The sequence below is a fragment of the Anolis sagrei genome, chromosome 1 (assembly GCF_037176765.1).
Source record: "Anolis sagrei isolate rAnoSag1 chromosome 1, rAnoSag1.mat, whole genome shotgun sequence".
In the NCBI taxonomy this organism is placed as follows: Eukaryota; Metazoa; Chordata; class Lepidosauria; order Squamata; family Dactyloidae; genus Anolis; species Anolis sagrei.
In genome coordinates, this window is record NC_090021.1 from 307,179,675 (window position 1) to 307,468,032 (window position 288,358).

The 288,358-nt window shown below is 40.2% G+C and overlaps 4 protein-coding genes across 8 annotated transcripts; 2 read left to right on the forward strand and 2 right to left on the reverse strand.

The window, feature by feature from the left end:
- Positions 1-13,258: 13,258 nt before the first annotated feature.
- On the reverse strand, positions 13,259-28,581 carry ALKBH1 (alkB homolog 1, histone H2A dioxygenase). Of its 2 annotated transcripts, none has more exons than XM_060757761.2 (6): positions 28,429-28,581; positions 20,121-20,229; positions 19,549-19,711; positions 16,632-16,722; positions 15,153-15,346; positions 13,259-14,049 (listed from the first exon to the last, which is right to left on the reverse strand). In XM_060757761.2, exons 1-6 carry the CDS (start codon positions 28,558-28,560, stop codon positions 13,626-13,628), a joined length of 1,113 nt encoding a protein of 370 aa, XP_060613744.2. In that variant the 5' UTR covers positions 28,561-28,581; the 3' UTR covers positions 13,259-13,625. The 2 variants fall into 2 exon arrangements, with proteins under 2 accessions (XP_060613744.2, XP_067319003.1); XM_067462902.1 differs by lacking the exon at positions 28,429-28,581 and adding an exon at positions 28,275-28,408.
- A 48-nt stretch (positions 28,582-28,629) lies between these two features.
- On the forward strand, positions 28,630-31,757 carry SLIRP (SRA stem-loop interacting RNA binding protein). Its single transcript, XM_060757771.2, has 4 exons — positions 28,630-28,742; positions 29,361-29,419; positions 31,005-31,112; positions 31,616-31,757. Exons 1-4 carry the CDS (start codon positions 28,670-28,672, stop codon positions 31,688-31,690), a joined length of 315 nt encoding a protein of 104 aa, XP_060613754.1. The 5' UTR covers positions 28,630-28,669; the 3' UTR covers positions 31,691-31,757.
- On the reverse strand, positions 31,687-53,955 carry SNW1 (SNW domain containing 1). 2 transcript variants are annotated; one of them, XM_067462901.1, is made up of 14 exons: positions 53,851-53,955; positions 49,867-50,020; positions 45,686-45,847; positions 41,977-42,072; positions 41,783-41,889; positions 40,667-40,771; positions 40,505-40,574; positions 38,467-38,532; positions 37,087-37,203; positions 36,424-36,565; positions 35,928-36,024; positions 34,240-34,357; positions 32,490-32,656; positions 31,687-32,454 (listed from the first exon to the last, which is right to left on the reverse strand). In XM_067462901.1, the coding sequence occupies exons 1-14, from the start codon at positions 53,862-53,864 to the stop codon at positions 32,124-32,126; spliced, it is 1,746 nt and encodes a 581-aa protein (XP_067319002.1). In that variant the 5' UTR covers positions 53,865-53,955; the 3' UTR covers positions 31,687-32,123. The 2 variants fall into 2 exon arrangements, with proteins under 2 accessions (XP_067319002.1, XP_060613735.2); XM_060757752.2 differs by having other exon boundaries at positions 32,124-32,410.
- Positions 53,956-61,971: 8,016 nt separating this feature from the next.
- Positions 61,972-229,161, forward strand: ADCK1 (aarF domain containing kinase 1). Of its 3 annotated transcripts, none has more exons than XM_060757733.2 (11): positions 61,972-62,227; positions 70,078-70,226; positions 71,086-71,169; positions 128,543-128,746; positions 180,838-180,996; positions 182,817-182,975; positions 203,030-203,146; positions 222,888-223,037; positions 223,963-224,160; positions 225,407-225,600; positions 227,739-229,161. In XM_060757733.2, the coding sequence occupies exons 2-11, from the start codon at positions 70,089-70,091 to the stop codon at positions 227,905-227,907; spliced, it is 1,572 nt and encodes a 523-aa protein (XP_060613716.2). In that variant the 5' UTR covers positions 61,972-62,227; positions 70,078-70,088; the 3' UTR covers positions 227,908-229,161. The 3 variants fall into 3 exon arrangements, with proteins under 3 accessions (XP_060613716.2, XP_060613723.2, XP_060613728.2); XM_060757740.2 differs by having other exon boundaries at positions 128,543-128,719; XM_060757745.2 differs by lacking the exon at positions 128,543-128,746.
- The last annotated feature ends 59,197 nt before the right edge of the window (positions 229,162-288,358 follow it).

Below are 288,358 nucleotides of genomic sequence, written 5' to 3' on the forward strand. Positions count from 1 at the left end.
GGAAGGCCCAAGTCCGCCCAAACCTGGTCTATACACACTCATGGCCACAAGCCAAAAGGACAATTGTTACAGTTTGTCTCTAACTCTGTACGAAAACCCTCCACTCCCACTTCTAACACACCCAAAGAGCTCCAAGGCAGGTAAAACACCAGTTCAATGGGCACTAGTTTCCCATCAGCTTGCAGAAGAAATTATTTGGAGCCTGGAAAATATTTAAAAACAAGCACAGAGAGAGAGAGAGAGAGAGAGATTTTTGCAACACTTGCTTGGTAGCCATGTGCACTATTGACACTATCACATTGAGAATGAACCAAGTAACATGGGTTGCAGCAGATATTTAGGATTTTTGCTCCTTAAAAAGTCTTTTCAGAATTATTTACATACATAAAATGACAACTTCTAGGCAACTCCATCCTTGGTCAAGGTGCATGACTCCAAAGACAACTGAGGGTAAACATAAAAAGCTACAGTTTGCTAGCTGCTAGCCACAGCGGCTCCATTCTTACACCTCATGACTCCATTTCCAAAGCATCCTAGGGATGCTTTGGAAATCTTTTTACAAAAGCACTTGGGCTCAACTTGTGGGATGGATTTTTTTTTTTTTGGTCATGTCAGGAGTGACTTGAGAAACTGCAAGTCACTTCTGGTGTGATGGATGATATAAAGCATGCTAAAACTCACTCTAGATAAGATGGAGAGTGGGAAATTTTGATGCACTTAATAGTGATTTAACTGTTACTGGGCAATGTTTCACTTCAAGAACCAAATTTTTAACTTGGGGCCCCTGCTGGAGCCTTCATAAAAACATAAGACTTGTTGGATCAGATCATGGATCTCTCTAGTCTGACATTCTGTTTACGCAATGGCCAACCATTTGCCCAAAGGAAGCCTGCCAGCAACAGCACTTGAGTGTTAAGGGCATCAACAGAAGTGTTTGTATAAATTTTGGGTTGGTACATTAGTTGTAAAGCTATCTGGGGAAAGTAGACTTGTCCGTAGGCAACTTCAACTCTAAGGAAGGTTGGGACTTCTGGGAGTTGTAGTCCATAATCTGACTCATCAGATTTGTGAACAATTTAAATTTTGCTCCTGTTGCTAACAAAAGCAAACACAAATAAAGCTTCTGAACCAGAGGGAGAGATTAATGAGAAATATGGAAGAGTCAGCATAGTGGTTTGAGCATTCGATTAGGGCTCAAACTAACTATGGAAGCCCACTGAGTGACCTCGGGCAAGTCATATTTTCTCAGCCTCAGATGAAGGCAAGGGCAAACTCTCTCTGAACAAATCTTGCCAAGACCCCCAGTGACAGAGTTGGCACACAACAATATGTCTATTAGTAATTCATGGCTGTTTTACATTACAGTTGTTATACAAAGCTCCAGGCCCAAGGTTGTAACAACAATATGAATCCCTCCTGAATTCTTTACAAAATATGGATGTGTATTGGCATGATGCTATTAATTTTTTTGGACAGAAATTCCATGCCAATTTCCTCCAGTCACTACAGTTATATGCTGTTTCTACCTGCCATCCAACTAATAGGCCAAAACAAAAAACGTTTTCAGCCATTTGTGTGGCATGTTACTAGAGGATAGGTCTGCATGCTTTTGAGTTGCTAGTGTGTTGGGACTATTATTGTGCATTGAAAACAAGAGGGACAGGTACAAGTTTAGCACGTAAAAACAGTCACCTGTCTCCACTGTATCCATTCTAGCCTTACTGTCTACATTTCTGGGTGTGAGATTAACAGGAACAAGAACAGATAAAACTGTACTGGTAATAACAAGAATGACAAGAGGAATTGTTTCATTGAAGTCCATTTCTTTAAAGATGTACAGACCTATTACAAGTTTATAATCGTAAGTGAACTGATATACAGTTTCTACAGATGAGAGACAATGGAATGCAGTGTTACATATGCAATGCTGCACAGGTGTTTGTGGAAGACAAGAAAAGGACAATTTACTGTTAAAATGTGGCTAGTCATTATCACAGCAACATGTTTGCTCTCTACCGTCTGGAAATCAGGCCCAATTTGTTTTACATTTTGAAAAATAAATGCTGAACACATGCCATATATAAAGGCAAGAGTGTAGTGCTTCATCATCTATATGGAATGAAAAAATGTTTTTCTTCTTTACAAGATACATCTTTAATAAATACACAACATGGAACTCTTATACTTGCTAAAATATGATGGGGAAGCCGGGCCTCAAAGCAGCCAACATGGTGTAATGGTTTGAATGTTAGAGTAATAAACTAGGAAACCAGGGTTTAACTTTAAATCCTTGCTTGACTATGGAAACCTACTGGATGACCCTGGGCAAATCACTCTCTTTCAGCCTGAGGGAAAGGCAAAGGCAACCTCTTTTTGAAAATCCTGATATCCTTCAGATTACCATAATTCAGAAATGCCTTGAAGGCACACAACCACCACCAATTGAGCCTGAAACTTTCTCTACTGCTTAATTATTTCTGAATTGCTGGATGCTGAAAGGAAGTTCAGCATAACATTATTCTGCAGCATCAAATGTATGAGGGTTGCTCCTATTCATAGGGTCTCCTGAAGGACATTTTTCCCCTAGGCTTCAGGATCCACAGGAGCCCATACTCTTGTCCACAGTAGTCCATGCTTGTTACATCCCGAAAAGACTACTGCAACACAATCTATGTGGGGTTGTCTTTGAAGACTGTTTGGAAACTTCAATGGGCGACAACCAGATTGCTCACCGGAGCAGCATACAGGGAGCACACAACCCCCCTGCTGTGTTAGTTCCACTGGCTACTAGTCTGCTACCAAGCACAATTCAAAGTATAAAGCCTATAAAGCCTTAACAGTTCCTGTCCAGCTTACCTATCCAAACGCATTTCCTTTCATGAGCCAGTTAGAACATTAAAATCAGCTGGGGAGATCCTGCTCTTGGTCCTGCCTCTACCACAGGTGTAATTGGTGGGGATGAGAGACAGAGCCTTCTCGGTAGTGGCCCCTCAGCTGTGGAACTCGGCCGCTTCCCTCCTGGTTTAGAAAACAACTAAAAACTCGGTTATGCAAACAAGCATTTGGTGGATGACAACCTCCGGATATGTGCAGTGTTAAAATATTTTATGTTTATGTTTGATAGTTTATAGTTTTAATGGTTTAATTTATAATTATATGTTATTGTTTTAGATATGTAATATACTGTTTTTATTGTATGAGGCATTGCATTTTGCCATTTATATGATGTGAACCGTTTTGAGTCCCCCCAGGGGTGAGAAAAGCAATATATAAATGCAATAAATAAATAATAATAAATCCACAGAACAAGAAGTTCTTGAAATCAATTAGCTTTGTAGATGTGGCCTTAATATTGCGAAGATAAAAGATCCTGGCTGTTATTGGGAATTAAGCAGAATCGGGCCTGGTTAGTACTTGGATGAGATACCATGAAGGAATACCAGGGGGTGTAGACTGTATTTCAGAGAAAGGAACTGGCAAAACCACCTCTAATTATTCCTTCCCTTAAAAAGCCTATGAAATTCATGGGAGCACCGTGAGTCAAAAGGTAACTTGAAGTCACAAACACACCCACGCAGCTTTGTAGATGACTGTGGAGAATTCCCTGCATAAGGACAAGAAGGGAAAGTGGTAGTTAATAGGGCTGGGCAATTCGTTTCGTTAATTCGTAATTCGTTAAAAAATTCGTTAATTTTTGAATTACGAAACGATTACACAACTTATTTTTAAACCTGGAAGTGTTTTTAAATATCGAAACGGCAGGCGGCAAAAAATTTTGTATTTCCGTCCATTTCGGAAATACGTAAGATGGCCGCCTGGCTTGCTGGGAGCTCTCCTCTCTCGGCGCCGGCTGAGCAAGCGAGAGGGCGAGCGAGAGGGCGAGCGAGAGGGCGAGCGGCGAGCGAGAGGGCGAGTGAGAGGGCGAGCGGCGAGCGAGAGGGCAAGGGCGAGCGGCGAGTGAGAGGGCAAGGGCGAGCGGCGAGCGAGAGGGCAAGTGAGAGGGCGAGCGAGAGGGCAAGGGCGAGCGGCGAGCGAGAGGGCGAGCGAGAGGGCAAGGGCGAGCAAGAGGGCAAGGGCGAGCAAGAGGGCAAGGGCGAGCGGCGAGCGAGAGGGCCCGCCAGAGTGAGTGCCTGCCTTCCCTCAATAATAATTTCTCCTCCCTATTCTACTAAATTAATAATTAAATTTAAAAAATATTTAAAAAATATTTTTAAAAAAAGGGCGCCATCTTTACAAAATGTTTTGTAAATATTTACGAAATTTCGTAAATACCGAACTTTTTTTTTGGAAAATTTTGTAATTATTTTAAATATCGAAACAAAAAAACACCCCAATTACAAATCGATTTTAGAAACAAATTTTTGCGTTGTTACCCAGGCCTAGTAGTTAATACTGCTCTGCCTCACATGGGTATGCTGGCTCACTTAGCAAGGCAGTAAGTGCCATGCAGGGAGCCATTTGTCCCTATTGTGTTTGTGGTCTGATACAGTGTTAGATACATCTGCTTATCAGGACACATCTTGCTAATGTTTTTACTTGAAGAACAATATAACACAACATTTTAGGTATCAAGTTCCATAAACAATTATTCAAATGAATGTTAAATGACATTTTCCCATTAAAATTACTCACAAAAACATAACCCAATTACAGTAATATACTTTTAAAGCCTACGGTCATGTCTCTACAAACCCCAGACCTCCCCCGCCAATAAAATTATTAACCTTCCTTACAGTGGCCCTTATTTCTCATGCCAGTAAGGTAATGCTCAAGATCCTGCAAGGAAGACTCCAGCAATACATGGAGCGAGAGCTGCCAGATGTTCAAGCTGGGTTCAGAAAAGGCAGAGGAACCAGAGACCAGATTGCCAATATCCGCTGGATAATGGAGAAAGGCAGGGAGTTTCAGAAAAACATCTACTTCTGCTTCATTGACTACTCTAAAGCCTTTGACTGTGTGGATCATAATAAATTGTGGCAAGTTCTTGGTGGGATGGGCATACCAAGCCACCTTGTCTCTCTCCTGAGGAATCTGTACAAGGACCAAGTCGCAACAGTCAGAACTGACCACGGAACAACAGACTGGTTCAAGATTGGGAAAGGCGTACGGCAAGGCTGCATCCTCTCACCCAACCTTTTTAACTTGTATGCAGAACACATCATGCGATGTGCGGGGCTGGATGAATGCAAATCTGGGGTGAAAATTGCTGGAAGAAACATTAACAACCTCAGATATGCAGATGACACCACTCTGATGGCCGAAAGCGAGGAGGAGCTGAGGAGCCTTCTAATCAAGGTGAAAGAAGAAAGCGCAAAAGCCGGGTTGCAGCTAAACGTCAAAAAAACCAAGATTATGGCAACAAGAATGATTGACAACTGGAAAATAGAGGGAGAAACCGTGGAGGCCGTGACAGACTTTGTATTTCTAGGTGCAAAGATTACTGCAGATGCAGACTGTGGCCAGGAAATCAGAAGACGCTTACTTCTTGGGAGGAGAGCAATGTCCAGTCTCGATAAAATAGTGAAGAGTAGAGACATCAGACTGGCAACAAAGATCCGCCTAGTCAAAGCCATGGTCTTCCCTGTAGTAACCTACGGATGTGAGAGCTGGACCTTAGGGAAGGCTGAGCGAAGGAAGATCGATGCTTTTGAGCTGTGGTGCTGGAGGAAAGTTCTGAGAGTGCCTTGGACTGCGAGAAGATCCAACCAGTCCATCCTCCAGGAAATAAAGCCCGACTGCTCACTGGAGGGAAAGATACTAGAGACAAAGTTGAAGTACTTTGGCCACATCATGAGGAGACAGGAAAGCCTAGAGAAGACAATAATGCTGGGGAAAGTGGAAGGCAAAAGGAAGAGGGGCCGACCAAGGGCAAGATGGATGGATGGCATCCTTGAAGTGACTGGACTGACCTTGAAGGAGCTGGGGGTGGTAACGGCCGACAGGGAGCTCTGGCGTAGGCTGGTCCATGAGGTCACGAAGAGTCGGAGACGACTGAACGAATGAACAACAACATGCCTAGCAGCCAATAATCTTATATTATTAGTCTTTACATTGTATTGTGCTTTAAGAGATCTATGCCTATCTGAAGCAGACCTCCTGATCCAATCTTAAGGGATTTGTCTTCTGTCTTCTGGGCTTGCTGTTCAATACTACAATTAAGGATATGAACAACTGTTAACTGTGATACATCATACTCTTTTGCTAAAGAACCACATCTTCCTATACAACTCTGTTGTATAGTGTTGGCTGAGATCTTCAGGTGGCACCCTTCTTTCAGCAGACTTAGGAGATTCTTTTTGTTGAATGTCTTCAAGCTCTGGAATTTTCTTCCTGTGTGGCTAGTTGACTCTCCCTTTGTTCTGCTTCTGTCAGTAAATGAAAACTTACATGTTTTGAGACACTGACCATAAAAGGGCCTATCTTGAGGTGCATCTACATCCTAGAATTAATGCAGTTGGACACAATGATAACTGCCATTCCTAAATGCTATGGAATCATGGTAGTTCTAGTTTGATGAAGCACAAGCACTCTTTGGGAGTGAAGGCTAAAGACCTTGCAAAACTAGTTTCCAGGAGTCCATAGCATTGAGCACTGCAATGAAAGTGGTGCCAAAGTGTATTAATTCCACAGTGTAGGTACATCGATGGTGTAGCATGATTTTTATTTGTCTTTTCTGTTTATGTTTTTAATTATTTTTCAGTCTATAGTTCAATTAGACTTTACGATTTTACTATACTATTATAATTTAACATGACTTGCACCCCGTCCGCAAACAGAGTTAATTAAAAGTAAGTTTCATTGCCTTCTATCAATCTAGTTTCAAAATCAAATACCGACAACCCCAAGCATTCATAAAATATCTGAACGCTTAAACACGGACAGTTAAGGGTGAAAATGCTTCACAATTTTCTCTTGCCCTTTCAAAGTCAGGTTTTTATTTTTGCAAACCCCATTAAGTAACCATTTTATTTCTCCTTACACTGCACTAACCATGTATAGACAAGAAACATGTGCTTTGTTTCTAGATCCGCTTCTCCTTTTCTAGGTCTTCCATCATCTAAAAATCAATAGCCATCTCCAATACTCATCCGTTGACTTTTCTGTGTATATGGCTGTAATTTGCGACAGCAAATGATACTATTAGTTTCCTCCTGGACCCTAATCAACTGGACTTTCTTGCCAATTATTTTTAAAAGCCTCTTATCTCTTCTTTAACCACAGAATGAAGAACAGTGATGTCACATTGGGTAGCCTGTGTATAAAAAACTCGTTCTTTCCACCACCATAAGTACCATATGGGGGTGTCACATGAAATGTAAAGTAGGGGAATCTAGAGTTCCTTTAAGTCTGAATAATCCTATTCAGCCAAAAGGATGACTGATCTTGACTAATTACTAGTGTTTGGGTTAGGCAATATGGAATAAGGATTGTTGTTAGAAAAAATAACAGATTTCAATTCAAATTGCTTGGAAGTCAGTGGACACCATAGGAAAATAGTATGGTGCCAACTCACGGGTCTTCCAGATATAATTTATTTAATCACTGCCTTCTTCTCGAATAGACATCAATCCTGGTCAAGAATTGATATGGTTTGGATTGCTAAGAATCTCTCTACTAAAGTGAAAGAGATTAATATTCTGCCACGAGACTTATCAGATCACTGCCCTCTGGAACTTGTCGTAAATCAAAAAAATTATCATAGAAAATGGAGATTAAATGAGAATTTAATAAAAATGGAAGATGACAAAGAATATTTCAAGAAGTTAATACAGGACTACCTACAAACAAATAGACTAGATTCAATGGAGCCACGAGTGGTCTGGGATGCCTTTAAGGCAGTCATGAGAGGACACTTTATTCAACAAGGAGCAAGAAGGAATAGAGAGAGAAATAAAAGAATAAACGAGTTGAGGGCAGAAATAGCAGTAAAAGAAATGGAGTTAAAGAAAAACCCATCTAAACGAACAGAGAAACAATTGGTGACACTGAAACAGGAAAAAAATTACGTGGAGCTGGAATTCCAATCAAGACAGATGAAATTTCTAAAGCAACAGGCTTTTGAAAATGCTAATAAACCGGGTAAATGGTTGGCAAACCAGGTCAGAAAAAAGAGGCAAATCAACCATATTGCTAAAATAAGTACCAAGGACAAGGACTTGAAAACGGATAAAGAAATTCTGGAGGAGTTTCAGACTTTTTATACACAACTATACACAAAGGAGGATATAAAGAAAGAAGATATTATGGAATATATTGGACAAATGAAACTGGATAAAATAACAGATGAAGATAGAGAAGAACTGAACAAAGAAATAACAGAAGAGGAAATCGAGAAAGCTATTAGTAAAATGAATGCAGATAAAGCTCCGGGACCGGATGGGTTTACGGCAGGATTTTACAAAACGTTTAAACAGCAGTTGATACCTATTTTCAAAGTTATAGCGAATGAAGCTTTAAAATCTCGAAAGGTTCCAGACTCCTGGAAGGAGGCAGAAATAACTGTGATACACAAAGAAGGATCACCGGAGAATGATATTAAAAATTATAGGCCGATCTCCTTGTTAAATACGGATTATAAACTGTTTGCAAATATTATGGCCACAAGATTAAAATTTTTTTTAAGTAAGTGGATTGGAGAAGAACAAACAGGTTTTCTTCCAAATAGACATATGAAAGAAAATATACGCAACGTTCTAGATCTTTTGGAATATTATGAGACCAATCATCAAAAAGAATTTGCCCTTTTGTCAATAGACGCCGAGAAAGCATTTGATAATTTGAATTGGGATTTCTTCAAGATTTTGATACAAGAGTTGGATATGGGAGAGAAATTTAATAATGCAATTAATGCTATTTATGAATTTCAAAAAGCTAAGGTAAAAGTAAATGGGCAAGTGACTCAAGAATTTGAAATTACGAAAGGCACGAGACAAGGTTGTCCACTCTCCCCATTAATTTTTGTTATGGCAGTGGAGATCCTGATGAAGAAAATCAGAGAAGATGAAAAGATCAAAGGAACAAAAATTGGTAAATTTGAATATAAAATACGAGCGTTTGCAGATGATTTAATAGGTACAATTGAAAACCCGGAGAAAAATTTACAAAGTTGGATAAATAAAATAGAAGATTTTGGAAAGGTGGCAGGTTTTAAGATGAATATGAAAAAAACTAAACTTTTATTTAAGAATGTGAATAAGGAGAAACAAATAAAGATTCAACAACAGGCTGGAATTGAAGGTGTCAAGAAAATTAGATATCTAGGAGTCTGGATCACAGCTAGAAATGGACAACTTTTAAAGAATAACTATGAATTAGTTTGGAAGAAGATCCAAAGGGATCTGCAGAACTGGGACCGGCTGAAACTATCCCTCCTGGGTAGAATATCCTTGATAAAAATGAATGTATTACCAAAACTTATGTTCTTGTTCCAGAATATACCGATAATAAGAAGTCAAACTTTGTTCAAACAGTGGAAGAAAGATTTAATGAAATTCGTCTGGAAAGGAAAAAGACCAAGAATTAACTATATGAATTTAATAGATAAGAAAACAAGAGGAGGATTGGGATTTCCCGATCTGAAGACCTACCATGAGGCCTGCGCACTGTCCTGGATTAGGGATTGGATGACTTTAGACAAAGAGAAGTGCCTAAATCTAGAAGGTTATGATTTAAGAGTGGGATGGCACGCGTATATATGGTATAACAGAGAGATGAAGGAGAAAAACTTCGGTAATCATTTCGTGCGAGCCTCCCTACTACGGACATGGATGAGGTACAAAGCTCTTTTCTATAAAACAACACCATTATGGATTTCAGCAATGGAAGCGCATCAAAGAAGACTACTAGGATGGAGGACATGGCCAAGATACAAGGATATATTGGTGAAGGGGACAATAGAGATGAAATCATTTGAACAATTAAAGACTTTATTTAGCAATATAACTTGGTTAAATTACCTACAAATTAAAGACTATTTTAAACAAGATCAAAAAACAGGTTTTGATTGGAACGAGAATATATGGGATAGAATACTAAAAACACAAAGGAAAACGGTTACAATATTATACAATAAATTGCTCCAGTGGATGACAGAAACAGAACAGGTGAAAACCTCTATGATTAAATGGGCGGAAAATATAAGAAGGCCCATCCACTTTGGGGAATGGGAAAGGATGTGGAATAAAAAATTGAAATACACATATGCTATGGACTTAAAAGAAAATTGGTATAAAATGTTTTATAGGTGGTATTTGACTCCGAGTAGACTGAGCCATATGTATCAAAATGTATCAGATAAGTGCTGGAAATGTAGTGAGCAAGTAGGCACCTTTTACCACATGTGGTGGACATGTAAAGAAACAACAAAGTTCTGGTCTATTATTCATGAGGAGTTACAAAAAATATTAAAGAAAAGCTTTAAGAAGAAACCGGAATATTATCTTCTGGGATTTACAGATGATGACTGTAAACTGGATGAGAATGAAGATAAATTATTTACCTATTGCACAACGGCGGCTAGGATGGTTTTTGCCAAATACTGGAAGAATGGTGAGGTTCCGAGTATTGAAGACTGGTGGAAGAAAATTAAAGAAATAAGAGACATGGACGAACTAACTTTTTTGTTGAGAAGAAATGAAGGAAGAGTTTTGAGGAGGACAGATTGGTCCCTGATATATGATTATGAAAAGAAAGCTGAAAAAACAATGGGATGAGAATAGATATTAAGGTGAAGAAATATCTTGAAAAGATCCTGAGGTTGGAGTGGAAGTCGTTTTAGAATAGTTTGAGTAGTTGTATTGTATGTATTAGATGGTAGTTAGATATGGTGGGTTTCTGTGTTTTTTTTTTTTTTTTTGTGTGTACCTCTCCCTTTCCTACTGTTCTATCTTCTTGTTTTTTGTTCCCCCTCTTTCCATGTGTGGATTGTGAAAAACTTAATAAAAATCATTTCAAAAAAAAAAAAAAAAATTTATTTAATCACTGCATAGTAAGACTTTACAAAAAGTAACTAGTCACTTCAGGTTTTAACAATCTTTTTGTGCAGTGAAGATTCTCTCCCGAGACACCAAATACCTGCAAAACATCTGGGAAAACTAGAACAGAACGTATTTATCATTGATAGATAAGATTTCTGTGCTTATTCCAATGAAAGGTAAGGACAGGGGAAGGAGTCATTACCTTCAAAGCATTTTCACTTATTGCATCTAACAATACGGACCTCTATTAGGAGGTGGCCCAACAGAAAGAATGGCTGTGAGTTAATTTTGGGGGATATGGGTACAAAAAACATTGAAGGATGGACATGTTTCATCCCTTTGACAGAAAACTTCCATCCAGATGTTTTCCTCTTTCTTCTATGAAGCCCCCATGGGAACAGATAAGCGAAGTGCTGTTCTCAAAGTGGGAGTTTACTAAAACAAAACTGGATGTAGTCCAAAAGCATGTGTAAGAACATATCTAAAATATTCAAATAGAAATTTCTAGTCAGTAGGTTTTCTAGTCAGTAGGTTTTCTAGAGCTGGATGTCATGTATATGTTGAGGACACCCAGCTCTACTTCTGCTTGCTGTTCGGAGACCGACTAGGATGTGCTAGGTTAGAATGGTGTATGGACACTGTAATGGATCAAAAACCAATATTTGCAGTTTCCATGTTCAAGAGTGGTGTGATTATTTTAGATGGAGTTGCAATTCTCCCAAAGGAGCAGGTGTATAGTATAGCATGGGTGCAAAATTTACCTGCCACTTGTGGCCCAAAAAAGGTTTGGTGGTTCCAAGCATCTGGGCAGCTTCACCTGCCACTCTATAGTCCCAGCTATGACCAATCTGGCCACATTACTTTATGCTCTGGCAGCTTCTCATTTAAGTTACTGCAATGCGATCAATGTAAGGCTACCATTGAAGGCTGCACAGTTGTTATAAGAACTATGGTACTGGTTTTAAGGGATTATATGAACTACTATAAAATATTTTTGGTCAAGGAAGGTTCAGACAAATAAACAGATGCACAAAAGCAGGGTGCCATGATTAGACACAGTCTTCAGCTACATACAGTGGTCCTTCATCTGGTAATGAAATGAAAATTCATTCATTTACTCTCAAACATTATTCTAAGTAATGAATGGGCATTAGTTCACACTTAATATTTGTGCAAAGTGGACTTTCCTATTAAAACTATCAAGTTACTTCTGTACAAGTCCGAACTCTAGAAATAGGTAACAGTTCTAGTGAAAATTCTATTAAAACAACAGTGAGAGATAAAGACAGGGGAAAAGGAAAAAAAGAACATGGTACTAAATTCATACTATGCCTGAACTTCACAATGATGCTGAATACTATGGGAAAAAAATCTTCTCAGTTTAGCCAGAAATGAGCATATTCTCTTTTGTTTTGCTTTAGGCTATCAAGAACAGCAGAGCTAAACACAGCCTGAAGGAAAAGGTGAGAGAGTTGCTCAAAGCAGTATGAACAATACTGCAGAATAACTAAGCTGGAGGATGGGGGAAATCAGCTCTCCAAGACAGATATAGATCTTTAATTTAAAACAGAGTAAGCTTATTCATGGGAAAAGTGCGACAAAACACTCCTGGGACAGAGTGCTGCACTCTGGCAATTAAAATTGCATTAAAAAGCAGATAGGGAAGCCAGGATCCTAAAACAGATGGGCACAGAAGACTGTGTTGTCCTTATTTGTTTCAATATATTTACCTTTTGGGCAATAGAGATAGTCGCTGATTAATTTTCTTTCTGGGTGCTTCATCTACAACTTCATTGTTCCTGTTTGTAAAGTCATTCTCTCCTGTCTGCTCCTAAAGGAGGCAGGCTGCAAAGATTGCATTATGTAGGCAGCCAAACAGCCTGATGCTGATGGAACAGGGCAGTTTTAGTATTCAGAGAGAAGGGGAAGAAAAGGACACATTGAATAGAAAAATCACTAGACAATTCCTAATTATTTTGCTCCAAGAAGGGAGAGGCTGATTTAAATAAATGAGCCTATCCCACAAAATGAACCTTCAGCATCAGCCAGAAGGCGATAAACATATTGTAAGGCACATAGCATGAATTTAGATGACACAGTAGGACTTCAGGAGAACAGTTTTCAGGTAAATCACTGGCTTCTCAGAGGAATGTACTTGAAGGTGCTGAAAATGAAATGTTTTTAGAGGTTCATTCAATTTTTAAAATTTTCTTATTATTTAACATTTCCTCTGTGGTTACCAGCTGGTTTCCTATCATTATCATCAAGCAATATCAACTTACTGTTTTCCAACCACATTTTTATTACAAAATTTGCATTTTAACATCTGTACTTTTTGCTAGTGCCTCTTTTTTGATACCTTAAAGATGAATGCCAGGGGAGGTATTCTGTATTAGTATTAAATAAAATAGCAGAGTAACCCAGGTTTGCTGTATGACTTTGTAAAGACCAAAAACAACAAAGAACATCATTGCCTGAGCCAGTACTTCAGTCAACTTTCATATTGCTTGTTAGAGTTAGCGTTAGAGTTAGTGATCAATTTGGTTTATCACCTATCCCTTCTGTTACTTGCTGGTTCTCTATACAGCTCATGAAATTGTCAGAGTTGAAAGAATAATGCTGAGGGGAGGAAGACATGATGTGTAGATCTCAGCTTTCAGTGTCACACTTGTGCCTTTTGATTTCACTATGTTCTTCATGATAAGATCCTACAGAAAAAGTATGTAGTTCTCCTTCTGTCCTATTTTCAGCTGGAAATGTATGACCATCAGCAAGCACTTGCCTAATAGTCATATTAATACGGGATGTTTCCAGGTATTTGGCACACACTTCCCAGTCCTCTGCAGAGCAGGGCTGGAGAACAGAATTTGCAGGAAGGTCAGAAGGCAGAGGCTGCTCCATGCAGGAAGGCAATGGTTTCCCCTCCAAGTTGGGCAGAACCCTGGGAACAGCATGGTACAGCAGACGGCTGAAGCCAGACATGATCATCACATCCCCACTATGCATGAACATGGCCACAGGGGCTTGATCTCGTTTCTGGCCTCCCAACAGAAATATAGATGACTGTCCAAAACTAAAAAGAGAAAGAGGATTGAGAGACAGTAGTTAGTGAAGGAATAAATAGGGAAGCAATGTACAAAGGTGGACAAAATTTGCCATCTCTACTCTTCTTAACAACCTAGATGGAAGCTATTTGCAACTCATTACACGTGAAACCACCAGCCTTGTAGTACACTGATTCTTGCATAATCATTTATGCAACTATTCTGTACAGAAAAATACTTTCCCATATTTTTCATCTCCTAAGACAGGGGTTTCCAAATAAGATATGTCCAGTGTGCATAGGAATTCGTTCATGTTTTTTTTCCTAACTATATTTGGGTCTCTCTACAGTCTGAAGAACCATGAACTGGCTCTATGCTTTAAAAGTTTGAGGACCTCTGTCCATGAGTTGTATGGTATAGGAAAGTTGTGACAGATTTGTATGGAAGAGATAATAGTAATATTGTCTGTCTTCAGAGGTAGCTGTGTTGGCCATACAGAAAAATACAACAGAAACCAAAATATACATTGCAGAGACATTTTTGTTAGGAGAATCAAAAGATACAAAATACTTTACCTAATTTAGAAATAGGCAAAATTGTTAAAAATCATACAGGAGAAGAAACAGACTCATGGGCCTGCATTTTATTTTGAGATTTTTGCTTCAGTTGGTGATTACAAGTGGTCCTGAGAGAATGTTGTTTGAGGTAGTGGCCCCACTATGTGAAGACTGCAGAGAAAGCCAATAAAAGCTAAATAATAAAATTATTTTACTTTTGTTGTATAATTTTAACAACTCTGCTTGATGAAAATGCTGAGAAACTTTGAAACAAGTTGTTGTGACAAATACGCATATGTACATACACCTATACATGCCAGACAACTCCCTAGAGAAATGGTACACTATACACTGAAAAAAATGTATCTCTATTTTGGATATTACTTATTTCATTAGTTCAGCTCTCCTTTTGTTCTGGACTATTTGTGCCAATACTTATCTGAAGCATTCTGAACAATTTCAGGCCTGCAACTTTAAATTTTCAACAAGAATTCTTCCATGATTTTGATAATATGCCTTAAATGGAAACATGCAGATCTTCCTCACCTTGGAGGAAAAACCTTTAAATAGCTTACCTGAATGATAAGAGGGGCTGAGAATGGTCCAGCTCAGATTCATCGACATGAATTCCTAGAGATGAGTCAAAATGATAGTAGTTCAGGATCCCAGCTTCTGCCTGGAAGCCTGGAAAACCACAAGCTTTAGCCACTTGTTCTGAGATAAAAGCCAGGTCAGATGGAAAGGGAGTGTAATGATCAGCTGAATATTTCTGGCACAAATAAGAAAAAATGAAGAGACTCAGAAAGAGAATTCTAAAAATATCCAGTGGTTAGCTAAATTGAACTATAGACTGATATCTAACTGAAAGCTCTAAAGCCCATTATCTCATCTCCAAAATTAGAAAACAAAGCGAGGAAAAAAATATAGTCTGCTTCTCCTGTGACATAGATAGAGCTAATAATTTTTGTGAAATATGAATTTGAAATCAATTTCTTTTCTTTCCTGCTGCAAATAAGGTAGGCTATGTTTTATTTATTCAAACAACCATTATGTTACATAACCTGATAACTTTTTTATTATTGTAGATCGATCCTACCTTTTCACTAAAAACTAAAATCCAGGGCAACTAACAAATATTAAAACAAATTAAACTTTTAAAATCACCACAACAATCAAAATATTTTAAGATATTCAAATTCAATTTCAAAACAGTTTGAAAGACCACTTCATAAAGAAGTGTTATCAAGGAATAAGAGCTACTTTGAGTCCCCTTTGAGCAGATAAAGCAGGGTATAAATAAATAAATATAATAACAACAACAACGTGATTCCTACTATTGTGGGGGGAGGGAAGCATTTCATAATCTGGGAGCAACAAAGAAGACAGCTCTCTTTCATCTACCCATAAAGGCTCAATATATGTTATTCTTAGGAGGGCTTCTTCTAAAAATCTAAAGGAGACAACCAGTCCCCTAGATAGTCAACTCAACACAGACGAGTGCAGGCTTTTTAGGGTTTTAAAGACTAAAGCCTTCACTTGCCCCCTTCCCTCCCTAAAAGCAACCGGCAATAGAAACATTCAGCAGTCTACACAGGGAAAAGAATTGTTTTCCTAGGTCTCACACAGTCATAGGAGGGCTGGCTGCTCATTATGTTACCTGTGTTTGAAATCTTTCCCATAAATGCCTAAACACACACTTTCCTGAAACAGAATCCTCAATCTCCTTCACTAGATGTTTTTGATGAGAATACTGGGAATAGGTGAATTTCTACTGAGGCAATAAGACAATAAGTAGATAAGGCTGCAGGCTAATTTGGTTAAGCATGTCTGCAGTATGCTGATAGATGGCGTTTCTTCACTCTCCTTCAGCTCTGCAGTCTCCTCTGAATAATTTGGCCTTCATTTTAAAAAGAAATCTATGGTGTCTACATCAGTAAGCCTGTATTGTGGCTTTATGCTTAAATTTCCAACCCATAACAAAAAATTGATAGACGTTTGCTATAATATTATCATATTGATACATATTGCCAAGAAAATCTGCTGCCTACAAATACCTTTGTATTCCAGTTATAATGATAACCCAAAGTCACCCAACGGAGCTTCTCGAGTAAACTTTTTGGTTGCCGTTTGCTGGAACTTTTGTTTCTAAATTCAAAATAAAATGACAACAGAAACACTTTTATCTACAAATTACTTTCTCAAAGTGTTTACTCTAGAACAGTGTTTCTCAAACTCTGCTTCTCCAGGTGTTTTGAAGACTTCAGCTCCGAGAAATCCCAGCCAGCTTACCAGATGTTAAGAATTGTCGTTTTTATTATATGTTAATGTTTTTAATTGTATTTATGGTATTGGGCATTGAATTTTGCCCTGTACACCGCCTTGAGTCACCTGTGGGCTGAGAAAAGTGGTATACAAATACAGTAAATAATAAATAAATAAATAAAAACATCTGGAGGAGTGCAGTTTGAGACAACCTGCTCTAGAACATCAAATTCCTGATACAAGTCTCAAACAAAATTCTTTCAGTGGGTTTTTGGGGCTATATGGCCATGTTCTAGAAGCATTCTCTCCTGATGTTTCACCTGCATCTATGGCAAGCATCCTCAGAGATTGTGAGGTCTTGCCATAGATGCAGGCAAAATGTCAGGAGAGAATGCTTCCAGAACATGGCCATATAGCCTGAAAACTACAAAAACCCAGTGATTCCAGCCATGAAAGCCTTTGACAAAATTCTTTCAAATGCTAATTTCCAATAGTTATTTGCACAAATGTTTAAGAGAAGCATTAATACTTCAGGCAGCTTGCAGAAAATATTTAGGAAAAACAGTTGGAATTATATAATAGGAAAGAAAAGAAGAGCATGATCAATATTCCTAGCATGGGAAAGATGTATATATGAATTAAAGGTTTTCAGCATTAATCACCGTATAAAAACCACATTTAAGACAACAGCTTGTGTAAGTTGAAGACAGGTCTTGGGGTCAAAATTATGGATTTTGATATGACCTATGGATAAGTTGAGGGTCATTCTGCAAAGAGGGAAAGGTACCAATGCCACCTCAGGAGACTAACTGTTCCTGGTCCCCACTCAAACATTCAAAAAGGCCAAAAGAGGCAGAAAGAGTATATATTCAAGAGAATAGGATGATGTCTTTTAAAATAAGAATTACACTACAGTTCTCACACTGACCCATGGATATGTCCATCCAGGTTTTGGGGATGATGTGGTATTAAAATATATAGACTTTGTGTTGTTAAGAAAATGTCCCAAGAAAAATATAACAGCTCTTCCAGGAAGAATTTCAGTCCTAGCTTAGAAAAACTATGATTTTTTTAGTGCATAGTTTTCATAAAATTTTATGTGAAAATAAAAAAATGATTACAATGTACTACAACACTCTCTGTTGCTTTCTCTGCAAAGGACTAATATGGCTACTCTTCTGAAATACACTCTCAGTAGAATATGAAACCCATTCCACTATGCTTTTTAACAGAATGATAGTGTGTCTATTGGAATTATGGCAGGTGGCACATCACAATATATTACTTATAAAAATATAGTTGATATAAACTTATATCCCACTGCACTGATACCTATAAATCTTTGATTTCAATGAGAAAAATAATAATCCATACAGTGGGGTCAAAGGCCCTGTTCAGAGCATTGTGAAAAATCCATTAATATCAACAAATCTATCTATCTATCTATCTATCTATCTCTCTATCTATCTATCTCTCAGATATAATTTCAGAATATATTTTGTTTGTTTTTATTCACAACACTTACAAAGTACCTAAAATGTTCTAAATACAAATAGAAATTGAAGTGTTTATGCCTGTGGGCTTATAACCTAAAAGGAAAAAAAGGATTGGGAGGACAAAGACAAACTAAGTCACATGATCTCAGCCATGTTGTATCATCTGGACAGGTGGATCTTGCTGTTTATGTTGTTGTTAACTGCTGTCAAACTAATTTCCACTTTTGGGAATTCTATAAATGAGAGACCTCCAAGTCATCTTATTATCAGCAGCTCAGCACAGTTCTTCCAGACTTAGGATGTGGCTTTCTAGATGTGAGTTAATCTTTCTGTCCCTTGCTTTGGACATGACTTACTAGGGGGAAAAAACTTACAAGAAAAATGTTTAGTAAATAGAGTGCAGTAAAAGAAAGACAGTCACTCTAGTCATTGTGGCTTCTAGGAAGAATTCAATCTGATTTGCTCGAGGATCAATTTATCTATCTTTTTGGCCATCCATGGTATCCATAGAACTATATTCCAGCACATTTCAATTTGGTCTAGTCTCTTACTATCAGCTTTCTTCACTGTCCAGTTTCCACAACCATACATAAAAATTAGAAATCCAATAGTAGAGACAATCCTAATAGTATTCATTTATGTATCTTTACACGTAGACTTCTTTCATAGCTTCAGTTCCTAGTTCTAGTTATCTTTTGATTTCTTGACTGCAGTCTCCATTCTGATTAATGACTGAGCCAAGGTATAAAACATCTTGAACTCTTTCAAATTCTTCATTGTCTCCTTTAAAGGTATGTAACTCATATGTGGTCATTATTTTTATTTTTGTAATTTTTATCTGTCTATTTAGGTATATATAAACATAAATGATATTTCACTCATGTTTTATCTTTTAAAAACCGATAAGCATGTTGATGCTAGTTAAAAGATCAATTAAACATATTAAGATGAAAAATACACACAGAGGCCTTGAAAACTCAAGAATACTGTGGAGATGATCTGCAACCTGTTTCTAAACTAAAACAGAAGTCTAGGCTTGACCATGGTGCTGTATGGTGCAATTGCAGGAAAAACTCTTTTTAACACAGGGATTGTCACTGAGTTTGGCTTGAAGTTAAAGTTTCAATACGAAGCTGCTGAATACCACACTTTATTGATTGAAAGTTGTGTTTCTTCACTGTTATCACATTTGTTATTCCAAACCAGGACTTACTGCAGCTGATGCCGACTCTTTTCCCACAAATCAGTAGTTTCCTGAGAAGACATGTGCATATCCAAATTGCATACATTGGGTTTCTGAGTGTACTGCTTCAAACACTGCCTTACCCAGTGACGCTGGCAGCCCGGAAGGAATGGATCTGGGATAAATATAAAACCTGGCGAATTGAGGGAAAACCCCCAGTTAAAACCAATTTTTAACTGTTTAATGTGAAGGAAATACTAAGATGCAGCAAGAACACAAGGTTTACAAGCATATTATACGTGCACAAATAATTACCACCACTAAAGCTGGATTACATACATTAGACCCTTGGTATCCATTAGGGATTGATTCCAGGACCCCGTATCAATACCAAATTCCATTGGGGCTTGTGTGCCATAATTTACAATGTTGTCCCTCATAGAAAATGCAAAATCAAGGTTTGCCTTTTGGACTTTGTTTTTAATATTTTAAAGCCGTAGATGGTTCAATAAATGGAGGGCTGATTGTATATCTTGGGAGAAAGCGACACTCTATCGAAGTATGTATTTAGTTTTTCTTAAAAGATTTCTAGAGATACTCACCTGGATAATTATCCAAACCATAGGCTTTCCATTGACTGACTGGGCGCAGTCCTGCTCTGCAAGCATCCTGTTCACTAACTGAGGAAATATTCAGATGACTGTTTACCACCTAGTGGAGGAAAAATTAATGCCAGACATTGAAACAAGAACCCACATATTTTAGCTTGAGCTGACAGCTAAACAATGCCAATTACTAACATTTGTCTGCAATGTCTCATGGAATGTCACGGTGGTACAAGTGCCCTTCTATCACTGCACAAACTAGTTCCCACCTTTCTATCTAACTCCGAGATTGAGGATGCAGACAACATGAGGTCAAGATCTCTCATTCTCTTTCCAACAGAAGAGAAAAGTAGATTCATATCAGACTTTGGACTCTTATCTGAACAGGCTCAAATATCATTTTATGTTTTCTGAATCTTTCTGAATGCAGCAGTGGTGCAGCAGGGCAAAAGTATACATCACTTACATTTACTCTTAAAACTGTGTATCCTGAGGGTCTAAATGATTCCATTTCCTTTCAATGTTTCATGTAAGCTGGTACATGCCTCTTTAAACAGGTTTTCCTCATGAGTAACTTACAATTGATGATTGAGATATAGTCACACTGGTAACCATACTGGGCCCCTTTAAATTTCACACCATACACTTTAAATTTCCCTCTATATATTGGGTTATCCACCTGCCTCTCCTGGGCTTGCTATGGATTCAAACTAATAGCAGCGCACCTTTGAAGAACAACTTACTGAGTATTGGTTCCTGTGTTGCATGCTTTCATTACAATTGGTAATTTCTTTCCTATACTATGTTTTGTAGCCACTCAAACTTGGATTTGTTGCTGACATACTTCGGCTAAAAAAAGACTCACAAACTTGAACATTCTTATGTAGGAATCAGCTGTTTACCCCACATTTGGAAGTTTTTGAATAAGAGACTTGCAAAAAAGAACTTATAAACTTTGATTTTGTCATTGATAAACTGTTGGTTTTCTAAATGACTTACAAACTTGAACATTTTTATGTAGGAATCAATTGTTTATCCCACACAAGGAAATTTGGGTTTAGAGATTTGCATTGTGAATTTCTGTTATGTATATTTTGTACAAGTTGTTAGTACATTGAATATTGTAGTACTATAGCATTGATATGATATACATTATGATTATATAACTGCATTAATTTTTGGTGTATAGTTTTGCCTTTAAGAAATCAAAGCAACATTCATATTTTTGTTCGATTTACTTTCTGACGCACCCCTATCACTCATATACCTGGCACTGTCTGAGGTCAAGCAACTAGTAAAACATCTGTGTAAGAGACACACAGTGTATAAAGAATTCCAGTTTTTCATATGCAATATAACATTTGTTTTCATCACAAAGGAGCTGTCATATATCACACAATAAAACAGTAATTGCTTTTTCCAACTTCTGAGGAGTTTGGAGCACATTTTATTTCTTGATTTAGTAGGTTGTGAGACATTTGAAATCTGAAATCATAACCTTCTGACAAATAGCTCATTTTTCTTCCTGCACAATGATCCTGACATCATGTACAGCAATAGTTATTAACACAGGAACTGCTAGAGCTAGAAAGCCACAACATTTTATTGCCTGTGACAGACTAAAATTCCAATTTCAAACAAAATAATGAATTAATTTCTAATTCCAGTGAATATGGGATTTTAATTGAAATTACAAATGATGTCTGAGAAATAAGTGGGTAATCATAATTATGTAATCTTAAGGTCTGAGGCACTTCTTTCTGTGACAGAACTCTTTTTAGGAGAGCTGTAATTATACAGCACTCATTACAGTATTAACAGAGGACCAGTAAACCTGTCTAGGCACTAGGGGTGCTGAGAAATTGTTAATACCTACTAGTCACTTTTAATACGTTATTCTTAATGAAATAAAAATGATCTTTTGTTACTCAAAACAGTTAATCCTCTGTTACCCTAAAAATGTCACCTGTACTGTTAATTTTCTCTTCAGCAGACCGAAGATAATGGAATCAGGTAGGTAAAAAGCAGAAGGCAAGACAACATCTTCCTTTCTGTTTCATGACTGATAAGAAGGCAAATACTATTTTTCCCAAATGTAGGAAATAGTGAAAAGAAATACAGAATATTCTTAACTAGAACAATGCATGAAAACATTATCGTATGGAAAGAATTTTCTATATGTTCTGCTCCTAGACAAGATTTTAATAATTTGTAATAACTGATCAAAAGGTCAAGTATGTGTGAAATTACAAATAACAATATACCTGCCACAGATAAAGATGATGGGAATTAAAAATCCTGCTGATGTATTAAACTGGTTTTACAGGGCAATAAAAACAAAAAGGAAGGAGAAAATCAACGTATTTAGGAGTTCATGTCAGCTACAAAATAATATTACTTCTCAAACAGGATTATGGTCCATATATGTTTATATTATGTATGATGCAAATGACTAACAACAAATAACATACAACAAACCCAGAAATAGTGTTTGGGCTTCTGACAACTGTTACCCCCCCTCACCAAAATAGGGTTTTACTTGTCTGCTAAAATTCAAGATTTTATTTCTATACATTTAAATAATTCATTTTGTTCTCCTCATGTCATGAAGCTATTCCATATACATTCATCATACTGGTTAGCTTTATTAGTGTGCTTAATTTAGATGCAAAACCTTTAGAACCAACCTATCTACAAGAATTAATGTATTACTATTAACATCACAATCAGAAATCTAGTAAACAAATGGTAAATTTGAGTTGCAGTATACAAAATTTTGTTATTTACAGCAAAATCTGCCATTTCACTGCTGTTTCTAAATGTTCTGAAGATCTCCTAAATGTTCTGAAGATCTCCTTTATAATGGCATTGGAAATTCTGTTGAAGAATATAAAGGAAGACCGAAATATAAAGGGGGTCAAAATTGGAAAACAAGAATATAAGGCTAGAGCCTATGCCGATGACATAATAGGGATAATAGAAAATCCACGAGAGAACATTAAAAACTGGCTGCATACGATCGAACAGTTTGGCAGACTAGCTGGTTTCAAATTAAATAAACAAAAAACTACTATTCTAACGAAGAATATGACGAAAGAAAAGCAAGAAGAGTTGAAAGAAATATCGGGTCTGGCTATAGTCAACAAGATGAAATATCTGGGCATATGGATTACTTCGAGAAATGCCCAACTGCTTACGAACAATTATGAAAGATTGTGGAAGGAGATCCGGAGAGATTTAGAAAAGTGGAAATACTTAAACCTCTCTCTTTTGGGCAGAGTTGCCCTGATTAAAATGTCAATCCTACCGAAGTTATTATACCTTTTTCAAAACATACCAATAATCAGGAATGTGAAGAAATTTGATGAATGGAGAAAGGCCATTCTGAAATTTGTGTGGAAAGGCAAAAAACCAAGAATAAAATATCAAGTTCTGACTGATAAAAAAGTTAGAGGTGGATTTGGTCTCCCCAATTTTAAACTCTATCATGAAGCTAATGCTCTTATTTGGTTAAAGGACTGGATGGCTTTAAAAAGAGAGAAACTACTTACTTTAGAAGGCCACGACCTTCGTGTAGGCTGGCATGCTTACTTGTGGTATGGCAGAGAACAGAAGGAAAGAAATTTTGGAAATCATTTCATTCGGTCCTCGCTAATCAGAACTTGGGAGAGATATAAAAGTTATTTCTACTCTAAAACTCCTCTATGGATTTCCCCCATGGAAGCTAAACAAAGGAGGCTACTGGGCTGGATGACCTGGCCTACATATAAGGAACTTTTAAAAAAGGACTCAACGGTTTTAAAGTCTCTTCAAGAAGTAAATCAGGGTTTCCCGAAAATTACATGGTTACACTATTTGCAAATAAAAGAACAATACACTCAGGACCTAAAACAGGGATTCCAGACTAAAGAAGTATTCTGGGATAAATTCTTAAAGACAGACACAAAATGCATAACCAAATTGTATGAAAAACTACTAGAGTGGTCGACGGAGACTGAGTCAATTAAAGGATGCATGATTAAATGGGCAGAGAATTTTAAAAGACCTATCGCTATGTGTGACTGGGAAATTATTTGGAAGAAAAAATTGAAGTACACATATGCGATGGATTTAAAGGAAAATTGGCTAAAGATGTTTCATAGGTGGTATATGACTCCAGTAAAATTAAGTTGCATGTACAAGAATGTATCAAAAAATTGTTGGAAATGTAATGAGCACGAAGGGACTTTCTTTCACCTATGGTGGAGCTGTAAAGAAACACAAAAATATTGGAAAACTATACATGAAGAAATGCAAAAAGTATTTAAAAAGAATTTCCCAAGAAAAGCAGAATACTATCTGTTGGGAATTGTAGATGATGAGATCAAATTGGATTCTAATGAGGACATTTTGTTCATTTATTTAACAACAGCTGCAAGGATGGTCTTCGCCAAGATGTGGAAACAAAAAGATACTCCAGGGAAACTCCACTGGACAGATAAAATAAAGGAAATAAAAGACATGGATACATTGACTTTTCTTTTAAAAAAGAACACAGGTAATACAATTAAAGAGACGGACTGGTCAATGGTCGAAGATTATTTAGATAAACTTACATAAAGAACACGAGGTTATATGGAAGACATGATGGAGACCCCCCTTTTCTTTTTGAGGGGTTTCTGTTATTTTTTTTTTGATATATAACTAAAGACATTGTCTGAGCAGAATCAGAAGGAAGTCTTTTTTTTTTTTTCTTTTCTCCCCCTTTTTTTTAGGGACCTTTTTTGGATTTTTATCTTGTTTTTTTTGGGACATTATATTTTTTCTTTTTTCACAGGGGTTGGGTTGGGTATTTTTCCTACTTTTCTGTCTTCTTATATTATTCCCCCACTTTCGATGTAATCTTATAAAATCTAATAAAAATTATATATATATAAAAAAAGATCTCCTAAAGTCCTACAGCCTCCAGATGGATAACAAACATAGAAGTCATGGGGTTTGTGTTGGCAATTTCTGAGATCCACATGAAGCTTGCTTCATCCCAATTTTTTTTTCCTGGGAGCTTTCAGCATTATCAAGGACTTTTCCTTGATAGGTCAGCTTGAATTAACCCAGTACTTTCAGAAATAAAATGTATTTGAACTTGCCTTATGTGTTTTTACATTCTTGGAAGTAGCCAAGATGGCTGCTGTCAATATGTACAGCTATTATTTCAGTAGAAAGAAAAATGCCAGCGCTAAAAGAAAATTACCCTAATGCTTAACTGGTGTAATAATGCAAAAGTACTTTAGCACTTTGACTGTAGCTCCTGAATAATAATAAAAAGACTCAGTGGAATTTGGGATCTTCTTATCTGGTGATTTTAGAGCAGGGGATAGATGGGCATCTGTTGGGAGTGCTTTGATTGTATGTTCCTGCCCAGCAGAATGGGGTTGAAAAGGATAACCCCATTGTGTTTGACAACTTTATGATTCTATGAGTGCATGTGATATGTGATCAATATAAGGGGAAATGAAAGAGAGAAACTAGGCATATGTCAAGAAGGGGATTGGGTGCAATTCATGAATAAGTAGATACAATAAAAAGAATTGCAACCTTCCCATACTTCCACATGGTACATCCCTTTTAGGGTTGACCATAGTGAGGTATTTTGCCTCTTCCAGTCCTACAAAGAGAGATCCAGTGTAATGTTATGGCTTGCATGTTGGACTAGGATCCTAGAGACCAAGGTTCGAATTACCACTCTGTCATGGAAATCCACTGGGAGATCTTGGGCATGTCACACCCTCTCAGCTTCTGAGGAAGGCAATGGAAAACACGCTCTGAACAAATCATGCCATGAAAATCTCATGGGTGGGTCACCTTAGGGTCTTCATAAGTAAGAAATGATTTGAGAGTACACAACAAGAAGTCCTCTGCATTGTCAAAGACTCATAAAGGACTCACTGCCATTTTTGCAAAAAGGAAACCAAGACTACTATTTGCTATGATATGATGCTGTACATAGTTTTGAATAGCATTTAGAAATAATTTTGAAAGAGTACATATGTAAACACCTTGTGTTAAAATTTCGTAATTATTTAAAAAATCCATTTCACTTTTTGCATTTTTTCCAGGAAAAGAACAGAAATAACTAAAGGTTCCACAACAAATGTTTCCCATTATCACCCATAGATCTTCACACGAGCTCCTGTTCAAATTAGCCAAGGAGTGAAAAAACATCACAGTAAAATATATTCATATGTTTGCAGTTTAGCAAGTCACACTTTCTCAGCCTCAGAGAAAGCCGGCAACCTTTTCTGAACAAATCTTTCCAAGAAAACCCATTAATAGTTTCGCCTTTTATATGAATATATTTTACTGTGATGTTTTTTCACTCCTTGGCTAATTTGAACAGGAGTTCGGAAAAGTCTTGGAAGGCACACAACACTGAGAAATTTAGTGGGAGGAAGCTTGTGAACAATGTAACTTTGTGACTATCAAAGATAAGTGAGAAACAAAACAAGAAATGCAATTAAAAGTGCAGTGTTTGTTCTGCTCCTCAGTTGCACAAGGTGGAGGTTTCTTATTGGTAGTGCCATTTTGCCAGGTTGTCTTTTCAGCTGCCAATTCCACTTCTGAGTCTGTTCAGGGACTTCCAAGTTTATTTATTTACTGTATTTGTATACCACCTTTCTCAGCCTATCGGCGACTCAAGGCGGTTTCCAACAAGACAGTATACATAGTATCACAATACAATTTAAAAACATTACAATTGCGTAAACCACAACAGCAATAAAAAACAACATCATTGGCGTCTCCTTATTGTCAAGCATTGTCCGATTCCTCTTGGTTTGCCCCTGTAAGAAGAACCTTGTGGGGGACCATGCTCACAGGGATATTCTTGCTGTTGCTGGAGGAACATTAAGAGGAGTGGTGGTTCTCATGAAACTTTTTCTTGATTTGAGTCTACTAGGAGGAGGCTGATAGCCATACAGTAGGTGAAATTCTTTTGAAAACCAACTAACTAAGGCCTGATCTCTCCAGCTACTACAATGATAACAACCTGAAGCCTAACCCTGCCAAGTCACAAGTGTGTACTTTCCACCTATGAAAAAGGACCTCCTGGTGGCGCAATGGGTTAAACCGTTATATCAGCAAGACTGAAGACCGACAGATCAGAGGTTCGAATCTGGAGAGAATGTGGATGAGCTCCCTCTGTCAGCGTCAGCTCCCCATGCAGGGACATGAGAGAAGCCTCCCACAAGGATGGTAAAACATCAAACATCCAGGTGTCCCCTGGGAAACGTCCTTGCAGATGGCCAATTCTCTCACACCAGAAGCAACTTGCAGTTTCTCAAGTCACTCCTGACATGAAAACAAAAACCAAACAAAACTCAATAGAACTGTGATGCCAACAGGAAATTGAAGGTTACCTGGAAGGCCAAGAGCTTGAACACCGTTTCCACCCTAAATATTTCGACGTCACCTTAGGTCAGTCATAGGCAAACTTCGGTATTCCTGGTGTTTTGGAGTTCAACTCCCACAATTCCTAACAGCCTGGCTAACATTTAGGAAACAACTCCCATGAACCCGTGGCAATTAAACTGGTGTCAATTTGCATTCATTCTACAGCAGGGGTCCTCAAACTAAGGCCCTGGGGCCGGATGCGGCCCTCCAAGGTCATTTACCCGGCCCTTGCTCAGGGTCAACATTAGTCTGAAATGACCTGAAAGCACACAACAGTCCTATCTCATCAGCCATAAGTAGGCCCACACTTCCCTTTCTAATACTAAAGATTTTATATTTGTTAAAATTGTTCTGCATTTTAATTATTGTATTGTTTTATGTGTTTTTTGCACAACAAATAAGATGTGCAGTGTGCACTGGAATTCATTCATGTTTTTTTTTCCAAATTATAATCCAGCCCTCCAACAGTATGAGGGACTGTGACCTGGCCCTCTGTTTGAAAAGTTTGAGGACCCCTGTTCTACAGGGTAGATTCACCGCTAGAGAGGAGAAAAGTGACTTCCAAACTCAAATACGACAAGCCTTTTGGACTACAAATCCCAGAGGCCTCCGCTGCTTTGGCCAATGACCAGGAATTCTGGGACCTGAAGTCCAAGTCCTGGAAAACCAGAGTTTGGAAACACCGATGAGGGCATTCTTGGTTAAGGTCATTTCTCCCGTTACCATGGCGACAGACTGAAACGAGGCCTAGAGCAAGTTCTTCAGAGCAGGCGCCCTGGAAGTATGCGTAACCATGGAGACAGGCTGAAACGAGGCCTAGCGTCAGTAAGTCCTTCAAGCCAGGTGCCCTGGAGGAAAGAGGGAGGGCCAGCTTTACCTGCTGCGAGGCCGGCCTCGAGAAGTCAATCACCCCCGCCGCGTCGGGGCCCTCCCACCGCCGGTAGAAGCGAAAGAGCCGGCGGAAGGCGTCCTCCTCACCACACGCGGCGCTGGCAACCCTCGCCGCCATCTTGACGCTCAGCCCTAGGGACTTCCGCGCAGTTAGCGGAAGAGGCGGAGCTTGCTTCCCATTGGTTGAGCGCTCCACAGGGCGGGTCTTTTCCTCGGCCGGTTTCAAGATGGCGGCGGGAGGGTCATCTCGGCGCGTCTTCGAGATTTTTGTCGCTAGGGTGCCCTGGACCGCGGCGGCAAGTGAGTTTCGAAGCGGGAAAGGGTGATTCTACCCTTCTGTGTTGTCGGCGCTTCATCAAAAGCCTTGGGGAAGGTTTCACATAGGAAGGAGGGCTCTCTATTGAACCTCCCTTCTTTCCTGTGTTCAGACAGTTGCATCTCTCCCTCTGAGACCAGGAGCCTAAACCATGACACTCCGGGGATGACGTTAAGGCAGGAAAGGGCAGGCTTGGGCCCTCCAGGTGTTTTGGACTTCAACTCCCACCATTCCTAACAGCCTCGGGCCCCTTCCTTTTCCCCCTCAGCCGCTTAAGCTTGTGCAGGGAAGTTCAAGGTGTAGTGGCCTAATCACATAGTATTCTTGAGATTGAGATCTAAGCTATCATTTCTTTTCATTTTTAAGGCTAGTGTTCTGTACAGTGCCAGAGAGCCTGGCTAACTATTTCCTAAAAGCTTCCCACATAACATCACTCGGGAGAAATTTAAAGCACAGTCAATTTCAGGTGCTCAGAGCACTGCTTACTGCTTTTGCCTCCTGGTGTCATTATTCTAGTGAGGTCTACAATGTTGTCTTGTAAACATTTATGTAATTCTGAATAGCAGAGTGTCTTGACTATTTCTACTCTCCTGTTTTTGTAGATGACCTAAGGGAATATTTTGCTCAGTTTGGCACTGTGAGGAAATGCTTATTGCCATTTGTAAGTATTATTGCCACTAATTACAACAAAAGTTGAAATATTGTTTAAATGTAAAAAAAATATATCAAACTTAAGGGGTGCCATAAAAGTGAACATTCTCTAAAATGCTTCTTAGTCCTGTGTGGGTCTACATATACAAATACAGGCATCTCAGTTACTAAAGTATTTGAGAAAGAAGCACCTTTTTATAGTATCTATAAGCCTGAGCAACCACTGAAAAATTTATCCAGTTGGAAGGTTTTCATTAGCAGCATTGACACAAGAAGGAAGATTGGAGAAATGCAGGCTTCTGATGTTGGGTTGCAGCAGGGTGTCTGCAGTAAACACTTCAATGAAACTTATGTTGGGAAAGTATTGAATTCTGTTCTAGTGAATCCTGCTGCAGCTTGCATGCCTGCCTACAGGAGGCAAGGTAAACAGCAGCTGTCTCCAGAATCTCTTACTGAGCAAGTATAATCAGAAAAATAGGAAGAAATTTTGCTATGACTCGAGGATTGATCAAGATAAAACTTAGGGCCATGTAACAAACACATCTTTTAATCTCCTATTAAAACTGGATAGAGGGAACACACATAAGGAAGAGCAAAAGAGATGAACTGCTTATTTGAGGGGTTACATTACAATGTGTGTGCGTGCAAAATGCCTGTGTCTATGTAAATGTTGATAAGGAAAGAAATACAAATCAGGTAGAAGAATCACACTCCCATCTCATTACCCTCCTTTGCTCAGTGGAGAAGAATGGTAGCCCTCCCCTCCTTTTTCAGCCCAAGCTGCAAGTGACTTGCAGTTTCTTGACACACACACACACACACACAAAACCCAAGCTGTATTCAGCGGAAATGTTGAACCTGAAGGATGCAGTCGCTTACTATTTTGGATATCTGTGGCGAGGTGTTACCTTATGGAGTTTATTTAGGAAGCCCTATTTGCACCTCTTCAAGAACCCAAAAGGGCAAGGAGTACAGAGCATCAAGCCAAGAATTACAAGAATTTTCCCCAGGTTTTTCGGTCAATTATTTGGGTCAGAAGTTTTTTGTTTTTGGGATTTTTTTTTGTTTTTGGTTTTCTTATACATGTCTCTCTTTATAGTATAATTGGCAGAGGCTATTTTCCCATTCTTTTACCATTCCAACAGTGATTGGAACTGACATTGTATCAATTAATGTCTCCATTTGAAGGGGTTAATAAATTTTCTACATATTTGTATGCACTTGAGATTATTGGGCAAAAAATTAACCATTTTGAAAGAGGTTGGCATGTTACGTAAGATTCACATTTGCCCACCCCTGCTATAGAAAGTATATGATTTATTTAACAGCATCTTGACGTATAGAAACTATAAAATTTAAATGTTGATAAATATCAATGAAGCTAATCAAATTAATGTAATATTTTAACACTATGACACCGATGATGATATGTTTTAACGGTTTTTATGTTTTATATTGTAATGTTGATTGTTTTTAATGGCACTTTTATGAATGCCTGACATCGAATTGTACCAATCTGTAACCTGCCTTGAGTCATCGTATGGCTGAGAAAGGCAGGCAATAAATATCGTAAATAAATATGTCTTGCCTAATAGGATAAAGAAACGGGATTCCACAAAAGCTTTTGCTGGGTTGGATTTTCTACAGAAGAAGGCCTCAAAAATGCCTTGCAGAAGGACTCGCATATTCTAGAAGGGGTTAAGGTGAGAGATTTAGTGTTGTAGATGTCAACCATGTCCTTTTTAAATCAGCAATTAATGTGTCAGCATATGTGTGAGCTGGACAGCATGGGTCCTCTTCATGTCAAACATTCTTCTACAACTTGTATATGAAACTTTGATTTCCTTCGAACACTCAAAAATAGTCTTTTTGTAGTAAAAATTAAAGTTAAATGGCTTCATAATACTGTTATGTGTAGTTTCACTTACTTATTTCTGAATCTCTATCTGAAAATTATATAGGAGCAACTTGGAAGTACAAGACAGCTTTATATGTGTTTAAAGAAGTCCTTTTATGAGAATCTGCATTAGTAAACATACTACGGTATATCTTTTTTTCAGCTAGAACAAGTAATTACTTGTTTTATGAAGATTTTCTTTTGATTTGAGCAGAACATTTCCTTAAAAATGATTTAATTTTGAAGCTTAAAATTGTAATACATTGTGTTTCTTGTCTTGTGACCAGTTATGTTTTTTTAATATTTCAGCTTGAAGTTAAGCACCAAAGAAGTAGAGGTATTCCAGGCCAACATTCAGAACGAAGAATTGGGGACATCAGTTAAAGGACAAGATACTTTATTTCACTGCCATGTAAAGAAACAAAAATAAACTTGGATATATTCATCTCAATTGAAGAAATCCAGCTGTTTCTATACGCTTAAGATGAACTATACAATCACAGCAGAGCAAGGAAAGCACAGTACCCGTCCCCCTTTCACATAAAACTCAGCAGAAGCAGGGCACACTATGTACATGGAGGGTGCTATCAGATGGAATAAGCAGCTTTGACTAAGAATAGGGTACATCTAGCAGCATATTCCAAACCTAACACAAGAGAACAGCTCACCCTGTGTTAAAAATAAAGAATGGCACAGCTAGATCTCAAAATACAGAATCTATATAATTCAGTGGTCCAATTTTCCCTTTTATCTTCATTCTGCGGATTAGATTGCTTTGTTATACTCATCACGCATTACACCCACCACACAGGAGCTGCTATTTGATTAAGACAGCCCCCTGTCTAGAATAGTTCTGAATGTTCCAAGTTGTAAATTCGGACACACTACTCACAGGAAAGAGTTCCTTACTCTTTCCTTCTCTTCTTGCCTTCATGCTCATGTTCTTTAGGGCGGCTACTATCAGAAGGCCGTTTTGAGCCTCCGTGCTGTTTTGCTTCCTCCAAGAATTTGTCCAGACCAAAAGGATCTTCCTCAAACTGAACTGGTCCTTCTCGCCCTCTTTGTCTGCGATCTGAGCCAGAAAATTCCTTATCAGGAACAAACCTGTGAGAGACAAGAAGACAGTATAGTAGTTGTAAACACAGAATCTCTAAAACTTCTGTTTTAATGTCTGTCTTTGTACCTGTTTGTAGTTTTTATCCGTGCCTCCAGATCATCTCCATACATATCCTTGTCCACATTTTTACTAGGCCGGTAGATATTTTGAGCCATGTCTTTACCACTTCTCCAGGGCTGGTCATACACATTGTAAATTTCATCTTCTCCTCCAGCAAAGCCGCTGTCCATACCCTAACAGAGTACAAAAGCATTATATATTAATAGGATATAAGCCTGAACAAGTTCTTAACAAATCACCCTTACTACAACCTGTGGGTATCATCCTGGAAGAAATGCAAGATGTAAATTCAATTTTAAAAATCAAATGGACTATATTAGATTTAGAATAGTGTATTTGCTGGGAGGACAAACTATTATTCTAAAAGTCTGGTCAGGAGCAATTTGTTAGGTTTGAGGAATTTTTCTCTGCAAAGATTCAGGACATTGCATTTTTAAAAAAGATGCAGGAAAAAAACCTGAAGAGGTCTATATATAGATGTTCTGCAAAAACCTGCATAGTATGCAGTAGAACACCGCTATCTCTTGTGCCCTTTCCACTAGATTAACATTGAATAGAACATCTTATATAACTTGTTGCATGCCTTCAGGTAATTTCTGGCTTACAGCCATCTTAAGGTGAACCTATTAGGGGTTTTCTTGGACAACTTTAAACAAATGGTGTTGCCTTTCCTTTTGGATGAGAATGTGACTTACACAGAGCCAGGCAGGATTCAGCCCTGGTCTCCAGGATCATAGTCCAACACTGAAACCACTCCACCATGTTGGCTGTAAAATGTCTAACTTCACTTTTTTTCCAATGTAACTAATTCTTTGGTGCTAAATGGGGAAATAACGATGCATGATTCAACTGCTGGTTTGAAGTACTTCCGCCCCATGCTGTGTTATAGCTACTGATATGATAAAGTGAATAGGATGAGTGTTCCATAGCAGAGGCCAGTATGTTGTAAGCTATTAAAAACAATGATGCAAATTTTGTAAGAAGGAAGAAAACAGTTCCTACAAAAATTCCTGTGTCAGCCTCTATTATTACTATATTTATTTATACCCTACTTTATCTCCACTGAAGAGGACTCAAAGCGGCTTAACATAAAACGTTAGTACAGCATTTAAAATAAACATTAACACAGAATTAAATATAAACATAACCATTTGGTGTCACAACTATACCAACTGGTTTTCAAAAGTAACTTTCTAAGCTCCGGCCTCCATTACAGTTGTATCTCAGGCACTCCCATTATTTCTCCACTTTGAAAACTATCAAACTATTATAGTAAGTACAAAACTTGTCCTCAATGACGAGAATCCTGCAGGGGAGCTGTTAACTGCAGGAAACACAATTTGCTCAGTGTTGTCCTGGGATCTTCCACAGTGGATCATAGCTTTTCCTTGAGAAGTAGAATTTCCTGAGGAGAAGCATCTAAAACCGAATTCCCATCTCCACACTACTTGCTGCAGCTAAAATAGAATTCTGAACACTCACTAGGGAAATTTTCATTTTATCGTCTGGTCCTATAAATGTTAACTTGTTAAAATTACTGAGAATTATAGGCACTGGGTTAAACTGCCTTTAGAACCCACAGAGACCTAGTTTTAAACCCTGAACTAACTGTAGAAATATAGGCTGTTCAGTTTGTACACTTTCTTAAAAAGTTCATTCTCAACAAGTGGGATTTCCTTTATATGGGGGAAAGAGAGAAAAGGACAGTTAAAGAACTTCAATGCAGCTCCGCACAACAATGGAAGAAGTTGCTTACCTTACTTTGGTTGAAGAGCCTCTGATCATACTGAACCTCATTAGATGTCCGAGGGTTAGGAACACCCAAAGCAATGACTTCACTAATATCTCTGTTCTCATTCCTTTGTAGTTTTGACCTGGATAAACAACACTGTGTTAGATTTGTTGCTCTGTGCCTTAAAGTCATTTCCAGTATGTGGCAAACCTAAGGAATCCCATTGCAAGGTTTCCTTGACATTTGTTCAGAGGAAGGCTCCGTTTCATTAACATATGCACATGAAACAGGCTGTAAGATTTACTCTTGATTTGTTTATATTCTGAATAGGAAGGGTATTTGCATTTGTCTTTAATGAAATATACCACAGGGAAGCAGTACTGAGTTGCTAGTAATAAATGTTTAGATCACACAAGGGATAACTTAATAATAATAACAAACTTTATTTATATCCCACCACTGTCTCCCAAAAGGTACTCGAGGCAGCCTACAAGTACAAAACAATAGTACATAAAATTATACAGTATATACTTGAGTATAAGCTGACCCAAATATAAGCCGAGGCACCTAATTTTTTCCAGAAGAAACTGGGAAAACAGATTGACTCGAGTATAAGCCAAAGGTGGGAAATGCAGCATCAGTAAGTTAAATGTTTTAGATATTTACATAAAACTGTATTTAAGATAGGACTGTCTGATTAAACCATTATTCTAACCTTCAATGTAAATGTGTTTATGTATCCTTCCAATAATAATTATAGAGTAAAATAATAAATGTAGTAACAGTAGATTAAAATAATAAATGTAATAAAATAAAATAATAAATGTAGTAATAATAATACTATCTACATTTATTACTTTATTAATTACATCACACAGTCCTAGACGCTTGGGAAGTGTTCAACTTCTGATGTTGTGATACGAAATCCAGCATATATATCTCATTTGCTGTGACATGCTGTGTTTTTGTGTCAGTAAAATAATAATAATAATAATAATAATAATAATAATAATAAATAATAATATAAGAAAAATAAAAAATAACCTTGACTCGAATATAAGGTGAGAGGGAGTTTTTTAGCCTAAAAAAGGCTGAAAAACTAAGCTTATACTCGAGTATATACAGTAATTTTTAATAATTTGACTTGTTCCTCAAGAAGCTAGCCTCTCCTATATCGTAACAAGATGCTTCTGAAATTCTCAAAGACCGCTTGGCATTAAGGGGGGGAGGGGGGAAGAACAATTTTTCAGAAACTGCACCAACTTACTTCTATTGTTCTAGCAACTAGTCAGAAAGGATGATTGCTTATGAAAGGAATGACTAAAAGACTGGGAATCCAATTTAAATCTAAGAAAAAGAGATTAAAATTTAACATTGTTCATTCAACCATGAAGGCAGAGTGAACTAATAAAATAGTCTATATGGGCATTTGTCTTTATGCTTCATTTGAAGGCTTCCTTCCAAATATACCACAGGAAGTGCAGAAAATAATATATTCATGCACAAGCACTGACATTATCTGAAGGTACACTGCTGTCAGTTTCTTAATGGTATGGGCACAGTTCACTGAAGAAGTCACTATATAAAAATGTAGAAACTATATCATACTGAGAAACTGTATCATAGTTACTGTTGAATATTAGTCTACAAGTGTTTTTCATTTCCTTTGTGTTGGGTTAAGTGTCAGTTGTACAGGAGTTGAATGATGTTACCTTTTGTCAGGTGCTGCTCTGGAAAGATTTCGATCATGCTGTCTCTCTTTTCTTCTGTCATGTCTGATTTCATCACGTTCTCTGGCTTCTCCATCCTCTGCAAGTACATTTGAGATTCAAAATGATACACAGACATCTCTATGTGTATTGTTTATTAAGAAGTATCGCTATGGAAACTGAACTAAATATTCACAAAATGAGGCTCTAACATTTTGACATTTACATAAAATTAGACTAGGTATATTTTTCTGGCTCAGCACCTTAAATGAAGCAAAATTGTTTATACGTCAGAAAAATATAAAGGCTGTGCACCTACTTGTGGGTCAGTAAATTATATGAAACTTGTTTCCATAGAATCATGCTACAAACGGTGTAAAGAGCACAATGTATGCAGTGATAATGATGATAATACAAAAACTGCAATTTCCCTGAAAATTGCAGTTGAAACCTCATGAATATGTTATGAGAACAGAACAAGGGGACAAGACAGCAATACCTTTTTCCACGTGTGTTTTGATCCCAGCTCTTCGCTCTCTGGCCTTTTGCGCCATTTCCCTAAGTTTCTCTTCATGTTTTTCTTTCTCTTTCTGAGCCATCTTCCGCTCCACCTGGGCTCGCATCTCTACAGCTTCACGAGCCTATTCAAATCAAAGAACAGCAATTTTAATGATATCTGGCTTTTATATTTTCAGTTTCTTTTTGTCGTGTCAGGCGCGACTTGAGAAACTGCAAGCCGCTTCTGGTGTGAGAGAATTGGCCGTCTGCAAGGACGTTGCCCAAGGGACACCTGGATGTTTTTATCATCCTTGTAGGAAGCTTCTCTCATGCCCCCGCATGAGGAGCTGGAGCTGATAGAGGGATCTCATCCGCCTCTCCCCGGATTCGAACCTGCGACCTGTCGGTCTTCAGTCCTGCCAGCACAGGGGTTTAACCCACTGCGCCACCGGGGGCTCCTATATTTTCAGTTGCGAGATGGAAAATGTGCAACTCATAATTGATCACTAACATGTTTTCAGCCAAGCAAAAAACTAGAGAGCAACAGAACATGAGTTTAGAGACTCTGAAACATGATTAAAGTAATTATGCAAAAGGTTCAGTGATTTTTCATTGCAAAAAATATTCCCAAAGATGAATGCTGGAGAAGAAACTATGGCTTGACCTTTCTGTCAGCGATGTAGAGTGCTTCAGCCAACTTGGCAAAGTTCTCATTGATGTGTACAGTCTGTAGTCCCCTGCCATCTGCAGCCAGACGTTTGTCCAGTGGAATTGTGTAACCCTGGAGTGAAAACAGACAAGACACTTAATCACTGGGAAGACATATGGGCTGTCAAGAAACTTGTGCCAAATCTTTACTTTCCATTAGATTGCTGCAGTAAACCTGTTTTCTGCATAACCAAACAAGACGATATAGTAATTTTAGCTACCAGTTTCTGACAAATAATAAAATAAATTAACTGTTATACTAGTAACATCCTTTTGTAATATACACCGCATCTTATAAGTGGAATTAGTCACAGTGCCGGTATCTGTTAATTCCACTGATTTTCTATATACAATACGTATACTATTTTTCTTCCTAATTCTCCCCTACTAGAGAAATCAAAATGAGGAAGATCCTCTCCATGTGCTTCCCTTCTCCATTTGTCTGTTCAAATTATGTCTGCCTCAGCTGGCTTTTTTCTCCCCCACTTCAGAGTCTTCTGCTGTCAGTCTTCAAGTCCCACCTAGAAATCTCCCCTTTATTCTTTTTGACCACTTGTTACCACTGTTCTTTCTTGAACAATTGCGCACAACTGATGGACTAGACTGCATTTTATGGTCTTGCCAACTTTCCTGTCAGAAGCTTCCAGCCAGTCAGATACTTACTGGGTAGACTGTTGTGTTTACCTTATACCTTAAACTTTACCTTAAACTTTAATATGGATTCCTTCATTAAGTATATAAAATAGAAATTTCTCTGATATCCAACTTTATCAGAAACTAAAAAAGTGCAGCTTAACATTAGTCTTTTAGTCAAGCCTGTAAGCTTCTCGGGTCTAAATTGTGGACGTGACAAAGCAATCACAGTTTATAATTCTTGTACACTGATTTTTGTTCTTTTCCTCACACACAGACATACAGTAACTGCAAATCTTATAAGGTTTATGGCTGAGAAGAGATCTGAATCCAGTTCCTATGGTCAAAATCCAACATTTAAATTGATCAGAGCATTACCTAAAATGTTTCCTAAAGGTTCAAGAACACCATTATATAATTATTTTATACTCTAAATACAGCAGTGTTATAGGGATTTAAAACTCTTCTTTCCAGCCACATTTCAACACTGCAAGATGGCAATACATTTTTTTTATCATAGTCTTGACTCATTGTCATCTTGGCAGTCCTAACATACAAGGGAGGGAAAGCCAAACCTTATCACTGCAATCTTTATGAAAGAGCTGGTTTCTTGAGCAAGAGTAGTCTTAACATCCATATTACAGACCCTGATTTAGCTTCCCCAGCAGGATGGAATACTAAAAACTAAGATTATGATAATTACCTTTGCATTTTTCCAGTTTGAAATGCAAGGAGGAATTTTCCATTCTTGTTGCTCCTTTACGGTCATCTGCACAGAGAAGACATAAAGAATTTTTAGATTTTTACCAGTGGATAAAATATTCATTTCTATTCCGAAATACAGTAGGAGAGTAATCACAAAGTATAAATATAAATAACCATAAATAACATGAATGTCGACATAACATACAGTGCTTTTTTTGTTAGCAACTGCCAGCAATTCAGAGTATAACTGCTACATTTTTAAAACTCTCCTCAACCTATGGGGCATCAATTCAAGCCACTACAAGTTGCAATACCAGAAACTTCTACAAACTATCCCTTCCTGGTGAGTTTACATAAGTTGGCTCTGAAAAGAGTATCTGATAGAATGAGGTGATTGACAAATTTAAGCATATTGCCTCAATATCCAAGAAAACAACCAAGATATATCATGCCAAGATCTCCACACCTTTTTCAATATAGCAACCAGAAGTCTACATGACATCCCCAGTGCGGTTGCGCCACAGATTTCTATAAATACCACGCTGTGGTGGGTGATCCACTTGTCACAACTACATCCTTGTAGCTGTCCAACACATCAGCTAAATAGATTGGTATTAATTTATTGTATAAGAAGAGAACCAAGGATACAGTTGTAATTTATTTTAAAAAGCACAAAGTTTAAAAACTTGGCATTATAGTAAATGTCCTTTGACCAGTAGCTGGCCACTTGGAGTGACTCTCATGTTGCTATAAGAAGGTCCTCCATTATGCATGTGGCAGGGCTCAGAATGCATGTAATAGGTGGTCCAAAGTTTGCTCTTCTCCACATTCAAATGACGTGGACTCCACTTTGTGGCCCCAATAGAATGGTATCTGTATATCTGTGCATTGATGCGTAGTACTTAATGAAGCAGGACAAAAGGGGAAGTAACTATACACAGGAGACTTGAAATGCTATTTTGTAGGCAAACTGAAGCTTCAGATAGTTATGTTTCAGGTAACTACAACAGGTGTACTGTTGATTAAATTAATAAATCTGGGTATTCTAAGCAGGAAAAGAGAATGTTAAGACATAATGTTTAAATATTTTAAGATGTAACAATTTGCTTCTACTGCTTCAAAGGCTACATTATGAAACAATGGATTCAAACTATGATAAAGAGGTTTTGGAGACCTTTCAGATGGTAAGAATGATTTGAGAGTAGAATATGCTTCCTCGGAGTATAGTGGAGTCTCCTCTTTTTGTAGCTTTCAAACTAGGCCACCTGTAGGGAGTGTTCTGTTTGTATGTTCCTGCATGTCAGGGGGTTGGATTGGATGGCCCTTGTGGACTTTTCTAACAATTCTATGACTCTGGTAGACCTGATCTATTTTTAGTAATTTCTCATTTGTAATAGCTACCACACACTGGGTTAAACTTTTCATTACACTTTCCACTATGACTTCAAGAACCCTTCTTGATTAGTCAGACTTCACACTGTCACATGAAGTCAGGACCTTCTTTCCTTGTCAAATACTGACTTATAATGAATATATATTCTATTTTCTTGCCCTTTCATTAAGTTTGATGGGGCCCATCACAATCCTTTGAATTTTCAGCCAATTATTTGGTACAATCCATAGATTAAACAATTCCATATCATTTGTTAAAACACTGGTGAGAAAGTGGTTAAAGCAGTGTTTGTCAGCCTGGAGTCCCCAGATGTTTTTGGCCTACAACTCCCAGAAATCCCAGCCAGTTTACCAGCTGTCAGGATTTCTGGGAGTTGAAGGCCAAAAACATCTGGGGACCCCAGGTTGAGAACCACTGGGTTACAGGGACCGAACCCAAATATTACATTATGAGATCCAAGTAGTCACAAATGTTACTGATTTAACATCCTTTCCTCTAGTTATGTTCGCCTGTGATTTCCTAAAGGACTAGGAAAAAACAGTTTCCTCATGATGACCCTCAGATTGTTCATGTGGCACAAAACTGAATACTCCAAATAGGATTGGAAGTAAAAAAAAGGAGGAGAGAGCTGTAAAATCATTACCTTTCTGCTGGGAGAGTGCATTACAGGAGCTGGAGGAGATGGTGGCCCACGAGGAATTTTCTTGTTGATCCTAATATGTAAAAATCATTGCATAATTAAGACTTTAATTTCTTCAACTCCCAACCCTTCATAATCAAAGCACCACAGACTTCAGAAACTTACTTAAATCTTGGTGGTTCCATTGGGTCCTTTTGCATCTCCACCATTCTAATAACTCTCTGTTTTGCACCAGAGTTGAAGGCCACACCCTGCTGTGATGGTGTATACCTGGAAAAGAAAAAGCATTTAATTATCAAAAGCAGTACAGAACCACTTCCCATTAGGACTGTCATTTTCTCATATTTGTTATTGCCAGCATTTCCTTTTTCCTAAAAAGTATATTCACTTTGAATGGGAGAAGAAGAATCATGTTTTTGAAGTGTGAACACATTGACTAGAGAGCTCTATTTCATTCACAGGACATAATCTGATGTTCCTGTTCCTATCCAATGTTAGAGCCATAGCAAACTACTGGAAGCAAGAGCGAGCTTGTGCTTGAGCTCGCTCTGAAGCCCCACCTTCCCCCCCCCCCCCCGAGGCTGCTCTCTCTCTTGCTAGTGTGCCTGTTTTCCCTTGCTAGGGAAGCGATGCGAGTGTACTCTCACAGTTGGCAGAATTCAACTGTGAGCGTACGCTCGCATCCCTGCCCTCTGCAATGGAAAACAGGCATGCTAGCAAGAGAGAGAGCAGCCTCGGGGGGGGGGGGGAAGGGGGGCTTCGGAGCAAGCCCGAGCGCAAGCTTCCTGTAGTTTGCTGCGGCATGAGCGTATGCTCGCAACGCTGCCCTAGCAAAGGGAAATAGGCGGAGAAAGAGGCGCAGCATCGCTCGTGCTGGCTTAGTTTGCTCTCGCAAAATCCTAGTTTGCTACGGCTCTTATAGACAATGAAAACATCTTTTCAGCGGGATGCTCTGTATCTCAAACCCAAGCTTCACTGATATGCTTGTGCCCTTCACATTTTATGGACCACAAAGAGCATCATATATTTCCTAAGACAATGTTCATTACTAGAAGCAAGCAAGGTAGAAAACACATAACCTTACAGTTTACTCTGCACAGCCAAGTACATCATGTTCTCTGTAATAAGGCTAATATCACATTTCATTAAACAGCAGTAAGATCTCAACATTCTCATTTAAGTGCTTGTGCTCTTAGATAATCATTGTTTTCCACTCACAAAACAACCTTATATTAAACTTTGAATGTATAAAGATGTAAACAATTTAAAAGTATTGAATACCGGATGTACTGAGCTGGAGCTAGTTTATCCGCTGCTCGGACTGGCATAGCTGCTGCAATTTTCTGGGAGACAGACTTTTCCAGTGCTACTCGGGTCTTTTCTGTAAGCTACAATCAGAAATATTACATTAAGTATTTGGGTAGAAATGCCAGTGGCTCCAATATTTATGTACCGTATGTCACCGACTACAATACCTCTCTGACAGCTTCCTCATCAGGTCTTTGAAGTTCAGGGTCATCGACATTCATTACTTCTTTTGGAATCAGGTCTGTGTATTTGCTGTAAATGACCTGAAACAAAGAAAACAGCATTAATGATGTGGGAAAACAGTAAATGAAAACAACAACAGGTCTCTGAAACTATGGAAATAAAAGTACTAGATGAGCTTCCCAAAGCAGAACTATCAAATGGTGAAACCAAAGTTAGAAATATATAGACAAGCCCCAGATAGGACTAAATCAAATTCTATTACTCTAGCCTGATATAACCAAACACCTGGGATTATGTCATTCTCACTTATAGTAAGGTTTTGCTGAGGGGTTTTTTCATGAAAAGATAATGCTTTGCCAAAATTTAAGTATGCCATCATACAAACTAACTTCCATGTTCCTAATCTCATAGTGAGACCAGCACTCTCTCTGAGTTACTTGAAACTTCAAACATCTTATTGAGAATTGAAACTGTGTTCCTTGCTGCAAAGAGCAGTTTTCATACCATCTTTCAAATCTGTTTAGGGTCAAAATGGATCTAAAATGATACTTTGTGTCAGCAGTACATAACTGAAATAGCTCTGTGCCCCACACAGTAGTGAAAACTGTATGTAGTTTTTTCCCCCAAAACAATGTCTCTACAGCTTCAAGAATTATTGGATTCTTTCTCCACTTGGAAGCCAAATGGGTTTCTCTGCCACTTAGCAATGCTCATAATTGTAGCAGCAGCCAACGTTTAAAGGCTGTTGTTTACCATAGCTTAATAAAATAGAAGTGATATCATGAATTACTGTATTGTAGGTTTGGGAAACACTAGAATATATGAAGTCCATTTCTCCAGGTAATAAAAGCAGTAACATTGGATTACAATAACCAAATTTGATTTATTACGGCCTAATAAAATATTTAGGTATGAAAACCAGAAAAACCCTTCCCAGTTTAAATTGGTGTAGCCACTAGTGAGTTATGGCTTCACCTGAATTCTTTTTCATTCACAAGGCTGCAGGGCATTTTTACATTCACCAATTTTTACTACCCTCTTACGTCCAAACATGATGATGAGAGCTGGTGATCACAGAGGGAGAGAATAAAATGTAGTTCAAACATCTGCAGAAGATGGGAGAATCTGTGAAAAGGCTGTGTCTTTACTTAACTATAATCCAAAAGGTCTAAGAGTTTTACTCCTAAAGGCAGGGTAAAAATAATTCAAAATAAAATAAATATGAAATATGAAGAGAATTAAAGGTGTTCATCAAAATCAACATGAATCTTGCTAACCTAAAAAGATGTTCAGATAAACACATCAACAATGTTTAATTTACTTGGGAAGTAATGACTGGACAATCCAGTAACTGGCTCAAAGTACTTTGTGAGGGATCGCTGGCATCATCTTAAAAAACTTGAAACTAATAATTCTTATCCTTTGAATACTTTTTTTCTGCTTCAAAGAAGTAAACAGAGTACATTAGTTAACAACTTCTACAGGTTGATTTGCAAGCAATATTAACCAATAATTTGTATTAGATAACAATGGAAGAAGATGAAGATGTAAGATATTAGAAATGCCCCTGTTCTATATCCATTCTTGTACCCTTCCACATTCCTCATACATGTCCAATAAAAATGATATGGGAAAAAAGAATATTGACATTTCCCGGGATCCAATAAAATAACACACATTTTTCTTTGTGGTCCTAGGGCCCACTAACTAAGGAACTTCCCCTAGGCCACTGTGTCATTATTTGGCAACTACTTGGTCTTGCATTATCCAACAAACAATATTACATGTTCCTGAAAATAAACATACAGTTAAACAGATTGTATGCTATAAATACTAAGGAGACACCGTAAGGTCTAAATTCCCTCTCTCTATATAAGCAAAAAAATAAAAAATAGTATGCCTATAAAAACAAAAAATCATCATGACATTAAATCCTCTTGGATTTTGAATTAAGTTTTATTATTGCCCGAAATTGTTCAGCATTTCTCAAGGAGGTAACAATTACCCAAAAGAGATTATTTGGAGTAGCAGCTCTCAATCTTTATGGCACTTACATAGCTGTAAAAACAGACCTGCAGCCCAAATAATGGTGCACAAGAGCAATTTAAAATTCAAAGTATTTCAAAATTAACAATCCCTTAAATGAGCATCAATAGAAGCACATTTCACAAAGCCAAGTGAAGGACATTTGAAGAGCAGTTATTTTTTCATGGTAATTATAAAAACACCAAGTCCTCAAACCATGAAGAACCAGGACCATTCAAAGAGCTCAAGGCATCATGTTCTCTCACCATTAAAATAAGAAAAATCCAAATAAAATAACACCACAATATATTATCTGCTATATGTGAGAAAATTGTCAGCAAATGGATGCATTGCCACTGGCAATAATTGGCTCGCAATTAGACTCTTGTCTGTTTACCTTAAAACAACCAGGTATGTCCTGCCTGTTGTAATGCTGAAGAGTTCATTTACTCTATCCTGTTGTGAACCTCCTTAAAGACAGCAATATATGAAGGACCTATTTCTTCATTCAAGTCTTATAATCTGCTCGAATGCAATTTCTGTTTGTTATCCATACGTATAGAGCCCAGCACTGAGCATGAACTCTCTCTGGAGAAACAACTACTCAACTGAATAAAAGAGGGACAGTAGCAGAATTGTAGGAGATGACACAATCACATTTCAGAACTCTGACAACACTAGAATAGTTCATCCCAATTCCTCAATGGTTTTCACTCTCATTTTTACTCTTCATAATAATTAATGCATACCTGACTAGCTATGCCACTTGTTTTACTTACTAAATTAAATATAGAACTTTTCTGAGTGAGTAACAAGTGACTCAGGCAAGTGCCTAAACTTCAATCTATATAGTTCTAATTTAGTGTTTTCCTACCTTCAAAAAGTCTACATGGCTTTTAAAGGTGAAACTAAGACACGTTTATATCTGGCCACCAGTATCCTTAGGTCTCTCTTATGTTTTAAGACTATTGGATCGAGGCAGAATATATGTGTGCAAAAAGATTAACATGGTGGATAATAAAGCAGCTTCTACCACAGACTTTGTCAGGTTGCTGCAACTAAGTGGCAGAGGATCTATCCATGTGATTAGTTTTCTGTCCTTGATTGAAGTAAATGATACACCAATCTCTTCTACATTTATTGACAGGGAAATAATAGTGGAGTGAACAAGTAACCAGAGGACACAAAACATTTTAGTAATTAGCTGTCAGACTGAACAATATCACTTATCCCTCAATTTCTTGTGGAAAATACTCTAAATTTTGATATGCTGATACTAACAAATGAGATGATAGAATTCTAATGAGGCAAAATTGACAATATCACTTCAGATAAAAGTCATTTGTGCATTGTTAGATGAAATGACAGTACACAGCTTGATTCTTCATCCAGTTGCATGTTCAGATCAGGCCTCAGTGATCCTGACGGTGCACCTTTATGTGTCTGGTCACTACTTTGTGATATACAGACATTAGGAATACATTACTGTATTATTTCCTAATAGTGTAGCAAGTGGTTTGGCATATTGTACATACAATACTAATTTCAGCATTGAATATTAAACTAAAGGACTTTTAGACACCAAACTTTTGTCCCAAAAAAACCCCTGCAGTAAACAAAATAATACAATTGTGGTATTCATAGAAAAGCACTTGAGGATTCTATTACCTTGTCTTTTGATTGTCCCTGTCGAGCTATAGCATCGTATTTTATTTTTCCTTCTGCGTCGACTTGAACAGCTAATGAATTGGACATTTTCTTTTTTCGGCCCATGTCCAAAGGATATTGAGCAACATGAATTTCTGGGAAAGCACCCCCATCTCCAAAATCCTAAACAGAAACAAAAGTGGAAATAATTAAAGTTTGGGCAAGAGAGAAAAAATATACTTTCTCCTGCTCTCCAACAAAATGAAGTGAAATCCTGTAAGGTGTGTCACCACCACATGTTATACAGGAGAGTCATTTCCAACAAAACATGGCACAATTTGCTCAAACATAAGAAACTAGTTGGATGATTCTTTAGATAGACTGTGATCTAAAATTAAGGCTCTGATTCTAAACGAATTAACTCAAATTTTGCAAGCTCTGATCTTTGAGAAATCATACCTCAGAATAGCATCCCCATGCAAAAACCACCGATTTATCATTTTTTGAATGATAAGCAAAATATTTTAAGTATTTACCAGAATTAACATCTGACCCTATAGCTCACAAACATATAAACACAAAATATGTCCTAAAATCTGTATTCCGGTAGTAATTGGCTCATATGAAATTTAGTGGGAAATACCATAGGAAGGCAAACAAATAATGAAAAATTAGTTCGAAAAACAAGGAAAAGTATTATGTAAAAATATACTGAGATAGCAATATACTGTAGATAAAACGTGTGCAAAGAATAGTGGTTGTGGAATTAAAAGCAAAAAAACATGTAAAAGTAATATCTGAGGTAAGAAATTTATTGACCCTGATCATGAAATTATTGCCTTGCATCACTACCCTTAAAAAAGTTACAGCATAGTACATCGCATTTTCACCAAGCCTCCTTAAACCCTACAAAGAGTTGCTTGCAAGAAATGGGAAATCCAACCAGCATGAGATACAGTAAAAAGGGGAAACAACAAATAAGAATGGTAAAACTCAAGTGCAACTAACAAGCAAAAGCACTTCCTGCTAGCAAAAAGGCACCATAAACTTGAGTACAGGAAACACTATGACAAGAAAATTAAGCAGGCAGTAAGAAGCATAAAAGCTTAATAGGTAAAAGTTGCCTTCATCATCAACACTGAGAAAAAAAGGGACTGAACTAGATATGTCTCCTGAAAACTGGCATTTCAAACTGAGAGATTTTTTTTACCAGTTAATGTTTGTTTTAAAGTACACATCTTTTGTACCTTCAAAAAGCTTGAATATCATGTATTCATCAAGTGATTGCAATGCTAATTAAATTGATTTCAAACTCACGCTAATTTCCACTTTGATTCAATTTCCACAAAATATGAAAAGACAGAGACGGGAGGATATTTCTGCAAGGCACTGTATAAAGTCACAGGTATTGTGGAAACAATTTACAGCAAAAATGATTGAGATTACAGATATAGCTGCATATAAGAATCAAATACTTTTTGTGCAGTCACAGAAAGAATTTCCAGGTTTGTCTGGCAGGCAGAAAACCCAGAATAAAACTCAAAATGATGCACAATACTAAAGAAATGGCTGGCCACTGGAATTCTCAATATCAAACTGTATGAGGCCTAATGCTCTGTGTGGCTGAAAAAAATGATTTTTTTCCCCTGAGATAAGTGATTTTAGGAACTTGAAGGTCACGATCTAACATTTGGGTGGCATGGCTATTTCTAGCATGATAAGGTAAAAGCAGATGCTGAATATATAAATCACTGTATTAGGAAGGTTCTTATACAAATTTGGTATACATGTAAACAGCAGCTTTTCCCAAGATAACATTAGCCACCTCACCACAAGAAACCTTTTAAAAAGAAAAAAATGGGTTAACAAATTGATGTTTTATGATCTTCTGTATTTTGAAAATGACAGTGTAGAGCTTAAATCAAGAGAAATATTTTATTAAGGAACTTAAAGATTTCAATGGGTTTTCTTATTTGCAACTTAAGATTATTAATCAAGCTAAGAGATATAGCAAAGCTGGAGAAAATGAGTTTTACTTAGAACTGCTCAAGCATGATGATCATGTAATTTAAAAAGTTTACGTTTTGATATCACAGCTGAAAGGTAAACCTGTAAGACATTACAGGATAATGTGAGTAAAAAAATTGGGCCATAATGTTCAAATGAGGGAAAAATCTGGGCTAAAGATATAAAAATTTCCTTGTACAGTAATTTAAAAGAGAATATGAATAAGATGATGTATAGAGGGTACTAACCCCAAAGAAGCTGTCAAAAATGTCTACAAATATTTCTAATAGTGTTAGATTTGCCATAATAAAGAGAGGTCTTTTTTCCAAAAGGGTGGATTTGCAAGAAAGTGAAAATCAATCAGTCTAAAATGTATGTTAATTCCAAAAATTAAAAGCAGATTTTGGAACACTATCAAAAAAGCTTCCACAGTGTATTACAGATGAAGAACTGGATGGTAAATATATAAACTACTTTGTTAATATAAGATAACAGTGGCAAGAATACCATTTGCTCAAACTGGAAACCGATTGAAGCACAAACTATGGAAGAAGGATTCTTAAGAGGGCTAGTTTTGTCCAAATTGCCAAATTAATGTGGATTTTAGAAGATAAACAAATTGAAGTATTTTTGAAAAAATGGAAACCATTTATGTACTATACTTTGAGTAATGAGGACTCTAACAATGTACCAATACATTACTACGATTACTAGTAACTTTAACAAACCTAGTAATTTTAACATAGTTATATTTGTAATGTCAAAACATTCCCTTTCTCTCCCCCCCCCCCCTTTCATTAGTTTGCATTTAGCATGTCAGAGCTCCCTTGCATTACTAATGTTGTAGTTAGCCTGTATTTATGGTTTTAGTTTTCAGTCTTTACTGGCTTATATCATGTTTCAGCTTTAGCTTAGTGTACAGGAACTGCACACCTGTATTGTTTGCACATTTGGTAATGCAATGCTGCAATTCATTAATAAGTGGCATTATAAAACTACAACATAATTCTGTGAAAAGTAACCACCACACTACTCTACGAGCATGAAGTTACATTTCATCTTGTCAGTGCAGGATCTCGGCTGATATTTCAACTCTGTGAACTTAATATAACTAGTCTTTTCTACTAGATATTTGTCTGTGGCGCATTATACTAATACACCTTTACTTTGAGGTTTTTTTTTGTAATAGATTTGATATAACTGTATCCTATGTAGACTTCCTACAAGACGTCTTTGTACAATTCCCAAAGACATTTCTAAACTTATTATTGCTACTGATTCTTAAACAGTTTTGTGTCCTTTGCCATCATTAACATGCAGGCTGTCACACCAGTTGCACGAAGCATTTTATTTCCATTTCACACATGGGGGAGCCAAAACCAGGAGATAATGACTTACATAGGATCTTATAATAAATGTACAGTACACATGGAATGTTAATTCAAGGGCCGAAACCAACTTGAATCCCATCATAACTTGTCTAGTAAATGCACTGCACAATAGATGTCAGAATATTTGGTAAATGTAATAAAAAAATTCTTAAGATTCAAAGTTATTTCTAAAACCTGTTTAAAGAAATCTAAATCCAGAAAATTTGCTTATACAACAGGCCAATCTCCTCTGGCCCTTCTCCTACAACCTCCCCCATTCCCATCTTCTTGTGTTCATTACACAATCCACGAGAAGATTGCAGGGAATTTCCACCTTTTCCATTAAGGGGAAAGACTAAATTAGATTCCACCTCTTGTTAGTTTGCATCACTCACAGATTAAATTTCTTGTACATTTATTACTGTGACAGAGACACTCATGCAATAATTAAATTTAAGTTGAATTTTGTGAAAGAGGAGTACATTCAGAAATCAAAATGCTTCTGTCTCACGTGATGTCACCCCTATAAAATATTCTGTTACACTGGAACGTATGAACCCTGCTGCATCATTACAGCAAGGACCAGTCTATTTCCAACAGAGGACAGAAAATAAGAAGCACATGATGTTAACTTCCCAATAAATATTTTTCTTGGGTTCAGCTGTGGGGATGGGAGGGTGGTGGGTGGGTAGGCATCAACACTGTCTCAACAAACAACAAATGGGATGCAAACTGGGACACACATGCACATTATTGGCCCTTTCCAAAAGAGAAAAATAAGTGAAATCGTTATTCATTACTAAGGTAGTGTATGCTGCTATTTACCTCTAGCATTCGGGGTATCCATCCTTTCCGATAACCGTAAGGGGGAGGTTCTCTTCGTGATGACACCAATGCTGTCTGTCTTACTCTTTGTGATCTTGCCCTTTCTTCTAATTCCAGCTGGTCCTGGGATAGCTGAGTTGGTGCTGGTAAAAAACTAAGCATATGCAGAAGAAAAATTACTATTTGCACATAATGTAAGATAACGCATGCAACATGTTTGCTATCACAGAATCTGACAAAGAAACTATGATTCTGCTATTGTTTATGAGAAACTGAGTACAATATTAGCACATTCTTTATCTTTTCAGCAAGGTGGCATTAGCAACTAGGGAGAAAAGGCTGATCTTCATCCTCTTTGAGGGTTTTTGTACTTTGTCATCAAACTCAGAACTATGCCAGCTTTTCAGAAACTAAGACAATGCTACACAAGAGTCCACAGATTTTGGCTGGCGTTAGGAGTGAGCAGAGATGTAAAGGCAGTGAAAATTTTTAGGAAAATATTTCCCCATTTCTCACCTCAGTCAAATTGTTAATTGTTCCAGTGATAAAAGTGGAACTTCGAAGAAAATAGGGGGGAAATTTAGATGAAAGCCTTCGACAATACATTTAGATGAAAGGTTATGGTTTTATTCAATCAACATGCCAAAACCAGCATCTTATGCAAGACAGCCAAACAAAAACAAATTCATGGGCATCTAGTAAATATATATAACACTCATGTTGGTGACACATTTTTAGACAGGCATCATTTCATGACACAGTAAGTCAATTTTACTAATGAAGCAGTGATTAAACAAACCATTTGTAAGAGATACTGACACCTACATAAAGTGAAATAACAAAATGTATGGGGACACAAAACAAGCTTTCAATTATATTCTTAAAATATATGATTTGTAAGGTAATAACACATATTTCCAAGATTTCTGCCATTTCTCTTTATGTTTATGTGACACACCTACACACTGAGGCACAGTTTGGCAAGCTCTGATCTATGGCTTCAGTGTCATGGGTTTTATTTAAAGTGAGAAACTAACATCTTCTTCTGAATCTCTATTCTAATAGTGGATTCAGAAAAGGCATTTTGCTTGACTTCTAGATATACAGGAAAAAATGGATGAGCAGAAAGTGCTCTCTTCAGACTGGTTTTTCAGGGCCATGTACTGTCCTTATGGACATGACCTGTGACTATTACTAGCGTCTACACTCATAGATTCTTGTGGGTAACACACCCTACAGAAAAAGTGGCTCCCTTGAAACCATTACTGCAGAGCTGGTATTGAACAGGGAGATAAGTTCCACATCTTAGGACTGTATTTCTGACGTAATCTTTTTACCTTTAGACTGCGACTCTGGAGACCTGGGTTTGAATCCCTACACATCCATGGCAGCACACTGGCTGACCTTGGTTAAGCCCCTCTCTCAACCTTTGAGGAAGTCAAAGGCAAATCCCATCTGAACAAATCTAGTCAAAAACACCCTTGCTTGGATCACCTTAGGGATGCCACAAGCCAGCAATAGTTTTGGCACCTTGAAGAGAAAGTGAGACAACTGTCCTCTCTAAAGATGAGGACAAGAAAGAACTGACAATGAGTTTCCAAGGGGGCATCTACACTGGAGAACTGATGCACTTTGGCACCACTTTAGCTCCCACAGCTCAGTGCTAAGGAATCCTGGGAGTTGTATTTTCAGCTATCTGTGCCAAATTGCAAATCCCAGAAGTCAACTGCCTTCTTAGGATGCCTCTACACCAGACATGGGATAACTTTGGCCCTTGAGGTGTTTTGAACTTCAGTTCTCATCAATGAACACCATAAAGCAGGCATGGGTGAACTTCACCCCTCCAGGTGTTTTGGACTTCAAGTCCCACAAATCCTAACACTCTAGGCTGTTAGAAATTGTGAGAGTTGAAGTCCAAAACACCTGGAAGACCAAAGTTTGCCCATGCCTGCTCCACGCTGTGGGAATAATGCAGTTTGACACCACTTTTGTTGCCATGGGTCAATGTTAACAAAAGAAATTGTGCGATGTGTTGTTTGATGAGGCAAAGGCGAAGAAAATCTTGTAGAACTACAAGACACACTGGACGAAAGCATTCATATTGTGGCCCTCAGAGGCCCCTTCCACACTGCGCCTAGATCCCAAGGGAACCACTTTTTCTGTAGGGTGTGTTACCCACATGAATCTATGAGTGTAGGTGCTAGTAATAGTCACAGGTCATGTCCATAAGGACAGTACATGGCCCTGAAAAACCAGCCTGAAGAGAGCGCTTTCTGCTCATCCATTTTTCCTGTATATCTGGAAGTCCTGTTTAAGGAGCTCCATTGGCTGCTGTTCATTTCCTGGTCCCAATTCAAGGTGCAGGTGCTCACCTACAAAGCCCTAAAAGGTTTGGGACCCGCCTACCTGCGTGACCGCATCTCCATATATGAACCCACACGATCCCTCCGTTCATCTGGAGAGGCCCTGCTCACGATTCCACCTGCGTCGCAAGCACGTTTGGTGGGGACGAGGGACAGGGCCTTCTCTGTGGTAGCCCCCCCCCCCGACTCTGGAACTCTCTCCCCAAGGACATCAGACAAGCCCCAACGTTGGCAGTCTTTAGGAAGAGCTTGAAGACCTGGCTGTTCCAGTGTGCCTTTCCAGAATAGAAAACTCCCAGCATCATGTCCCAAGCACACTTTACCAGAGATGATTGCCTGTACATCGCACCTAACCTAAAATCCTTACATTTCACCTGTCATGTCCAGCACTTTTAATTTATTCATTACATTTGGCCCGGCCCTAGTTTTAATTGTGTCATGATGTATTGTTTGATGTTTTACTGTTATTGCTTTAATGTTTATTGGTTTGCTTTATGAGTTTTATTGTTGCATTTGTTATGCTGTTGTTTTATTGAGGGCCTTGGCCTTTGTAAGCCGCACCGAGTCCTTCGGGAGATGTTAGCGGGGTACAAATAAAGTTAATAATAATAATAAGTCAGGCAAAATACCTTTTCTGATCCTAGATTATCTGCTTTAAACTGGGTTATATGAGTCTCCACTGCAAGATAATCTAGGATCAGATCCTGCAATATTGGGGTGGTGTGTTGTTGTTCATTCGTTCAGTCGTCTCCAACTCTTCGTGACCTCATGGACCAGCCTACGCCAGAGCTCCCTGTCGGCCGTCACCACCCCCAGCTCCTTCAAGGTCAGTCCAGTCACTTCAAGGATGCCATCCATCCATCTTGTCCTTGGTCAGCCCCTCTTCCTTTTGCCTTCCACTTTCCCCAGCATAATTGTCTTCTCTAGGCTTTCCTGTCTCCTCATGATGTGGCCAAAGTACTTCAACTTTGTCTCTAGTATCCTTCCCTCCAATGAGCATTCGGGCTTTATTTCCTGGAGGATGGACTGATTGGATCTTCTCGCAGTCCAAGGCACTCTCAGCACTTTCCTCCAGCACCTCCAGGAGGAGGAAAGTGGGGTGGTGTGGAAGGGGCCAAAGAGGCCAAGCAAGGCATGGGCTAACTTCCGCCCTCCAGGTGTTCTGGACAGCTGTTAGGAATTATGGGAGTTGAAGTCTAAAACATGGGGGGGGGGGCAAAGTTTGCCCATGCCAACCCAACCCCACTTCAGGTTACAACTGGAACCATTTCAGGTTACAATTTCACAATGGCCCCCTGCCTATCTTTACTGAACACCAAGGCCTTCCCTTCTTTGTTTCTGGAGGGCCAGCCTCCCACGCAAACAAGACAATTTTTCACTTTAGGAAGCGGTCTGAAATAATGAAAGGCCGCCCACTAGAATACTATTAATACCGACTTTTAGGGGAGAATGCCCGTTGCGGCCTAGGCCTCCCTCGAGGCTTTTCCCCTCCACCGAAACCCGCTCACACTCCACGGAAATCAATTACAACCAGAGACTTTCCCGTAAAAGGCTCAGGGAACGGGGTGGCTATCGGCTTCCAATTTCTGATAAGCTCCCGCTTCGCAGCGACAAAACTCACCTGGTCAGCGCCATCTTGCCGCTCTCCTTCTTCCTCCACCTTTGAGGGCCGGGCGCTGAACGAGAAGCCTCGACGGAACTGGCCCGGAAGCCAGGGGCATGCTGGGAATTGTAGTGTTACAGGCGGAGAGGAACGCTCGCGACATGTTTGCGCATGCGCCGCCCTCAGAGCGGGATGTGGTGGCTTGAAGGAGCAGAACAACAACTGGATTCAACACTCAGTTTGGTACAGAGTGGAACTTATTAGCCAAACATTCAGACTCAAGTGGCAAGATTTAAATGATCAGCAAGGAAAGAAAGCCTTTATAAGGACCATTTTGGAGTATGGAAGATATGGATTACTATGACAGTAATGAGAATGGATGTTGCCAACAGATGGAAACAAGTAGATGGGCCCAAAGGATTGCTTAGACCAGGCCTGGGCAAACTTGGGCCTTCCAGACGTTTTGGACTTCAACTCCCACAATTCCTAACAGCCTCAGGCCCTCAAGGAAGGCCCAAGTTTGCCCGGGCCTGGTTGTTAGGAATTGTGGGAGTTGAAGTCCAAAACGCCTGGAAGGCCCAAGTTTGCCCAGGCCTGGTTGAGACGCTTGTATTTTACATTCTCTGCAGTATAGATTGTGTATCTCTTATTGTGCAGGTACAACTGCACCAGGAGCTCCAATTTTGTTTGCTTTCCATTTAATGTTTGTTATAGTTCCAAGTTTCAGGGACTCTGCAGATTTGTTGTTCAGTCGTTCAGTCATCTCCGACTCTTCGTGACCTCATGGACCAGCCCACGCCAGAGCTCCCTGTCGGCCGTCACCACCCCCAGCTCCTTCAAGGTCAGTCCAGTCACTTCAAGGATCCATCCATCTTGCCCTTGGTTGGCCCCTCTTCCTTTTACTTTCCACTTTCCCCAGCATAATTGTCTTCTCTAGGCTTTGCTGTCTCCTCATGATGTGGCCAAAGTACTTCAACTTTGTCTCTAATATCCTTCCCTCCAATGAGCAGTCAAGCTTTATTTCCTGGAGGATTGATTGGTTGGATCTTCTCGCAGTCCAAGGCACTCTCAGAACTCTCCTCCAACACCACAGTTCAAAAGCATTGATCCTCCTTCGCTCAGCCCTCCCCAAGGTCCAGCTCTCACATCCGTAGGTTACTACAGGGAATACCATGGCTTTGACTATGCGGATCTTTGTTGCCAGTCTGATGTCTCTACTCTTTATTATTTTATCGAAACTGGACATTGCTCTCCTCCCAAGAAGTAAGCGTCTTCTGATTTCCTGGCCACAGTCTGTATCTGCAATAATCTTTGCGCCTAGAAATACAAAGTCTGTCACGGCCTCCACATTTTCTCCCTCTATTTTCCAGTTGTCAATCATTCTTGTTTTGTTTCATTTGCACCTTATATACGTATCTTAAAGGTAATTTTATACACAACTCAAAGAACCACTGGTGGGTTAAACCGCTGAGCTGCTGAACTTGTTAACCGAATGGTCGTAGGTTCGAATCCAGGAAGTGGTGTGAGCTCTTGCTGTTAGCCCCAGCTTCTGCCAACCTAGCAAAAAAGGGTGGCTTTTTCAGTTCAAAACCCCTTCAATTAATTTAAGTTGGATAGTGCAGGGTATGTGTGCCACGTTTGGTCCAAATCTATCAAGCCATGTAGGAGCCTTTGTGGTACAAACCAACTAGCCAACATCCATACACAGACACACACACACACGATTAGATAAATAGGAGCCCTCAGTGGCAAAGCAGGTTAAACTGCTGAGCTGCTGAACCTGCTGATCAAAAATTAAGTTCAAATTCGAGGAGCAGGGTGAGCTCCCACTGTTAGCTCCAGCTTCTGCCAATCTAATAGTTCGAAAACATGCAAATATGCGTAGATCAATAGGTACCACTTCGACTGGAAGGTAACGGCACTCCATACAGTCATGCCAGCCACATGACCCTGGAGGTGTCTATGGACAACACTGGCTCTTCGGCTTAGAAATGGAGATGAGCACCACCCCTCAGAGTTGGACATAACTAGACCTAATGTCAGGGGAAAACCTTTACCTTTACCTAGGGTATATACATGGCACTGCCTGAGTTTGCATTTTCTTTTGTGGCTCTTTTCTTCCTTTCCTTAATACACAGTATTTCTTTGTTTCTTTCCTTCTTCCCATGCTTTTCCTTAAAATATCTACCTCCTCTTCTTTTTCTGTACTCTGCCTTTCTTTTTCTCCCCTTCCCTCACTTCTTTTGTTCCTTTTCCCTTTTTTTCTTTCCTTTTTTTTCTTTCTTCCATCCCTTTCCCCATTTCTTCTCCCATCTTTTGTCCTTCCTTTTGTTGGAAATGACAGTTTTCTTCAAGCCTTCTCTAGTAATGTTTATCAATGATCCTGTTGTTTCCTGTTTCCTGTATGTATGCTCTGGTATGCAGCTTCCTTTACTCTATGGTTCCTGAGAAGTTATAAGAGGGGCTGCAGACCACAGGCTCTCTTCCTCTCCTTTTTGACTACTATGTGACCTGTTGACAGTTATTTTTGTTACAAGAGAGATGCCCTGGTTGACTGGCACAGGGAACCATCTCAGACATATCTGAAACTGGACTGATAAGTTTTATCGCTATGTATGCTGAACACATGAATGTTGTGAGTAAACCAAATATGTTATTTTATCAAATAATAATAATAAACCTTTATTTGTATACCGCTCTATCTCCCCAAGGGGACTCAGGGCGGTTTCCATCATGGTAAAGCATTGCAATTACCAACATAAAAACATACAGAAGGGCATTATAAAAAGTATAAACATAGTACTATATAACAATCGTACATATTTAAAATTTAAAAGCCAGTTCAGTACTAATTACAGCGGACAGCTCAGCTTCCAAAGGCCAAGATTCCAAAGTGGGCCTCGACAACTATTTTTCTTATATTGCTGAGATAAAAGGAAAGCTGGTCTGTGATTATTTCTTCTGCTGAGGTAAAATGAAAGCTGTTTTGTGATAGGTTATTTCTTTTACTGCTGAGGCAAAAGGAAAGCTGTACAGCAATTGGTTGCTAGAGCTTAGATTTCATTTCTTATACTGCTGAGGTAAAATAAAAGTTAGGCTGTGAGTGGTTGATTTGGGCATCACAGATTCCTTTGTCTACTCCCGGACTACTTGTTTTACTCTAAATACACGTGTGTATTCAAATGCAACATTGTGTCAAAATTTCATTTTACTCTAAAAACACGTGCGTATTGGAATGTAACCTTGTGTCGAAATGTCAAGTCAATCGGCCGACTACTTTTTGAGTTTTGCGAGCTCAAACATCTGCAGGCTGAGATTTTATATATAAAGACTTTATAAAATTTTGTAATGAATATTGTACATAAAGGCACATTTAGGAAATTAAGCGAATGCTGATCTCTGTGTTACTACATATTTTGTTCACTGTAATTGCTTACAAATAAACTGGTTGTAGAAAATTTGCATAATTTTCCAGAATATCTTTTCACTAGGAAACTGGACCGTGAACCTTTTCCCAAGGCAGGGATGTGCATAACAGGCTTATTAGTCCCTAGAACAGTGGTTCTCAACCTGGGGTCCCTAGATGTTTTTGTCCTACAACCCCCAGAAATCCCAGCCTGTTTGACAGATTTTAGGATTTCTGGGAGTTGAAGGCCAAAAACATCTGGGGACCCCAGGTTGAGAGCCACTGCCCTAGAACTAGTGTATCTCCATTGACAGTGTTACTGCTCAGTAAAATTCTCTTTTTCGTGGTGTTTTCTTCTAGAGAATATATTTAAACTTTTTCAGAATCTGTTTATCATTATCGTAATTACACCAGTGTGGCTTTAGAAAAGAAATCAGCTCTATCTTCCTGGAATGGTGATGTTTGTCATTATTTTTCTTTCTAGTGATAGGGAGGCCTGAGTTAGAAGCCAGCTGTACAGGAAGCTTCGGCTTTCGCACCTGCAAATGTTTTCCCTTGTCATCAACACTTCCATTGTTCCTAATGAGCCCATTTATCCTTGATTATTGACAGTGGTGGCAGAGAAGATTTTGGAAATATCACAGCTTATTGAGAATGTTGATACTTGATAACAGGTCTTGAATATAATATAGTTTATGTGAGAAACTAATCAGGGTCACAAGCATTATGTAAGAAAGACTTATTGTTACATGACTTCAAGCCATTTCCGATTTATGGTGACCCTAAAATTACTGGTTTTTTATTGCAATATTTATTCTGAAAGGGTTTGCTGTTTTTTTGTTTTTGTCTTTGGAGTGAGAATGTGACTTGCCCAAAGTCACCCATTGGATTTCCATAGCTGAGCGAGAATTCGAATTCAGGTCTCGAGTCATACTCCAACACTCAAACCGCTACACTATGCTGGCTAATGGAGCTCAGTGGCCAAAATTGTCTGTCTTTGTGACCTGAATCTTGTTTGCATCATAGATTCATTGTGTATAATGGGAAGGATATCATAGAATTATATCCACCATTCCAGGAGTCTAGCTATGACCCTACAACGTTCCATGGATAGGGGTTTGTAGCTTAGGGAGGAGCCTTTAACGTTTAAAGTGGATTCATTTTCTAGTTTGATGACGTCTTTTGACACTACTAACTTCCATAGCTCAATGCTATGGAATCCTGGAGTTTGAAGTTCTATCTATAGGGTCTTAAGCAGCCATGGGCAAACTTTGGCCCTCCAGGTCGACTTCATAATAATAATAATAATAATCACCATCATCATCACCATCATCATCATCTTTATTTATATCCTGCCCCCTCTTTCTGGAATACAATAAATACAATAAATAATATAACATAGACAATAATTACATATCAATTAAATACATAATTAAGAAAATAAATAATTATTTATCAATTAGTAAAAACAACGTAACACAATGCTGTAAATGTAAATAGATAAACAATTTAAAAGACAATAAGGCCCTCTTAACAGCCAGTAAGCTGGCTGGGATTTCTGGGAGTTGATTTCTGGGAGGGCCAAAGTTTGCCCATACCTGTTTTTTAGCCTTTTCTGCCAAAGAGTGTTATTGCCTCACCAAACAAGCACTGGGATTGTGGTGCAGCTGGCTGAGTGTCAGCTGCATTAAGATCACTCTGGCCAAAAGGTCATGAGTTCGAAGCCAGCCCGGGTTGGAGTGGGTTTCCAACTAATTGTGTGTAGCCTGTTGTCGACCTTTGCAACCCGAAAGACAATTGCATCTGTCAAGTAAGAAAATTAGGTACCACCTTAAAAGTGTGGGGAGGCTAAATTAACTAATTTATGAGGCCATAAAGAAGACTCCAGCAAAGCATTCCAGCGGGGAAGCATGTGGGGAATGCGGAAGCACTTCATCAGCGTCGCAGATGGACGATGAAAGCGACAGCTCCCCTGGCGGCCAGAAAAAGTTAAATAGCCTCTGTGTATGTCTATATGTTTGTCAAAAATTGAATGTTTGCCATATATGTGTACACTGTAATCCGCTCTGAGTCCCCTGTGGGGTGAGAATATAAAGCAGTAAATAAATAAATAAACTACAACTCCCATCATTCAATTGCATTGAGCCCTGGCAGTCAAAATCCCCATATTCTATAGCACTGAGCTATGGCAGTGAAAATGATGCAATAATTCTATAATGTAGATTCGTCCATGGGTTCTCAAGGCCAGATCACAATCATAAGAGACTAGTGCTCATAAAAATACCTGAATTTGTTGACAGTTCTTTTCTGTCTTCCAAGGCCTTCCTGGGTTGGATTGCCCTGTATATTACACTGGCTTTTATCTGTTACTACTTCTAATCACAACACAGGCCTACACTTGCTTACATAAAAGCAAGCCCTGTCATTAAATGCAGCAAGGTTTTCTTCTATTCAGAAATTTTAAGCCTGAATTTCTAGGGGAAATACTGCAAGAAAACAAGATCATCAGTAGCTGGAATTGTTATCTATTTATCTAATTAAGGTAAAGGTTTCCTCTTGATATTAAGTCTAGTTATGCCCGACTCTGGGGGATGGTGCTCATCTCCATTTCTAAGCCGAAGAGCTGGCATTGTCCATAGACACCTCCAAGGTTATGTGGTCAGGATGACTGCATGGAGCGCCGATACATTCTTGCCGGAGTGGTACCTATTGATCTACTCACATTTGCATGTTTTCGAACTGCTAGATTGGCAGAAGCTGGGACTAACTGCGGGAGCTCACCCGCTCACCCAGATTTGAACCGCCGATCTTTTGATCAGCAAGTTCAGCAGCTCAGTGGTTTAACTTGCTTTGCCGTCAGGGGCTCCTATTTATCTAATTACGTGTGTGTGTGTGTGTGTGTGTGTGTATGTATATATATAGATAGATAGATATAGTGTTTGTGTCTATATATGGATGGTGCTTGGTTGGTTTGTACCACAAAGGCTCTTACATGGCTTGATAGATTTGGACCAAATGTGGCACACATACCCTGCACTATCCAACTTAAATTAATTGAGGGGTTTTTGAAGTGAAAGCACCACCCCTTTTTGGTCCAGAATAGAGGGAAAGAAAGGGAATAAAGCAGATTGCCTATGGCTTGGCAAAGTGTATTTTAGGGGAAAGAAGGAGGGAGGAGGGAAGGGAAAAAGGCAAAAAAAAAAAAAGGAAGAAAGAAAGGGTAAGGAAGAAAGAAAAAGGAGGGAGGGAAAGAAAAGAGGAAAAAGAATGAAGGGCGGGAGGAAAGAAGGAGAAACAGGAAGGGGAAGGAGGGAAGAAATAAAAATAAGGGAAGATCAAGGAAAGGAGTTGAGGAAAGGAAAGGAGAAAGACATGAGAGGGGAGAAAAGAAGGGAAAAAAGGGAAAAGGAAGGGAAAGAAAAAAGGGAGGGAGGGAGGAAAGAAAGAGAAAGAAAGGGAATAATAAAAGAGAAAGAAGGAAGGTAAGAAAGAAAAAGAAGGGAAGATTAAAAAAGGAAGGGAAGAAGAAATAATGAGGAGGAAAGAGAAAGGAAAGAATAGTTATAAGGGGAGGAAAGAAAAAAAGAAGGGAAAGGGGAGGGAAAAAAGAAAAAGAAGGATGAAGGAAGAGGAGAAGAAACAAAGAGGAGGAAAGCAGAAGGAAAGGGGAAAGAAAGAAAAAAGGAAGGGAAAATGGAGGGAAGAAAGAAAAAGAAGGGAAGATGAAGGGGGGAAAGAAAGACAGAGGAGTAAAGAGAAAGGAAAGAGGAAAGATATAAGGGGAGGAAAGATAAAAGGAAGGGAAGGGAGGGAAGAAAGAAAAAGGGAAAATGAAGGAAGGAAGGAAGGAAGGAAGGAAGGAAGGAAGGAAGGGGGAAAGAAAGAGGAGGAAAGAGAACCGAAAGGGGAAACATATAAGGAGAGGAGAGATGAAAGGAAATGGGGGAAGAAAGAACAAGAAGGGAAGATTAAGGAAGAAAGGGGGAAGTAAGAGAGAGGAGGAAAGTGAAAGGAAGGGGGAAAGATAAGGAGAGGAAAGAAAAAAGGAAGGGAAAAGGGAGGGATGAAAAAAAGAAGGGAAGCTGAAGGAAGAAAGGAGGAAAGATGAAAGTCGGGAAGGAAGACGAAGAAGGAAAGAAAGGGAGAAGGGATAAAGGGAGGGAAGGAGAGAAGAAAGAAAAATGATGGAAGAGAAAGAAAGGAGGAATGGAAGAAAAAAAAGGAAAAACATAGGAGGGGAGAATTAGAAAGAAGGTAGAAGGAAAGGAAGAAAGAAAAAATGGAAAGGAAAAGGGAGGGAAGAAAAAGAAGAGAAGATAAAGGAAGGAAGGGGGGAAGAAAGAAATGAGGAAAGGGGGTTAAGTTATGAAAGGTGAAAGGAAGAAGAAGGAAAGGGAGAAGGGACGAAGGGAGGAAAGGAGAGAAGAAAGAAAAATGATGGAAGAGAAAGAAAGGAAGGATGGATGGAAGAAAGAAAAGGGAAAAAATAGGAGGAGAAGAAAGAAGATAGAAGGAAAGAAAGAAAAAGAAGGGAAAGAAAGATAAAGGGGAATGGTGTAGGAGGGAAATGGAGGAAGGAAAGAAAGAGCCACAAAGAAAAGGCATACCAGGACAATGCCGGGTAGATGCACTACTGATGCAATATACAATTGAGTGCAGAAGCAGTCCGTCCTGTTCCTTTCCCAACCCACGCCTTGCAAAGCCCCAGAGTTTCCGAGGCGCGCCTCTTTCAAAGCAGGAACTAAGCCCAGGGGGGCGCAAGGTGCCGGGGTGCCGCCCTCCCTGTCCTCGCCAATGGGAAGGTCCAGGGCGCCGCAGCTGTAGTTCTTCGGAAGTCATTGTCCTTGCGGGCGCTAAGCCCTGGATCCCGCGGGAAAACTACAAGCCCCGGCGTCCCTTGCGGGAGGAGATCCATCCTACGTGCCGGGAGGAGGGGGGACAGGCTGTTCCATTCCGCCACATAAAACTGCCGCGGTGCCCGAGGAGCCGGTAAGTGCGGCGGACGAAGCGGAGAGAGAGAGACATAGAATGGAGAAGGAAGAGGGCGCGGGAGGGGCTGCAAATGCCCCCCAAAGGGAAGGATTTCAGGAGAGGGAATAAGAGATACGAGGGTTCTAAAGGCCCCGCTCGTGGAAGGGGTTGCAACCCGGTTATACAAGTCATTGAGGAGATCTGTCTGTCTATCTATCTAATCTTGGCACAAGAGGAGCCCCATGACCACCTGAACATACTGCAAGGGTTTGTAGGGATTGACCTTGGTTTTGGGAGTTGTAGTTCACCTGCATCAGAAAAGCACTCAACCCAGCTGATGTCAGATCTGGACCAAATTAGGCACACAGACCCAACATGGCCAACTGTGCATACAAGCAGGGTTTGCAGGTGATTGGCCTGGGGATCTGGGAGTTGTAGTTCTCCCATATCCAGAGAGAACTAAACCCAGCTGATGTCAGATCTGGACCAAACTAGGCACACAGACCCAACATGGCCAACTGTGCATACAGGCAGGGTTGGGGGTGATTGCTCTGGGGATCTGGGAGTTGTAGTTCACCTGCATCCAACAAGCATTGAACCCAGCTGACATCGGATCTGGACCAAACTAGGCAGGCAGACCCAACATGGCCAACTGTGCATACAGGCAGGGTTTGGGGGTGATTGCCCTGGGGATCTGGGAGTTGTAGTTCTCCCTCATCCAGAGAGCACGAAACCTAGCTGACAACGGATCTGGACCAAACTTGGCGCACAGACCCAACATGGCTAACTGTGCATGCAGGCAGGGTTTGGGGGTGATTGCCCTGGGGATCTGGGAGTTGTAGTTCTCCCTCATCCAGAGAGCATGAAACCTAGCTGACAACGGATCTGGACCAGACTTGACACACAAACCCAACATGGCCAATTGTGCATACATTCAGGGTTTGCAGGTGATTGCCCTGGGGATCTGGGAGTTGTAATTCTCTCGTATCCAGAGAGCACTAAACCCAGCTGACAATCGGTCTGGACCAAGCTAGTCACACAGACCCAACATGGCCAACTGTGCATACATTCAGGGTTTGCAGGTGCTTGCCCTGGGGATCTGGGAATTGTAGTTCTCCTATATCCAGAGAGCATTAAACCCAGCTGACAACTGATCTTGACCAAACTTGGAGCACAGACCTAACATGGCCAACTGTGCATAAAGCAGGGCTTCAGGGTGATTGCCCTGGGAATCTGAGAGTTGTAGTTCATCCTTATCCAGAGAGCACTGAACCCAGTCAACAACGGATCCAGATAAGTGATATAAGATTACCCAACATCCCAAAACAAACAATGCCTTCTTTTTGACCTGAGCACCTCCTGTTACTCAAACTTGTGTGTGTGTGTGTATCCTTCTTCCTTGATATTATAATTTGGTTTCCTTTCACCACCAGTTTCTTTTTAAAAATCATCTTCTGTAAGGATCACCTGTCTTTGAACCCAATCTGCATCTTCATGCCTTTTACAGATGCGTCCACATTGTGGAATTAATGCAGTTTGATATTACTTTATCTTCCTTGGCTCAATGCTATGGCATCCTGGGAATTGTGGTTCACTTTTTGTGTGTGTCAGGAACTGCTAGTTCACTGAGGCATCAGGACTTTTTGGCAGAGACAGGTAAAGACCTTGTAGAACTACCACTCCCAGGATGCCCTAGCATTGAGGGCTGGCAGTGAAAGAGATGTCAAATTGCATTAATTCTACTGTGTTTGTGTACACAAAATGTCACTTTGCCATTCACCAAATTCAATTATAGCACTATTTAGTTTTCCTGTGTCCACCCTTCGAAATTCTGGAGCTTGTAGTTTGGTGATGTGCTATAGCTCTGTGGCAGAGGGTCCTATGGAATCCCTCAAATGTAAGGATTCTATAGGCTGGGGTCACAGCAATTAAACTGGGATCATAATATTATAGTTCTGTAGTGTGAAAGAGTCATCATCATCATAATTTGTACTTCACTTTCCTCTCTGGATCGAGATCCAAAGCAACTAGCAAATTAAAAACAATACAATTAAAATTGGAAAAATGAAATAGAAAGAAAAATAGAATTATTAAATCAAATCAGTTGAAAAACAAATGTTAAGCTATAAGATGTTAAAAATTCCCCTGTTCTATATCCACTCTTGTACCCTATCAAATTTCTCATATATTTGCAATAAAAATCATATGGAAAAAACAACAAATTAGTAAAAATGTTAAAATAATAATAGTAGTAGTAGAATCATAGAATGAGTTGGAGGAGACCTCATGAACCATCCAGTACATGTACAAAATTATTAAAATATTGTACAAAATGACCTTCAGGCTATGTGTATGCATATATAAACATAAACAAATTTTGTGTTTGGACATGGATCCCATATCCAAAATGCTGAATTTGCTGACCAGAAGGTCGGCAGTTCAAATCCAGGGAGCGGGATGAGCTCCTGCTGTTAGACCCAGCTTCTGCCAACCTAGCAAAATTTTGTATACATTGAACCATCAGAAAGCCAACCAAGTGAACAATTTTGGAATTTGGAGTAATTTAGATTCCAGAACTTTGGATACAGAATACTCAACCTATATTCATTTTACTTATATCACACCTTTCTTCTAATATCTCTTTTGACATTATTAAAAACATCCACCACAGATACACAAAAAACAAGTTATTATATCAAAGCACGAGGCCTGGTGGCGGAGCGAGTTAAACCGCTGAGCTGCTGAACTTGCTGACTGAAAGGTTGGAGGTTCGAATTTGGGGGAGTGAGGTGAGCTCCTGCTGTTAGCCCCAGCCTCTGCCAACCTATCAGTTCAAAAACATGGAAATGTGAGTAGATCAATCGGTACTACTTCTGCAGGAAAGTAATGGCACTCTATGCAGTCAAGCTGGCCACATGACCTTGAGGTGTCTGTGGACAACGCTGGCTCTTCGACTTAGAAATGGAGATGAGCACCAATCCCCAAGAGTTGGACACAACTAGACTTAATGTCAAGAGGAAACCTTTACCTTTTTATTAAAGTGTAGTTAACCAGATTACGATGTTTAAATGGCTGCTGAGTTTTACAAAAATGAAAGCCACTTAAAAACAGTTTTGTCAGCAGGGAACAAACGTGAAGTCAATTTCAGATGATTGTTCTTTTAGCGGAAAGAGATTCATGACCAAAAAAAAAATGTTCTTAGCATTCAATGTTTCATCCATTCTTCGCAGAGAATAATTGTAGGATATTGACATTCTTGATATTAAATGCACAAGGTAGAGTAATTTGAACACTTTTTCTCTCAAACATGTTTTCATGCATGGAGTGGAAAGCTCAAGATCTCAATGAACCACAATAAACAAAATGGGTTTGCACCCAAAGCTGAGATGAACCCAGGGAGTGCTATGGTTTTAATTGGAAAAAGTCTTAAATAACAAAAAGTTTTACGAGAGACATGATAGGATTTTGCTGGGAATCGGCAAAATGCTCAGATTTCCAGCAGAATCCTATCATGTCGAGCCAACATGGTTAGTACTTGGGTGGGAGATTGCTAATGAATACCAGATGCTATAGGCTATACAGTAGACTCTTAGTTAACCAGCACCCACAGGGATTGGTAGGTGCCAAGTAAATGCAGTAAATGCAGTTTCTGGTAGCTTGGGAGTTACTATTATAAACACACCAAGCGAATACTATACCCCATATATATATACAATACCATACCATAAATTCTGTATTGACGTGATATTAACATTGAAATACAGTAATTAAAAGAAAATTAAGACAAAGACAAACTTAACGTAACACAAAGCTGTATTATAAAAAACAGCTTCATGAATGCAGTATGCATTAAAAAAATTGGGGGGGGGGGAGTTGCCGGTTGCTTGAAAATTCTGGTTAACTGAATGTCTGCTGTATTGCTCTGGGCTGTATTTCAGAGGAGGGTAATGGCGAACCGCCTTGGAGTATTCCTTGACTAAGAAAACCCTATGAAATGTATAAGTTCACAGGTGACCTGAAGGCACAGAAACCCATGCAAGCTACATCAACTGATGTTATTCCAGTTGTGCCCGTACCTTGAGAAGCCAGACTTGGCCATGGTGGCCCACGCAATTGTTACATTCCGTATAGAGTACTGCAAAACACTCTACGTGGGGTTGCCTTTGAAGACTGTTCGGAAGCTTCAAGTGATCCAATGGACGGCAGCCAGATTCCTCACCGGAACGGCATGCTGAGAGCACATAACTCCCCTGTTACGTCAGCTCCACTGGCTGCCTGTCTGCTACCGAACACAATGCAAGGTGTTGGCTTTAGCATATAAAGTCCAAAAGGGTTTCTGGCCCACTTATCTGCCCGAACGTATCTCTCTCTATGAACCTTCTTGGAGATTAAGATCATCTGGGGAAGTCCTGCTCTCGGTCCCATCTCCTTCGCAGGTGTTGTTGGTGCGGATGAGGGACAGGACCTTCTCAATGGTGGCCCTTCAGCTATGGAACTCGCTCCCCAGAAAAATCAGGTCAGCCCCCTCCATCCTGACCTTCAGGAACCAAGTAAAAACATAGCTGTGGGACCAAGCCTTTGGCCAGCAGTTCAGTGCAATAAGTGAAGTAGAATTATGTGCAATAACACCAGGACAGATTTGACTATGTCCTCGGATTACGTGATTTTAAAAATATGTTTTTAATGTTTGTTTTTAATTTTTGCTTTTAATGTACATGTTTAATTTCTATTGTCTGTTGAGGATATTGAATTGCTTCTTATTGTAAGGCCACTCTGAGTCCCCTTCAGGGTTGAAAAGGGCGGATATAAATATAGTAAATAAATAAATAGTAAATAAATAGATATAAGTAAGACTGTAGTTTTGATCGCACAAGGTTTCATTATTGGAGTTCACTGCCTCAGAACACTTCCAACATCCATAGTTTTGCCTTCTTTAAATTTAGAGCTAGACCTGAAAAATGTGTTTTGTTGTTCTTCAGAAGGTAACCAGGATTATTATGTTTGTCCTCAGAAATTAATTTTAATTAAGTGTAGTTTGATGGTTCATTAAAATAGTTCTGTTTTTCCCTAACTGTAATTAGTATTTGCAAGCATAGATTTGCTGCTCGTAATGACTGACTGGCCCTTAGCCCAGTGATTCTCAAGCTTCCTAATGCCACGACCGCTTAATACAGTTCCTCATGTTGTGGTCACCCCCAACCATAAAATTATTTTTGTTGCTACTTCATAACTGTCATTTTGCTACTGTTATGGATCGTAATGTAAATATCTGATATGCAGGATGTATTTTCATTCACTGGACCACATTTGGCACAAACATTCGAATACTGGTGGGGTTGGGATGTGTGTGTGATTTTGTCATTTGGAAGTTGCAGTTGCTGGGATGTACAGTTCACTTACAATCAAAGAGCCCCATGAACCCCACCAATGATAGAATTGGACCAAACTTCCCACAGAGAACCCCCATGACCAACAGAAAATACTGGAGGGATTTGGGAGGAATTGACAGTGATTTAGGGGAGATGTAGTTCATCTACATCCAGAGAGCACTGTGAACCCAAACAATGATGGATGCTGCTGGGCCACTGTCATGTGGGCCCTTTTTCCTCTGCCTTGAAGGGACTCGCTGGTGCGAGCCTCCCTCCAGTCTTACATGCTCTCTCTCACTCTGTGCATGTGCACCATACTGCTTAATTATACTTTAGAATATGTATGCAGAAACGGAATTTGGAAGGGATGCTTTCTGGATTGCTCCTAACATCTGAAAAATCCTAAAGAATAACTTTTCTACACTCTTTATGTAAAGCATTGGTTGCACCTATCTGCATGTCTTTTCCCCCTTTGATTAAAGAATCGTTTCTCTGCGCAGAGAAGCATCATGTGATATTGAAAATACAATAGAATTTACATTTATCAGAGACAGAAGATTTCTTATTGGTAGTTTTTGGAGAGCACGAGAAGGCTGCTATTGCATTCATGTCATGCATGTAGACTTATCATAAGCTGGTTGGTTACTATGGGTCTAGATAGGCCTTTAGACTGATCTGTTATAAATGGCTCTACTTATGTCCAATTAAAAAGATATGGTAATAGTTTTAATCATCCGTGCGCCTTTGCAAGAAGGATCTGTTATTTCTTTTCTCTACCATTACACAATTTAAGCTGCAGATAAATTGCGCAATCATGACTGTGTCTGAAGTATTATTGCTAGATTTATAGGATTTAATTGAGTCCAAATAACTGCATATGCCACACTGTGGAAAGTGGGGTTGGAAGAATCCTGTGCATCTCGTGATTCAAGGATGTAGAGTGTCAGTTGTTCCAGGGTGCAAAAGACTTATTGCCGCCTAAGAGTCTTATAATGGGGTGCAGATATATCAGCACTGAGATCCCAAGCATATTTTGTGATACTAGGCTCAACTGAATTCACCAGGACTTCTGGCATTAGACGCCTATTGCGTGACTGATGGGCGTTTACCATTCCTCCCATTAATATTATGTCAACTCATTTACATGCCAGTAATACACCAGTGCCTTACAGTAAAGCTCTGAGGCATTCATTCTAACTTCTTTTTTCCTTTTATATTTTCACAAAATCCCTTTTGAAGACTTCTACTGTTTGAAGGCTTAGGCCCTCCAGATGTTTGGACTTCAACTTGCAAAAAAATCGATCTGTCATGACCAATGGTCGTGGATATGATAATATTATTCTCTCTGAAGGGCTACTCAAGTTCAGTTTAAAGTCTGATTCAAAGATAAAGAGCCATAAGAAGTGAGATAAATTTGAGCAATGCTAAAGGTATTATTACAATGTGGAATGTAGAGTTTGTCTTGTGTACAACATTCCTCCACATGCATATCTTATCACCTTGATAGTGGACTAAGCAGATACACAAGCTGGAAGCTTCTGCACTGTAATGGGATTATTGTATTTCTCTTAAAACCAGAGAAATGATTTCAAAATCAATATGCAAATTTGCATATGCATATTTTATGAAAACCCTTTTTTGCTCTCATTTAAGCTATAAAAGGTAAAAGTTTCCCTTTGACATTAAGTCTAGTTGCGTCTGACTTTGGGGGTGGTGCTCATCTCCATTTCTAAGCCGAAGAGCCGGTGTAGTCTGTAGACACCTCCAAGGTCATGTTGCCAGCATGACTGCATGGTGCACCGTTACCTTCCTGCCAAAGTGGTACCTATTGATCTACTCACATTTGCATGTTTTTGAACTGCTAGTTTGGCGGAATCTGGGGTTAACAGTGGGAACTCATCCCGCTCCTTGGATTCGAACTGCCAACCTTTCAGTCAGCAAGTTCAGCAGTTCAGCGGTTTAATCCACTGTGTCACCAGGGGCCCACAAAACTGAAAACTGAATTATTGTGTTATACAGTGATGCATGTCTAAAAAGTGTGTCACCAACATGAAATGTTTGGAAAGCTCTGCTATACAGTATCCTTTCTATTTCTAGTATTGGTTTTGCTTTGCAATTTATTTGGTTGGGAACAATTAACGGTGGATTAGTTGTGCTGATTTTACACAGGAGACAAAAGTAGATAGATGAGCAGGCCAGATTTTATCCCAGGAGCTGGAGATCTTTAGCATGCCAGATACTTTTGCACTCCAGCTCTCATCATCTGTTTGCATTGGCCATGCTGGCTGGGGCTAATGGGAGATTAATGCCAAAAACATCGGGAAATGAAAGGACCTCCATTCATGGGTTTCTGCTTTTTGAATCATTTGTGGCCCTTGTGTTGCAGGTCATACATTCCCTATTTTAAACATTGAGATGCATTGCAGAATCGTTTTAGAATATCACTCCTGTTTTCACTTTTCTTCTCCATGTAATGACGCCTACTTTATTTCTGTACAGTGTTGGCTGCTATGGCCAGAAGGGCTTTAAAACTTGCATCACTTGCCACAGTAGCAGCTGCCGCCACCACTGGTTTCTATCTGTACAGCAAAAAGCAACTGGATCCCAATGATTTTGGTGTTGTTCGAGTAGGCAGAGCCGTTGCCACAGTAAGTTTCAACCTGGTCATTTCTGTGCTTTGCTCCCTGGGGTTCAGATGAACTAACTTTAAAAAAAATGTTGCTCTACAGGCCCGCTTTATTAACAGGTTGCGATTTGAGGCTTTATGTTTGCTTCCTCAATATATTTTGGGCCAAACTTCACTTTGGAAGCTTGTATTTAACATAGCCCACTATCAAAGGTTTTGATAGAAAGGTAAATATATGAATTAGGATACACATGGAGCTTGGAGACTTGAATATGATTTTAGGTAGATATGAGAACTTTCGTTTTTTATTTGTTCAGTCACTTCCAACTCTTCGTGACCTCATGGACCAGGCCACGCCAGAGTTCTCTATCGGCTGTGGCCACCCTCATCTCCTTCAAGGTCAAGCCAGTCACTTCAAGGGTACCATCCATCCATCTTGCCCTTGCTTGGCTCCTCTTCCTTTTTTCCTTCCATTTTCCCCAGCATAATTGTCTTCTCTAAGCTTTCCTGTCTTCTCATGATGTGGCCAAAGTACTTCATCTTTGCCTCTTAATATCCTTCCCTCCAATGAGCAGTCAGACATTATTTCCTGGAGTATGGACTGGTTTGATCTTCTTGTGGTCCAAGGCACTCAGAACTTTTCTCCAGCACCAGAGTTCAAAAGCATCTATCTTCCTTTGCTCCGCCTTCCTTATGGTCCAGCTCTCACATCCATAAGTTACTACGGAGAATACCATTGCTTTAACTATATGCTTTAACAATATGGGAACTATTGATAGTTGAATTGAGAAGTCAGATGTCAAATCCTTTATCATAAAAAGTGAGGATCACTAGGGAAGATGATATGTTGTTCATAATTTTGTTTCTGGATTGTATTGCAGACAGCAGTTATCACCTTTGACTACCTCACTTCTCTACGGAGTGTTCCACGTGGGACAGAAGAGTATGAACATGTCAAATCACAGGTAAACTAATAACAGTAGGGTGAAAGTACCAACATGGCCACTAACTTCTTTCCAGTTCAAGAAATATATTTATCAAATTCTGGGGAAAATCTTATGGGAGGAACTTTTATGAAATAGTGAAGCCAACTGCTGATTTTGCAGCCAAGCATCTGGAGAAGATGTGGATTTGAGCCTATTATTACTTTTACGGAAGTTTACCCCAGTCGCAAATGGTGCACACAGCCAGACTTTCAGCAGCTGCAGATTTGGGAATGCAAACTGACTGCGACAGCAGTGAGAATTTTGATTTTGCTGTCTATAAGACAGCAGTGGTAGGCTGGAACGGATGTATGCGTGAAAGCTGGAATGGGCATGAAAACAAGGAATGCTGTTTGAATTCCTGTCCTTGGAGAAATGAAATGCAGAAATTAGACATTTCTAATTTTTAGTTGTTTCATTGTTGTTGAGTGGTGCGACTCAAAATAGCATCTGATATAGGACAATAAACAGGATAGTGATTGCAGTATTTCTGATTGTGTTGGTTCGTTCCAGAGCTTGAAAGTAACACATTATAAATATGTCATGTTTGTAGCCTAGGGCATCACAATTTTGTACATAAATGTAAAATACACATAGAAATCAGATTACAGAATTAACTCAGTATATCATTTACATTTGCCAAGCAGAAACCAATTTATAAAGTAACTAACATTACTAAAACAACTAAATTGAAATGTATGATAAACTTTCCCTTCTACTACTAAAATAGATTAAGCCCCATCCAGCTTAAAGCATACATTTATGACTCTGTGCCTTCGAATTTCTTATCAACTTATGGAGAACCCATTAATGTTACAGGGTTTTCTAGACACAAAGGCTTAGAAAGAAAAGGCAACATTCTTTTTGCCCTGCTAATTTTTTTGGTGCTTATTTTTGTTCTTATTTTTTGTTTCTCAGTCAGAGCAAATTTTGCAACCTGCATAGTAGTATTGATGTCCTGTAACAATATACAAATTTATTTATTTGTTTATTTAAAAGTTTTATATACCGGCCTTCTCACCTCTCTTGAGGGACTCAGACTGGTTTCCAACCATAATATCACATACAATCAATAAAACATCATAATTCATATTACAGTAAAACATTAAAACAGCAATTACAATCAATAACTACAATGGTCAGTCGTCAGACTAAAAATGTTCTCATTGGGAAATTCTTTGCTCAACAGCAAAGAATATAGGAATGGAATTTATAGTTTAGGGACTTATGCAATAGGAATATTAAAAAATACTGACGAATACCCTCAATTTTACCCGAGTTACAAATAAAAAGACTTTGGTCTGATGGAAAATTATTAAACACCCTATCCAAAAAAGCAGTAGGTAGTTATTGAAATTGCAGCACTTTATGGAAGTGTGATATATAGTTCTAAACCAAATGTCATTTTTATACATCAAAGTCAAAGTATGTTTGGTTGTTTTTCCATTTGTACCACAAAGGCTGATGCTAGGTTAAGTCTCCTTCTTTGATGTCACTAGGACTATAGACTATAGTGTCACTCTATTTTAGATGATTGGTGATGGTGACGATAATGATGACTAGTACTAGTAGTACTTCTATGATGCATCTAATAACTAGTATGTCTAAAACCTGGAAAGTAATAATTCTATTTATTTATAGGTGTTTATAGGTGTTTCTATACTGTAAAACCAGGGTGGTTTTACAAATTTTAGTAAAACAGGCAAAAACAAACTCAGATACGAACAAGTGTGTAATAGTAATTGTAATTCAAGATCTTGCTGCCTATCTTGTATCCATGTAAATCAGATTAAAAACAGATAGCAGCAATAAAAATGAAACTAAGGCATGTTGGAAAAATGGATCTTGGAAAAGTTACTTTATTGGACTATAGCTCCAGACTGTCATTGGCCAGCCTCTATTCTGGGCTTGTGAGGGTCTGCGATTGCGTAGCAGGTTAAACTGCCAAGTTGCAGAACTTGCTGATCAGAAGGTTGATGGTTTGAATTTGCAGGTGGGGTGACCACCCGTTGTTAGCCCCAGCTTCTGCCAACCTAGCAGTTTGAAAACATGCAAATGTGAGTAGATCAATAGGTACCACTTCTGTGGAAAGGCAATGGTGCTCCTTGCAGTCATGCTGGCCACATGACCTTGGAGGTGTGTATGGACAACGCTGGTTCTTCGGCTTAGAAATGGAGATGAGCACCACCCCCAGAGTCAGACTCAACTAGACTTAATGTCAAGGGGAAATCTTTATTTTTACTATTCTGGGCTTGTAGATTCCATGGTGTTCCAGAATAGCAATCTATGCCTCTGGGTTAGTAGTACAAGTTAGGACAGATGAGAACTGGAGGATGGATCATGAGATAGTCTGGTTTGCTGGGATATTCCCGAAGCCCATTAAATGTGCCTTTGGAGGTAATAGACATTTTTCAAAAATGCTAATTGCTGTTGCAGAGCATTTGGTGTGATTGAGAAAGAGAAAGGGAAGGGATGAGGATTTTGAAGATTGTTGCAAATGAGAAGAAGGTCTTTAACTTGTCCGGATCTTCTGCAGTTCTGGCTAGTCTTGATCTTTTGAAGTTGGTATTGGCATAAGGAGAAACACTCATTTTGACAGCAAGTGGAATTTCCCTTCCACTGCAAGTAAGAGTTTTCATCTGTCTATAACAGGGGAAGGAAAAGGTTAAACTCTTCCTCCTTACTTCTGGGTAGCTATTTGTAAAATATCAGTAGCTCTTTATAAATTTAAACACATGATGCATGAGAAATGCAAAGATGCATTCAACGTCATATCTGCTTTGTCCCTGAGAAAACCTAGGACTCTGAGATTACATAAGTGTTTATATAATGCCTCCTAAGCAAATGCAAGGTTAAAGTGAAGACATTCTCCCCCTTCTGTCCTGTAATAAAAAAGAACCAATTGCAGAGCCCATACTTGGATCTAAACAGAGCTCAGTAATGTTACTTTTTTTTGGTGACATTCAGGAGGCTGAGACCCAGAAAAGCAAAATTTTCCAAGCTTTGGATTTTAGCAGTGCTCAGAGAAACAAGAGGCAGACATTACGTCGGAAACTCTTGTTCCTTTCACATTGTAGAAGAAATCAGCCAGGACAGCAGGAGGACTGCTTTGGATTTAACACAATGGTTCTTAATCTGGGAGCTGAGGTGTGGGACTTCAGCTCCCCAAAATCCCAGTGAGCATAGCCAACAGTTGTGGATTCTGGGAGCTGAAGTCCAAAAGCCACAGTCGGCCTTCCTCATTTGAGGGTATAACTTTTGATATTTTGATTATTCACAAATCTGATTGATCTCTAGATCCTCCAGTGTGACTATTGTTAACTTCCTCCAGCATAGCTCAGTGGTCAACTTCTAGACCTAGAGTTTTCTAGAGAGGTATTCTCTCAGATACAGAAAAAATATATAGCATTTTGTAATTCATTTCTTCCCTATTTTTCAGGGGTCCTAAATGCTAGTCCCAGTGAATGTGGAGGGCTTGAGTACAATATGTGCAGAGGTACTATCTGCCTTCTATTGAGCATTTAAAAATACAAGTGATGCAAAAATAGGACCCCATCCTCAAACTAGCCATAGGTTTTGTTTGTATATGCGCAAAACAGCCTATGCGCAGGTGTGGAAATCCACTGAGTGATCTTGGAGAAGTCACACTCTCTCAACCCCAGAGGAAGGCAGGGAGAAATACCCTCTAAACAAATCTTGCCAAGAAATCCCTGAAAAAGATCCATCTTAGTGCCACCATGAGTTGGGAAATAGTTGAAGTTACAACACAACAACCACAACAAAACAATAAAGCAAAAGGGAGCAGGAAGATGAGGGCCAGGACCAGGACCTGGTGTAGATACCAAGGTCCCTCTGAAAACTGGTTGGTTAAAGAGCTCAATTTCCACGTCCTTCAGTCTAATGTTCCTTACCATTTATGGCTAAAAAGTGAAGGAGAGAGATGTAGGTTGTGGGAGTTCAGCTGGCTATATCTTTCTGCCTACCTGTTGTGACTCAGCCAGAGGCTGAAGATGAATGGATTGTTCAGTCAGAGGTTGTGAGGACTGATGGGCTTTCCAGTGTGGGAAATGAGGGAATTTTAGGTCACGATTCTGTCTGGAAGAATGGGTCTGTGTCTGGTCAGAGAGAAACAGCTTCAGAGCAGAGCGGAGATGGAGATGCTGTGGCATCAGAAGATAGGGAGAACCTTTCCCCTAGTCATTCCTTGGCATTGGAAGATAAGGAGTTGGAAGGTAGAGATCTTTTCCCTGGGAAAACACCTAAGGTTAGTAGGAGTTTGTGGCTTGATTACCAGGAGGAGGGAGCCAGATTATGGAGGTCACAAAGACTTCGTAAGAAATCCTTGAAACAACAGTGTGAGAAATCCTAGAAGCAACAGAGCAGGTGTCAAAGCCATGACTTCATGGCTTTGTGATCCTTAAATTAAAGTGTTGTTTACGAAAAGGGTTGGACCAGACATTGCTGCCTTACCATGTATACCTTGGTCTTGTTCCATGTTCAAGTCTATGTTTAAGCTCTTTGGGAATGTTTTATGCTCATGTTCATGGATTCATGTTTTGGAAGAAGTTCCTGAGTTCCTGGTTATGGAGTTTTGATTACTGATTTTCCCTGTACCTTGTCACTTTTGACCAGAACGCTGAAGTATGGACTATTACCTTTTAATAGCCCTTTTCCTATTGCTTATTGGGACATTACTTTTATATTGCCATTTGCCTTTTTGCCTTTTTAATTTGCTTTATTCAATATACTGTTTAGTTAGTAATACTGGATTCTTGTGTAGAGCAAAGGTGAATTCAGTGCAACACTACCTCTTTTCCTTCAGCTGGCCAGTGAGCAACCCTGGCAAGTGAGAGGAACATGATCACCAGAGGAACAGAGTTGCCAGAGGTCCCACTTTCCAGCTTGGAAGGGGTTCCTGTTTTTCACACCATTGATCTTGGCGGGTCAGTGGGCAGATAAAGCACATTGCTTGTTCTCCTGCCTGCTGGCTGTTTTGCCTGACTGGCAGCAGACAGAAGTAGTGGTCCTCCACCATTAGAGTTGACGGCCTCTATGTGTTTCATGTGGAAAAAGTCATGACTATAATTACTTATGGTCTGGCATTTTCCAAGTCCTGGATAGACATTAAAAAACCCAATATGCTCATAGTCTTATTTACCTGATACTGGAGGAAAAAGGAATGGGAAAAGGAACGTATGCAAATTCTGGTAGCAATTCCTGAAAGCATAGTATGTATCTATCCAATTTTTAATTGTTGGATGGCCACAAAGCCTGATGAAATTACAACCATTTTTAAATTGCCCTCAGAGTCCCTAAAAGCAAAAGATCCTGTCTGATCTCCAAGGCTAAGCAGGTTCAGCCCTGGTTAGTATGTGGATGGGGGACTGCCAATGAATACCAGGTGTAGTGAGCTATATTTCAAAGCAAGGAACTGGCAAAAATACCTCTGTGAGTATTCCCTCCCTAGGAAAACCCTATTAAATTCATGGGGTTGCCATAAGCTAACAGGGAACTTGAATGCACTTTCATACACATACATCTTTTCATGCAAATTCGGTATGAACCACATTGTTTGTCTCATTTCCCATATTTTCACCTTCCCTACCTGTATTCAAAAAGCTCTTTAGTCTCTGTTAGCAAAGGTGTGACGGTGCTCTATTATCCATGACTATAGATAATTTGTAATAAATTGTATCTGTAGAAAACGACAAACTGCCATCTTGGCAGGTGAAAATCGGAATAAAGGAATGAGTAGTGGGTGAGATGATAGGGCCAAGCATTGGAAAAACAGAAGCAATCATCATCATCCAGATTCAAAGCTAGATTTTCTGGAATCTTCATTGGCCCTGACATAGTTGACTGAAAGAAATAATGACCTTGACATCTTTTACCTGCGGAAGAGTTGATTGTGTATGTCTTTTGTGCTGCAAGCAGCTTGTGGTTTGATAGATATTGCCAATAGACAAATGATGCTTTGATTCTCGGCCTTGTGCCTCTATGGCCTCATTAACCCCTGTCAGGCACCGGCTGATGGTTTTTCAGTTAATATATGGAGAAGTCTCAGTTTATTTCAGCTGATTCCTTCGTATTTGGCAGCCTGGGTGTCGTGATTCAGCATTCAAGGCTTGCCAAGAGGAGAGATAAGGTAGTGCAGTGTGCTTTTGCTTTGGAAGAATTCTCTCACCATTGATTTCATGTTTGCTTTGAAATATTCATCCAAATTACCTGGATTGAATAAGAAAGATTGGAGAAATTGTTCAATAACGATACACTGAAATTTGGTCCACTTTATGGGAGATAGTGTTCAGCTGGATTTCTTAATCCTGAAGCATGGCACCTGAATCATAAAAGAAGAAAACTACATGCTGAAATACTGTATTTAGCACTCTTTCCTTGATGTTTCATTTCCTCTCAGAGGCCCCTTCTACACTGCCATATAATCCAGAGTATCAAAGAAGATAATCCACATTATTGCTTTTTTAATTATTTTTTATTTTGTTTAAATATACATACATTTGCAAGTGTTTGTTGCATACAGTGGTATACTTTCTATCTTTTAATGTTCCATAGTCATTTATCTGATAATCTATTTCCTTTAATGGGTCACAATCTACTATCTAAATAATACATATAAAAATATCATAGACTCTTACTTTACATCCGCTTCCTCCTTGTCTACAATCTTATAGGATCCTCTATATACATTTTTAGTTTAATTTTACATTAAGATGTTGAATCATTGGTTGCCATTCATTAACAAAGTTATCCAATAGTTCTCCTCTTAATAATGCAGTTATTTTGTCCATTATCGGCATATCTGTAATATATTTTCCCCATTCTTCTAAAGGAGGTATCTCTGGGGTTTTCCAATATCTAGCATATACTATTCGAGCTGCCACTGTTGTGCAAAACAAAATTTTTCCAAATTTTCTTTCTAATTCTTCATTGGGCATATTCAAAAGTGTCATTTTGAATTTTGTATTTAATATTTTTTCGAGATATACATGGATCTGTTTCCAGTAATTTTTTACTTTGCTGCAAATCCACCATTTGTGATAGAATGTACCCTTTTCTTTCCCACATTTCCAACGTTTGTTGGAGCAATTATACATCTTAGCTAGTCTATGCTGCCACATAATCCAGTTCAAAGTAGATAATCAGGATTTTTATGGCTCTGTAGAAAAGCCCTGAGTTAAATTTCCCTTCCTATATGGAAATATAATAATGTGGTGGTCTTAGTGGTGCTCTGCACACTGGGTGCAGTGCCTAAAGACCTTGGCTTGAACTTAGACACAATTGGCACTGACAAAATTACCAATCCAATAAGCCTTTATTGGCATATACATAGCAAAGAGGTATAAAATACAGTACAGTTGCAATGATAAAATTACCATCTGTTAGCTGCAAAAGGCCACCCTACTGGGATCTGCGTGCATTATTTGCCGATACTTCACATAGTCCTAGACACTTGGGAAGTGTCTGACGTGTGATCCAATACAAAAACCAGCAGAGTGATCTTGTTTGCTTTTTACTAATCTTGTTGTGTTTCTAATAATAATAATAATAATAATAATAATAATAATAATAATAGTTTATTTCTATACTGCCATTTCTCCCCGAGGGCACTCAGGGCAGTTTACACATAAGAAGGCAGACATTCGATGCCTAAAAGAGTACAAAACGTATCAAAAACATATCAAAATACACGATAGAGCACAATAATAACAGTGAGTTTACTATGAAGGATTAAGCACTGAGATAAACAAATATAACAGAATAGTCAGTAAGACATAATTAACTAAAACATAAATAAACATTACAACAAATACCCTCAAAACAGTTTACAATACAGTTCTATTAAAAATGGCTGGTGCCGGTGTTTCTGAGCATTTCAGATCTTAGTTCAGCAATACTTCTTTTACTGTTTACTCCTTAGTGTGCTATCAAGCTGTTTCAGACTCATAGGACCCTAAGGTGAATTTATCACATTATTATCTTGGCAAGATTTGTTCAGAAGGGGATTGCCTTCCTCTGAGGCTGAGACAGTGTGACTTGCCCAAGGGTTTCCATGGCTAAGGAAGGATTCGAACCCTGCTGTCCAAACTCATAGTCCAGTGCTCACACCATTACACTGTGTTGGCTTACTCATGCTTTTAAAAATAACCCCTCTTCTTAATTTGCCTGAATTTGTCTTTCAGCCTATTCTGTGGGTGAGGATTTTGGAGGCCTCCAGATGTTGTCTGACTACAGCGTAGCCACTGATGTGATAAACCGGAGGGCGGAATGTTGGCCTGTTGCATAATGCACTTCTCTCCCACAAATCTCTCAAACGCTGCATCTCACTGGAGCTAATATTTGTGCTCAGTTTGTTGTATAACAGCAAGCATGCTTGCTGTTATGCAACAAACCTGAACATTAATGGAGGTCTGTTCATAAAACAATTTCATTATTAAGTGGCTAAGGAAAAGGCCATGCTTCTTTGGTCTCTAGGCTTATGGGTGTCTCTATCATATGTGCAACTACTTCCACACTTGCTATTTGATTTTCAGCAAGGTCTAGTTGAAATATGTGCAGCCACAGGCTCCATCTACACTGCCATATTATGCAGTTTGAAACTACATTATATTGTCAGTGTAGGCTCATATAATGTTCAACCTGTATTATATGGCAGTGTAGTTGTGAACAAGTAAAATATGCACATGTACAGCAGATAGTAAAAGTCACCACAAAATTATGGTCATGTGGTACAGCGGGTAAAGCTGCTGAGCTTGCTGACCGAAAGGTTGGTGGTTCGAATCCAGGGAGCAGGGTGAGCTCCCAGCTTCTACCAACCTAGCAGTTTGAAAACATGCAAATGTGAGTAGATCAATAGGTACCGCTCTAGTGGGAAGTTAACGGCACTCCATGCAGTCTTGCCAGCCACATGACCTTGGAGGCGTCCACGGACAACGACGGCTCCTCAGCTTAGAAATGGAGATGAGCACCACCCCCCAGAGTCAGACACAACTAGACTTAATGTCAAAGGAAAACCTTTACCTTTTACTGTTTACTTAGATGGCTTTGAATAGATGTTAGACAAATTCTTGGAAAATAAATATGTCAGTGGTAACCGGTCGTGGTGGACATAGGCTATCTTCGAGGTGGAAGGCAGTATACCTAGGGATACCGACTACTGGAGAACATAAGTGAAAGAGGGATGTTTCCCATGCTTTCTGTTTTTAGTCTTTCCATTGGCATCTGGTTTTAGCCACTGTTGGAAACAGGGTTCTGGCTTAGATAGATTTTTAGGTCTGCTACATCAGCAGGGTCCTATAATTCCTCCTTAGCCCTGATATGATCCCTCCTTGCTTTGCCTTGGATTGCAAGTTTACTTGAAAACTACAATACAACCCCATTATCCATGGATTCGAGAAGGCCTTACTGGTACATTATTTAAACTGTTATGTTATATTATTTAAACTGTTACGTTATGTTATTATATTATTTAAACTGTTATGTTATTCATATCATATTCTGATCACCTGGCTCAATATATCCCATACGCTTGGGGGTATTGGGATAACGATACAAAAGGTTTGCTAGGGTAGATCCTCAGCCCCCCCCCCCCGAATCAGACTCAGCCCCCCCCCAAATCAAACTCAACCCCCCCCCCCCCCCGGATTTCCTTTGATTTGGTAAACTGCAGGTGTATGGCATTCTATGTACTGTATATCTAATCCCTTAACTGTTTCTTTACCTCTTGAGACTGTCTACAGGGAATGTGGATTGTGCTGAGTAATTAGAAGTCTGTGCTGCTTAACTAAATGTGCACAATAGTAGTCGAGAGATAGGAAACCTCAGTGCCTGCCTTCGTCCCTGAGCCTGCTGAGGTCAAACAAGGACATTGTCATTAGGAAATGATTATGTATAAAGCAGATTAGGCAGGAAAGGGGCTCTCTACGGGCTCTTGGGCAGGTTCTTAGTTAGCTTCAAAAAATGTCTTCGACCCTCTCAGTCTTCCTTTCATGCTCACAGCTAAGCAGTTCCTGGTATCTCTTTATGAGCTTTCAGTTGGGAGGCTGTTATGTATACATATGCATAGGTTGACCTCATGTATAAGTCATGGTTAGGGTTTGGAGCTCACATTATAGGTTTGGATATGACCAATGAATAAGTCCATCAAGAGGGGAAAGCACCAATGCTACCTCAGGGAGCCAGGCTCCTGGCTACACCAGTATTTGCTCACTTAAGCATTTGAAAAGGCCAGGAGTGGCACCATGTTGGAGAGAGTAGAGACCCTAGGTGCTTCCTTTAGGCTCTCAGGGGATGGCCTAACCTCTTTCCTTTTGCCACTCAACTCAGAGAAGGTGATGGTGCTTTTTAAAAACAAACAAACAAACAAACAAACAAACAAACATAAGAGTTAAGATACAGTATTCACATTGACCCCTGGATTCAGGTTTTGGGTGTGTGTGATTTTTTTTACTTAAATTTCTAGATTGATACATGAGTATATAAATATATATACTGCTTTCCATACAGCAACAAACCTTTCTGCATGAATCGTTTTGAAATTTTAAAGCAAGCATCCCTCTCCTGCTTCACTTTTTTTGGCTGCAGAACTGCTTCGTCAGGGAGAAGGCCATTTGAGGAGGTTAATTATCTTCTCTCTCTTGGAGAACAAGGCAAAGATATTCTCTGCCTCTGAGATGCAATTCTATTTTTTTAGGCAAAGAAGTCTGAGCTATTTGTCCTAATGTCATGCAAAGAGAAGCAGTGTTTCAGGAAAGGTGGAGTACATGGGGACGAGGTGTCCCAATCAAGTTCAGTTTTCTTTCTCCTTTAAGTCAGGCCACTAAGAGGACTTAGATTTTGCATTAGGGGAAATAGAAGCTAGACAGTTCTTAAAACGGGGTGGAATTAGTACCACTATTCTTCTAGTTTCTCATGAAAATGCTAAGAGAGCCATAATATACAGGAGTGATTGCGAGTGTCAACACCTTTATGGGGGAGTTAAACACATTTATTAATTTATTTATTTACTGCATTTTATGCCACCTTTCTCAGCCCAAAAGTGAGTCAAGGCGACTTACAGTGGCACGATTCAATGCCACAATGAACATAACAATATTAAAACGAAATTAAAAACAATTAGCACACATTATAAAAACCCTGTAAAAAAGCATAAAACACCAGTAACTTCCTATTAGCTCATTTTCCAAACACATTGTCAAGCTGTTCCATGTTCATTTTTCCCTGGGTTCCATATTCATCCATTACATTGCATTTTCAAAGGCTTGTTCAAAAAGTCAGGTTTTTAATTTTTTTCGGAATGTCAGTAGGGAGGGGTTGCTCTAATAATTCATGGGAAATAAGGCTATCTATAATATAATAAATACAATGGTTTTCCAGAAAGTAAGGTTACAAGGCACATAGCTCTCGCAGGGAATTTTCTCGGGGGAAGTTGGTATCACTGCCATGTTGTAGGAAGCCAGCGGAAGCAAATGAGCAGTGCCAGTCGCCAGTGGCTCATCAACTGTCATTGTAGTGATGGTTAGAGATGAGCGTCCTCATTCTGTTTCCCTACAAGCATGAAGTTCACATGGTAATATGCTACCTAAATGCTAAGGGCATGAACGCCACTGCGATTCATCGTGAAATGGTATCAGTTTATGGAGAGGACGTAATGTCAAGGCAGCATGTGACAAAATGGGTATGGAACATATTGTGAGACCATGAAGAAACTTCACAGAGCCATCCAAAACAAATGTCGTGGGATGCTGATGATGGGAATCTGTCTCCTTCATGACAATGAACGTCCGCACACCGCTCATGCAACAAAGAGTTGTTGACTTCATTTGGTTGGGATGTTTTAAGCCACACCTCTCACAACCCCAATCTACCATCTGTTCACTAAATTGAAGGAACACCTTGGTGGTAAACACTTTTCTGACTATGACGAGGTGAAAATCGAAGTGATGAACTGGCTGAAAAAGGTGGAGGGAAACTTCTATCACACAGGCATCAAAACAGATGACAAAATGTATTGAACTGAATGGTGATTATGTGGAAAAATAATATAATACCTATGCTACAATCCATGTAAGTTTTATTAAAATATATGCATTCTTTGTATTTGTTTTTTAAAATGTAACCTTACTTTCTGGATAACCCTTGTATATACTACCTCTATGATAAGAAATGTGTATATGGGATTGCTGGACTGCATAGGCTTTTGGTCTAATCCAACAGAACCTTTTAAATATTACTTGCAATGGGCAAATGTGTGATTAGATAAAGCATTCCCAGCCATATTTCTATTTAGTGGGCCAAAAAGCTTTTTAATATACTGTTTAGAACTTACAAGTCTGGGCAGAGAACAAAGGAAAGTTTAAAAATTCTCTAGCTATTTTACTTTTACCTTGTGTTATTTATCTTATTCATGGGAAACTGCATTCTTTTGTTGTATTAGCTGCTAACAAATCTTAGCAGAAACCAGTTATAAATGATAAAGTACGAATAACTGTTTGTATGGAATTATTTGATACTAAAGGTATGGCTACATAACATTATGATTATAATTTGGCAAGGTCTATAGCCTTTATTTATTTATTTCTTCAATACCCTCCTACATAGAATCCAACGTGACTTACAATATAAGCTAAAAGAAAATAGCTACAAAATATTGTATGTTGTACAAAAACATTTTTAAAAACAGCACAATTAAACAACCTTTTGGGAATTATATAATTACAATCATCTTTCACTATATTTTAGAGAACTTGGCCTGACTTGGCCACGGTGGTTCACGCCTTATTTACATCCGGGTTGGATTACTGCAATGCACTCTATGTGGGGCTGCATTTGAAGACGTCTCGGAAACTGCAACCGATGCAAAAGTTGGCAGCCAGATTGCTAACTGGAGCTAATTATAGGGAGCGGACAACCCCCTATTAAAACAGCTCCACTGATTGCCGATAAGTTTCCGCTCCCAATTCAAAGTGCAGGTCATTGCCTATAAACCCCTAAACAGTTCAGGCCCTGTCTATCTTCATGACTGGATCCCCCCCTATTCTCCTGGGTGAGTGTTTTTTTTTTTTTTTAATATTTTTTATTGAAACGGTTTTTTAATAACTTACAATACAAAAATAGGGGGGGGGAAGAGAAAGGGGGGTGGGCTTTTTTTACATATTGTATAAAAAAGGGAAGTTGGGGTTGGGAAGGAAGGGTAAAAGGGGGGTGGGGGAAAAGGGGGAAGGAGAGGGGGGGGGGTGGAATGGGGGGGGTGGTGGTACAGGGGGGGAGTGGAGGGGGGGTGGACTTCCTCGTCTACCTTCTCCGCTTGCGATGTCAAATTTATTTTATTTATTCTTCTGTTTTGTAGTCTATCTCTTTGCATTTTTGATTGTTTCTTATTTTGAGTGTCCTCTCTTCTCGTTTAGTTCTTTATCTAGGCCTCCTTCTAGTATTGAAGGAGGTCATTCAAGGGATTCCAGTCTGTCCTCTTCAGAGGGCGACCATTCGATTCCTTCAATGCGTATGTCAAACTATCCATTTCCCTAATATCCATTATCTTGTCTATCCAATCTTGCTCAGATGGGATTTCTTTGGATTTCCATTTACTGGCGTAAACTATTCTAGCCGCCGTAGTTAAATAGGTGAGTAGTTTATCTTCGTTTGTGCCTAGTTCCCATTCTTCTTTGAAGATACCCAGTAGGTAGCATTCTGCTCTATCCTTGATCTTGATTTTGAAGATTTTTTCGCAGATTTTATTAATCTTTCTCCAATATTTCTGCGCCAGGGGGCACGACCACCATTGGTGGAAAAAGGTGCCCACCTGGTTTGCACACTTCCAACATTTGTTGTTGGCTGATTTGTACATTTGACCTATTCTTTGGGGCGTCATATACCAACGGTGGAACATTTTGTACCAGTTCTCCTTTAGTACAATCGCGTAGGTGTATTTGATCTTTTTCTTCCATATTTGTTCCCACTCTTCCAGTCTTATTGGCCTTCGGATGTTTCTCGCCCATTTTATCATACATTCTTTCACCTGTTCCTGTTCTGTTTCTCTTTCCAGTAGGATGTTATATATTGAAGTTATGTTTTTTTTCTCCTTCCTCAGAACTTTTTCCCAAAAAATGTCTTTTTCCATGAAGCCATCTTTTTGATCTTTACTAAAATGTTCCCTTAGCTGGAAATAGTGTAGCCATGAGAACGGTGGAAACTCTTTGGCCAGTTCTTCCCTCGATTTTAGTTGGAGGGAGCCCTCTTTCTTCTTTGTTGAGTTCTTATAGGTGGGCCAGGTTCTCCAACCTAACAGCCTTCTTTGTTCCCCTTCTAGTGGGGAGAGCCACAATGGTGTTTGACTTGGGTATAATTTTCTTTTATATTTGTTCCACGTTCTCAATAGAGGTCTTCTTAGTACATGGTTGTTGAAATTTTTTTCCTTCCTACTTTGATCATGCCATAGGTAGGCATGCCAGCCTTTCCGCAGGTTGAACCCTTCTAGCGTTAGTATTTTATTCTTCTCTAGGAGGATCCAATCCTTGATCCAGGTCAAGGCGCAGGCGTCATGGTAGAGGGCCAAGTCTGGTAATCCTAGGCCTCCTCTCCTTGTTGCATCCACCATATGTATGTGCTTGATCCTGGGTTTTTTTCCACTCCAGATAAATGTTCTTATTATTTTATTCCAGTTCTTAAATGGAGCTTTATTTTGTACAATGGGAAGATTTTGGAAGAGAAAGAGAGCTCGAGGTAGAATATTCATTTTAATTATTGCTATTTTTCCCAGAAGAGATGTTTTTAACTTGGACCAGTTATTCAGATCATCTTTAATTTTTTTCCAGACTGGCTCATAGTTATTCTTGAAGAGCTGGGAGTTGTTGGCCGAGATGTTTATGCCTAGATATCTTAGTTTTGAGGTTATGGGCATGCCTGTCAGAAGTCTCCTGGGTGAGTGTTAAGACCTGCCAGGGAGGCCATCCTCATGGTCCTGCCACCATCACAAGCGCTGTTGGTGGGGAAAAGGGAGAAGGCCTTCTTGGTGGTGGCCCCCTGACTTTGGAACACCCTCCCCAAGGAGATTAGGCAGGCCTCCACGCTGTCCTCCTTCCAGAAGGAAATGAAGACTTGGATGCTTGGTCAAGCCTTTGAGAACATCTATGGTCCGCAATTAATGAGAGAGCACTGCCCTAGTTCATGAGCCACAACTTGCACTATCCTATTACCCTGGTTACAGTTGGGCATGTTCTCACCTTATGTTATTGGGCACTGTTTTGTGTTTAAATCATTGTTTTATATGATAGTAGTTTTATCTTCTATTATATTGTGTGTTTATTTTATGCGTTGTTCTAGGCAAATTGTGCTGTATATAAGCTGCCATGAGTCCCTTTGGGGAGATGGAGGCGGGGTACAAAAATAAAGTTATGATTATTATTTATTTTAGGACTCAACAGTGTATCTTTCTAAGCAGTTAATTCATCAGGAGGAGAGGAAAAGAGGTTATAGAATCTTGCTCTTTCCTGCAGATTCAAGCAAAAGCAAACTGCTACCGTCTCTCCTATTTGTTTATTATTTCTCATTTATTACTTTTGCCATTTCAATGACACTCTGATGTTGTTTGGCCACATGTTTCCCAGTTCCAATCTGTGAAATGTTGGAGGGTATGAGGATTAATGAAACATTTTTCCTCTAAATGTTACTTCAAAAAAAGACTATTAATGACAAATGAGTCACTTAGCTTGATGAATACAATATTTGACAATAGAAACTGACAATATGTGTCTTAATTCCCTTCTTATCATCATGGAAATATCTGTTGAGGCATCAAATTTTGAATTTTGCAAATCTGTCATTTTTGTTATCTGGCTGGCGGCACTTCCCAGGACTTGGCAATCATGCTGGATTTGACAGATTTGGGCATAATAGTCAAAAAAGTAAACTTTTCCATACTATGGAAGACCTGTGGCTTTTGGAGAGATTTTATAATCATAGAGCTTGAATAGACTTCAACGGACCATCCAGTCCAACCCCCTGACACACAGCTTCCAAGCCATTGGTCATTTTGGTCACCCATCTCTAGAAATCTTTCAGCTTGTCAATATCCCTTTTGAATTGTGGGACACAGATCTGGACACAGTCCTCCAGGTGAGGTCTGACCAAAGCAGAATAGAGTGGAATTATTACTTTTGTCTAGTGAGATGAAATTCACTTTGACCTTTACGACGAGGGGGCGGGTTCCATACGGAAGAAAGTGGCCTCTTGCTTTTTGTTGTCTTCCATAATATTAGGAGAACAAATCTTCAAATAATATCTGGTTTAATGATGACCATTAATGATATAACATCTATCTATCTATCTATCTATCTATCTATCTATCTATCTATCTAATAACTGTAATGTACTCTACGTGGGGCTGCCCTTGAAAACGGCCTGGAAATTTCAATTGGTTCAACGGGCGGCAGCCAAGTTGTTAACTGGTGCTCCTTACAGGGATCAGTCAACCTGGCTGCCGTTCATTTTCCAGTCCCAATTCAAGGTGCAGGTTCTTACCTACAAAGCCCTGAATGGTTTGGGACCCGCCTATCTGCGTGACCACATCTCTGTGTACGAACCCACACGATCTCTTCGATCATCTGGAGAGGCCCTGCTCACGCTCCCACACAGGCGCGATTGGTGGGGACGAGGGAGAGGGCCTTCTCGGTGGTGGCCCCTCAACTCTGGAACTCACTTCCCAAGGACATCTGGGATGCCCCAACTCTGGAAATCTTTAGGAGAAGCCTGAAAACTTGGTTGTTCCAGTGTGCCTTTCCAGAATAAATGAAACTCTCAGCAATATGTCCTCAAAATGCACTTTATTACTGATTTAGGATTGATTTGCACGCCCTATCCCCTCCGAAAATTTCTATCCCAGTTATCTCCTACCTTGCTCATGCCCAGCATTTTTTTAAAATTTTAATTTTACATTTGGCCTAGCCATAGGTTTTTTAATGCTTCTTGTGTTACTGCATTATTTTTATTTTTGCTTATGAGTTATATTTTAACTGTTTTGTATTGTTTGTTTACTATTGCTTTATTATTGTTGTATTGTGGGCTCGGCCTCATGTAAGCCACACTGAGTCCCTTGGGGAGATGGTAGCGGGGTATAAATAAAGTATTATTAGTAGTAGTATTATCTGATTTTAGTTTGTTCTCTTACTTAGCTTGGTTTTGTCTGCCTTTCCACTTCCCATCTCCAGGTGGGGCTGTTCCTTTGTTGTTGGATCAAAGATAGACCTATTAGATTTATCACCTTAAAGGACTTTGGCCCTTTTCCAGGCAACCAAAAACAGAAGTGCCTCTCCCCCAGTGCCATTTTACGGCTCTTCTCTGTTTGTTGCAAGTCATTGCCAGTGTTGTAATATCCCATCCCAGTTTAATGGATATGCAAGAGGGCATCTTGGAGAGGCAAGTATAGTCTTGCTGTGTGGTAATATCGATTTATCATCTCTGTTTTGCAATCAAGGTAGGCATGGTTAGTTGTTGAAGACTTTCATGGCCGGAATCATTGGGTTGCTGTGAGTTTTCTGGGCTGTATGGCCATGTTCCAGACGCATTCTTTCCTGACTCTATGACTTGATGAATCAACCTAGACACAGTATATTATCTGAGAACACAGAAATGCTGGACCACTCTAACAACCACCGTGTCAAACTACACAGAGAAGCCATTGAAAGCCACAAGCATGTGGACAATTTCATCAGAAGGGAGGAAACCATGAAAATGAACTAAATCTGGTTCCCAGTATTAAAAACTCTAAAATCAGGACAGTAAGTAAAGAGCAACACTCAGACAGGAAACAATCAGGGCCAGCTACCACCTCCCAACAAAGGATTCCCTCCCAGGCAGGAAACAGCCAGGCTTCGAAGCTGCAAGGTTATTCAATGCTAATCAAGCTGGCCAATTGCAACATTCACACTTGCCTCAAATAGATAAGAGTTCTTTCTCCCACCCTGGACATTATCCCACAGATATATAAACCCCACTTGCCTAGTTTCCAACAGACCCCACAACCTCTGAGGATGCCTGCCATTGATGAGGGTGAAACATCAGGAGAGAATGCTTCTGGAACATGGCCATACAGCCTAGAAAACCCATAGCAACCAAAATAGATATGATTTCCATCCTTGAAGAAAGCTGAGAGCTAATAGCCTGCAAAAAGGAACATTACATTAAAAATCAACAACAATGTGTGGTTTCTGTTTCATAAAGGTTAGACTGATAATAAGGATTATATGCGCATTAAAAGAGGCTCTGGGACATATCTTCAGGTTTACCAGCCAAAGGAGTATCAGTTCATCAGCTGCAGTTATAGTTCTCTGTTCCCTCTCTCCATCATAAGCTTTCACTCTCTCTTTAGGGAAGTGATTTGGTCTACTTGTAAATATATGCAAACTGCTTTATCACAAAGAACAAATAGAAAGCCCTTGATGTGTCCAGGTCTATGATTTGATTCATGTTTTTCAAATAATAGTTTCTTGAAACAACACAAAACATGGAAATGTTCCCTTTTTGGATATCCTGACTGGAGATTTCTAGGTTTGCAGTCCGAAATGGTTACTTCTCTAGCATCTGGTTCAATGAATGCATGCCATTGTTCCTCTCTACTGGGGGAATCTAGATTAAAACTGCCTTGAGTCACCTGCAGGCTGAGAAAGGCAGTATACAAATACAGTAAGTAAGTAACTAACTAAGTAAGTAAGTAAATATATAAATAAATAATCCCTGCCTCCCTTTCTTGTTATATTTATTTATTTATTGTATTTAAAAACACAAACAAAGTTGAAAACTTGGCATTATACTAAATGTCCTTTGACCAATAGCTGGCCACTTGGAGTGCCTCTGGTGTCGCTGTCAGAAGGTCCTTCATTGTGCATGTGGCAGGGCTCAGATTTCATTGTAGTAAGTAGGCTGTGGTTTGCTCTTCTCCACACTCGCATGTCGTGGACTCCACTTTATAGCTCCATTTCTTAAGACTGGCTCTGCACTTCGTGGTGGCAGAGCACAGTCTGTTCAGCACCTTCCAGTCTTCTGTGTGCCCAGGAGGGAGTCTGTCATCCAGTATCAGCTACTAATTGAGGCTTTAGCCTGCCACTTTTGGACTCTTGCTTGCTGAGGTGTTCCTGCAACTATCTATGTAGATCTTAGGAAGCTATTTCTTGATTTTATTTATTTATTTATTTATTTAGAACACTTATACCCCATCCTTCTCAACTGCCAAAGAGGGACTCAGAATGGCTTTCAACAGGCAACTATTCGATGATGACACAATATAATAATATAACATAAAATACAATTAGCATACATTAAAACAGTTATAAATATACATTAAAAATTAAGGCATTGGTGTTCTGGCTGATATCTGAACAGAGGATGGGCTGGAGATGTCACTGCCTTGGTCCTTTCATTATTGGCTGCTACTTCCCGACGGATGTCAGGTGATGAAATACTGGCTAAATAGTATAATTTCTCCAGTGGTGGGGGTGGGCATCCTACAATAATGCAGCATGTTGCATTATTACCCATTCTGGTTAATACCTATAGTGAGAATGTGGCATTTAACTATCATCTCCAACAGTACAAGGAAAATGTAATTCTACTTCAAGCGAAACAGATATATTTCTGCAAATGCAATTATTGTGTAGAAGGTATTTTACAAGTGCACCTGACTGGGGACCAGGGCCAGTCTTCCCTATGGGCTGTGCCTCTCAAAACAAGCTAAAATGCCTCTATTTTCCTCTTCAGTTCATCTCAAAATATCACAAGGAAATGATGACGCATCACTTCCTATCACAGGTGCTTTTTATGTATAAAAACGTTTTTTCTGTTGGTGGGACCTAAATTAGTCTTACAATCAATTGCTTCTTAGAATTGATATGGTAGCTACACTAGGTGGGTGTGTATCTTGTTCACCCGTTTTACAACTCGAAGGCCCAACTGCTGCTCTGTTTCCACGCTAATAAAAAGCATCCACTCCTTTCTAGTGGATATTGACTTCTTTTCATTTGTGCTGGAAATGTACAGGTGATTATTAACAATGGGATGAATAGAAGCTCCGTCTTTTTCAAAGCGTAAACACTAAACCCCAAAAAGGACTGCAAAATAAAAGCCATACTTCTCTTGTTAGGTAAAGATGGAAAATGGTTATGACTGATGCCTGACTCGCTTTTCAGTGGGAACAAAAGCAGTGTGAACATGAGCAAGAAAAAGACAGCCAGAGTTCTAAAACAGAAGGCAGGGCTCCAGTATTAAGCCTCAGAGTTCCTCAAAACACAGCTTACTTAATAAAATCTCTATATTATTTCAGTCATCCCCCCACATTTGCAATTTTGACTTTCATGGATTTGATTAAACTGTTCCCTCTAGAAAGCTCTAGGTCCTCCAGTGTAAGATGAGGCTGGAACATCTAGGAATTCCAAGAGAAATGTTTTTTCAGTTAAAATAAGGTCCCCCATGACCTTATGGCAAACAAACTAGTCCAACGTGGGCTTGGCAAAACTACAGTAAGGTGGATCTGTAATTGGTTAAGTGAATACTGCCAGGCCATCAAATGCTAATCAAAGTGGTCAGTTGAAACATTCACACCTAGCTCCGGCAGATAAGAATCCTTTGTCCCACCCTGGTGATTCCACAGATATATAAACCCCTTTTCCTAGTTCCAACAGAGCTCACTACCTTTGAGGATGCTTGCCATAGATGCAGGCAAAATGTCAGGAGAGAATGCCTCTAGAACATGGCCATATAGCCCGAAAAAACCTACAACAACCCATTGGCATGGATCTTCCATATGAACACAGATGGAGTTTGGGGGAAACAGACCTTGACATTTGGGAGTTGTACTTTCTGGGATATATAGTTCACCAACAATCAAAGAGCATTCTGAACCCCACCAACAACAGAATTGGGGCACACTTCCCACACAGAACCCCCATGACCAACAGAAAATAATTAAGGTCAAACAGTCCAATACCCTTCACCAGGGCAAGAAAACGTAATCAAAGCCCTCCTGACAAAGAGCCCTCCAGCCATAGATAGAGATAGATAAATAGGATTCGCACACACACACGCACACACAGTACCATAGATTTGAAAGGACCCCTAAAGAAGGACAGTTCTATGTTGCATGTTCCCGAGTAGGCAAACCACACAATCTCCACATCAACACTGGCAAAGAAACAACAAGAAATACTGCTTACCCACAAGCATAAAAAATTACATATATTAGAAATCAATACTTTCTCATTGCTTTATTTTCCAGATCACCAGACTGGGCCACAGCAACGTGCGGCAGGGGATGGCTAGTTAAAACACAAATAACTACCACTTCATTTAAAATATAAAATATCATTTGCTAGGTATAGTAATTGATACAAAATGATGCAATATTAAAAACAGTTACCAGATCGACTTTAGAATTTACATAGAATAGTGTAATTAGTCTCAATCCCTTATCCTTATAAAAGATACAATGGAAAAGCAGATGACTTAGAGATTATTCTGATTCCGATATCTAAAATAATCAAAATGTTCCACGTGGGTGGCTGAGGTACTCTTCCCTATGCCATTCAAAGCATGCATGCATGTGTGTGTGTATTGAGTTACACTGTGAAAATATACCTGTTCAGACTTACATACAAATTCAACTTAAGAACAAATATACAGAACCTATCTTGTTTGTAACTTGGGAACTGCCTGTATAGTTATGGGCCTCACATATGTTGGGGGCTGATTTTTATACCAAAATATGGATTTTGATATGACATGTGCATAAGTCAAGGTTCATTCTGGGAAAAGGGGAAAGCAGCAATGCTGCTTCAGGAGAGCATCTGCCCATGGCAGCCGCTATATAAAAGGCCAGAAGCAGTGCTATAGCCAAGAGAATAGAGAGATGGGTGTTTTTTTTAGATCAGTGGTTCCAACCTTTTTTTGACCAGGGACCACACCCCAACATTACTACCAAAAGGGTTACAAATCAGTTTTTGGTCAACTTAGATTCGGTTTGGGGTGCTGATTCAGAAAATTGCATTGGATAGAACATTTCAGCTCTAGTTTTTGATACAGAACATTTGCCATGGTCAGCGATAGAGAAGGAATGGCAGTCAGTGCAAAAGGAGCAGAAATAAAATAAAATAAAATAAAATAAAGAGGAAGGAGGCCCGTGGAACAGGTTTTTGTCCTCATGGCCCTCAGGTTAGGAACCACTGTTTTAGATAGACTAAGCTCTTTCCTTTTGCTACTTCACTTAGAGAAAGGAATGGTTCCCTTTTTGGATAAGAGTACTCTGTCACGTTGCCAGGGCTCTGCCTTATTTAGGTAGAGATTAATCAAACTCCCAATTTTATCAAACAGTTTAATTAAAACAGCACTTACTTGCTGGCTGTTTTAATAGACCAAAACATAAAACATAAAGATAGCAAAAACAACTCCGTAGTCAAAAGGGTCCAGTCCAGTGGTCAAATGCCAAGAGTTCAATAACAGAGTCCGGGGATCAAGAGTCTATACCGTAGTCAAAAGCCAGTCCAAAGGTTCAAGGGTTCCAAGATTACAGAAGACAGTTCAGGATACCGAAAATCCAACAGACCTGGGGGAAAAACCAGCAGCAGCCACCACCAAAATACAACAAATACTTTTCTCCCAAAGATCAGTCTCAAGGTTAGCTCCTTAAATTCAGTAACACCCAGCTGCAACCCATCTCCTGCACACCTCCACCCCTAATTGCTTTCATCCATGAACTCCCACTTACAGATTACCAAACCCTCTAGAACGAATACTCACATTAACCCTTCCATCACCAACCACCATCAACTGCAGAACATATGACATACTCACACTGATCCGTGGAATCACGTTTTGGGTTGTTCTTTTTAAATAAAACTAAAATGTCTAGACTTATACTCTAGTATCAATGATAAATAATCATCTTTAAAATAGTCAACCTTATAAGGAATAAGTGGAATAAGGAAATAATCCAATACGGGTGGTTTGAGATGGTTTTTAACAATTTGATTTTAAAGTGGATACAACTGATGTTTGTGTATATCTATAGTTGGTTTTTGTTTCAGCATTGAATGTTTGCCATATTTATGTTGTGCTCTGCTCTGAATCCCCTTCCGGGTGAGAAGGGTGGAATATAAATGCTTTAAATAATATATAAATAAATAATAACAGAGTTTTCTTGTCAAGATTTATCCAAAGGAAATTTGCCTTTGTCATCATCTGAGATGAGAGAGTGTGACTTTACTAAAGTCACCCAGTGGGTTCAGAGCCATAGTCTTAGGTTCAAACCATTAAACCAGTGCTTCTCAACCTTCCTAATGCTGAGACCTCTTAATACAGTTCCTCGTGTTGTGGTGATCCCCAATCGTAACATTTTTGTAGCTATTTCATAACTGTAATTTTACTACTGTCATGAATCGTAATGTAAATATCTGATTTGTAGGATGTATTCACTGGACCAAATTTGGCACAAATGCCCGATATGCCCAAATTTGAATACTGGTGGGGTTGGGGGATTGGTTTTGTTATTTGGGAGTTGTAGTTGCTGGGATTTATAGTTCACTTATAATCAAAGAGCACTCTGAATTCCACCAACGATGGAACTGAACCAAAGTTGGCACACAGAACTCACATGACCAAGAGAAAATGCTGGAAGTGTTTGGTGGACATTGACTTTGAGTTTTGGAGTTGTAGTTAGCCTACATCCAGAGAGCACTGTGGACTCAAACAATGACGGATCTGGACCAAACTTGGCACGAATAGTCAATATGAACACTGGTGGAGTTTGGGAAAAATAGACCTTGACATTTGGAAGTTGTAGTTGCTTGGATTTATAGTTCACCTACAACCAAAGCGCCCATTGAGACCCACCAATGAGAGAATTGGGTCAAACTTCCCATGTGGAACCTCTATGACCAACAGAAAATGCTGGAGGAATTTCAGAGGAATTGACAGTGATTTAGGGGAGATGTAGTTCACCTACCTCTGGAGAGCACTGTGAACCCAAACGACTATGGATCTGGACCAAATTTGGCACAAATTTGGTATCACACTGCCATGCGCCAAGCATGCTTGCTCTCCCCTTCCTGCTTGGAGTCTCAGAAACAGCCCTCCCTTTGGCTGTGAGGCTGGCCAATCACAGCGAGGAGGGCTTTCGATGGGAGGATTTGCCGTCTATTTCCAAAAAGGAAGAGAAGGATAGGTGGTGATATCTCTGTCATTCTCTGTCATTTCTGATGGTCTTTGGTGACCCCTCTGAAATGCCCTTGTGACCCCCTCAGGGGTCCCGACCCCCAGGTTGAGAAACGCTGCACTACATCATGCTTTCTGAATTCCTTCCCTCTTTTTTTCCCTACCTACCTACCTTTCTCCCTTTCTTCTTTTCCTTCCCTCTCAGTCCTACCTACCTTTTCTATTTCCTCCCTTCACTCTCTCTTACCTCTTTCTCCCTTCCTCCCTTTCTCTGTCTTGGAGGGAGCAAGGATGGGGTGGAAAGGATTCCCTCCTTTTGGGGAGGAAATAGAGAGGAGAGGAGAGGAGAGGAGAGTTAAGAAGCAAGACAGAGTGGAGATAGAGAGAGGAAAGGAATGGAAAGATGTATAGAGGAAGAAGAAGGCGGTCTTGGCAGTAGGGCATGAATGATGGTGGTGGGTAGAGCAGGGGCCAGATAAATGACCTTGTGGAACTGGATCCGTCCTGTGAGCCTTAGTTTGGGGACTCCTGTGTTAATGGAACCCCATTTGGGTTTTAAGAAGCAGGGGTTTATAGGGAATCATGATAATTACACTGATATATAATCAATATGAATTGGTAGTGAGCGATATTTTCATTGGCTGAAATCCAATGTAAGCGTTACTCTGAGAATAATATCTTCGGTTTTCCACCTGTACAATGGACCCAGCTTGCTTTGCTCTGAGCAGGGAGTAAGGCTTGTACTTAAAAGAGCAACATGCTAGCATGAAACCCGCAGTTTCATTTTGAGATACTTACTCATGCTCAGCAGGTTTTTTGAGTAAGAAAATCCCCAGTGAATGGATTAGAATCGAATGGGAGCAGAAAAGAAATGGTTTTGCCTTAGCTTTGCTTAGGAAGGGAGAAATTGAATTGCCGGTCTGATACCTGTTGTGGCAAGGTAGCCACTGGATCATGTAAAGGATTTTTGCAAAGACCGAGGAGTAGACTTAACATAAATCCTGCAGGCTTTCTCGGCTAAACCAGTGACCTTATCAAAATCTCCCTAAAGTGTATCTGATGAAGGAATATGCCAGAGGCTAACACACAATTAGCTTACCTGTCAAGCCAACGTCTTCATTTTTACACTGCTCTGTCAGTGCCAAGGGGATAACCGAAATTGGTATTGGCTTGTAGATGCTATTCCAAATTAGGGAAGGATCTTAAGGGTGATGCACACAACAATTGGGGCTGATTTGTACATTAGCTGCTTTAAAGACCTTCTGGTACCCTAGAAATAGTAATGCGAATAAATACATTTGTGCCGCTTTGTGGGACATTTGGTTGGTGATAACAAAGAAAGGGAAAGAAAGCAACATTTCATGCCTGTAGTCAGCTGTTTGTGTGTAGCTGCTGTCACATGCAGAACAAACCTTTGTGTGTGGGGTGTTACTTTTTCAAAAGCATTTCATTCCTGTTATTCCTGTTATTCATTTTAGAATCACTAACAGGAATGAAATGCTTTAATTTAATTCATTGACTTTAGTTTAATTCATTGTCTTTCACTCATTGCAGTGTATCATTGCATTATGTGCTGTGTAACTTGTTGCTTTTCATTACTTTTAGAAGAAAAAAATTGCGCCACTTCAAATAGTAAGTCTACACAACTATGTTTAAATAAGGTTAGATTGGGTATCCTTGGAAGTCTGCTTACAAATGATGACAAACTATGGTTGAAGCATACTATTTGGTAAATGTGGTTTTCATGAACCAAGTTGTTGTTGTATGCCTTCGTCCTTTCTGACTTATGGTAACCTATCACAGCATTTACTTCTCAAGGTTTGCTTGATTTCCACTGATTGGCTGAAAGTTTGTGACTTGCCCAAGTTCAACCAGTGAGCTTCCATGACTGAGTGGTGATTTGAACTGTGATCTCCAAAGTAGTATTCCAAGCCTCAAACCACTACACCACCTTGGCTTTCTTGCGAACCAGGGGATGTGATATGAGAACTCTTGAAACAAGATGGCAGGGACTAGGAACTTAAAACTAGTGTTTCCTTGGAGAAGGGTGTGTTTATGCATGTATTTTGGTGCGTTATGCATGTATCTTTCTACCAAAGATAAGTCCAAAGTCAACATTTCTGGCTATATTCCTGTGTCTGAATAGTGTGTGTGTGTGTGTGTGTGTATCTCACATTAGGTTTAAGTGGAACAATGGTAAACAATCAGCTCCTCTCCCTCCCACTCCTGCAGACAACATTTCATGCTTCAAAATATGATGAGGCAGTTGCAAGCAAAAATAGATAACTGCAAAACCCACGATCAATATCCAAAAGTATTCACCATAAAAGCTTCCAGAACAATGTCTGTTTTGATGGTGGGCCATGTACAGAATTTAAATAATACACACACATGTTTTGAATGGGTAGAGAAATGATGTGATAATTATGCTGAGGAACTGATGCTACTGGAAAGCAAAGAGTGGAAATGTTGATGCTGCACTCTTTATGAAAATTAAAATAGCCACACAGTATGATACCTGCGTCTGTGGCAATATTGTTCCAGGATAAAACAAAACTGTGGGTTATTGCAAACTCTGTATTTTTACTTTTTTAGGTTCTGAAAATACAACTTAAACCCCACTCCTCACAAACTTCCCTATCCATTAAAAAAACTACAAATAAAGTAAAAATAAAAAAGATATAAAAGATTTTAAAAACACACGTTATTTCCATTTTCACCTTTTTATTGACATTCTATTGCAGATCATCCCCCATTTAAGATTTGCTGGTGACTTGCCCTTTTTTAGTAATTCAGATGATAATGACATGGCTTGGCTGAATAATGGAAAATATCTTCTGAAATGAAGTGTTTTGTGGGATATAAACTCAAGCCCACTTTTTTGCCCTGTAGTATATGAACCCACCCTTATTTTCTTTTATTCGCTTTTAATAGGATTATTGTGGAACATATGTGCAATTAATGAAAGTTTCTCAAATATATAAATAAACTGTTGACTGCTTGTGAATTGTGAGACATATGTGTGGTTAATTAAAGAAGAGCAATGTGTCGTTGAGGCCCCTCCTCCACCAATGACAGATGCCCACTTCCACCTGGACTGTTGCGGAGGAAAAAAAGTTTTATCTTCAGATGGAAGATGTACATTCTATCACAACATGCCCGTAATTAATTGCATAATAATTCCAGTGTGGAGCTCTGTCACCCATGATAGGAAAAGGGGAGTGTGGAAGGTGTTGATATTTTTGTTGATGGCTGAACATTTGTTTTCCTCATCATTTTGACACCAGAGGTAATTGCCATTCCTGAAAGATTTTCTTGCTGCCATTGCAAGGAAATGGCTGGGGACAAATTAATTATGAAGATTCTTGTTATGGCAGATTAATGAGCTGACAGACAAGGTTTCTTCCAGTCTTCTGTAATTTTTGGCTTGCTGTGTGGTGGGAATTTTACATACAATATAGTGTGTGTGTGTATACCCAAACACACACGTACACACACACACACACCATTTCTCACTTTTTAAGATTTTGAAAGTAATAGGGACATGTTTGCTAACCTCACTACTAGTTCTTTAGTGCATACCAGAAATAATACCTTTCCTAAATTATGCTAGTTCTTCCATTATTCATGTTAACTTGTGATGTAACAGGCCATTTTGGCCCTTAGCATGCTAGCTGACAGTATATGAAGATCCAGAAAAGACAGTAACTTACAGTAACACATATGTTTACTTTTACAAAAACCATTATTAGCTCAGCAATTAGGTTTTTATATTTATTGATTACTGAAGGAGGGGGTCCCCAACAGGGTTAGTGACCCATGCAGTCTGTAAGCATACCACACTATCACGTAATCCATATGAACCTGCATTTGTAAAGAGTGCTGTATATAACCAATTGATCCCTAGCATGCATCTTTATATTTAAACCTCAGTCTATAGCCTATTCATTTCTGACAAAACACCAGGAGCTACACCAACAACAGCACCAACATTGTGCTGACTAGAGACCTCCATTCATTGTCGATAGCAAAGGGACTCCATTTTTGTACTTTTAAAAATAAGAACTGTAGAAGTAGCAGGAGTGTCATGGTGCATTATAAAGTGTACTAATGCACCATTGGTAGGCCTCAGAATAGTCTTTAGATTCAGAGCCATAGGTATGTATCTTGAATTCTTGTGCTTTCCTCCCAGATGTAACATGCAGCTGCAGGGGGGAAATCATCTCCTTTTTTCTTCCCTTCATATCTATACATTTACCATAATTGGTGCTCTAGGTTAAAGCGAGAATCCTTTAAAGGAAGCCTTTAAAGGATTCACACATGTTGAAAAGCAATGCTGAGAATCTTAAACTGTCCAGATGCCCAAGAATGCTGTCTTTCAGAAGGCTAGGTAAAGCCAGTTTTTGTTGATTAGACATCTGTGTTCATTGAGGCACTGCAATCCATCCCATTTCTCCCTTTTCCTTCATTAGCATATTAAACACCGCCGAAAATACTGACAAATCGGAGGACATTCAAAGGAGAGCAACATGAAATGATCAGGCAGCTGGACGGATCGATCAGTAAAGTGGAATTAAAAGCTCTCAGTGTAATACAGAGATTTCATGAATGCTTGTGATCTTAAGCGAGCAAGGAGAGACGGGAACATTGATTCTAATTTACCCTTTAGTCTGAGGGTCAACGCTCAAACTCCTTGCTTTGTTTTTGCTAAGACCCAGCTCCAGTGTGAAATGCATGCAAATAGGGAGAGATTCTTACTTTTGAGTCTGATGAGAACCTATTTTACTACATATACATAGAAGAAGGCCATTGAGGATAAAGTGCCAAGTGACTTAGAATCATAGAATCATTGAGTTGGAAGAGACCTCGTGGGCAATCCAGTCCAACCCCCTGCCAAGAAGCAGGAAAATCCGCATTCAAAACTCTTCATTCATTTTCTCTTACAGCTTTATGAAATGGGATTGTGCCCACAGTTCACTTGATTCTTCTAGTTTCTGATGCAGCAAATAGAATCCTGAATCCCCTGTCCCTTTTTTCCATATACTCAATGCACCTGTCTTTTAGGTTGGAAAACTAAAGTCATAGTCATTGCAGAAAGTACTATTTTTCAGCTCGAGTAGGGCATTCATTTTGGAATCTGCAGTAACGTCTGCTATTACTAAATGGAGATTGGATCCATGTGAAAGGGATCTAGAATACTTAGTAGACTACAAGCTCAATATAAGTCCACTGTGTGGTGCAGCAGCTAAAAAATCCAATGCAATTCTAGGCAGCATTAATAGGACCAATGAAAGCAATAGTACAACTCTATTTTGTTTTGATCATACCTTACTTGGAACACAGTCCATGTTCTATACCAGTGGTTCCCAACTTTTTTTGACCAGGGACTGCTTTGACAAAGATCACTTGACCAAAGACCACCTGACCAGGGACCACTTGAACAGGGACCACTTTGAGCAGGGAGCATTCTCCAACATTAGTCCCGAAGAGTTACACATTGGTTTTTGATCAACTTTAGACTGTTTGATTATTTGGTGGGCTGATTCAGAATATTGCATTGGATAGGCCACATCAGCTCTAATTTCTGATACAGAACATATGCCATCCACTAGTCGCCATCTGCTCGCTCACAGAAAACCAGAGCTGAAGTGATAATCTTTTATGGGTAGTCTGCCTCTCCCCTACCGACATCCCCATTGCTTCGGCACTATAAAAGGGTTTTGCGAGACCAGTCACTCTTGTTGCCAGGGGATTTTGAGGCAACGGTGTAGACCTCACAACCTCTGAGGATGCCTGCTATAGATGCAGGAGAAACATCAGGAGAGAATGATTCTAGAACATGGCCACACAGCTCGAAAAACCTACAACAACCCAGTGATTCCAGCCATGAAAGCCTTTGACAGTATGCTGTAGTAATGGTGAGGCTGCAGACCATATTTTTGTTCTTGTGGACCACTGGTGGTCCATGGACCACAGGTTGGGAACCACTGTTCTATACCAAGCCCTATGCTCTTCACAGAACAGCTTAGGAAGCTGGGTGTGTTTAACTTAGATAGAAGAAACTTCATAGCTTGACAGTCAAGTTTAAATATTGAAGATGGAGCCAGCTTGTCTTCTGCTACTGCAGAGATTATGACATAGAACAATGGATTCAAACGACAAGAAAAGAAATTTCCCCTAAACATTAGGAATGTGGTGGAGTCTTCTCCTTTGGAAGTTTTGAAACAGAATTTGGAAGGCCATCTGGTGGAATGCTTTGATTGTGTCTTCCCATGATGGGATTGTACTGGATGGTCCTTGTGTTTTCTTTCAACTCTATAAATCTATTATTTGTTAGATCAAATTATTAAAGCACATTAGTAAAGTTTGTATAACTGTCACATTTATTCTGCTCTTGATAAGTTCAACCTCGCTTTCTGCTTAATTTGAGTTTCTTGTTTTATGGTAAACCTGTGTTTTCTCAGATACCCCCCTTGCTCCTTTCCCAGAAGAAGTGTCATGATGGTGTTGCTCTGCAATGTCATTTGAAAGATATTTTGCGAAATCATTTCAATTGACTTAAATCAAAAGTTGCAGTCACTGTGTTCAGTTGCCTGAAATGCTTGCTCTGATATTTGCTGCAGCTCCTCTGAATACCTTCCCATGTGATCTGCACTTGTTCAAATTTCAATTTGGGTGATTGCTGGACTGGGCAATCAGCATTATCTCCTGAAGCAGTATAATCCCATTTTTGGAAAACCATTTTGCCTCATTGTTCATGGGTTGGGCTTAATTGGAGAGGTTGTGCAAATGACACTGTGTTCTATCCTCTAACCTTTCAGCTCCATTAATTTTAGTTGAGCTTGGACCCGTTGGTTGTTTTCATGACGACATTTAGATCTTCTGTCTCGAGAACAAGGGAGGTCAAATGTTTCAAGCCTTTATGCCTTTCTGAGATGAGAACAGCAATAGAGCTAATGGGTTCTGAAGGTATGTCCCATGCATACCAGGTGATGTATGGTAGGTAGGCCAAACTTCAGGAAAATCCAGGTCTAAAATATGTGAAAGGTTATTACAAAAAGGCAGAGGAGAAAGAAAGGTTGTATGTGAAAACAAATGTTTTAAATTATCATCATCACAAAGATTAAACATAAGACACAAGTTTAAAATTCACGATTAAAACTGGCTGGGTAGGCCTGCCAGAAGAGATAGGTCTGCAGATGTGTTTTGAATTCCGATTGCTCATTTAACTGTCAGGACTCTACCGGCAAGTTGTTCCACAGTCTTGGACCAGCCAATGAAAAGGTCCCTCGGGTGACGGCTGGATCCTGGCAGACCGGAGTAGCCACCACCCCCAGAAGACCTAAGTGTTCAGGGTTGATTGTATAGGAGAAGGCAATCCTGTAGGTAACTTGGAACCAAACCATGTATTTTCACATAACCTTATAATGCTGCCCTCCTACACTTCCTTTGCCCTATAATATTTTAAGGATAATTGTAAAGCAATTTTGCAATTCTAGCTAATATTATTTTGTAAACAAATCAATTAAAACTTGAAATATTAATACTATCTTGAGAATGGAGAAGGGAGAGGAGGTGAATCCTGTCCTCTGACATCACTAACATCAGCACAGAAGTGGAATGGCTCCATCACACCAGGTTGGTGATGAGAATGTGATTGCATCTGCAGTATTGATGGGTTTATCATGGGGAGAGAAAGAGACATGCTTCAATCCTGGTCTGGCCTTCATGTGATAAAGTCCATAATGCATATCCCACTCTATGATAAAGAGAAGCCATTGGTGAGCATTCTCGGGCTTCAGCTAGCCAACCAACTGTTAATTTGCAGTATCAAAACACTGCTCTAAAGGTAGGGAATGTAGTGCCCCATTTTGCCTTACAACCTCTTTCACAATGTAAATCTCTTCCTTCTGGTTTACCCCTTCATTTACTAAAGCCATTATCTCCATAAATGAGGCAGCAGGGAAAAGATAGGGATATCATTGTGAACATTTCCCCACCTTAGTTCTCTTGGCCCTCATTGAATATTCTTGCATCTATATAAATAAAAATGTAATGCTCGTTTGTGGGTTTAACATAACACAAAAACCACTGGATGAATTGACACCAAATTTGGACACAATACACCTATCAGGCCAATGAGTGACTGTCACTCATAAAAACACTGAAAAACACAGCAGAAGGAACTTCAAAAGCCAGAAAAAATACATTACAATGCGTGCACAAAACCACATATATACACATATACACACACACAAACCACATATACGCAGACAGGGCCACAGCAAAATGTGGCAGGAGACAGCTAGTATTCTCATATAAATTAAAGTTTTGAGATAGTGGAGACTTTTATTGCAAAGAAACATGCACACAAACCCAAGCGTGCGCACACACACAGATAATAGGGATCCAGGATCTATTATTAAGATGGGTGGACTTCAGACTTATAATGAATGTTGCCTACCAGCAGGTGCATTTTTGTCAACAGTGAAAACATAAAATACGGTGCATTAAAATAATAACAACAGTGAACTGAAGTGGTAAACAGTGTGACTATCACAAACACAGTGATAAAATAAATAAAATTTTACAGGACTAAAATATAATATCAATAAACCAAGCAAAGGGGGAAATATAAAAGATCCCATTCAGCAAATGCAATTATTTTTTTTATCCTAAAACACCGGTTTTTTTTAATTAACATAGTCTATAATGATACTAAATTATTTAGGTTGCTGAGAAGAAAAATAGATTACGATCAGTTCCGAAAGGACTCTCTAAACTGAGGAAATGGACACTAAAGTGATAATGAAATTTCAGCACAGAAAGTGCAAAGTCATGCATATCAGGGCAAAAAATACCATCTGGCTGTGACTAACTAAAAAAGAGATCATGTGGCTGTGGTAGATAGTATCATACAAATGTTGACCCACTGTGTAAAAAAAAATCCTTGCTGGTCGCAATTAGAATAGAAATTGTAAATAAAACTGCTATTACAGGTTGGTTATCCCTTCTTCAAATGGTTCTGAACCTGAAGCGTTTTGGATTTGGGATTTAAATTATTTTTAAATTTTTGCATATATATAATGAGATACCTTGGAGATGAGACTCAAGGCTAAATATTAAATTCGTTTACGTATGTCTCATATATACCTTATACACATAGTCTGAAGATAATTTTGTACAAACCCAGAGCCCTCTGAACTCAGCACTTTTATCGTTCTGTATGGTATGTTTTATTGTGATATGTTTTTATTTGGTTTTGTCTTGGTGTTAACTTATTGTGTTATGTTTTTAACTCTGTGCTTTCTGGGCTTGTCCCTTTGTAAGCCGCCCTGAGTCCCTTAGGGGAGATGGAGGCGGTGTATAAAAATAAAGTTGTTGTTGTTGTTGTTGTTGTTGTGGTTATTATTATTATTATTATTATTATTATATGCATAATTATTTGTTAACAATTTTGTTCCTGAAACAAAATTTGTGCAAATGAACCAGCAGAAAGCAAAGGTATTGCAGTCTCAGCCACTGTGGCAATTTCAGATTTTGGAGTCTTTTGTTTTTTTGGAATTTTGAATAAGGGAATAAGGGACACTCAACTTGTATCATATTACTCTGATAATAAGCTATGGTATGACTACAGTTAGTATGCTATGTACAGTTATGATCACTGCACCAAAAAAAAAAAAAAAAAAGGATATTGCATCACCGGAAAATGTTTAGAAAAGAAAAATAGTACAGTTTCCTCATGTTGGACAGATTGCAGTGTTTAGTTTACAAAAATGCAAAGAGAAGGAAGACAAAATAGAGATGTATAAATCATGCATCTCATCACAGTAGAATCTGTGTTCACCCAATGAAACTGAATAGTGGGGGATTCAGTGCAGAGAAAAGGAAGCATTTCTTTACACATCACTTAACTAAACTGTGGAATTCACTGCCTCTAGATGTAGTGATGGCTGCCAACTTGGACAGCTTTAAAAAGAATTAGATAAATTAAGGTAGGTTTGGGCCAACAGCTGCTACTAGGACAGCTATATGTCATCTTTAGTATCGGAGGTACTATACCTCTGTACATCACTAGCTATGGAATGCAAGACAGATGGTGCACTTGTCCTGATAACCTGTTGTTGAGACTCTCCTTGGAGATTCTGAGAACAGAAGGTTGGAGTAGGTAAGCACTGGTCTTATCCAGTAAGGCTGTTCCTATGTTCTTAGATCAAGCCAAAGGTTGAGATATCTGAAAGAACTTAGAACATTCTAAAAAAAACCAAAAACAACCTCTCAGAACTAAGTAGGGCATGGGGAAAAAAACTAGACTATAGAAACATATAACTTATGAAGATCCACAGCTTTGGGAAGTGTGAAGACCTCCTTCTACAAAGCACAACTAAACATGAATTGCACTTTTTGGGGGGGAGTGGGAGGGAGAGGAGAAATCCTGCATATACTAACTAAAAAGTAAATCTGCAAGCAAACAAAAATGCACCTATATTTATTTATTTCCCCGACTCTGGAACTCCCATCCGAAAGAGATAAATATGGCCCCCACCCTCCTCTCTTTCAAAAAGCTGCTTAAAACGCTCCTCTGCACTTTGGCATATGGTAAGGAAGCGGCTTATTGCACTTTAGCCATGCCATTGGAAAGCAGGCTGACCTATCTATACTGTGTGGCCATTATGGTACAGTTAAGAACAATTAACTGTATGCCAATGCTTCACCAATTTTTAATGGTGCTAACAATGGTAGATGGAATTCCCAGTGGCACAGTGGGTTAAACTGCTGAGCTGCTGAAATTGCTAATCACAAGGTCGCAGGTTCGAATCTGGGAAGCAGCGTGAGCTTCCTTTGTTAGTCCCAGCTTCTGTTAACCTAGCAGTTTGAAAACATGCAAAATGTGAGTAGATCAATAGGTACCGCTTTGGCGGGAAGGTAACGGCGCTCCATGCAGTCATGTCGGCCACATGGAGGTGTCTACGGATAACACCAACTCTTTGGCTTAGGAATGGAGATGAGCACCAACCCCTAGAGTTGGACATGACTGGACTTAATGTCAGGGAAAAATCTTTACATTTACCTACAATGTTAGATGTCATATTATGACTATGCTTTTGTTTATTGATTACCTGTTCTATGTCTTTATTTTGTTATTTAACTTTATTTGATTTGTATAATGCCATTATTATTTTGTATTATGTTCTATTGCTGTAATGTTTTGCCATATGTCGAATGCTTGCCTCTGTATGTGTAAAGCACCTTGAGTCCTCCTGGAGTGATTGGGCATTTTAAAAATAAAGATACTGCTGCTGATGATAATGATGATTATATCATAGATACTTGCTTACTATTCTTTTGAATGGGGGTCTTCACTGGACATTTAATACACTTATGACTGAGAGTTTCCAGAGTGGTCAACTACACATCATTCTTGATTCTAAGGATGAAGCTCAACCTGCTCCATCATCCCCATTCCAAGTTTGTTGAGACAAAGTTTGACTTGTGTTCTCTGTGTAGCAAAAGTGGCACATGTGAAAGCAGGATGTAATTTAAACAATCAGCTGCTTTTAACAACAACAACAACAACAACTACAACTACAATATAACTTAATTTTTATACCCCGCCACCATCTCCCCAAGGGGACTCGGGGTGGCTTACAAGAGGACAAGCCCAAAATTACAGATAAAAAACAGAGGCACATTAAAATCAATCAAATAAAATATAACACAGTCACAAAACATAATCATAAAACAATATGGCTGAGATAAAAGTCAAAGCTGGGTTCAGACTCAAGTAAGAACAATGATTCCTAAAAGGAGCCCATGGAAAGTGCGGAAATCAAATGAACAGGGAATACTCTTTGAGAAAAAGTGTTGAGGTAACTGACAGGAGACCGAGATAAAGTGCAGGACTTCAAAAACGATCAAGATAGTTCTCTGGTGAAACTGCCTAGTCAAAGTGCAATGTTCTCTTTTAATGATTCAAAAACCCTAATTAATGCTATGAAGTTATTTGTACCAAACTTCTACCAGCCACACGTTGGGTAACTTCTGTTTTAGATCACCTAGCATTTTTTAAATTCTGGTAACTCTGTAAAAAAATGTTCTCTAAAATTTTCTCATGCCACCCTTATGGAAATTAATAGGAGTCACTCAAAAACATGGTGGTGCATCATAAAAAGAGTCATTCTGGATCAAATCTACCTCCACCTATTTAGTTCGTCATTCTGTTCACACAGTGACCAATTAATTAGCTTTGGGGAGGCCAACAGCATGATACAAATGCAATTGTGCCTTCCTTCTTGCGTTCACCAGCAACATAATATATAAAATATTGGCTCTGTATTGGAGGTTATACATTGTTCTCGTTTCTTAGCTAGTGATGTGTCTATATGGAGTGCACCATGCACATGAAAATTTCATGTTAATTTCAATGGAACATGTAACAGAGAATGTCCCAGCAGATTATGTTCTGTTGTTTTTTTTAAAAAAAAAATTAAACACTTGGCTTCCAGAATTTTCTGAAGGGGCCTTGTACGACAATCCTATTGTGTCTTGTTGGTTTTTAGATGGGGAACAGCTGCTCCCTATGCACATTTTGATCCTCCCCCTTAACAACCCCTATTGATAACTAATCGCAGCCCAGACACTTCTATTAGCTATTTACCCCAAATCGAGCTGGCTAATGAAAATGTTTCTAATTAATACGAGGCAGATTAAAACTCATTACAGCAAGGTCGTTGGTAATGAGAGATAATCAGAGCGCAAATGACCGAGCTTGGAGCAAAATGAAGATGGAGCGCGAGCCAGGAAATCGGCACCAGCTGTGTGTGCATCAAACTGCAAGGGAGAACAGGAACATGGCAAGGTGGCTGGAGGATCTCTCTGGACTTTGCCGCAGGTCTTGCACGACCACCAAGTCTCTTCCTTTGGACTACTTGGCACTTTTGATTGGGACATATGTCTGAAGTTCTCTGTATGAGTGTACATTGAGGTGAACTATAGCTGCCTATTCCTGAAGATGACCTGTGTATTTGTTTGAGATGCTAACTCATAGCACAGGGGCATGCTCAGTGATGGATTAACATTATCTTTTCTCTCTTGTTATAAGGAAACACAATTCGCACAAGTTCTACTAGTTATTTGGATGCAAGTCAAAGTGGTGGCTATGAATTGTTATAATAAAACTTTATTTATATTCTGCTCTATCTCACCAAAGGGACCCAGGGCAGATTATGTTATGTCCTACACACTGCACAGTAGTGGTCTCGCGAGTCCTTCCTCTGCTTCACAATATTGGGATTTAATGGAAGGAAATTGTCCCACAGGGAAGACTGCTGGAACAACAACAACACTGGATTCATTGACAGGTTTTTCATGACAATGAAAAGAGACGATATAGTCATGATTCATTTGCAGTATGCCTGTGGAACAGACCTGATATTGTGCAGTCAGCCCCATCAACAGGTCCGCTTTGCACTTTTGGAGCCTTGTGTGATAAAGTCCTTAGTTGCTGTTAGAAATAATTAAACTTTAAATCAAAACCTATCCCTTGATCAGTGTATTACTCATTTTTTCCCCTGTAAGCTTGTCACTCAACTGTTTGGGGAAAAATTAGATTGCTGTGAAAAAAATCTATGGAGGAATGATCCTTCTTGTATGCCGTCTTCTCCATATAAAGTGCTATCCAGTCTGCTACCGAGCACAATTCAAAGTGCTGGCTTTAGCCTATAAAGCTCTAAACGGTTCTGTCCTAGCTTATCTTTCGGAACGCATCTCCCCCTATGAAACATCAAGATTAAGATCTTCTGGGGAGGCCCTGCTCTCAGTCCTGTCTCCTTCACATGCACAGTTGGTGGGGACGGAAGACAGGGTCTTCTTAATGGTGGCTCTTTGGCTCTGGAACTCCCTCCCCAGTGAAATTAGATCAGCACCCTTCCTCCTGGCCTTCAGAAAAAACGTAAAGACATGGCTGTGCGACCAAGCCTCCAGGCAATAAAGTAATGCAGTACAAGAAATGAATAGGAAGTAAATGTAATTGACAATAGGAGTGGTTTTGGATTATGATTCTGGATTATGTGATTCTAATGTTTTATTAAGATGTTTTAAATTCTATGTTTTAACTGTTTAAATGTCTGCTTATGTTCTATATTTAATATGATTTTAATGTTTTAATTTGTAGTTATATGGTATCGTTTTAGTTATTATGCTTTAGTTGTATATATGTTGGCATTGAATCTTGCCATTACTTGATGTTCACTGCTTTGAGTCCCCCAGGGGTGAGAAAAGCAGTATATAAATGCAGTAAATAAATAAATAAATAATATCCTAGGCCTACTACATAACTATTTGATAATCCAAAGGAAACATAATTCAACACAATGACCACAACATAAACATCAATCCTGAAAGGTTTTAGAAAGATTAGTTCATCTACTAATTTTTAGGATTTTTTTCATTTTAACCACATGTAACTGGGGACTGGTTTTTAAGCAGAGGTAGGACGGCCAACTGCCGGGATGGCTTGAATGGTGTCACCTGCCTGTTGAGTAGAGTTGGACTAGATGTCCTTTGGGGGACCCTTTAAACTCCCAACATTATATCAGGAAGGATTTAATGAGTAGAAGGGGGTCAGAATGATGACTCTTGGGTTCTCTTCCAGCTTTCTGATTCCAATAATAATAATAATAATAATAATAATAATAATAGTGGTCATTGGCGCACTGGGTGCCATGCCAAAAGATCTCAGGCGGCATTTGGAAACAATAAACATTGACAAAATCACGATCTGTCAACTGCAAAAAGCCACCTTACTTGAATCTGCTCACATCATTCGAAAATACATCACACAGTCCTAGACGCTTGGGAAGTGTTTGACTTGTGATTTTGTGATACGAAATCCAGCATATAGATCTCGTTTGCTGTGACATACTGTGCTTTTGTGTCAGTAAAATAATGATGATGATGATGATGATGATGATGGATAATGATATAATAGGAATTCCATCTCCGTGCTTGACAGAACGGGGTTGGACTGGGTGTCTTTTGGTGTCCTTTCCAACTGTATTTTATGATGATTTATAAATTTTCACTCTGTGTTTAACTTTTGTTTTGTGTATTTGGATATGTATTTTATGAAAATATGTTTTAATATGGGTATTCTACGGAGTGTTTTAAAATTATTATGTGTTTTGATTGTGTGTTTTAGCAATGTTGTAACCTGCCTTGAGTAGTGACGAGAGGCGAGTAAGAAATAAAATTATTATTATTATTATTATTATTATTATTGAGTCTAATAATAAAAATAGAATAATAACACTCATAATGATAATAAATGATAGTTGATATAATAATATAATAGTAATTCCATCTTCCTGCTTGGCAGACTGGATTGGGTCTGGATAGCCTTTGGGGGTTCCTTCCAACTGTATGAATCTAATTTTAAATAATGAATTAATAATTAATGAATAATAATAATAATAATGATATAGTAATTCCATCTTCCACCTAGGGTAAGAGGAGTGTAATTTTAAACCACTTTCTAAGTTTAAGTTTTAGCAAACACAGAGTGGATCTCTCAAGCACACGTCTTTTGCTGAGGGGAGGAGACTAGCTTTGCATCTGCTGTGTTCAGCCCCCTCCTTCCCTCTCACCCCAGGTAATTTTGCTACATTGTAAAAAACGCTCTAAATCTTTCCAAAAAAATTTTGTAATGTTTTGGAAGGGCTGGTTCTTTGTGGAAAGATTCTAATACTGACTTCCCGGTTTGTATTTCTGTGATTCATAATTACAAATCACCAAATTGCCCAAAATACGAAACGATCTCCAAAATTTTGCAAGTCCCTTGTATATAACCCATATGTTACATATATTATGCATTGTCTCCAACATTCTTTCTTATTTGACCATACCTAAGATCATACCTGAGATCATACTGAAATTTTGTACTTTATTATTTTGAGGACTGTCTGAAGATTCAATGTTGGAAATTTTTACTGTAAAAACAATTGTACAAATGGCTCTTATCAGATAGAAAGAAGTTTGTCAGTAGCCCATGACAGTTAGTACAGCTTATGGAGAAATTCAACCATCTTCTCATGCACACAGATGTGTAAAAAGCATGTATACTGGGAATCTCCTGATTAGTTAAATGTTAGCTTCCTGTGTAATCAGTTTTCTTAGCCTGAGAAACTTCTTTCAGCATTGGTTCAGGAAACTGCATGAATATTTAATTCAATCTTTGCTTTCAAGCATGAGTTGGCTTTAATAATGCCATTATGGTGCATAACCTGCTCTATTCCATTTCAGCCTTTTGAAACAATTTGGTAATTGAGAATTTGAAAAACGTTGCCTTAAAAATGCCTTGCTATTTTACTATGTTCCAAAGTGTTAGGGAAATAGAGTACACTAGAACAATCCTGCTATGGGAATAAATTGGATGTGTTCTGAAGATGAGCAGTTTTTGAGTATACATGCATTATAAAGGTAGCAGTGGTGGAGTGGACAGGGTGCCAGCTTGCCATAAACATTAGACAGTATGCTAAAAATGTTAAGGGCCCTTAGTAGCTTGAAAATATAATAGAAGTTCCAATATTATTACTGTATGCAACTAAAATTTACAATAAAATTGCCCGCTTCTGGAACTGTTGGTATCTTCCTTCAGTTTTGGTGCCCAGAACAGGACCCAGCATTCCAACTGAAACCACATCAAGACAGAATAGGCTGCTACATATCTTAGTTGAGACACCATTGTTCTTTTGATACAGCCGGGAATTGCATGCCCCCCCCCCCCCCCACTTCATCACACTCTTGACTTCTGCTTTGCTTGTGGTCTACTTGATCTTTTAAACATGTACTGCGGTCAAGCAAGGTGGCACCATCTTATATTTGTGCTTCTGCAAGCTTCTCTGCAAGAGTATCATGGGGTGCGTTGTCAGAAGCATTACTGAAGTCAGTATACATTGCATTCACAGCGTTCTCTGATCTACTAAGCTTGTGAGTCACTGGCATTACTTTTTTTTGAGAAAATGATGCTGTCTTTTAGCAATCACAGCATTATTTTCAAAGTGTGTTCCAACTGTTGAATGATCTATTCTAAAACCTTTCCTGCTATTGATACCAAGCTGAGTCTTTTTATCATTGCCAAGCTCTTTCCTTTTCTACTGCCATTCTCCTTTTTGTTTAATAGTCTTTTGTAGGAAGATATCATCCAAGTCTTCAGTCTGACTTGGAGATGTGTGAGTGAGTGAGAGAGACATCTATTTTCTTTTCCCATAATGTTGGGCTTGCAATGTCTTTTTCATTTTCCAAGACATTGATCTTCTCACAGCTATATACTTATAATGCTGTTACTCTTCCCTTTCTGTTTGCTATTTTTGAGTAGTTCTATCCCTCAATTACTACTCCTATTGTATCAAAAGAAGTAGACTTCGTCTGAGAAAATTCATGCTATCAACTTTATTCTCGAAGGTGCGGCAAGATCCATTTGCAGACTGATATTCAAAACTAACACAGCCTTGTCTTTGAACTCCACTCTTAGCAAAATACTCATACCAACACCTGTTAGGTGCAACTCTTTGATTTCAGGCTTCAACGATACCATCATCATGCCCAGTTGTTCACTTGCAATATCCTCTACTCTCTTCCCAGGACATGACCTTCAACATGAAGGACTGTAAATAAGTAACCTGTGTCCAAAGGTCCTTCAGCTGAATAACCAAATGTTCACTTGCAATAAGCTATAAACTGGGTGTACAGCACATGTGTCAAACAACGCCCACGGTCCGAATCCAGTCCATCATGTCATTTTTTGTGGCCCTCCAATTATCTCCAGTCTACATGACAGACAATCAAAAGTGATGGGAGTTGCCGTTCAATAACATCTGGGAACTCAGATCGGGTAAAAACTAAAGAGCGGTGACAGCTATGTAAAAAAATAAATAAATCATTATTGGACCACTCTATCCACAGATTCTCTGTTCAAAAATTCAACAGCCCGTTGAAGGCAACCATAACGTCGATATGGCCCTCAGTGAAAATGAGTTTGACACCTCTGGCCTACAGTATCATTTGTTACCACATGGGTTGAAGTGACACTGTTCTGGGCAATGGTCTTGAAACACCCCATCTAGTCTCAGTAGCGAGTCAGCCACAACCACTTCATGTCTTATCCTCTTCTGGGAAGTGGCAGGAGTTCTTTCATATACAAAATTCTGCAATAGTAGTCTAGTATTGTTTCTCCATTAATACACTGCTACATCACGAATGAGAGATCTAGCAACAAAATAGTGTCATTTCACCTGCAGTGAAAAAATTCCTTTCCCATTTGCAGGCCATATTTAATTGTTCTGCTGCCACAATCAGCTTTATTAACGACACACACACACAAATCTGTGGCGACTGCATTTCCTGTTAGGAGTGTGCAAGGGGTCAAACCTAGATTTGCCTTTTAGCAATATATAATATTATTCTGCAGCAAATGTGACACAAATCCATTCACTTTTCTTATATTCTCCATGTCTACATCCTGCTAAACACATTTGGCATCTGTGTTAGTACAAAAGAGTCTCGCTTATCCAACCTTCACTCATCTAACATTCTGTATTATCCAACACAGTCTGCCTCCCGCCCGAATCCACAACTGTTTCAATACATTGTGATGTTTTGGTGCTAAATTTGAAAATACAGTAATTACTACATAATTGAACTGCTTTTTCTGTCAATTTGTTGTAAAACATGATGTTTTGGTGCTTAATTTGTAAAATCATAACGCAATTTGATGTTTAATAGGCTTTTCTTTAATCCCTCCTTATTATCACACATGTTCGCTTATCCAACATTCTGCTGGCCTGTTTATGTTGGATAAGTGAGACTCTACTGTAATTGTTTTGTAATTGACTCCAACCCAGGTAAAAGGTTTCTTGGAGGATTTATAACCATACAAATTAACAAAGCACTATGAAAAACAGCTTACAATTAAATCTTTATTAGATTTCATAACTCTTGAGCTGTACAGATTATTTATCTATCTTATTTAATCTTGGGTTTTATCTATATTGATAGATGTTTACATAGTCTTGCTACTTGCTTCTGTTACTTAATTCCTTAGAAAGAGCCTGGTGATTCTTATATCACGAAAAGTTTCCCATGAAAAACAGATGAAACAAACCTTGTGTTTATCTCTTATGTGATGGCGTATAACTAGCCAACTCATATCTGACCTTTAGTGTGAATCCCAGATACTGGATGGCCATTAGATGTGCCTCTAAGCCAAAGCACCACAGGTAATGTACATTGATATTTACAACATCAAATGGAAACGATACTGTGCCAAAATGATTAGTTCTTCCCCATGGGCTACTTTTACAGTCAGTTTCATTCTTCTTCCTCTTCAACTGCATTCTCGCTTGCAAAGGGACAAATATATTGTAGAGATTCCTGTCTGCTGAGATTTTGAAAACCTGGAATGTTACTTTTTAACAGCATTTCATAAATAGTTATTATTTAAGAGGAAGTGATCCTATAAAGCTGCCTCCTGCTCCTTTTTAGAAGAATGACAGGTTACCTTGCTTCTATTTAGCAAGCTACTACTTATTCAAAAATACATATTTAAAAAAGAAAAAGGCATAGGTAATCCGTTGCAATTCTTTTTGGTTTTCATAAGCCCATACAAAATAGATCTGAGCTTTGAAGGGAAATAAAGCCCTTTTATCAGATTTAAATCAGTTGTTTCTGTGTGGAAACTACTCTTCATGTTCTATCAGAATATCATTGAATTCTAAAAGCGATCTTTAGAAATATTTAATTTACTTTGATATACAATAATTCTAAAGGTTTTTGGTAATTTCAGTGCAACCAGTTACAAAATTGTCTTTCACAAAAAACCCTTAATTCATCCAACAATATTTTTTCCAGATTTCAGCAATTTCTTTGAAGTCTTTCAGAAACCCTGAGATTTTACTAGTGTTTTGTGTTACACAGTTGTTATATTTGAAATTATGGCTTAAATTCTTTTTTGGTCCTAACTTCAGTTGACCCACTCAGTCCATTTACATTTATCTACATGTTGACACATCACTCAGCAATTAATTAAATGGGCTATTCTAGTTGGGACTAACCAATAAAAGCCTAGTCTACTTTGTATTGAGATATTGAAATTTCTGTGATTTGGATATTGCATTTTAGGACCTTTAACCTATGGTATTCTTTCAGATGCCAGGTTTAAATGTCTTTATATGTTGTAGTATTATAGTATGGTTTGAGTTCTTTTTTTAAATATCTCTTTAAAAAATATTGATATCCTATGTCTTATTGTTAGTTTATTTATTTTATCTTGTTGTATGCTCTATAACAGACTTTTGAACTGGCAGAGAATATATCTTTTAAACCAGTGTTTCCCAACCTGTTTTTGACCAGGGACCACTTGACCAGGAACCAATTTGAACAGGGATCACTCTCCAACATTAGTACCAAAAGGGTTACGGATCAGTTTTTGGTCAACTTAGATTCAGTTTGGTTATTTGGGGTGCTGATTCAGAAAATTGCATTGGATAGACCACATCAGCTCTGGTTTCTGATACAGAACATATGCCATCCAGTAGTTGCCATCTGCTCTCCCACGGAAAACTATATTTAATAAGCCTCGGCATTATAAGAGGGTTTCATGAGACTAGTTGCTCTTGTTGTAACAGTGTAGTAACAGTGAGGCTGCACACCATATTTTAGTTCTTGTGGACCACTGGTGATCCATGGACCACATGTTGGGAACCACTGTCTTAAACAAATGAATAAGATTAAATAAATGTCTAAACTAGTAACATAGTGGAACAGACATAGTGAAGCTTACCAGACATAGTGAAGCTGCTGTGTCTTAATTGATGCTTCTTATAAGGATATAAGAAGCTCTCTGTAGTCCAATATTATGTTTAGGCAGTGGCCCATCAGTTGCCTATTGGAAGCCTGACAATAAGATGCGAGTAAAACTGTATTCTCTATCTTAGGCATGGGCAAACTTCGGCCCTCCAAGCATTTTGGACTTTAACTCCCACAATTCCTAACAGCCTACCGGCCGTTGGATAAAGGGTTGACTTTTTCATTGAGCTATTTATCATAACTTCAGTATCCCTGTCTGCCAACTCTGATGCCATCAGTGTATATGTTAAATTGGGGTGGGGGGTGTTGCATCAATATTTTTGGTGTGTGCCTTTCTCAAGTTTCTTTTGGGAGTCTAAACAGTACCTCCTAATCACATCTGTAAAATGGAAATATTAAAGATGTAGACATTTGATATAAAGCTGAATGAGTATTAAATTTGCAAAGTATTTTGAAAATTAAAGCATTCTTTATCAAATGATTAATAGTAAGCACAGTCCAGTAATTGTTGCTTCTGTTCACTCTATGACTATATTATGTCTGTCAGGTGCTGGTCTTAGACATGACTAATGTTTTCCAATATTTTGCATTTGACACCAGTGGTGGCATCTAATTTCTCATTGTTCACTACAGTTTTAATAAAGGACCTGGCTCTATATAATTGCTATTATTCAACCCGTTTCATAATTGTTCTCAATAGCAGAATATGATGAAACATTCTTATGGTTTTCACAGATTAGTTTTCACCAGGAACTAAGTTTGTGAGCTGAATCCAAACCTAATTTAGTATTAGAGTGTTAAGAACCAATCAGGCAAACTGTCTTCTACCCAGTCACTATGTGGAAGGATTAACCAAGTAACCACTTAATTGAAACCTATGCTCTTTTTTTAGGACACAGGTGGCAAGATTGAGCAGAAATTAGAGACAATTAGTAACTTTGTGCATAAGGTGTGCTATATCAGCACTGACAAGCCATGACAATGTATCCGTCTTTTAGACAATCTAGTCCTTTTCATTCCAAGCCATTAATGCACACTGATCATTAAATAGTACCATAGAACTAGGAATTATTTGAGTTCTTATTTTCATCTGCACATCCAATTTACTGTGTTTGTATCTACTATTAGGTAGAGTTGGGCAAAAGACCCAGGCAGCAGAGTTTTGGTGTTATGAAGAGATAACAAATTAAGTAATATTTAAATACCACAATCACACCAATTTTGCATTGTAATTTGTTTAGGGAGAAGTTCGGTTTAATAGTATATCTTTTAAAAAATATTTTGTTTGTAATATGTTTTGACCCTTTCTTAGAACAAGATATCTTATTGATTGTTGTAGCTGTAGTTATATATTTTACTTCTAATGAAGGGTATTTGTAGTATTTTCTATGTCGTACAGCAACATAATTGGAATGACAGGGTATGTCCTACACTTTGGCTGAGACATAGGAGGAAAGCATCTTTTGTTGTTCTACCTTAGGTAGCAAAATGTTTTGGACTATCCTGCCACTTGGTGAGCTATTTTGACTTCAGTGTGGGGCCTTGCTAATTGCTATCATTGTCCTAATCTTTGATCTGTTGATTTAATCTGCATATACCCCATTGATTTCTGTTCTACTCATCCATATCTGTAAGCAGACCAACATCTTGACAAATTGCTTGGCAGGTAAAATGCTCACTACATTCACTAATACTAAGGCATCTTTTCTAGTCATATTATAGAGTCGGTTCTCTATGTTACGTTATGAAATCTGAAAAGAGGTTTTTATGTGGAACGAATGTTGTACTTTGTCATTGGATCCAATAGTATGCAAATGTGTGTATATATGTGTGCTTTTGTGCAGATGTGTACACACACACAAAATGTAATATTCACTTTAATCCATAAAATAGTAATATAGTGCTGTGTTAAGAAGTCAAAAATATAAAAAGAGATAATATATGTTTGAAGGCTTTTTATACTGCATTTCAGAACTGAAAATCTGTAGGACTAATTTGGTTTTATCAATTACAGATTAAAGTACAGCAACAGAAAATACAAATAACAGTTAAATTTCAGTGAATGATCCTGGATTCTAATATTAAATGCACATAAAACCAATATTTTTTTAAAAAAAATCATAATAAAAAACATCTGCTAGAATAGACTAGTTTAGTTCAGTGCTAGTTTAAATGCAATGTACCCAGCTGCCAAATTATTGTAGCAGCTCATTTCCTCTGCATGACACTTGTATAAGGTGGATCACCTCACACCCCAGAGCAGGGGTCCTCAAACTAAGGCCCGGGGGCCGGATGCGGCCCTCCAAGGTCATTTATCCAGCCCTCGCTCAGGGTCAACCTAAGTCTGTAAAGTACACAACAACAACCATCCTATCTCATCAGCCAAAAGCAGGCCCACACTTCCCATTGAAATACTAATACATTTATATTTGTTAATATTGTTCTTCATTTTAATTATTGTATTGTTTTTAAGTGGGTTTTGGACTACAAATAAGATATGTGCAGTGTGCATAGGAATTCATTCATTATTTTTTTCAAATTATAATCCGGCCCTCCAACAGTTTGAGGAACTGTGACCTGGCCCTCTGTTTAAAAAGTTTGGGGACCCCTGCCCGAGAGGAACAAAGCTCTAAAGGGGAAGACCCCTGTCCCAGAGTCCACCACTTTCCTCTCAGATGATTCTTTCCAGCTCTCTTATTTTACTAATGGGTTGACATGGGATCTGGCTTGATAGATAGCTACCCTCATGACAGTGGTATCTGAGTGTGGTGTGAATGGTGCAAACTGCATTGAATGACCCTTCTATCCCAGCCTTATCCAAAGTTTTAAATGAGGCCAGCTCAGTTCCTGTTAGTTTTTGCTGAAAGATGAGTGGAGTATTTTAAGAGAGATGATGTTGGGCAAGCTTTTTTATATAGAGCAGTGGTTTCCAACCTTTGGTTCTCCAGATGTTTTGAATTTCAGCTCCCACAATTCCTAACAATTGGCAAACTGGCTGGGATTTCTGAGAGTTGAACTCCAAAACACCTGGGAGACCAAAGGTTGAGAACCACTGATACAGAGTGGTAGGATGATTTCTGCTTCTCTCTCAGTATGCTGACAGCATTACAGTCAATTGTAGACTTAGTGGTGACAATTTGACCATTGAGTAGGACTGAACATGAAGTAAAATATCGGAAAGGTTTACTCAGTCTTGATAAATGGCCATGTTTTTGCATTTCATACAATAATTACTTACTTCATCAAATGCCATTTGAAAAGTTTTATTAATATCTCCTCTGTGTTGAATGTTTAAAACTGTAATAAATTGGGGAGGAAATGATTTTTCCACCCTTTGGCAAAAGCCATGCTGGTTCATCACATATCATATTCATGAGGTGATTTATAGCTCTGTTAATTATCGTTTCAGCTTGTTTATATGTTATTGGAAGTAATTGAGAGCCCTGGTGTGGTTATGTGGTTAAAGGCTTAATTTATGAAAATGCCTTTTATGCATGGTAATACATAAAACTGTTATGCCCAAGAGATTTATATTCATGAATTTGACCAACCATGGGCATACTTGGTAATTTTGTGGTCAGAAACATAACATAGGATTTATTTTATTTGATTGTTCCACTCTTTGTGTCTATTTGGACTCATGAACAATAATGTCCTCTGTTGGTGCTGAGTGGTGTTCAGATACAGTTTTGGATTGATCTGTTTAGTACCACAATGGCTATGTTGGCTGGGAGACTATGGGAGGTGTAGTCAAAAAGCACCTCTCCTAACCCCTGTTTAAGAAAAATGTGTGCAACAACATGCTGAAGCTATCTATAACTGAGTAATGGTAGGATGGTGCTCTAGCTTCCAGAGGTAATAAGGTAATAATCTAGGTAATTATTAAAAATAATTTAATAATAATAATAATAATAATAATTTAATTTTTTAAATAAACTGGATAAGGCCACTGTACTTGGCTGTGCACACATCATTCGAAAATATATCACACAGTCCTAAATGCAGATATGAACTCATTTCAGTTAACTAGGTGATTCCCGACTAATTGCTTGCTTATCAATCTTGATTTGCAACTTGGATTCCTTACTAAAGTTCTCTGCTATGCATGGAAGCACAAAGTCCTCTCTTGGGGGGTAGGTAGAGACTGAAGTGAAATAGGTATTGAACAGTTCTGCCTTTTCCATTATAATTTGTTAGCAGTTTACCATCCTTACTGAGCAGTGTTCCCACTATTTCTTTTTGTCAATCTCCCCCCCCCCCCCCAAATATGTGGGAAAAAAACACCCTTTTTGTTTCTTCTTGCTTGACAAGCCAGTCTGAGACCATTTTGATACAACATGTTTTGTCCTATATCACTACAAAGAGCTCTCTCAAAAATGCCAAGCTCAATTTGATACCCAAAGTGAGCATCCTAAGAAAAATATTGTTGGTGTAACAGGTAAACAAAGGTCAAGACAATAACTCACTCAACCTGCAGTCTAACCTGGTCTCAGTGGTATACAGCCAACAGTTCAACTGGAAACCCTTCTGCTAACTGCCAAGAGCAAGTGGTTAGTTTGTCTATTTGCTCCGGTCTTGGTAGTTAGCAGAATGGTTTCCAATCGTAGTCTTAAGTTCAAACCATGTGAAAATGATTTATGTGTGAAAGACTCCTTGCCTATCTCATTCTGTAATCTCCCTTTTATTTCAGAGATGGGGAAAATGTGGCTATGTAGCATGCAGCAAATTGTACAATTTTTTTTTCATGTCAGGAGTGACTGGAGAAACTGCAGGTTGTTTCTGTTGTCATAGAACTGGCCGTCTGCAAGGACGTTGCCCAGGAGATGCCCGGATATTTGATGTTTTACCATCCTTGTGGGAGGCTTCTCTCATTTCCCCTCATGGGGAGCGGGAGCTGACAGAGGGAGCTCATCTGCACTCTCCCTGGATTCGGACCTCTGGTCTTGTTGGCACAAAGGTTTAACTCATTGCACCACCGGGGGCTCCTCTGAGCTGATAATTGTGTGGTTAGTGGGAAAATGTCCAAGACTCTACCCACACTGAAAAATTATAGTAAATACATACTACTTCAGCTGCCTATGGAATCCTGAGATGTGTAATTTTGTGAGAGACTTAACATTATTTCATCCACACCCTTGAACCATAGCATAAGAACAATCTGGCAGAGAAGTGTAAGGATCTCACCAAACCACAAATTGTAGGATTCTGTAGGATGGAGCTATAGCATTTGAAGTGGTTTCAAAGAGCTTTAATCTTATAGTGTGAATATACCCAAAGTTCTTAATGAGGCCTGATGCTACTTCATTCCTTTAGCCCCAGACATTCAGTCTAGAGCTCCAGCCAAAAAGATGATCCGTACACCTATTGTAGACGTTGATTTTCTTTTTATGATTGGTAGTCAAGAGAATAGCTGGAAGTAAAAAAGCAAAACAAAAATACTTTGAGCTTGCATTTTAGGAAATGACTCAACATAGAAATCCATCCTAATGTGTTTTACACTCTTGGTTCAAATTTTAAGCACTTAACATGCAGCCTTAAGTATATGTGTGAGTATATAATTGTGTTTTCCTTGTAGCCCTTACTCCATAGTCGTTTTGTTACATAGCAGGAAAAATGCCCATTTTGTCAACATGAAATATAAAAAATGGGAGAAAATCAGGGTTAAGTGCCTCTCTTTCTTCCCAGATTTTCCCCACTTCCCTTTCCCGTGGAACGTAGCTTAATGCTGGAGAGCTATAGATAGACCCTTCCTGCTTTAGCTGGTTGCAACTCCCCCGCCTTTCTCCTCTGCTGGAGACAGTGTGGAGGACAATTATCCAAGCTGCATAAAAGCTGTTTCCCTGTAATGGGCTGAACTCCCTGTACTGTGACAAACTGCCCAGTTGCTCAGGCTCGCTCCCTCCCTCTTCCCACCCTCCAGCTGCACCCTTTCTTTTCCAGTCTCTCCGATTTCCTTCCTTCTTGACATCACTTGCATTCAAAAGAGAGAGAATACACAGCCAAGTCAAGGACTTGCATAGAATGCCACTTGGCTACTGAGCTCATGCTTCTGCCTCTGCATGACAGTCGCTTTCTACCCGTTGTGAGAGTGTTATTTATGGGAAGTGATAGCTGCTGATTTGCATGCTGTTGGCCTGACCCACATTGAAGTTTGTAGAAATGTTCAAAATGCTAGCTTGCATTGGTTGACATCATGAATAGAATAAGCAACAGCACCACACTTTGTAGCGGAGTTGGGGTCAATATCTTTTACGTATGTCTACATCTCTGCCACACATTTGTGTCCTCTTAAGTTACACCTGCATTGTGCTTATTGTAGGGGGGTTGGATGTGCTCTTGCTACACTTCTATTTACAGCGGGCTCTTCTGCTAGGCAGGGGGAAATCAATGCTGAGTGATACGAAGGGGCAGAACAACCCTTTGGCTGCTCTCCTTTCTCTCCCCCCCCCCCCACAAATCTTTATATTTATTAATTGTTTCAAGTAATTGCTATACAGTTTGTAAAGACAATAATTTCCCTCTATATAGTTGTTGTTCTCTTTTCTTAAAGGGGAGAGCAGTATATTTCGGACAACTTATCCTGTGTGCCTTAAGCTAGCCTACTGCCCTTAGATGAGATGGGAAAAGTTGTCTCATCCTAGTGTTGAAAACAACTGTAATAAGAAATTCAATATGCAGATTTGATGAATGTGAATAATATGATGTGTGGGAATGAATGGAAGAATGGCAGGATGAATGAATGGATGGAGTTAATAATTTTGGAAGCACCAGTAAAATATTAAGGCCTGCAATGACAACTGAAAAGGTAAATTCTGATAAGAACTGTGACAATGGTTCTTTCAAGTTAAGGAAATGTTTGCAACATTCCTTATGTTAAGAAGGAAGTCAATGCAAGTCTTGTGTTTGTCAACACCAATCAAGAAAATCACCCTCTGGCCAGGAAACTGAGATGGGGCCAGGATAGAAGATGTCTATCATTAATTTACAACTTTGCGACTACATCAGCAGAATGTTCCTATAAAAGACTCAATCTAATAATGCTCAAAGTGTGGCAGACCTGAGGAGTCTGTTCCACCCACTATGCTCTGCTCCATGGGAAGGAGAGAGATGGTGTACCATGGAGTGGCAGATTTGCAAGGGAGCAGTCTGGTGACCTTGGCCTTCTTTCTCAAGGGAAGAGGAAGAAGTGCGCTTTTGGAGTCTTAGATTTTGTGCAGGGAGCCGGTTCTGCTGTATGAAGAAGGCCAGCACAATTGGCAAGATAAAACGCCAACATCCCAAACAGCTGGTGAAAGTGTGATTAAGAACCTAGCCAGGAATAGCGGCATGGAGGAGGGGAGGTGTTCCACTAGCCGAGGGGCCCCCATAGAGGTCGTGGTGGGAAGGAGGAGATGCGGGAAAAGGAGACCTCAAATTCGGCCAAATTCGGACCACTTATCTATAATCAAAATTCCAAATCGGTCTCCTAAGGTAAATTGGTGTAACCAGGAGAGCGGACCCTCCGGTCTGAAGGTGGTGCTGTTGAACGCCAGATCTGTCAACGGAAAAACGACCTGGATCCAGGACTTAATCCTGGACGAACGGGCAGATCTGGCGTGCATCACGGAGACCTGGTTGGATGAAGCTGGAGGAGTAAATCTGACCCAGCTTTGTCCTCCGGGTTTCTCCGTGCAGCACCAACCTAGATCCGGAGGGCGGGGAGGCGGGGTCGCAGTGGTCTATAGGGACTCCATCCATCTGACCAGGTGCCCCATCCCGCAGACCGCAAATTTCGAAAGCGTCTACCTGAGGGTGGGTGACCGGGACAGTATAGGGATTCTAGTAGTGTACCGTCCACCTCGCTGCACTACAGTCTCCCTACCTGAGCTAGCGGGGGTGGTCTCGAGCCTGGCATTGAAGTCTCAACGGCTTCTTGTGCTGGGAGACTTCAACGTCCATGCCGAGACGACCCTCACAGGCGCGGCTCAGGACTTCATGTCTGCCATGGCAACCATGGGGCTGTCCCAACAAATATCTGGCCCCACCCACTGTGCTGGACACACATTGGATTTGGTTTTCTGCCAGGGATGGGAACAGGGTGGCGGTGTGGAGGAGCTGTCCATCTCTCCGTTGCCATGGACCGACCACTTCCTGATCAGATTTAGGCTCACTGCGCCCCCTAACCTCTGCAAAGGTGGAGGACCCATTAAGATGGTCCGCCCCAGGAGACTGATGGATCCGAATGGCTTCCTGACGGCTCTTGGGGATTTTCCCGCCACCTCGGTAGGTGACCATGTCGAAGCCTTGGTGGCTCTCTGGAATGGGGAGATGACCAGGGCTATTGACATGATTGCTCCGGAACGTCCCCTCTCAAGTAGCCGAGCTAAACCAGCCCCTTGGTTTACTGAGGAGCTGGCAGCTATGAAGTGAAGGAAGAGGGAACTAGAGAGCGTGTGGCGTTCGGATCCGAGCGAGTCAAACCGAGCACGGTTTGTGTCCTTTCTTAGGGCATATGCCGCGGCAATAAAGACCTCAAAGAAAACTTTCTTTGCGGCCACTATTGCGTCTGCAAAGAACCGTCCGGCGGAGCTATTTCGGATTGTCAGAGGTCTTTTAACTCCCGCCTCTGCAGGTGGGAGCCCTGACAATTCGGTCGCGCGCTGTGAAGCATTTGCTCGGTTCTTCGCAGACAAAGTCGCCTTGATCCGTTCTGGGCTGGACGCCGCGTTAGATGCAGACTCTGTGGATGTAACGAGAGCACCTGCTTGTCCTATTTTGTTGGATTCTTTTCAGTTTGTGAAACCCGAGGATGTGGACAAGATACTTGGAGGAATGAGGCCCACCACGTCCATCCTAGACCCCTGCCCATCCTGGCTTCTGAGAGAGGCCAGAGGGGGATTGGCCGAGTGGGTAACAGTGGTGGTGAATGCCTCCCTTCGGGAAGGCAAGATTCCAGCGAGCCTAAAACAGGCTATTATAAAGCCGCTGTTGAAGAAGCCATCACTGGACCCCACTAAATTGGACAACTTTCGGCCTGTTTCCAATCTCCCCTTTTTGGGCAAAGTCATGGAAAGCGTGGTGGCCTCACAACTCCAGGTATTCTTGAGAGACACGGATTATCTGGATCCGGCACAGTCTGGTTTCAGACCGGGGCATGGTACCGAGACGGTCTTGGTCGCCTTAGTGGATGATCTGCGCCGGGAGCTAGACAGGGGGAGTGTGTCCCTGTTGGTGCTCCTGGACCTCTCAACGGCCTTCGATACCGTCGACCACGGTATCCTTCTGGGGCACCTTGCGGAAATGGGTCTTGGGGGCATTGCTTTGCAGTGGCTCCGGTCATTTCTGGAGGGTCGCACCCAGAAGGTGTCATTGGGGGACTCCTGTTCCGCACCACAACCTTTGACTTGTGGGGTGCCACAGGGTTCCATACTGTCCCCCATGCTGTTTAACATCTACATGAAGCCGCTGGGTGAGATCATCCGGAGTTTCGGGGTGCGGTGTCATCTGTACGCAGATGATGTCCAACTCTGTCACTCCTTCCCACCTGCTACTAAGGAGGCTGTCGAGGTCCTGAACCGGTGCCTGGCCGCTGTAACGGTCTGGATGAGGGCGAACAAACTGAAACTAAATCCAGACAAGACAGAGGTACTCCTGGTCAGTCGCAAGGGCGAACGGGATATAGGGTTACAGCCTGTGCTGGACGGGGTCGCACTCCCCTTGAAGGCGCAGGTTCGCAGCTTGGGTGTGACCCTGGACTCATCGTTGAGCCTGGATCCCCAGGTTTCAGCGGTGACCAGGGGAGCATTTGCACAGCTTAGGCTCGTGCGCCAGCTGCGCCCGTATCTCGGGAAGTCTGACTTGGCCACGGTGGTACACGCTCTTGTCACATCCCGCCTGGATTACTGCAACGCTCTCTACGTGGGGCTGCCCTTGAAGACGGCCCGGAAGCTTCAGCTGGTCCAGCGTGCGGCAGCCATGTTACTAACTGGAGCGGGTAGGTGGGAGCACACAACGCCCTTGTTGTCCCAGCTCCACTGGCTGCCGATTTGCTTCCGGACCCAATTCAAGGTGCTGGTCTTGGCCTACAAAGCCCTAAACGGTTCCGGCCCAAAATACCTTTCTGACCGCATCTTGGCCTACGAGCCCACGAGGACCTTGAGATCGTCTGGGGAGGCCCTTCTCTCGATCCCGCCTGCATCACAGGCACGGCTGGCGGGGACGAGGGAGAGGGCCTTCTCGGTGGTGGCCCCCCGGCTGTGGAACACTCTCCCGGCACACATCAGACAGGCGCCCTCCCTCATGTCCTTTCGAAAAAGCCTTCAGATCTGGCTGTTCGAGAGGGCATTTAATTAAGTGCTAAGCAACAACATTACGGTAATGAGAACTGGAATGGTATAAGGAAGATGAGACTGGCTATGATTCTACTAAGAGACGAAGCGGATTTTTATGTAGTTTGTATTTGTTGTATAGTCATATGTTGTTGATACTGGGCCTCTGTAACTGTCTTTTTATGTGTACTGTACACCGCCATGAGTCGCCCGTAAGGGCTGAGAATGGCGGTTAATAAGTGCATCAAATAAATAAATAAATAAATAAATAAATCTAAGTTATGGAACTATGCATTGGCAGGCTGCAGGAAAGCAGGGTCTGGCCTAACAGGTGCTTCTCCAAGGAGGGAGAAAATGATACGGTAATATTTGAATGCATGAGGATGAATGCATGTACATGTATGTGAATGTTGAGCAAAAATGTAATTCTCCTTTGTTTGTTTGTTAGCCATGTAATTGTAAATCCATTGTAGTTGCATAGAATTTGTATGTCTGTATGTCCAATGTCATTCTTGGTCTAAATGTTTTTCTGTAATCTGATATAACCACTCACACTGGAAATTGCAATAAAAAGAACCTATGCTTCAAAGTTATTGAAAACTCATTCGTGACAAATTGGTGTCAGAAGTGGGATATTCTTTTCCAGCGTGGTAAAGTTATTCATGACACAACAACAACAACAACAACAACAACAACAACAACAATTTATTGGCTTCTCCCCAAGGCTCAAGCCAGAGTACAACACAGAATAAATACAACATATAACTAAATGCACATAAATCCATTTAAAACACATAGATTAAAAACACATAAACATAAGATTAAAATCATCCATATTTATAAAAAAGTCAATTTAAAATTCATAGTGTAATATTGACTGGATAGGCCTGCCAGAAGGGATAGGTTTTTAAGGCTTTTTAAAATTCAGGCAGCATCTTTCTTCCAGCAGGTCATTACACAGTCTGGGGGCTGCCAATGAAAAGGTCCTCTGGGTGGTAGTTGCCTGTCTAGTCTTGCTGATTGAGGTAAATGTTCCCTAGAGGACCTGAATGTACAGGGTAGATTGTACAGGAGATAACCTGGACCAAACTATGTTGGGCTTTGAATGGAACAACCAACACATTATACTTCACCCCAAAACTAATTGGGAATCAATGGAGTGATTTTAATATTGATGCATTTTGCTTCCTTCTGGATGCACTTGTAACCAAACTGACTCCCATATTTTGAACTGATTAGAGTTTCCAAACTTGGTACAGAGGTACCCCAATGTACAGCGAATTGCAGAGCTCCAACCTTAAGGTTACCAGTATGTTCACTACCATTTTAAGGGCCTTCCAATACCATGAAAGATTGCAATTGGCATATCTGTTAAAAATGATAATAAGCACTCCTCACCGTCATCTTACTAATCTACCTGGCTTCTTTAGGTGAAATGCAAAGGGTGTGGGGAGCGTCTTTGTGCCACTCTTTTGTCTACACCTGCAGTCTGCACATGCTTTTGGTGTCAGGCCACATCTGCCCCACAATCTTTGGCACACGGTGGCTTGGTAGGGGAAAAAATGATGCTGCTTTTCATATACATTTTTGTTGCAAAATCTAAACTCATGGATTTTAAAAAGTTATTGTGTAGGATGTATATACCACTTCTCCCATAATGAACCCAAAACAACTTATACAACTCGGCACTTCCTAACCCTGAACCCCACAATAACCCCCAGAAGGTTCACAGTGAATCAATCAGTGAGTTTCATAGGCAAGTAAAGACTAGAATCTTGATGTCCCAAATCCCAATCTAGTGGTCTAATGATTTCACAATATTGATCCTTCTATATTACAAAGAAACCCAACTTCTTCACAACTGCATTTCATTGCCTTGCGAGAAGTGGAACTATGTAATAGGAGCAAGCGGTTTTTGAGAAAATTAAGAGAAACTTGAGCATCTATGTTTCAATGACTGAATCTCAATCTCTCTCTAGGTGCATTGGCGTTCTGCAGAACGTCTCCGGGACCTATGCTGTGCCAACCGGGGCACTTTCATCAAAGTTGGACAGCACCTGGGAGCTCTTGACTACCTGTTGCCTGAAGAATATACCAGCACACTTAAGGTGTTGCACAGCCAAGCTCCACAGAGCAGCATGCAGGAAATTGAGCAGGTGATTCGGGAAGACCTAGGCAAAGGGGTAGGTGAAATAACAGGTCCTTGTTGGGGTCATCAAGGAAAACCAATATATGTATTCTGGGTTTGGAAAAATAGCTTTTTGGACTTAAATAACCTGAAACATACACCCCTCTTCAAAAGAAAGAGAAAGATAGTACCTGGCTGCTTGGGGAATTTTGGTTGTCCAAAAAAGACATGTTTCCTAGCTCTGATTTTAGGTAACACTAAATAGACTTAAAAGTTTTTTTATTGTCTTGGAATCAGTGCTCGGTTCTATGTGCTTTTGTTATGCAATTCTCCATTTGATGGAAATCATGAAGGGAACTTTCTCATGTTAGTGCTCCTGTTATGAAAATACTGCATTTCTCAGTGCTTAATCTCAACTGTTTTGTCATTGTGACAATAACAAATTCTTTTTCCTACCGTTCTTTTCTTTGTTCCAGTGTCAATGCCGTTAGGTGATGGTCAGAGAGAATCTATTGAACAATGACTACCCCACTGATCATCACAACTTGAGCCAGCTTCTGGCATAAACATGCATCATTACACACGTACGCGCGTGCGCACACACACACACACACACAAGTGTTTTCTAATTTTGTTTTTAATCTCTTATAAAGGGGGTTGTTCTGGAGAGATATCATCTTATCCTTCAAGTTGAGGGGGTTTTCTGTCTTTTGAAATTGGACATAGGTAGTATTTGCTCTTCATGACTTTTAGTTTATTGTGACTGCCTGGTTAAAAAGTGGCTCTGGAGTGAATTGCAGAAGTTACATTTGACTTGTATTCCTGCATGATAGATGATTGTACTGAATGACCTTTGTGGTCACTTCTAACTCTATGATTCTATGAGGGTTATCTGGAAAGTAAAGTTACAAGGCACGTAGCTCTTGCGGGGAATTTTCTCGGGGGAAGTTGGCATCACTTGTGCGAAGCCAGTGGAAGCGAACAAGCAGTGCCAGTCATCAGTAGCTCATTGACTGGCATTGTGGTGAAGGTAAGAGATGAGTGTCTCTCCAAGTGTGAAGTTCACGCTGTAATACATTACCTAAATGCTAAGGACATGAATGCCACTGCGATTCATCAAGAAATCCTTTCAATTTATGGAGAAGGCGTAATGTCAAGACAGCATGTGACAAAATTGGTACGGAATATATTATGAGACCACAAAGAAACTTCGCAGAGCCATCCAAAACAAACATTGTGGGATGCTGATGGCAGGCATCTGTCTCCTTCATGACAATGCGCATCTTCACACTGCTCATGCAACACAAGAGTTGTTGACTTCATTTGGTTGGGATGTTTTAAGCCACCCCCCTCACAGCTTCGAGTTCTCACCCAGTGACTATAATCTGTTAACTAAATTGAAGGAACACCTTGGTGGAAAATACTTTTCTGATGATGAGGAGGCAAAAATTGAAGTGGTGAACTGGCTGAAAAAGGCAGAAGGAAACTTCTATGACATAAGCATCTAAAACTCATGACACACATAACAAAATGTATTGAACTGAATGGTTATATGGAAAAATAATGTAACGCCTATGCTACAATCCATGTAAGTTTTATTAAAATATATTCATTTTTTGTATTTTTAAAAAATCTTGTAACCTTACTTTCCAGATAACCCTCATACATAAGCAGATCAATACCAGTTTTAGGTCATGTTTTCTCAGTATATGAATCTGATTGACGGCAGGCTAAGCAATTGGGCCACCAATGAAAGTGAGTGCTGAGCAAACTTCATGAGCCCAGATATTCAGCTAAGTAGAGTTCAAGACATATAAGTAGATAAGATAAGATATAGATGCATAGAGGGGTCAGTGAGAGACAGTCAAAATGTTAGAGAGTTACAGGCAGGAAGGAAAAGACAATTTGTCAGGTTGCATTGCGTTACAAATTCTGCAGTGGTATTGACCTGATCCATAAAATCACCAAAGACATTCTGTCTAAGAAGGGTATCTCTACTTATTATTCAGAGTTCATTGACAAGTTCATTTCTATTATAGCAGCCAATGGTACATAAACTTTGTTTCAGAGTTTAAAGGTCAGGGGTTAAAATCCTACATATAATTCAGACAGAGTTGTGAGTTATGCCAGAGCTATGGCTGAGTAGGGCTTTATAGTTTGATGCTAAAGCCACTATGCCACATTGGCTATGTAGTCTCTCAGAAAATAAGACAGGAGGGGTCCTCTTAAAGTGTTGCTTTGACATAGCTTGAGTGCCAGAGGAGGGCACTCGGGTCTTCCTTTTGGTACTGTTCTAATTATGTCTGCATATTTTTAAAATTAATTTAAAGAAAACTGTTTGGGATTGGGAAAGAGTGTTTTTATCTGTTGTATATCATAAACATATATATTATTTATCAAATAAATAAATAAATTTTTGGAGCTCTGATAAAGCGAGAGGCAACAAACAAATTAGATAGATAGATAGATAGATAGATGTAATGTTAGTTTGTGGGATTAACATAATTCAAAAACCACTGGATGAATTGACACCAAATTTGTACATAATACACCTATTAGGCCAATGAGTCACCATCACTCCTAAAAACACTGAAAAATACAGTGGAAGGGACTTAAAATCCAAAACGGCAAAAAGACATTACAGCGCATGTGCAAAAACGACACCCCCAGCAAACAAAACACACAATAGCATATCCATACTCTCTTCTGGACTACAGTTCCCAGCATCCCCTAGACCAGGCCCTTTAGGAGGGGAAGATAATCCAAATGCACTGCTTCCAAGATGCAAGCTTTCTTCTCCTTGGATTTCTTTGAGAACATCCCAATCTCTGCATATTTCCAATTTCCTATTCCTGGAATGCAACTCCCAGCAATCCCCCAGATAGATGGATTATATAGAGATAGATAGGTAGGTAGATAGATCGATTGATCAGGAGGACTGCTGGGAGTTGCAGTCCAAGCATAGGTAGAGAAAGAAGAATGGAGAGAAAGAGAACAGGGGGAAGGAAGGGAAGAGGGAAAGAAGGAAGGAAGGAGAGAAGGAAAGAAAAAAAGGGAAGGAAGGAGAGAAAGAAAGTAGGAGAGAAAGAGGGAGGGAAAGTTATCCACAGCAATGCATGGCAGATACAGCTAGTATTTTAATAAATAATTATGTGTGCATAGACTTTTGTCAAATCAGCACCCATCTGCTTTGAGTGCTCTACTGGATCTTTAAGTGTTTGCTTTTATTACTTCTAATCGGTTCCCCCATCTATAGCATGGCAAAGGATCCCTTGTGAACTACAGCTCTCCATGAGCATTCTAGTTGGGGAATCTGAGAGCTGTATTCCATTCAAATCATTTCCCAAATTTTGTTCCTTCCTGATACTTACTGTAGGGTTATTCCCCTTAAAATATGAGCCTCCTCCAAGATTTGCCCAGCATTATCTTGGGTCAGGAAATAAGATAAAATTGAAGACAACTGTAGTTATTGGCTCAAAGTATCCCGAAGAGCTGCAGAAAGCAAGATAGCTATGGAACAACAGTTGGACAACGCAGATAGTCCTTGCCAAAGCCTTGGAGATTTCATTCTACAGAATTACCAGTATTGCTAAAATCAGCACTAAACGTGATGTTGGCAGAAAGCTGCTTGCAATCCATTTGTTCTGCTCATAGCGACACTATAGCATTTCCAGACAAGCACCATCAGCCCTTTACATTTTCAAGCCCCCAATTAACCCCAAATGAAAAAGAAATAAATCCCCTTAATAACAACATAAATCCTTACTGCCTTTCACACTGACGCCATGTGGTAGCGAATAGCTATGTCACCATGAATTTTGTGTTGCTGGAAGTCAGATTACCTATCGGACACCCTGTTGTTTCCCCATCATTCGTGGACATCATTCAATCCTCCATTAGAGATAGACCCAGGATTACATATGTGTAATAGGGTCATAGATTATGTTAGAATGAGATTGTGTTAGAGTAAAGATGAGCAACTGATAAAGTTCAGATGTTTCAGAGTACAACCACTATTTCTGGCCATAGTCACTAGGAGAACTGAAATCTAAAACATCTGAAGGAATGGACAGAAGAATGGTTGAAACAGACACTCATGATTTGTTTCTTTAGTTAATATACTTTTATACTCTCTTTAATGCTGTTAAATTCAAGCAAATCTCGATCTGTATATTTGTAGTGGAAGACTCTGGGCACTTAGAAAAGCACATGTTCTTATAGATCAGAATTTATTTTAGGGTAGCCAGTTCTTGGCCTTCCAGGTGATCACCCTTAATCAGCATAGCCAATGGTGAAAAATGATGGGAGTTGCAGTCCAAAAAACATCTGAAGATCTACAAGTTTCCCATCTCAGAGTAAAAGACTGACTTATCAGAAATTTTCTAATTTGGCTTGGCAAGTGACTAGGTGGACAAGCCTTGAAGTATCTTTGTGGGGAATATTAGCATTACAATATTAGAACATTAGAATATTAGCATGGATGGGAAGGCAGGTAGATGGGCATTTTAATAGGCTAGCTTTAGGGTTGCGCCTTGCCTATGGAAATACAATATGGTAGGTATGGGGAAGAACTTTATGGGGCTTCATTTTAAAGAAGACCAAGATAATTCTTATTTTTGTGATTTTTTTCTTTGAATTTCAAAGAAATTCAAAAATTTTAATATAAAACAAGTCATTTAAAACAGTTCTACAAAACTAGTATGTGTTGAGGGCAACTATTCAGCCAGATTGACTGTGCAATTGAAAAACATATTTGCAAATCAATGTGGATCTGGAACAGAATGAACATAGGACTGAATCCTTGTGAAACTAATGTAATTCAGAAACAGACTGATTCATTGATCCCTGCTTGATGAATCTGTATCTGATGAGCTTTGGCATAAATGAAGCCTGGCTGAGTATTAGTCATGCATTCCTCCAAATTGTTCTTAAGTCACCCAGAGCTTCCTGTAAGCGGAGAAAGGTAGGAAAGTAGCATATTAAAACACAGAGTAGTTGCCTCCAGCTTTGCTCCCGTGGCTTTTTCTTTCTCTCTTTCAGCAGCCACTGATCCGCCCTGGTTTCTTTCAATGTTCCAGGAGCTAGACAGAGTCTTCCATGAGTCATTAATTCTCACTGAGGCAGCCTGAATCCCCTCTCAGCCCCAGACTTTCTTCTTAGCATTACTTTATCCACATGGCAAGTACCAGGCTGATATTTAATTTGTGGGAGAGAAAAAGAATGACAAGGAAAGAGAGGTGGAGATAACACATGCTAAATTATAAAATAAATAGACAAAAAGAGATAAGCCAGGAGCAGGGTGGCTTATAATATCGGACAGATATGGTCACTTTAATAGATCTGGTAGATCTGCGTCTGGCAGCTGAAATGTGGAACTAGTCCTTTGGTGATTTTTTTTCAGGACTTCACTGTGTTTTTTTTAAACTGATCGACCATAAAGGTATGTTAGAAAATAGCTACGATATATGTGGTAGTTCTTGAAAGAGTGTAGGAATGTACTTATTGCCTCTTTTATTCTCTCACAAAAGAAATAAAGTTTTCGAAGCTGGTTAATTGGGAGATTAAATTTTTATGTGCATTTTTGATGATTTTTCACATTTCAGACTATTTGGAGGGGCGGTGAAAATTATTATTTTTTGTACAAAACCACTATATTTTGCATAATTTCTATGCAAGAAAGTCTTTTGTATGAGAACGGTTTTTGTTCAGAAACAATGGAAAATGGGATGTGGCTGTACTTTCCTATTTATTTTCACAAAAGGCCCAAGTATATGATAATAATATTAATAATAATAATTATTATTATTATTTTATTGACATGAAAACACAGTATGTCACAGCAAATGAGATATATATGCAGGATTTTATCTTATTATTATTATTACTTTGAAAAAAGAGATGGAGGGACTGATACTTGCAGCCCAAGAATAAGCCATTAGAACTAATGCCATCAAAGCCAGAATTGAAAAGTCGGCAACAGATTCCAAGTGTAGACTCTGCAAGAAAGCAGATGAAACGATGAATCACATCCTTAGCAGACAGACTACAAGCAGAGGCATAATATCCTTGCTCAGATGATCATTGGAATTTATACCACAAATACCATCTGCCTGCGAGAAAGAACTCGTGGGATCACAAGTCTGAAAATGTTACAGAAAATGAACACATTAAACTACTCTGGGACTTCTGAATTCAGACTGACAGAGTTTTGGAGTACAATACTTTTGGAAAAACAAAAAACAAATATGGATCGTTGATGTTGCAATCCCTAGTTTCTGTCAGCTGGTATTTGCCTTGATGTTAAAGGGCTTTGCAAGAAAAAAAAAAAGAAAACTTAAGCCTTGAGAGATCCTACAAACCATTCCCAGGTAGCTGATCAGGCATCAAAAATCATCTCTGGGATGGGAGATCATATTTTTATACAGGTTGTGTTTTTGATAGTTTTTCTTTTTTTGGATTTTGGAATATCTGCATATATGTATGAAATGTCTCGTCAAGTGAAAAGCTGAAATGCATATATGTTTCTGGGCTCTGTCTGCTTTGGAAGAAGAAGTATCCGTAGTAGACTGAAATGCTCTGCCTTAGTCTTACCTCTTCACTTCTAAGAAGTAGAGCATATTCAGCATGTTTTATGATCACTGCATACTGGTTGCCAGTTAGCTTCTACTCCTGAATCAAGATACTTATATACATCTTTCAAAGTTTCCACATTATTTTGAGACAGCCTTTCTCATATATGTCCCAATACTCATTACGAATCTAGATAGTGCTCAGAAAATACTTTTTAGATGAAAATATGTTGTATGCCCTGGTCACCATGGCTAGCCCAAAGGACAACATTTCCAAGCTATCAGTGTATGTGGCCTTTCCCAATCTATAGTACTCCCCACATGTCTTGAACTATACCTGCTTTAAACTCAACGTTCATGGTCAATTGTGAGAGACCATGGGACATAAAGCTCAAATCCTTTGGAGGACATCAAGCCAGGGAAGGCCCATCTATTTATTGCGTGCTTGTTTATGTAGAAAATAAAAAGGAGATAATGCATTTTGGCCTATCTGGGGAAACATCTTCTTTAGGGGCATCCAACAGAAATCACTGAGTTGTCAACAACACTCTACAAAATGTTGGACTATTAAACACTTATGAATTGGGCTTCTTAAATGAATGAACCATTGACCATCTATAAGACTGCGAAGCTTGTCTTCTTTTTGTTTCCTGCTTATATATGTGCTCTTCATTACTCTTTCTACTGCCCTTGTTTATGTGCCTGTATCACCCGAGATTAAGGAAAGCAGTTTATTTTGCGGAATGACTTCATTGATGAAGACTAGAGCTCAGGAATCCATTTATTTTCACATTGTGAAATTAATACTATTAATTGAAACAAAAAAAAAACTCCACTGAATAGTTAGAGGATTAAACGATTGCTACATCAGTGTTTTAAAATGAGATACACTCCAAATCTTTAGTGTCTTGAAATAAGGGATACTGATTATGTTTTGTAGATCTGTAATGATCTGGAATTAGGGACAGCTGGCAATCCAAACAAGGATTTTAAAATGCTTATTCTCCTGCTGTTCCGAGAAGCTGACACAGAAGCCTGGTGCCCAACAGCTAGGAAAATCACAATTTCTGGAGGGTATAGTTAATTTTCCAAGAGGTCAAAGAAGCCATAAGGAATGACCAGTCCATTGCCTTTTTTATTACTTTGACCTGCTGCAAGGGTGCTTATCCAAACATTTTTTTTCAAAGGAAGTTTCCTTTTACTTGTATTTTTTGTTTTGTAGGACATTGATCAAAGTGAAAAAAGCTTTAATTTTTTTATAAAAGATTTATAGGGATATCGGAACAGTGACAAAGCATTGCCAGATATAATCGTTGTGTGTGTGGTCAAGGAATGACGGCAGTATCCTCATCTCCATAATACCAAGGCAGTGTTCTGCTTTGTTTGTTGCTGGCCAACATTCAGCTCCATATATTGTGGCAGGCCTTATGACAGTGGAAATGGTTGGTTGGTGTCAGAGTTCATAACTTCTCTAGATCCTGAAATCTCACCAGACCTTAGATTCCACCCTTGTTGCCCCAAAGTAATTATTCACAAATAACTAGATTCTTTGTAATTCATTATGTCCAAACCTTGTACCACAAACACCTTCCCCAGGACCTTTAAATGCCTCCTGTGCTACCCCACCACAATTTCCTTTAGTGTATTCACATGAAGGAGGTCTGGCCAACTGCACTGCGGCCAGAAGTTACCTTTTGGGTTGTTGAAATGCTTGAGGCTATGCTTGCATTTGTTTTCTAAAAATCGGTTGGTCTATTTATCTATAAATTATAATTACTTCCAAAATGCTTTAATAAGAGATGAATTTCATCAATTTTAGTCAGAAGTGCTGACTTCAATAGTTTGATTAATGAGTATCAATAATAATACATATAGCAATAAATTATCTGGCCCCAGAGCATTCTTTTTCTACTAGTCAGATATGTTGCTATTTTAAAAACCTGCTAACTAAAGTCTGTAAGAAAAGGCCCATCTGTTCCTTCCTGCCCATGAGAAAATCAGCTGAAAAGCTCTATATTCCTTTGAAGTGTTTGGGGTGCTCTATGGCAATTCAATATGCCAAGACTGTTTCTTCTTCCAATAAGAGCTGAGGAGGATACAATACCACTGTTTTCCTCTCTCCCTATTTTTGCTTGATTTTAGAGGAAAAACCTAAGAAGGTTGGACAGATGTTTCAAGGCATAACTGCTGTTCCAGTTAATGGTTGAGGCTTTGGTGAATGGCTTTTCACACATACCCATTCATTGGGGGATTTGGGGGGTCTTGGGTATTCTCAGGAGATACTTGGGAGAACTATGGGACATTAGCCCCCTTGCACCCTTTAGGGAACACAAGATACAGTTTCACCATGGCAGAGGCCAGAGTGAGTTGTTTTAGACTATGGAGAGTTTCTTTTTTCATAACTGGAAGTGATATACTTTATCCACTTTGGGGCAGGAAAACCATCATTGAAGTCTTTCCCCTGCTGTGTTAATTTTTGCAGTTTGAACTCAGGGTGGATCTACACAGACACATACCCAATCCATCATGCTGGATGTCAAATTGGCCTTGGGTATGGTCCCCACACAGACTCCCTCAGCTGCCGTGGAGATGGGAAGGAGTCCCCACTGCTTAGCAGCACTAAACATGCCAAAGAAGGTGTGAAATGAAGAACTCACCCCATTTCCTACCTCCCATCCCAGCACACTGTGTTGCCCCAGCAGATGTCATGGCACTTAATGGCAGAAAGGTAGGACACAGTGACCACTGTAACATGGAGGGAGGGAGGGGACTGCTATCTTGTGTACCCAGGCCACCTGAGTCTGAGAAAGACAAGATGGCAGTGGGGACAAGTGCTGCCAGTTTGGGAACTGGTTCCATGGGTCCTTAATGGAGGGGGGGGGAGCATCCGAATTCTGTGGCAGAATCCGTACTCCCCCCTGATTTGAGGTAACATAGTTGTGTTAAGTTGGCTTTGTCCCGTTTTACCCCAGATCTGTTCTGTTTGGCATTTGGCTACTGTGGCCATGTCCACATCTACACTGATTTAGGTGGTGGTCAGTGCAGTAACTGAAATAAGCTGAGAACAAGGAGGAAAAATGGGAGGAAGAGAAGGCTATTTTCAAAGCAGCTGAAAAAGTGGGATGCCTATAGGATTAAATGGGATGGTTCCTTCCAAATCAGGATAGTTGGAAGTTTTTTTTTTCATGTCAGGAGTGACTTGAGAAACTACAAATTGCTTCTGGTGTGAGAGAATTGGTTGTCTGCAAGGATATTGCCCAGAGGGTGCTGGGATGTTTTACCATCCGGTGGGAGGCTTCTCTCATGTCCCTGCAAGGGAAGCTGGAGTTGACAGAAAGGAGCTCAGCCCACTCCCCAGATTCGAACCGCCAACCTTTCCTTCAGCAGTCCTGCCATCACAAGGGTTTAACCCATTGTTCTACCGGGGCCTCCATCAGTTGGAAGTTATGCCACCAGTATTCCTAGCAGGGTTTGTTTCAGTTATGTAACAGCTTCTTATCAATAGGTATACAATAGACATTCCTTGTCAAAACTGGCCCTGTCCATGGGTAAGAGGCTAATATCTCTTTCAGCAAACGAATGCATTTTATCTATGTCACAGGCTTTGATCCAATTCTTTGCTAGTCTCCCAAGAACTGGAATAGGAGAAAATAAAGAGGAATTGGGTTTGTGCTGAGTTGGAAGACCTTTGAACTATCCGTGATCCCCAGATGCTGCATAATTTTACACTGATATTTGTGATGGTCACGACTGCTAGCATGCGATGGTATTGACCCGTGGATCTAAGGGATATAAAGGGAGACCATCATGATGTAGAACTAAGCTCTTAGCAGCCTTGTGCCTTGTAATGAAGAGAGAGTTTTTGTCCCTAGATAACCTTACACAGGAAGCCTGTTCAGAATACATTGTCGAAGTCTTGTGACCCAGAGAAAGGTGAATGTTCTTCAAAGAGCAACAGAGTTCCCAAGGCTCTCAGTGAATTTGCTTTATTTCAGAAAAGGTTGAAAGAATTCAAAACATGTACTAGGCACTGTGATCAGTTCTTCACTTACCCATGTTTTATCTGCGTATAGGCTAATATTGTAGGAAGTCTCATTGTGGGTTAACCAGAGGATTCAATTTCTCACTCGTTACCATTTTTAGCAGCTGAAATAATGAACCTAATTGCAGTGGTAAGTACCCTTGCTGCAGATGGTTATTCCACACATTTGTGATTTCACAGAGTAGCATGTTTAATGGGCCGATGCAGACAACAAGATAAGTATGGGATAACCCTCTCTTATTGTTGGTTACGAGCAGCGGGCTGGTGCTCACTGCGTGATTTTTCCTGCTTGCGGCAGGAGTCGCTAGCAGGGAGGTTGTGCCCCTTGATCGGTTTATCGCTTTGTCCTAATGTGGGTGCGTTCTCTTCTGTGTGTTGCTTCTCTCCCTACAAATCACTGAAAGAACTATTTTCATGCTTCGTTACTTAAGAGAGAGAGAAACAGAATGGAAAAGAAAAAGCGCCTTCATTTGTATAGCACAATAAACAAGCCACAGAACAAAGCTCTCTGGTTTACTTAGTTGCTTCTGCTACAAATGGCTCATGCACAACAAGCTAGGCTTTACTGCGCTTCCCTGATTTGTCATATAATCCAAACTGGTCCAATATATAATTCAAATACGGACAAACATCTGTTGTTTTCTTTATTTCATAGAATTATAGAATCATAAAGTTGGAAGAGACCACAAAAGCCATCCAGTCCAAACCCCTGCCATTCAGGAAAAGCACAATCAAAGCACTATTTCAATTGCTGTACTGTCTTTTTCCTAAGGTTAAGGTCTAATAAATCAATCTTGCCAATAAAATCATCTTATTGCTTTGCCTTAGGCTTGTCGTAATTTGGAAATGACTTGAAGAAGACACCTAACAACAAAGTTAGAAGTGTGAAGTTTCTGTCCATTCTTAAACTGTTTCTCCCTTTGTTTGGAAAACACTGATATTTTTTGAAAAATTGAACAAATGCAACATTTAACTTTCCCTTTACACAGTGAAAGTCATTTTGTTACTCTAGAAGCATAACATTCATTTTATTTATTTATCTATTTACGAGATTTATATCCCGCCGTTCTCGACCCCGAGGGGGACTTAAGGTGGCTTACAGAAGAGGCAACAATTCAATGCCTTAAAAACAATATACATCCAATATACAACTAAATACGCATTTCAATTAAAAATTTAAATGAGATTAAGATCATTAAAATATATAAAACATTGCAATTACAATTATAAAACCAGATTATCCACAATCATAGTCAGGCCATTCCGGTAATCATTACACATAAATCCAAGTACATCTATTACACTGTGTTATTTGCCAAAGGCTTGATCCCAAAGCCACGTTTTCACCCTCTTTCTGAAGGTCAGAAGGAAAGGGGCTGATCCAATATCACTGGGGAGGGAGTTCCACAGCCAAGGGGCCACCACTGAAAAGGCCCTGTCTCTCGTTCCCACCAATTGCACCTGTGAAGGAGGTGGGACTAAGAGCAGGGCTTCTCCTAGGGGGAGATACATATAACACTGACATAAAATGATCACATTTGATATATTAAAAGTAGTTTTTTCTTAATACTATTACAAATTTTTGTTATTCTTTGCCACCAGTTGACTTTGAGTTATGGCGACCTTGTGATTGAGAGATTTCCAAGAGTCCTTGTCACCAACTGCCTTGTGTTCCGGTCTTGCAAACTCAAGACTATGGTTTCCTTGAATGAATTAATCCAGCTGTAGTGTTGCCTTTCTTTTTCTCCTACTTAATCCAGCTGTAGTGTTGCCTTCCATTTTCTCCTTCCCTTGCAGTACTCATGAAACTGATTTGCCATCTTAGGCTATTTAAACAAAACTTGAACCAACTTCTGAATTTACCTTCTTTATTTATTTACTGCATTTCTGTACCGCTTTTCTCACCCCTGGGGGGACTCAAAGCGATCTCCAACAAATAATGGCAAAATTTAATGCCAAACATGTGAAAACCAAACTATAATATCTAGACAATAACATATAACCATGGATTAAAACCATTAACCATATTAAAACATGAAACATTTAAACATTAAGACCTAGCATTAAAACACCTTAGTATAAACATTAAAATCGCGTCATCCTTAGTCCAGTGGCCTGGCGCCTTGTTTATTTGTAGAAGGATTCTGGTTAAACCCCCAATGTGTTCAGGAAAATCTGGAAAAACATTTTCCTGAAACCCAAGAGAGCGAGTTTCAACAGAACAGAACTAGATGAAATGGGGTGAGAATCATTTCCTCCAGATGTTGTTGGAGTACAATTCCCAGCATTCCTCCCTATTAGCTGTGCTGGGCAGAGATGCTGAGACTTGATTTCCATCAGTGTACTAAATGGACAAGCAATCTCACTCTGTAAAGGTGTTTCCCATGCATCTGGGTGCTGTTGACTAGGATCCGGTCAACTTGCTCTTCTATATCTTAGTCAGGTGTTAAACTAACCCTAACTTAACATTTCCAGAAGTAGTTTCTTCAGCTTTGCTAATGAATTTGCTCAAATTCCCACTGACCATAATCTCTTTTTTATAGCACACTTTAAACTTTCATGATGTTTCTTACACTTGTAGAACGACTATGAAGAAACAGGAAAATCAGACCACGGCAAAGATTTTCTTGATTGTCCTAGCAAGGGCTGACCATCTAGTACTCAATAAAATAGGGCATCTCTTTGCCTGCAGGTCCTGCATGTTCTGCTTCCCAGTAGCCAGTAGATGGCCAGCTAGATCCACCTTGAATAAGGCTGGTTATGTAAGAGAAAAGTTGGAGGTTTGGCTTGCAGAGACCTGGGTGTAAAATCTACTCAGACTGAAGGAAACTCTCCAGGGCCTGAGACTGATGCTTGTCATCATTGGCTTCCCTTTTTCCTGTGATTGACAAAGAGTGAACCCAGGAGAACCTGCTGCATGGAAATCCTCTTCTCTACTCGGGGGTGAATCTACACTGTAGAATTAATGCAGTTTGATAACACTTTAACCGCCACGGCTCAATGCTATGGAATCACGGGAGTTGCAATTTTACAAGGTCTTTTGGTACCTATGCCAAATAATGCTGGTGCCTCTCCAAACTACAAATCCTCTTGACTGTAGTGCGAATTTTATAGGGTTTAAATAAACAAACAAAGAAATGAAAGTATCTTGAACACAACTTGAACACAAATTGGAATCTATTGCAGTTGGTTCATGGTCTCTAAAATACATGGCATACAAGAGTCTGGCTCTTACATTTTGCACTGGTTGTCGCTTCTGAACCTTTCACAAACATAGCTCAATTGATTGATTGATTGATTGATTACATTTATTTATATGCTGACTTTTTTCTGAGATGGAATCAAAGATGATTTATAAAAAGGCTGAAGTGTAGAAAACATTGTAGTGGTCCAATTGAAAAGCAGTCAAGGCATCAAGCACTGTTGCCAAGTTGGCCTTCTCTAGGAAGGGGCACATTTTTTGTTGTTATTTATTTGTTCGGTCACGTCCGACTCTTTGTGACCTCATGGACCAGCCAATGCCAAAGCTTCCTGTTGGCTGTGGCCACCCCCAGATCCTTCAAAGTCAAGCCAGTCAATTCAAGGATACCATCCATCCATCTGACCAGCTACTACATAAACCAAAGTTGGGAAAATTGAACAAGAAACAGACTAGTAACATACAGCACTTTTCTACCCTCTATGGATCAGTTCCATAGGCACAGTATTTGGGAGCCTTGCAGGACTGCCTTCAGTTGTGTTTGCTTTGCATGTCTTACTGGGGTTTGAAACTAGGGAGTATCTTTCCTCCCACATATTCCAAAGGCTAAACGAACGCATGTCCAGAGCAGCCTTGGTTTTCTTTCATCATGAACTGAATATGACAACTTAGATTCCAGGCACTGAGCTTTGAAAAGATCAACATTTTACTCAAATATTTTGGAACTGACATGTTGTTTAATTATGAAAAAGGTGCTAATTTGTAATATATTTCACTGGAAAATTGTAATTTCTAGGCTGTATCAAGTTAATATCTCAAAACATCTGTCAAAGAGCATAGCTTCAACTCTTAGGAAAAGGTATCTGGCTTGCATGCTACTACTCCCATAAGGTTATTCACTTTCCATTCTGCAGTCTGCACTTTTTCCAGCTGTAGAAAGTGTGGGGTTAGCTGTTAAATCCAATTTCTTTTCATGCTTGTTTATGTGGATGGAACTAAGGGTGCATCTACATTGTAGAGTTAATGCAGTTTGACACAAGTTTAACTGCCATAGAACAATGTTGTGGATCCATGGGAATGGTAGTTTTACAAGAACTTTAGCCAATGAGTTTTTTATTTTTTTTTTTCATATCAGGAACGAGTTGATAAACTGCAAGTCGCTTCTGGTGTGAGAGAATTGGTTGTCTGCAAGGACATTGCCCAAGGGATGCCTGAATGTTTTACCATCCTGTGGGAGGCTTCTCTCATGTCCCCGCATGAGAAGCTGGAGCTGACAGATGGGAGCCCCCCCACTCCCCAGATGTCCTGCCAGCACAAGGGTTTAACCCAATGAGTCAATGAGTGCCAATACACCTACATTCCAAGAATCCAGAGCATTGAACCATGTCATTAAATGGTCAATTTATATTTATTTACAGTGTAAATCAGGGGTCCTCAAGCTAAGGTCCGAGAGCCAAATGCGGCCCTCCAAGGCTATTTACTCGGCCCTCGCTCAGGGTCAACCTTAGTCTGAAACGACTTGAAAGCACACAACGCCACCACCAACAATAACAATCCTATCTCATCAGCCAAAAGCAGGCCCACGCTTCCCTTTGAAATACTAATAAGTTTATATTTGTTAAAATTGTTCTTCATTTTACTTATTGTATTGTTTTTAAGTGTTTTTTGCACTACAGATAAGATATGTGCAGTGTGCATAGGAATTTGTTCATGTTTTTTTCAAATTATAATTCGGCCCTCCAACAGTTTGAGGGTCTGTGACCTGGTCCTCTGTTTAAAAAGTTTGAGGACCCCTGGTGTAGATGCATCCTAAATACCAATCTGTTCAGTGAAATGCACTCTCCAGTAGTAGTCATGGGATTATAATCTGTAACATCTAAGTAGAAAAGTGTTTTCATGGCTGTTAAAGGCTGCATTTCTGCACAGGTCATTTGTTAAAGGACATATTTTGATAGTACATACATAGCCAAAGATATCAGTCAGCAGAATCAGAGCCAAAAGTGGATGGGTTACATCTTTCCTCTTTTTCTTGCTGTCTTTTCTCTTTTGTTCTGACATCTCTTTTTCTCATCTCCCATTCCTAACTGCCTACTGGATTTCCACAAAAAGGATTGGCCAGATATCTGGTCTGATCATTGCAGTGACTTTTACAGTCAGAAAGACCCACTTCTGCTTCAGAGCATGGTTTACAATAAGTGACCTTATCCAGAATGGTAATTTATGTCATACATTTAATGCTGCTTCTTGATGCTTCTTGTCACATTCCTGTCCTGACTGAAAGAAAAACCTCATTTGTGAGTGCCTTGCTTTCAATGTGGCTTGTGATGTTAAGACTCCCTTGCATGTCTCCCCAATTTGCATCCAGTTGTGCTTCTTGATGTGTTGCTGTTCTCACATGATGTCCTTTCTGACCAATGCCTTTGTTCTGGAAGCTATGCCCTAAGAGGAATGGCTTAAAGAGCTGAGTATGTTTCGCCTGCAGAAGAGATGGTTGAAAGGAGACATGATCGTGATGTTTAAATATCTGAAAAGATCTCATAAGGAACAGGCAGCAAGCTTGTTTTCTGTAGCCCTGGAGACTACACCATAGTGGAGGAATTAATTCAAATTACAGAGAAGGAGATTTCACCTGAACATTAGGAAGAACTTCCTGACCGTAAGATCTGTTAAACAGTGGAATTAACTGCCTCGAAGTCTGGTGGACTCTCCTTATTTGGAGACTTTTAAAGAGAGGCTGGATGGCCATCTATCAGAGGTACTTTGATTGTGATTTTCCTGCATGGCAGAAGGGGATTGGACTAGATGACCCTTGTGGTCTCTTCCAACTCTATAATTCTATGAATGTCTTCAAGTCATTTCTACTCTATGGTGACAGTAAAACAACATTATCAAAGGGTTTTCTTGGCAAGATTTGTCCATAAGAGGTTTGCTGCTGATTTCCTAAACAGTTCAGGCCCAGACTATTTGAAAAAAAACGCATCTCCGTATACAAACCAGCACAAGCACTGCGGTTTGTGAAGGAGGCCCTGCTCTTGGTCCCACCCCCAACTCAAGCACGATTGATGGGAACAAGAAAGGGAGCCCTCTCTGTGATCGCTCCTTGCCTCTGGAACGCCCTCCCTAAAGAACTAAAAATGCCCCCCTTTCTCCTCTCATTTAAAAAGCTTTAAAAAACTTACTTATGCAGATATATAGATCCTTGCCTAGATATTGGACACCTACCGCCGCCTGTTGGATGCTGTAAACCATCTCAGTTTTTAATATCTTTTTAGTCTAATTTTCAAGAGTTTATTATGTGATATGTGTTGTTTATTTACCATATGTTTAATTTTTGGTTACTTTTGGTTAGTTTTATAATTTTATATTGAGATGGCATTTTATCCACTGGTTTGATTTGTTATTTGTTTGTTTTTGGCATTGAATGTTTGCTACTTTGTTACTTTGCTGGAAACCGCCCTGAGTCCCCTCAGGGAGATAGGACGGCTTATAAATAACGTATTATTTGAAACACAACAAGATGAGTATTATTATTATTATTATTATTATTATTATTAGAAACACAACAAGATGAGTCCACAGCAAACAAGATCACTCTGCTAGCTGTTGTATTGGATCACACATTGGACATTTTCCAAGTGTCTAAGACTGTGTGATGTATTGACGAATAATGCATGCAGATCCCAGTAAGGTGGCCATTTGCAGCTGGCAGATTGTAATTTTGTCAGCGCCGATTGTGTCTAAGTGCAGGTCAAGGTCTTTAGGCGCTGCACCCAGTGTGCCGATCACCACTGGGACCACCTTTACTGGCTTGTGCCAGAGTCTTTGGAGTTTGACATTTAAATCCTCATATAGTGTCAGCTTTTCCAGTTGTTTTTCTTCAGTCCTGCTGTCACCTGGGATTGCAGGATCAACGATCCATACTTTGACATACTCATTTTCTGTAACTTATTATTTCATCTGAGGCTGTGAGAGTGTACTTGCCAAGGTCATGGAACGTGTGGTGGCAACACAACTCCAGGGGTTTCTGGTAGACACTGATTATCTAGATCCGGCACAGTCTGGCTTTAGACCGGGACATGGAACTGAGACAGCCTTGGTCACCTTGGTAGATGATCTGCGCAGGGAACTAGACAGGGGGAGTGTGTCCCTGTTAGTTCTGCTGGACCTCTCAGCGGCCTTCGATACCGTCGATCACGGTATCCTTCTGGGACGCCTCATGGATATGGGGCTCGGGGGCACTGCTCTGCGGTGGCTCCGATCCTTCCTCGAAGGTCGGTCTCAGAAGGTGTTATTGGGTGACACCTGTTCGGCCCCACAACCGTTGTTGTGTGGAGTCCCACAGGGTTCAATTCTGTCCCCGATGTTATTTAACATCTACATGAAGCCGCTGGGGGAGATCATTCGGAGTTTCGGAATGAGATGTTATCTCTACGCAGATGATGTCCAAATCTGTCACTCCTTCTCACCTGTCACCAAGGAGGCTGTCCAGACCTTGAATCGGTGCTTGGCTGCTGTGTTGGACTGGATGAGAGCTAACAAATTGAAATTGAATACAGACAAGACAGAGGTCCTACTGGTCAATCGTAAGGCCGAACAGGGTATAGGGTTACAGCCTGTGTTAGACGGGGTTACACTCCCCCTGAAGACGCAGGTTCGCAGCTTGGGAGTGATCCTGGACTCATCGCTGAGCCTGGAACCCCAGGTCTCAGCGGTGGCCGGGAGAGCTTTTGCACAATTAAAACTTGTGCGCCAGCTGCGCCCGTACCTTGGGAAGTCGGATCTGGCCACGGTGGTCCACGCTCTTGTCACATCCCGGTTGGATTACTGCAACGCACTCTACGTGGGGTTGCCTTTGAAGACTGCTCGGAAACTTCAACTAGTCCAACGGGAGGCAGCCAGATTGCTCACCGGAGCGGCATACAGGGAGCATACCACCCCCCTGTTATGCCAGCTCCACTGGCTGCCGATCCAATTCCGAGCACAATTCAAGGTGCTGGTTTTGACCTACAAAACCCTATACGGTTCCGGCCCAGTGTATCTGTCCGAACGGATCTCCCTCTACATCCCACCTCGGAGTCTAAGATCTTCTGGGGAGGCCCTGCTCTCGACCCCGCCTTTATCACAAGTGAGACTGGCGGGGACGAGGAGCAGGGCCTTCTCAGTGGTGGCTCCCCACCTGTGGAACTCACTCCCCGGGGAGATCAGATCAGCGACCTCCCTTCTCTCATTCAGGAAAAAGCTGAAAACTTGGATGTGGGACCAGGCTTTTGGAAACTCTGGCAGCTAAAAAAAAGAAAGACCATAATGATGGGCAAATAATGAAGAACCTATTGGACCTATGGAACGCGAAACACTGACCATGAGACTGTTTATTGTTGTGCTACTGTGCTATATACTGATGTTTTTTAATCTGTTAATTGTTGAACTATTGTAATTGTTTTTATATTTGTATGTATTTGGATAAGGGCATCGAATTGTGCCTTCTTTTTGTAAGCCGCCCTGAGTCCCCCCTCGGGGGTGAGAAGGGCGGGGTATAAGCAGCAGAAATAAATAATAAATAAGGTCATCCGGTGGGTTTCATGCTTGAAGGAGATTCTAATATAATAATAATAACTTTAATTTTGTAACCTGTCTCCATCTCCCTGGAAGGACAAGGGGCAGCTTACATGGGGACAAGCTTGAACCAAATAATTTAAAATATAATACAGTAAAATTCATAAAACAGCACCATAAAACAATATAAAGCAAATAACATCATAACTCAGTATAAAAACAACCATTGAACAAACAGTAGCCTGATAGAGTAAACATTTACTGGGCTCGTGCGGGCAGGCAGGTGCAAACAGTTGCAAGGGCAGGGCTAATGGGCTAAAATACAAAGCCAGAGTTAGGAGTAGAAGGGCAATATGAACTAGAACACTATATCTATGGGCAAGGGATAGTAGTAAAGTGCAAGGATTAGGTCTTGGGTCATATTTGGGGCCAAATTATCTGGGGAACTGCCTAATCAAGGATTCTAGTAGTCCAATGCTTAAAACATTATATCACAATGACTCCTGAACAGGGTCTAGTGATAATTTCAAAATGATGTTCTGTATCTCTCTAGAAAGTTAGCACAGTCATTGTAGCTGTGCTATTTTTACAACACCTTTCTAGCATTTAACACTATTGCATGATTGCTCTAAAGTGCTGCGGTGGAAAAAGAGAGAGGAACAAAGCAGGGCAGGCAGTGGCCTATAAAAACGTCGAAAGTTCACATTCACAGCCAAATGCCATAAAGGGTTGCTCCAAAATAAAAATAATGGCAATAAGCAAGGATATTGAATTCAAAATGTGCTGGGACAGGGAAAAAGTGCTGAATTCAGCTAACAACTAAAACATTGCATTAATAGGAAATAAATTGGGACAAGAAAAATATTCTTTGGATCTCAAAAACAAAAGGAATAAGAACCATGATGAAGATGCAGTTAGCCTGTCTGGTTAAGCTCTCTATTTATTTTCAAAGTGAGCAGGAACCTGGTGGCATTGCTAGTTCTTAAAATAACTGAAAACAATAGCAACTGCAAAGATAGATGCTCAGTAGCTAGCAGCAAGAAATTTTGGCAGCTATGTTTAGAATAGTACAACTTGACCTATTCCACAATACCTGAATTTGCAGAACATTGGTGTTAGTCCTCATCTTGTCAAATAAGCGTAGGTCACATTGTAGTTTTATCTTGATACCCTATTAGTAGGAATTCTTTGAAAGATAGCATGTGACTTCACAGAATAGTAGGATATGCTAGGGGCTGAGTTGATACTACACTCAATTTTAGAACTTTTATAGCAATGTAGAAAATTCATCCCTTTTTGTCATTTACCTTCAAAAAGAAAAGAAAAAACTTGCTTATTTTAATAAATAGTCTTCATTCTCAGTTGCCCTTAGGTGATGTCATCAGATTTCCTTAGCTGCATGTTTATTTTATTTATCGTATCAGGAGAGATCCGAGTGTACAGTTGTAATGTATTTAAAAAGCAAACAACAACAAAAACCCCACAAAGTTTGAAAACGTGCCATTATATTAAATGTATTTTGATCAGTAGCTGACCACTTGGAGTGCCTCTGGTGTCACTATGAGAAGGCCCTCTATTGTGCATGTGGCAGGGCTCAGACTACATTGTAATAGGTGGTCTGTGGTTTGCTCTTCTCCACACTCACATGTCGTGGACTCCACTTTGTGGCCCCATTCCTTAAGGTTGGCTCTGCATCTTGTGGTGCCAGAGCGCCATCTGTTCAGTGCCTTCCAAGTCATCCAGTCTTCTGTGTGCCCAGGAGGGAGTCTCTAATTTGGTATTAGCCATGGATTGAGGGTTTTAGCTGCCACTTTTGGACTCTTCCTTGCTGAGGTGTTCCTGCGAGTTTCTCTGTAGATCTTAATTTTTTTTTCTTGATTTAAGGCATTGGTGTGCTGGCTGATAACAGGGTAAGCGCCGGAGATGTAACTGCCTTGGTCCTTACACTATTGACTGCTACTTCTTGGCGGATGTCAGATGGTGCAATACCGGTGAAGCAGTGTAATTTCTCTAGTGGTGTAGGACGCAAACACACTGTGATAATACGGCATGTCTCATGATGAGCCACATCCACTGTATTAGCATGGTGAGATGTGTTCCACACTGGGCATGCGTACTCAGAGTTGAAAAGCGCAAGGGCAGATGTCTTCACTGTTTCTGGTTTGATCCCCAAGTTGTGCCAATCAGCTTTCGTATGATATTGTTTCTAGCACCCACTTTTTGCTTGATATTTAGGCAGTGTTTCTTGTAGGTCATATTATGATGTCATAATTATATGACATCACAAGAAGAACAAGGGAAAGAAAGTGGAGAGAGTGTTGAAGGTGGTAATGGAGAAAAATCAGTAGTAGGTTGAGGTAAAAAATGACACAAGAGAAGCTTGGAAAGTATTCATAGCCTAAATGTTTTGTGGAAGAAATGTCTATCCCAATGTAATAACTACTTTCAGCCCCCAAATCACAACTGGCAAATACTCTGTTAAACCATAGTATTTCCTCACATCAGAAGTTCTGCATTTTAATCTCACTCCCAGAGATTTCAGATAGTGGGGTGTGTGTATGTTGGGAGGATATGCTAACGTATAAGCTACAAATCTCAATACTTTGAAAATGGAAACTCTAATGATTGCTGTGAAAGATGTGGAAGCAGTACTACAGCCTATTAGCTCAAAGGCATTCTGAAAATATAGCAGTATTTTAAAATCTCATTTCTCTCAAATAACTTTTATTATTTTGGAGTGCCAGGCTTATGGTTTCAAATGGCTTTCGATTGGCAATCATGACGGAGTGAGGCTAGCCATTACTGTATTCACATTTCCGGCAAAAGGGAAAAAAATATGAATGCGGTGAAGACACACTAATTTTTTTTGAAGTGCTTTGGAAATGTGCCTTCTCCCATGCCCCAACTCAAAACTATATTGCTCCATAGCTGTAAATAATTTCTACCTGGATCTTGATGTATCCTTGCTGAAATTTCACTAGCTATATGGTCTACGATTTGGAGAAATTACACTGTTTAGCCGGTATTGCACCACCTGACATCCGCCTGGGAGTAGCAACCAATAGTGAAAGGACCAAGGCAGTGACATCTCCGGCCACCCCCTGTTTGGGTATCAGCCAGCACACCAACAACTTAAATTAAGAAATAGTTTTCTAAGATCCACAGAGGCACTCGCTGGAACACTGGTTCAAACCCAGAATCTCAATCAATGGCTGATACCAAATGAGAGACTCCCTCCTGGACACACAGAAAACTGGGAGACTTGGAAGGCACTGAACAGACTGTGCTCTGCACCACAAAATGCAGAGCTAACCTTAAGAAATGGGGCTACAAAGTGGAACTCACGACATGTGAATGTGGAGAAGAGCAAACCACAGACCACCTACTGCAATGCAACCTGAGCCCTGCTACATGCACAATGGAGGACCTTCTTGCAGCAACACCAGAGGCACTCCAAGTGGCCAGCTACTGGTCAAAGGACATTTAATAGAATACCAAGTCTACAAACTTTGTGTTTTGTTTGTTTCTTTTTAATGCAATACAACTGTTTTGGTTCACACCTGACACGATAAATAAATATACAGCTTGGAGCTAGTGTTGGGACAGAAGACATATATATCATATTTCATGGAGTAAGGAAGTGTGTGCCTTCTAAATGTAATCTAAAGTTGCTGGAGAATACCAGGGCCTTGTCACACTGCACAGTTATAGCTCAATGATTCCACTAATTGTCATGGTTGTATCTTACAGAATCCTGGGGTTTGTGATTAAGGGACAGGTATTTAGAATCCTCATCCAGAGAGTTCTGTCTCACCAGACTACGGTACCCCAGAATTCCATCAGATGCAACTACATGGAATTTTGTAGTGTGCAAGGCTTCCAGGTTGCTTACCTTTGTCATCACCTATATTTCTTGAATCTATGGGTCATGGCCCTATAATTGGCACAGTGTTATACCAACCATCCAAGTGCATACAGAGAATGAAGAATGTTTGGTGGTGGGACATTTAAGAACCTTTGAAATGACTGTGATCTCGGAAAACCACAGTTGAGGTTAATAACATTTCCTTAGCTTCCCACAAAATGAATATTCATTTAGAACACTATCTGACTATTCCACTTCCATTACCCTTAAGAAGAATATATACCAGGACTACGTTTGAATAACTTGGTATTATGATGCAAACTGGGTGCTACTGTAACATCCCAAGAAGTGAGAGATTCTGCGTATGAGGAGAACAAACTGTGGAAGATATCGAACATTTCTTGATTGACTGTCCAGCAGGTACTGAACTGCGATACAGATATTTACATCCAATATTATCCAACTTTAGGTCCCCCAACATAAATGATCTTCTGACATTCCTCTTGCAAGGACAAAAAAGACCCACCATAATCAGAGTAAGCCTTTTTTTCTGAAAGCTATCAAGAAAAGAGCACATTTCCTGAAAGAAGAACCAGGAAAATAAGATTTTGACTGTAAATATGTTAGCTGCTGTCCTCTCCTTTTTGCCTTGTCATTTACTCATGCTGTATTTTGAAATGGTCATATGACTGGTCAAATAAATAAATTGCTGTCATTTCCTAAGCCTGGGTGTTTCCACATTTTTTGAACTGTAACTACCATAAGCCCCATTTTTCATGGTTGACAGGTGAAGTTAAAAACATTTTTGCTGGACTTAAGATAGGGAATGAAGAACAGGGATGTGGAAAGTGCAAGCTGTGGATTGCCCCAGGGCCCCCAAATCTTGCATTTTTTTAAAAATCAGAATACTTCCAAATTCCCCCCCCCCCATGGGTTTGTGGGACAATTTCTCTGTATTTCTGCACCTGATGGACTGTTTTCAGCCAATGAAAGGTGTTTCTTCAACAGGAAATGACCCAGAAGTTGGCTTCTGGATCACTTCCTCTGAAAAACATTTTCTGGGCTCAGAATGGACCAGACAGCCAAAAACATGACAAAGTTCTCACCATATCCCCAGGAGTAGTTAGGGATATTTTTTAGGAGGGGAAGGTAAACATTTCATTTCATTTATAGGGTTGCAGTGGGTTATAAATAATAATAATAAACCTTTATTTGTACCCCGCTACCATCTCCCGAAGGACTAGGTGCGGCTTACAAGAGGCCAAGCCCAAATACAATAAAAACACCAGCAACAACAGCACAATAACTAAAAAAAACCCCCAAAAAACCCAAAGCAATAACAATTAACAACACCTAATGACGCAATTAAAAACAATGGCCGGGCCAAATGTAATAATTAAAATTAAAAGTGCTGGGCATGACAAGGTGGGGTGTTTGGAGGGGGATGGGCATGCAGATATCCTAGATCTCTGATAAGGGTTGATGTGGCCCTTCAAGGTATTCTCCAGGACCACTGCTAACTTCTGATTTAGAAGATCCTTGACATCGTTTCCCGACTATAGTATTGCTTTCTTAGTATAGATATGCTTTGTATACTAGAATATTAAAAGTTTGACATACTTTTCTCCTTCCCTTCACTGGTCTTTAAAATGCTCCATTTGACCAATATCTACTCTCAAAGGTTTCAGAGACCAAGAGGGTGAGGATGAGAAAGGAAACATATAAAATGGAGAGAATAGCATTGCTTTCCTCCTCCTCCTGTGTCAGTGAGATTGTCAAGATTTCCAAGTATATCTCAATAAAACCCACATTTATGTAAAAACTAAAATGAATAATAATAATAAAAAATTCACCCTACTTTCCCTTCCAATAATGTCGGAAATAAAAAGGAGATTTTTATCAATTATGAAAAAAAAGAAAGATTTCAGCCATAAAAAGGTAATTTAAAGAGTCAGAGATGGATGGCAAGGAGCATTAATGTCAGCCAGAACAAATGGGCCCACATTAGTCAATTGAAAAGTGGCACCGCTGCTGCCTTGGTTTCAAGACATGCCGTCTGGTTTTTGAAGCTTGCTGAGCCTGCTGCACCTTAGAGGAGAGAGGGCATTTGAGGGCAACTCCATGCAAGTTGCCAATGGCCCTGCAAGTCCTTACCAGTTTTGGTATAGGTCACTGAGTTCAAACCTAATGTGCATTTTCCGGAGAGATGAGACAGCAGCATGCAGAGGAAAGGTTTTGTGAGGATTCTTGTGTTTTTCTTCTGCCAAACGGGTTAGGAACAGGCTGCTCCTTCTGAGGTTGTTGGCTTGCCGCTGGTATCAGGGGTTGAAGCCCAGCGATGCTGCATGGGTCACTCATTCCATACCCTCCTACTATCCTCATTTGACTATGTTAATCCTCTGTTGTCTTCCATTCTCAGTTGCATTTAAAATGTCCCAGTTTTCTACCAGAAATCTCCTGTTTACCTAAGATACAGTAATGATATCATTATCACTTGGACTCATGGAAAGGAGTCATTAGAGCTGACAGAGGGTACAGAAACACAAATCCAACATCAGAAATGACAATACCCATCAACAAGTTGCAGAGCATTCCAATCTTACTCAACTTTAGTCAGTGACTTATGGATTTGTTGGTGTGTGCCTTGAAGCAATTTCCAGTTTATGATGACCCTAATGTGAAGCTCAAAGGATTTGTTCAAAGGACGCTTTCCTCTTCCTCTGAGGCTGAGAGAGTGTGACATTCCCAAGCTCACCTAATAGGTTTTCACAACCAAACAGGGATTTCAACCCTGGTGTCCAGAGTTGTAATCCATTGCGCCAACCACTATGCCATGCTGGCTTATGGGTCGCAATTGTCAAACAAACAAATAAACAAAGGAGAGAAAACAAAGGAGAGATTGCATAATTAGGAATAGCCTCTTGGTTGTAAGAGCTATTCAACAGTGGAATGGACTGCATTGCAGGCTGGCAGACTCTTCTTCTTTGGAGATCTTTTAAAAGAGATTGGATAGACATCTTTCAGGAGTGCTTTAGTTGTCTTTCCCTGCAAGTCACAGGTCAAACTGGAAAGCTGTGTCTCATAATAATAATAATAATAATAATAATAATAATATTAATAATAATAATAATAGGAATAGCTCTTGAAATGTCTTCTAATTCTACGTTTCTATAACTGGAAAGAGGAAAAACTAATTTGGGATTCATCCACAAATTCAAAGCCATATCAGATTTGTGAACAAAGATAATGGTTTCTAGGCCCGCTACAGATATTAATACAGGAGTCTCCATAGCTGCATATAACAAAAAATAATACCATATATCAGGCCCGTAGCCAGGATTTTGATTTGGAGGGGGGGCTGAGTTTGATTTGAGGGGGGGGGGGTGAGTCTGAGTGAGAGAGGATCTACCCTGGCAAACCTTTTGTATCGTTATCCCAGTACCCCCATGCAAATGGGATATATTGAGCATGGTGATCGGATCATGATATGAATAAACATAACAGTTTAAATAATGTACCAGTAAGGCTTTCTCGTGGACCACCCTGAGAATTTGGGGGGGGGGGACTGAAGCCCCTCAAGCTCTCCCCCCCCAGACTACATGCCTGCCGTATATCAGAGAAGATTATAACCAGGGAATTGACTTTTGGTCAACTGATTTATTGCTTTCACATCTCAGTACTAAAAGACCAGGTATATTAGAGATCTGTATCATCTTACAAAACTCTTTGAAAATATATTGTCAGCATCACATTTTTTTTCATCTTCTTGTGTCCTGTTATGTTCTGATTCCACTTCTGTGTGTCTGTGCTTAAATACTGTACTCCATCAATGCATCCGAAAAAGTGGAATGATGTCCATGGCAGCTCATGCTGAAATAAATTAGTTTTAAAGGTACTATTAGATTCCCTTTTCTTCTTCTAGCCCCTTCCTTTTTGTCCTTACTTTTGGAAATACTAATTCAATCTGTCCTGAAATAAGAGGCCGAAAATATTTGCTTATAAATACTTATTGTCAGTTATTGAATGCCATATCCTGTATTTTAGAATTGTATAGAAAGGTAACAAGCTTTATTTTTTTTTCTTCCTATCATTGAATCAATACTGTGGCTTCCATGCCTCCTGTATCTATTGATCTTAAACTTTGTTTTAAACACCAAAAACTACCGTATTGTGTATATTGGATTCCACAGTGTGTATTTAGCAAAAATTTCAATATGTCTGTAAGTACTGGTAAGGTAATTTTTCTTCATGCATTTTTAAACATATGGACTGATTATCCCAAGTGGTGTGGTTTCCTTTTAGAGAAAAATTAACCACCAAAGTATATATTTTTATAGCAAGAATTGAATTTGTTAGATTTATATATCCTCCTGAATTATTTGCCCATGTTTGGGAAATTAATTTTTGATGAACACAAACTGATTTTTGAGTGGCAAAAAAGCTTACATTGAAGCATTGAAAAGACAAATACCCTCACCTTTGTACTTAATGGACACCTCGTGGCATTTAAAATATTTTAATATATAGATATCATCTTTGCATGGGCATGTGTTTGGTTATTTTGTCATTTTAGAAGTTTATGTTTGTCAGCCCTCTTTTAATTGATGTTATTTCTGCGCAAATAAAAATTATTGATAATTCATAGCAACAGGTTGTATATGGGATTTCCTTATCTCTTAACGGAAGTGGAGAAAAATGGTTGGAACTACTCCTAAAAGTCTATAAGGAAAGCTGGGTACAGCAGATTAAGATATATTTTAGTAGTGTAATGGCTTGCTCTGCTTAGAACAGACCCTATCATGAAGTGGAGTTAAGAGACCATCTCAGGCAGCTGGTATTGCATATGATAACAAAGCAAATTGTTGGTAATTTAACAGTTTGTTGGTATAACTCCTAGAGAGAGGCATTTGCTGGACTGAATAAAATAAAATAACCAAGTTTATGCAGAATTGAGAATTCTGGTATTCATCTACACTGTGTAGGATCAGTGCAGTTTGATACCACTTAAGTTGTCATGACTTGATTCTATGGAATCATGGAAGTTGTTGTTTGGTGAGGCACCCGCACTCTTGGCAGAGAAGGTTAAAGCTTCAACTCATGATTCCATAGCATTGAGCCATGGCAGTGAAAGTGGGTTCAAACTAAATTAATTCTGCAATGTAGAGGCACCCCAAGACATAAGAAAGGCAAAGTCGTTGACTATTCTGCTTCAGGCAGCAAGATGTTTCAGGCTAGTCTTCGAATGACATTTACACTGGGACTCAACATTATTTCCTATCGAGTAGTGTTGGGATAACTATGCTCATCATTTACAGTAGGTCCACATATTTCATGAGAGAGTTGTTCCAGGTTCTACTGTAGTACAATTTTTGTGTAATATGGAACCCTGTTTTTTTGTCTGTAGTGAACAATATCTTGGATATCTAGCCAAAGTGTGGCATAAAATCACTCGAGAGGACCAAACAATGACTAGAGAAGTATTGTCTTTAGGCCTGCAATGCAATTCTATGGTCAGTTTCTGGCAGAAGTTCTGGAGGAAATTGACCATAGAATCTCACCGAAGACCTAGAAAGAATGTTACTATTGACATTACTAGGTCCTCTTGCACAATTCTATGATATTCAAAGTTCTTCATACATACATGAAACTTCATTCAATGAGCTCATGTAATAAGCTGGCTTATTGTAGATAGTGCTTCCTTTTGCTCACGGAACATCAGATACAAGCTTATTTATGTATTTATATGTTAATGTTTTATGATTTTCATGATTTAACGCACAATGTATACTGTATTTTGTTTGTCTTATGTTAATGTGGCATTGAATTACTGCCAATTTGGACACCTCTCTGAGTCCCCTTTGGGGTTGAGATAGAGCAGGGTAAAAATACAGTAAATAAATATTGAGAGGTGAGGTGGGTAACAAATAAAAAATATCATCGTCGTCGTCATCATCATCATCATCATCATCATCATTGTACTTCCATCCTTAAAACAACCCTCAGAAATAGATAGTAGCAGTTGTTATATGATCTGCATTGTACAGACAATCACTGGACCTGTGAGAAATTAGCCTGTGTAGAGTCAATGATGGGTTCATAGAAAAGGCAAAATTCCAGCCCAGGGCTTCCTGATGTGTAGGCAGCTCACCTGCTACACCATATCTGTATTAATGCAATACATTTGTTATGTGCTGAGATGTCACAAATTTAGCTGGATGAGTCTAACATTAGCATAGATGCTGTGTCTGCATCTGAACAGAGAGCCTTAGGTGACCTACTTAATTGGATGTGCCATAGGTTTATTCTGGTTTATTTCTTAGGTTGCATTTACATCTAACCTGGATAAATCCAGGTTAAAGGGCTCCAGAACTGTTGCAGTGCATCCTGGAAGCACGCCAGAAGTCCTTTAGCCATCCACACGGGCAGTCGGACTGAGGGCACATCAGGGCCGTCACTACTGCATCACCATCAATAAGCGGTTCCCTCCCAGAAGTTTGCTGGCAATGTCACATTTCAAGTAGTAGTAGTAGTTGTTGTTGTTGGTATTATTATTATTATTATTTCCTTTTTGTCTCATGATCAAGACCCAAAGTGACATTACACACAAGTTTCTGGTAGGTATCTACTTGCTGGCGGTGAAGTTTGGATTTGTTGGCAGTTCAAACAGTGAATTAAGCCAGATCCAGCTGTCCACACCTTGAAAACTATGGGATTACCCCAGAGCTTCCTGGAGGCTCCAGAGTAAATCCTTTGTTCCATTGACCCGGAGTAATGGATGGATGTGGCAGTTCCATTGTGAATCTCATGTGGACTCCCCACAGCAGCTGAGTGGAGAGTCTATTTTAATTTGGTTGTTTAGACACAGGCCCAAATGTTGGATGGCTTGGTTAAGGGGATCTTGAGTATGAATTTTAATATGAAGTGTCTATCTCCAAAATCTATTAACAAAAAAAAAAAAAAAAAAAAAGCATTTTTGATAGATCTTTAAACCTGGAATGGATTTATCACTATGGAAGCCACCAGCTGTCACTACTGGAGAATCACTACCAGTCCAAGAGTCAGAGCTGGTTAGTAAAATACTTTGATGTGTTAGATTCAAAACATATACAAACTCAACACTTTCTAACCGCCCTTACAAACATATGATAATGTCCATTATTGTTTTTTCCCTCTCTCCTTTCCCTTGCAAATCATGTCTCCATTGCTCAGTGGCAATGCTGGGCCTGTAAGTGTAGTTGATTTATGTTAGTTGTTGAAACGATAATGTTTAATCTGTAAAGTGCTAATCTATTTTTATGTTGATTATGAATAGGCCAGCTGTGCCTACTTTCCTATTCATAGAGTTTAGGGAACAAGCCCATTTTACAGGCTGGGTTCGGAGGGTGATTTACATGCAAGCAGACACTGCTTTGAGGAGAGCAAAGCAGCTGAGTTGCACTACTGAACTGAGGCTCTGGCAGCTCAGCAAGAAAAGAGATGAGAAGAAAAAAGAAAAAGAAGGGGGAGGACTGAAGAGGAAATGGAGAGTAAAGGGGAAATGGTGTGTGTGTATTCCACTACTTGCCTGGCAGATGTAAGCAGTGGTTTGGCAGCTGGGCTGAAAATGCAAAATCCATGCACCAAAAGCAAAACCTTGCGGCAAGATTTGACAGTTGTTTACAACAAGAAGGGAGACGAAATGTGCACACTTTGTGAAATAAACTGGTTTTACAGGGAGGCAGTTACTTATACGTACAATTCATGATACATTATTTGCTGTAGTATCTTTCCAAAATGTTTAATATCTCTGAAATGCATTGTGTGCATAACAAGATACAGAAAGTAACAGAAGCCAGCATGGTTATTTCACCCTTGTATTGTCAAAGGCTTTTATGGCCGGAATCACTGGGTTGTTGTAGGTTTTTTGGGCTATGTGGCATGCTTCTAGAACATGGCCACATAGCCCAAAAAATTTACAATAATCCAGTAATCCAGGGTTTGAATTCCCACTCAGCTATGGAAACTCACTGGGTGAATATGGACAAGTCACATTTCCTCAGCCTCAGAAGAAAGCAAAGGCAAATCCCCTCTGAACAAATCTTGCAACGCCCCCTCATTTTAGGCCCATCTTAGGGTTTCGGAAATGACTGAAGGAACACAACAATGTGATCCCACTGTCATATGCCTCGTAGGTTAAGGTCTTTTGAGGAGCTCCTGCTCTCAGTCCCACCTCATTCACAGGTGCACTTGGTGGAGACAAAAGACAGGGTCTTTTCAATAGCGGCCCCTCGGCTGTGGAACACCCTCCCCAACAAAATCATATCAGCTTCCTCCCTCGTGACCTTTAGAAAGAAATTGAAGACAGGGAACTAAGACAAGCCTTTGAACAATAATTCAGTGCAATAAGTAAATTCGGAATAAGTGCAATTATGATTGGAATGGCTCCTGGACTATGAGTTTGGATTGTGTGGTTTTTATCTAGTGGTTTTAATGACTTAGACAATGCAAATGGATAAGGAGTTGATCTGGAAGACATGGATGTTTATAGTTTTAATGGTTTTATATGGATTTTTATTATGTTATATTAAATGTTTTTAATTGATATTTATGTATGTATATTGTGGAATCAAATTGTTGCCAATCTGTTTGCTGCCTTGAGTCGCCTGTTACCCATCCTTCCACGTGTCTAGAGATTTGTTTGCTTTGTACTTGTTGGTTAAGTTAAAGGAATTATTGTGAGTTTAATTGCTACCTTTTAGTCAATTGTTTGGACAATTAAATAAACATTTAAGCATATGAACGACCTTTATTTGGGGCCAGCCTATCTAGCTCAATATTGTCTTCATTAAGGATAGGAACTTCTTTCAGCAGGACAACCAAGTTAAGTTTTGGATCTTTCCCCAGGTGTTCCATTCCACTAGTGGGTAAGGCCAAACAGCAAAGGACAAAACTAAACATGCCACCATAATTTATACCAAATCTCTTACTGGTAGCAACTAAGCATTAAGAGAGGCAGGCATTTCAACATTTTACAACCCATGTCAAAACTAGGAAATCTCCAGCTGTGATGTCATGGGGAAGGAGAGTGTCCATTTTTGGGAAGTCCAGGGTGATGGATTGGGATTCCTGGATTACACTGCCTGGCAGGGCCCTCTGGGTGTTAGAAGAAGTCTTTCCAACCTAATTGTAACTGTGAAGGATGGAACTTAGGACTTCTAGTATGCAAAGTGTATCCTCCCTCACTGTGCTGCAACTCCTCCTTCATTTGTGCATCCTCTCATTTTCATGTATTTTGAGAACTTGTTCAGAGTGCTTTATGATGACACAAGCACCTAGCCAGATAATCCCTGAACTTCATACTGATACAAGAGGTTTCTCCTTAAAGAGGAAGACCCACAAGAGAAAATACTTGCTAAGCAACGCATTTCTGTATTTTGACCACAGATCTCACTCAGATTGGCCATGCTAACTGAAATATCTTGGAAATTGTAGTCCAAAACACCCACTTTTCTAAATGTTGGGCTATATGTCTGTTTAAATCTTTTCCCATGCACTGTTTTTGCTTAACTATGTTCATAATTAATTAAGTTCATGTACACACCTAAATATTTCACTCTTAGAATGTGGAAAGCACCCAGAAGAGCTACTTTCCTGTCACCCTTGTTTCTGTGTATGTTGCTGCCTTCAATATTCCTCCTTGATGCATAACAATTGTAATGTTATGCTGTCCTGGACTACCTTTGGGATTGTTCAATCACCCAGAGTGAGCAGAATTCCATTCTTCCAGAAAAAGAAATTGACTGTCTCATATATACAGCTGGATTTACCCATTCCATACAGAAGGCTCTTCTCAAGAATATGATTCCCATGGTATTGCTCCTTGCGTTTTGCCTTGTTTTACCATGTCCATGTCATGAAATCATAGAATCATTGAGTTGGAAAAGAACTTGTGTGCCATCCAGTCCAACCTCTTGCCAAGAAGCAGGAAAATTGTATTCAAAGCACACCCGACAGATGGCCATCTAGCCTCTGTTTAAAAGCCTGCAAAGAAAAAACCTCCATCACACTCCAGGGCAGAGAGTTCTACATATGTCTACATATTTCATTTTTCTGGAGCTGTTTGTGATGATTTCTTGGATTTGCAGTAGGACTCTTCCAAAGGGTTTGATAAGGTAATCTTGTGATTTGGAGGCCAAATTTGCTCCTCTTTGAATTAAAAATAATCTTAGTGTTGCGAAGCAAAAATACCATGCACTAATGCTCTATAGCACTGTAACTCAATTTTTTATGAGGGGAGAAGAAGAAAAGATTACTGTACTGTTCTCAGAAATGAAAAGCCATTACTTTAAAGGTGGGAATAAAATGTTTCAACTGATGTCAAGAATTGCCAGGAGGCAGTCCGGGAAAACAAAATAATTGTTTAGATGTTTTAACACCTCCCCACCCACACCCAAATTGTAGCAAGAAAGAATATCATGGGCATTTAAAGTGGATCTTCATGGACTTTGTTAAATCTACTTTTTGTTGGAGTCCAAAAAGTTAATTTCCAAAGCATGAATTCTAACCACTGCATTAGAATCTTTTGTGGGTGAGTAGTCTGGATTAATGTAGAAGATTTCAGCAATGTAAATTTGATTTATTTCTCATGGCCCTCTAGCATTTTGCTCACAACACACAGTTGGGGGCATAACAGCCTTTATGGTCTAATGAGAAAGAGGTCATCATCAATTCCTTGTTTTGTTACAATGCTCAAAATGGAAGAAAAAAAACCAATGCTGACTTTATCTCCTTGAAAAGAATAATGAGTTGGCTCCTGAGCTTTGAAAATACAGCAGAGATAGCTGAGGAGCTTGGAGAGTTAGAATAATAATAATAATAATAATAATAATAATAATAATAATAATAATAATAATATAAAGAGAAGACCTTTCCCCATGCTCTGGTTGGACCCAGACTGTTGTGGTACCTTCAAGTTGTTTCCTCCATCATCAGAAGGACTCCTGTCAGAATAGCCCAAGATTCAACTAGGCTTCTGTTAGTGAAAAGGGAGGAGGCAATGGAATCTGTTTTCTCCAGATCTGTTGTTTCAGATCTCTTGTTCTGCTGTTATGGTACCTTCAAGTTGTTTCCAATTTGATCCTAAGATGACTCTATCATGGGGCTTCTGGGGCTTCTGGGGTTGAGAGCATGTGACTCACACAAGGTCACTAAGGATGCAGGTAAACTGTATTTATTTATTACTAGCTTGTAGACCCGGCGGTGACCAGGTTATTTGTGTGCCAAGTGTGGTCCTGATCCATCATTCATGGGGGTTGCATTGGTCTCTGGAAGTGAGTGAGCATACTGCAAGTCCCATCATCCATGGCAAGTTTGATCCAGATCCAACGTTGATTGGGCTCACAGTGCTCTCTGGATGTAAGTGAACTACAACTCCTATAAATCAAGGTCAATTACCCCAAACTTCTTCATGCATCGATAATGCACCTGGCCAGATGTGGTCCAGGTGCATTATCGAAGGAGGTCACAGTGCTCTGCCTTGATGCAGGGTGAACTACAACTTCCATCTTGTTGAGTAATTCCCCTAAACCTCTGCAGTGTGTTCAGTTGCTGATTAGTTCCTCTGTGTTTGCTGTGTGCCATAGGAAAGGGTAGGAAAGGGTTAAGGGAGAGGCAGTGGACGAAGTCATGGAAATTCCACACAGCGAACCCTGGGATGCCCACCTGTGGTGGAAGAAACACAACAAATCTAGGATGAAATTCTCCCTGAATGAAAACATTCCTTGCTCGCTATAATCTGCAATGTCAGTTGAAGGAGTGCCTTTGGAGGCTTCTCAGCACTTGGAACTATAGGACAAGTGAAATTGCCTTCCCTTACTTGCTTCAGCTGGAAACTTTGCATCTAACCACAAAGCAACAATTTCAATAAAAGTGTTAATTAAAAAGCAAAGGCACAGTTTATCTAGTCTATTGGCATATAACTAAGTAGGATTAATTAATACAGCCAGCCTTAATGAACGCATCATCTATTCTGATTTGGAATCATTATAGGTATGGATTTTAAAATAAAATTTGTTATAGAAGAGTTGTAACAACACATACTTGTCATCAATTTTAATTTTAACTGTTATTTGTATAAATTTTTTTATTAATAAGAAGACACATCCCACTTTTGGCCTAACAGATCTAACAAGGTGGCTTGTAAATCTATTTAAAGATCCAGAAAGTTCCAGAAAGTAATTGGTGGTGGGGTTGGCTGCTACGATAGATAGCATTCGGGTCTATCATATCCAGAATATGGAATTTCAGCATCGTGTAGTCTTCAATATAATTTGGTGCGGGTTTCCATAGAGAGCTTTTTTTTTGTGTCAGGAGCAACTTGAGAAACTGCAAGTTGCTTTTGGTGGGAGAGAATTGGACGTCTGCAAGGACGTTGCTCAGGGGACGCCCGAATGTTTGATGTTTTATCATCCTTGTGGGAGGCTTCTCTCATGTCCCCACATGGGGAGGTGGAGCTGACAGAGAGAGCTCATCTGTCCTCTCCCTGGATTTGAACCTCCGACCTATCGGTCTTCAGTCCTGTCGGCACAAGGGTTTAACCCATTGACCACTGGGGGCTCCTCATAGAAAGCTGAAGGAGAGGGAAGTGATGTGGCATAGACACAATATTGTACTACAATCCTTTAGTTTTGGATCCATTGATAGGTCCAACTTCTATTGGACTTGGTTCTTCATCAATGGATCTTCATAGGAAAAAATATTTCCATCCTTATTCTGGGGAAAGTGAGATACAAATAGGTGTATTCATATATTGTAACATCAGATGATGGCCTGGATGTGTGAATGAACATTATGGATTAAACATCACAACAGCTCTCCTTGCATCAAAGTACAGTGTTTTCTAATATTAATAGATAATTTTCAGCTGTAAGGAATGTTTGTATCTGAGCAATATCCAAACCAGTCTATTGCAAATCTGACCTGCTTTTGATTGTATTCACTTACAAATGCGATTCATCAAATTTCGACATCATTTTGAGATTTTAAAAAAGCACAAACATTCACATTTACTTTAATATGCAGTTTTCCCTGATAGAATATTTGATATGCACCCCTCCCTAATATAAGCATTTTTGTAAATAGCTTTCCTTAATATGCATTTCTAAATGGAGAACTACATTGCAAGATTCATGCAAGCATGGCCTCTGAAAGCTAATTGTGATTAAGTCAGCATTAGTCTGGGGGGATGTGAATTACGGTACATCACTTTGCTTGACTCTTTCAACTAAACAAAATTCTCCATTATGCCCAATTTGCAGTAATCTGGTCATGTAACATAAGGTAATGTACATATTTTTGTAAATCACAGAAGCTAGGATGGAGAAAGCTTTATTTCTTAGTGCTCTAAAAAGTAGGAGCCAAATCACTGGGTTCAAATTAAAAGAACAGTTAATATTTACTACATTTTAGGAAGGATTTCCTGATAGTAAAAATGCTTTGGTTCTGGAATGCACTGCTTCAGAAGGTGGTGCATTCTCCTTCTCTGGATGTTTTCAAGGAGAGGATGGACAATTATTCATTAGGTAAAGGTTTCCTCTTGACATTAAGTCTAGTTGAGTCCAACTCTGGAGGTGGTGGTCATCTGTTTCTAAGCTGAAGAGCCAGCGTTGTCCATAGACATCTCCAAGGTAATGTCGTTGGCATGACTGCGTGGAACACCATTACCTTCCTGCTGAAATGGTACCTATTGATCTCACATTTGCTTGTTTTCAAACTGCTAGGTTGGCAGAAGCTGGGGCTAACAATGGGAGCTCACCCCATCCCACGGATTCAAACCTCCCAAGTTCTGCAGCTTAGCAGTTTAACTCACTGCACCTCCCTAACTATTCATTAGAGATGCTTCATCTGTTGATTTCCCCCATCAGGGAGATTGACCTAGGTGACCCATGGAGTTCCTTCTAATGCTACAATTCTATTATTACAGGGCATACCTCAGAGACAGCATGAAAAATGGTGCAGTACAAACATAATAAGTGATGACACACTTCTACAGTACGTGATCCAGGAATTTGCATTCTGTACTATATAAATCCAAGGATTTATTTCATTACTTCCGTACATCACTTGACAATTCTGATATATATATTTTCCATTGACTGATAGCTAGAACAGATGTGCAGATATTCCATATGAGATATCTGTTACTAGGATACAGTATTTCTTATTACCCATGAAGAATTGTTTCAATTTTATTTATCGTGTCAGAAGTGAATTGAGAATACAGTTATAATGTATAAAAAACAAAAAACCACAAACAAAGTTAAGAACTTGGCATCATATTAGATTTCCTTTGACCAGAAGCTGGCGACTTGGAGTGCCTCTGGTGTCACTGTGAGAAGGTCCTCCACTGTGCATGTGGCAGGGCTCAGACTCGCAGGTCGTGGACTCCACTTTGCAGTCCCATTTCATAGAATCATAGAATCAAAGAGTTGGAAGAGACCTCATGGGCCATCCAGTCCAACCCCCTGCCAAGAAGCAGGAATATTGCATTCAAATCGCCCCTGACAGATGGCCATCCAGCCTCTGTTTAAAAGCTTCCAAAGAAGGAGCCTCCACCACACTCTGGGGCATAGAGTTCCACTGCTGAACGGCTCTCACAGTCAGGAAGTTCTTCCTCATGTTCAGATGGAATCTCCTCTCTTGTAGTTTGAAGCCATTGTTCCGCGTCCTAGTCTCCAGGGAAGCGGAAAACAAGCTTGCTCCCTCCTCCCTGTGGCTTCCTCTCACATATTTATACATGGCTATCATATCCCCTTCTCAGCCTTCTCTTCTTCAGGCTAAACATGCCCAGCTCCTTAAGCTGCTCCTCATAGGGCTTGTTCTCCAGACCCTTTATCATTTTAGTCGCCCTCCTCTGGACACATTCCAGCTTGTCAATATCTCTCTTGAATTGTGGTGCCCAGAATTGGACACAATATTCCAGGTGTGGTCTAACCAAAGCAGAATAGAGGGGTAGCATTACTTCCCTGGACCTAGACACTATGCTCCTATTGATGCAGGCCAAAATCCCATTGGCTTTTTTTGCCGCCACATCACATTTCTTAAGCTTAGTTCTGCATCTCATGGTGCCAGAGCACAGTTTTCATTCAATGATTTCTATTAATAGCACTATAGGATGCTCCTTTAAACTACGTCAAAGTTGTATACAATTAGGCAAGGTGTGGAGAATTGGGAAGAGGTTTCTCTCTCTGTTTCATACTACTGGTTGAGCACCTCTTATTCAAAATGATTGGTGTTTTTAGATATTTTTTCAAATTTTGGAATCACTGCATATACATAATTAGATATAATAATAATAATAATAATAATAATAATAATAATAATAATAATAATTGTATTTCTTTCCTGCCTCTTCTTGCGCCTCTGCTTGTAACTCAAGGTGGGGGTATAACAGTTAAAATACTTCATAAAACATTGTATAAAATACATATATTAAAATACACAGAACCAAGTAAAATATAGTAAACACAGGACATACGTTTAAAATTCTCAATACAAGTCAACACAAAATTAATTTACCTTATACACATAGATCGAAGATAGTATTGTATTAATTTTGTTCATGAAACAAGGTTTGTGTGCATCAGAAAGCAAAGATGTCACGATCTCAGTCACCCATATTTACAATTTGAGATTTGGGATTATTTCAGATTTTGGAATTCCAAATAAAAGATACTCAACCTATAATAGAACCTGGAATTATCCTCTGAAGCTGAATGGTGAGAGATTCAAAACAGATGAAAAGAAATCCTTCTTCACATAGTACATGCTTAAACTGGTCAGCTTTAAAATGGAGCTGGACAAGTTAGTGGAGGATAAGGCTAATAACTAATCATAATGATGGCTTTATATTGGCTCCAATATTGAATTGAGTAGTTCTCTCAATTCTGGGGATTACAAGTGCAAGGGTGCGGTTGTGTTCATGTTCTGCTTGTTGCCTTTCCATAACCAAAGCACTCCTGACAAATGGCCATCCAGACCCTGTTAAACCCCCCCCCCCCCCAAAAAAAAGGACAGTCATACTTCAAGGCCACATATTCCACTGTTGAACAGCTCTCATTGTCAAGACATTCTTCCTAATGTTTAGGCGGAATTTCCTTTCCTGCAGTTTGAATCCATTGATCTGCATCCTTAGTCTCTGGATCAGGTGAAAACAAGTTTGCACCAACTTCAGTATGGTAACCTTTCAAATATTTTAACATGACTATCATGATGCCTCTCAACCTTCTCTTCTTCAAGCGAAACATCCCCAGCTCCCCGACCTCCTTGTCATAGGACTTTGTTTCAGACCCTTTTGGTTGCCCTCCTCTGGACACACTCCAGCTTGCCAGTATCCTTTGATCCGTCTCTATGTTCTTAGAAGATTTATTCATCTAGCTCAGTATGTTCTGGATGCATTGTTTCTCAGGAGCCTCAGACCATTTAATATTGCCTGCAACCTGATACTTTTATACTTTTGCTTAGGCCTCTGAGGAAGAGAAGAGCAGTGATGCAGAGTGCCATTATGCATTGGCTCAGTAGCTTGTGAGAAGCCCTCCATCCAGATTCAAACTCAAATTGCTGTGGTCTCTGAGGAATGGGGAAAAAAAAGTCAGCATCTGTTAAGATGTAATTCCCTCCTGCACTGATATCTCCTTTTCTTTGTGTATGCCGTCTCATTTAGATTTTAATCCCAAGGTCAGGGAACTAATGTATTAAATTTGTAAGCTGCTCTGGGAGCATTTTTGGTGGTTGCAGGGCAATGTACAAATACTTCAAATAAAATAAAGTAAAAAAAAGAAAGAAAGGAAGGAAGATGCCAGTGTTTGAATAGGGAATATTCTGCACACAAAGCATCTACTCTGACACTGATTTTGCCCCCTTCTATCAAAAGTGGACAAAGTAGAAAGAAAGACTTACCCTCTAATGTATCTAGGGATATCTTTTTGTGCATATATAAATGATAAATAAATATAAATAAAACTTTATTTATATTCCCCCAACATCTCCCTGAAGGGACTCGGGGCAGCTCTCAAAAGCACTCAATAGTGGTAACAAATGAAGTACATAAGCAAAATAGCACAATCACAATGAAGTCCATATAAACAAATTACATAAAACATATAAAACCCCCACCAACTTAAAAGATCCAATAAAATATAGCAGTGCCTGCAGATATAAAAATAAACTGTAAATAATAATAATAATAATAATAATAATAATAATTTTATTTTATTTTATTTTTGTACCCCATCTCCATCATCTTCACATGGGGATAAGCCTGAAATTCAACATAGTTAAAATGTAACATAACAGATTTCATAAAAACAATTTCAGCAATATAAAAGGAACTACATATAGTATAATATATAGCAAACAATTAGCAACCGTCAGTGGTCTGAGTAGTGCACAGTTCTGAGTTCGGGTGGGCGGGCTGGTGCAAATCACTTCCCAAGGACAGAGCTGATGGATAAAGTGCTGAAGGCAGATGAGAAGAGTAGAAACTGGGGGGCGGGGGGGGGGGTATGTAAGGAGAGCACCATATCTCTAATTAGGGAATGGAAATAATATGTTGGTTTTGGAATGAACTGGGGCTCAGAATTATTTGGAGAACTGTCTAATTGAAGGCACAGTGGAACATCCACATTTTTTTGTTCTTTCACATCAGTCCCATTAAGTGGTTGGGTGAAACAAACCACTGGGCCCTTGAATATAACTGATAGGGTTCTAAACATGGCTAAAGGCCTGTTTGAAGAGCCATGTTTTCAGATGTGCTCACAAAACTTGAAGAGTAGGAGCTAATCTAATCTATCTGGGAAGAGCATTCCAGAAATGGGCCACCACCAAGAAGGTCCTCTCTCTTCTCCCCACCAACTGCACTTTAGACAGAGGGGGTACCAAGAGGAGGGCTCCCCCGGCAGATCTTATCCCCCCTCTCTGCCATCAACCTGACTACCTTCTATTTAATCTGTCTATTCTCCACTCACCTTCTCTCCTCTGTTTTGCATATCTAGAAAGAAATTTGTAATTGTGAACAACTAAATAGCAGCTGACAGGGAACTTACATCCAAATTCCAAGATTTCTTTAGCACAACTCATTGCTATTCTACATTTCTTGTTGGGCTAAAAGGCACAGGATAGGGCTGGGCCGGGGGTGGGGGAGTTATGTTTCCCATCCTTTTTTGCTGTGATTTAGGAAGGGCTGTTCTCAAAATGAAACAATGAAAGCATGCCTTGTTTCCTGTTGTCTTGTCAAGAAACCAAGACTAGAATCTTCAATCAGGAACAGTGAGAGAATATCTCCATCTTCCAAAAACACATGTATTTTAATTGCTGCCTCTGAGAAATGTATACATCTTGGTACAGCCACATTTCCAATATTTCCCTGAGATTGACAGACACAGCTCTATCCTGGCAAGCAGGCTAGTGGAAGAAGCGCATGAGATAATATTTCTCCAAAGAGAAAGGCAAGAGAATACATTTAATGAGCACCATTTAATACAATTGTGAGACAGCTTGAGACAGAAGAGCAAATTAAGAGAAAACTGACTTGGGAATAAGACTGTTTCAGATCGAAAGCCCTCTTTGCTTTGGCAAATGCAGAGCGAGAAGAGCATTGGTGACATCAAACCACAAGGCATTATGCCTATTCTGTACATCATGGTGGGAAAAGTAACATATGCACTTCTCCTGGCTTGCATACAAAGATGCTCTACTGTGACTTTTCCACTGAGCTTCTGGGTGGAGGTATTTCATTGGATTAGCTGATTTAAAGGGCCTCACAAAAACATGGTTGTTATTTGTCCAAAAAGTAATTAGTTGCTTTAAAAACATAAACAAAAACATCGCAGAGAAAATGCATTTTATGGGGGAGGAGGGATAACACTATAAAAGGAGAAAATTAGCTTCTGGATCCATATTGTGTTTAGGGCTGTTAATGCATTATGAGGTTGAATTTTTGAAGTATTAGTAAACATGGACAGATCAATATTTTCTTTATTATTGACAGAGGGAAAGTGTGATGCATCCTGTCCAAAGCCATATATCAGGCAGACCATCCATGGTTTAAATGAGTTTCAGCCTTGAATAACTTTGTTAAGTATTCTCAATACTAAATGCCTGATTAGTTTAGGCTACAAAGTTTAAGGCATTTGCCAATGAACAGATGTCTGCTAGAAGAAGAGTTTAATTTCTTTTAGCACTTCCTAGCTAAGGTAGAATCCAGACAGCAGCTCAGCAGGAATCTAGCAGATGTAGCGTGCATCTCTGATCCCACTATCCAAAACAACAACAGCAACAAACAGAGATTCCAGTTGACATCTTCCATCCATCTTGCCATTGAAGGCTATGGCCATAACCCTAATTAGTGCAGAAGAAGAACTTGGAAACATAATGTGTAGGACTACAATTTCTGGCTTTCTCCAGCCAGGATGCCTGCTGGTTCTACATTTTGATACAGAGTTGTCTGTTATAGTGCTGTTATGCCACTTTGAACTGCCAAGGCAACATCCTATGAGATATCGGATTTTGTAGTTTAATGAGGCCTAAAAGCTCTCTTGCTGGGAATACTAAATACCCCTCCCTAAACTATACATCCCAGGATTTTGTACGATATTGCCATGGCAGTTAAAGTGGAATAATAGCACTATAACAGTATATTGTGATAGAGCCCATGGGAAAATAGACTTTCCTGCCTGTTCCAAGAATGCCTTCACATCTTGTTGCTAAAGTAGCAAGCTCTAGAATGTGTAAATTAATTTTGAAAGCCTCTTTGAAGTGATCATAATGATTACAGTTGACCTTTAGCCTTGCATTTTAAATAAATTAGTTATAATCATTAGTTGCAAGTTGCAATTTCTTAAGTCACTTCTGACACAATTTTTTTTGTAAGTTTAAAATCACAGCAGTTGTTAAACTGCTCACTTTGCCCTTGTCCTATTGTTTACAGCCTGGCCACGTTTACAGTAGTTTATTGCCATTGTTAACAACATTAAGTTGTTGTTTTATATGCCTATATGTTTTATTCCATTGTATTTTGTATTGTGTCTTATTTTATGTTTTGCTTTTAGGCACCTTGTGTTGTGCCATTGTGTAAGCCGCCCCAAGTCCCTTTGGGGAGATGGTGATGGGATACAAGAATAAAGTTGTTGTTGTTGTTGTTGTTGTTATTTACTTTATAGATCGAAAGAAAGTAACAACACTGGAGGAATATAGATATGGAAGTAAATGGACCTTGATAGGAAAGAATGCAGATAGGTGTTATACTGGTTCTTTGTTTGAATTCTTAGGAGGCTGCCTCAAGCAGAAGATTTAGGGTGGAAAGCAAATGGTATTTATTTACTTTGCTCTTACACTGGTAGATATTTTTCCTACTTGAGATAGAGAGAAAATTCTGTGAGATCTTAATCTTCATATCCTTAAATAACCAGACCACCCTTGGGTCCTATGCACCATGGTAAGAATGGGTGCAAAGCACCTGCTGTATACCTCAGGCAGCAAAATCTCAATGGCCAGCCTTGCCTGAGAGTCTGATGGGCAAGCTAGAATTGAATGTTATCTTTGCCTATAATTCTGGGGTGTTTTATGCAGTTAAACCCTGCTTTTTCATGGTGTTATCAGTATGTTAGGCAAGCTAGCTATCAGCAGTCTAGGATTACTGGTTTTTATTGCTAGTTTTGCATTTTATTAAGCATCTGTCCTTAATCAAGAAGGCTCTGTGTATTTGCCTGAGCACAAATGATAAGCCAAAGCAAACTAGCATGCAACAAGGAGTGCTGTCCTTAAGGTCTGACTTCCACGGATTTTTAAAGAACCAGAAACAGGCAAATGGCAGTCATTATATTACACTGTATTCCAAGCACAGGACAGGAAGGCAATGAGGAAGGATTATATATATATATATATATATATATATATATATATATAGCATTACCCACAGGACAAATACATTTTCTTTCAAGAAAAAGCAAGTTTATAAATTGAAGTTATAAATTATCCAGATACAGACAATTTGTATTTCTTTGCTTTTCATAGTTTAATTTTCCTTCCATAGGGCTATGTAGGACACTTAAGTCCGGCTTTAACCATTGAAAATACACCTTCCCTCTGGCATCTGAGTATTTAACAGCCAGTTCTCTGCCTACAGTAACAGCTCTCAAACATTTGTTTTTCGATGGGATACTAAAAACGGTTCTAGATCTTGAGGGATTTCTGCTTCTACAAATTAAAGCAATCCGTAATGCATATTTTGGGAACATTTGTTTATCACCTTCGAGAGAAATACCATGTTATAAAAATAGCAGACCCAAAGTCAGGGTCCTGTTAACCTGTTTGATGACCCAGACCTTTTCTGGCAATCTAATTCTCCTTTGTTAGAAAACAGGTAATGAATATAAAGCCAAATAGTCCCTCAAGTGGTGAAGGATGTCTGCCTGTTATAGTATAGCGGTTTTGCTTATCTGCGTGTTTTGTATTTAGTATACTTTGTGTTGTAATCAGTCAGTGGAAGATATGATGAGCTAGGTTGTGAGACTCACTGCTGAAGTATGCATCTCTAGCAAAAACCCATTGTGAAAGGGAAAATCTATTAATCTCAGGGAATGCACACTGTCCTTAATGCCTTCCTTAACTCACAACCCCATCACACAATGGCTTCATACTCTCTTAGTGGTTGTCCTTCATTTGTATGCTGCCCTTATACCATCACTGGGTGACACAATCAATGCCTGAGAGTGAAGTGCTTGCTCCCTTCTTTCTCACAAATATTGACTTATTCTTTGTCTCAAAGGGTACCTCTACACTGTAGAAGTTTAACTGCATTGACTCAATGCTATGGAATCCTGGGATGTGTTGTATGGTGAGGCACCAGCATTCTTTGGCAGAGACGGCTAAAGCATTCCACAGCATTGAGTCATAACAGTTAAAGTGACATCAAGTTGCATTAACTCCACAGTGTAGATGCATCCTAGGTTGCACTAATGACATTTGCTTCAGTGGTACTATCCCAAACAGCGGTGATTTCTGTGCGACTTATTTATTAAATGTGTTTGGATGCCACTTCCTTCCAAACTGTTTATAAGGGCAGTTTAACAATATTATGTTAGAAGGCAGAAAGCATCAAAAAGTTTATAAATATATGTTTTGACAATAATAATAATATAATAAGGTAGAAAATAATAACAAGTAGCATTGGGTAGCTAAGCATATCGAGAAACTGAACACTACAGCAAGTCAACTTACCTGCCAAAAACCTGAGGAAACAGGGCAAATTTTTCATAGTGCCTATGAAAGGGGTTATTTATTTATTTCGAGTCAAAAACATGGCATAAATAACTATAAAACAGATAAAAAAAAGAAGGAACATAAGTGGCTAATTTTTTTTTATCCTAAATGGGCAACAGCTACCGCATTGTCTGTGCACGAGGTAGGGCATAGTGGACAAGCATACAGGTGCAGAGTTGTTTGTTTTGCTCCACAGTTGCACAAGGTGGAGGATTCTTCTAGGTAGTGCCATTTTGCCAGGTTGTCTTTTGATCTGCCCACTCCACTTCTGAGTCTGTTCGGGGATTTCCAAGTTGCCCATTCTTACTTTGCCCCTGGAGGCAGACCCGGGGGGGGGGGGTCATCTAATTGGGATTTCCTTGTTTAGCTGCCCAGAGGGATACTCTTGCTGTTGTTTAGGGAACATTAAGAGAAGTGGTACTTCTCATGAAGCTTTTCCTTGATTTGAGTCTACTGGGAAGAGGCTGATAGCCATGCAGTGGATGGCTTTCACAGTGTTCAACCTTATTTATCTCACAGTGAGCAGCAACTTCCCATTGCACATCCGGGGGCGGGGTGGCGGCAGCAATGCCAGCTATCTTGTAGAGTTTATCAGCAGGTGTAGGTTTAAGACATCCTGTGATTATTCTGCATGTTTCGTTCAGTGCTATGCTCACCTTAATTGCTAACAATATGTTCACCTTAATTGTTAACAATTATGAAAGGTGTGAGAAATATGTTGTCTTCCAGCTGATTAACTGAAATACTCATCATTAGGAGGGGATGGTGGACACTGTCATCCTACATTTTTGGAAACACAATTGCCTCCCTGTTTAACGGTGATGTTTCCCCACACAGATACCATAGCTGAATGGGATAGTATTTGACTGAATCAAATGGCTCTGTGTGTGTACATAGGGAGCCTGTAACCAAGAAGAGAGAATCACATATCCTCATAGTAATAAAGAGATGTCTCTTTCCCCCATCCTTCCTCCTGGAGCTATAGCATGTTATGTTTTATCATTAGCCATGCTGTGCATTAAATGGACCAAGAGCTCCTCCAGCTATATAATAGACAATCATCATAAGGGCATGATCCATCAGCATTAGGAGGAGGGGAAAGAGATTTTGAACCATGTCTTAGCTTGGGCGGACAGCACTGTATTGCTCACATGTTAAGACATCATTATTATTAAAAAATACTTAATAAATATGCTCACTTGACAGCCAGGTTCAGCTGTCATCAATTAAACTTGGCATTCATTAGTCAAAAAGAAGTCCAATCAGATTTTGCAGCCCAACTCTGCTTCTATAAATTGTGGACTGTTTGTTCTGACATTTGATGAATTATTCTTCATAATCCGCTATCAGATGTGATAAATCTAATCTTGCAGCCACTGCTGTCTTAATAACTCCTAGGGTAACAATGCAGCACTTGATTTCTGAGCACAAAATTCACGATTAGAGGTTGGGGAAAGGATTTCATATGCAGTCCAGTTTTAAAGTTAAGTGTCCCTCTGTGACTCTAGCCTTACATTTGCTGACCTATAAACCTAGCTCTTTTTTGAGGCGGCGGGGGGGGGGGGGGGTTAAAGTAATACATCTTCAATTAATGGGTACCATATTTGGATTTAGGAAGAATTTTTGAATAGACTGGAGTGCCCGTACATTCTGCCTATATACATCCAAAGGAATAGACTTTTAAGAAATTTCATAAACTTTGTGAAAGCTTCTCTAGAAGTATAGAAATTTGTTTTATACCTGGTCGGATTATTTATCCATTTAGCTCACCATCTCCTTTCTCAACTGTAGCAACTCTTAAATACTGGATTTTTCAATCAGTTATCTAAATAGTTATTTAAGTCTTTTAGCCATAGATGCTGTGATTGGATCTGGATGTTTTGCATGCAAAGCATGTAATTTACCACCAAGTTAAAGATCCAACTCTATAGTGCAATGACAAAAAATGTTAATTCCATAGCCCAGAAGTTTTTCAATTTCAAAACTCAGTTCATTTGTTGCTAATTGTTGCCACCATTATTATTAAGACCATTATTTATCTATTTACATGCATTATTATTATTATTATTAGCCCCCATGGCGCAATGGGTTAAACCCTTGTGTCGGCAGGACTGCTGACCAAAAGGCCGGTAGTTCAATTTGGGGAGTGGGGTGAGCTCCTATTGGTCAGCTCCAGCTTCCCATACAGGGACATGAGAGAAACCTCCCACAGGATGGTAAAACATCCGGGCGTCCCCTGGGCAACGTCCTTGCAAATGGCCAATTCTCTCACAACAATGTGATGTGGCAGCAAAAAAAGCCAATGGGATTTTGGCCTGCATCAACAGGAGCATAGTGTCTAGATCTAGGGAAGTAATGCTACCCCTCTATTCCATCTTGGTTAGACCACACCTGGAACATTGTGTCCAATTCTGGGCACCACACTTGAAGAGAGATATTGACAAGCTGGAATGTGTCCAGAGGAGGGTGACTAAAATGATCAAGGGTTTGGAGAACAAGCCCTATGAAGAGCGGCTTAAGGAGCTGGGCATGTTTAACCTGAAGAAGAGAAAGCTGAGAGGAGATATGATAGCCATGTATAAATATGTGAGAGGAAGTCACAGGGAGGAGGGAGCAAGCTTGTTTTCTGCTTCCCTGGAGACTAGGATGCAGAACAATGGCTTTAAACTACAAGAAAGGCGATTCCATCTGAACATTAGGACAACTTCCTGACTGTGAGAGCTCTTCAGCAGTGGAACTCTCTGCACTGGAGTGTGGTTGAGGCTCCTTCTTTGGAGGCTTTTAAACAGAGGCTAGATGGCTGTCTGTCAGGGGTGCTTTGAATGCAATATTCCTGCTTCTTGGCAGAGGGTTGGACTGGATGGCCCGTGAGGTCTCTTCCGATTCTATGATTCTCCAGGTAAACAAATGGTTAATGATGTAATGGTTTTAGGTTACATCTGTTAGGGGTCAGCATCATAAATGACCCCATTAGATAGACATCCCACTCAGTGCCAAGAGGCCTTCTACTAGTATGCCCTACAGTCATAAATGATCAGCTTTTACTATGAATGCTGAAAAGGAGCACTTTGACCCACTTAACGGCAATTTGTTCGTCTTTTCTCCTTTCTATTGACCCTTTTGGACAGAGATCTTCAATTCTGTTCCCTCAAAATTTATCTGGCAACAACTCATCCTGAATCTGACTTAGGAAGGCTTCCAAAGCCCTTTTCCCCCCTCCTGGCACACCAAGACATGTCTTTGTGGCCCCCAAGACCTCAAAGGTCTCGTCTGTCCATTCGTACATCCAGACCCAATATACACCTTATCTGTTGTTCTAACTCAGCTTGTTAAGCCTCCTTTCACATCCATGGCATTATTTCTTTACACTGCCTCTCCTCCAAAGTATCCTTTATCATAGCTATTACCGCTGCCCATCAAGCAAATGAATTGTGTGCCCTTAGGCTGATCTTCCATACCATGTTTGGCACAGAGACAAAGTGATGTTAAAAACAGACATTACCTTTCTGAGACAAACCACTATTTCTCCTCTTGTTAGCACACCTGGTTTGCTGTTATTGTGCTGGATGACTTGTAACTGGGGGAAATGGCTGTTGGAGTGTTTGTCAGAGTAGCGTTAGTAGCCCACAGAATGTCTCAGCCCCTTACTGTCAATGTGATAAAAAATACACATTAGTCTGTTGCTTTAAGTAGAAACAAAAATATAGTTCTATTCACTGTAAGTCAAAAACACAAAGCAAAACAGAAAAATTGTTCTCACCAATATACAACAAACAATATCTCCAGTGAGTCTTCTTCTTTACGCAACGATATGCAAACATATAGCAAAATAATACAGTCTCTCTACTTAGTTATCAGTAGAATGACCTTGTCTTGCCATAAACAAGGAGCTTCTCTGGCATTCCAAACTGCTTCACTCTTCAGGACGCTGCATAACCGCTCCCAGCAACAGCCAAAGGTTTCTTCAGCTCAAAACAAGCCATCAAGTGAAGCCAAAATGGAAAGCTCAAAAACTTGCAAACCTAGTGCTTTGTTATATGCTGAAGCAGATAACACACCCAATTAACTTGTGGCAGCTGTAACAGAAAAGGTTCTGATCCTCCTTGTTACTTAGTATAAGCCTGTTGTAAACCCCTAGTAGCAACAGGTTTTGAATAATGCAGGCACAATACCCATAGTTGTGAATGCTCTGATGACCACATGATGAACATAAGTTACAGGTAAGCAAGGTGTTTTACTCACAATAGGCGCCTGGTGCAAATGACATACATTTTGATTTGCTGAATTCTGAACCCAGGAAATTATTTTGGGTTGTGTGGAGCAACAAGAATGTCATTTTCAATAATTCACTTTTGGACAGGTACAGAAGGTTTTTGTTTTGTTTTGTTACTGCTCTCAAACAATTGGGAATGTAAAATCCATGCCCAACCTATTGCATCTTATTCAGGAATCTACAAAATATTCTGATCTATCTTCTGTCCACCTCTGATGTATCACTTTGGAGGAAGAGGAAATCTTTCTGAAGGCAGAAACACAAGGGCTAGTAAATTTTGGGGGTGGGGAAATAAGACATTTCTTTCTGAAGGCAAGGATGTCTAAAAGTTTGAATCATGGATGCGATGTAATTAAGAAACCTCTACATAAGTAGCTGTTTTCAAATGTGGTTGTTCTACTTAATTGATTTTGCCACCAGAGGAGTAAAATAAATAAATAAAAAGGCGCCTTCCCTGTGAATTACTGGAGGCGGCTGAGACTCTGTTTGAATCTAATTGCTGCAAATGTGCCTGTTTGTTGCTGGTAATAGTTATTGTAAAAGAAGTGGGAATGTGTGTGTGGCAGTGTGTGAGTGAGGAGAGGAGTGGAGGGAGAGCTGCTGCCAGCAGCTGCATGGGACTGCCTCTAAGATGGTGCTTCCCACCGTTTTCATCAGCACACCCAAAAAAACTGCTGAACGTTTTCTGTGTAAGCTCTGTTTAAAAGTGTTTTATGCATATTTAATTGCCGCCTTGCTGCAGCTCCCTTCTTTAATTACCATGTTAGAGAGTAGGATATGAAAATGCCATTTGATTAGTTTTCTTTCATTTTTTTGCAGCTATTATGTGTTTCTTGACCCCAAGCGTGTATATGTATATATACATAACAAATATCCTCATGTATAAGTTGACCTCATGTATAAGTCAAGGGCAAATACTGGGGGCAAAATCAAGCTCTGAGTATTACCAGGGAAGGAATCCTACTGGAGCATTGCAGCACACCCAAATACCTGGGAGTCACTCTGGACCAGACTCTGACTTATAAGAAGCACTGCTTGAATATCAAGCAAAAATTGGGTGCTAGAAATAATATTGTACGAAAGCTGACTGGCACAATCAGGGGATCGCAACCAGATACAGCAAAGACTTCTGCCCTTGCACTTTGCTACTCTGCTGCTGAATACGCATGCCCAGTGTGAAATACATCACACAATGTTAAAACAGTGGATGTAGCTCTTAATAAGACATGCTGCATTATCACATGATGTCTACACCCCACATCACTGGAAGAAATTATACTGTTTAGCTGGTACTGCACCACCTGACTTCACCTGTCGGGAAGTAGCAGCCAACAATGAAAGGACCAAGGTCTTGACATCTTAGGCCCATCCTCTGTTCAAATATCAGCCAGCATGCCAACACCTTAAATAAAAAAACAGCTTCCTAAGATCAAGAGAGATACTCACAAGAACACCTCAGGAAGCAAGAGTTCAAAAGTGGCAGGCTAAAACCAAGCACCTCAACAATCAGTAGCTGAGACTGGATGGGAAGTTCATCCTGGTCACACAGAAGAGTGGACGACTTGGAAGGCGCTGAACAGACTGTTCTCTAGAACCACAAGATGCAAAGCTAACCTTAAGAAATGGGGCTACAAAGTGGAATCCTCGACATGTGAGTGTGGAGAAGAGCAAACCACTACCTACTACAATGCAACCTGAGCCCTACCACATGCTCAATGAAGGACCTTCTCATAGTGACACCAGAGGCACTCCAAGTGTCCAGCTTCTGGTCAATGGACATGTAACATGACATTTAGCATGGCATCAAGTTTTTTTTTTAATTTTGTGTTTTTAAATGCATTTAACTGTACTCTCCACTTGCTTCTGACACAATAAATAAATAAAATTCTGGGTGCATATGTCTCTCCTATGCATATACTGAAATAAATCTATGTAGACATCATTGAATAATACATACAGCCCGCTTGTCCATGTTTACTTGGACAGTGATTCCCACAGACTCTGTTCCCAGATAAATTGGTTTAGGATTAAAGCTTAAAACGCCAGGAATTGACTAAGAGTTTTTGGACAAATAGCCCTTGCTTTTCCCCATTTTTACTTTGATTCATGTAATATGTCAACAAAATATATGATATCTTCTTCCTGAAGATAAACAACAGTTTTATTTTTTGACATGCATGATGTGTTGAAGCCTCCTGTTTTCCTAGCAATGTTTTTCTCTCTGAATTATGTTTCGGTGGCATATTTCTCAGTTTTATCCTCCATGACACAGCAGGGCCAAGGGCTAAAGCACTGACAAATTATACATCCGTGCAAGTCTAACCACTTTCCTTCTTTTTCACTTTGCAGATTAATGAGTTGTTTGTAAGTTTTGAAGATGCCCCATTGGGAGCAGCATCCTTAGCTCAAGTCCACAAGGCTGTGCTGCAGGACGGAAGGACAGTTGCTGTAAAGGTACAGCACCCAAAAGTTCAGGCACAGAGTTCAAAGGATATTCTGCTGATGGAGGTAAATCAGGGTGTTTTGGAGGTCACCTTTACAAAGCATCTACTCAGGTTATGAAATGTGACTGGTAGGTTCTGTGAGTTGTGGACAAAAAAGTAACTTTGGTGTAGGGAAGCTGAAAAATGAGAGAGGATCTTCAGATTTCTGCCAGGCCTTTGATTTGGTTGTTTTCAGTCTGTTACATGGATGCCAAGGGAGCACGTGATTTAACACACTGCTGTTTGTAGAATCAGGACTACAGCGGAGTCTGTGTGAGCCATCCATTTGGCCAATCACCAGTTCCTTCCTCCCAGGGGATGTACAGCTTAATAATAATAATGATAATGATGAAAATAATAATCATCATCATCTTTATTTATACCCCGCCACCATCTCCCCGAAGGGACCTGGGGCAGCTAACATGAGGCCAAACCCAAGAATTACAATAAGGCAAAATAAAATACATACTGCAGACAATAACATCAAATAAAATGCTGAACAATAATAAAATGCTGAATAATAAAATAATAACAATAAGATAATAACACAAAATAAAAGTGATAAAAGAATTGAACACAGCAAGCTGGGCCAAATGCAAAGATAACATTATAAAAACCCCTGAGTTGGATAGATAAATAGGGTGGTGGGTCTAGTGGGAGACTCTGGTGAGAAAAACAATAGGATTAATTATCAATGAAGGACGAGATTAAATGCATCAGAAGGACAAATTTGTACTGGGACTGGCATGGTATGGAGATTTGGAGGTTATTGTTTATTCCTCAAAAGCACATCAAAAAACCCCAAGTTTTTAGACTCTTCCTAAAAGCTGCCAGGGTGGATGCTTGCCTAATCTCCCTAGGTAGCGAGTTCCAGAGCTGGGGGGCCACCACAGAGAAGGCCCTCTCCCTCATCCCCACCAACCTCACTTGTAATGGAGGTGGAAGTGAGAGGAGGTTTGGGGAGAAGCAGGAAAGACAGCCAATGGGTTTAAACCAGGCATGGGCAAACTTTGGCCCTCCAGGTATTTTGGACTTCAACTCTCACAAATGCCTAGTTTAACCTGACTGGCAGATCCAGCTGAAGTAGTCTGGATGAATGTTTCCATTTGAGGTGGGGGACAGATTTAAGGGCCCGCACCCTCTTGTGCTCTACAGTCATTTTTGAAGCAGCACTCTCTACTCCTTGTGGTCAGCGGGAGCTACATAAATACTTCATATTTGACTGGATTTTCTTTTGTGTTGGATTTTTGTCATTTGTCACAATGTTTGGAGTGATTGGCATGGATTCTGGATCTGTGACATTATTACCAGGGGCTCGTGGGGGCTCGTGGGACTTAGGGGATGTGGTCACTTTGAGTCTTCTTGTGGAGAGAAAAAGCGGGGTGGTAAATAAACATCGTCATCGTCATCATCATTTATTGGTCTGGCCCAGTGTTGAGCCCTATTTTTAGCACCAAAAAAAATCAAGCAAATGAAAAGTCCTGACTCTCCCTGTGCCTGCCATTTATCTGCCGTTATCATTTCTCTCCAAGTCCCTTTTCGACTGAAGTCAGTTTTGCCATTACCTGAGAAAAAGTATCCAGACAAAGAAGCTACGTGGAGGGAAGTTGAAGAAGATGGGACAAACACTTACTACACATGTTCCTTTTGTTGTTACTGTTGGGACTGTCCCCCTTGTTTTTGATGTGTCTTTTTATGTGGTTTTTGTGTTTCAACTATTCCCATCATAAAATATAGTTTTGTTCTCAAGGCTGGCTTTATGTGACCCTCTGGCACTGCCATTGCCACTTAGCAAGTCATGAAGGTGCCATTTGGAAATGCTGATTTCTCTGGTTTCTTTTTCAGATTCTTATCCTGGCTGTGAAGCAGATCTTCCCAGATTTTGAGTTTATGTGGTTAGTGGAAGAAGCAAAGAAAAACTTGCCTCTCGAACTGGACTTCCTTAATGAGGGAAGAAATGCTGAGAAGGTGGCCCACATGCTTCACCGTTTTAGCTTTCTGAAGGTAAGGTGTGTGTTTTTGTGTGTACTTACATTTGCGTGCTTTCAGGTGGATGTTACCAAAATATTCATCAGAAACGGTGTATTATTAAATTATTACACAGAGAAGAGACTCTAAAAGAAGATACTTTAAATGAGGTTCTCCTGAAGATGCTATATTTAAAAAAATTAGGCATTTGAAGCCTCATCTCACCAAGGCTGAACAGCAGGAAGATTAAGTCTGAACTCTGTACTGGAGGCACTGCCTGTAGAAAGAAAGAAGTGCCCATTTTTACCAGCCAGTTTTGGGTGCCATAGCAGCGGCTGAATAAAACACAGCTGGGACACTCCTCTTTGCACATACAGCTCAGTAATTTATGGGCTGTGTGATTATTTCAGCATTGGTACATCAGCTTCACGTAAACCCAGTCTTCTAGTGCAGCAGAGTACAGAACATCCTTGTCAATCACCTGGCCAAGCAATCTAGCCCAGAACATGCTGGGATTTGAACCAGCCATTCAAATTCATGTTAGAACCTGATGTTAGAAAAGTGTGAAGACTGGGAGGGATGAACATAGTGATTAATAAGTAAAGTTTTTTTTTTTAAAAAAAAAGCACATTGCAGAAAAGGAATCTGATTACTTAATATAGAAGATATATGATTGCTATATAATGTTTTGCTGATGCTCTTATCAGCGTGCACCAAAAGAAAATAACAAAAATGATAACAAAATCAATCTTGATTAGGTCTACATAGCAGTTTTTTGTGCATTTGGTTTGTGGCATGGTTCCCCAACCTGGTTTTGGTATGTTGTCTTCCTACTAGTCATGAGCCCGGTATCTGTTTCATCGGTTTAATTCATGTTTCCATTTCATTCCGTCCATTTGGATGGTATGGAATGGGAAAGCTCCTCGTGGAGCAAAAATAAACACGATATGAAAGGCAGGCGGGAGTGGGTACTGGCTCCAAGTTTGCTTTTCAGCATCATAGTTATGGAGAGAAGAGGGATTGCGCTGAAGTCTCTTCATCAGAGATCCTTGGCATGGGGCTGGCGTCCTGCTGGCTGCTGGGGCTTGCCCCCTACCATTCGACAACTGTGCAGGCCCAGAAAGCCCTGGCAAGACTGTGCACTTTGGACCTTTGCGCACGGGCCTGTCAAGGCCTGCAGCTGAGCACCAAGTAAGTAGCGCTTCTTACTCAGTGCTCGGCTGTAGGCCCTGGCAGGCCTGTGCGCAAAGGGACAAGGTGTTCAGGCCTGCGAGGGCCTTTCTGGACCTGCACGGTTGCCAAGTGGTGGAGGGCAAGCCCTGGCAAATGGTAAGGGGCGCTCCGTACTTTCTGAATGGCTGCAGGCCCACACATGTAGACCTAAAGCAAGGTATCTGGGCCTGCAAGGTTGTCGAGCGGTGGAGGGCAAACCCCAGCAACCTTGCCAAGGATCTTCGATGAAGAGACCTCAGCAACAGTGGCGCAAGGTCAGTTTCCCAATTGAAGGGGGAAACAGCAGCAGCCCTAAAACAATGGGAAAAGGGAGTATTTGTATAGAATTGCCCACCCACTGCCGTCAATGGGATGAAAATATTCATTTTTTCGGATGTGATACAAAAAAGCTCATTTGGAAAAGTGCTGTTTTTGGAAGCTAAAATGGGGCTATCCAAATTAAACAAACAGAAACAGATAGCAATCCTATTCAAATGCTGAAGACTAGTTCCTACCACCTTCAGTTAATGGGCTGAGGATGCTAGGCATTATAATGTAATACATTTGCAAGTTCTCAAGTTGTAGAGGGCTGCTTTAGTGCAATATTGCTTAATCCAGAAGTTTAGGAGAGGTATAGAAACAAGTGTCTTTTTGTTTTCTCACCAGAAAGCTTGTGTGAACTGCATGGCTGGTATACATACTGTGGCCTTTGGAGATCCACACAGTGGAAGGATCTCCTTGTATTTGTTTTGTGGAGCTGGGATGTGTGCCCTTCTGAAAAGTTCAGCATCTCCATGCAGGTTTGAGAGATAGCAAATCCTATTCGTTAGTCATTTCTTCCTGCTAATTATCTTCTTTGAGGTTGGCTGACCCTTGGGAGAGATTTCATGGTTTTTGTAGATTCTGAACTTGTTCTCATCTTAACTGCTGGGCCATCAGAGGGCATCTTTCATGCATTTTCTCAGTAAATGGAAATAAATCTGTTAAGAGCAGAGTGAAAGAAAGCAAATGAGTCTTGGAAGGAAGCCTGGCCATGGGAAAGGGAAACTATCACCGTTTAGGTAAGCTAAAGGTTTCCTTTGACATTAAGTCCAGCCGTGTCTGACTCTGGGGGTTGGTGTTCATCTCCATTTGTAAGCCGAAGAGCAGGCGTTGTCCGTAGACACCTCCGGGGTCATGACTTCATGGATCACCGTTACCTTCCTGTCGTAACGGTGCCTATTGATTTACTCACATCTGCATGTTTTCAAACTGCTAGATTGGCAGGAGGTGGGGCTATCAGCGGGAGCTCGCCCTGCTCCGCAGTTTCGAACCTGCAACCTTTCAGCCAACAAGTTCAGCAGCTCAGTGGTTTAACTCACTGCGCCACTGGGGTTTATTACATGTGACTTCCTTTAATGTTTTCCCAGTAATCTCTCTTTGTGAGTGCACAGTGAAAGGGAACAAATAGATACCCTATAGCAGTTTCATGTGCCTCCCATAAATATACTACTATTATGTTCTGCAACGTGGATATACAGGCAGTCCCTAAGTTACGAACCTGCCTTGTTTGTTCTGAAGCTGAATTTGTTTGTCAGTCAGAATAGGCACATTTTTAAAAGTGTAACTCAAGCCATATATATAGAAGCACAGACAGCAAAACAAACTCCACAGTGGTGGTAACCCTATATATGCGCTTTGCGTAGCATAGGGAAGAGTTACCACCACTGTGGAGTTTGTTTTGCTGCCTGTGCCCCTGTTCAGAATATTTCACCTTCTTTTCTGTTCCTGTGATAATTGGATTTTGAAAAAATGGCTTGTTGTGGAAACAAGGTTTGGTGATAAAGCTTCATTTGAGGCACTGTTTCCCTGTGATAACTTTTTCAGGAGTGTATGTCCTTTCCTAGGAGTAGATTTCTCTCACTTCCTGTTGTCTCACCCCCGTTCTTAACTATGAGTCATTTGCAAGTCAGATGTTTGTTACTTGGGGACTGCCTATACAGAAATATAATTTGATACTCACCTTATGTATATTTCTTGTGTTAAATCTAATGAAACCCTTTTCCATATTTACACATTACACAGTTGGGGGTCGGTAAGTTGTATGTCATCTTGTGTAATCTTTGCATGTATAGAAACTAGAGCTACAACATCTCCCACGGATGTCTGTTCATCATTTGCTTGAAGATGTCCATCAAGGGGGACCCTAGAATCCTTCTAAGTAGTTCATTTCATCATGTAACTGCCCTTTTTTGTCAAGATGTTTCTTCTAATATGTGCTTGCAATCAACCTCACCTAAACCAATAGATCCAGGCTTATCCTTTGGAGGAGCAGATGATAAGATATTGGAGTCCTTGTGGACAACAAGTTAAACATGAGCCAACAATGTCATGCAGCATCAAAAAAAGCCAATGGGATTTTGGCCTGCATAAATAGTGTAGTGTCTATATGCAGGGATGTCATTCTACCCTTCTATTCTGTCTTGGTCAGATCACAACTGGAATCATACTGTGTCCAATTCTGGGCACCACAGCTGAAGGGAGACATTGACAAGCTGGAATGTGTCCAGAGGAGGGCGCCTAAAATGATCAAGGGTCTGGAGAACAAGCTCTATGAGGAGCAGCTTAAAGAGCTGGGCATGTTTAGCCTGAAGAAGAGAAGGCTGAGAGGAGACGTGATAGAAATATGTGGGGGGAATTCATAGAGAGGAGGGAGCAAGCTTGTTTTATGCTGCCCTGGAGACTAAGGAAAGGAGATTCCACCTGAACTTCTTGAATGTAAGAACTGTTCAGCAGTGGAACTCTCTGCCCCGGAGTGTGGTGGACAGGCATGTAGCTGGGGGGGGGGGCTTGGGGGGCTTTAGCCCCCCCAAAATTCTCATGGTGGTCCGCGAGAAGGCCTTACTGGTACATTATTTTGACTGTTATGTTTATCCATATCATGATCTGATCACCATACTCAATATATCCCATATGCATGGGGGTATTGGGGTAACGATACAAAAGGTTTGCTAGGGTAGACCCTCTTTCACTCAGACTCAGCCCCCCCCGAACCAAACTCCCCCCCCCCCCGGAAACAAAATCCTGGCTATGGGCCTGGAGGCTTTTAAACAGAGTCTAGATGGCCATCTGTTGGGGGTGCTTAGAATGCAATTTTCCTGCTCCTTGGCAGGGGGTTGGACTGGATGGTCTATGAGGTCTCTTCCAACTCTATGATTCTAAGTCTTTCCCTTGTTCTGTATTATGTCTCTTGTTTTCCAATAGAAGGTATTTACAGCTGACATTCACTTCTGCAGTGTGGTTATATTCTCAGAGGACCAGACACACATCTGCATTTACCCTTACATTATTGATGTCTGCAGGTACAAGGTCTGCAAACAAAATGCCTTTACACAGAGACATGTCTTCCCTTGCAAGTACTTATGTGAACTTGCTGCCACTCATGGCTTCTCTAAGATGGTAACGCGAACACACCAAAAGCCATGTGAGATTAGTGCATTTTGAAGAGCATAATGCTCCCTTCCTATACTTCCCTCTCTGACTTTGTGCAGGTTAGCCTTTACCAGCCTTGAATGCAGCTCCAGTGACGCTCCGCAATAGTCCCTCCCATATGTAATGCCAAGCAAACAGGCCTTCAAAGGGCACAAAAGGCCAAAGGCTGATGGCTTGTTTTAAGCGAATGTTTATTGAGGGCATTGTGCCTTGGAGAGCCATGTCGGTTGCCGCTATAACAACTGGGAGTGTGTGGAGCAAATCCCCATGGAGACAGCCAACCACGTCCTTGCTGGGTTAAAGAGCCACTGCCTGCAATATCGATTCAGGCAATAATAACAAATTGCTGCAAAAATGGCTAAATAATAGATTTCCCTTGTCCAACCCGTCGATTTCAAGACATTTTCATCAAGCCCAGAAGCGTCAAAAAGAGTTGGTTCCTGTATAAATACACTTCTATTCCAGGAGGTGGGAGGGGGAAACCCGCCAAGCAGCGGGGAAGTGGATTTCTTACTGTGAACCCGGTTGAGCTTGTAAAGCCAGAGATAAATTGTTTCCATGCGTAGGCATTAAGGGCCAAACGTCTGTGCATAATTTAAGCTTGCCGAAGACTGTGACTCCGTGCGAGGAGACTTTGGCACAGCTTAATAATGACCATAGACTGCTGCTGTAAATTTTGAAATCGGGATAAATATTGACTCAGGGTTAAAATAAGCTTTGGCCTTTCAGATCAATGCATTTTAGAGGTGTGCTTGTAACAGCGGTAGCTGAGGAAATTCCTGGCATCAGGGATAATATGCATTGCTGGGGAGGTTTTTTTTAATTAAATAAAAGAGGTCCTAGAGATGATTCCAAGAAGAGTTTGGAAAAGTTACTTTTGGGGACTAGAACACCTAGAATTCTCCAGCCATCTGGCTGTGTTAAAGGGGACATTCTGGGTGTTGCAATTTAAAAAAAAAAGCTTTTCCAAGCTCGAGTTTTAAGCAAGCCTAGAGACTTTTATTTCGGAGATACAGTTTCCTCTAGTAGGCACTGTAGACTTGTGAAGGCACAATAAACAAGTTGGAAAGGCCATGATGTAGTTCAGGAAAAATGAGTTTCAAGGCCCAGAAGGAAGAGCAGTGGCATAACTACGTTAGTTAAGCACTCTAAATCTGAGTGTAAGAGGATCTCCCCCAACCAGACTTCTGATATGGCTAGCCTTGAAAGGGCCAAAATGGATTTTTTAAATTTATTTATTTATCGTGTCAAAAGCGAGTAGAGGGTACAGTTAAAATGCATTTAAAAACACAAACAAAGTTGTTGTTTTTTTAAAAAAAGCTTCCCATTTTGTTAAACGTCCTTTGACCAGAAGCTGGCCACTTGGAGTACCTTTGGTGTCACTGTGAGAAGATCCTCCGTTGTGCATGTGGCATGGCTCAGGTTGCATTGTAGTAGGTGGTCTGTGGTTTGCTCTTCTTCGCACCCGCATGTCATAGACTTCACTTTGTAGACCCATTTCTTAAGGTTAGCTCTGCATCTTGTGGTAGCAGAACACAGCCTGTTCAGCGCCTTCCAGGTTGTCTTCTGTGTTTCTCATTCGGTCTCAGCCACTGATTGAGGTGCTGAGATTTAGCCTGCCACTTTTAGACTCTCACTTGGTGAGGTGTTCCTATGAGTATCTCTCTTGATCTTAGGAAGCTGTTTCTCGATTTAAGCCATTGGCGTGCTGTCTGATATCCAAACAGAGGATGGGCTGAAGATGTCAAGACCTTGGTCCTTTCATTGCTGGCTGCTACTTCATGGTGCATGTCAGGTGGTGCAATACCAGCTAAACAGTGTAATTTCTCCAGTGGTTTGGGACGTACATATTCTGTGATAATGCGGCATGCCTCATTAAGAGCCACATCCAGTATTTTAACGTGGTGAGATATGGTCCACACTGGGCATGTGTACTCAGCAGCAGATTAGCAAAGTGCAAGGGCAGATGTCTTCACTATGTCTGGTTCCCTAGGTTGTGCCAGTCAGCTTTCATATGATATTATTTCTAATGTTTTTTTATTTGAGAAAATATTACAGTTATATAGACACATTCCCTCCTCTTTTATTTAGATTCACTCCTGTGCTCTTCTTCTCCAGAGCCATCTCTTCTTCTAAAGTCCCATCAAATGTTCAATTATTTATTTGGAGGTAAATTCCCATCTCATTTTTCCAATTCTTTTTCTAAATATTTCTCCAAATACTTTCAAAGTAATTTTTATATAATCCCTTCTTTACTTTTAAGTTTGATGGGAGCTTATTGTTCAGTGCCATTTCCAGACTTCTTTATACAATTCATTAATTTGTATTATTTCTAGCATCCACCTTTTGCTTGATATTCAAACAGTGCTTCTTGTAGGTCAGAGCACAGTCCAGAGTGACTCCCAGGTATTTGGGTGTGCTGCAATGCTCCAGTGGGACTTTTTCGCAGGTAATCGAGATGCTTATCTGTTCTTCAAATGAAAAGCCCACACCTGCATTTTAGATGGATTACGAATCTGCTGGTTCTCCCTGTAATAAGCAGTAGAGCACCTAAAGCTTCAGAGAGCTTCTGTTCAACCATTTCAAAGCTTCCTGCTTGAGCAGTGATGGCATGATCATCAGCATAGATGAAACTCTCTGTCCCTTCTGGCAGTGGCTGATCATTTGTGTAAATGATCCCTAAGGGGATAATGAACCATGGTTCATTGATAGAACACATAGCTTATATGCATAATGACCCCATGGCAATGACTTTTTTGGCAGTAGCCATCTTCCCATGGACATCAGAAAGTTGGCACATGTGTGGATTTGAAGAGAAGCAAGACACAAGCTTTGTATGTCTGTATATATACTTTCAAATTGCATGTTGACTTATGGCAACACCATGAATTTAATAGTTTTCTTAGGTAAGTAATACTCAGAGGTGGTATGTCATTGCCTTCTTCTTACAGCCTACAGTGCCTGGGACCTGTTCACATTGCAGAAATATAGTGCTATTATCTCATTATTTCCATGGTTCTAGTCTCTGGCATATGCCCATCAACTCCATATTTGTAAGGGACTATTCTTTCCCACCCCATCCTCTTGATGCTGGGGAGGCCTGATGTGGGGCTTGTCAACACTGCATCTGTGCTCAGAAGGACAGTTTTGAAATTCAAAATACAAAGTGTTGTCAGAGGCTTCTGGAACATGGCCATACAGCCCGAAAAACTTTCAGCAACCCAAAATACAAAGGTTTATTACATGCAGAGCAATCCTAGGTCTTCACTGTGCATTACAAATATGAAGTGTATTCTCTTGTGAACAGCTGCTTCTGTAATCCTGACATTCACAACAGGTAGAAAGCAGCCCCCGAGAAGGGCTAAAAATCCCACATGCTCACTAAGTTCATTTCAGGGTCACAGCATATCATCTCCTCCAGTGAATACAAGAACACCTTTATGAATATATGAACACATGGAACTGCTTTCTAGTGAGGGAGACCAGGAATCTACTTAGTCCAGTTCTTTTTAGTCAGACTAGTGGTAGCACGCCAGGTTTTACAGCCAAGGCACAAAGATCTTTTCTCACAGGATGCAAGCTGGACAGTGTCCAGAGGAGAGCAACTAAAAGAATCAATGTCCTGGAGAACAAGCCCTATGAGGAGCAGTTTAAAGAGCTGGGCATGTTTAGCCTGCAGTAGAGAAGACTGAGGGGACACACGATAGCCATGTATAAATATGTGAGAGGAAGTCATAGGGAGGAGGAAGCAAGCTTGTTTTCTGCTGCCCTGGAGACTAGGATGTGGAACCATGGCTTCAAACTACAGGAAAGAAGATTCCACCTGAACATGAGGAAGAACTTCCTGACCAGAGTGTGGTGGAGGCTCCTTCTTTGAAGACTTTTAAGCAGAGGCTGGATGGCCATATGTTGGTGGTACTTTGAATGAGATTGTCCTGCTTTTTGGCAGGGGGTTGGACTGGATGGCCCATGAAGTATCTTCTAACTCTATGATTCTATGATTGAACCAGGGATTTCATGCATGCAGACCATGTGCCCTTTGAACAATTATGTGCCATCCAATTAGGATTGCTCAAGCCTATCCAAGACAAAGGTGGGTATTAATCCAAGTTTCAGAATTCCAGTGCCAGCTCTGACTTTCTCTTTACCCAGCCACACTAGCTTTAGAACACACACACATTGTCGTTATGCTGTTGGAACGGCATCCAGTGAACAGGTTTCTTCTATGTAGATTAGCATCTAGTAACACAAATCACTATAGCTAGTGATTTGTCCCAACTAGACTAGACCAACTGAATCAGCGGAATCTATATGAATGTTCATATACCAAGTTCTCATTGACACAGTAATTCTGTTTAAATTAGGATAAACAATTGCATTTAGCCTAGGGGGTGGGATTTGTGTAGTCCTCCACATGATTTTGGATTGCTTTGACTTTTCTGGCTAGGGCTGCTGAAAATTACAGTCCATCACTTCAAGGGTCACAGTTGTGACTTCTGATCTAACTGATAGTCTTATACTGTCCTTTGCTTATTAGCAAAGAATCCCCAACTCTTAAACATTTCTAGTACCTGTCCATGTAGGAGATTAAATCTTTCTGCTACTGCAGAACTTTCTAATATGAGTAACTGTGTTATAGAACAGAGATGGCGAATGTGTGATCTTCCAGGTATAGATTTTCAGTTACCATCATCCCTCATGGAGCCCTTGGAAGTGCAGTGGGTTAAACCACTGAGCTGCTGAAATTGTTGACTGAAAGGTCGCAGGTTTGAATCCGGGGAGCGGCGTGAGCTCCCACTGTCAGCCCCAGCTTCTACCAACCTAGCAGTTTGAAAACATGCAAATGGGAGTAGATCAATAGGTACCGCTCCGGCGGGAAGGTAACAGCACTCCATGCAGTCATGCCAGCCACATGACCTTGGAGGTGTCTATGGACAACACCAGCTTTTCGGCTTAGAAATGGAGATGAGCACCACCCCCAAAGAAGGACACGACTGGACTTAATGTCAGGGGAAAACCTTTACCTACCTTTACCTGTCATACCTCATTGTTACCTAAGTTGACAGATGAGGATTGCAGTTCAATAACATCTGGAGGGCCATGTATTCTCCATCCTTTTTGCAGTTGCCTCAAGCAGCACATTGGCCCTGCTCCTCTAGTTTGCTACATCTGCTCAATGGGACCATCCTGGAAAGTCATATATTTACCAGTTCTTGAATAGCTTAACCAAGACCACAGTTAAGGAATAGAGGACCAATTTTGAATTGTATAGTATGCAATACTTTATGACAAGGTTAACATTTGTATTTAATATTTTGTGCATGGATACAATGACAGAGAGCCCAGTTAACTTGATGTGTATCCATATTGAGAGGGCATCTGTAAGGCCAGGGAGGGAGGACACCAGTTTGTTAAAGAAGCATGCACCTATGTGCAGTCTTCTGCCAAAGCTTTAATATCTGACTTACTATGAGTGTTATAAAGCAGAAGCCTCTTGGTTTGGAAACACAGGCTTGAGTCTCTCTTGTATGAAACAAAGTAACAAGTTTATTTAAAGTTTCAAGCTCCAAACGATTGTGGTTACAATTACTATTTTTGTTGCAAACTTGGGTTCCAGTCACGTATATACTTGTTGCACTCTCCTGAAATAGGCTTTCAATGTTTCTCATTTATCAAGATGATATTTGCTTTACACATACAGGACTAAAAGTACTTTCCAATTCAAGCACCACTGGCTTTTCTTTAGGTTCTCAAAACTTGTACTCTATTTGACTAGCAGCTTACTTTTCTAACAGGATTTATTAACTACCATTAATGAACAGGAATCCCTAACTCTCTGTCCTTCACAAACTGCAATCCCTACTCAACTCACTCTCTTTTTAAAACTCTCTCTCTAACTCCCCTCCTTTTTGAACTTAACTCCGCCCCTTTAGAATGTTCGGCCCTGCTCTTCCCAACTGTCATTTTGTCTCCCAACCTTTTGAAATCCTGGGGCTATGCTAATCTGCATATGACCAATCAGCCTCCATATGCAAATAAATCCGGTCCCTCTGTTGCTATCCTCTCTTGTCTATAATCTTCCTTATCTGCCCCCTGCGAACATAGATCTATACACTAAAATTTTCATACAGAGTAACAAATTCGCTACATACGCCCCTTCCCTATAAAAATATTGCTGGAGGTGAGTGTTTTTAACCTCATCGAAAGCAATATTGTTAACTTATACCTTATCTAACAATTCTATATTCAATTCACATTTAAAATCATACATTCAAATACTTACATTTCTATCATATATCACATGAAAACATTCTTTAATAATGATACTATACAGTTACTCTACCAATACAATTTTATATAAACACATATATTATATATCTTAACAACATATATCACTAATATACATTACCAATAGTCATCTTCTTGCATTCATTTATTCTTCTGTCTCCTGTTCCTCATCCTTTCCTGGAATTCTAGAGAGCACATCCGCCACAATGTTTTCTTTTCCCTTAATATGTCTTACATCAAACTGATAATCTTGCAGCATTAGGCTCCACCTTATCAGTTTGCTATTGGTGTTTTTTACTTGATTCAACCACCTCAGTGGAGAATGGTCTGTATATATTAGGAACTCTCTTCCCCAAAGATAAGGTCTTAATTTGCCAATAGCCCAAATTATGGCTAGACACTCCCTCTCAATCACTGCTAGATGTTGCTCTCGCTCCAATAACTTTCTACTTAGATATAATATAGGCCTTAGGTCTCCATTTATATCTACTTGACTCAACACCGCTCCCAGTCCTATCCTTGATGCATCTGTGGTGAGTATGAACTGTTTATCAAACTCAGGTACCTTTAATATGGGTTCATTTACCAATGCATTCTTTAACTCATCATAGGCTTTTTGACACCCTTCATTCCATTTAATTATATTAGGTTTGTCTTTTTGTAGACACTCAAATAAAGGAGAAGCGATAGCGCTAAAATTAGGAATAAACTTCCTATAAAAGCCTACCACTCCTACAAATGCTCTAATTTCTTTTTTAGTTCTAGGCCTTGCCCAATTCCTAATAGTTTCTACTTTGTTCCATTCAGGTATTATTTCTCCACTACCAACTACGTGTCCTAAATATTTAACCTTTGTTTTTGCTAATTGGCATTTTGCAGCTTTTACTGTTAACCCAGTTTCTTTAATTCTTTGTAACACTTTAGAAATATGTCCTAAGTGCATTTCCCAATCGGTACTGTAAATTGCAATGTCATCAATATAAGCCTGAGCAAACTCTCTTAAACCTACCAACATTTTGTCAATTAATCTTTGGAAACTCGCTGCGCTATTTTTTAACCCAAAAGGTAAACGTGTGAACTCATGTAATCCCTCTTTTGTCACGAAAGCTGTTTTACACTGATCCTTAGGATCCATCCCCACTTGCCAATATCCTTTGGTTAAATCTAAAGTTGTTATAAATTTCGCTGCCCCAATGGTCTCCAATAATTCATCAATTCTGGGCATCGGGTATACGTCAGACACAGTTACCGCATTTACTTTCCGATAGTCCACACAAAATCTCATGGTGCCATCATGTTTCGGTACTAACACTACAGGGGATGACCATGGACTTTCTGATGGTACTATCAATCCCAACTCTAACATTTCTCTAATTTCTTTTGAGATAATTCGAGCTTGTTCTCCTGTTGCTCTATACGGGTGTGAAGTTATGGGTTTTGCATCACCCGTATTGATCTTATGAGTTACCAGCTCCGTTTTTCCTGGCACATCCCTAAATACATCCTGATGCTTTATCAATACATCTCTCAGTTGACATCTTTGACTTTCTGACAATTCTAAACACTTAGACACATCAGGTATGATACTTTGTTCCCTTAATTCTCCCCATTCTGTTACTGAATATGCTTTTGCTTCTTTTGTTACTACCCTAAAAATCAAATTTGTTCTCACATAATAGGGTTTTATCCTATTAACATGCACACGCTTATATTTTCCTTCCTCCCCTACTTTCATTATCAGATAGTTCACATCAGACAGTTTCTCAAATATTACATAGGGACCTTCCCATGCCATGTCCATTTTCTTATGGGATTTAGGCTTGAGTAACAGCACTCTGTCTCCTTCTTTAAAATTCCGATGTTTGGCCTTCGCATCTCGACTTTCTTTCTGTTTTTGTTGAGCTGACTCCAGATTTCTCGATGCCTCACCACGTACAATGTCTATATGTTCCTTAAGTTTCTCTATATAGTCCATAATATCTTCCTCCTGGATCTCCTCATCACCAATCCAACTTGCACTTATGATGTCCATGGGTCCTCGCACTTTTCTACCAAACAGAAGTTCAAAAGGGCTATATCCCGTGCTCTCCTGTGGGACTTCTCGATATGCAAATAAAAGATGTTGTAACTGTCTATCCCAGTCATTAGGGTTTTTGTTGACATATGTCTTGATCATATGTTTTACTGTCTTATTAAAGTTTTCAATTAATCCATTGCTCTGCGGATGATATGCCGTTGTGTTGTGATGTACGATGCCACAGCCTTTAAATAATTCTTTGATTAGCTTGGACATAAAATAAGTTCCTAGATCTGTCACAATTTCCTTGGGAAATCCCACTCTGGCAAAAATATTAAGTAGTCCATCAGCTACCGTTTTAGCTTGTAAGTCTCTTAAAGGTATTGCCTCTGGATACCTCGTAGCATAGTCAATGGCTGTTAAGATGTACTTATTTCCTTCTTTAGTGGCTTTGGATATGGGACCTATGATGTCAATTCCCATCTTCTCAAAGGGCGTTGTTACCACAGGCACCGATTGTATAAGTCCTTTAGTTTTATCGTTGGCTTTCCCAATTAGCTGGCACACTTGGCAGGACTGACAATATGCTTTGACCTCCTTTCCAATATTAGGCCAATAAAATTTTTCTTGAATTCTTGCCTTCGTCTTTTTAATTCCCAGATGTCCTCCGAATGTTGTGTCATGGGCCATCTTTAATATTCTTAATCTGTACTTCTCCGGTACTACTAGCTGTTTGTTCACTTCAACACTATCACCACTCTTCCTCCTTCTGACAACTCTATACAATCTTTCATTTATAACTTGGAAAGAACTAGACCTTTCAGCTAATGGTCCACCAGCCTCACTTCTGGCCTGTTCCCATGACTCTCCTAAAGATTTATCTTTCTTCTGTTCCTTTAAGAACACTTCAGTCTGCTTATCTGAGAATTTCATTTGCATAAGTTCACCACTCTCTTCGTTGTCTCGTGAAGTACTTGCTTCATCAGAATCACCGTCCATCTCCTCTGTTTCTGATCTTCTAGTAATTACATTGACTCTTTGGCATTCTTCATATAGGTCATTTCCTATAATGAATGGAACTTCCAATTCCTTCATCACTCCAACTTGCCACATTCCTTTGTATTTTTTATAAGTTACAGGGATTTCTGCTACCGATGTTTCGAATGCTGGCCCATAGATTCCTTTTAATAGATATTTCTTACCAGGCACTATCTGCTCCGGGTTTATTAGTTGACTTTGGATTAGGGACACTTGAGCTCCTGAGTCTCTTAATCCCAATATTTTTCTTCCATTTATTATTATCTCCTCTCTATAGTCATACTCTTCAACCTCTCTCACTTTCCACACTCGGAATACTTTACTGGTCTCATCTGTGGACTTCATTTCACTCTTAACCTCCTCTGTATAGTGACCAGTCCCTTTATCTTTCTGTACCAGACGAATGTTTCTTGGAGGTGAAGTAACACTCTTTTCATTCCTCAACATAGGGCACCTTGCTCTTATATGCCCTGGCTCTTGGCAATGGTAGCATATGATCTTCACATCACCCGGTCTTGTTACTTCCTTATTATAGTAATTACTCTTTCTCCCATATTGTTGGTCTGCCTTGTCCCTCCCTTCTTGGTCTTTACTTTTCCATAATGGCTGTGAGGGACTTGTAGCATTTTTGTATATATATTTGTTTCCTTTTTCCTCATACGATCTCTTATACGCCATGCCCAAGTTTTTCATTTCGTAATCAGTTTCCAGTTCATCAAGGACAACAGCCACTTGAGACACACTCTCAATTTTTTTATCTTTGACATACCAGCGCATGTTTAGGGGCACCATTTTATAAAACTGTTCCAACGCCACCAGATGTTTTAGCTGTTGGAATGTGCTAACCCGACTTCCTTCTATCCACTGATCAAGGGCTTTGTCTAATCGGGCTCCCAGCTGGACATATGTTTCACCATTTCTTCTTTTTATCTCTCTAAAGTTCTTCCTGCACTGTTCAGGAGTGATCCCAAACCTAACTTTAACTCTTGCCTTAAACAATCTATAATCATTTATCTCATCATCCCTCATATCAGCCAATATCTGATTTAGCTCGCCAGATATTAAAGGCTTTAGATATGACATTTTACTTTCTTCTGGGATCTCTAGTTCCAAAGAGGTTCGTTCAAATGCCAGAAGGAATGCTTCTACGTCGTCTCCCTTTTGGTACTTAGCAAATCTCTTCACTTTGGCAGAGAAGTCATTGTAACTATGCACACTAGTATTTTCACTAGTTCTATCTCGTTCCTGCATTCTTAACTGCATCATCAGTCTTTCATGTTCTCTGGCCTTCTCTCTTTCCTCAGCCGCTCTCTCTCTCTCTCTTTCTTCAGCCTCCAACTTAGCTAACTGTAACCTTTCCTGTGATTCCATTCTGCTTATTTCAAACTGAATTTGTAATCTTTGCAGTTCTACTGATGTAACTGTCTGCTCCTGACTTTCCTCACGTTCTTGTGCTCCCTCCTCTACCACTTCTCCTTCAGTTCCAGCTTTCTTGCCCTTGGGAGGAGCCATTTTCTCTTACTCCTATTCTTTATGAGGTAAATTTTGCCTCTTTCTGATGCACTGGACCAGATATATTCTACTTATCCCGCAGCTTTCTGAGGCACTAGATTAGATGTATTCTACGCATCCCGCAGCTGCCACCATTTATGTAAGGCCAGGGAGGGAGGACACCAGTTTGTTAAAGAAGCATGCACCTATGTGCAGTCTTCTGCCAAAGCTTTAATATCTGACTTACTATGAGTGTTATAAAGCAGAAGCCTCTTGGTTTGGAAACACAGGCTTGAGTCTCTCTTGTATGAAACAAAGTAACAAGTTTATTTAAAGTTTCAAGCTCCAAACGATTGTGGTTACAATTACTATTTTTGTTGCAAACTTGGGTTCCAGTCACGTATATACTTGTTGCACTCTCCTGAAATAGGCTTTCAATGTTTCTCATTTATCAAGATGATATTTGCTTTACACATACAGGACTAAAAGTACTTTCCAATTCAAGCACCACTGGCTTTTCTTTAGGTTCTCAAAACTTGTACTCTATTTGACTAGCAGCTTACTTTTCTAACAGGATTTATTAACTACCATTAATGAACAGGAATCCCTAACTCTCTGTCCTTCACAAACTGCAATCCCTACTCAACTCACTCTCTTTTTAAAACTCTCTCTCTAACTCCCCTCCTTTTTGAACTTAACTCCGCCCCTTTAGAATGTTCGGCCCTGCTCTTCCCAACTGTCATTTTGTCTCCCAACCTTTTGAAATCCTGGGGCTATGCTAATCTGCATATGACCAATCAGCCTCCATATGCAAATAAATCCGGTCCCTCTGTTGCTATCCTCTCTTGTCTATAATCTTCCTTATCTGCCCCCTGCGAACATAGATCTATACACTAAAATTTTCATACAGAGTAACAAATTCGCTACAGCATCCTTATACTTACCTCAGATAAGCTCTTACAAAAATCAAAATAACCACAGCAACCCACGTTTTAACGAATAGAAATTATTTATTCATGGTAGAGCAGGAAAGCAATAATACACAGAGCTACTTGGCAGACTAAGGATGCAGATTTGTGGCAACACAAAAAAGGCAACAATTGGTTTGCCATTTATTATTATTGTATCTGCACTTCCAAGATTGAGCAGGGTGCCTGTGAGAATTTCTGCTTCAAGTATCTGAATAACTTGACTGGCTTAGTATAAATTGGTTTTAATGATTTTAATTATTCATGTTTAAAATAATAGTACTAGGCTTAATTCTATTTTAATGCTTGTAGTCTTTAAGTTTAACTTGTATAATGTATTGTTTTCTTTTTAACCACTGTTCAACACTTTATATCTTTAAGAGAAAAAAGCAGTAAATAAGAATAAGAATGATGATGACAGTTCAGTTCTGTGGCACTGAAAATTTCTGCCACTTCTGTAGTCGTTTTGCTTCCAGTTGTGCTATAGGCCTATGCTCTGGTTTTGCAGAGCACTTGTCGACGGGTGCCTAGGAGAAGCACTCGCCACAGTCCTTATTATCCTGGGCAATGACCGAACCAGTATTGACTTCTTTAGAGTTTGTTTCATCATATTTAAATGGGTTGGATGTACTTAGTTCTACTTCTCAGTTGAGACCACTCTGGCTTGGTTAAACCTACTGGTACCTTACACTACCGCCAGCACAGCTCTCAACATCATAGAAGCAGTTAAGCCCCTTGCCAACGACAAGGTGGCACCCTAAAGACCTTGGCCTGCACTTAAACACAATCGGTGCTGACAAAATTACTATCTGTCAGCTGCAAAAGGCCACCCTACTGGGATCTGCCTGCATTATTCGCCGATACATCACACAGTCTTAGACACTTGGAAAGTGCCCGACGTGTGATCCAATACAACAACCAGCGTAGCGATCTTGTTTGTTGTGTTTCAAATAATAATAATAATGACAATGCAATGACATTTTGTAATGGCCTGGTCTACGATTTTGGACAACGTGATTTTAATAAGTGTTTTTAAGGTATTATGTGTTATGAATGATTATTTAAATATATTTGTTTATTTTATATGAATGGTGTTGAATTGTTGCCTATATAAGTAAGCCGCCTTGAGTCCTCTATGGCCGGTATGTGCAAACCCAGGACTGGGGGGCGGATGTGGCCCCTTGGGGTCTTTTCTCAGCCCCTCCTTTCTCTCCCCATCCTATCCTTCCTTCCTTCTCTCTTTCCTTCCTCCTTAATAATAATAATAATAATAATAATAATAATAAAACTTTATTTATACTCCGCCACCATCTCCCCAAGGGACTCGGAGCAGCTTACATGAGGCCAAGCCCAGCAGTACAAACAAAATAAACAAAAACAATAAACAAAGCAAAAATACAATACAATTAATATAAATCACATATAAACAATAACAATAGACAGTAACACACAAAAATTTAAAAACCTAAAAATGTAAAAACTCCTTCCTCCCCTCCCTTCCATATCTCCCCCTTTCTCCCTTCCTCCTTCCTTCCCTTCCACCCTTTCATCCTTCCTTCCCTCTTTCCTCCTTCCTTACCTCTGTCTCTTTCTCCTTCTTTCCATCCTTCACTTTTGTCTTCCCTCCCTCCCTTCTCTTCCACCTTTCTTTCCACCTTTCCTTCCATCTTTCTCTTCCGCCCTTCCTTCTCTTTTTCCTTCCTCCTTTCCTCCTGGGAGATGTTTAGCTAGGAGAAGAGAAGGTAGAGAGGGAACATGAGAACCATGTTTCAAGATTTCAAAGGGTATCCAATTGAGGAGGAGGAGGAGAAGAAGGGGACTTCTGCTGCTCTAGAGACCAGAGCAAAAGGGAGCAATGGTTTCAAATGGTAGGGAAAAGATTGGACTGAAAAAATTTAGGAAGAACTCTCTGGAAGTAATAGCTGTTGGAGAGTGGCATAGGCTGCCTGGGGGTGTGGTGTGGTCTCCTTCTCTGGAGGCTTTCCCCCAGAGGCTGTCTATTGGGAGTACTTTGATGTTGCCTTCTTGCATGGCAGGGGGTTGGACTGGATGGCCCTTGGGGGTCTCTTCCAATTCTAAGATTCTAGGATTCTATATCAGAAGTAGGCAATACAAGGTCTAATGGATAAACTTTTTCTCTTCTGTCCACCATCTCACCCTGACCAAGGCTAACCTTTTTGGGATCCAAATGTTTCCTACCTTTCCTTCATTTTCTGCCTCCAAAAGAAAAGAGGAAGGGGAGGAAAGGGCAGGGAGGGGACTTGGGGAGAACCCCCTCCCTCCTGGTCCGCCCACCCCGCTTTGGCCCACCATGTGGCCCCCAAGTTAGAAAGTTTGCCCATGCCTGGCCTATGGGGTTGAGAAATGCAGGGTGTAAATAGGGCAAATAAATAAATACATTTCTTACCTGCCTCCCCTTGTGGATCAAGATGGGTTACAACATAGCTAAAACACATGATCATCATAAACATTATGCAAAATGCACATATTAAAATGTATTTTTACAAATACATATATTGAAATACACAGAACAGAGATTAAAATATAATGAACACAAGGTGGGAGTTTTCTGCAACAACAATAAAAATATTATAATAATGTGTTCTTGACTTGGCAAAGTTTGGGTGGGTGGGTAGTGCCATAGGCATCAAAATGCCTTGGGTTGGCCTTGGGATTACAGCACATCTCCCAATTAATAAACTGAATTGCAGATTTAGTGAAAAATTGCACAGGGGCTATAGAACTGAGAAAAAAAATAAGTTGAGCAGGAATACTTTTTCTATGCATTCACTTGCAAAATCGGAAGGTCCAGCTTGCTTCGATGATTCTGGGCTACTTTTATAAATGCTCACACACCCTGGATTCATTCTGAACAATGACTCTGCAAAATCATGGGAAGCTTCCACTGTGCCTCTCATTTATTACTCAGGTTTGGAGTTATTAGAAGCTGTCTGATATGCCATGAAGCTTCTAGCTGGTTCATCCTGGCAACTGAACTCTATGATGATGAACCTATGAAATGATCCATTAAAGCGTTCTTATTAGTAGATAATAAGAAGTATACCCCAAGCTATCAGTGCTTTCCTTGCATATTACCCCAAGCTATCAGCACTTTACCTGAATAATAAGATCACATATTTTTCTGATTTGGATGGTCAAATGAAAATGGAGACAGGGTACCTGTGCCTTAAATAGCGGTGCAAAAATTATGATTCCTGTAATTGGAAAAGCCTGTAGTTTCTACACTGCACAAAGTCAGTCTTCTGCAGAACAAAGGGTCAGGGGCTCAGTCCTCTTTCCCATTTGTCCACTCAAGTTGGAAACAGTGTGATGAGAATGCTGAAATGCAAGGGAAACGATCTAACATTGTGAGGAAAGCTATATGACAAATACGCAGCAAATGGTGGTTGTGTTTTAGCAGTCAGGATGGATTGCATACTCATGTTGATTTATAAGGTCTTTGTTATAAGTTTTATGTCTTCTTTCTTCAAGAACCTGGATGTTTTTTGTGGAAAATTCAGTACTTGCTACACATAACACATACACACTTTCTCTTCTGCTTCCCCTCATCTCATATTATTTAAGAGAGTTTTGTTCTGTTTCAGGTTCCAAAGATTCATTGGGAGCTTTCAACAAGGCGTGTTCTCTTCATGGAGTTCATGGAAGGTGGGCAGGTGAACGATAAGGCCTACATGGAGAGAAACTGCATCGATGTCAATGAGGTAATTATTCCGGCCATGACAACAGCTACGGTTGATAATACAGGTTGAGTATCCCTTGTCCCATATACTTAGGACCAAAAGTGTGTTCAATTTTTCCCAGATTTTAGAATACAGGTAGTCCCCAAGTTACAGACAACATAGGTTCTGTATGTTTGTTCTTAAGTTGAATTTGTTTGTAAGTCAGAATAGGTACATTTTTACGTGTAACTCCATGCAAATATAAATATTTTAAAACTTTGCATAGCATAGGGAATGGTTAACACCCCTGTGGTGTTTGTTTTGCTGTCTGTTCCCCTGTTCAGAAGATTTCACCTCACTTTCTGTCCCTATCATAATAGGATTTTGAAAAAGTTTGGGTTGTTGTGGAAACGAGCACTGGTGATAAAGCTTCAGTGGAGACACTTTTCCCCCATGATAACTCTTTCAGAAGTAAATTTCCCTTCCTAGGGGTAGATTTCTCTCACTTCCTGTTGTCTCACCCCCATTTGTTACTATAAGTCATTTGTAAGTTGGAGGTTTGTAACTTGGGGACTGCCTTTATCTTGATTTGCATATACATGCATAATGACACATCTTAGAGATAGGACCCAAATTTAAACACATAATTCATTTATGATTTACTTTAGGCACATATCCTGAAGGTGATTTTATAAAATATTTTGTGCACGAAATAAAGTTTATGAACATTGAACCACCAGAAAGCAAAGGTGTCACTCTTTCAGCCACTATGTGGCATGCTTATCAAGTTTGCAGATGACACCAAATTGGGAGGGATAGCTAATACTCCAAAGGACAGGATCAGAATTCAAAACGACCTTAACAAATAAGAGAGTTCGGCCAAAACTAACAAAATGAATTTCAACAAGGAGAAATGTAATATACAACAGTCAGATGTAAAATAAAATTAAAATAAAAATGCATAGGTACAGGAGGGGTGTCTCCTGAAACAGATCTTTATGGACAACAAGTTGAACATGAGCCAACAATGATAAGCAGCAGCTAAAAGGCCAATGGGATTATGGACTTCATTTTGTTATGATGTATTTTGTTACTGTGTGTTTATTATGTTGTATTATTTTGGGCTTGGCCTCATATTAGCTGCACTGAGTCCCCTTTGGGGAGATGGTAGCGGGTTATAAATAGTGTATTATTATTATTATTATTATTATTATTAATATTAATAATAATAATAATATATTGATAAATTGGACTGCCCTGAGTCGCCCTCGGGTTGAGAATTGTGGTATAGAAATATAGTAAATAAATAAATAAATTGTGTTCAGAGGAGGGCAACTAAAATTATCAAAGGCCTGGGGGCCATGCCCTATGAAGAGTGTCTTAAAGAGCTGATATGTTTAGCCTGCAAAAGAGAAGGCTGAGAGGAGACATGATAGCCATGTATACATATGTGAAAAGATGTCATAAGGAAGGTGGGACAGGCTTGTTTTTTGTTGCCTTGGAGACTAGGACTTGGAGCAATGGTTTCAAATTACAGGAAAGGAGATTCCACTTGTATATTAGGAAGAACTTCCCAAATGTGAGAGCTGTTCAGCAGTGAAACTCTCTGCCTCGGAGAGTGGTGGAAGCTCCTTCCTTAGAAACTTTTAAACAGAGACTGGATGGCCATCTGTTGGGGTGCTTTGTTTGTGCTTTTCCTGCATGGCAGGGACTTGGACTATATGACCCATGTGGTCTCGTCCACCTCTATGATTCTGATTTTGGATTTTGGAATTCTGGATATGGACTGTTCAACCTGTACATAAAATCAGCACCATCCGTAAGTGTAACTAAAACCAAGTAGCAGTTCAAAAGCAGGTAAAATAAGAATAATTTACAAATAAAGAATAGTCTGTGAATACAGACAGATTTTCTACTACCATCTCTAGGAAAGTACCCAGTCCATTGTGCCATCAGATATTCTAATTTTCTAAAGGACTAGAGTCCAATCTTGCCATCTAAAGGTGCCCTGTTATTATTCAATCACACAGAGCAAATAATAGAAATTATTGTTGGAACTGACCTTGATGCTATGAGTAGTGTCTGATGTAATATGTGGAATGCTACAGGTACAGTCTAAAGCAGGGGTAGGGAACCTTCGGCCCTCCAGGTGTGGTGGACTTCAACTCCCACAATTCCTTGAGGCTCGTGTAAGCCTTTGGGGCGAATGCCGAGCCTCAAGGAATTGTGGGAGTTGAAGTCCACCACACCTGGAGGGCCGAAGGTTCCCTACCCCTGGTCTAAAGGATGCATGAACAATCTTTGTCCTCAGGGCCAGACATAGCCAACCGAGATTTCCCACCCAACTGGCTAGCTTTTCCCCAGGCGTCACTTGTTGTCCATAGATGGGGAAAAGCTGTCATAACTTTTCAGAATGGTGCAGCAACAAAGGCTTGCTCAAGTGAATATTATTTTTATCCAGTGCTACTTCATTGTCTTTCAGTTCAGAAATATTTAATATACAGAAGTAAAGCCTCAAACGATAACTATTAGAATGACAAATACAACAGAATGGAAATGGTAGTTGAATTCACCAAATACCTGTGAAAATTGCATTGTTTATGGCTGGCAAGTAAAAGCATGTAGAGAAATATCAATTTAATTGGAAGTTCCCAAAAGGTGATCACTTTAGCATAGAAGGATCTGCTTTGCGCTCTCAGAAAATTCATCAAAATGAAGTGCAGAGCAACCAAGAGATTTACCTTTGAAGATTTGGTAGAATAATGGTAAAGGTAAAGACATTTAGTCTAGTTGTGTCCAACTCTGGAGGGTGGTGCTCATCTCCATTTCTAAGCTGAAGAGCCAGCGTTTTCCATAGCCACCTCCAGGATTATGTGGTCAGCATGACTGCATGGAGTGCCATTACCTTCCCGCAGAAGTGGTACCTATTGATCTACCCACATTTGCATGTTTTCTAACTGCTAGGTTGGCAGAAGCTGTGCCTAAAAGCGGGAGCTCATCCCGCTCCCCAAATTTGAACCATCAATCTTTTGGTCAGCAAGTTCAGCAGCTCAGCGGTTTTACCCACAGTGACACCAGGGGGCCCTTTCTGGTAGAATAGTCTAACACATATGAACAAAATTTTATTCCATAGTGCAAATTTATATGAGAGTCCTGTTATGCACTTTGCATTTCAGGCAAACTTTTACTTTATTCTTATGGGGCAATGGCAGGGTGAAAGAAAGCATTGCTTTTTGAGCTACAACATTGTTGTTGCAATGGTTGCATCAATGTGAAATGTTACCTATGTTTTCCTGTCCATACTCCAGTCTGTTGTGTTCTAGGGCTGAGCTAAAAATCACCTAATTGTTCAATGATTTTGGAGGGATGTTTTTCTAAAAGGGTGCAAAAATGTCAACTCTTTCCAGACTAAGAACTATGATGGTGTAGGAAATGTGTGTGACCTTGTTTTCAATTGACATTATTTACCTAAATAATGTCATCACAAAAACAAATCTCATTGGCCATGTGTTGTCATTATATCATTCAGTGATCCCTGATTGGATGGGATTGCCTGGGTCACTATTCTCAGAGAGATGTCAAGAACAAAAATATCGCTGATGTAGAAGCATAAGAGAAAAGCAGAGATGGCAAGCAGGAAATAAAAAGATGATAGGGATTGTGATGGTTGTGGGAACCATGTGATACTGACCAAAGCATTTTTTTTGTTCCCCAGAATGACGTGAGCATTTGACACAACCATTTATAGATTTGGGCATCAGTGAAAAAGCTTTCTCTGCTTGTTTCCCACTCCTTGAATTCAAGTTGTATGTTTTGAAATGTCACATATGTCCAAATATAGACATGTTTCACTGCCTGATGCAATGAGTACCTAGGGCATGTAGTTGGGTCTATAGGTTTTAGAGTGTATACAGTAATTGAAAGGGGGGAAAGAACCTGGTTTTATTTGTAAGAGATCCAGCAGACCCAGCCTGTCAACCTTGCCCTCTGAGTCAGTGAATTTTGATTGAATCAGTGCTGCCTGCCTTTCCCCTGCACACTATTGACGGGCATCAAAATGCCACTTGGCTGACTAGCTATCAAAGAGCTCCAACACAAAATCAATTGTACTTAATCTGTCTGTCTATCTGTCTGTCTGTGTGTCTCTGAAGGATGCTCCCTTCCCTATCATCTTTTTATTTTGTGTCCACATTCACTCTCCCTCCATTATAGACATTCCAAAATATATCCAGAGAGGGAGTCAAGTCATGTGTTCATTAGACTCTAAGAGACTACCATCGATATTCTATAACTTTTCACTAGAAGGAATTGCTCACCATTGTAAGTAAGCACACATAAAGCATAGCAATGCACTAATTGCCAGTAGCGTGAAGTGATATTAGGACTCAGAATCACTGCCTCATTGCCTTCCTATAATGTCATTGCTAATCTATATGTATGTGAGCACGCCTGTGTGTCAATCTGTAACATTCTGTTATGCATTGATATAATCAAGAACCTATTCAGAATGTGAGACTATGCACACAAAGGCATGGGATTATACAGATAAAAGCAGTCTTGATAACTAGAGAGCCAACATATTGTAGTATTTGTATATTAGAAAAGGACTCCAGGAGGCCGATGTTTGAATCCCTGCTCAGTCATGGAAACCTACTGAGTGACCTTCAATGTGTCACATTCTTTCAGCAGCCTAAGGCAATAGATATCTTCTTGGAATAAATCTTTACAAGAAAACCTTAGGACAGAGTTGCCATAATATTGAGATGACTTAAAAGCACAGAACAACAACAATGGCATCTGGAGGCCACCAGTGACAGGGAGCAGGTTTATCTTTAGCCATAATATGTGCAGGGTGTAAGAAACTTCTCCAATTTTTTTTCATGTTATGTATTTTTATTTGGTGGGGGGGGGGGTGCTGTTGGAATTATGACAGTACTGTACTCTGATACCCAGGCATGTATCCAGAAAAAAGAGGTTGGGAGGGGTTGAAACTTTTTTCTCCCTGAGATGACTTTCAGGTCAGTGTCTCCTGATCTGGCACGAGATCTCAACAAGGCCCTGAAATTACCACCATTGTGCAAAGGTTCTTCACAGGTAATAGGTCCTGAATCATTGCTCCACCTTTAAGCCAGTTCTTGTGGGGCACAAAGGACAATTTCTGCAATTGGGAGAAGTTTCTGTTTTCTTCTGCCTTCTTTATATTTCCTTTAACACGATGACGGGTTACATCAAAACATTTTCCACTGTGAATTAACAAGAAGTTTTCAGCCAAGCACAAGTTGTTCTGATGGTACTCCATTTTTTGGTGTCCATTGAAGACTTGTATTGCATATTTCCATTGCACAAATGGTTTAGTAACCAATGTACCAAGTTTCTGATGAGCGCCTTTACCCCCCATTTCTTCTCCAAACACCATAAAGAGTGCACCTTGTATATGAAATGAGTAGACTAACCAGGGAGATCTGTTGAGCCATTTGGGTTGAAATCTTGGATGCCTCTTCCTATCAACAGGAAATACATATCCCGGCAATGGAGTCAGTGGATTTTGCACTAAGATCTTTTACTTGGTCATCAGAAACAGTCTTGTTCATATAAAGTCTAAGGTCTAACAATGATACAGTTTCTTCTCTTTGCTCCTATCCCATGGTTTCTTTGGCAGGGCTTGGATTAGATGAATCAGTCAGTGCTAGACATCACAGTTTCAAGTTTCCCCGGTTTTCACCTGCAATCCAGGTCAAATCCCCTTTACTTGCCAGTTGCGGGCAGACCAACTTGGTCGCTTTCACTGTGTCAGCTATTTCTCCTATTGCTGCTATTGCAATGTAAATTGGCAGAAAGATAGGTAATGATAGTCTGAATAATCCAAATTTGGTTGAGATAATGCTTCTAGTTATGGAGGAACTCTAATTTTTGCTTCTCATAGACTTGGAATGGAGATTTGGTTAACCAGATAAAATTCATGAGTAAACCAAGATTTTTTAAAAACCTGAAAATGTGTGTGTGTGTTTGGGGGGGGGGGGGAGGTTGAACCCCTTGGCTACAGGCTTGCTCATCCCACAGAAGGGTTTATTATTTTACCCCACTCTCTGCAGAGATGAATGCTGTTTACAAGACATCTCTCCACACATACATTGCACAATGCTGGACATGTTGCTAGTATCCTTATAAGGTAATGCCAGGTTTCTACATACTTCCCATGGTGCTCCTCAGTGAGTTGTGTTGAGCTGTGATGAGCACTTCATATAGCTAAACAGATCAAATGTTCTTTTGTGGCATTCTTTCTAAAACTGGACCATGACCTTGTAGTTAAAGCCAAACCCCAGAAAATATTATTATTCAGTGGGGAAAAGGTTTGCCCCTGCCTTCTTCTGAAGGTGAGAGAATGTGACTTGCCCACGGCCACCCAGTGGGTTTTATAGCTGAGTGGAGTAAATGCGTACATTAGGAGAAATATGTAAATAAACACATGCCTTCAAGCAAAGATATATTGGAAGTGCAAATAAATCTTCATGTGGGGAAAAAAAACCCAAATGCTTAGAACGTAATAAGAATAAAGTATAGAAGAAGAATGCAAATGGTACCTGTGTCTCCTTTTCTCTGCTTTCGGCAGTGCAGAGAAAAGGGGTATTGATCAGGGCCGTGACACTCCTGTCACCACAGAAGATGGGTGGAGAGCTGCTGGCATCACCAGTCATCTTCTTCCTGGTTTTATGGCTACCTTTCCTGATATTTTCAAAAAACACCCAGTTCTTTGGAGCTCTTCAACCATCTGCTGCATCTATGTGAGTGATACGGAGGGTAAAAGTGACAGTCCAGCTGGGTTGCTGTCAGTTGGGGTGGAGCTCCTGAACACTTTGCAGCCTCCAGGGCCAGACTTAAGCAGAAATTTTGTGGTAGATGCAGATGAGTTCTATGGGCTTTTATCATTTAGCCTGGTATGAGAATTACTGCTTTATCTGAATATAGTTGACCTAGTAACCTCCCACCTAGGTTATTGTAACCAGTTATACATGTGGCTGCCTTTGAAGATGCTTCAGAAACTGTAGATCATGCAGAATATGGGCAGTGATGGGACCAGGCGATTGTTACAATCCTTTCCTATTGGATTTTTAAAATTTCGGAACCACTGATCTATTATTTGTTTCTGGATTCATTTTAAAGTCTGATCTTGACCCCTCAAGCGTGGATGTCCTGAAACCCCAATTCCCCCAAAGAACCCTCTTCCTATATGAACTTACCAAGGTCTTAGGATCATCCTTAGATGATCTTCCCAAAGTGCTTTCTTGATTATTCTTAGGTCTGAAAGGTGGCCTCAAGTGTGCGAAAGGGCCTTTTCACACATGACCTCTCATTTTTGGAAAAATTTTTGAGACAGGAGGATGTGATGCTTGCTTTAATGCCCTTTCTGCTTTGTTTTTGCAGAACTTTTAAACATAATGTTAACAAAATGTTATTACAGCCGTTGATGATTATGGTTTTTTAAATAGATCTTTTGTGAGATGGTCATGGTTGTTTTGTAATACTAATTGACATTTACTGGTGCTGACATTTGTTTTATCCTTTTTTCATTGGATTTGAATCTTGCTCTATTTTGATTGTTTTAATTTTATTTGATCTTCTGTGTTGCCTGGAGAATTCTATTTTGTAAAGCAGCAAGCATATAACAAACACATGAATAAATATAAGGCAGCTTGATATGCTCTCAAGGATCTCAGGATTTGTTTTCTTTCTTCCTTACTTCTTGCCATGTTACTTCATATGGGAATATTAAATGACTTTATACCAATTGGGAACATTGGTTTATGGGCTATATTGTTTACTTTAACTGGCCACAGATCTCTATACCCTTTTTCCTTCTATTGAGGATACTAGAGAGCAATTATGGAGCCAACGTTTTGTTGTAGCAACAAACCACAATCTTTCTGTGGACTCAACTCTAACCTTGCTACCTGATGTTCTCTGAAATAAGTCTTGATATATTTAGCTGGGAGGAGCAGAGAGGAATCTGGGCTAAGCAGGCTTTCTTTTGTAGAGCAATGCAGCCTTGAATAGCAGGCCGAGCCTTTCTCTTCTAAATGGAAAGGATCCCTGAGGTGAAAGCTCCCTTCAAACCAGGTTACTGACATTTGCTTAATGCCGTCTGTAGCGGGATTATCATTAAAGCTGCCCAAAAGCACATTAATCTCTTTGGATCCGTCCAAGCGCTGGACTGTAATGGCATTTAATCAGAGAAGCCTTTGATTTCTAAAGACAAGTGCAAACACTGAAATATCTGCCTGTGGAATAGTTACTTATTCATGTGCAAGGGCAGTCTGCAATGAGAGCATTGCTGAGGGACTAGCAGATGGGAAGAAAGAAATAAGAGAGACAGATTTGTCAATGAATAGCGGCTTCCCCTTCAAATTAATCTGAGTTGGTGTGGGTTAATGGGAATTGTGGTCCAACAGTTCTAGAGTGCCTAGTTGCATTTCAAGAACTACACAGGAACAGAAGGAATTACACCAAAATGTTCCAGAACCCATATTAATTTACAGGTTCTTTGGTTTTCCCACCTGTTATTCATAGGTCTAAGATATCTGGAAGACACCAGAAAAGGAGGCAAGGTCACATGTTTGAGAATGAGATATTTTGGATAACTGATTCCTCTAAATCAGGGTTTCAGGAATTGTAGGACCTTGTACAAAAACATTGCAGCATTACAGCATCAGTGAAATTCATTGAAGTAGCAGCTGTCTTTTTTCACTCTTATTTATTTATTTATTTACCATATACAGTATATACCCCAATCCTCTCAACCCCGAAGGGGACCTGAGGTAACTTAAACATAGGCAACTATTCAATACCTTAAACAACATACAATTAAAATAACATTTAAATGAAGGTTACCATTAATACACATTAAACAGTTAAAAATATTACATGCATTACTAAAACCACACCATCAGAAGTAGCATGGTCGGTTGGGAAGCTTCTGTTTTGATTTTTCAAAAAAGTTCTACTTCTTTCTTTGTGTGATCTTGTTTTCCATGGGTCGCATACATAAATGATATTAGCAACCTGAAGTCTGTTCCAGTATAGTCTACTCTTATCATCTCAGGATTCTCATGTTTCATTTGGCAGAATGTATAGACTAAGCCAAAAACCCTTCCTTTTGCAGTGAGTTTGGAAATTGATTTTTTTTCCAGCCACTACTGATGAATCAGCTCTGTTGTTAGCTGCTTAGCTGTAAACATTAACTCTTTATCTGAACCTTTCACAAATGCATTTCCAGGAGAGTAAATCCTCCATGTTTTCTACTGTTTGTGTGGTTCCGTGCTCCCATTGCCAAAGGATGCTGTAGAATTGTGATGTTGTGTGTTTGATGTCATGCTGCCTTTACTCATTTCACACAAAATGTGACTGGGGAACGACAATGGCGGGATTAAAGAAAAGACACGTTCACTAATCCAATTAACCTTCGATTACGGTTCTAAAATCGATGCTATTCTTTTGGCCTGAGGAAGTAATATTGAGCCCTGAGAAACGAGCAACATCACGACCTTTACTTTTAATGAGATCAATAGAAGTTAGTGTCGCTGTCTCTTAAAATAATTGGCAAATATTATGTTCAAATTATGGCCAAAAGCTAGTACTTAAATTGCAAGAGACAAGAATAAACAGAGGAAACTTTCAAAAAGGATCTTTGCAGACAAAGTCGCTTTGATCCGCTCTGGGCTGGACGCCACATTAGATGCAGTCTCTGTGGATGTGACACAAGCACCTGCTTGTCCAATTTTGTTGGATTCTTTTCAGTTTGTGAAACCCGAGGATGTGGACAAGATACTTGGAGGAATGAGACCCACCACGTCCATCCTAGACCCCTGCCCATCCTGGCTTCTGAAGGAGGCCAGAGGGGGATTGGCCGAGTGGGTAACGGTGGTGGTTAATGCCTCCCTCCGGGAAGGCAAGATTCCAGCGAGCCTAAAACAGGCTATTGTAAAGCCGCTGTTGAAGAAACCATCACTCGACCCCACTAAATTGGACAACTTTCGGCCTGTTTCCAATCTTCCCTTCTTGGGCAAAGTCATGGAAAGCGTGGTGGCCTCACAACTCCAGGTATTCTTGAGAGACACGGATATTCTGGATCCGGCACAGTCTGGTTTCAGACCGGGACATGGTACCGAGACGGTCTTGGTCGCCTTAGTGGATGATCTGCGCCGGGAGCTAGACAGGGGGAGTGTGTCCCTGTTGGTGCTCCTGGACCTCTCAGCGGCCTTCGATACCGTCGACCACGGTATCCTTCTGGGGCGCCTTGCAGAGATGGGTCTTGGGGGCACTGCTTTGCAGTGGCTCCGGTCATTTCTGGAGGGTCGTACTCAGAAGGTGTTGCTGGGGGACTCCTGTTCAGCGCCACAGCCGTTGATCTGTGGCGTTCCTCAGGGTTCCATCTTGTCCCCCTTGCTGTTTAACATCTACATGAAGCCGCTGGGTGAGATCATCCGGAGTTTCGGGGTGCGGTGTCACCTGTACGCAGATGACGTCCAACTCTGTCACTCCTTCCCACCTGCTACTAAGGAGGCCGTCGAAGTCCTGAACCGGTGCCTGGCCGCTGTAATGGTCTGGATGAGGGCGAACAAACTGAAACTAAATCCAGACAAGACAGAGGTACTCCTGGTCAGTCGCAAGGCCGAACAGGGTATAGGGTTACAGCCTGTGCTGGACGGGGTCGCACTCCCCTTGAAGGCGCAGGTTCGCAGCTTGGGTGTGACCCTGGACTCATCGCTGAGTCTGGAGCCTCAGGTTTCAGCGGTGACCAGGGGAGCATTTGCACAGCTTAGGCTCGTGCGCCAGCTGCGCCCGTATCTTGGGAAGTCTGACTTGGCCACGGTGGTACACGCTTTGGTCACATCCCGCCTCGACTACTGCAACGCTCTCTACGTGGGGCTGCCCTTGAAGACGGCCCGGAAGCTTCAGCTAGTCCAACGCGCGGCAGCCATGTTGTTAACGGGAGCAGGACGCAGAGAGCATACAACGCCCCTGCTGTCCCAGCTCCACTGGCTGCCGATTTGCTACCGGGCCCAATTCAAGGTGCTGGTGTTATCCTACAAAGCCCTAAACGGTTCCGGCCCAAAATACCTTGCAGACCGCATCTCGGCCTATGAGCCCACGAGGGCCTTGAGATCATCCGGGGAGGCCCTTCTCTCGGTCCCGCCTGCCTCACAGGCACGTCTGGCGGGGACGAGAGAGCGGGCCTTCTCGGTGGTGGCCCCCCGGCTGTGGAACACCCTCCCTGTTGAAGTTAGACAGGCGCCCTCCTTGATGGCCTTTCGTAGGGCCCTGAAAACATGGCTCTTCGAGCAGGCCTTCAACTGAGAGTATCTTGAAACGACTCTGGAATGGACTAGGACTAGGAATTTTGGCTATGACCCCAGGATTTGACGAAGCGGATTTTTAGCATAAGTATATGTCATGTTGTATTGTTTGGTTTGTATTGTCCTGATTCATTGTACACTGTCCCCTTTTGTGTTGTTGTTCACCGCCCCGAGTCGCCCTCGGGCTGAGAGGGGCGGTCAATAAATGCAAAAAATAAATAAATAAATAAATAAATAAATAAATACTAAGTGTTCACTGTAAGATTTGTGTAGTGGTCAGAGTCGCTATGTTTAGATTCTTAACAAGAGAGGTAGGAAACAAGCAACACTTCCAAGTGACAACTGTGTTTTGCTGCACAGATAGAACTGTGAAAAAAAAATCAAATATATTTCTGTAGGTTTTTGATGATAATGGCAATCTATTGTTTAACTGCCAAAGTTAACAGGTCTGCCCACCATTTTCTGCTATATATGGCAATCAAAAGACCTCCACTTGTTAAGCAGAGTGTGCATGAGACATATGTTAAAAATAAATACAAAGCATTTATATGTTCAAAAATACAGTCAAAATGCTAACATATTGTAGTTAAAGGTGGATTCAGAAACGAACAAAAAACTTAGTAATAAGAAAACCAGAGTTTGAGTGAAATGCTGTATTTCATCACATAATAGTTACCATCACATAATAGTCTCACCCCCTCCCCTTTTTTGGGTCCTGGTTTTGGTTTTTTAGCGTTCCTCGCATAATAGTCACACCCTTAGTTCACAGGTGTAACTATTATGCAAGGGGGCAACACCTGCCTGATTGCCTCTTCCCTCTGAGCTACAGAGGGTTGCCTTGACCAAGACAGCTTTCCGGAGTTCGAAGGAAAGAGCGATCAGGCAGGCGAGTTCACCTGTTGGATTTTTCACCTTGCTGGTAAAAGCTGCGGGGCCTCACTTGGCTGAGAGCAGCCAAGGGAGATGTTGTAGCTCCCGTTGGCAGGTGCACCGGCATCTTTGCAGCTATGGGTTTCCCTTGACTGGCAACCAAGGGGAACCCTGTGGCTGCAAAAAAAATTCTTCGTATAATAGTAACTCATCCCTCCCCCTCCAAGATGGAAAAGTGTGACAATTATGCAATGAAATATGGTCCTTTATACATATCCAGCATCCCTTGATATGCATCAGTTTGGATAACTAATTTGCTTTACATTTGCATTGCTTATTTTTGAGTGGGCACAAAGGACTTAGAGTTGATGGCATTGGCACCATAATAAGTCTTTTATTGTGAACATCCTTTAACGAGACAATTCAAAATGAAACAAGAAATAGTGCCAGAAGATACTTCTCCCATGTTTGAAAGCATTCAATCAGATATTGGGGAAGGACAGAAGACAATTACAAGTAGACCTGTGGTCTCAAGATGTTCAGCTGTTGACATGCTCAGAAGTGAAAGTAAGCCTCTGTTCTCTTTAGTTTTAGTTAAGTCAGGCATAGACAACCTGCATATTTTTGGCTGCAATTCCAAAATCACTCACTATTGGTTATGCTGGCTTTGTAGGCCAAAAGCATCTTGAAGGCCCACTATTAAGAGCTAACCTTGTCCTCTCGAAAATAGTGAGCCTACTTCGGCACCTTGTCCTTTATCTCTGTTCCTCTTTCAGCCGCTCAGTTGCTTTTGGATCTTCATAGGCCAGCGGACACTTCCAGGGCTCCATCTATTTCTCCTACGGCAGGACTTATTTATCTGTCTTGGCAACCTCCCTGTTTGAAATGAGTCAGCTGATAGCTAACTTGATCCAATACTTCAAAGGCACTTCAACAAAGAATTTGTTGTTATTATTGTTGTTGTTGTTGTGCCTTCAAGTCATTTTTGACCTATGGTAAGGATACCTGTCATAGGGTACCTGCTTGGACATTAATTTTCTCTGAAGTCTAATGAAAGAATTTTGCCACAACTGCCACTTGATTTAATTTTATTTATGGGACTCTTGTCATTGTGCCCAGAACAGAGTTCAGCAGTGATACAAGGGAGGGTTCCACTATTATTGGAAGGTACAGCAATCGCCTGCTAGGAATTGAAGCAGACTGGAGTTTATTTGGCCATGTATACTGTATATACTGTAAATTAATACATCTAAAGTTTGCTGTGATTCATTCAGAAAGACATAATGCTCTGTAAAGTGGAAGGCAGTAGGGAAAGAGAAGAATTGGGCTAAGAGGTGGATTGATTCCATCAAGGAAGCCACAGCCATGAGTTTGCAAGCAGCTGATGGCCAGGGCTTTTTGAGACCTCTCATTCATAAGGCTACCATAAGCCAAAATTGTCTTGACATGATATAACAACAAGTAATGTTGGAAATTGCAGTTCTCTGTGTAGGAAGGTGGGCATCATTAGATAATTATAAGCACTACAATTCCCTTGTTTGGAAGAAAGCCATGCCTGTTAATCAAGATACCTAAACAATGGAAGTTAGATCCACTCGGGCTGCAGAAAAGGATAACAAAAACTAAATTCTCTGATTTATTTTTTATTTCATTTGTCCCTAGCTCACAGCATCTCCATTTTTTACTTTGATCACAGTGTACGTGAAATTCAAGCTTTCTTGCTTAGTCCTGATTGGACAATTGGTCCAGAAAATTAAATGTTGCAGCTGCTGTTCCCTAATTAAATGAGCATTCATCTTGTCATTAATACAGTGTAATATTTTGACATTTATCTTCTTTTGGAAAAAAAACAACCATTGGATTTTGTTCATGCTTGAAGGCGAACTCAAAAGAGGCAAATGCAGCCAGAAAAATGTTCTGAGTGATATTTCACTAGAAATTGTTATTCTCCCATCTCTGGCGGGCACAGATTCACAATTCATCTCAGGTTCATGAATGCTTCTGCTCTGGGCTTTCAGGAAGATTTACAGTTACAGGTGAAACTATGTATCTGAACAAGGATACTTAGACACAGCCATTTCCAACCTGTTGGCCTTTGGGTGTGTTTGGCTGCTGTCTCCACCATCCTCTGCCAGCAAGATTAAATACCATGTTGGGCAAGGACAATGGAGTCTGTAGTCCAACACATCTGGAGGCAGATTGCTTGGGAAATTCTGCTCATATTTATTCACATACAAAAATTCAATTTCTTTATTTCATGTTACCTCTTCCACTGTCTTTCTCATAGTCTTTCACAGACAGACATGGACTTTCTTTCCTCGCCTTGAACAGCTAAATTCACTGAGAACTGGGCAGCACACACAGCCTTCGTGATATATGGACTGCTTCTTCAAACACTGAGCACAGATAATGCCTCTTATTATCACTGCTTTGTGATTAATGTTGATGAACACATTTAAATTTCTTCCAGTGCTCTGGCTGCCGACTGGCCCTGATGTGCTCAGAATCCCAGCAAGCTGGCTATTTTCCAGGATGCTGCTAGGATGTGTGTGTGTGTTTGTGGATATCTATCTGGGTGTCACTTTGTTTCATACTATCTCCTTTGCATCTAATCAACTCATCTAGCATGAAACAGCCTGATCCCCAACCTAGTTCATAGGCTCTCAGAAGATAGTGCTGTTTAACAGAAAGAAGAAGTATTCAAGATGGAGGTTCACACAAAGATACCTGCCACTACAGTAGGATTAATTCCCTTCAATCTTCCATCACCTTTTCTGATTTATAATGCCTCTTTGTGGGGTCCAGCATTCCATGAAGCAACTTTAAAAGATCTGGGTCTACAAGCCACCTGAAATTTCAGACCTAGGAACTTTTTATTCAAATTGTATCACATCAATTTTATTGCTCTTTATTCACACTTAGAAAAGCCTTTCGGACATTGTTAGTGTTTTCCCCAACCAAAAAGCAGGGGAAGCTAACATGGGACAGGGGAAACAAATCACTCTGCTTCACACTTATCATCCCCGTTTAACTGAGTGCACCCTCTCTGCCTTCTCCAGCTGGGATCAAGAGATCAATTCTCAGTTAATATAAAAATATTGTCAAGGAGAGACATCTGTGGGACAGAAGACTGAAATCCCTTGAGATAGAAATCTCTAATGGTTGGCCATTGTATAAAAAACATTGAAGGCATATATTTTTTGCATTGCTTTTGGTTTCCTTTAGGATTTTTCCATGTTTGTTCTGTTTTGGAACCAAGTGTAGCTCCAGACAACTCCAAGATTTCATTTAATACTGAATGCTGACATACATTACTGCTGTAAGTTAAGTCTTCTTGATATTAAATGATGCGAAAGGTGGCATGTTGTAGAGGCATTCCAGCTCTTTTTATTAATGGGTCAGAATCCTGCAAATAATTGGACTATTAGACACCCAATTTTACCCAGACTTTCCTTGACCAGCAGTTTAATTCCCCATGGGTAGCCCCTAAGCTGGGGTGGACCAATTACAAGATGCCATTTTTGAGTGTCTTCACAGGTGGCTACCAGCACCGAAAAAGCCCAGTGGAAGATTAACACCCAAGGATTATATACTAGATAAAATAACAGAGAAAAATAAAATGTGCATAGTATGACCCATCTCCCCCCACACAGCTTTACATTCCTTGAAAGAAAGATAATTCTAATGAAAACTCATGATTGACACAGGCTTCTTTGTATGTTCTTAATTGTAAGCACATACAGTTTCAGTACCTTTATAGATAACAGTCAACAAGTGGAATCCTTTGATTTTATGCCCAGTCCACTCTCTGCTGGCCCATGGCTCCTGGGAGAGATCTCTTTGTTGTTGGCGCCCTTTTTATAGAATTACTTTTTCATTTTTCTCCTCATTTTTTACCATTGAGTTTATTTAAAGCAGTATTAGTACTTTTAGAGCTTTCACTCCTCCCATGATTTTTTAACTTTGGTTTTGTCACTTCATGCCTTTCTATTTCTTTACTGCTGCTACTACTACTACTACTACTACTATTTAAAAATACCAGATGTTTTATGCTTTATCTTGTTAATGGGACACAGAGCTTTGGTTATTGGGCAGTATAGAAATGTAAAACAAATGCAATTTTAAAGTGATTATATGTAAAAATTACTGACAGTCCTCGGGTTCATGCTAGAGTTCAAATTCTGTTGCCAGATTGGAGAACTAGGCCAGAAAATAACAAAATCAATTTCCAATACTGATAAATGTGAGATACTGTATCTAGGCAGGAAAAATGAAATGCACAAATATATATTGGCTAACAATATGTAAACATGAAAAAGATCTGAGATCATAGTAGACCACAAGCTAAACATGAGAGGTACAGTATAATGCAGCAGTTTAAAAGCAAATGCAACCCTGGACAGCATCAACAATTGTATAGGATCCTGATCAAGGGAAGTATTCGTGTCACTTGTTTTTGCATTTGCCCTAAGTTATCTATAATATTGTGTCAAGTTCTGGGGACCATACTTGAAGAAGGATTTTGATAATTTAGAGACGAGAAGAGAAGAGAACCAAAATGATCAAAAATCTGAAACCAGACCTTAAGGGGATGCCTTAAGAAGTTGGGTGTGCATAGCTTGGAGAAGGGAAAACTGAGAGATGTCATAATAGTTATGATTAAATATCTGAAGGATGTAATGTAGAACAAACTTATTTTCTGCTATTTCAAAGATTAAATATGAAACAGTGGTTTCAATTTACAAAATAAAGAGAGAAGATTCTACCTAAACATTAGGAAGAATCCTTTTTACTGTGAGTGTGGTCCAACAGGGGAATATATTTCCAGAAAGGGTGGTGGATTCTCCATCCTTTGAGGTCTTTAAATAGAAAATGAATTGACATCTTCCAGGAGTGCTTTAGTTGGGTATTCCTGCACTTGATGGTATTTGGGTTCCAGTCCAGCTTTAAGATTCTATGGTTCTATAGACATACTTGCTTGGTAGGATAATTGTAATAAAGATGGATGACAGATAGGCCAGCGAGGACCGAGAGGGCAGAGGGCACACCCACACCCACACACAAGACAGGACAGTGGGAAGCTATCACTGTATAATATATATTTCCTTGCTGCCTCCAATCTATTATTAAGGTTTCTTTTGCTGCCACCTTTTATTGATTCATAGGCCACCTCCTTCACTAGAATGTTCAAGAAGACACAATAACTCTTCAGATGAAATAAAACAAGAATATGTTGTTTATTTTGTTCTTGAACAGTAAAGATGTATAGTGGTTTCAGTGATCTATCAGGCTTTAGTTGTACAGAGAATGGTTTTATATCATGAGTTTCTTAAAAACAAAGTTCCACACACAGGAATACAAACAGGATATTTTGAACCTTTTGAATCCTATTTCCACACCAGGACTCCAAAACTATAGAGGCCTACTATATTTCTTACTCCTTCTCCCTGAATACTTTAACTATTTTCCTCAAAGAGATATCTTTCTAACAACAGTTCCCAAAACTGTTCCCAAAACCCACCCTTCCCTTCCCTTCCCTTCCCTTCCCTTCCCTTCCCTTCCCTTCCCTTCCCTTCCCTTCCCTTCCCTTCCCTTCCCTTCCCTTCCCTTCCCTTCCCTTCCCTTCCCTTCCCTTCCCTTCCCTTCCCTTCCCTTCCCTTCCCTTCCCTTCCCTTCCCTTCCCTTCCCTTCCCTTCCCTTCCTTCCTTGTAAGCTAGGTTAATTCATTACAATCTTTGCAAAATACTCTTAAAATATGCCATCCTTACATTTGGATTGAGAATATTTCATTTGTTACTAGTGTTCATGCAGAATCATTTCCCTTTCCTGGCAGAGTTCTATATTTTGTTGCTTATATTGTGGATGTTCGGTGATATGTCGGGGATCATTTATAATAATTGTTTCTTAATTGCCTCTTGGGCACCCTGCTGTAATACTGTTTCTGTATTGCTAGAGGTTGTCAGGCAGCAGCTTGTGTGTGTGTGTGTATTGTAGTGGTTTGGCCAGTGCTTGTGTTTGGCTATTGAAGCCTTTCTCAGACATTTAATCTGAACCTTTGAAAAAAAATTCAGACATTAAAACTACAGCTCAAAAAGTTTTTTCCCCCAATCATAATCTCTCTCAGAAGTTCTAGATCAGTGGTTCTCAACCTGGGGTCCCCAGATGTTTTTGGCCTACAACTCCCAGAAATCCCAGCCAGTTTACCAGCTTTTAGGATTTCTGGGAGTTGAAGGCCAAAAACATCTGGGGACCCCAGGTTGAGAACCATTGTTCTAGATCCATCTTGCTGAAGTTCATGGATTCCAGAGAAACCTGATTAAGAGACCCTGAGCAATTGTGTTACATATGTTACATATGTGCCCCCAACAGTGAAAGTGAGATACCAACTCCAGGGCTCTCTACTGACTCTGAGCTGGCTTTTTGACTTTAATAAAGTATTGTGGTGATAAGGATATGATTGTGGAGTAGGGGCGATGAAAGGGGATCACAAGCACTTGACAGAATGATTTAAATAGCTTTGTGCTATCACTTCATCTTTGCAGACATCATCAATCAGATTAACATCTGTTTGAGCAAGGAGGTGTGAAAGGTGACACAATAAGAGCAAGGAAGGGACTATGAGTTTCTCAGGTGTGCTAGATGAAATAATGGTGTCCATCTTCATAAAAGACATTTATATCATTTCTGACATATTTTAAATAACAGTATAATGGAATTGTGTTGATTCAGAGTTTGGCATGGTAGAACATCAGTAGGCCATATGGGTAAACTATATGTTCATATGCTACCACTGCAATGGCCGTAGAAAATGTACATAACTTTAATGTAGACAATATATAGAAATAGTTCAGGATTTTCCATACATTAGTTCAGTCATTAATCCAAATAGAGACTGCTGTCAAGAAATCAGAACAAGAATAGGACTTGGAAGGACACGTATGAAAGAACTAGACAAAATCTTGAAGTGTAAAGAAATATCATTGAATATTAAAGCTAGAGTTGTTCATGCCATTGTATTTTCAATTTTGCTGTATGATTGTGAAAGCTGGCTAATGGAAAAAGCTGATAAGTGGAAAATCAAGTGATTTGAAAGGTAATGCTCTAAAAATGTTCTGCAGATACTGTTGATGATTAAGGAGAAATAAATGGATCCTAGAGCAAATCAAGGTTGAGCTCTTCCTAAAAGCCAAGATAACCAAACTGTCATGCTTTGAACATATCAGAAGAAGACAAGACGCTCCAGGAAAAAAAAAAGTGTGGTGAGGTAGAAAAGAAGAAAACCGCATTCCAGATCAAGGCTTTATAAATAAAGCAATGGATCTGAGTCTGCAAGACCTGAGCAGGGCTTTTGAGGATAAAGTTACTTGTTGGAGGTCTCTCATACATAGGGCCTTGATATTGACTTGGCAGCAATTAACGGCATTTGTTTTTCCTCTGATACACCAATAGATTGAATACGTTCCTTTCCAAAGTTGTTACTTGGCACTTGAACTCTGTAGCCATAATGCTGTTCCTTGCTGTGGATGTATCTCATTCTCTGCCTGTCTGTTTTCCCACCTCAGATCTCTCGCAACCTTGGAAAATTATACAGTGAAATGATCTTTGTGAATGGTTTTGTGCACTGTGACCCACACCCTGGCAACGTGCTGGTAAGGAAGTGCTCAACTACAGGCAAAGCACACATTATACTTCTGGATCACGGACTTTATCAGGTAAATAGAGGGCAAAAGAAGCAGATGATGAGAATCTTATAGGCAGTGTGGAGGGCAGTTACAGGACAAGAGGTATTCCCAGGCAAGATAGATTACCTGGTAAAATCAATCTGGCAAGGTGGACAACTACAGGTTCTGTCTTTCCAACTAAGCCTGGGCTAACAGAATGTGACTCCTTACAACCTGTATCACATTTTACATGACAAACCAAGGCTCTAAGATAAAGTTGGAGCATTGTGTTGGGGACCAGGGGGCAAATTTCTGATACCTGGACTGTACCACCCTCTTAAAGACAGGAGGTAGGGGTGAGAAAGGTGGCATATAAATACTGTAAATAATAATAATAAACAAATAAATAGTAGGAGAACTCTGGCACATGGTTATAAGATGTCTCATTTGCACAATGAACATGCACTCTGGGATCTACTGTAAACTGCACTTTGGATTCATAGGTAGCTGAGGAGTACTGGTGGTAACAAAAATGATGGCATTTGTTCTCATATGTGCTCTATTGCATTAACAGTCAATTATTGTGTTCCTTCAAGTCATTTCTGACTTATGGCATGTCTAAGATGAACCTATCATAGGGTTTTCTTAGCAGATTTGTTGACAGGATTTGTCCTTTCCTTCCTCTGCAGCTGAGTGAGTCTGACTTGCCCAGGGTCCCCCAGGGGGTTTCCATGGATTTGAACCCTCCAGTGTTCTATTCCATGCAAGACACCACCACACTAGCTCCTAGGAACCGTTATCTCATTGTGAATTGAAGGAATGGCCATTTCTCATTCATATTTACCACCTAACTCAAGTATTGTTATAAAAGAAATCTATCTTTAATCCATTATGTAATGCAAGCATTTTATTGGACTGTGCCTTTTTTGTTTCATGTTCTTTTTCTTTTGTAAAGAAAAATGTCTTCTCTCCTAAGGTCTTAACAGACAATTTCCGCTTGGACTACTGCCGGCTTTGGCAAGCCCTGATCAAGGCTGATATGAAACAGATACAAAAGTACAGTCAGCGACTGGGAGCTGGTGACTTGTACCCTCTCTTTGCTTGCATGCTCACTGCCAGGTCTTGGGAATCAGTCAACAGGGGGATTGACCGGTTGCCAGTCACAGCTAAAGAGGTACAACTTTTGATTTCATTATTTAGGAGAATACTGTGTTGATGAATGGTATACGTTTAGATTAATGGAGTCCGACATAAGAACCCAACAAGCTATTTTATAATAAGTCAGATCATTGGCCAGTCTAGCCCTGTAATGTGTACATTGACTGAAACTGCTCTCAAAGGGTCCATACTACGAGTCTTTCCCAGACCTGATTTCAGAAACCGGAAATGGAACAATTGTCCTTCTGCATGAAAAACATGCCCCTGGTGGCACAGTGGGTTAAACCCCTGTGCTGGCAGGACTGAAGACTGACAGGTTGCAGGTTCGAATCTAGGGAGAGGCAGATGAGCTCCCTCTATCAGCACCAGCTTCTCATGCGGAGACATGAGTGAAGCCTCCCACAAGGATGATAAAATCATCAAATCATCCAGGCGTCCCCTGGGCAACGTCCTTGGAGACGGCCAATTCTCTCACACCAGAAGCGACTTGCAGTTTCTCAAGTCGCTCCTGACACGATAAAACAATGAAAAACATGTCTTCTACTGTTGTGCTATGGGCTCAACTCAATTCTTTATGTGGAAGAACCTATGGTTTTGAAGAGGAGGAGAACATAACTAACTGCTAAGGCATATTTTAAGTACGAATGTCTATTCCTTGCATCTCTGGCTAAAAGGCAATGTAGTAAAGGCTTGAGACCATGGAATTGTGGATTACAGTTGATTCTACTGAATTTAACGGATGACTGGTGTAAGATAGTTTCATGTGCTTCGATGGCTGATTTCTGGATGTGCAAAAGAATATGCCAATTTTTAGAGGCTGTGGAGAAACTGCTGTATTCATGCATGAAGTTCCATCACACCTCTAAATTCACTTGGATTCTTGCAGAATGAGAGGGGGAGGCAGCTAACATCTGACCCGGGAACATGAGTGGTCAGTATCGCTGTACTATCAGTTAAAGTGGTATTTTATGTTTACTTTTAACATATGTTGCAGATTGATAGATGCCTGTACAAAGTATTCTGAGATTAGCTTTAGGCGCCTTCTGATCTGTTGGATTACATGTGACACCCTTCCCAGCCAGGATAGACAATGGGTATTTTTTTTGCTGAGGATTAGGGGATTTATAGTCAGATGCATCTGGGGGTCCCACGTCAGGGTTGGCTGCTCTATATATGGCTTAGAGAAATAGACACAGCTAGCACTTTCAATATGAACCACTTTCTTTCTTGTTTCTCCTACCCTTCCAATGTCACTATGCCAGGATGTGGAAATCAGGACCAATGCTGCTGCTTACCTACCTCAGATCACCAAGCTTCTCAACAATGTCCCGCGCCAGATGTTGCTGCTACTGAAGACCAATGATTTACTGAGGGGGGTTGAATCTGCACTGCAAACACGAGCCAGTGCTAGTTCTTTCCTCAACATGACTCGCTGCTGCATACGAGCAGTTTCCGCGTGAGTTCCTTTTCCCATGAGATTTGATCCCAGGATGCTATTTTCCCCAACATTGGGAATTTTGTGTGTATTTATGTGTGATGGGGAAATGGACACCCTACACACTTAAAGGTCCTCCATGGGCTTGGTAGTGTCAGGGGTCATGGCCTTACACTTTGCTGATTTCTTGATTTTACACATGGACTTTTTTCCTGCTGAGGAAAGACTCTACACAATGACCCTCCATCTCTCCACCAAGCACAGAAGCAGTCCTGCAGTTGGTGCCTGAATTAGGAGGCTGGTGCTCGCAGGCTGTCTTCAGCCAAGTAAAGCTGACTTCCTGATAGAAGCACACTCCTGTAGCTTTTGCATGGATTGAGATGGTTCTAGCTGCTGAATACCTTCTTCCAGTTCAGAGGATGTGGGGCAACATGTGCTTCTTGTTCTTACCGACAGCCACAGGGAACACACACAATGATGGCTGCAACAGAAATAGAAGAGAGTCAAGAATGCATTTTTGACTATTGCCTAGTTCAGTGGTTCCCAACCTGTGGTTCATGGACCGCCAGTGGCCTGCAAGAACGAACATATGGTCCATGGCCCCAGCATTACTACACTGTTGCCTCAAAACCATGTGGAAACGACAGTGACAGGTCTTACAAAACCCTCTTATAGTGCCGAGGCAATGGGGATGTTGGGAGGGGAGAGGCTGACTACCCATGAAAGATTACTACTACCACATCAGCTCTAGATTATTAAATATGGTTTTCTGTGGGCAAGTAGATGATGACTACTGGATGGCATATGTTCTGTATCAGAAACTAGAGCCGATGTGGTCTATCCAATCCAATTTTCTGAATCAACACTCCAAATAACTAAACCAAACTAAAGTTGACTAAAAACTGATTCGTGACACTTTTAGTACTAATGTTAGAGAGTGGTCCCTGGTCAAAGTGGTCCTTTGTCAAAAAAAAAAAAAGGTTGGGAACCACTGACCTAGTTAGACCTGTGGAGCAAATGTCACAGTTAAGCCTGCTAAGTAGGTGGGGTTGAAGAGTGATCTTTTCAAGCCAGAGTAGGCAACTGTAGTGGTAGCCAATGTTTTCACTCTTGCACCTACAGTGGTCAGCTGAAAATGGAACCTGGAAGCCATGTTTGAAAGTAACATTTAAGTTTTTCATGGTATTTTTAAATTTGTGCATTTGAAACAAATCTTCTTCTCCTACAAGCTTACAGGATCCATAACCAAGCCTTATCAGGAACTTTTTTACATCTAAACAAATGAATGATGTGTGAGACCTTCAGTGTGTGTGTATGTGTATGTACAAAAAAGTGTTGTGGCTACACTTCCTCCATGCTCTGCTTTAGGCCCAAATGAAAGCATACACACACACCCCAACAGACGCTGTAGATTTCTGTTGTACTCCATCCAAGTGCCTAAATTGGTTTCCAGAATTTTGGTCCTCCAGTTGTTTTGGATTTCAACTCCCAGAAACCCCAGCTGTTGTTGTTGTTCATTTGTTCAGTCGTCTCTGACTCTTCATGACCTCATGGACCAGCCCACGCCAGAGCTTCCTGTCGGCCGTCACCACCCCCAGCTCCTTCAAGGTCAGTCCAGTCACTTCAAGGATGCCATCCATCCATCTTGCCCTTGGTCGGCCCCTCTTCCTTTTACCTTCTACTTTCCCCAGTATAATTGTCTTCTCTAGGCTTTGCTGTCTCCTCATGATGTGGCCAAAGTACTTCAACTTTGTCTCTAGTATCCTTCCCTCCAGTAAGCAGTCAGGCTTTATTTCCTGGAGGATGGACTGGTTGGATCTTCTCGCAGTCCAAGGCACTCTCAGAACTTTCCTCCAACACCACAGCTCAAAAGCATCTATCTTCCTTCGCTCAGCCTTCCCTAAGGTCCAGCTCTCACATCCGTAGGTTACTACAGGGAATACCATGGCTTTGACTATGTGGATCTTCGTTGCCAGTGTGATGTCTTAACCCCAGCTAGCTTGGCATAAAACTGCAAATTCTTGGAGCTAAAGTCCCAAACATCTGGACAACCAAAGTTTGGGAACAATTAGTTTATAGGGAACACTTTTCTGTTGCTCTCCCATTGGAAGACTGCATCCCTATAAGATTTAATGTGCTTATTTTTGTGTTTTACCTAGGTATCAGAGAAGCAGGACTAACTCATCGTACAGAAAAGCACAGATCTCTCTCTCTGAAGCCATGAGCTTGTGGCAGATCAACTTGTATGAACTATTCCTCCGTCTGAAAGGATCCCAGCTGGGGAACTGGGTCATTGCTCTCTTGAGCTGGATGCACCATTCTTCATAGTGACATAAACTGGTGGGAGGAACCGGGCTCAATTTCTTCCTTGTCTCTTTTGACTGTACCACTCTGTTCATATTTATTCCGCTGGAGTTTTCTGGGTTCATTTTCATGTAACACATGGTGCTGTCTTTGTTGCCTTGTGCAGGGTCACTGTTTCTCTGGTGCAAAGAAGGGGAAAGTGCAAAATAGCAGCCAGAGCTCATGGGAGGCAGAAGTCTTGTTTCCAGACATAGTTCAGGGAGGTAGTTGCTTGGAAAGAAGGCTGAAGTATTCAAGTCTTTGGAAGGTCTCCAAGTGGAGTCTGAAAAGACTTTAAAAATGCTAACTTTTTATGGGTCCAGAGTTGTTGTTGGTTTTTTAAAATAAAGTAATGAAGAAAATCTACTCCAGTCACAAAGTCTTGACCATATAACTTCTGCAAAAGACCAGCAAATTTCTAGCATCATCCTACAATAGGTTCAATAGTTACCATAATACTCAGCCAGTATTACCAAATTGGAAGCAATTTGCAGGGTACTTGAGTGGGAAGTCTTCCCTGTGCACCTGTTGAAAAGTACAATCGGCCTTCCACATTTGGTAAGGTTAGGGGCACAGAACCTCTGTGAAAGTGAAAAACTATGAGTTAAAAATGAATTCTCTCTAGAAATCTAAGGTCCTCCATGACTGAAGGAAGTTGACCATAGCGTCACAGTGAAGGACCTAGAGAGAACTTTCAAAATCTTTCTAGTCTATGATTAATCAAATCAGCAAAAGCCAAAACTACAAATATGGAGGGACGACTGTCCACCTTTTCGTCCCCTTTCACTTCTGCTTTAAAAAAAAAAAACAAAACAAGAAATTAAGTGGGCAAGATTTTAGAAGCCATGAGGTCTGAGTAGTCAGAGCTTGGAAAAGTTACTTGTGGCTTCCAGGAGTTAAGAGATCAAATTAATAATTGTCCTAAGCTCTATGAATGCTACTCCCAATTTGGAGAGGTTCTGCAATTAAGTATTTGGGCTGAGGATCTCTGAGTTCTCACATCTGCCACAACTTAAGTGCAAGTTTTGGACCTTTCAGGATGCTCTCTTTGCTTAAATGCCTAGTGGTAAAATGGAAGCAGAAAGACCAGCCTGGTTTGGAAGTGTTCAGAGAGAAGACACACGGTTGAATGCAACATATTATTGTCTCAGAATCATTCACAAGTCAAGTGCTGGTTACGTGTGTGTATACTGGCAAGAGGAAATAAAACCGAGTGTTCTCCGTGAAGTGGAAAAAGAAGTCTGTCTGCCTGCCTGCTCTTTTTGTTTTCTAGTATTCAATCTCCTGTAAGCAAACTGTCACTTGGTGGTGTTGACAGTGAAATCAGATCTCTTCAGCAGCTTCACAGATGTGCAGATGTAAGAGGCTGCTTTTGTGCCCAGACCACCTGGTATTTTCAGAAGCTATTCAATACTTTCTCATAAAGGAGCAGATTTGGGGAGTATCCACTGTTTTCTCCATTGTTGACTCATTATTTGTTTATTTATTCCCTGGTTTGTTTTAAAAATGATGCAGATGATATTCCTCCCCAAAGAACTATTGGATAACAAAACACAAAAAGGGCATATTTTCATTGAGCTTAGTGTTCCAAAATGTTCTGAACATGGGACCAGCTCTATCTGAAAGGGGCTGTTAGGAATTGTTGGAGTTGAAGTCCAAAACACCTGGAGGGCCAAAGTTTGCCAATGCCTGGAATCACTTGTAAATAAGGCCCTATACATGTGGATAAGTAAACATTTATTTATTTATTTATTTGCCATATTTGTACCATATTCTCAGCCTGAAGGCGACTCAAGGTGGTTCACAGTCGGCAGCAATTCGATGCTCCCAGAGATATAAAATACAATTAAAAACATTTAGCAAATAATATAAAAACCATATAAAACCTATAAACCAATAAAACAAGGGGTTCATATTGTACTTTTTATTTTCCTGATTTCATTATCAGTGTAGTACAATTTTATTTTAATTACTACTGTATATTTTATCTTAAAATTATCCTAGGGAGGATAGCAGAGAGTTATACTTGATTTGATGTGATTTTTATTCATCCTTTCTCTCAAATCAAGATCCAAGGCAGCTCACAAATATGATTGAAAGCAGGTACAAATAAAAACCGTAAAACAATATTAAGCAGTCATAGCATTGCAACACATTTACATTTAATACAACTATAAAAATACAGCTATTATAAAATGAACAATGCAGCTCCTCATTCAGTGCACTTATAGCAGCTAGGCTGTCAGTTGCCGAAAATCTATAGGAATAGGAAAGTCTGCCTCTTAGCAGAAGGGCAACAGGAAGAAAAGTGGAGGCTGGTGAAAGAAAAGATCAATTGTTATCATCCATAATAAATATTTTTAAAAGAAAAGAAAGAAAATTCTTGCAAACATTTTAGAAGAAGGTTTTGAGTAGTGTCTAAAAAGTCCAAATACTTTTGCTTACTCATGCAGAGCTTATTTGCATTGGTTGTTTCATTTCATATATATGCATATTGCTAGGAGTCACAATGGCGCAATGGGTTAAACCTTTTTGCCAGCTGAACTGCTGACTTGAAGGTCAGGTGTTCAAATCTGTAAGACGGGGTGAGCTCCCGTCTGTCATCTCCAGCTTGAGAGAAGCCTCCCACAAGATGGTAACACATCCAGGCATCCCCTGGGCAATGTTTCTGCATATGGTCAATTCTCTCACAACAGAAGCAACTTGCAGTTTCTCAAGTTGCTTCTGACATGATAAAAAAAAATATTGCTGGTTTTGAATAATTTTTATCTGGAGTGGACAGCTGCAGAAGGCTAGAGAGCCACACTAACCCCATAAGAGAACTTAGGTGGTCACATTTCATCTGTGCTTAAATTAGTCTGGTGTGTCTAAACAACAAAAACAACAAAAACAACAACCTTTATTTGTACACTGCCCTATCTCCCCAAAGGGACTCAGGGTGGTTTCCATCATATAAGGCAAACATTCAATTGCTGGAAAGAAAACCATACAGATAATTATGTCAACATAAACACATTCAACAATATAACACAACCTAATTTAACTTAACACACAAAATAACAATAACTAAAAGCATAATAAAATACTAAAAACCTGTTACTAATATATATATATATATATATATATATATATATATATATATATATATATAAAACCCATTTCATTGTAGCTCCATCAGGAGAGGTTCAACAAACCAATGGCCAGGATTACAAATGAACGTGGCCAACTATAAAAGAACTGGGCAAGGGATAGTGCAAACAGCATCTCATAGAGCCATGGAATAGCTGAGTGACAAGTCAAAATTAACCAACTACTGGGCAAGAGTAGAGGATAAGATTATGTAGCGTTATAGCTAATGATGTTTCACCTGAAAGGTCATTCAGCTACTGAAATGAAACAAAAGTCTGAAGCTGTACAATATAAACACTGGCCCTGAATTTGCAACACTGGAGTAGGGCAATCGATATGATCCCATAAACATCAACCTTAAAGAAAAAACAGCTACATATTTCAGTACCATGGGAAGCTTGGTCCTTCATCTTTGAATTCCTCTGGGGAGAGAAATATAAATAAAGTGTATGTTATTTTATTATGCATTGAGTTGTTATATGTTATGACATATGTTCAATGTGCAAAAGTGTTATGTAAATCAGGAATGGGAACTGCATGAGGTCCTCATGGAGATGGAATTCCCAGCATTATTTCACTATTAGCTAGGCTATCTAAAGCTACTGTGTATTGTAGTCCAACTTCTGGAGGGCTACTTGACCATCTTCCTCATTTAAATGAGGTTGAATCATTCAGTTTATATGCCGTATGTGCCCATTAGGTCATGCCCTAGGTGTACTTCTAACAAACTTGTTTGAACACCAAGACTTTCTGTATGAACCATTCAAATTAATGTCTTGTTAAAATTAGTATATTATTTAGAAATGGAACTATTTAAGAATCTTGAGAGTTAAGCTGTTACCCATTTTCAGAACCATGAAAAGAGATATAACCTTTTGCACATGAATAGCAATTTCTAGCTGGTTAGTGTTCGAAAGGGTTTCTGTAATAATTTCCCAATCTTCAGATTTTGGGGTTGACTCTTCAAAGTTATCTTATGCTTTTCTGCTCTATATTTCCAGATAATCTCTTTTTTTCCTGGCAAAGAGCTTTGTTCCAGATAATCTGTCACTTGCATGACAAGGCCTTGCCCTTAAGGGTTAATTTCCCAGGGACGCTGATTGACATTTAGATGGTTGGTTCCATGTGCTTCTCTTGGCTCCCTCTGCTGGCCCAACAACATAAAGCCAACTGAAGTCAGCAGTACAAGGATTGAATGAAAAGTAATGCCTCCACCTTTGTTACTTGGGTTTGGATGGGAATATTTTAATAAATCAAACGCAAAAACAAATCTTAAAGAGCACATAACTACCACTATTCACTTTTCCACATAATCACCAGACAATTGGATACATTTCTGCCAACAATGAACAAGTTTTCCGAAGCCGTCACGGAAGAAGTCGACACTCTGTTTCTGTAACCTACTGTGCTCTAATCTTCCGATAGCTAAGCAAAGCAATAATGTGAAACACATGTTCTTGTGAAATGCCGATTATGCTTGAAATTTCTCTCTGAGTGATATGATGATTGTCCTGAATCAATCTGTCAACCTTTTGCTTGTGAAACTCGGTGGTTGCTGTCACAGGACATCCAAGGCTTTGGTTGCCACACAAGTCAGATGTTCCCATCTCAACGACTTTAAACTTACTCGCCCAATGACACACAGGATTACTAATGAATGTGGCCAACTATAAAAGAGCTGGGCAAGGGATAGTGAAAACAGCATATCACATCAACACAATCACCATAAACAGCTTTCATTCTCTGATGAATCTCCTTTGGGGTGACACCTTCTGCTATCAAGAATTCAATGACTGCACTTTGCTTAAGTTGCATTGACCGACCGTCTGTGCAGGGTTCCATACTTCGCATTTTAACAACACAACTGTTCAATGTTAAGGCTTCTCGCAGAAATGGAACTGTAGAGGTGAGTCTATTGAACAAGCCAGTACCTGCCGCATACCAGTGCTGTCGTCTGTTGAGGAGTTACGAAGGTGGAGATATTACTTTTCATTCAACCCTGGTATAAGCAAGTTTGCAAGACTTGGCTGTATTGGTGCATTAACAGTGCTTTCAACAGAGAGACCTGTGCAATTTCTCTTATTTCTTTCAAGTCCACCTCAAAATTTGGCTTTTCCAGAATGCTTTTGGAATCCTCCCTTCTTCTTTTCCCTTGTAGTTTAGCTAAAATATGGGTAAATGAAATAATCATAGGATTGATGTGAGTGTTTCGGGTTGTATGGCCATGTTTCAGAAACATTCTCTCCTGATGTTTCATCCACATCTATAGCAGGCATCCTCAGAGGTTGTGAGGTCTGTTGGAAACTAGATAGGTGAGGTTTATATATCTGTGGAATGTCCAGAGTGGAAGAAAGAACTCTTGTCTACTTGAGGCAAGTGTGAATGTTGCAGTTGGCCACCTTGATTAGAATTGAATGGCCTTGTAGCTTCAAAGCCTGGCAGATTGCTGCCTTTTATTAAATAAAGATCAACACTAAAAAACAGGGGAATTCCATACAAGAATCAATCAGGGCCAGGCAACACCTCCCAACAAAGGAACCCCCAGGCAGCAATCAGCCAAGTTGGCCCAACCAGGACTGGTAAATATGGCCAAAGGAGCCAGAATAATTCATACTTATACTCCAGTGCAAGGCTTCTATTTCACAACTTTCCAACCCGATCTATATTTTTAACTGGGGAACATGTGCTAATGTTCTCTGTTCCACATCAAAGAGCCATGGTCTCATTTGATGTCTGTAAGGTCCGCCTTAGGGCATTGCTCCTTCAAGATCTTAGATTCTGGAGTCAAGCTCCTTCAAATGCATAAGTCACTCTTTAAAAATATTATAAATATTCAAAGCACATAGGACTTAACAAAACATGCATTCACATTATATTTGTCACAATATATTAACTGATTAAGCATCAAAGAGAATGCTTATACTGCACTAAAAATTACACTAACAGCAGAAAAGAGTTATAATGATATCAATAATTTTTTGTACTCATAGACTCAATAAAGCTCAAGATTGCTGAAAATATTATTTTCCCGCTTCTCATAGGTATGCCATTTCTTTAAGAGTGGGCTTAATAGTTGTACACCAAGCCTGATTCAGCTATTTCTTTTTATTCGGTAGTTTATCTAATTGCCTTTCTACCACTATTAAATTTTTGAGTAGTTATTAGTAGCAAATTTAAATCCTTTCTCTGTTGTAGCCATAGTCTGCTTTTTAAAAGACCCAGCCATATGCATAGGGAATCTTTTGACATCGCATATATCTGTATGGGACATCTTTAACAGAAATTTCAAGACAAGCTTCTTGAAATTGCAGGAAACACTTATTTACTGGCCAATAATATTCATATCACATGCAACTTTTATTCTTTTGTCAAAAGCCATTTGTAAATTCATCTGACTAGTGGCCTTCACCATTACATATGGCAATGTATTCCATGAATTAATTATGTGAAGTACTCCTGCCTTAATTTAGTTGCCCACTGATTTCACAGAATGACCCAGAGTCATTCCATAGTATAAAATGGAGAGAGAATTATTCTTTATACTCATACTCAAACACTTGATAACTTTAATAAATTTTCAACATGTTCGCCCTTAGATGCTACTCAGGAGGTATGTGAACACTCCTTTTAAAGGGGGAGAACTTCCATAAGCTCATCAACAGCATAATTTATTTATTTATCTATTTAAAACATTTATATTCTGCCCTTCTCACCCCGCAGGGGACTCAGGGTGGAGCACAACATATACACAGCAAACATTCAATGCTGGGACACAAAACCATAAATATATACAAGCATTAAAATCACTTATATCCACTTTAAAATCAGTTGCTTAAAAACCATCTCAGGACACCATTCTATTATTGCCTCATTGCACTGCCCCAAAGGCTTGGCCCCATAGCCAGGTCTTCACCAGCCTTCTGAAGGACAGGAGGAAAGGGGCTGATCTCATATTGTCAGGAAGGGGGTTCCATTGACAGGGGGCAATCATTGAGAAGGCCCTCTTTCTTGTCCCCACTAAACACACCTGTGATGGTAGCGGGACTGAGAGCACGGCCTCCCCAGAAGATCTTAGTCTTCACAGTGGTTCGTAAAGCATAACCCATGATGGGGGACGATTTGGACTTGCAAGGCAACTTGTTCTCAGCCCCACTTAAAGGAAAAGCAGCCAGTGGAATCAGAAAGGCTGATTTTTAGTTCTGGCTCAGTGGAGGCTGTTTTCCTGTCCTAATCCCCATACCTGGATTCCAACATGCAGAATTCTAACTCAGTTCCCTCTGTGGGGAGAAGTGCAGCCTACTTGGATTGATTTTGACTGAATAGTCATATATATATATATATATATATATATATATATATATATATATGCCTCTCTCTTGCTCCAAATGTAAGGTCCACCTTTCTGGTTGTCATTGGAATCAGTCATTAGGCTGTGCATTTAATGGTCCTGACCAATTTAGCTTTAGTTGTCTTTAAAAAAAACCTTGGAAACACCTAACTGAGGTTTTCTCTAATATGGGAAATGCGTTATGCACATGGATGTGTTCCTGAACTCTGCATGGATCTGTAAAACTACAGATTCATATTGGAATGAATGACTTCTGGACCAGTAATACCATAGAGCAGTGGTTCTCAACCTGTGAGTCCCCAGGTGTTTTGGCCTACAACTCCCAGAAATCCCAGCCAGTTTACCAACTCTTAGGATTTCTGGAAGTTGAAGGCCAAAACATCTGGGGACCCACAGGTTGAGAACCACTGCCATAGAGTCATGCTGGAGGACCTAGAAAATGTATAGAAAGGACATATTTTGTCGGTCATGGGTAAATGAAACTGTAGATACTAGTCCCATGGTGATGGGGGTTGTACTGTAGTCTAATCTAGAACAAATGATTCTATACTTTACTTGTGTTGAACGCAGATACATTCCTTCCCATTGAGCAATACATTCCTTCCCATGCATCTCATGCCCTTATAGTAGCTGTTTGGAAAAAGGTTATTATTACATATACAGTAGCAACATAATCTTTCATGTTCCTGTAAAGAAACCCTACTATAGTCAGTGTCCATGAACAGCATTGCACTGTATTAGACAAAGGAAACCTGAAAGGGCTGAATGGCGTTTGCTTCATCTCTTCCCCATCCTTCTGTGTTAGCCGCTTGAGGTGGTAATTATCATTCTGTTTCTGTCCAAGGATAGAGGAATTAACTGTGGCTGATTTGCTGCAATGTTGCCATGTCCAAAACAATAATAACTTTGTTGGCATTCCAAACGTGAAGTGAAGTCTCTTTGAAAAGCAGCACGAGGATTTGCATGGGTCTATGCTGCAGTAAATACTCTTTTTTTCAATTGGGAGAAGGGGAAAGGTCACATGGGAAAAAGAATAGAACAGCTTTTTGGGGGTGAATATCAAGCACAGAGTTTGATTTACACATGTTATACTTTTGTGCACAAAAATCATTCGTCTGCTTCTTGTCCTTCTCCTTTTAACAGACAAAATAGATCTAGCATCTTGAGAGATCTCCTGTTTTGTCAGCTGCCATACCTTTTCAACACTGCTCTTACTATGATTGCTCTTTTCTAAGAATTTCCTTCTCTGGTGTGTTTAGAGCGCAGTTCCTTTGTTTCTTCCCATCTTTCATGCAACTTCTTCATCTTTCTTTCCCTTGTGCCTTCATGGGGACTGCAGTAGTTGTTGGTTTTGTCAGAATGATGAGCTGTCAAATAAAAGACCATTCTGGTTATGCAATCTAGGAAAAGTAAAGCAAAGCCAGCCTTTAGTCTCAAGCTCCTCAGAAACAAGAGTATCCCAGAACTGGGATAATTGAAGAACTTCTGGAACGTATAAGATGTCTCCAAGGGTGCTGTATAATCAAGGTCAAGGAAGATGCCCCTTTCTTACAATTGTATGTTCCTTCTTCTTTAGTGCAAATGACGGCAGGATGGGAAAGGCATGGAGAAGCAAGGTGTGCAGTAGCTGATGATAACCTGACAGTGTGAACTGCAGGCTGTTATCTGTGTTGGGTGACTCTTTTCAGCTGCTCTCCTTAATGGGAGGTGACAGTGTGGGTCATATGCAGATGTACAAATAGGCAGGAGACAGACCCTGCCACATCTTACTCCTCCAAGCCGTGCTCCTATCTCATCAGATTTCACTTCACGGCAGCAAGGGATCTGGTATGCATAACAACAAGCAGGGCACTTTATTTGGAAATATTATTACCCTGATGCCTCTCCATAAGCTTTCTAGAGGGCACAAAATGTGGGAGGATAATTGTGTATGGTTCAAGTGACCAACACCAAATTTTCTGCGGTCAATGGTTCTAGCCAGTCTGAGTCCCTCTACGGAGGTAGAGAAGATTGGGATATACAAGTTTTAAATAAATAAATAAATAATAAATGCTTTAGTTTCTTAACCAAATGTGACCACTTTAATTTAACTCGGGCTCCAATAGTTTGAATGCAAGTATAATATCTAAATAAAAGATCTTTTAATGCACAGATTTTAAAGTATATATATATATATATATATATATATATATATATATATATATATAATATAGTTTTATAATGGGTGTAACAACTATTCAATGAGTTTATACTGTGGACCACTGGTAACCCTGGAGTTTGGTTCCAGTACCTCATTGATATCAAATTCTATAGATGCTTAATTCTTATAAAATGGCATAATCAAGGTTTGCTTTTTGGATTTTTAATATATATATGTATTTACAAGCCATGAATTGTTGAATTTGTGGATACAGAATCTGGATATGGAGGGCTAACTGTAGTTAACTAACATTGATTTACATTTATATAAAGCAAAATGAAGTTGACTTTGGGAATCTTTTTTTAAAAAAATCTTTCACATGTTGGATGCTTTATAGTCCTTGAAAGTAAACTGATTTTATGATGGTTAGCTTGCATTGTTTGCATTATTCTGTAATCTGCCTCGAGCCACGATGAGAGGTCGGAAAAAATTAAATTTATAATTATTATTTGAAACACAACAAGATTAGTACACAGCAAACAAGATCACTATGCTGGCTGTTGTATTGGATCCCAAGTGTCTAGGATTATGTGACATATCGGCGAATAATGTGTGCAGGTCCGAGTAGGGTGGCCTTTTGCAGCTGACAGATGATAATTTTGTCAGTGCTGATTGTGTTTAAGTGCCAAGATCTATAGGCACTGCACCCAGTGTGCCAATCACCACTGGAACCATCCTTACTCGCTTGTGCCAGAGTCTTTGCAGTTCAATCTTCGTATTGTGACAGCTTTTCCAGTTGCTTCTCTTCAATCCTGCTCTCGCCTGGGATTGCAACATCAACAATCCATTATTATTATTAGATAGTGTTGTTTTGGGTGCAGATAATCATTGCTACTTATCAGTCATCTTCCTGGGTGGCATTGACTTTCCCACAATATAACTGAACAGGTTAAAAGGGTGCTTCATGATTTCATCTTCCAACACAGATAAGCAGTTTAAAGCACCCTGTTAGAAAAGTAAGTCTACAGTACAGCTGCAGCATGTATAATTTGATGCACTAATAAAAAGACACGTGAATGCTACTAATGCACATCTATCCCTCCCACTAGTATCCCTGAAGCAAATGCATTGTGTGACTAGCATTTATGTTTTTTAATCCATCCAAGCAGGAATCAATGAAAAGAGGCAGAAGGCAGGGAAATACCCATCTCACTCTCCCATATACAGTATACACACAGAGATGGAGGTGGGGGATGTGAGCATTCATATGCTTTCTGTTAATGCAAGGCTTAGGCCTGAAATTATATTCTAGATTTGGAAACAGATCTGAAGGAAAATCAGACTTTATCTGCATTTTTTCAGAGCTGACCACAGGAAGTCAGCTGTATTCACATACTGGGCGTCTTATAAGTAGCCCAGATCAAGATTTCATTTGACATTAACAAAGCATAATGTTCCACCAGTATTTATATTGATGGTCCAAGAGGGCAACAGGATAAAAGAGCTTTCTTAGCATACACTACATCCAGTTATTGGCTATTTGGATAAGGTAGTGGCAGTGAAGAAGAACCATGGTACTATCTGGCAGCTATTGTGCATCCAGGGAGTAGTCATTGCATAAGGAGGCATAGAGGATGCTCCTTGCACACTGTTTGCAAAAGTAATTATCTTAGTGTAACTCCTAGTTAAGTATGTGTACTAGTACAAACTGGCTAGCATAAGTCACCAAAAGAGTCCAACCTAAGTCTTCAACTTGTTGTTTATTAATTTCACCTATTAATCATAAGGCAATTAAAATTGTGATTAATTATTTACAATATTGGTCACACTGTATAATCTATTAGATCCTGCAGTTAAGACATAAAATCCTAGGATAGTCCCAGAAGACTCCAAATGTTCTAAATATGTTGCTTAATTCTTCACTTCATTTCAGTCAAAGGAAGTTGCCCCAAGTAGGTGCGTAAAGCGCTTTCCCCAAGCAATCAAGCTTGTTCTGTTGGTTATTATTATTATTATTATTATTATTATTATTAATTATTATTATTGTGATTATTTATATCCTGCTTTTTGTCTCCATATGGAGACCCAAAGCAGCTCACAACTCAAAACATTTCAATACAACTCAAAATATACAAATATACAAGTATTTAACAACATTAATATTAAAACAATCAAGGTTTAAGCTATAAAGGCATATAAAATCACATCACAATATCACAGCAGCCCATGAAAAGTCTGCCTGAATAAAAAGGTTTTAGCCCACCACAAGAAGGACAGCAGGGAGAGGGTCATCCTGGCTTCCCTGGGCAGGGAGCTCCAGAGTCAAGGGGCAGCCACCAAGAAGGAAACTTGAGAAGGAGGTGGGACCAAGAGAAGGGCCTCTCCTGAAAATCTCAGGGCTCGGGCAGGTTTGTACAAGCAGATGTGGCCGGCCAAATAGCCTGAACCTGAACCATCTAGGGCTTTAAAGGTCATAACCAGCACTTTGAACTGTGCCCATTAACAGACTGGCTGCCAGTGAACTGCTGCAGCAGGAGGGTTATCTGCTCCCTGTAGCCAGCTTCAGTTAGCAACCTGGCTGCAGCTCTTTGGACCAGCTGAAGTCTCCGAGCACTTTTCAGAGGCAGCCCCATACAGAGTGCATTACAGTAATTTAGATGGGATGTAACCAAGGTGTGTACCACCGTGGCCAGATCTGGCTTCTCAAGGATCAGGTGCAGTTGGTGCACAAATTTTAATTGTTCAAAGGTCCTCCTAGGTTCAGCACGGGGCCTCCAGGTTCAGCACTGAGTCCAGAATGACCCCCAAACTGCAGACCTGCGTCCTCAGGGAGAGTGTGATCCCATCCAGCACAGACTGGGTCCCTCACCCCTGGTCTGACTTATGACTGATCAGGGATACTTCTGTCTTGTCTGGATTGAGTTTCAGTTTGTTTGCCCTCACCCAGTCCATTACTGATGACAGACACTGGTTTAGGGTCACATCAGTTTCCTTGGCTTTAGGTAGAAAGGAGTAGTAGAGGTGGGTGTCATCTGCATGTGAACTCCAAACTCCAGATAACCTCTCCCAGCAGTTTCATGTATATGTTGAACAGCATGGGGGACAAAATGGAACCTCACAGGACAATGGCCAGGGGTTCAAACAGGAGCCAACCAGCACCACCTTCTGGATACGGCCCTCCAGGAAGGACCAGAGCCACTGTAAAACACTGCCTCCCATCCCAGCGAGATGACCCAGAAGGAAACCATGGTCAATCATATCAAAAGCTGCTGAGAAATCCAGGAGAACCAAGAGGGACACACTCCCCCTTTATAACTCTCTGCGTAGGTCATTCATCAAGGTGACCAAAACTGTCTCTGTTCCATAGTCAGGCCTAGATAATCCAGGTAATCTATCTCATCCAGAAATCCCTGGAGTTGGAAGGCCACCACACACTCCAAGACCTTACTCAGAAAAGGGGAGGTTGGATACTGGCCGGTAATTATCCACTATAGAGGGATTCAGGGATGGCTTTTAAAATATAGGCCTCACAACTGCCTCTGTTCCAAAGACGCATTAAATATAGCCCTTCACTCACTTTGCCAGTCCCCCTCTGGCCTGTTTGATCAGGACAAGGACCTAAAATACACGTGGTAGCTCTCACCTTGCCAAAAATCCTGTCCACATCCTCAGATCTTAGAGCATGGCCAAGCTCATATAGGTCTCATATGTGCAGCTATTTGACTTGTGGTAGCCCCCCCCCCCCCAGCCTTTGACTGCTCCCAACTTCTGTTGAATTGGCCATCTTACTCAATCACTGTGATTAGAAATTGCAAACTCTAATGTGTGCTGAATGTGTGGCAACGAAAAATGGCAGCTTTTGCTCTTGGCAAACAAACCAGACACCCTGTTCACCATGATGAGGGAGCTGTCATGAATTGTAGACATATGCATCTGAGCAATGGAGTTCTACAATGGCATAATCCCACAGTTAAGCAAATAGTTTTCACTAATGCGATATCATGAAGCTGCATGTTTTCTGTCCTGTCAAGTTCATATAAGAGTAGTTCAATTCTGCTGATTTCCAGGCAGAATTCAATGTGCCAGCTATGACCTTTGAAGTTTTACATGGCTTGAGTTCAGGCTATTTGAAAAACCCATATCTGTCTATATGAGCTTAGCCATGCTCTAAGATCTACAGCAGAAGGTTTTCTTTCAGTCCTACCACAATTCCAGGCACTTCTGGAGAAGACATAATAAAGAGACTTCTTGGTGGCTGCTTTTATGTTATGAAGTTCCCTTCCCCAGGAGGCCCAGTTGGCTCTCTCTTTGCTTTATTATTTCCCTCACTGTGTCACCAGGAGAATGCAAGTTGGAGAAGTCAGCTTTCAGGGCTTAAGCAAATGGAAAAAACCCTCAAGGTAGAACTTTCCAAGCATGTGATCAAGAAGAACTAATTACCTCAAGATTCTGCCTTTCTTAGCTGTGGTTTAGATTTGTCAGATCTTAAAATGTAGGGCCTGTTGTAGAGATGCATGAAAATGCCATGAGTTGCGGTGCATGGTACATCTCAAGGCCATATTGTTATTGCCTCTGAGAGCACTTAATTGATCCACAGCATCCTTGGGTTCCTATAGATTATATGGATCTATAGAGGCCTTTCTTATGAAAATAAGAATGGCTGAAAACAAGTACCAATCAATTGGATGACCATAACCTTGAACATTCTTATTTAGTGTTCCATTTTCATGCAGTCTGGCAATTGAAACAATCCTCTGAATGGCAGATTATTGTTTTTAACTCACTTGAGCGATTTGCTAGCCTTCCTAATTGGGCTAAAGGGGCCTTTGTTTATGGATGAATGTGTTAGGGCACATTTTACCTGCAAAATGTGTATTTAATGTTTCTTATTCATGTACCCGAAGTTCCCAAGGTGGTGATCAGTTGAACATAATTGATTTGTTTTAGGGATGGGTGCCCTTGGGATCCGCTTGCTGTGAGACGTGAAGTCCTGCACAGCGAGTAGCCCCATGCCAGCTAAAACCGTAATGGTGTCTCCAACTTTAATAAAAAAAGGATTGAAACGATTGCTAAGTGTTTTCTGAGTGATAAAGCTGTATGCCAGGAGCACAGTAATATATTACTGCCATTAAAGAAATTATGGAAAATAGTAATTGTGGCCATTGTTATCGCTATCTTGTCCTTCAATGTGCCTTTAAACAATCCATCACACTGATAAGGCTGAAAAAAACTCTTGGCACTTTGTAAATATCTCTGCTCCCCCTCCCTCTCTTTCGGTTTCAACACATGGCATGAGGCTGCATTTCTTTCAAATTAATTTTGTGGTAGAATCACCTTCCTTCATCCCTCTCTCGTAAATGTTGGATCTCTCCCTGCAGGACAAAAGCAGAAGGTTTCTGCCACTCTTGTCTCCTTTAGTTGATAAATCTGTAGAAAAAATAGCCATCCTTTATATGAACAAAAGAAACTCTGAACGAGGTAATGCCAAGGCTCCATAGGCGGGGGATTTATTTTGGTGTATCAATGCATCTTTGATACACTTGAACAAGCCAGATGGGCTTGTAGAGGGTGGCAGCCAGTTTTAGCTTAGCCTAGGGTGGTAGAAGTCAGCAGAGAAAGCTTTGTATTTCTGCCAGCTGTGGGCAAGATGCTAATGTTCAATAAAGCGGACATGTAATCTTGCTAAGAAGGAATTATTTGCTTCTTTAACATGTATTTTTGGAGAATGATTGCTGAAAAGAACAGAGTCAGTAGAAAAGACCTATAACTTTTTGTGTGTGTCAGAAGTAACCTGAGAAACTGCAAGTTGCTTCTGGTGTGAGAGAATTGGCTGTCTGCAAGGATGTTACCTAGGGGACGTCCAGATGTTTTGATGGGAGGCTTCTTGTGGGAGGCTTCTCTCATGTCCCCACATGGGGAGCTGGAGCTGACAGAGGGAGCTCATTTGTGCTCTTCCCGGATTCAAACCTCCAACCTGTTGGTCTTCAGTCCTGCCGGCACAAGGGTTTAACCCATTGCGCCACTGGGGGCTCCTATAAACATTTGCCGATCAATTCGTAGTCCATTGTGATAATGCTGTTTGTAGAGGAACAACTGGCTTACTTTGGGAAGCAACGGGCTAGAGGGAAAGACTAACATTACCCCACTATCCTCCTTTTGGATAATATTAAAGAGACGATCAAGTGGACTTTAATGCACTTTTAATTGAAAAACTATTACTATAATATTTTATTCCTTTGGGTGTGTGTCTGTGAAATGAGAGCAATGCAGATGATGGAACACTAAAGTAATGCACTCCGAAAGACTAAATCCTGAAGGGAGACCGGCTGTCATGTTCTTCGTCAGCTGAACAGCTTAATGAAAACCAAGGCCACAATCCAACTTAGAATTAAGTGTGCTTAAACCCATTGAAATCAATGAGCTTAGGCATACTTAACTCTTTGTTGGATTGTGGCCCAAGTGCTTTTGAGGGATTATTCAAGTCGAGAGTTTTCAATATAGTAAACCCAGGGCAACCTATAGACCGGTCTTATGGGATAGAGACATGGAGTTGATCAATGAGAAGCAGAATCAATGGCAAGCTAGAGATTGCACTACGAAATCTGTATATGGGTTGGGTAGAACTGAAAGGGCAGGAGGCAGAAGATAGAAGGTCAAGCTAAAATGTATTAAAGTTGACCGACTATGGAAGCTGAAACAGAGAAGGAGACAGGGAGACAACAAGGGAATTGGTTAACTGATCAGCAGAAATATTTGAAGCAAGAATGTCGAGTCACACTAGTACAGGAAGATTCTGGGGAAAGCAGTGGTCTGGTTCTCAAGCATTTATAGCAGGCATGGGCAAACTTTTCAGAAAGTGGACCACATACCGAGCCTGGGTGGCCAGGCCAGCCATGCCTAAATGGGGGTGGGGGTTGATGCGGGGTGTATGTGGGAGGGAGGCCAGGGGGTAGTTGACACAGGAAAACCATAGCTGGGCAAGGCTCTTGGCAGGGCCCTGCACAGCCCTGTGTGTGCCCAGGATGCTCCTCTTCGCTGGAGGATGTGGCGGCCCACTATGTCCTCCCGTGAAGAGGAACCTTGACATGTGACTGTGCAAGGCTCTTGGGAGGGCTTCGCACAGCCGCATGTGTGTGCAGGGTGCTCCTCTTTGAGCTCTGAGCAGTTGTATGTGGCCCAGGGCTATGCCATCCAGCTGGGTCCCAGGCCGGGGCCGGAGGCAAGACCTCAAAGGTTTCATAGAGAAGTGAAGTGAGAAGGAATTACTTGCCTACTGGATAGCAGCCACGTGTGTTGGGACAGTGGTGACAGAGAAATGTTAGGACCTGGGGAAAGAGCAACACTTCTTCCTTTACTCTGTGGTCTGGAGAGACTTACAAATGTCACTGCAAAGATCTGTAGACTCACACAGGGAATCCCATCTGATTCCCCTCCCATCCACACTGCCAAATTATAGCAGTTTGACATCACTTTTACAGACATACCTCTATTCTATAGAATCCCAAGATTTATAGTTCATTGTAGCACCAGAGTTCCCTGCCAGAGAAGGTTAAATACCTCACAAGACTATGATTTTCATGTATAGGTAAAGGTAAGGTAAAAGTTTTCCCCTGACATTCAGTCCAGTCATGTCTGACTCTGAGGGTTGGTGTTCATCTTCATTTCAAAGCTGAAGAGCCAGCATTGTCCGTAGACACCTCCAAGGTCATGTGTCCGGCATGACTGCATGAAGCCCCATTACCACGCTGCCAGAGTGGTACCTATTGATCTAGTCACATTTGCATGTTTTCGAACTGCTAGGTTGGCAGACACTGGGGCTAACAACGAGAGATGGTTCGAACCCTTGACCTTTCAGTCAACCAGTTCAGCAGCTCAGCACTTTAACACTTTAATCCTTTCTTATCTGAAATTCACAATATTTTGGGCTTCCAGTTGAAGCATTTAATAGAATTGCTCTGGAGGACATAGTGAGATCTAGATAAATGTTCTCTGTAAGCCTCCAGAGTGATTCTGTGGTCAACTTCTGTTGAAACATCTGGTAGAAGTTGGCCATGGAATTGCACTGGAGGCCTAGAGATAAAATTACTCTAGGCTTTGCTAGGTTCTTTGACGTGACTCTGTGGTATTCAATACTTTTTGTGTATAAAGCAAACTGTGTTTAATGAACTCTTGTAATTAATGGGCCTACTGTAAATCAATACCATCCACAAATTCATAGAATCTGTAGGTAAATGTGGTTGAAATTGTAAACAAGACAAGAGCTATGGAAGTGCCTGGTGGCCCACAAAACAGCCATTCTCTACACTCCCTCTCCATCCATTTCATATATTTTCTTTTACATATTCGGGTGAAAGCTACATTTCTTCCTCCCCAAACCTTCAGTCAGGCCCACTGAAAGGGTGTATTAGGGATGGAGAAATGAACATCTTTCACATTCAGTTGTGTTGCCTTTCCTCCAAATCCCCTGCAGACAGTATTAGTTTCATATTAGGTTTTATTTCTTCTTCTTGAGAGAGAAAGCATGTACATTAAAATATGTGCATTTTCCAATTGGCTCAAGTGTATTTCTGCAAAAAAATTTCAATTTATATTTTTAAAATGTATGAATGGTTTTGCTCATATTTTATGTTACAGAAACAATACCAAAAGCCTCACAAATGTGTGCATTTCTGGGATATGGTACACTTTTTCTTAGGAAAAACCTTGAGAGAAGCAAAGTAAATGTTTTTGATGAGAATCCTGACCAGAACTAAATTATTTTCTGTTCCTGCCAGGGACAGCATGGGGAATAGGAGCAGAGTGAATGGTTGTTGTTGTTTTTTTTTTTTTTTAAAAAAAAAATCAAACTTACCTGAAGTGAGAATGGCCGTGATTTTGCATTAAGCTATTTGGAGCATAATTCTCTGTGCAGCTCCATCCTTCCCCAGCAACCATCAAGTTTTGGGGGTCTATGAAGATGACCAGGCAATGCCAGGCTACAATTTTGTACAAAAAAAAATAAAGATACATCAGGTCATTCTCCCAGATGTACATGGTTGTTGTAGGCTTTTCAGGCTGTATGGTCATGTTTTAGAAGCATTCACAACCTCACAACCTCTGAGGATGCTTGCCACAGGTGCAGGCGAAAGGTCAGGAGAGAATGCTTCTAGAACATGGCGATACAGCCCGAAAAACCTACAACAACCCAGTGATTCTGTCCATGAAAGCCTTCAACAATACAATCTCATTTATCTTTCCCTAGCTGCAAATGTGCCACTGGTTATTTGCCTCTCAAAGACATGAAAGACAACTTTCTTAGAGCCGTCGCAAACTCTGTTCCTGCGGGAGCAAACCTTGCTAGCATGTCCCTGACGTCATGAGACTCCGCCTCTCGCCCCGCCCCTTTCTCCGCCTCTTTCTCCTTGCCAGCGTGGTTTTTCCTTTGCTAGGGCAGCATTGCCAGCATACTCTCTCAGTTGGCAGAATTCAACTGAGAGAAAATGCGGGCAATGCTGCCCTAGCAAAGGAAAAACCACGCTGGCAAAGAGAAAGGGGCGGAGAAAGGGGCGGGGTGAGAGGCGCAGGCTCATGATGTCAGGGACGTGCTAGCAAGGTTTGCTCCCGCAGGAACAGAGTTTGCGACGGCTCTTAAAGACAGCTACACAACACCCCTCTGTAATCTGGGAACAGTTGTGCCAACAGAAATTGCTCAGTGCAAAATTGTGAAAATTTGATTTCATTTTTTTTAAAATAAGAATTTCCCCAAATTCACAGATTGTTCATAAATATTTATTTATTTCAGGTATACTCCGCCTTTCTCACCCCGCAGGGGACTCAAGGCAGCTTCCAGATTCCGGCAAATTCAGTGCTGCATATAAACATATCAATAAAAACATACCTCAGCAAACTATAAAAACAATAAAAACAGATAAGTAAATAAAACACATAGAACAATAAAACAGGTTAAAAAACATATAAAGTGCCAAGCCTTGATTCCATTCTTATTGATTGATCCATAATCCTTATTTAGACTGCGTCGAAATCCCTAAATCTTATTCTCCAAATGCCTGTGTACAGAGCCAGGTCTGAGGATGCTTTTTTTCAGAGCTTTTTTTTCTGGTGGCACAATGGGTTCAACCTTGTGCTGGCAGGCCTGAAGTCCGACAGGTTGCAGGTTCAAATCTGAGCACGGATGAGCTCCCTCTATTAGGTCCGGCTCCCCGTGCGGGGACATAAGAGAAGCTTCCCACAAGGATGACAAAAATCAAAAACATTTGGGCATCCCCTGGGCAACGTCCTTACCAATGGCCAATTCTCTCACTCCAGAAGCAACTTGCAGTTTCTCAAGTCACTCCTGACATAAAAAAAAGCTTTTTCCGAAGATGAGAAGGGATGGGGCTTGCCTGATGTCACTGGGGAGGAAGTTCCACAGCCAAGGGGCCACCACTAAGAAGGCTCTCTCTTTCTTCCCCACCAGTTGCACTTGTGAAGGGGGTGAGACTGAGAGCATGACCTCCCCAGCAGATCTTAAAGCTCTCGGCTCTTAAAGGGAGATGTGTTCAGACATTCAAGTTGGACCAGAACTGTTTAGGGCTTTATAGGCCAAAGCCAGCACTTTGAATTGGGCCCGGTAGCAAACCAGTAGCTAGTGGAGCTGATGCAACAGAGGAGTTGTATGATCCATGTACACCGCTCCAGTGAGAACCCAGCTGTCGCCTGTTGGACTACTTGAAGCTTCCGGACAGTCTTCAAAGGCAACCCCATGTAGAGTGTGTTGCAGTAGTCTATTTGAGATGTAACAAGAGCATGGACCACCAGACAAGAGCATCGTCCAAATAAACATGGACCATATTTGGCAAGTTATTTCCAAATATGATGGCAAGAACTTAAACTTTTAAAACAAATCAGACATAGAAATAAGTCCATATGGGAGACTTTGCTTCTTCAAGGGAAGGGAAGGTGAGCCTGATCATTAATTTGGATGAAGCCGCATTGAGAGTCTTATGTCGGATGAGTCTGTGTATATATATGCCTGCCCATTCGTATAAAAGGATATAGGATATCATAGGTCTAGAATTTTATCTCATCCAGCAGAAATCTTCTTAAGTTCTTAAGAAGCTTTTACTGGAAACAAAAATAGTACTGAACAAGCGGTAGAAAGGGGAGGCAAGAAACATTGGGGCGAAAGGAGGGGAAAAAAAATCAAATACAGGTGGAAAAAAACCTCTGGGAAGCAAAACCTTTCTAGGAAAATAAAAACATCTCCCCTGAAACATTCCTGCCTTTTCAAAAGCATACATTCTATCCTGAAAAAAAAATATGGACCCCACCTGTGATCTCTATTTTAGGTCGAACACAGATGTATAGCATATTGAAACAATATCAGGGGTTATTGGTCTCTACTATTGATGCGGATTGTTGTTGCTAAGAGCAATAGGGGTAATAATAATGTCCCAGCAGCTAAGAATGGCAGCTCTGCTAACCAAGCACCCCAGGCAGCCGACCCAATCTGTGCCTCTCGGATAGCAAAAGGGAAACAGCAGACAAAAATTACCTCGACACCAAGTTAAATGAGTGCCGGCAAGCTTTCTCTCTTGCTCCCTCTCCCCCCACTTTCACCACAGTACTTACCTGAAATTAGCTGTGGTCGGCGTTTCGCAGAGGTGAAGCCGGTTGCGATTATGAATGCACTTTTTGTTTGTCTTTTCACTGTTGAAATCCTGTCAGTGAGGAGAAGTGATAATAGCATGCTATTAAGTTCCTTTCTGTATAATGTAATTCAGGAGTCAGGAGGCTGTTTGGTCATTTATGCCTTTGAACAGCTCAGAATAATTTTCAGTTATTATCTTCCATTTTAAAGAGCCTGTTTCAAATATCAATATACAGACTCCCCCTGTCTCTGCCTTTCCTATCACTTCACGCTGTTTTATGATTTCCTGGCATCTATTATTCTTGTGTGTGCTGAATTTTCAGGGATTTCGTTTCTAAAGAGCCTACAATTCTACACTGCCTTCTCCCTAGTCACCTTTTTATATTGACTGTAGTCAGGGACTAATATTTATTTAGCATCTGTAAACTGAACCCAGCTCTTCATACATCCTGAAGATTGACTCAATACCATGGCCTGTGATGGCTGAAAATGCTGGTTTAGAGCTTTAAAACATCAGCAAAGGAGGCCCAGCTTGTCGGTTCCTGTCAAGCAAAGCATCCAGGCTTAGAACAGATTTAACAGGAATTATATTTACCACCATCCTTATTTATTTATTTATTTATTTACCACATTTGTATACCGCCTTTCTCAGCCAGAGGCAACTCAAGGCAGTTCACAGCGATTCTATGCCATAACAAATATCAAATTACAGTTAAAACAATTATAAAAACAATTCAACATTTAAAATGTAATATAAAAAGCAAATATATCTGTAAAAACAAGATCCTCAGCATCTCCTTACTAAAATCGTTGTCCAGTTTAATCGTCAGTCATTCCAGTTTAATCGTCAGTTTACGTCTAATTATGCTCCAGTAGAAAAAGCTTGCTTGAAGAGCCAGGTCTTAACCATTTTGCAGAATGTTAGAAGGGAGGGAGCCGATCTTATATCCCTGGGGAGGGTGTTCCATAGCTGAGGGGCCACCACTGAGAAGGCCCTGTCTCTCATCCCCGCCAAATGCATCTGCGAGGAAGGCGGGAACGAAAGTAGGGCCTCCCCAGATGATCTTAAAATCCTAGATGGTTCATAAGGAGATATACGTTCAGATAGGTAAGCCGAACCGGAATCATTTCGGGCTTTATAGGCTAAAGCCAGCCCTTTCAACTGTGCTCGGTAGCAGACTTTGCCATCTGATAGCTATTAAAATGTTTGTTTTACCATTTAATACTATTCCCTTTTGTTATTTATCAAAAGAGGACATGAGACAAGCTCTCCAATCCAAAGAACCACAAGTTCTCCAATCCAATGAACTGAACCATGTATTTTAAAATATATATGTATAAGACTGGGCTGTGGTGCAGCTACTTAGTAGCCAGCTACATTAAATCACTACTGACCGAGAGGTCATGAGTTTGAAGCCAGCCAGGGTTGGAGTGAGCTCCTGATCATTAATAGTCTAGTGCAGCCTGAAAGGCAGTTGCAGTGGCAAGTAGGAAATTTACATACCGTTTATGCAGGGAGGCTAATTTAACTAATTTATGACACCATAAAACCTTCCAGTAGCATTTGTAAGAATGAGAAAGTACTCCATCAAGGATTTCGTGTCACGAGTGGACAGTGAAGTGACAGCTCCTCTTGTGGCCGGATTTGAGAATACCCTCATGAAGCTAGAAAGCTGTAATGTTAAATTCCCTCTGTGTCTGTCTAAATATGTTGTATGTCTATGGCATGGAGTCTTTGACATGTATATGTGCATTGTAATCCGTCCTGAGTCCCCTGTGGGGTGAGAAGGGTGGAATAGAAATACTATAAAATAAATAAATAAATAAATAAATAAATAAATCTTACTTCTGAGTGGAAATTGGTTCCAGTCCAGCTTACCTATCCAAATACATCTCCCGTTATGAGCCAGCTAGAACACTAAGATCTGCCTGGGAGGTTCTGCTCTCGATGCCTCTGCCTTCATAGATGTGATTGGTGGGGACAAGAGACAGGGCCTTCTTGGTTGTGGACCCTCAGCTGTGGAACTCCTCCCCAGTGAGATTAGATCAGCCCCCTCCTCCTGGCATTTAGGAAACAACTTAAGATGTGGCTATTCAAGCAGGCATTCAGCGAATGACAGAAATAAAGAAATATGGAAGTAGTTAAGACACCGGGATAGATGCAAGGCCTAAAAGTTTTATGTTGTGTTTGTGATTGCTGTGATTTGTGATTTAATGGTTTTAATTTATTGCCATTTGTTGTTGATTTGAAATGTGATGTTTATTCATGTAAGGCACTGAATTTTGCCATTGATTATGTTGTGAACCACTTTGAGCCCCCCAGAGAAAAGCAGTATATAAATGCAATAAATAAATACCTGGAATACTTCCAATTTTGGGCACCACGGTTCAGGAAGGATATGGACAAGCTGGAAGGTGTCCAGAGAAGAACGACCAACATAATCAAAAGTCTGGAAGCCAAGCCCTACAAGGACAACCTTTGGGAGCTGGGTAGGTTTAGCTTGGAGAAAGGAAGGCTAAGAGGGGACATGATAGCCATGTTTAAATATCTGACAGGATGTCACATTGAGAGTGGGGCAAACTTGTTTTCTGTTGTCCTGGAGACTTACGAGCTCTTCACACTTACCTTCAAGTTGCTCCATTTCTCAGGCAATACTGCGGGGCAGTGCCCTGCGCACCCTCCCTCCTTTCCCCATCACAAGGATGGAATGGAACAAGGCGTGTTAGCACCCTGTCCCCATCAGATGAGGGAAAGGGCCTAAAGTATGGGTAGCTCCATTGGTGGGGTTAAATGAGGGAGTAGAGAATCCTGGTCTTGGCAATGACCCCCCCTCCCAAAAGAGGGGGTGGGGTCATGCAACCATTTAGTTAGATTTACATCTGCATTTGACAATAACAAACATGTCCATGTCAAAAATGCTTTCTATATGAATAATGGAAAAGAATAATTAGACATCATTGTAATTTTTGAGGGCTCTTTGTGTTGTAGCTTGTTGAGGCTAAGTAGATTTGATGACACAGAGTCTCCTTTATACCCTTTTAATCCCTTTCTGGAAGAGTGGGAGGAGATTCACATATGCAAAGTTCCTGCCACTCTCTACTGGGTACTGCTTGAAGAAAAAGAATGCACTCTTGAATTCATCATAGCTAGTGTTTGTTCCTGCAAATGTCTTCAGTATGCATGACCGGCTGCTTACACACAAGTCTGACTCAACCAGTGCAAAGGAGAAAACACTCAGAGATATTAATATGTGCTGAAGGATGCCCTGACTCAGAGATGGGGGATGACTTAATAGTATGAGTCATCCTGGAAATTTAATAGATATCAGAGGATGATTGTGAAGAGGGTCATAGATCGGTGGTGGAGCACGTGGTCTGCATCCAGAAAATTCTAGGTTTCACATTTTTAACATGAATCATAAATACATGTGCACACTTAAGAGGAATATAATTTTTAATACTAAACAATAATCACTGAATACCAAGCCAGTGAATTTGCACACAATACACTTATGATGCACATAATAAAATTAAAAAGCCAGAGCAAATTGACTTCTGGTTTCCTTAGGAGGCCATATGGAAATAGAACAACATTTCAACTTGATTGAAGTGTAGTTTACAGATTTTAAGTTTGTTAACCTGTTTTAAAAACAACTATGTCTAATGTTAAATTTTTCAGTGACGTGTAGTAAGTGGCATTCCTGTGGCTCCTCTACTAAGCATCAACATTTATCTCCCAAAATCCTGCTTCATGAGTCTGGCATGGCATTTTAAAGAAAAATAATTAAAAATAGCAAAATATCTTTGCTTTTCTTGTCATTTTGCCTTCATAATATTCTTGGCTTTTGACATTGCATTACTGCTAGTATTCTAAGTTTCGGGCTTCCACGATGGAGAGTACTGAGATTGGGAGGAAAGCCCAGCATTTCCAGTGGTGTCTAGTTAAGAGCAGTGCCTTAACTAATTTATGACACCATAAAACCAGAGTAGTGGGATTGGAGGGGAAAGCCCAGTACCCCCAAAGTGTGTCTAGTAAGTGCTTCATGTTTACTCTAGAGTAGCAGGATTGGAGGGGAATATCCAGTATTTCCAAAACCTTTCCAATTTTTTTTTAATGAAGTGGGTGGGAACTGTACTTGCTTGTGTTATAAATCTGAAAATTGATGATTTCAGGAGAAAGGGCAAGAAAGAATGAGATCTGAGAAACAGTATGTAATGAGATCTGAGAAACAATATGATTTGCTTCTAATGCAACAGGACATAACATCACGGTAATATGACACCTCCCCCCCCCCCCCCCCACACACACATCCTTCGCATCAGAAAGGGAGAAAGTGAAATCATAGCAGCTGCTTTCTGGTTCTGAATGAATTTCTCCTCTTTTCCTTGCTCTGACCATGGTCTCTTTAGATGAGTTATATGTTGAGCTCGATGTATCATTACATTATTTGCTCATGCTTTTGTGGAGTGGCTGCTTCAGTGTGCACGGTTAATGGATATGTTTCTGCCCTGGAATAGCCCCCAGGAAAGAAAGCAAAGAGTCTCCTTAACAGATGCAACTTGAACACCAGCCTATACTGCAGGCATGAAAACAGATGTCTTCAAGTGAATTCTGCAAAAAACCCCAAAACCCAAACACCATCCAGAACTGATCCATGAAAAAAAAAAACCTACTGAGAAAAAATGGTCTCTGCTGTATGTGCCTGAACAAGGCAATCCTGGAAAAAAAGAGTTTTATTTCATTACATTAATTGGAAATGAACCCTGAATGATCAGACTAAATGTTGCCTCCAAGTCCTGGAAAATTCTTTGCTATCTACAAGTAAAGGCAAGGGGAGCAAAAGCTCAACACTGATCTGGTTCTCTGCATATCAAGCCTGACATTGCTTTTTTTTTGGAAAACTCCTTTACACTCTTCATTTCTCACTTGCTCTCTTTCTACCCAAGAGACAAGCAATATTTCCTCAGCAGACTAGAAACTTCATACTGAATAGGTCCCACATTAACTCCTCATGCAAATTAAAGTTTTGGGAGAAAATGACTGGCAGAAAGGGCACACAATTTCTTACGCTGTACTTGACAACCACAGGAAAGAAATTGTGCATCCAGACTGCCAGACTTGCCATCCCAAACTTTAATCTGCATGTTGAAGGCTCACAGGAATTAAAGAGTGTTTATCCAACAGCAAATGCTTTGTTGTAAATGTTAAAAAGATATCAATAATTTCTGGTTTCAGTTTATTTGCCTATCTTCAAGAAATAAAGCAGGTTATAATTATATCAATAAAAATTTCCATTGCCTAATATTATTTTGGTTCACAAAAGTAAGCAGATTAATAGAATTCAGAAACAACGGTTTATTTCTCAGATTGAAACTTGATGCAAAATTCTAGCTGCTGGATAAAGCTTCCTACAAGGCATCCAATGTTATTTTTCCAGAAAGAATTGACTAGGGATGCCTTGACCTTGTAAAGTTAATGCAGTTTGACAACACTTTAACTGCAATGGGCCAATGCTATTGATTCACAGGACATGTAATTTGGAGAATCACCAGCTCTTTGGCAAAGAAGGCTGAAATCCTTGTAAAGCTACAAGTGCCATAGTTCCATAGTATTGAATCAAGATAGTTAAAGTAGTGTCAAACCATGAATTCTACACTGTAGATGCACCCTAAGTCCTCCAGTGTAAGTGCATAGTCAACTTTTGGCAGAGGTTGACCATAAAGCCACACTGGAAGACCTTGAGATTCCTAAACAGATCATATTAATCAAAGCTGTGAATAATCAAATTTGTAAAAGTTAAACTCACAAATGTGGAGTGCTACCTGCAGCACTCAGAGTTCTGAATGGATAATAAGTGGGAAATGCAAGTTCACCAATTAGGACTAAGGTTGGAGAATTGATTGCACTGGGTTGGTAGTTCTTGGTCATGGAAGCAAATGTTACTGGAAAAGGGCATTGTTGCTTGTGAGAAAGGGCTACCATCTGCATGCTTCAATTTGCAAGTATGGCTGGAAAAGATATTTGTTCTTTCTGGTGTGGCCTTGCCCATGTTACCAAAAGTCAGAGGAAAGCCCTAATTCTGGCTCAGAATTCAGTCTTTTCCCTGACTTAGGGCCAGTGAGGACAGTTGGGGCAGTTTCCAAGTGGAACTGGCTATGTCTGTCCTGACTGTCATCTCATGCAGTACTCTTTTCCCCTCACCCAATGTGTCACAGGGGTTTATGGCTCTGACATGACACTTACCTATCCCTGCTGGTCACTTTCATGTCAGCCAGAGCATCAAGGAGCACTGGAAAGGAAGCGATGCCCTGTTGCTCTGGCTGATGTGAGGGCAAGCAACGAGAAAAAGGTAGGTGCTGTGTTGCAGCCAGAAAACACCCACAATGAGATGTTTTTCCCTTTCCTCTATGGCAGCTGGGGCAATCCTTGAGTGGGCTCTTTTCAGGCCTGATTAAGCATCTAGCACAGAGGTCCTCAAACTAAGGCCCAGGGGCTGGATACAGCCCTCCAAGGTCATTTACCCGGCCCTCGTTCAGGGTCAACCTAAGTCTGAAATTACTTGAAAGCACACAATAACAACAACAATCCTATCACATCAGCCAAAAGCAGACCCACACTTCCCATTGAAATACTAATAAGTTTATATTTATTTAAATTGTTCTTCATTTTAATTATTGTATTGTTTAAAGTGTTTTTTGCACTACAAATAATATATGTTCAGTGTGCATAGGAATTCATTCATGTTTTTTTTTCAAATTATAATCCGGTCCTCCAACAGTTTGAGGGACTGTGACCTGGCTCGCTGCTTAAAAAGTTTAAGAAACCCTGATCTAGCACATCAGATCAGACCCATTTTAAGGGTCAGCATGGATATGACCTATGTCATTGCTTCATATGCCTTTATATGGTATGTACAATAAAAAGCAAACATGCAGCCCATTTACAAATATGCAATGTGTGTCCCTGGACACCATAGCACAGTGATTCACATTTCGTCCTGACAGTCCACGTTGGCATTCAGTTTGCATGGCACTTGTTTTGCTTGCCATCTTCCTGGATGCTTGTTCTATTCAGATGCAGTATAACTAATGCCACTCGTATCTTCATATCTCTACTTGTTCAGCCAATCACATGATAAGAGATGGAGAAAGAGAGACCTTGGAGTGTGTGGGAGAACCAGAGGATTTTAATCAGGCCTGTTTATGGCAGTTGGCCAATTGGTTGATGGGATTATCTATCCCTAGCATGAAACGATAATCTTCAGAGGAACAGACTAGAAGGAGGTGGCAGTGCAGTTAATCTCTCTTAAGCAAGGACAGCACCATAGTGGGAAATGGGGGGAGGGCATGCGGATCTAAGAAACAGAACTGTGTTTAAGAGGAGATGACATGGGTGAAAAACTAAAGCACAGAACCATGTAGGAAACCTAAGGACACTCTTTGTGAACAAAGTCCTTTACACTCTCTAATTTGCATCACTCCAGTCTCAACCATTTTCACTGAAACAGCAGTCAAGGATCTCTTCTCCCTTTGTCATCACACTGAGTGGTCTTCTATTGTGTTAATGTGTGACATTTTGTCCTAATTATGGAGATATGAAGCATTCGGCACAGGAATAGTTCTAGCTTTGGGCAGAGAGAAGTGGATATCAAGTTATCTTGCTGTCCTCAAGTGTTTACACGAAAAGTTGTTCCATCATCAATGATGAAATAGGATTCAACTGCTAGTCCGGTTAGCTTTTGAATACGTAAACTTGTGAGGACTGGTACCATCTTGGCCTACATTTCAGGTGGCAAATTGTGCATGTCAGCCTTGCTTCAGCACATTATGCAGAACACAGGTGGAAGTCCTATGACCCTCCAGATGTTCAGATGTCATCTGACTGCAAGTCCCAGTCATCTAGCAAGCATAGTGGTGAAAATTGCTGGGAATCATGGCCCAAGAACATTTAGAAAGTCCAACTCTTTATGTAGTGTCAATTATTTCTGTCCTCTGCTTCAAGGGATCTAGCAGGACTTCTGAAATGCCCAAAGATGCTTATAGAACAGTGTTTCTCAACCTGGGGGTTGGGACCCCAGGGGGTGGGGGGCTCACAAGGGGGTTTCAGAGAGGTCACCAAAGACTATCAGAAAACACATATTCCTGATGGTCTTAGGAACCCTTTTGGCAGAGAAGGCTGAAGATCTCTCTCCCTGTCCTTTTCGTCCTTTTTGGTGTTGGTGAACTACAACTTCCACAATTCAAAAACACCCCCCCCCCACCCCACCAGTATTCAATATTGGCCATGTAGGTAGTGTGCCAAGTTTGGTGCAGATCCATTGTGGGCTGGGTTCAGAGTGCTCTTTGACTGAAGGTGAATTATAAATCCCAGCAACTACAACACCCAAATGTCAAGATTTATTTCCCCAAAACTCCACCAGTGTTCACATTTGGGCATATTGAGTATTTGTGCAAAGTTTGGTCCAGATCCATCATTGTTTGAGTCCACAGTGCTCTCTGGATGTAGGTGAACTACAACTCCAAAACACAAAGTCAATGTCCACCAACCCTTCCAGTATTTTCTGTTGGTCATGGGAGTTCTGTGTGCCAAGTTTGGTTAAATCTATTATTGGTGGAGTTCAGAATGCTCTTTGATTTTAGGTGAACTATAAATCTTAGCAACTACAACTCCCAAATGACAAAATCAATCCCCGACTCCACCAGCATTCAAATTTGGGTATATCGGGTATTTGTGACAAATTTGGTCCAGTGAATGAAAATACATCTTGCATATCAGATATTTCCATTACAATTCATAACAGTAGCAAAATTATAGTTATGAAATAGCAATGAAAATAATGTTATGGTTGGGAATCACCACAACATGAGGAACAGTATTAAGGGGTCACAGCATTAGGAAGGTTAAGAACCACTGATATAGAATATGAAGACATTTCCGTATGCTGCATACATCTTCCAAAATGAACCTCACTGGCATCTGCCACATTTGCAGACATACATATCCTGCCTGCCATAAAGGTGTAAAAGATAAGAACCATCGAATGGGGGTGGGGATAATGGTGACCTTAGTTCATTAGTAATACACACCCAACCTTTTAAGCACTCAAGTTCACAGCCTGGATGAAAGATCTATCATTTTTTATTCCTCCCACATTCAGAAGTTTTTAATCCAAGATTCTGTCCATCTGAAATATGAAGAAATGTATGCATGTTAGTACTTTCTCTCTCTTTCTCTCTCGTAGATAGATAGACAGACAGACAGACAGATAGATAGAAACTGGAGTGGCCTTGTGTTTATCAATTATACTTATGACATTACAATTCACTTTTATAGTCATTGTGCCATTGCAACAACCAAAGGTGTGCCAAAATTCTCTCTTTTAAAACTTGCAGGCCTCATACCATTTCTAAGTTGCTGGTAATTGGGGTGGTGTATCACTGCCAACTGGAATGATGACATACACGGTCCTCTCCTGTCCCAGTATGCCCAGCTTTAAGGAAAGGTCTGGATGTATCATCCCCTCTGCTCTCCACCAACTTGAAAATGGTTGTGATGCAGGGAAGGAGGATGCTGTGTGACTTCAAAAGAACTGGTGTTTTGAGGTAGCATTGAAATATGTAGTTACATCTCCTGATTCAGGACTTTGGCCCTGAAATAACATTTTCACTCATCTCTAATTTGGCACAATGGATGGACCCCAAAGTACAAAGGGATTGGGGCATTATTTCCGTAGCCTGCATGCACACCTAGTGAAGATAATAAGACTTTTGTGTGAATCCAGAAGTTCTATATATTTAAAAAAGAGGGCAACATCTCTGGCTTAACAAAAGCCCCTGCCCCCTGCCTCATTTCCAGCCACACAGTTCCTTCTTTGAAGTCCGTGGGTCTTTTCTCTTATGCACTTATCTGATGCTGCCAGCAAAAAGGATAATTTCGACCAGCTGCAATGGTGCTATTTATGATATGGACGTCTGCCCACTAGACTAAAAACCCATTAGCTCATTTTGCAAGCCAATTCTGATGATAGGATTTATTTTTTAAACACTTGATATTGTAATTTCCACTTGACAGTGATACGTGCTTCTTTTACAATCACATATATTCTCTCCCATTTCAAAAGGTGAGGTTTACATTTAAAAAACACCCTGTCTCCTTATTGATATTTACAGATGCACCAAGTAAATGAGTGGGAGTCCTGCATTTTCTTATTTGAGACATGTCTGTAATGGAATCCAAGAATGAGCAGCTCCTAGTTTCTAAATAGCTACTTTACAGTGTGATATGTGAAAGCCCAGAATTAGCTTGAAAGAGTAATCATAGATGTGTGTGTCTCTGTGTGTGTATGAGAGAGAGACACTGTGTTTGTTTTTTGTATTTATATATCACATTTCCTCCTATGTGGTTGAGCTTTCCTTCAAAACAACATACATGACTGCCCTCATTACCACTTTATTTGCACAATACCCTTATTAGATAAGTTGTGCTGAGAGGGAGGATGCATCTACAGCAGTGGTTCCCAACCTGGTCAGCAGCCTCACCATTACTCCACAATTGCGATGAGAGTGACTGGTCTCTCAAAACCACCTTATAGTGCAAAGGCTTATTAAATATGGTTTTCTGTGGGTGAACAGGTGGCGACTACTGGATGGCATATACCCCCTCGATGGACTGTCACCTTGTCGTGGTGAGGGGGCTTGCGTGTTCCGATGAACCTGTAGGCACAACAACTGGAGTCGTGCACTCCCAGGAGTGGCTGCGGGGGAGGTTCCAGACCAAGCACAGTCCGAAGACCCAAAGACCTCAACGGCGGAGCAGGCGGAGGATAACATGGTACATGTTACAACGGCTGCGAAGGCGGAAGAAGGCTGCAACAGACTGAGAAGCCACGGTCATTGTGTTAAACTACATCACCAGTGGAACCTCACTCTGTGAAGTCTGTGTGTTGATCAGTTGTGCACTGACCTCCACACATTAAAAAAACTCACGCACAGGCGTCTTCCAAAGAAAATAAAAACAAACCAACCAAAGTCCCATGGCGATCAGCGAGTGGCGACGGGGGCAGGACTGTGAAATCTGGAAGCCCCTAGTCACAGACTGGCACATGGGCGGTGGGTACGGACTCAGTCGTTCTACCTCAAGGTCCGAGGCAGTTGAGTAGTTCGGCAGCTGTATCCGCGACTGAGCAGCCCTATTGAGGACCCACTCTGCTCACCCCACATGGGGAGGGGGCTAGAAAAGGTGCCCTAAACATAGTCTGCCTCACTTATCCCTGACTGGACAGCCGCGTCCAGTGGGGTCACCACCCTGCGGCCAAAAAAGAAAAATGAACTTCGGTACGTGGAACGTACGGACTCTGATGGACAACAGTGGCAGTCAACGCCCCGAACGCAGAACTGCCATCATTGCAAGGGAGCTGGGACACTTCAACATCGACATAGCAGCCCTTCAGGAGACCCGGAGAGCAGGAGAGGGACAGCTGAAGGAAGAAAAAGGAGGCTACACCTTCTTCTGGAAGAGACTGCCCGAAAAAGACCAAAGAATGCACGGAGTTGGCTTCGCCATCAGAAATGATCTGATGAAACATCTGTCCGGAGCACCCACTGGCATCAACGAACGACTCTCAACCCTCCGAATCGATCTTGCCAAAAACCAACGGGCAACCATCATAAGTGCCTATGCACCAACACTAGATGCTGACGAAGACATCAAGGAGAAATTCTACTGTCAGCTGGACACCGTCCTATCGGGGATACCTAAGGAGGACAAAATCATCCTCCTGGGGGACTTTAATGCAAGAGTCGGACGAGACATCGACCTGTGGCCAGGGACCATAGGAAAAGACGGGGTGGGAAACAGCAACTCAAATGGCATCCTGCTTCTCACCAAATGTGCGGAGCACAACCTTGTCATCACCAACACGCTCTTCCGCCAGAAAAACAAGTTCAAGACATCATGGAAGCACCCCCGGTCAAAGCATTGGCACCTCTTAGACTATGTAATCACACGCGCCAGAGACCACCGTGACGTGCTCCTCACAAGAGCCATGACAGGTGCTGACGACTGCTGGACTGACCACAGGCTAATTCGATCCTCGATGGCTATCAAGATCGCTCCCAAGCGCAGACTCCAAGGAAGGAAGACAAGGCGCAAAATGAACACCCAAGCCCTTCAGGAGCCCTCCAGACGAGCCCATCTCCAAACAGCACTCAAGGACCATCTACCCACAGTACACCCCGAAAATGTCGAGGAACATTGGAACAAACTGAAGACCTCCATCATCCAAGCCTGCAAAGAAACTATTGGATACCAAGCCAAGAAACATCAAGACTGGTTTGATGAAAATGACATCGAGATCCAACAGCTAATTGACAAGAAAAGGAAAGCCTTCCAAGCATGGCAGAGAGACATCAACTGTGCTGCTAAGAAAAAGATCTACGCCAGCGCAAAAGCTGAGGTCCAAAGAAGGACAAGAGAACTCAAGAACATCTGGTGGACAAAGAAGGCCGAAGAAATCCAACACCTGGCAGATACCCATAATGCTCAGGGATTTTTCAAAGCCACAAAGATCATCTACGGACCAAGAAACCATAGCATACAGCCTCTACGCTCATCAGATGGAACCAAACTCCTGAAGGACCAAAACTCAATTGCACTACGTTGGAAAGAACACTACCAAAGCCTCCTGAACCGCAGCTCCAATGTGGCCGAAGAGGTCCTCTCACAAATCCCACAACAACAAACCAGGGACGAGCTTGCAGCACTGCCTAGTTTGGAAGAAGTCAGCAATGCCATCAGCCAACAGAAGAATAACAAAGCCAGTGGACCAGATGGGATCCCTGCTGAAATCTTTAAAGAGGGAGGACCTGAGCTGACACACCAACTCCACCAGCTCATAGAAAAAGTGTGGGTGACCGAGAAAATCCCAGCAGATTTCAAGGACGCCACCATCATCACCCTCTTCAAAAAAGGGGAAAGAACAGACTGTGGAAACTATCGAGGTATCTCCCTTCTAACCTCCGCTGGGAAAATCCTCGCAAGAATCCTTGCAAACCGCCTTCTGCCCCTCAGAAGACACCCTCCCAGAATCCCAGAACGGCTTCCGCCCCTCCAGAGGAACAGTGGACATGATCTTCACAGCACGACAGCTCCAAGAAAAATGCAGGGAACAAAACCAACCTCTGTACATGGCATTCATCCACCTTGCAAAGGCATTCGACACAGTGAATCGCAGCGCTCTCTGGACCATCCTCCACAAAATCGGGTGCCCTAACAAATTTGTGAACATCCTGCGGCTCCTCCATGATGACATGATGGCAACAGTTTTGGACAGCAGTGGCTCCCAAAGTGACCCATTTAAAGTGGAATCCGGTGTCAAACAGGGATGTGTTATTGCCCCAACTCTATTCTCCATCTTCATAGCTATGATACTTCACCTTGTTGATGGGAAGCTTCCCACCGGAGTGGAAATAATCTATCGGACAGATGGCAAGCTATTCAACCTCAGCAGACTGAAAGCCAAAACCAAGGTTACAACAACAGCTGTTATAGAACTCCAGTATGCTGATGACGTCGTCTGTGCGCATTCAGAAGAAGATCTACAAGCCACTCTAAACACCTTTGCAGAAGCATACGAGAAGCTCGGCCTGTCACTGAACATTGAGAAAACCAAGGTGCTGTTCCAGCAGTCACCAGCCAACCCCTCTCCAATGCCAGTGATACAGCTTAATGGTGTAACATTAGAAAATGTGGACCATTTCCGCTACCTTGGCAGCCACCTCTCCACCAAAGTCAACATCGACGCCGAAATACAACACCGCCTGAGCTCTGCAAGTGCAGCATTTTCCAGAATGAAGCAGAGAGTGTTTGAGGACCGGGACATCCGTAGGGAGACCAAGGTGCTTGTCTATAAAGCTATTGTCCTCCCAACCCTGCTATATGCCTGTGAGACGTGGACTGTCTACAGACGTCACATGCAGCTCCTGGAACGTTTCCATCAGCGCTGCCTCCGGAAAATCCTGCAAATCTCCTGGGAAGACAAGCGGGCAAATGTCAGTGTGCTGGAAGAAGCAAAGACCACCAGCATTGAAGCGATGGTCCTCCAACATCAACTCCGCTGGGCCGGCCACGTTGTCCGAATGCCTGACCACCGTCTCCCAAAGCAGTTGCTCTACTCCGAACTTAAGAACGGAAAACGGAATGTTGGTGAACAGGAAAAGAGATTTAAAAATGGGCTCAAAGCCAACCTTAAGAACTCTGGCATAGACACTGAGAACTGGGAAGCCCTGGCCCTTGAGCATTCCAGCTGGAGGATAGCTGTGACCAGCAGTGCTGCAGAATTTGAGGAGGCACAAGTGGAGGGTGAAAGAGAGAAACGTGCCAGGAGGAAGGCGCGTCAAGCCAACCCCGACCGGGACCACCTTCCACCTGGAAACCAATGCCCTCACTGCGGAAGAAGATGCAGAGCAAGAATAGGGCTCCACAGCCACATACGGACCCACAGGGAAATCCATAATGGAAGACCATCTTACTCGTCCAACGAGGGATCGCCTAAGTAAAAGTAAGTATATCAGATACTAGAGCTGATATGGTTTACCCAATGCAATTTTATGAACCAGCATCCCAAATAACCAAACCAAATCTACAGTTGACCAAAAACTGATTTGTAACACTTTTGGTACTAATGTTGGAGAGTGGTCCCTGGTCAAAGTGGTCCCTGGTCAAAAAAGGTTGAGAACCACTGATCTACAGTGTAGAGTTAATGCAGATTCACATCAATTTAAGTGCTATGGAACCATGGGAGTTGTAGTTTGGTGAGGCACCTGCACTCTTTTGCAGAGAAGGCTAAAGGCCTTGGGAAATTACAACACACATAATTCTATAGCATTGAGCTACAGCAGTTAAAGTGGCATCAAACTGAATTAATTCTGCACTGTAGATTCATAGTGAAATAAAACGGCAGTGGACTGACCTAAAGTGATCCAATGAGTTTGACATTTTATTTGGGACAAGAAACTGGATTCCCAGGATTTCAAATCCAACTGCAACACTACATCAGTTTTTATATTTGCAGGTCTCACACAAAATCCCAAGTTTGTGTCATCAAAACAATTGTGGCTGGCAGAAGAGAACAAGAAAAACAGATTTCACTGGAAAGTCTTTGGTTGTATTCAGAAGGATCCTTAAATAACAAGCATATGGAAGGGACATGATCCACATGAAAGACAAATGCCTACTTAATTAGCCAAAGAGTGTGAGGGGCATGCATTTAAATGGTAACAAAAATCCCTTACCTCTAGCATAGTAAAGAACTCTTGACAAGATACGAGAAATGATCCTTTTTTCTCTACAGATGGGACAAAATGGGAGACTGGCCAGCTTGCTCTTATAATAATCAGGAGCTTGTTAAGAATTCTAATCAGGCAGAAATATTTTCCCGTTAGCTCATTACAAACTATAACAAGGTCACAGCTCTGGGTTGTGGATGGCTTTTTCTCCTGCACGAGATAATAACAAGTGTGTCTGCAGGAGCTTTTGCGAGGTTATTTGTTATAACGTGCAACAAAGGTTATGTCCAAACACCAGCTTCGTGCATGGTTTGTTTAGTGTGGTAATATTAAACTAGGAGTGCCAAGTGTACTAAGCGTTCTAAGAGGTGCCTGGATTGGGTTTAACTAGGTTCTAGTTTGCCATTTGGGCTAGCAGAGATTAGCCCAGGCATTGTCAGAATCTCAAATTGAAACTGCAGTCAGCACTCCACATTTTCGGATTTATCACATGTTGATTTGATTATTCACAGTTTTAAGTAATATAGTCTCTAGGGATCTCAGTGTCCTCCAGTTTGGCTTTATGGTCATCTTCTGCCAAAAGATGACTATAGACTTGCACTGGAGGTCCTAAGGTACATCTACAGTAGAACTGATGTAATTTGACGCCACTCAATGCTGTGGAATCATGGGAGTTGTAGTTTCACAAGGTCCTCAGCCTTCTCGGCCAAGTGGTGCTAGTGCCTCACCACACTACAACTCTCATGATTCCATAGAAGTTAAACTGCATAAATTCTATATTGTAGATGCATCTTTAGCGATTCCTAGAGATATTACACATTGGCCCTTCTAGCCATAACTTAATTTCTGGCTCTTGCACTTTACTACTGTCCCTGCGGTTGTATTACACTAATTGATTTGGCCCTTCCAGCCCTAGCTTATAATCTGGCTCTTGCACTTTTCTATCAGCTCTGCCCTTGCAGTTGTATTGCACAAGTCCTTGCCTCACCCCCTAACTTTTGAAATGTCCACTATGTTTGGCTACTGGTTGTTGTATGATGATTTATGTTTTTATGATGCATTGTATATGTATTTTTATTGTGTTATATTTTTAACTTTGTTTCACTAGATGTGGTCCCCATGTAAGCCGTCCCAAGTCCCTCTGGGGAGATGGTGGCGGGATAGAAAAATAGAGTTGTTTTTGTTGTTGTTGTTGTTGTTGCTGTTATTATTACATTAATCAAATCTCTGAATGATAAAAACACCTTAGGTTGACTATAGAGTTGTGCTGGAGGATTTAGAGATTCTCAAAGAGAAGAAAGAAAGGAAACAAAAATAAGTAAAAAAGAAGAGTGAGATAGTACAGAGGGAATGTCAGGATTTTTTTTGTTTTTGTTTTTAAGCTATTAAGAGAGCTTGACATTCATATAAGGAAGACAAGCCTCTGGAAGTTAGCCTGTGTGAGAGGTCTTCTGTGGTAGGCCTCATCTTGCATGCAAAATCGTATTCTTAAACAAGCATGAATAATGCATACTTCCCAACTGCTTTGATTGGGCAAGGGTAGTCCTGGTTAATTCTCTGTTACCCCACTTCCCTAATTACTCTTCAAATGTTCCAGTTTCAATCTTTCCCCTCTTTCCATCTTTATCCTCATCTTACTTTAAGTGCTGCAAACTGAATTTAACTAGGAGGAAAGTACAGAAAGATAAAGAAATGTACCCTTCACAGGTGCCTCAGGCAAGAGCAAAATGATACAACCTCTCCTTGCTTGGGGATTCTTGGGTGCACTAGAAAGCAAATTTTACTCTTCCCTTTAACTGCTATGTTTAATGGCACCTTGAGGTCCAGGTGGTGGTGGTAGTTGTGGGTATCTCATCCTACCTATGGCTTTGTTGTACAAAGTCATCTTTGTAATGACTGCCTGGAGGTTCAGCACTTGGACAGTACTTGTCTCTACTGTGGCAGCTGAAGCTCAGCATTTCTATCTAGCCCAATGGTTCTCAACCTGTGGGTCCCCAGGTGTTTTAACCTACAATTCCCAGAAATCTCAGCCATTTTCCAGCTGTTAGGATTTCTGGGAGTTGAAGGCCAAAACATCTGAGGATCCTCAGGTTGAGAACCCCTGAGGGTCCAGACAAAACTAAGCTGGTTTGGGATAGCCCTAGCCTCCTGCCTTGTTGGCAGAATCCCCCTGTAGAAAACTAGACTGTGAAGACCTAATAATAATCTAAACCAGTGTTTCTCAAACTCTGCTCCTCCAGGTGTTTTGGACTTCAGCTCCCAGAAATCTTAGTCAGCTAAATATCTGTTAGGAATTGTTGGAGCTGAAGTCCAAAACATCTGGAGGAGTAGAGTTTGAGAAACATTGATATAGTGTTCTTGTTATTACGTTTCCTGTTGTAGACAGGCACAGATAACTATAGAAGGATCATCTGAGGAGTATCCTATTCTTTTTCCAGCTCAAGCTTTATTGCACTATTTATTGCAGTCATGATACTACAACTTAACAACTGGAAGTCTGTGTTTCTCCAGTTCTTCACCACCTTCTCAATGCCAGTGTTGTTTTTAAAAAGTTCCAGCTCAAGCAAGGAAAAGAAATGGGTTAGATGAGCAGAACAGACATTGCAAAAGGGAGCTTCTTTGTCATAGGTTTTGTTGATATACATGTACTATGTTTCTTCTACTATTTTCTACAAGCCTCATTTTATACATACTCTTTAGATTTTTCTTTTGCTACTAATGGCCAAAACTGTTCTTTGAGATGCCTTGTCTCTGCCCCTTTAATCCTATAGCTTCCTTATGTCCCAAGCATTTTCCAAAATGCCAACCTTGCCCCATGTGAGTTTTTAATCCTGACCAAACGGACAGTTTCTTTTACCTTCACATTATATAGAATGCAAGTGGATTAAATTCCTCCGCATGACCACGGCGATCTGAGCCACAGCGATCACGGCCAGTTTAGCTGAGAATATCAGATATTTCACTACTGCATATTCCAGGCATTATAGCACACGAGAAGGAAGTAAAGTACTAACTGGATGATCCATGATCTTACAACCTCATTTAAAGGGATATATAACTGAATAAGGATTTAATGTTTTTTATTAATACAATATTTCTTTTTTGTTACAACCCAGGAATATATCACCACTGGAAATGGAATCTGAGTGAGTAAAAGGTAGTTCAAGCACAATAAAAAAGCAGATGCAGGCTTTATACTTACTGGTATTTCTCCTCTATCCTTAAGAATTGCCTATAAATCAGAGCCTTGCAATTAGCATAGGTGGTTTGAATGCTTTATGATTTTTTTTGCTAGCTGAGTACAAGTTCTACTGCCATCTACTGGCATGGAATTCAAAGTGTCCAGTTCTGTGCAATGAGCCAGAAAAATGCCTTCTTTCTTCGTGGAGCTGCTAGATTATGTCCTCATCCTGGATGTGACAGAAGTGGAGGGCCAGTACATGAAGCAGCAAAATGGAATGAGAAAGCTGAAAGGGCCCCAAAAGCCTTTTCGCAGCACCGAATTGTACACTTTCCTGCATTTAAAGTATTACAATGCAAGCCACAGTTTGATCAGAACAGAGATCTGGTGCACAGGAGAAAGTACAAATAGTTCCCGATGAAATGCAATTGTAAGAAATGCTGGGCAGAAACAAACAAAAAAGCACATAATGTTTTTGGAGAGTTGCTTTGCTTCTGTTTTCATAATTATAACGGGGAAATTGTATCAATGTGCCAATACTATCTTCATGTTCCAACATTTGAAAGCTAAATAGAAGTTTTTTTTGTAAGCATTTTAGATGTTTTCAAATAATTTATTTTAATGCTCATAATGTTCCTAGAAGTACTTGTTCAAAATTCTTCTGGTTCTGAGTGGCCCTTTGTTTCTTGTCAGCAAATTTACCTTACAGAACTCCAATGTGAACTTGATCATGCTTCCTGAGGAAAGTGAGTTCTGGAAAAATGTCATAGCAATTTAGGAATTCTTAAACTACTTATTTTAGATGAGTGTGCTGGTTATGATTTGGTTAAAAGTGGCAAAAGGGCAAGACAGTGGATTAATTTAATTATATATCTCCCTGTATATCAAACTTTGGTGCCAACTTTAATTCTGATGTGTTATACTGGTATAGAAGATGATCCTGATGTCATCTCCTGCATTAATGATCAGTATTTTCAGTATCAGTGATACAGAAATTGAACATTAAGCATTCAGGCCAGAGTTTAAAACCCTCATGGAGATTACAAATGTAAAGAATATGATTAATCATTGTCACTAGATGGCACTGAACTTGCTTGGAGCCAGAGACCCAAATCCTATTGGAAGTCCCAACTAGGGTAGAGACCAATTAATTTATTCAAGACTGAATTAATTATTGTCTGCTGAATCAACACACACATCTCACTGATTCAATGGATCTGTTCTAGTTGGGATTTCAAGTAGAATCATGTCAGCATTTTTGTGGTTCTTTTTTTATTGGAGAGAGATTTTGAAGATCTTTTCTAGCTTCCTATCCAACAATTGAGTTTATTATTTGTCTTGTTTGTTGCACCTTATGGATCTGTGCTTGGGAAAGTGTGGCCATCCTCTAATACTATTGGATTCTAATACCACACCCATGTTGGCTGGGACTAATCAGAATAAGTCCAGCAACGTTGAGAGGGTTGCTTCCACCTCATCCTGGCTGTTGTCCTTCAGTGACTATTGCCAGGTCATTGTTTGTAACCAGGAATCAGGGTGATTACAGGCATCTACAAGTTCAGGTGAACTGCATCCAAGAGTATTGCTAACACTTTCTATCATTTCTGAGAAATATCAGAGAACATGTGAAATGCTAGAGGACAGGAGATAAGCAAACATTGTCCCCCTCTTTAAAAAAGGCAAAAAATAGAGAAGACTTAGAAAACTACAGTTAGTCAGTCTGACTTCAATACCAGGAAAAATACTAGAATGGATTATACAAGAGCCTGTCTGCAAATATCTTAATGACAATACAGTGTCATTAAGCATGGGTTGTCAAGAACAAATCCTGCAAACAGGTCACTAATTCATTAGATGTTGGGAATGCTGTGGATATAATTTATGGGAATTTCAGCAAAACATTTCAGAAGGTCACCCATAATGTTTTATTAGAAAACTGAATACAGATGGAATACATGGAAACACCATCAGATTGATCCATAATTGGTTCTAAAACTGTGCTCAAAGAGTTGTCATCAGTGCCTATGTTTCAGATTGAAAGGAGGTTTCAGGCGGAGTGATGTGTTTTGTCTTGATGATGACACTTCTCAATATTTTATCAATTTAGATGGCAAGCATCCTCAGAGGTAGTGAGGTCTGTTGGAAGTAGGAAAAATGGGTTTATATATCTGTGGAATGACCAGGGTGATACAAAGGACTTTTGTCTGCTGGGGCTACGTGTGAATGTTTCAGCTGATCACCTTGATTAGCATTCAATGGCTTGGAAGTGCCTGGGGGAATCTTTTGTTGAGAGTGATTTTATGTGCCTGTTTGTTTCCCCTCTGTTGTTTTGCTGTTGTAATTTTTGAGTTTTTTTAAAACTGGTAGCCAGATTTTGTTCATTTTCATGGTTTCTTCCTTTCTGTTGAAATTGTCCACATGCATGTGGATTTCAATGTCTTCTCTGTGTAGTCTGACATGGTGGTTGTGAGAGTGGTCCAGCACTTCTGTGTTCTCAAATAATATGCTGTGTCCAGGTTGGTTCATCAGGTGCTCTGCTATGGCTGATTTCTCTGGCTGGAGTAGTTTGCAGTGCCTACCTGTTACCTTTAGTACTGAAAATTAAATTCAGCATTTTTGAACTTTGTTTTCAACCACCTTATATGGATAGGTTTGGGGGCAAAAGTCCTGAAAGATTTCCAATATAAGTTGCCATTCATCTGGAGATATGATCATTTGTCCAGGGTCCATGCATTGTGGAAAACAGTGGGGCTTGGTTAATTCTGAATGCAGGGTTTTAAAAATGCATTTCTTGGCAAGAGATTTGTCTCTCAGATTTAGGACTGACCCCCATGCACCATTTCTCTTATGCACACCTCTAGATGGAGCCTGTGTTCCACTTTGCATTGAAACACTTCTGGATGCAACCTTGCCCCCGGGTCTTCCCTGTATTTTGACTTGAAAGAGGTTCATTTAAAATATAGTTTTCCCTCTCTTTCCTCTTTGAATGGCTATAGCCCTGATCCAGTTCCTACACCTTGAAATCTTGTACATAGATGAAAGAGACTAGCCTTGCTAGAGGGGAAAGCCACACTCTGCAAAGCATGGCAAATCTGTACATCAGTTGGGTGGGGGGCACACACATTCAAGCATTAAAGAAGTATATTCTTAAAGGTTGACCAATTGGGAAGCTTCATAACAAAAGACAGAACTAAGCAGTGATCTTACACTTTTGACACATGGACTCCTACATTAGAACAGTGCAGTGGGGAAGTTCATAACCAATACAAAATCCCACTGATTCAAACCAAAGACTTCCTGGATTTGTAATTTCTGTCATAGGTGGCAAATATTTGAGAAGGAGTATTTTTCTTTCCTGCATGGAAGGATTAAATGCACCAGCAGAATGGTACCTCGGTGTAAGCAGTAGCAGCCAAGGTATTCTGATTTCTTTTCTTGCAGCTGTTGCAGAAGCAGCCAAAGGGCTTATTTAGGAGGGTTGTTTTGTGGTCCATCTATCATTCTGTTTCTCTTGTTATTCCAGATATGTAATATTGTTGCAAGGATCTATATGTGTTTGTGCATACTTGTGTCTAAAGAGAATATATTGCCATAATATAAGAAGAATATATTGCTGTAAGTCATATTAGTTGCTGGTCCTCCCCTGGCCATGCCCTATTGAACAATGCAACATCCAGAGCATTACGTAGAAGGCAAAACAGGGAGGAGATACAGTTCAAAGGAGAAATAAAGAAAAAAGACACCTACCATTCCTGCCAGCAGTCAGCTCCCACCCCCATCTGGTCCTCTCTGGGGTGAATGCCATTTAAAGAAATGAACCTCTATTTCATGGGTCATGGGTTTTTCCTGCATTGCACATTTCAAGCTCCTAAGAAAACTTTAGACTCAGCCCAGAAGCGAAATATTCTAGAAATTAGAATTAATAAAAGTTCGAGTTTTCCATGGTCCTGGTTCAAATTCTTCACCTTTACCTTCTGCATGATCCTTTAATAATGTTGACGTTGGAACGCCCATGCTCATGCCCAGGTCAATCCATTCAGTCTCTATGATGAATGAGTTAACCTGCCAATTTAAGACAGAGGCATCTTTATTAGTTTCTGTTGCGTGTAGGAGTGTGCATAAAGGGGTATATTCAAAGAATATAAGCTCTCACAAAACTCCAGCTGGTGGTGCCTGGGGTTTATATCTTGCAATATAAAATTTCTAGATATTTTATATTGCATGATACAAATTAGATATCTCCTTCTGATTTTGTGGTAGCAGTTTTTTTTCCTTGTGTTTTGTAGCATTGTTTTGTGGTTATTGATTTTTGTCTTGCTAAATGATGTTAGTTTGTTTTAATTATTATCGGAAGTTTTAATTATTATCGGAAGTTTTGTGGTTCTAGTATAATTGTAATTTTTGTTATGGTTTTCTTTAATTGCTAGCTGAGGAGTGGAGCAGATTCACCAGGGTAAATATCTTTCCACAAAAAGCCATAGCTGGATGGAAGTTAGGGATAAAGAAGTGGAAAATATCGAGTGACCGTTAAGAGGAGCTTGGATAGTAAAAATGGTAGAAATTAATTTGTTTAATAAAGGTTAAAATGTCATTTTTTCCCCTTCATATTTATTATTTCACATTCATAACTAGCGTGGGGGTAGGGAGGATCATTTCTTTATTCCCTTTCCTTTTCTCTCTCTTTTTGGACTCCTGATCTCTCATGTTCTCTGAAACCCGGACTGCCCTTGGACATCAGCTTTGAGCTTTGACTAAACCTTGTATTTTGGACATTTCTAGTAATTGGCTCTTGACCCTGGAACGGACATTTGGATTTCCCTCTTGTGTATTCCTGTGATTGTTTGGCATCTCTGTGGACCTCTCTGCTTGACTTGGGACTGTTTATGTATGTTATGCATGTATTGGGGGAGGGGGTCGAGACTTCGATGGGTCACATGGAGTGGGACCAGGAAGTAGACAGGCAGAAGATAAGGTAGGTCTTATTTTTCTTTGGTTTGGGGGAAAAATAGGGGAGACAGAGGGCAGGAAGGATAGCCACCCCATATTCCCAGGTGGCCTGAACCCAGGTGATGTTGGATGGTTGTTAGGATACACATCCCCTATTCCACATTGGAATCGGGGATGGCTGCTTACATTGCCCCACCACAGGGGAAAGCCCGAATCAGACTTTGGCCTGTGTGTTTTTTAAACTTGGGGAGCAAGTGCATTTAGCATGTTAAATCTTATTCTGCGTATGTTGTGGAGATGCCTGCAGGCTGATGTGGCCCTACATGGGCTTAAATGTCCTATGTAGAACTACCTTCAGTTATGCTTATTACTACTGTGACAAAGCTTATATCTAATGTGGTCTTGATATGTCAAGTGCTTTATATAAGGCAAAATAAGACCAAAAATGGGCACAATCACCAAATATAGCAGTTTGAAATACTACCTTGAAATACCATAGAAAATGAGTAGTATATATATAGGTTGTTTCAAAAGGATGGACCCAGTTTTAAAGTAGTAGCTATTCCAAATAAAGTTTATTATTTTGAAACACTCTCCCAATGATGTAGCTGTGTCTCTGTAGCTGCTGTGGGTCCTAATCAAGTGAAGAACTCCTTCTTCTTCTTCTTCTTCTTCTTCTTCTTATTATTATTATTATATTTATACCCTGCTTTATCTCTCTCGCAGAAGACTCAAAGCAACTTAACAGAAAAACATTAGTATGCAATTTAATATATACCAATATGCAAAGTCGGAGTATAAATAAATAAATAAATAAATATCTCCCAATATAAATCCTCCTATATTTCACATCATGTAGCATCATCAAGGGAGAATTTCTGAAGTGCTGGAGTTCAGGCTGATGAGCGATGATGTGTTCAGCCCTCCCTTGCAATGTTAGCTGTGACAGGCGGGGTCCCTGCTGTTGCCTATTGCAATAGATCTCACTACCAGGAGTTGGCTGGATGCATCATTGCCCACCATTTTTCATCCTGGTGCTTCAGAAATTCTTTGGGGATGCTGAATGAATTAAAACAGGGGTCCCCAAACTAAGACCCATGGGCCAGATTTGGCCCTCCAAGGTCATGTATCAGGCCCCTGCCCTAAACTTTAGACTTAGATTCAGGGGCAGCTCAACCCATTACGCAAAGTAAGCATTTGCAGTATAGTTGATTTTGCCCAGGGGCGCTCTTGAGGGAAAATAGACCTTGACACATGCGAGTTGTAGTTACTGGGATGTATAGTTCACCTTCAATCAAAGAGCATTCTGAATTCCACCAATGATGGAATTGAACCAAATATGGCACACAGAACTCCCACCACGAACAGAAAATATATATCAGTGATTGCGGGGGGGGGGGGGGGGATACTGTTTGCTTACCGTTGAAAATTACCTAGGGCTCTGCTTAGATTTGCCCTAAGTCTGAAATTGCTTGAAGGCACACAACAACAATCCTAATTAACTTAACTATTTCATCATCCAAAAGTAGGCCCACACTTCCCATTGAAAGATGGACAAGTTTATGTTGGTGAAAATTGTTCTTTATTTTAAATATTGTTTTGTCTTTCATTGATTTTTTTGCATTATAGATAAGATATGTGCAGTGTGTATAGGAATCAGTTCATTTTTTCCCAAACTACAGCCCCCCCCCCCGCCAACAGTCTGAGGAACCATGAACCAGCCCCTTGCGAAGAAGCAGGGGAGTGGAGGGATGATTTATTGTTGCCACCAATTTGAAAAGAAACAGTATTCTGGAGATTTTACCCCAGTTCCCAATTTTAAAAAGAACTGGCCGATTTGCAATGGAGGTTGCCGATTAGGAACCAAATTTACCATCAAGTTGGAAGGGAGGCTGTTCAATTGCACCTCCTCCTTTATTAAGAAAGTAATAACTTAGTAGTAATTACACTGTATATACTGTAGCGTGACTGGAGAGAAGAATGTAGATTTATTTGGTTACTTTTCCTTGCGTTTCTGCCACCACATGAGGTAAGTTGTAATATTGTGAGAAATGGCACTTTGGACACAGAATAGATGGAGCTGAGGCAATCTTCAAATAAAAGTTAACAATTTTATTAAGTACACAGTGTGTGGTTGCAAGACGTAACTTTTCCTTGTTGCACTTGGAATAATACTTGTAACTTTAACAGTTCATTCTTTCAAGTAACACAGTATCTTTCTGACGTAGAGCACTTGTTTCAGACAAAGTTTTAATACAGGGATGTTTCCCTTATTTGATCCGCCCTAGATCAAATACTAAGTAACTATTCTTTAGCCTCTCCTTGGACTAAAAGAATACCAGCTATGTTTCACCATTCGGCTGCACTAACCTGAGAAACTTCCAATAGCCAAACCCAGCTTTTCAAAGCCTCAAAGCTTTGCTTCACAAGTCACTCCGACACCTTTCCTTTCCTTCTCTCCCAACTCCTAACTCCTGACTCCTCTGAACCTAACTCCTGACTCCTCTGAACCTAAACCTGGACTGCTCACTCCTCTAAACCTAAACCCTAACTGATTTTTAACTGTCGTTTTTTTCAAACTCTCCCCTCTAAGCTCCTCCCACTTCCCTCTATACTGCATCGGTCTCCATGGCAACGCACATGGAGGACTCCTCTGACTTAGGCCGCTCCAGCATTACTGCAGCCAATCTAAACACAAATACAGTTAAAATCATACAATTTATAATCAACTCCTCTACACCTTCATTTAAAATTTTTGAAAACTCCTGAATTAAAATATCATATCTGGAATGCCCTTCAGACACAATAATGCAGCTATCATATAACTGAATTTGTTTTATTGTGATGAGTTATGTTCATGAAGATATATATGATTCTCACACACACACAGAGGCGGCCCTAGGCAATTTTCAATGGTAAGCAAACAGTATCCCCCCCCCAACCAATCACTGATATATATTTTCTGTTCGTCATGGGAGTTCTGTGTGCCATATTTGGTTCAGTTCCATCATTGGTGGAGTTCAGAATGCTCTTTGATTATAGGTGAACTATACATCCCAGTAACTACAACTCGCACATGTCAAGGTCTATTTTCCCCCAAAAGTGCCTCAAGAGCGCCCCTGGGCAAAATCAACTATACTGCAAATGCTTACTTTGCGTAATGAGTCAAGCCGCCCCTGCACACACATATAGTATCATAGATTTGATAGGGACCCCTAAGAAGGACAATTATATGTTGCATGTTGTAGAGTAGGCAAACCAGACAATCTCTACATCAACACTAACAAAGACACAACAAGAAATACTTTTTACCCACAAGTATAAAGAAATTACATATATTAGAAAACAACACTTGCTTATTACTTTATTTTCAAGATCACCAGACTGGGCCACAGCAATGCATGGCAAGGGATGGCTAGTTATTTATAAAACAGCTTCTGTTTTGGCCAGGAATACTCAGATGGTTTTGCCAGTGTCTTCCTCTGGCATCTGGTATTTGTTGATGGTCTCCCATCTAATTACTAACCAGGGCTGTTTCTGCTAGGTGTCCAAGATCAGACGGGTTCTGGTGACTTTAGGGTATTTAGGCTAATGCTACATTTTCTCCTCCTTCCTTTGTCTGTATGTACATCTCTTTTCCCTATGTCTAAGGAGGCCAAATTATGTAAGGCTTTCCTTTCTTTCCTGGCCATATTAGTGGGGAGCGGGGGGCTATTAGAGATCTCCCCATCAGTAAATGCAGTAGTGATGATGATGGAGTGTATGAAGGGGGGTTGGGGGTTGGAGTGAAAACACCTGTCACTGCTTGAAAGCTCCTTGATTACTGGGGCTTTGCCGCTTTGAAAATTGCCCATTTTGATCCTCTTTTCTCTGCTTCTTCCATCCCACTCTGTGCTCTTCTCTTTGGAAAAAAAAACACCCATGTCACTGAGCGATTAGATTTGCAAATAAGCAGGCAGGAAAACAGCAACAAAAGGGAGCTGGAGCCGAGGAGCAAGCAGGTATAATTACTGTAATTAACTCGAGCAGCAGGGGCACAGCCAGAATCGGCAGCAAGTGAGGTAGTTGCTGCTGGGAGAGCGATAGCACGGGCCAGAGACCAGAGAAGAGGCTGTAGCAGGCAAGCAGCCAGGCAAAGGCCCCATCCGTTCACAGCACTGCAGCCATCATTGGCCCTTATCTGGCGAAGATCTTGTAAGAAGGAACAGATTCATACAGGGGCTGGTACAAGCATATCTCACATGCCAGGGACTCCCATAGTGCTTGTCCTGATTCACCAAACCTATTGCTTTCCGGATGTGGGGGGAAATCACTTCTAAAATGTTTCCAAAATTGGACAAGGTCTGTACAATAACTATAATGAGTTAACTACTTTTTGTTACTTTTTGTTAAGTAATTAATTGTGCCAATGGGGAACATTAAGGGGCACTTTTCTCCCTCATTGTTAGAGCCATTGGTATGAAACTTAGAACAGAATAATAGAATCATATAATCTTTGAGTTGGAAGAGACCTCAGGGGCCATCCAGTCCAACCCCCTGCCAAGAAGCAAGAAAATCACATTCAAAGCACCCCCGACAGAAGGCCATCCAACCTCCGTTTCAAAGCCTCCAAAGAAGGAGCCTCCACCACACTCCAGGGCAGAGAGTTCCACTGCTGAACAGCTCTCACAATCAGGAAGTTCTTCCTAATGTTCAGATGGAATCTCCTTTCTTGTTGTTTGAAGCCATTTTTCCGTGTCCTAGTCTCCAGGGCAGCAGAAAACAAGCTTGCTCCTTCCTCCCTATGACTTCCTCTCACATATTTCTTCATGGCTATCATGTCTCCTCTCAGCCTTCTCTTCTTCAGGCTAAACATGCCCAGCTCTTTAAGCTGCTCTTCATAGGGCTTGTTCTCCAGACCCTTGATCATTTCAGTCGCCCTCCTCTGGACACATTCCAGCATGTCAGCATCTCCCTTCAATTGTGGTGCACAGAATTTGGACAAAGTATTCCAGATGTGGTCTAACCAAGGCATAATTAGGGAACACATTTACCACTTTAGCCCATCAAGTGTCAGAATGTTTCACTCATGGTGTTTTGGGGAATTTTCAAATTTTTTACAAACAACATAAAAAACTACAAGAGCTATCTCCTTGAATTTTATATACAAGATAATAGGGGATCATTCTCCCCAAGTTTCAGAAATATTCAGACATCTAACGATTTTGGGGATTAAAAAAAGTTTTGACAAATGTGTTTTTTAAAAAACCACAATGGCTATCTTATTGAATGTCTCTCATATTAAGCAATAGAACTTCAATTTAGGGATTTCTTCCCAGCTCAGCACTGAGTTGCTTATTTATATTGAAGTATTAGTCAGTTCTCTTTGCAGATTCAACAATTTATTGGAACTCTGGCTGCTGCAAAGAGGGAAAATCTCTCCCCTATCCTAATGGGAGCTTTCTGATGCTGAGCAGAATTTTGCAAAATGTAGTTCAGGGCAGGCCTTTTGAATTCTCTGCCACAGGGCTCTTCACCTTCCCAAACTGCATTTCCCAGAATTCTGTGCTCTCTCTGTCTCTTTTACTCAATATGCCTTGCCCTGCTGCTTTCTTCTCCTCCTAATAGGAGGCCATTAATTTAAAGAGGAATAGCAGCCTTTTTGGATTTGCCTTAGGCTGAAAATGATACTGACTTTGATAGGCTTCTGAGCATTACATAACTCCAACAAAAAGGTATAGGATGACTTTGGATTCTTAAGTTTTTGCACCCCCCATTTCTTAATATCTGTTTGTATATACAAAACTTACGAATTAGATAAAACTTACTAATGAAAAATGAAATTATTCACAGCCCTAGTAAACAGTGCACAACAGATTTGTGTAAATGTCTAAAATAGCTAGAAGGTGACGTTCAGAATTTTCAAATCAAGTTTTTTGGGACCCAGTGTTGAGCTAAGGCATCCCCATTTGGGGTCAGGACTCATGGTTTAAGAAACAGTAGCCTAAACTCGGAGCATTTCCAAGCTTGGTTCTGAAAATGCTGTGGACAAATAATGCAAAAGGGGGTTTGAGGATTTTGTGCTCATCTCCTGCTTTTCAGCTTTCACAAGGCATCTGTCAATTTGTTGCTGTTATGTGCTGTCAAGATATCACACTGAACATCACACATTCAGTGTGTGTGTCAATATTTGCAGGTCAGTGTATATAAGACTGAGGCTTTTGAGCATTTCTCTTTAGAAATGGGTGCATTCAGCATGATACAGCGCAGCCTTTCCTCACATGACACTGCCCAGGTCTGTTGGGCTGCAGATCCAGTCATTTTAAACCAGTAAAAATAACAATCATCCTATTAAGGGATGAGGTGAGTTCAATACATAAAGAATGCCAATCTGGGGAAGCCTGGAATAGGAAATGGTGAACCCCACAGGTATTACTTTGACATTTTCATGTTGACAAAATCAACTAAAATATTCGCTTATGCCATCCCCATTGAAATGGACACTGACTGTGCAAAAGTTAATACCTAGATGTATGAGGGTTGAATGAAAATTAATGCCTCCACCTTCGTTACTTGGGTTTGGATGGGAATATTTTAATACATTAAATGCAGAAATAATCCTTAGAATGTGCTCTTTAACTACCATGATTCACTTTTCCACATAATCACCAGACAATTGAATACTTTTCTGCCAATGATAAACAAGTTTTCTGAAGCTGTCACGGAAGAAGTCGACACTCTGTTTCCGCGACCAGCATCTCCTAGTTTTCTCATCCTGGATACCCATCGTGCACAGATCTTCTGATAGCCAAGCACAACAATAATGTGACCCACACATTCTTGTGAAATTCCGATTATGCTTGAAATTTCTCTCTGAGTGATACGACAATCGTCCTTAATCAATCTGTCAAAGTTTTGCTTGTGAAACTTGGTGGTTGCTGTCAAAGGACGTTCAAATCTTTGTTTGTCAAGCAAGTCAGATGTTCCCACCTCAACATCTTTAAACTTACTTGCTCAATGACACACAGTACTCACATCAACACAATCACGATAAACAGCTTGCATTCTCTGATGAATCTCCTTTGGGGTGACACCTTCTGCTGTCAAGAATTCAATGACTGAAGGTTGCTTAAGTCGACTATCTGTGCAGGGTTCCATACTTCACACTTTAACAACACAACCATTCAATGCTAAGGCTTCTCACCAAAATGGAACTGTAGAGGGGAGTCTACCGTACAAGCTAGTACCTGCTGCATACCAGTACTGCCATCTGTTGAGGAGTTATGAAGATGGAGGCATTACTTTTCATTCAACCTGCGTAACTTCACTTTCCTTGTGGTTTGTCTTGCAGAATCAGACAGAGACATATTTTGGTGGGTTTGAGAAGATTAAGTAGTATGTATTTCAAAATGTAGTAACTTAAGTCCTTCAAATAATTAGGCAATCCTTTGGGGTGAGATATTTGAAGCATATGTATAAAAGAGTATGGCTAAGTCACTTTGGAATTTTATTACATCAATTTGAATCTATGTGACTTATTTTATCTGGATGAATTTGCACATGTTATATTATGTGGCATTTACTACATACATTCCTTGTCCTACTTCTCTTTCTTTTTGCACCGGTAACCAATTTTAGTGCATCATGATAAAGCAAAATCACCATCATTGTCATTCCAGTTGAGAGTCACATCAGCAACAGAAAGAGAAACAAATACATCAACTTAACCTGCCAAGATGTTCAGCCCTAAAGACAAGTATAGTTACAACTGTGTCATTCACACAAGTGACAATAAGGATGTGAGCATGCAGCTTGCTAAATTACAAGGGTTTTTGGGTACACAGCGTGCCATACATTGAATAAACACATAAAGAAGATTGCAAAGAATGAAGAGAATTGTTCCCAGGACCTGTCGAATGGATGTTTGTTGGAAAGTGTGTTGGCAATGGAAGCAGGTAAGGCAAGCCTGTGTGGCCTCAAACTCTGGACACTAGGCAAGTGAGGTTTATATATCTGTGGAATGTCCAGGGTGGGAGAAAGAACTCTCGTCTGTTTGAGGTAAGTGTGAATGTTGCATTTGGCCACCTTGATTAGTATAGAAATAACCTGGCAGCTTCAAAGCCTGGCTGCTTCCTGCCTGGGGGAATCCTTTGGTGGGAGGTGTTTTTTACCTGAGGAAATATGTCTTCCATCACAACTCTATGGTCATCTTCCACTACCATTTGGCAGACTGAGGCAGCTGATTCAGATCACAGATTTTGGATGATCTAGATCTGGCTGGCTGGAAACCCCATTTGCAACTCTGCCTCAGGGAGCAAAATATTTGGTGCCGCTCTTTGCTCATTTGTATTCAAAATGAAGTTTTGGACCCGATACAATGAAAGCTGTTTCATAGTTGATAGTCTAACATTAAAGGTGGCAAACATAATTTGTGGGTGTTCTAAAGCATTATTTTAGCATGGAAATTAATGGTTGGTATGGCAGTATTACCTAGCTTGAAGATGTCTTGTAAGGAAACAAAAGAACCTCCACCCCAACCAAAAAACAAACAATATCCTGAAAATCTTGTATTGTTTCTAACAGGAATAAGTGAATTAGGGTAACCCAGTGATTTAGAAGTATGTTTTAGTGGCAGTCTATAGCATATTATAGGATGCAATACCTCCAGTTTATAAGTGTATGTCAAAAAATTAAATTAGACATGATGTGGAGGTATTATACCTCCTTACATGGGGGAAACAAACCCTTTGATTGAAATATGTACATATGCATGTACTTATTTATATTGTATCCCCTTTTCTCCCCAAACTGAGACTGAAGGTTTTGGTTTAAAAAATAATCCAAACGATGCAAACAAAAACAGAGAAATGTTTGAGGCAAATCAATTAAAATGAAAACAATTAACACATATTGGTAAAGTATACTATAACTTGGCTTAAGTACCTGGAAAGCACCACACCTATGTGATCCTGGAAGCTAAACAATGTCAGGCTGCTTAATTCTCAAATGGGAGACAGCCAAGGAATACCAGGTTTTCTGGGCTATGTGTTAGAGGAAGGCAATGGCAAACTATCCCTGCTTAAGAAAACTCTTTAAAATTCATGAGATCTTCCTAAGTCAACATGGGACTTGAAGGCAAAGAACTGTACCCACTTATTAAAATTATTTTCCTGCAGTGTTAAATAGAACCAGCCTAGGAAGCACATGGCCTTAGTTCAGCTACCAGGAAACCCCTTCTTGCATCCCTACTTACTAACCTGTTCTGAAGTTGATGGGATCAAGAGAAGGATCTTCAGAAGAATCTCAAAGCCTGAACAGGTTCATATGAAAGAATGTGGGTTTTGAGACAACCTAGACTCAAGCTTCATGGAGCCTTATTGATCACATTTGGAATGTGCCTACAAAGATCTGAGTAGCCAGTAAAGCTGATTACAAGGGACTCACATGCTCCCTGCAACCAGACCTGGTCAACAGTATGGTCACAGTATTTTTTATCAGATAGGAGGATTCCCTCATGGAAGCACTGTTCAAGATGACTGAAGCAAAGGCTAATGTTGTGATGATTGCCCACATTCCTTAATTCTTTGTGTTGGCCTCGGGGTATCCTGTGTTCATCACAACATAAAATGATGTGATGATAATGATGCTTTGAGTTGGAAGAAATGCTAAGGCATATCATAGAGAAGTACTGGATAACATGTGAACCTCCAGAGTTCATTTTTGGATTTTATTGCCAGCATTGCCAATCTTTTTTTGTGTCAGGAGTGACTTGAGAAACCACAGGTTGCTTCTGGTGTGAGAGAATTGAATGTCTGCAAGGATGTTGCCTGGGAGACGCCCGGGTGTTTGATGTTTTCCATCCTGTGGGGGGCATCTCTCATGTCCCCACATGGGGAGCTCAATCCACTCTCCCTGGATTCAAACTGCTGACCTGTTGGTCAGCAGTCCTGTTCGTGCAAGGATTTAACTCATTGCACCACTGGGGGCTCCAGCATAGTCAATGAAAAAGGATGATGTGAGAGAAACATCTGGCAGGCCATACATTTCCCATCCCTGTCATAGTGTTTCCAAAGTCAGTGCAACTCAACGTAAGATTGGGCTTTCAGGCTCCTCTCAATAAGCCTTACCCCAGCCTGAGCTGAAAATAAAGCCAATCAAACTAGGTCAGGTATTCAAATATTTGGATTAATTTGGTATTCTACCCAGGTGATCTGCCTCTATTTCCCCTCCCATTTTTTTTGCTGTGCCAGCTGTGAAAAAGAGCCCTTTCCTTCCCACTGATTTAACCCGTCTGGTTACTCTTTTTATGTTGTGCTTAAAAAAATTAATTCAACAGACACAGAAACTTAAGAGCTTAACACTTTGCAAGGAACTGTCAAGGAATCTCAAATTGCAATTTTCTGCTTTTCTCGTCACCAGGATAATCGGATGATAAAAGGCAGAACTGCTGATTTTCCTCCCTTACATTAAAATAAGAAGTGCATTTAGGTATTTTTAGAAAGCAAATGCGACAAAATGCGGAAGCTGCTAAATATAGCAATCCTGGTTCCCCCACCTCCCTCTCAATCCCATCAATTGGGGGGGGGGGTTGTCCCCTATGTCTCTCTGAGAGACACTAAGTAAAATGTAGTTGATAGAGGGGGGAAAACTAGTTCTGTGCCATTAATTCAGAATTAGAGGACATTATCAACTTGAGTGAGGTTCTCTCACTCGAAATCTAGCTGTACCTTTATTAGCTTTGCTAACAGGATAAACTGTATAGAGAAAAGGGTCATAGTTCATGGGTCAAAACATGTGCATTGTTTGCAGAAGATCCCAGGTATCCTTTCTGGCATAGTTAGAAAGAGCAGGAAAGGACTGTGAAATCACGAAAGCTGCTGCTAGTGTGTGTGAACAGTACTGAGTTAGATGGACCAATTTAATGAAATGCTCTTATGTTTTAGGGAGAAGAAAAAGAATTGGAGGAAAAACAAGATCTTCATATTTTGACCTTCTGTTAGCACAAATCTACACTTTGAGAAAGTTACTTTTTGGGTGACAGCTCTCATAATTCTGTGAGATTCAGGGAACTATACAGTTAGCCTGTTACATTAACTGGAGTTATAAGCATAGAGCCCCATGAAACTGAAAACCACAAATAAAAAAAATCCTATTTTTAACTTGAGACAATGTCTCTCTAGGAATTTCTAGGTCCTCCAGCCAGTATCAATCCTAGCCATTTCTTGACAATATAGGAAGATGTTTCTCATTGGCTTTCTCTTCAATAGTTGAGTCCTAGTTCAGTATTCAAACATTTATACTGTGATTGCCCTCCATTTGTGTCTACTGCATGCCAAAAATATGATAGTTCACCTCAAAAGTTTTCATGCCACCAAGGATACATTTTTGAAGACAGATGACCCATCTCACTGACCCCCCTAAGAGGTTCTCTAGCATATCATTAAAGAGAGTGAGAGGCTCCCATGAAAGGGACGGAATTAAGCTGGAATTCTATTAGTGGCATATGCAGGCATAAGTCCAGATGATTATATGAGTAGCACATTCTTTTTGTTGTTGTTGTTGTGGAGGCTAGTGTTCCCTTTTTCCACAACAACCAAAGCAAATGTGGGAGAATGAGACTGCAGTGGCTCAATAAATCTGGAAGGTGGGGAATGGCCAGCTGCACTATGGTACACATGGAAGCACTATCTATGTTATTCTGTGACCCTTTAGGCTTCATATAAGAGAAGCCAATTATTAATTATTTACTTTGTTAGTATTTTTAATTGCTTAGGTGGGGGGGGGGGTATTGAATTTTCTGCCTCACATGCTAGAATAACTTGCCTGGCTTTGGGTAATATATACACATTTTGAGTTTGGTGAGCCAGCAATAATATTTACTATTCTTCTTCGAACAGCAAAGGTTTTGCAGTGGCCCAACTCACTGTGAATGAAAGGATTAGAACATGGTTATAGCAACATGTGGCTCAATATAGCAGTGGGGTAGAAAATCCACTACATAGTTTAGAACTTTATCACATGAGGCAGGCAAGCCATCTTTGTAGCTGGACCTTTGGTAATGGTTCCCATTGGATGATGCTATGTTCATCCTACTGCTTGTCTGCCTCCCCTCCATGATTCCCCTGTCTCTAATTATAGATGGATTTTGCCCATCCCAAAATGTTTCTTGGTGTGATGGACCCCTTCCGTTTCTGTGCTTGTATGCTGGCAGTAAAGTGACATCATTGAGTCAGATTATCCTCCTTTCTCCTTTGTCCCTTCCATTCCCTATTCCCAAGCAATCTGTTTTCCCTTTATTTTATATTTATATTTGCCTTTTTGCTTTTTTCAAATGCTGGAATTTGTGTAATTGCGCTAAAATTAAAAATTAAAGAACAACAGTAGTGTGGGAAGGCAGTGTTACGAAAGTGTGCAGAAGTATAATCACAGAACTATGAATTGGTGAACTGGTGTAATTGCACCAATGAAGAGAATTGCAATGCCAACGGTGCTCAATGCAGAATATTTCCACTGAACTGCAGTAAAATAGCATGCAATAATGTCCTTAGTCTGAAATTTGAAAGAGCTATCCAAGGTGCTGAACCTTATTGCCAAACCAGTTTCAGCAACTCAAAGCTGCTTAAAAATTCAGACTAAGACCAGATGCACATTTACAACCTTACTGACATGGAAGCCACCAGCTGACACAGAGAATGGACTGTCTTCACATATATATTATGAGGGTTAAACATGCCACAAGCAGGGAAGACACAAGCCTGTGGAAGGGAAAATTTAGTCCTAATGGGCTTCTTTTTCCACACCCTGATTCTCAAGGCAAGAGGCTGAATCTGACTCTTTTTATTGCCAGACAGGCCTGTCACACTGGGTTAAGCCAGTCATGTCTTACAGCATGGCCGGGCCACTCCTTTGTCATCTCCTTCAACTCCCCCCTCCCCACCTGCCCTTCGCCTTTCTGTTTGTGATGTGCACCAGAGAAACAAAAAGGCTTTGTTAAGCCAGGACATTATCTCTTGCTACACTTTTTACCTTGCAAAGATGACAGGAGTAGCAGCAGCAGTGGCAGATATCTCAACATTAAAAAAACCGGTAGAGCAGCAGCAACAACAAAAGAAGTCAGATCTGTACATTCTTTGCATGGAGCAGTGGCTTCCATAAATCAGATTTTAGCCTACAGGGAGTGAGAAATTCCTTTGAGAGGTCCTCAGAATTGTCACTCATCTGTCACTGGACTGGGCATTGGGACCACTTGCAATTCATGGCAGGAGCAGGAAGAGAATTCAGATACATTCGCTTTGGAAATATGATCACTACTATATAACATCCGACTGTCTGCAGCTGCTTTGATTGTGTAAAGCATAAATTTCTACAATATGTTACTCCCAGATGTTTTGACTTCAGCTCCCATCTGCCCAGTCAACATTGCCAAAAATCAGAAATGCTGTGGTATTTAATCCAAAACATTTGGAGCACACCAGGTTGAGGAAGGCCGAAGTCAACACTGCACAACTTAGGGAGAAATAATGAACATCAGTCTCAACCTTATAACTCACTCCTCTAATGTTTGCTAAACCATGCTGTCATATCCATCCAGAAATAATATTGAATGGTCTTTTTTAAAAAAGCAAAATGATACAATGTCAATGTGTTGATCCATCCAAAGTAGTCTTATTTCAAAATACAAACCAGGGGTTTGGTACCAAAAAAACATGGATGTTCAAGTTCGATTACATATAATTGCACAAAAAACTGGTGCCCCTTATATAAAATGGCAGAAATCATGGTTTACTTTTTGTATTTTTTTGAAATATTTTCAAACTGTGGATGGTTGAATCTGAGAATACAGAAAACATTCACATGATTATACTACGTGCTCCGATTCAGAGCGCATTTGAAAGCCTTGCTGCCTTAAATCCTGTTATTAGTCCTAATTAGAGTAGATCCATTGAATCAATGGTATTTACCTACATATTGATTCACCATTCAATACATGATTGAGTGAGTCTACTTTAGTTAGAACTAATCAGAAGAATACCAGCCGGTGTGTGCTAGATACAGTTGTTAGAAGCTTTCCCTAGGTTTCTTATTAAAAATAAAATCTTGTCTGAAGTTATAATATGAACAGAAATACAGCAGAAGTTTCTTGACCTTTCACCTTCAGTTACTGTCCTGTTCAAAATCCAACATGTAAATGGTTTTACTTCCAGTGCACTGAAATGACTCAGATCATTGTATCTTTCTCCGACAGCATTGCCAGATTGAAAACTTGGGGTTAGGAGGCTGCTAGACCTTTAATAGTTGTGCAGAAGAGGGATTTTCAACAGGTGTTGCTTGTCATGAAACCAGGTAACAAGCAACACATTCTGAAATCCCCTCTTCTACACAACTGTTAAAAGTATAGAAGCCAATTCCAGATTTTCTTTCCTTAAGAGGAGAAAAACCTACAGAGGAGGAGAAATAGGTCAAAGAGGGGAAAGGAACAGGAAGGATTGGAAAAGAAAAGAAGAATGGAGAAAGTCTTGCAGTTCTGCCCACCTTGGATTGAACTAATTGGCTAGCAGTGAGAGCCAGCATGACATAGTGGTTTGAATGTTGGACTATGGAGACCACAGATTGAATCATGGAAATCTGCTTGGTGATCTTGAGCAAGTCATATACTCCCAGCGAAGGTAAGACAATCTCCTTCTGAACAAATCCCATGACAGGATTACCTTAAAGTTGGAAATACTTTGAAGGCACACAACAAGGACAAGAATAGCCCCATCACCAATGTACATGTCCTGTCCTGTCTCCTGAGGCATTTTACATGCCTTTAAAAGTCTTATTAGTTGTTTTCCTAAGGGAAAGGTTAACGTGTATGTGAATAATTGTAAACATGGACCCTTAAAATATAGTTTTGTCTCTGTCTGTTTTTGTATTCTCTGCCTCTATCTCTTTATCTCTGTCTCGGTCATCTCTATCTCTGTCTACATCTCCGAGCAGCCTATCTTAAAACAAAAGCCAAGGAGTGAGATTGACAGCTGAACCAGTTTTGGAAATTTGGTACATGTGTCTGTCGTGAAGTTGGATTCATTCAATAGTGAGCAACCCGCTCAGACTTTATCTTTTAATACTAGTCTGCCTTCACCAGAAGTTACCCAGAGCTGAATTTTTAAATGGATTTTGAACTGTTCAGGTTGTCTGAATGAGAAAGGCAGATGTTAACTTGGGAAAGCTTGGCATAATTGACTTTAGGAAAGCCACCTACTGTATTTCATTTGAGTACATGAATATTTGGGTAACCTAGCTTCCCATATCATTAAGTCATTTATGTGAGCTGACATCACTTCATAAAACTGGGATGCAACCTTTCTAATCTGATTACTGCTGTTGCTATTCTAATTCTTATTCTTTGATAATGAAGCTGATATTGTTTTCACACCAATTGCCTGAGAAGCAAATGACAAGAGTATTCCCAACCTGCCTGTTGACTCTTATTTAAACTGGAAAACTTTGGCTGCATAGACATTGGTTTTGCTGCCCTTCATCCTTTGGCCTATTGGGAACCACAAGATTTTACTTCCAGATCTGCCAGACTCTATTTCCTGGTCTCTCTCCAACATCAAATTCTTGGAGTTGTCTACTGCAATGACATTATTACCATTATCATCATTAAAAAAAGGCTACACATAAATGCTAAAAGAGAGAATGGATCTTTTTGTCATTGTGGAAGATAGTCTCATAAATTGTTTCAGAAAATTGTGGATTTCTTTTTATAAGATGTTTTTCAGCAATGTGATGTATAGCCACTTGCTACAAGGT

Bases quoted from the DNA above. Each gene is read 5' to 3' on its own strand.
- SNW1 (XM_067462901.1), bottom strand. The intron at 40,772-41,782 runs GTATTCAATACT...TTTCTTTTCCAG, and splicing joins GCTCCAGCTCAGTACATCCG to GTATACACCATCACAGCAGG. The intron at 34,358-35,927 runs GTAACATCATTC...TTGTTTATCCAG, and splicing joins AGAGCAGCACCTGACAAAAG to GTCAAAACTACAAAGGAATG.
- ALKBH1 (XM_060757761.2), bottom strand. From the start codon at position 28,560: ATGGCGGCGAGGGTTGCCAGCGCCGCGTGTGGTGAGGAGGACGCCTTC. The intron at 20,230-28,428 runs GTAAAGCTGGCC...TTCCTCCACTAG, and splicing joins CGAGGCCGGCCTCGCAGCAG to GTGGTAAACAGTCATCTGAA. The intron at 16,723-19,548 runs GTAAGTCCTGGT...TTTTGAATTTAG, and splicing joins AAGAGTCGGCATCAGCTGCA to AAACAAAAGTTCCAGCAAAC.
- ADCK1 (XM_060757733.2), top strand. From the start codon at position 70,089: ATGGCCAGAAGGGCTTTAAAACTTGCATCACTTGCCACAGTAGCAGCT. The intron at 71,170-128,542 runs GTAAACTAATAA...ATCTCTCTCTAG, and splicing joins ATGAACATGTCAAATCACAG to GTGCATTGGCGTTCTGCAGA. The intron at 128,747-180,837 runs GTAGGTGAAATA...TTCACTTTGCAG, and splicing joins GGGAAGACCTAGGCAAAGGG to ATTAATGAGTTGTTTGTAAG.
- SLIRP (XM_060757771.2), top strand. From the start codon at position 28,670: ATGGCGGCGGGAGGGTCATCTCGGCGCGTCTTCGAGATTTTTGTCGCT. The intron at 29,420-31,004 runs GTAAGTATTATT...CTTGCCTAATAG, and splicing joins GGAAATGCTTATTGCCATTT to GATAAAGAAACGGGATTCCA. The intron at 31,113-31,615 runs GTGAGAGATTTA...TTAATATTTCAG, and splicing joins ATATTCTAGAAGGGGTTAAG to CTTGAAGTTAAGCACCAAAG.